The sequence below is a fragment of the Barbus barbus genome (assembly GCF_936440315.1).
Source record: "Barbus barbus genome assembly, chromosome: 16".
NCBI lineage: Eukaryota > Metazoa > Chordata > Actinopteri > Cypriniformes > Cyprinidae > Barbus > Barbus barbus.
The window spans coordinates 10,561,528-10,849,322 of NC_136744.1; the positions used below are offsets into that span (position 1 = coordinate 10,561,528).

A 287,795-nucleotide genomic window follows, 5' to 3' on the forward strand; every position below is an offset into this window, starting at 1 on the left:
CACTGCTAATTAATCACAGCTGTGTGATTCAATAAACAGTTCAATAAAGAAGATGTTAATATTGAGTAACTTACATTTTAGACAAAATACTGCCAGTTACTTGTGTGTTTTGGTCTTCCAATGAAATTACAAACAAAGTCACAGTATACTGACATGAGTCTCATTTGACTACACAGAGTTTCTGCATGAATCAGCATTTTGAATGAATTGGTTACTTAAATGATTCAGTGACTCATTAGTAAAGTCCCTTGTTTTGTTCCTGAATGAATTGGTGCTTCTGAAGAAATCAGATGAGTGAGTGATTGCATTGCTGCACCTTTCACCTACTTATATGCCCTTAAAAGAATGTACAGAAACACATATGTTTGAGCATGTAGCAGAGGAGCAGTCAAGATTTTGGACATGCTACCATACCATGTCATAAATTTGCACAGTTAACGTGTAACCTGTCACCATAAACCAAACTTTCAATCAGCCTGTCACAGTTAAAATCCTCATATAATCAGACTTCACATTTTCTTTATTTAAATTGACATTAACATTTTTTTTCTACCAGATTGGAGAGAAAATAAGTAGCACATTGATCTGCCAGTCATGGGTCTTTCAAGTGGAAAACAATATGTACTGTATCTCTGGTAACTTTATTTTAGGGTCTCTTAACTAGTTTCTTATTAGCATGCATATCACTGGAATATTAGCCATTTATTAGTAAAAATAAAACACATATTAATGCCTTATTCTACATAACCTTAATCTACATCCCTAATCCCAAACTCAACAACTACCTTACTAACTATTAATAAGCAGCAAATTAGGAATTTATTGAGGGAAAATTTGTAGTTAATAGTGAATAAGTGTTCCTTATTCTAAAGTGTTACCATATCTCGTTTTCTATTGTGATGTTCGTAGATATTGATTATTAATAACCCCTCTTGGGGCGTCTCTCTTCAACCATCAATCTCACGAACACCTGTCATGTTCGTAATTCTAATTATTTGTGTTTGTAGTTCTGAACCGAAATCTCCACCAAAACACAACGAACAGTTGGTAATATCATCTGTTAGTCTGTGCATGGATACTATACTTCAAAAATCTACCAAAATAGTATCCAGAGATTTTTGGCATATTTTTTTCAAAATAACATGCTTTGGGACACATTTATTTTAATCTCATGAATCAGCATTTTTTATCAAATTGGTTGAATAAATGATTCAGTGACTTATTTGCAAAGTTCCTTGTATTTTGTTCCTTAATGATTCAGTATTTTTGAATGAATCGTTTAAATGAATGATGCAGTGATTCACGCATAAAGTCACTAGTTTTGTTCCTGAATGAATCAGTGCTTTTGAACAAATCAGTTGAGTAAATAATTGCATGATTCACAATGACATTCGTTTCTGAATGAATGTATTTTTTAATAAATTGTTGTGTCATAGTTCCATTAAAAATATGTATTCAGATTAGTGTTAACATGGAAGATTCTACTTTATAATGTATAACAGAATCCATATAATGCTACGACTGGCAAAGATGCACTGTTCTCTCAAGAGCAGGAACAGTGAATGTTTTAAAGTACATTAATATAGAAGACAAGGGTGAGGCTGAGGGTAAAGGGTAAAAAAAAGAAGCTATTTAAGGATGCTAGGAAGACTCAAGGGAGGCTGTCATTCATTCAAGGATATAAGCTCAAATCTCAGCACTACTGGTCCTAGGTGGGCTGTTACTAGAAACCCATCTGAGAGCAGGCAGATGAGGGTGCAGTGCTGGAGTAAGTGCACTGATCCTTCAATGCACTGATGAGAGGAGACGGGTTAGAGGCATGGGAGCATCTGTTTTTAGTGTTTCCTCCCTCTGTTTCACCTTCATGTCCCTCCGCTTTACTACTCAAACCAGTGAAGGCCCATCTAAGCTGTCTCGCACACTTTTAAGTTTGTAAGTTTGCTTCAGGACAAACAGTAACAACAACAGCAGGAGTTCTGTATTTTGTAGTGTAGTAAAATAATACTGGGCTGTAAAGTACTTTGTGTACTTCATTACTACTTAAATGTTTTTTGGGTAACATTTTAGTACAAGGACCAATAGTACAAGGACCAGTTCTCGCTATTAACTAGTTGTTAATTAGCAGCATGCCTACATATTGGCTGTTTATTAGTACTTATAAAGCACATATTCTGCATAACCATAATCTACATCCCTAATCCTACCTAATATCTAAATTTAACTACTACCTTACTGACTATTAATAAGCAGAAAATTAGGAGTTGTAGTTAATGGTTTGTTAATAGTGAGAATTGGACCTTAAAATGCTGTGTGACCGTTTTGTGTGTTTTGAGTTCTGTAAAACAGAATATTTAGAGAATATGTTTACTTACATTTCCAAAAAACAACAACAACAAGCATTTAGATATTTAATGTAAAAGCACAAAAAATATATATTTTTTGTTAATCTTACTAAGTTGACAGGTCAATTTAATGTTATTTATTTCACATATGTAAAATGTAATTTGTTATGATCACCCATCCCTATGAAGAGACACCTCATCAGTCACCATAGCACAATCTTAGAGCTAAAGCAAAACATATTAATTACAAGATATAACCACCACTGACTAAATATGAACACAGTTAACGATTAGATTATAAACAACTCTGATAGATTATTAAATAACAAATGAAAAACAATCATAACATCTTCTGGACTTTTGGTGTGTCCTACAGTTGAATTATATCTTCTAATTCAAATCATTTTCAAGTTACTTACTAGTCAATGATAAATTCTGTCTCTTGATTTCATCAGGCTGTTATCAAGTTCATTTTTTATTCTTAAATAAGTATGATTAAAAGTGCAAAGTTTGACTTGTATTACATTTTTAGATACTGGCTATTAGTCATATATAAAAGAGGTGTTAACACTTCACATTACAATGTCTATGTTCCTTGAATTATACATGAAAATTAATTATTACAGTATATAATTGTTGCACAAAGACTGTTTCCACAAACAAACTGTATACAAACAAACTGCATATTAACTGCATGTATGTTAAATGTACAGTACTAAATAAACACTACTTCATATACTTATGTTACAATACTATAACATGGACAGTAGAATAAATATTTCAGATGAACAATTTAGAAGCATCATATGTGTAGCGTAATTGGGTAAAGGTCACAATATTGCTAAAATTTGCCTTTACAGAAAATAATAGAAAGAATTCTTCTGTAATTAGTGTAGGCCTGTATATGAATGAATAAAGCATTAGCCTTGACTTCTTAAGTTTGCAGAATGACAAATGATCAAAAGACAGGAATAGAAGTGAAGGGTGTGGGGAGAGCTGCTCTTAATGTGGAACGGCTGAAACTCCCATGGAGGACATCCACGTGTGCTATATCCATAAACAGAGAACGCAGACTATTTTAGGCAATATGCATTTAAAGAAACATTGCCTAACTGTAAATCTACACACATACAAAAATAGTACAACATCAAACATACTAATCTGTTGTTTGCAAGCTATTATAATTATCAATTAATCTAAGATTCTGTGTTTTTCAGTTAGCGCACTCAACTTATTTATAAGTATATTACTTAATTATAAGACGTGATTAAGTACTGTATAGCAGAATTACAGAGAGTAACACTCTGTGTGATGAAAGAATGGAAATTATGGAGAACACTTCCATCTAAATGTACTGTACAATACTGTGTCCAGCCACATTAGCACAGCAGACTCATATTTTCAAATTGAGCATAGGACATTGTACAGAATTAATTCAGCATGAAAGTTAATAATGATGAAAATGGACAGAATTGGTGTAAATGGAGAATGGTTCAAGACTGAAACTAATTCCCCGGCTCACTGACCCATCATTGAGCATTGCCTTGTGAAAAAAAAAAAAAGAATAAATGTCTTGAGAAAATGACAGGATGTATGAACATTCATTTAGAAAGTGCAATAAATGAAAAGGTTAAGAAAGGTAAAGAGAAAGTTAAATAGAAGACAAAATTAAATAATTTACAATAACCATTTGTTAACATTAGTAAAAATGCATTAGTAAACACAAATTAACAAAGAAAGATACTTCTAAAGCATTAATTTAATGGTGATTTCAACATTTACTAATACATGTTTAAAACCAAAAATAGCATCTGTTAATATTATACAATAAACAGTTGTATTTTCATTAAATATGTTAACAAAGGTGACAATGTATTGCATTAACAAATGTTATCTAATGTTGTAAAGTGTTCTATATTATATTATCATTCTAATAATATAATGTAATAATAAAAAAATATATAACTATATATTACATTTTTTATAGTTATATATTTTTTTATTTATAAAAAATTACCCTAAGCAACCCAAATCTCATATGAACACAACTCGCATTCATTTTCAGTGAGTTTTATCTCACTAGATTCTTATGTAATCACCAGTAGGGGATCTATAAAGGAAAACGCATAAATGTTTTTGCGCTCCCGATTTAGGTCCTATCTCAGTGGAATGGTCTGCAACGGATTTAGGTCCGGCTGCATTTGTTTCCTGTCTGTAGCTGTGAATGTGGGGAGGTGAATGTGCTGTGAACCCAAAACACAACTGGAGCATATGTGTTAACATACAGTTATTTGTGTGTTTATGAGTTTACATATGCGTGACTCTGCTCACATTCATTTACTGTCTGCAGGGATGGGAACTGAGGTTAACTCCTCAACAGCTGTGTGTTTGTCATCCCTGGCATTTGTACATCCACATGGGAAGAAAACTCCAAGAACTCTTCGGCACATTCAGCTGTTCACTTCTTTTTCTTCATACTATCCACCCCTTCATCTCACTCCAGTGGGCTTTCATCAGGAAGAAAAACAAACCCTCGCCATCTCAATCACCCACTTAAAAGCTTTTATTTGCAACACTGAAGGAGTACGGGTGATACGAGACATGTGGAAATACTGAGATATAAACAGCTGCAGGCTGGAACTTAACTGCTGCATTAAAAACCCATCATGGCACTTTGCTGTATTCACTTTCAGCTACTTTTCCATAAGAATTAAAATCACAAAGTTGATCAGTTTAATATATCAGTTGTTTCTACTAGACAGCAATGAGATCAAATGCAGACTTTTGACGAGGCTCCTGCTTCTTAGAGTTTTCTCAGAAGATCTCAGTGTTTCGTCAGTGACTCTCAACCACAGAGCCTCAGCAAACTTTTAAGGGGGCCGCAGGATGACTTAAAATCATTTAAATCAATAGATTATTATTAATATGTTAAAATACTCTACATTAACTGAGCAAACACAAAGCATGCATTTTACTTAGTCTTCACAACCGTTCCCACAATGCCTCAGTCTGTCTCCTGCGCCTCCAGCAGATGTGGGGTTCAGATTCCTCATTGTGTCATTAGTGAGGCCCTGCTTCAGTTCAGAATGACACATGAAGAAAAGAAAACCTCTGTGTCGGAGACAGAGATTGTTGTCTCAGATCATAATACAAGAGTCATGCTCAAATTTCTTAAGCATATATGAACAGATCAGAAATTTACATTAAAGGTGCCATAGAATGCATTGATACAGTATTTTTAAATTGTTCTCTGATATCTACACAGAAGGTATGTGGCTTAGGTAAGGGCAAAAAATCTCCAGAAACGATTTTACATGTCCATTTACAACCCTAGGATTTCTCCCTAGAATGAAACGGTCTGTTATTGGCTTATTTGGCAGGGTCATGAATAATAATGAGCTCTGCTCTGATTGGCTGTTTCACAGTACGGCTCATCAGCAAGAAGGAAGCACAGGGAGGAAAATATATATTTAAATACTTTCTCTCGCAGTTATATCGTCGGGTAATTATACTGTATTATAAAACGCGGGCATCAGGGAGCCGTTATTAATATGCGAGGCATTGAAACGATGCTTTTGAACGATCCATCGATCGCGTTATAGTTTCACTTTCAAGAGACGCGATCACACAAACTATGTTTACATTATGGAGCAACAGTACTTACCACACATGTCACAAGATCAGATGCTTGTCAGTGGTGCTCAGGATCTGTAAGTCATTCGCCATCATCCTCATCTCTCCTTACTGAGAGTGAAATCTTATGTACTGTAACAGGCTACCGCTAGCAAGGAGCTAACCATGTCCCTTTAGTGGCTCGCGTTATTTGCTTTCTGTGCCTTTCTGAATACAGACACCAACCCATCCCTGCACTTCACACCCCCTGCACGGCCTGGAACATAACATTTATTGTGTTATTTTCGCTGTTGTCCGCGCTTGTTTATTTACAATACCTGCAGAGCTTCTGATGGTTCGGCCGGCTTAGAACAAGGGCGGGTTTATGCAAATGTTGGGGGCGTAGTGATCCCGACTGTTGCGTCACAGTCGGTGTTATGTTCTGATTCGCCTGTTTTTCAGTGGTCTTTTTTAATCACGAGATTTACATATGAAGGAGGAAACTATGGTGTTTGAGGCTCACTGTATGTCATTTCCATGTACAGAACTGTTATTATTTAAATATGCCAGGGTAAAGACAGTTTTTCATTCTATGGCACCTTTAAGATAAAGCATTCAGAGAGTCAGTATGTCTTTAGCATTGTACAAGGGTCAGAGCTGCTATATCTTATAATTTCACCTTTTAATTTGTATGTTCAGAGCACCGTTACTCTGTTTACTGAAAACTGCTGATGTTTCAGATACTGAATAAACTGCAAAACAACGGTCACTAGTTTATCTGATTTGGATCTGAAGCACAGCAAAACATGTAACCAAGTATACAGAACTATTTAGCTGTGTACATGTTTATCTAAAGATAGATCTGTATTTTCTCTAAGCTTTTTTCAAAGTAAATGTATATATACAGTGGTGGTCAAAATTATTAGAACACTAGTATTTTCAGCAGCTAAAAATTGGTCGGTTTTTGCTGTAGTGTGTCAGTAGGAAATATCAGTTTACATTTCCAAACTTTCATTTCGCCATTAATTGTAATAATCCAGGGAGATTTTTGTTTGCACAAGGAGTCTGACAACATCCAGTGCTCCACACAGAGATCTGATCTGATCATCACCCAGTCTGAGACCTCCCGACAAATCTACCTGAAAAACAATGTGCAAGTGCACCTAGGGCAAAAAAAGCTTTAAAATTCAAAGGATGGTCACACCAAATCTTGATTTAATTTAGTTAATAGAAGAAAATCTATTTATGACATTATTTTTGACAGCATCCTCATTTTACAGCATTTTACACAAGTGCCTAACAGTACTGTAGCTTTACAGGGAGGTCTCTTAAAGCATCTTGGAGACGTTGCCACAGTTCTTCTGGATTGAGTCTGTCTCGGTTTGTTCTGTTTCTTCATGTCAAGTCAAGTCAAGTCAAAGTTTATTTCTATAGCACGTTTAAAAGCAACAGAGTTGCACCAAAGTGCTGTACAACAAATACAAATACAATACAGCAAAAAAAAAAGAAAAACAGAGCCTTAAGCAGGCATTATTCAAAAGCCAGGGAGAACAAATAAGATTTAAGAGCAGACTTAAAACTAGCTATAGTGAAGGAGCGAGTCTCACATTTACATTCTGACAGACAGACTGGATGATGATCAAATCAGATCTCTTAATGGCGAAATTAATGTTTGGAAATGTAAACTGATATTTCCTACTGACACACTATACAGCAAAAGATAGAAATAACCGACTTAAACCCATTTTTTTATCTGGTGAAAATACTAGTGTTCTAATCATTTTGGCCACCACCGTATATATTAAAAATTTAAAAGGATAATAAAGGTTTTCTTAATACAGGAATTATATATTGTAATGCTCATAATGCATTACATTAAATTAAGCACAGTTGTAATACATTATAATAGCCTCATTTATTTTTACACTAAGTATAATGCATTAAAACACATGAATGACCAATGTGCAACAAGGAATCTGCAAATATCAAAATGCATTTTAACTTTGTTTCTTATAATTATTTTTTATTAAAAATATACATTGTATTTAAAATGCATTATGCCCACTAGGCTGCATTTATTTGAAGGAAAAATACAGTAAAGAAATATTACGATTGTAATGAGTGTTTTCTATTGTAATATATTTTAAAAATGTAATTTATTCCTGTGATGCAAAGCTGAATTTTCAGCATCATTACTAGTTTTCAGTGTCACATGATCCTTCAGAAATCATCCTAACATGCTGATTTGCTGCTCAAGAAACATTACTTATTGTATCAATGTTGAAAACAACTGAAATAGAAATCTTTTGTAACCTTAAATGTCTTTACTGTCACTTTTGATTAAATGAATGCATCCTAGCTGAAGAAAATTATTTGAACTGAAATCATTTGACTGAAGAAAAAAAAACCTGATATGAACGACTTACGAACGAGACTGTGTTATACAGTTTTTATAAGTATAATAGTCAAGCCACTGACAACAGGCACAACCCAGCCAGCAAGTGTCAGTGTATTTTACTCCGGGCTGGTCTCTAGTAATCCTGTGTGAACTTTACTTGAGGACAGCACTGTTGATACAGGTCTGTACAGTTGAGTTTGCGACATACTGCCATCTGCTTCCACTGGCACACTGAGTGTGCCTGTATTGTTAACTGGGTTAATTCCCTCTGGAGCATCCTCTGAGAAATAAATGTCCAGTGAGATAATCTCTAATCCAGGATTTTTTTGCAGCAGGATCATCATCTAACTCAATACCATCTAAGTCAATTACAGTTTACTCCTTTTGCGGTCAGAACTCAAAGAGTAAGCTTGAGTCTGAGCGCTGCTGTGTCTGATCTCTCTGGAGACAGGCAGTAGATCACGGGGATGGAATGGGAGGGAAGTGTTGCAGCTGTTTTCACATATATTCAATAAATTACATACTGGAAAAAAATTATAAGGCTAAACTGAGATTTGAGTGTTTACCTTACAGACAGAATACAGTCTGAGCACAGTGTTTAGAAAAAAGAATCTTCTTTCTCTTTTGTTTTTGATGCTTGATTGAATTCATGCAGAAAGTTAGTCAGAAGACAAAAAGTAGCCTACCTCACTTTGTCAAGAAAACTGTACTGCTGTCCAGGCAAGAATTCAGACTCAGTGTATTGAGTCACAGACTCACAGGTCACAAAAAAAGGATGTAACTTTTTCACAGCACCAGCCCTGGGGAGCTGAATCATCTGATTTTGAGACAAATCACTCACAACAAAACAGTTTTGTTGTTCATCAGAACTTTCATCAGAATAGCATTCCATTTTAATGCTGAATTAATCTAGAAATCTAATTTAACTTTTCTAGAATTCCTAATTTCACAATTAGGATTGATTTTAAAGAACTTTTACAAGTTTATAAATCACTCAATGGCCTAGGACCTAAATACATTGCAGATATGCTCACTGAATATAAACCTAACAGACCACTCAGATCATTAGGATCGAGTCGGTTAGAAATACCAAGGGTTCACACAAAACAAGGGCAGTCCGCTTTTAGCTATTATACCACCCGCAGTTGGAACCAGCTTCTAGAAGAGATCAGATGTACTAAAACATTAGCCACGTTTAAATCCTCATCTATTTAGCTGTGCATTTGTTGAATGAGCACTGTGCTACGTCCGAACTGACTGCACTGTATTTTTTGTATAATCGTTTTCTATTCTTAACTGTTTTATTCATTTTAAATAAATTTTTTATTTTAAGTTTAAACAAAAGGCTAAAGTAAGTGTTGTGATGTAAAGAGAATGTGGGCAAAGAAAGACAAGTGTGTTGGTCAATCAGTTAAAAGTAGGACCTCTGAGTTCTATTTGTTTGGTTTCTGGTTAGGGGCTGTCTGTAAGCAGAGGGAGTGCAGGAGGGGGAGAGCAGACAGGGGCACGCCCCGAGTTTTAGCGAATAGGTCAGCTGTGATGATCAAAGTAAGTAGGGGGTGAAGTAGTGGAATAGTAAGGTGTTTTGGAAGGTTTTTTTCACTTAGTGCGGAAGAGTTTGAACAAAGCTTGAGAATATTTGTTTTTATTATTATTATTATTATTTTAATCCCTTATTTTTATTGTTATGATTATTATTTTTAATGACTATTTTACATCCTTTTATGTAAAGCACTTTGAATTACCACCGTGTATGAGATGTGCTATATAAATAAACTTGCCTTGCCTTGCCTGCTATAGACTTCATCAAGATTACATTCAGCATTTTTACAGAAAAAAAATATTGTTCTTGGCACAAAACACAAGAATTCTGACTGTAAATAATTTACTGTGGTATAATGATATTTGCAAGCTAAGGCACCAGTTATTTTTGTACAAACCTTCAACCAGTATTTTGAATGCAACAGAACTGGCCGCAAACTAGTTTTAAAAGAAAAATGTATTGGTTATTAATATTTTTCAATTATAATATAATTTATTATAGTGCAAACTGATTTATATCAACAGAGTTAATATAAAGTTGGAATGATTCAGCACTTTAAGGTTCAAGTTTTTCTTTTTTTTCTTTAGGGTTCAAGTTGATAGCAGCACTTACGTCATGCTTACAAATGGCAATGATTACTTAAAATGATCCAGTGACAATATTCATTCAATAAAGCATTCCTTACCAACAATGACAGATGTTCTTCCAACTTCCAAGTATAACGGTTATGATATAATCTATTCGTTGTTATAAGTAAAATCAAATAGACCTGCCAGCACGGTTAAGAATCATATACATCCATTACCAACTATCCAAAATGATGCTCATGCAGTGCTTGTATCTTACATGATTGATCACTAGATGGCGCAATACTTTCATCAAAAAGATCAGAGTGCGATTAGTGACTTTAGCAGAAAGACTCTCCTGGAATTTAATTGTAGCGCTATTGTATTACCAAATATCCGTGAGAGATCTGATGCTTTCTGAGGCACCTTTCTGAAAACATCTCCTCATACTTCCCTTTTATAGCTGCTATAATAAGGCATCAACCTTAAGGCAATTGTAATAGGACCCTATCATCTTCAGAGGAGTAACAGATTCTTATCAAGAACCATGCAGTGTCAAAACTAAATCTGGTGATGAACAGCCTGTTCCTCTGGTTCAGGGTGTTGCCTGCAAAACAAACAACGCATTTGAGACAAACAGACAGAGTGAAAAGAGAAAGCAAAACGTGGTAAAGGTCAATACATTATAATCTGTTGTTGCCACGTATTAACAAAAGGAATACCTTTACAGACCAACTATGTCAAGATATGAACTGGTGAGTTAAATATTATAGGAAACCTTATTGAATAGACAGTTACTCCTGCCCCATCACCACAGAGTGTATAAAAGTCTTCGGCAATTCACCTCAGCTCAGCACCTGGACATATAAATATAAAAGCAATGTTTTTGTTGCTTGGTAACCCGTATGTTGCACAGTAGGGTTCCCTTCAGACTCTGTTTTGCTGCAGGGTCACGGAGAGGTTACCTGGAAATGTGCTGCACAGCACCAAGCAGCAAATGAGTCCATGAGACCAGTGAAAGTGTAATTGCAGTGTTGCCAAGTCCATGGTTTACCCGCGGAATTGGGATACTTTAACACTGTTGCCGTGGGTTGAAGCGACCCCAACATGATATTTAGCCCTTAAATTGGGGAACCCCGCCAAAAAACATGTATTTTACCCCCCGGAATTTTGTAATGGAGACCCGGTAACCTCCAAATTACAGTAATTCTAGCGCTTCCACAGGTGCGGTGACGGGCTGATCGAATAAAGTTCAACTAGAGCAGTGGTCTCAAACTTGATTCCTGGAGGGCCACAGCTCTGCAGAGTTTAGCTTCAACCAGCCCCCAATCACACCTGATTGGAAGTTTCTAGTAGCCTAATCCTGAAGACCTTGAATCAGGTGTGTTTGATTAGGGTTGGAGCTAAACTGTGCAGAGCTGTTGCCCTCCAGGAATTTAGTTTGAGACCATTGAACTAGAGCAGGGATCCTCAAATCTGGACCATTCCTACAGAGTTTAGCTCTAACCCTAATCAAACAAACCTGAGCATGCTAATCGGAGTCTTCAAGATCATTAGAAAATCACTGAATATAAACTCCAACCCTGATCAGACTCATCAAGGGTCAAGAGCCCAACTAAAGTAAACGCTGACCACTATAATGGTGACACAGAAATTGTGATTTTCGTCTTTGGTGATTCTGCTCCTTAACATCAGGTGTCTTCAAGAATGGTCAATCACCACTCAATGAATCTCTTAATTACCTCATTAACTTTCACTCTGCTTCAGTGTTAATTTAACACTCTTATTTCACACTCTTGAGTGTGGTCTCACTTGTACTCCCAGGCGAGTTAATTTCACTCTGGATTTTTTGCTGTATAGCAATTTCACACAAGCTGAAGTACTTCACATTTTCAGTCTTTTTTTTATAGTGTAACAGTATTGTTATACAATATTAGCCTATATATAATATATTATACTGCTTTATAATAATAATTGTGTATAACATAGACATATCCACTGATTTGCATTGATTTTGCCTTTGTAATAATAGTCCTGCACGAAATGAGGAAATTCTGCGATGTGTGATAACAGTGGAGGTTTTTTTGCAATGATGATTACTTGTGATAAATTAATAATTAACTGTGCATATTAGGGCTAACGAAAAAGTTTTTTTATTTTTTTAACAGCGGTGAGCGTTACAACATACCATTGATTCCATTGAGTTTATTAATGCAATGGCCAATCAAAGGCGTTCAGATGAGTCAAGGCTAGAAGGGATACGTTTGGCGCTACTGGGCATGCGCACATAAATACAGCGTAATTTTTGTCACACTATACAACAATAATTATTATTTCATTATTGTAAAGAGTAAGTTTAGGGCTGGGGTAGGTGTAGGCGTTAATAAAACACAATCTAACAGATAGAAAATTAAATTAGAAACCGCAAGTGCACCGTGGGTCATGTGACAAGAACAGCCAATCAGCTTCATCCTTTCCCGTAACAAAATTGAAAGCTAAGCCAAGATGGAGAGACAGCTGATCATAGCTGTACAAAGATAGCCATTTTTTAAATAAATTTAGTTGCAGAGCTACAGCAAGGGATTTTTAGTGCTGGAAATCCACTTATCCTTTGCTGAAACCGCCGCGTCTTCATGGTTGCTTAGCAACAGCAGACGCCACAGGAGCGCGAGCATAGAGCGCAGCTACAAAGTGCTTTGGAAAGAAGGGGAAAGCCGCGCGCATAGCTTTTTCCACGCGTTTTTAGGCGCGACATGCGAATGTGGTTTTGTTTTGAAGGATAAAAAAAGCATAATGCTGGACTCGGTCGAGACCAACGAGAACATTTGGCGAGTCCAATAACCAAGTCCGAGTGCAAACACCAACGAGTCCGAGACCATAGAAAAATGTCTCGAGACCGGACTCGAGTACTACAGCCCCACGGATCACTGCACTGTAACCTTTAACACATGCACATGATGTTTACTAAGCCTTACTCAACAATGACACGAATATGCACAGCTCGAGATCACTACAGTGAGTCATAAACTAGGAGGTGACATAACAGATAAGCTATAAAAAATAATAAAGCAAATAAGTGCAAAAGGGCACGAGAGACATGGTTTCGACTTCTTTTGCGTCATAGTTCAGTACGGTGTGACGAAGCACAAATGCAGGAAGGCTCTCTAGTGTTTTGACCAGATCTTTATCAGAGTGAATCACGTTTGTCAGAGATTAATCTAACAGAAACTAATGTTTTTATATAGCCTATTTATTAAATATATAATTATCTAGTTTAATGGTATTCTTGTATTTACTATGTTTTGTCAGTGTTAGGGATGAAATGATTACCGGTTTGACATAAATCATGATCAAATTCCCCACGGTTAGTATTGCTATACTATTTAATATTTTAATCATCATTGAAATATATATATTATTTTTTTTTTTTTTGCACAATTTCATGTACAGTATATATGTAAAGTTCTTGTACAGTCTCAGTTTGTGTATGTCTAGGCAACTAGGTATAGTATTTATAGTATATATAGTCAGAAGGTCTATTTTTGTCTATAGTCAGATGCTCTATTGTTTTTTGTTTGTTTTTCTTATACTTGCATTGTTGTATGTTTATCTTATGTTTAACTAGTATGTAGCATCCTGGTCCTGCGAGACACGATATTTCGTTCCACTATATGTCCACACAAGTAGCAGAATAAACAAATAATGTCCAAGTACTTAAGTAACAGTCTGACCTGCGCACAGCGCGTAGAGTAGCTAGTTTCGTTGTGTGTGAAAACATATGGAGGAAAGCTGGAGGTTTTAAAAGAGTGCTAAGGGAATTATACAAATAAATATATGAATGAATTAATTATATGGATGTACCTCTGAAGGTTCTGACTGTCTTCAGAAAAGATTCAATGGCATTTTGTTTTCATCTATGTAATACATAAAGTAGTGCTCTTAATCGCAATGCTAACTCTGCTGTTCCATAATCGCCACCTAGTGTCAGAGATTTACAGAGAGTAGCATTTACATTCAGCCTGTGTGCAGTTTTGTCTGGCCAAAAAACAGACCGAATTTGCATTCCCTAAGGTATTTAAAATTATTTATGGAGCAGATAAAATACATATAATCATTTATTAATCAGTTATCATTTTGACTTAACCCTTTATTTAAAGGCTGAATTGTGAGATTAACCACTTTATAAAACCTTTTCAAAGTTTTATTTGAATATTTTGTACGTGTTATTAGATAAAATGTTGTCAGTCATGTTGTCATTTAAAATCTGCATATCACTGGTAACGTTAGGTAGTGTTTATGCAAAGAAAAAAAACTTGGTGAAACGATTTATGTGTACTTTTTGAACATTTCCAGCACATTTGAACAATACCGTATTAAATAGCCTACTGATAACTGTGATCATTTTGGTCACTTTAATCGTGATACCAATACGTCTCTAGTTAGTTTGTTGTCTGACTGCGATAAAGGCTAAACCGCCGCTATAAATTAAAAACAAAACAAGAAAGAAAGAATAGGGGCCATTTCCGTTTGCGAACATATTTACCACTTTATGAGAGCCCTGACAAAATGCGCGCTCACATTTACTGTCATTTAGCTTTATAGGAAAGATGCATATTCTGCAACGGGTTCAGGATGGTCACCCGACAAAATTGCTGTCACATCTGTTGTTGTTTGGCAAATTTTCACAGGGAATTTTCACAGTGCGAGTTGTGCTTCATATATATAGACCTTTGTCAGGGTAGCACTATTTAGCCTAATTTTTGACAGGAATGAAAACGTTGATGAATCCTTTCTGAAAAAAATCATTTTCGTTGACAAATTCTCCAAAAGTTGTGAAAATTACACAATCTAAGACCCTTATATAGTGCGTGCCATTGTAAAGACTGCAAGTCTATCCCTCATAGCCTCACATGTATCGCCATATTTAATTGTTGACAGGAATTGTGAGGGTGCGTTCAATGGATTGTACTGTTAACAACATACCAGTTGTTACAAAATACTTATAATAAAATCCCCATAAAACAGTTTTAATAGTTGTGAGTTTACGTTATCTTGGACCTTTATACAGTGTGTGCCATTGTAAAGACTATAAGTCTAACCTTCGTCTAACCTTTCATCTGTGTTAAATTCAATATGGTGTCTAACCTATTAAGATCTATAGAAGTCCACACCTTAACTTTTGAGGTTATTGAAACGTTTGGAAGCCCAGCTAAAACAGGTAGTTATATGTAACACATAGGCTACTTTTAAGACACCCCAACCTTGTCTCGATTCCTTTTTGAGATGATTTAAATCTTAATTCACCCCATAATTCAAACCATGGATGTCCCTAGAGTGTAATGCTTTCATTGGGACCTTTTTGTAGAGTACAGAACAGAATAATGCAGTCTTAATGAGTCACTTTCTATAGAGACTCCAGCAACACAAAACCACACTCCTCCTCACGTACAAACACTGCTTATCTCCCGCTCTCTTATCCTGTATCATTCCAGGCCATAACGAACATAATGGCCAGAATAACCCTGCACCTTCTGTTGTCATGTGACGTAATGGTTTACTATGATGCCATAAATGTTTGAATCTCCCTAGAGATTTGCAACTCTCCTTGGCTCTGGTTCCAAGACTAACCTACTGACTTCATGTGATTGTGAAAGATTCATGCATATTTATGCAGGATGGGTATTGTTAGACCAAATTAGCTTTTAGCACATTACTCATTGTTAATAAAACAATAAATAGCCTACTCCTTTTTAAAAGATCAACTGGTGATTTGTGACTACCTTCATGAATGAAACACCTCACACACCCTCTCGGTTTCAATTCATTCTCTGCAGCAGATTTGAAGTCAAAAAGAAAGAGAAAAGATTCTGTCAGTTGGTGAATTCCGGTTGACCACAGAACAGTCTGTTCCAGCTGTATCAAGTGCTAATAACCTGTTTTGTTGTAGCACCTACATGTCAACACAGGCGAGGTATGCTAACCTCATTTTGAATATTATGCTTGACTCGTGCATTTTATTTCATGTAATACCAAAAAGCAAAGAGACACTAACAGAAGCATCAATACTGTTTATTAAAAGAATTTACTAGATAAAATGTAAACAGACTTACAAGTTTCTGATGTTGAACATAATGAATTCACACTTCTCAGCCTCCTCCCCTGCTAGTAATGTCCCTGTAGTATTACTGTGTTAATTAAACACAAAGCATAACACTTTACCCCTGGACAAAAGAAAAGACATTAAATGTATACCTTGGGCTATGACTGTTTGAACACACACAGAGCAAGATAGTCGAGAATGTTTCTTGCATGGTGAGAGCGGTAGAGAATTAAACATGAAGTGAATTGATAATAATTCTATGGTATTTTTCACCATGGTGACAGGCACAGGTCTAACCAGCTTCATTAAATGCAGTTCCAGAGGCAGCCCACACAATCCTACCCACGACTGAAGAGGCATACAACTGTGCACTGAAGTGACTCTGAGACATGGTAGGCTCTGCAGGAGGTTTAACAATATGTTCTGAACACAAAATGAGAAATAGGAAGCATACCATCTTAGTTGGAATGTGGTGTAATATTTTAGCACATATACAACTGGAAACTATTTTTACAATTTTGGAAAATAATGTAATAATGGAAGTGGAATTAACACATGCTTTATTAGAGTTATTTGGGTTTAATTTCATTTCTATTATTATTATCAGCATCACATTTCTATAATATATTTTTAAAAATTGTAAATAATGTTGTCAAAAAAGCATATCCATGCACCATTAACCAACCAAAATTGAGAAAATCCCAGTTTGAAACATTGCGAAAATAAATATACACAAAACTGTACAAAGTTATAAAATAAATATTTCCACTGACATATTTTTCAGTTATATTGTATACTGATTAAATTCAACTAATTCAATTCAATATATGTCTCTTCTGGTCATCTATACAGGGCATAAACCTCTTTAATTTTTCATTAAGTATAAAGTTCATATTGAAAATGGTGAATGGCTTAATAGTACAACAACAAAACAATGTAACACACACAAATCAATAACAATTCTCCCATAGACCTCAAAGACGACTCCATTATGCTTTATGGATGGCCGCAAAGAGATATTGTTTTGTAAGGACTGAAATGTCTGAATGTCATATTTTCTTGTTCAATATTTCATTTTTTGGGACTGTGCTCTCTGTCAAAAAAATAAACCCAAAATGTTTGAGCCTAAAGGTTCTGTTAATGGGAATTCTTTCATTATTCGCTCTCCCTCATGTCATTCCAAACCTATAAGCTGCAATTATTTGCTAAAACTGAAATCATTATGTAGCTCTTGCCATTACACAACATTAAAAAATATCATAAAAGTGGTCGATATGACACTTTATGTGGTACATTAAGTCTTCTGAAGCCAGGCAATATGCGAAAAACAGTCCAAAAGTAGCGCATCGTGTTAAGTTACTACACCCAGGAGAACCAATGGCATTTTAGCAACATTAACATGCCATTTTTGAATCTGGAATCAGATACGGCGCTGCTGAGGGCTCTGTGTAGTTGCTCTAAATGAGACTAAAAGGCTTAATGACCGTTTCCCAATCTATTTCAATGCATTCTCCAGACTCTCTTTTGATCTTTCTCTATCAATCTCGTTCTCTCTAGTGCACTTTAAATTCACTTTGAATGCGGGCAGCAGACGAGATATTTCTCATCCACAAGCCTGTCCTGGCATGTTAGAAGAATCCGCAGGAGCGCCTCTCTCATAGGGATATTAGACTCAAGGGATGTAAACACTGCAGGAACAGACCATATGAGCTGCATGAGGACAAGCATCTAATCACAGATTGTGACCCTCTGGCAGAATGGAGGTCAGATGTGTATGCAGATCTGTTCTGCTCTCATTAGACACTATGATGGAGGTGTATGCATGGACATGAAAGCTATTTGTCAAACGGAAATAAAAAAAGGTGGTGCTGGGGTATTCAGAGAGATGATGGAGAAAGAAAACAATCTGTCAAGTTCAAAAAATGACAAAGCACTATAAAGGTACAATAAAATTTGTCCATATGACTTGTGTGCTATATTCATCATAAAAGGTTTGCTCACACAATGTTGTTTTTGCGTCAAAGGCAATGCATTTTGAATCTGGCTACAAAATATTTGGAATATGAGTTGTATGTCTACACAACAAAATTTATTTTCTTAGTATTTTCATCTTGTTTTCCAGTAGAAATATCAGAACATTATTAAATCAAAATACATTTACTTGAGAAGCAAAACAACACACACACACACGTGAGAATATATACACACACGTGTGTGTGTGTGTGTGTATATATATATATATACATATATATTTAGAAAACGAGACATCTTAATGAAATCCTATGCTTGAAACAAGAAAAAATTCAAATGGAAAACAAGTTTATTTTTCTTGTTTTAAGAATAAATTCATTAATAATGTTTAGATGTTTCAACTGGAAAACAAGACAAATATTCTGAGGAAGAAAATCTTTTTTTTATTGTACGTTTATTTATATCCTTTTTGGTCACAAAAAAGTTACAAAGTTTCATTGTATAGAAAGAGCCACGGAAAGATACTTTCAAAATGTCTTTTGTGTAAAAATAACAAGATACAGGTTTGTAATGACACGAGGATTAATTTAAATAATGACATTAATTTAATACTAAACAAGACAAAAACAATACGTCTGAACACAAAGCATAAGGGAGAGAGGGAACTGCATTATCAGCAGTGCTCATCTTAGCTCTGTTCTGAACATGTGGCCTTAATGTTCTTCACTCGGCTCCATTGCAATCTGCATATTCTGATCTAAACAGACAGAACCAGGTGCTTCGTTCCCCTTAAGTAGTGGGAGATATGCCAAAATGCTCTTGCACGCAAGCGTGGCTAGTCGGAGCAGCTGGAGCAGTTCCAGGACGAACATTTACACAGCAGTTTAATGGACTTACTGGAAGTGTAGGGGATAATTAAACCCCCCAATATCACCATGTTACAATACTCATTGTTAATCATGTCCCGACTAGTATTGAATTTAGTTTATTTACTGGCAGCAGAAGCCTAATTTCACGACGTCGCGCTAATTCGCTAATCCCGGGTAAGACTGCGAGACCTGACTCTAAGAGGTGCTGTAATAATTGGTCATGTCAAAAGGATAATCTAAGAAGGTCAGCATCAGCTTTACCTCTTCTCTGTGGTTGCCATGGAGACCTAGCAGCCAATGACTCCGGAATTCCGATAAAGGATTCAGACAAGGAATCATACTACAAGAGACATACAGATCTGAGACCTAACAGATCTTAAGTCACGAGTAACGAATCCAGACATATTTACGGATCCATTGCTCAGGGTTAAACAGATACTGTGCACATAGTCTTCCCTCTTGAATTCAGAGTCAATTGTCACTTTCACATCTTTTGCAACGGTCCTGTCCTTGTAATCCATTCCGTCTTCTCCAGATCTGTCACAATAAGCAGCACCTCATGGAAAACAAATGCTACCGGTCCATAAAGTGCATCTCAGTGGTTAATACTGTCATCTTCCTAGGTTCCCACCCCTGTGAAACTATCAATAAATGCAATATTTACACTATTAGTACCATCTAGTGCATTTCTAATTGTTTTAAAGTCTGTTATCCCTGCTCTTATTAATTATGCTTATTAACAAGCTGTTACTGAAAAGGTCAGTTTTGGCATAAATTAGAACATATTAAAATAAAGGACATATCCAAGACATTCAGTGCTCAACAGCACTAGAGTTTTGCACGATTTGCTCCATCCTGGTGGCAATACCTCCATTTGAGTTCATCTTGTTGCTTTTTTACAATGCTGCCTTGTAAATGTTTCTTCCAACTAGTTTGTAACTGAATCATTTACTTGATTCCCCCATATGGGCTCTTTTGCTTTGAAGGTTCGCTTGATGTGTGTCCCCAGCTATACATACCCAACTCCAACTCGAATTTAACGCAAGCATGCTGAAATAAGCCAAAAACTGTGCGATACAATTTGCTGAGGTAGAATTTCCATTGTAAGTGTCCATTCTGTGCTATTTGTGACCAGTGGGCTTTCCTCAGTCTGTTGAAAGTCACAAGCTCTACATTTGAAATGCAAACGGAGAAGGAGTTTGTTCCCTTTAGAGGAATACCAATGCTTTGTTTATCTTCCAATAAAAGCAGCTACTCATTAGCATCCTGTTAAAGTTAGTCTGGGTGAAGAAGGAGTATTAGACAACGACACTGCCCTAGAACACTTGAGCAGTTCAAACGTATCTTGATTTCACACCGAGCTCTCATCAGGTTTACTACACAGCTGCGTGTGCTTCCTCTTCTCCAGGATCCTGTTGAGCTCCTCTGTGAAGGAGTAATAAAGCGGAGATGTGGTGTCTCCATCTGTCTGTCTCAGCAACACATAGCTGTTGCCATTCATCTTGCGTAAGACGCTGGGTAAAGTGGCAGAGAGTCCATTGACGTATTCTGATTCTGGAGGCGGTGGGAGAGGTGGAGCAGGAGGAAGCTCTTTGTTGGGTGATGTTGTTGCTTCTCCGGGAACGATCTGCAGCAGACCGTCGTCGTGAGCATCCGGTTTCCCATTGCAGTGGCTGGAGATGGTCTTCAGCTCCATGTGGGCACCTCGCTTTCTTTCGGTGCGAGCTGCGGCCCGTAAAGAGTATTTACCCCTCCGTCCTTGCAAACAGAATCCCACGTAAAGCAGGATGACTGTTAGAACAAAGCACAGGCCTCCTAGGATAGTGATTAGGGATAGGTACATAGCCTCCATGTTCCTCACGGACAGGAACTCAAAGCGAGGAGACATTGGGGTCGAATGAAAGTCCTGCAGGGAGTTACTTGGAGAAGTTTGAATGGTCCCGTAAATCGCTGTGGTCAAGCGTGGCCGCATTGGCTCCACGGGAGGAGGTGCAGGAAGCTCCTGGCGAACTGTCAAGTTGTAGATTACCACAGGAACACGGACACCATTCTCCATGGCAGAGCAGCAGTAGTTGCCGCTCTGGTAAGGCCGTGCCTCGATGACCAGGAGGCCGTCAGTGCCGACGCGGTAACCAGAATCCAGTCCGTAACCTTGCAGAGGTTTCTTTTCATTCAGCTTCCATTCAGGGGTTGCCAGATTGGAGCTGAGCTCACACTGAAGCAGCACGTCATCACCCGCCATCACAGAGCGAGAGCGGTGTAAGACTTGTTCTATGACAGAGCGATGACACGCACACATCAGTTATAATGACACTGGAATAATTTATGGTTAATTAGCTAGATCATATTACCGCAGTAACGGTGATTCATTGGACACTCTGAAAACTGGAGTGTCCCACAAACTTAGATATTGGCTCATATTTACTTCGTCAGACTTAAACCATTTTCTATGACTCATCGAAGACACACTGACTACACCAATTTTAAACACATTCATCACAGTGTTTTAAACACATCTTCACACTGTTGTTGTTTACTGAAATTATGTCTATTAAGAATCATTTTTGTAAAAGGAAACAAAGCTGAAATAAACTGAAAAAGTCTTGAAAAACCTAAAATTACTAAAACACTTGGCAACTTGGCAATTAACTGAAATAAAAAGTTGAAATTGAAGTGCTAAAATGATTCATATGTAAATAAAACTAAATTAAAGCTAAATAGAAATATAAAAAATTACAAAATCATATAACAAAATTATTAAAACCTACCCTAAAATTATAATGAAAATCGAAAATATAAAAATAAAAGCTAATTCAAAATATAAATAAACACTATAAAATAATATAAATAACACTGAATCATCACCTCAGCACTGACTATTACAAGAATTATTTTTCATACCATGTGCTGTGGATTCATTACAGCCCTGGTTTCCATTCAGAATGTCCTGTGTCAGATTGGCTCTGTAGACATAAGTTATTATTAGTTATTATCATGCACCAATATTACAATATTACAACTAATAAATGACCGATTGTCTAAATCAAAAATAAAACATTAAAAACTAAAAACATATTTTACCAGTGAATTTAGGCATCACAACATTATAATGTATGGTATGAAAATGTAAAATATTACAATTATAAAAAATTGCAGGCAAATGAAAAAAAAATGTTTTGACAACTAAAATGATACCAATATATCAGAGTTCACCAGCTCTGAGCTAGACACTTATCCAAGATGCACTAGAGTGGGTGGTTCCATGACATACATAAACAAAATCATGCTATGAGCTCTATTAACCGAGAACCTACACTGTGATATGTGTCAGTCACCATGGCTCTCAATCAATTAATTAAAAAGTTAAGAATGGACAGCTGAAGTATTCATGACCATGCACTCATACCTTCTGTTCAGTGATGTAATCTCCACGCACTCCAGTCCATCCCAGGCACAGAAGGGATCACGCGCCAACACACAGTCAAAGCACGAGGAGTATCTGCTGCATGTGGACAAGGGCAACTGCACCACAGAGGTGGGCGAACCCACATACACACTCATCTGAAAGGTTCAAGTGGGTAGTAAGATTCACATTGTGGGCTGTGCATAAAATCAAGTCATACTCACATCAATTCAAATAGAATGTAATGGATTTGGAGACTTGAAAATGAGAACAACCTGTTGTAATGATGGATTTAGAGACATTTTTATTTAACTCAGCTTCCAGGATGTGCACAGGTTCATTTCTCACCTGTTTCTCAGAGATGACTATACTTTCCACTGGCTGGGGTTCCTCAAACAGCTGAAGCTCCTCAATGATGTGCAGCTGACCATTAACCTTCACAGCCCTTTGCAGCCAACCTTCATCTGGAACATCAAAACAACTCAGAACTCAGCTGCACTCAATAAAGCTTGATTGACAAGAGCTAAAGAAAGGTCACTGTAACATATATTACCTGTCCCAACGAAGAGTACGTGGTATATCTGATCATCTAGACCAGTCACTCTGTGTACAGCAATTTTGGTGTAGTCCACATTCCTCCTAAACAGCAGGGGGCGCTGTTCTTGAGGAAGGATCTGCCTGTACATGAGCGGATGGCGACGGACAAAGTGAAGTACATCATCTGGCAGGCTGGTGGATGAGTTGATGCCTCTTGCTCTAAGTGGATCTGTGATGCACTGAAGAGAAAGAACGGTAACGTTACTTTCTGACAGTAGCTACATATACATCCTGCCATATTTTCACATCATTGAAAGGATAGCAGACACAAACAATACAGGATCTGAAATTCTCTCTTCTTCTGGCACAGTGGGATTGCACTCTAATTTCCTAGAACCTGTTGAGAATGTAGGACACTGAGCTTTTCTCGGCCTCTTGACTGAAAATTGACATAATTGATCTGTCATTTCAATTATCCGACAGACACTGTTCAAGTGTTTGAGAAGAAAAGCTTTCAGGAAATGCTTTATTTTCCAAAACTCAAAATAGGCCAGGAAATCCAAAATCATTTACATTTCTGAAAACTTCCGAACAGCAATTAAAGCTGCTCTCTCGCACACAGACTCGCTCATTAGCAATATCACAGATTCAAAATTCACAATGCAGCCAATCAGCAAAGATTTTCTGCCTGCTACTAATCTCCATGGCAAAACGCTTTGATGAAATAAGCCCATTTTCTCCATGTGCACTCTATAAAATTGCTCATCAGCGTCTGATTTCTGGATGAAACCAGATCGCCGCTCTACCTGTCCCTCATTGTGCTCTCTGAAGCAGAGACTTGTGCGTAAAGCACACAGTGATTAGAGAACTTTAGTAGCTCAGCCTATGAAGTGCTGACTTGTGCTTTCCCGTCAGAGTCAGCAAGAAGGCAGTGTTTCAGAAATGAGGATAATCGGGCCAGTGTAAGATGAAACAGGGGATCAGTATCACTGTAATCCTGTATAGCTACTGTTGGCCGTACCGAGCCGGGTCGCGGTTCTGGCACCTTCCCTGTGTACTGGGTCCATTTGGAGTTGGAGTCCTCTTTGCTCTCCATATAAGGCCCCTCAAAGGCCCACTGGATATCCGAAATGGAGTACTGGCAGATAGCAGATGCCTTTACGTTTTTCCTGAAAAAGAAGCACTGGTTAGGACTCTTTCAAAGCAGTACAATGGAGAGAAATCCAACACTACATGATGTCAGGTAAAACCCTGAGCCAATGCTGGGACGATGAACACCCACACTCAGCCATTTCTTCAGGATATATTTCAAGGGAGCACAAAGAAAATTTGTGAATAGAAGGTGCATTCATGAAAGTGGTGAATCAGCCTAGGTGTGAGTGCTTTGTGGTCGATCCAGTTTCCAGTTTGTACGCTTGGGTTTATTATCCGAAGAGCCTCTCAGCCTGTGCTGCGCTCATTGTTTCTCAAGGTCTTGGCATGCCGGCTTAAAACCCTCATAAGCCCACTGCGTAACCATGGAAACACGAAAAATAGATTACAAATTTATCAAAAAGTGTGTGAGAGAGGTGAGGGATGACAGCGAGTGGGTGAAGGGGGCGAGACAGGAACATAGACAAAGCTCCTCAAGTGATGAGTACAACCTAGTGAAAAAACAGGAAGTGACTATAGGGAAAAAACAACAATGAAGGGAAAGAGTACTTCCAGTAGTAGTTTAATGGAATATTTCAACTAGAAATTACAATTCTGTCACTATATACACATACAGTGTCATTTGAAACTTATGATTATTCTTTTTTTCCATTGAACCCAAAAAGAGAAATTTTGAAGAATTTCCAAGCTGCTCTTTTCCATACATTGACAGTAGACGGTAACAGAAAATGTCAAAAATGACCCCCCAAAAAAGTATTGTCAGTAAAATTTACATTTCAGCCTTTGGGCTCAACAATATGTTTAAATGGTATCTGAGTGTTGGGCCGCTAAGCCATCTTTTCACTAATTTGAGCTGTGCAGGTAAACCTCACTGCCCTGATCTCAAGAGGCACACTAGTAACTGACACTAGAGGCTGCAGTCTTTGTGATTAGTGAGCCAGCCTAATTATTTTATAATTATTACATAAATATTTGCATTGCTTAGCCATAGAAAATCTACACTGTTTTTCTTTCAAATGTATTGCCGGTCATTTGTTTTGTCTAGCTATATTCATACATTCATTATTCATTCATTTTACTATTGCAAATAACCTGAGGGTAACAGTTGCTTTACAACCAATTTGAAAGATTTGCACGACTGCAACTAGGGGTCGGAATGCAACAATTTTACACGAATGTCGGAGATAGTGGAAAAGCAGCTTTAAGCAGATTTGTCCACATCTCCTTTCCAATATGTCTTAACACCAGGCTCCTGCGTCAGCAGCACCACACGCATGCGTCATGGTACTCTCCTGAAAGCGTGTCGAAGACTGACACGGAAGACAAGAAATTGTTAAATAAAGTTGTTCTTTTTGTTTTCTTTGTGCACAACAAGTATTCTCGATGCTTCATAACAGTACGGTTGAACCACTGTTTTCACATGGACTATTATACCATGTCCTTACTACCTTTTTGGACCTTGAACATGTCAGCTGCATTGCTGTCTATGCAGGGTCAGAGAGCTCTCGGATTTCATCAAAAATATCTTAATTTGTGTTCAGAAGATGAACGAAGGTCTCACGTGTTTGGAAAGACATGAAGGTGAGTAATTAAAGACAGAATTGACATTTTTCGTCTCTTTAAGCTTTGCAAAATTAAAAAAGTTCAGTGTATTGTTAAATAGTTGTTTTTAGCTAAATTAATGATAAAAATTTGATTACCGCGATTTGAACAACTCACGATAAATAAATACTGTCCAGCATAAAGCACAGTTTTAGGTAACAGTCTCACAAGTTGTCATTTAAAATCCGAACATTAATGTTATTGTTTTAGTGATTATGCAAAGAAAAAGTCATTTTATTTGTTGTTTGTCGATTTTTAAATATAAAAACTTGGTGAGGTGATTTGTGTGTCGTTACTTTTTGAACATCTCCAGCACATTTTAACAATACCGTGATAATACTGATAACCATAATAATTTTGGTCACTATAATCGACTCAGCCGGGCAGGGACAAAGGCAAGGGATATAAGTATAACTTTTTATTTCTCCTCTGTCCTACTACTTGTTTCACTTCTGTTTCAGTTTTTCTAACCATTTCTTACTATGTGTAAGTAAGTTGTTGTTTTTCAGCATGTGTGTTTGGCAGTGTTATTTTTTAGGATTACTGATAAACTACTGTCCTTTGATTTGTATTTGTTATCTATTTTAATTTGAGTTAAATTATGTCTGAATTTATTATGTCTGTATAGGTCTTTTATTAAGTTTTAGTTTTATTTAATTTGAGTTATTTTAATACTTCAACAAACTAAATGCAAGTGAAATAATATGTATATTGAATTTATAGATGTGTATGTATATATATGTATGTGTGTGTGGTTGTACATACACATATGTTGTTGTTTTTTTGGTGTTTGGCTTGTAGTTAGTTTGGCTGCTAAATTACTAAATATAAATATATATAATATATAATCGTGATAAGAAATTTTCATACCGTTACATCCCTAGTTAGAATATTACAATCCCATACATTATATTGACATATATTAATTATATACTGACAACATATATTGTATAAATAATATATCATATACTTTAAATGTAAAACAAAATAATAATAATTGTTTATAATACACAAAAAATCTTCATGGAGCCTCACAGCCTCAGGTGCTGTTCACTTTTTATGTAAAAGAGCAGCTTTAACATTCTGTTAAAAGGGTCATGAACTGAGAAATAAAAATTCCCTTGATCTTTGGACATACAAGAGGTCATTATAGTATAAAAACATCCTGTAAGTTTCACAACTCAAAACTTTCTTGTTAGTCTATCAAAGCTTATATTGAAGCCAGTCTGCCAAAACAACAGGTTGTGGAAATCTACAACTCTATGATGTAATAGTGTGGCTTCCACAGAAGAAGAGCAACACCTGCTTCTACATAACTGCCTGTTTAACTCCACCAGCCGATTCGTGCACAGTGTAAATAACGAGACAGGCAAACACAGATCTAGGCAGAAACATAACGATAAAGATGCTCCGAAGACAACAGGATGCTGTGCAGTGTCAAGTTGTGGAAAAGCAGTCTTTGCATTGCCTTCCTTCTGATGAACTTTATTTGTAATGAAGTTCCAGACCGCATCAGTAAGAGCTCACTCCTTTGTTCACTTCATTTTACTGCAGATTAGTTTACAAACAAGACACGATTCGATGTGGGATTTTTTTTAAATATTTAAACTGACAGACGATGCTGTGCCAACTATATTGGATCCGAATGTAATGTCGCAACACACAAGTGTGAGTAACTGTTTTGTTTTTATGTGGTCACTATTGTTTTGTCTGTGATTACAGATCGTTTGATATGTACTGAGTATTTATGAGTTTTCAACCTAAATCACAGCAGCGTCCATCTGGGAAAGATGTAGGCTGTCAAACATACACAACTAATAGCCAATCACAGCAGTGGGCGTTTACTTCAGAGTCTACAATCTGCCACATCTATACAAACAGAGCGTTCTGATGAGGGGGGTTAAAAACAGGACAGAAAACAGCCTTTTACTTATAAATTATGATGTTTGTTGATGTAAACATCTTGATAACATTATAAGGGTAACAAAATAATAACAAGACAGTTCATGACCCCTTTAAATAATTCATTTTACTGTTTCACAAAAACAACAACAAGAGTAGATAATATATGATACAAATTTGAATTTTGTGAGAACACTTCCTTTAAGAGAAAAAAGGTCTTTTATTGGAGATTCCATGTCTGAATCAGAATTGCCTAATACTCAGGAAAACAAGCACCCACGTCAAAGTAAACTTTACACCCAAACTGATGACATGGTGACACCACAGTCATTCAACCTTGCCCTGCTAGAGGTCAGTGTGATCAGGTCATTACAGCTCAGCTGACGCACTCGTTCTCATTTCATTTGTCTCTCCTTGTCTCGCTCTCTCTCTCCTTCTACCTCTTAATTATTTTCTACCGTAGCAGACATTATAGTCCTGCCTGTCCTGTCATTCATCACTGTTACTCATATGTTTGCGGTTTGCACCTCAGGCAGCCGCAGCCCACAGATTGATTGCCTGGCAGCTCATCAGAACCGCCCCTCTGGTTTCAGCAGGGCGTCAAGACTGTCATGTGAGTCAAAGCGGCAGACGTTAAGCGTGTGTGACCAATGTGTTATAATCAGTTTAGCTCTGAAGAAATGTGTGAAAGCAAACAATTGAATAAAAAGAAACTGATTGACTGTCTTGCTGACAAAAACAGAAATGTGGCCCTCAAGCTTCAAAGTACAACATCGTACAGTTTTACAATGACTAGTCAAAGCTTGGCTCACGGGCCTCTTTATAACGTGTCCAGAACAAATTCTCTGATCTCAAGAGAGAACGTGACCTGCTTATGAATAAAACATGCTCTGTGCTTCTGGCAGCAAGAGGACTTGTCAGCGATTTTCATTCTGATGATCCTGGTGGACTGTAGATGCTGTCGCCTCATTTAATGTAAATGGTCAGAGCGAGCCAGGCTTGACAGATGAACATACTAATAGATCAAATCCATTTCAACAAACCCGCCAGTCACAGCAAAATGACGGGACACTCCCTGGCAGAATCCTTTAATCACTATCGACTGAGGCGTCATTTGCATGCCACCCTGAATGCACAGCAGCACAACACTTTAACCTTCCACAAACAACTGCCAGGATCATTTAAGAAAGATGCTCTCCGTCTGAGAAGGAGAACCAGAAGAAGTGACTTTCATCTTGACAGCTAACTAATGTAATTGACACCCACAATTAAATCGAAACACTATTGCAAATAGATAAATTGGCAATTATGCAAAAAGGATAGTACAAAAGACATCTTACCATTCCAGACCAAATATGCCATAGAATACAGAGTCCTGAGGGCCGGAGCCCTCCAGAAAAAACACACTCCGCAGCACGTTGAAGTGAAACTCATAGTCAGGTAAAGAGCACACCAGACGGGCCTTCATAAAGGAGGTCCATTTCTTCTGTAGCGTGAGGAGACCTCCTCTGTCTCCCTACAAGATGAAACAACAGAGAACAGCAGAAAGAAAATCATAAGATGCAACAGGAGATCTCTGAAAGGTCTGCTAACATGTATACTGTTCAAAAGTTTGGTGTCAGTAAGATTTCTTTTTTAAAAGAAATCATTATTTTTATTCAGCAAGGATACATACAATTGATCAAAGTGACAGTAAAGACACTTATAATCTTACAAAAGATTTCTATTTCAAATGCTGTTTTTTAAACTTTCCATTCATCATTGAATCCTAAAGGAAACCATATGGGTTACTCCACCCCAAAATTTATATTTTATATTTTAAAATTCAGCTTTGCAGTTACAGGGATAAACTACACTGTCAAGTTCTCAAGGTTTCTGTGCCTCAATGTCTGCCCAAACTTGAAAAGGCTTCAATCAACTTTAAGAGGAGGGTGCATGGAATAACTCAAAGCATTGAATTCTTCTTCATCGAATCAATTTATTGAAAATCTTTCAACAATGACTTGATCTTCTTGTTTCAATGAATATTTCAGATGCTTAGCTTAATAACCTATATAGAAAAACATATATAAATATATGAGTCACTACACACAGTATAAATAAATGTACATTCAGAGATATTAAAAGTACAAACAATATTGTTAAACTATTTGCGGTTTATATAGCAGCTTGTAAACAGCAACAACAATGTAAAATCAAATACACCTAGTGCACAGGTCCAGTTAACATGCTAGATGCTAAAATGGTAGCATCAAACAACTTTCAAACACAATGAATATTTGTCCTACCAGTAGCACTCCAAGTTGATGAACACATTTTGGCTTTTCCCAGCAGTCTTTGAACAAACTCAATTGACTCGATGCTGATTACCAATCTTTCTCATTTGGTTGTATAATCTCCAAAATCCACCAGTTTAGGAAGGAGAAGCACATCCACTGCTCAAAGATCTCAGCATGCTCACAATCACACACACCTGGTCCTTTGTGCCATGTGGAGTTTCAATGGCCAATCAGCTTCCCTGGTTGTTCCAGCAGCACTGTGCTCACAACCAATAGGCTGCACCCATTTTGATCTCAAATCTTTTAATTAAACAATGATGAATATATATTTCTCCCTCTTTCCTTCAATTTCAGATTTAACTTAACATACACTTTAAGATATATTACAATAGAAAACAGTTATTTTAAATTGTAATAATATTTCACAGTATTACTGTTTTACTGCATTTGTGGTAAAAAAAATGCAGTCTTGGTCCACATAAGAGACTTTTTTTCAAAAACATTTTATTGTCCCCAGATTTTGAATACAGTATTGCTTTATCATGTAAAGCCACTTACAAATGGAAGTAAACAGTTCAAGTAAACATAAAAAACTATTCAAATATTTATCATTAGGTGATACATATGTATATGACATATGTTCATCACTATTAGAAATACTCAAGAGTTTTACCAAAAAGTAGTAGAAGAAAGTTTATAATTTGTTTTAACATGGATCACTGGCTCTTGACTGTGGGAAAGGGAAATGCACTGAATTGGATGGGTTTTTCTGTATGTAACGGAATCCCCCATCATGTCAGGGAGATCAAGTAAATTTTCCATGCTGCCTCCCAAGAGGAGAATAAATCTTCATGGAGGAATAACTTTGACGGGACCCCATAGCATCTTGCAACAATTCTTGGTTTCCCTGCTTAGTTTCCGGTAATAACACTGACACTATAATGTAATGGCCTTTAATTTCCACTGTGGAAAAGGGAAACTGGCTTTTGAATGTTGATTTGTGATGGTGATATTCAGAAGCAGATGTATGGTGATATGAAACCAGAGTTTAATGCATTGGCACTGATATGATAATCCATCTCAATCCATCTTTTTGGATTTTTAAAAACTGCAAAAGATTTCTAGCCTATACCAGTATGAAGAAACAGAAGGCTTTTATTAAGTCTTTATACAGGCTGTTACTGACAACAGCTGAGTTACTGTGCTTAATTATGGCTTTCCCTCTGCTCAATGTCAGCTAGTGTGCATTAACAAAATTCAATCCTCTAGCATGTGGATAATGAACAATAATCTACTCATTAAGGTGATCCTGCTGTGTGAACTGCCACAGAGAAGCTGCTTTTACCCTCAGTCCAAACAGCCTGCTTCACACACTTTACCAGCCCCAGCTTATAATGCAATTCAGTCTATGTTATCTAACCCACTACTGTGTACACTATCATTCAAAAGCTTGGGGTCAAAATTGATTTACCTTTATTCAGCAAGGACGCATTCAGTTGGTCAAAACTGACAGTAAATGCATTTATAATATTACAAACATTTTCTATTTCAAATAAATACTGCTCTTCTGATCTTTCTATTCATCAAACATCCCACAAAAAATATCAAGCAGAACAACTGTTTCCAACCTTGATAATTATACTGCAATTATATTTCACAAAATTACTGTTTTTGGATCAAATAAATGCAGCCTTGAAGACCATAAGACTTCTTTCAAAAAAAGTATCAAAATATACAGGCAGACTCTTCTCCCATGCTGATATATTTAGTGTATATAATATATAGTGTATATAATATAATAGTACTAGTCTATAATTTAGTAGACGGATTAAAGAAAAGATTAATTCACATACATACACAAATACACTCACAATTTGCATCTCGTATGCTAGCAGCTAGTGTAATATTAGGCACATGCTTTGAAAACAATTGTACTATTAATCCCAACTACTAAGCCAGTTATCAACAACAAAATGTCCATTGCAGTAAACATCCAACATGCTGACCTTTAAGACCATAAAGATTACTATTAACTTATATGCACTGATCACTGAGCAGCACACTGATTGTGCACAAAAACATGAGATGGTAAATAAACACTGTAGAGTAGCAGTCTAGAAAAGATGTGAAATTGCAGACATTTTCAGTTGCCACTTTGATCTGAGTGTGTTGAGCTAGACTGATGGGTTGAGAAGCGAGACAGAGAGGCGAGTCTCGTGGGAAGGGAGCCGTTAGAGAGTGAGATGCCTGGCAACAACGTTGTTGTAAAACCCTATTAGGAAACCTGTAGAAAACCACACTTCAAATAAAGGAGCATTTTGAGGGCAGAGCACTTACAATGCTGAGAATGGTACAGTTTAGAGCCTAAAAACGCATTGTGCGGAATTTTTAGTATGTGTGCAATTTTCCAGGGCAGGGCAATGGATGTCTCTGAACAACTCAAATGTGAGGACGATGTCTTGCCATCTCCCTATTTTTGTGTTTCATTATATTGTGGAGAGAATCAAGCATTTTTTTTCTTTCATCGAAGAGATTAAATTCTTAACCATTTTGTCCCACTTAACTATGCAAAGCATGTTTACCACAGTCTGGATTTCTACCCCTTAATTTTAACTTTTCAATTAAACCGCTTTAAGATGCAGATGAGAAAGAACAGGTACAGTGACGTGAGGAGTGAATACATTTTCTGTAGCCTCATACCTTACACACACGGGCAACCCGTGCCACCCTGCTGTGACTGAAGTACGGGCTAACCTCTTGACTCTTCTCAGTGAAGAAGTAGTAAATCTTATCGTCATCTCCCACTGAGCTACTCACACTCTCCCTCACCAGCGCTGAGCCCACAAAATCAGCCTCTGTACGGGACAAGACAGAAGACTGCTGTTAGTACATCACAGCAAGTGGAATTTCAAAATATAATTCAATACTGCACACTAAAATGATTATTAAATAAATACATATCTCTTTTATTATAGTAAATGACACTACACCTGTGGAATGGTAAGATTTTAAAATGTTTCTAAAATAAGTCTCTTATGCTCAACAAAAATGCACTTATTTGATCAAAAATACAGTAAAAAAATAATAATATTGTGAAATATTATTTCTATTTAAAATAAAAATAAAAATTTAAATTAAAAAAAGTAACTTATCCCCAAATTTTTAAAAGGTAGTGTGCATAATATATGATTATATTTACATTTAAAATAAAAAAAAATATTTGTAAAGATGGTGAATGAATGAATGAATGAATGAATGAATGAATGAATGAATGATGCATTTATATAGCGCTTTATTGTGTATTGCTGTACACCCAAAGCGCTTTACAATCATGTGGGGGGGTCTCTCCTCAACCACCACCAGTGTGCAGCATCCACTTGGTGGAGAACCATTTGCTTACATTTGATTTGCAGTGTGGGGAAAGTTACTTTTAAAAGTAATGCATAACAATATTGTGTTACTCCATAAAAATGTAACTAATTGTGTTACTTAATTACTTTTTATGGAAAGTAATGCATTACGTTACTTCTGCATTTTTGTCACCTGAGCTGGGCTTGCTTATTTATTTTAATAACAAAAAATCCAAAAGTTCTATTTTTGGCAACTGTTAAAGGCCCTTTCACATCAAAAGTGAAATTATTCATCCTCAGGCTGAAGGAAGTGCTTCTGCATCTGCACTTATTGCCGATTTCTCTCAACATGGCGACAGGAGAGCTGTCAGTGAATAATAATGTAACATGCGTTACTTATTTGAAGAAGTATCTCAGATATTTTGTGGTGAATTAAAAAGTATGTGTTACTTTACTAGTTACTTGAAAAATAATCTGATCACATAACTCACGTTACTTGTAATGCATTACCCCCAACACTGTTGATTAGTGACCAAAAATAATTCAGAATTTGTTTTAAATATTTCAATCCAACAACTTGTGGATGCCACTGTAGTGTTAAATGGCTGAAGATTATTAACCTAGTATGACTTGAGAGATCCAAACATAAGGTAATGTAGATGGTGTGGGATGAAATATTTTACTAATAAAGTGTGCTGAAGCAGACCAACCCTGTAACCATGGAGTTGGAGCCTCTTCTGTTCTCAATGTGGGAATCGGAGAGTTGCGTCGGATGTCAGGAAAGCTCCGGAACTCATACTGAGATGCTGTGTACATTTGCTGATCTAAGGGAAACAGAGGATATGACTGTTAGTATCAAATGATTGTTTGTAATAAAACAAACTAAGGGCGAAATGTATATTGCTAATTGATTTATTGATGCCATACCAATCAACAAGCCAGTGTAGCCTTTGGTGGGGTCATATGGACATTTCTCTCGACCCTCCTCGAAGGCTGACGAGATCTTAAAATTCCTCCCATCCTGGAAAACACAACAAAATTATTTAGACAGTCCTATATGTGAAGGTTCTCATCCTAAAGTAAGATCCCTCGCCATCCCAGTTACTTACAATGTATGCACACAGAGGGCTGAAAGCGTGTGTGCCACAAGTGTACAAGTGTGTGCTGTTGAACCTCTGCAGGAATCGTATGTGGTTGTAGCACTCTGTCTGTAAGGGGGAAGACGTCTACGTCAGTATGCGAACTAGAGATGATAACACAATAGATGGAGATCGTGACTAACCTTGTTATCTTTCCCTTTGTTCAAGCATTGTTGCTTCTGATCATCCGATGCCTCCCAGTCAATCTGTCCAAGTACAAGATTAACAAGAATTCTTGAACTGTCAAGACTCGTAAAAATGCTTTCCTGGCACAGCAACTTCCTGCTCCAGTTTGCAGTGCCAAATTGTACCAACTGGTGTTTGTAAACAACTCTCACATTAACTTACTATGCACACTAGTTGAAACAATATAGTGACTTCTGAATTCTCAGGAGGAAAGAAACTACATATTATAAAAAAGTATCTTTAGTGATGTTTAAAAAGAAACAATTGGTAAAACTAAATGCACTATATTTGGATTTGTCCAAAAAGAAGTTTTAAGCTTAAATTTTATGATACTGCAAACACATAATTTGACTTTTTCTCTCATTTACAGTGTTAAAGCACCGGTATATATTAGAAAAAAAGAAGAAGAAAAATTAGCAATTGGTATGCAAATAAAAAAAGCCAAATACCAAAATAACTACTAATATAAATGATAAATAATTAAACAATTTAATAATCACATTATTTAAACAAATTTTTCAAAATCACAATTCAGGATTCTTAGACGAATACAAAGTTCAAAAGAACAGCATTTATTTGAAATAGAAATATTTTGAAACATTATAAATATCTTTACTATCACTTTTAATCAAAAGTATCTTTAACAAAATGTACTTAAAATACTGTTTTATTCCATTTCCTGTGTGAATGGCCTCTCAATTTGAACGTCACAGATATTTTCAAATTCCTGCATTTTTCAAAAAGTATGAAGTCAAAAATAGATGACACCTAACAGTGAAATTATTCACATAACATTTGAACGGAGTCTGCATCTTAAGTGTTTTTTTGCTGAAATATTTGCAGAAAATTGTGGAGCGGAAGAAGAAGAAAAATAGGATATATGAAGAATATCAATATAGTTCTGCCTGGCAAGCTCTGTAATTAAGTGCTGATGTGTTTTGTCAGTACGTACAGTCTGCAGTGAGCTGCTGGAGATGTCACTAGCCTGCAGAGCATATAAAGCCCCTCTCGCTCCCACGTACAGCAGGCCTGCCTCCTCCTCCAGCAGCAATAAACTGTAGTTCAGTGTCGAGCCTCTGAAGCGCCTGAGGCCCAACAGCCCTGAAACACACAGGACAGACCAGTTAAAGAAATATTTTATCCATAAAAGGATCCGTAAACACTTCACTAAGGTCTCTGGGTGCTTGGTGTTGTGAAGATGTGCCGTTTCCTGTGTCAGTGAGTCCATGTTTAATTTATTGACATTCAGCTTACCTTTTCCAAATCTTGAGAAGTGGATGCTGTGAATTAAACTATGCATCTCCATCATTCAAAAATTAACATGTAGACTGTAACATCATTAAGAAACCTACAGTAAATTTGCTCCAAGGTAAGTTAATGTTTTAAAGTTGTATTCAAAAATGAGGCTTTAGTCTTTTTCAATGACTACATTAATAGCAAATTCCTTGATTCTTATGTACTTTTTAGCATGTTTTATGTTTCAGTAGCCTTCCTTTTATTTAATTATTACTAGAAATAAAGGCATGCTTTATCCAGATGTTATTGATTAATTCTTGAGGTAACTGGCTTCATCGCTCTTCATGTTTGACAGCAGCAGAACTAGTGGGGAAGCTTGTCAGGCCTAGCAACAGTACGCAAGGAAACGTGGCTTATTAAAGGGTCAATCTGCCTGTTGTTTTTACGTTTCCAGGTCTGCATCTAAGGTGCCCTGCAGAGGAGGCAAGACAACACACCTCATGCTGACATCACGCCCTGCATGACCTTAATGAATCATGTGTGATCTCTTTTATGTACAATTTTAGAACAGACCTTTTCACTTCTAGAGTAACAAAGGAGCATTACATTAAATTGTATCAGTTTCCCAACAAAATGTAATCAGCATAACTGCTTTCAACATTTGTAATAAAATTCAGCTTTTCCACAGGAATAAGTTACATTTAAAAACATATTAAAATCAAATTATAAAAAAAATATTTGTAAAAATCTTACCGTCCCCAAACTTTAAAACGCTAGTGATTCTGAGTTTGACATAGGTTGTCTGCTTGCAAACAGAAACTAAAGTAAAATATATTATAAAACAAATATAGAAGTACTGAACTACTGAACTATGTATGTACATCTAATTACTTTAAGTAGTAGAAGACCGTCATCACTCATTCCATAATGAGAGTAGGAGGTAGAAGGGCCTTTTAACACAAAGGTGAGCAGACACAAACAGACATTCCTGGTTTCTTGTTTGCACAATAGTGTGATGATTTGCTCACGTCACGTGTTGTACGGTATGCGTACTGCAAAAATAACACCACATGCTGACAAACATCAACACAGGCAGCCCACAGGCCACACGTCTCCACTCGTGTAGGCAGCAGTGTGTGGCAGCACTGCATGCAGGGACAGGACAGGTTATGCAGCGCAGCCAGATTTGGCTGAAATAGATTTATGATATATTTATTATGAACAGATTATTTATTATATTATACTCCAGCATAATTTATTGCTATCAGATTTTTTTTCCCTGATTTGCTTTGAAATTTAATTTCACAAACAATAGATTTCTGGCTTTACCCATTCAAGATATGATCTGCACTTTGATGGCTGGAAATAGCATTATTAATATGTCCACCAATCAAACTGACTTGACAATGTTAAGAAGCCAATATTTGACCCCTTGGGGTGAATGTAATACAGTAATAATAATCCTTTCAATGTCAATAGTGCATATTATTTCATTTATCAAACCAATTTCATGAACCTTAAGAAAAGCCATGAGTCTAATCTGTTCTCTCAAAGTTAAATAGCAGAATGAGCCACTCCGTTCTCGTTTCCAATTGCTGTCATCCTTCCTCTTAATGTCTTCAGACTCACATCCCCAGAACAGAGCCTACAATTTTAACAGAACTGATTGATCCATTCAGACATACACTATCAGATCACAAAGTGTTTCCCACAGTCCTCCAGAAATTATTCAGTCATCACTTTTCAGTGGGTCAGAAGCACGGGGTCAATCGCAAACCCAACAGCCGAACAGGGCCGAGACTTGCACACATTATTAGTCTGGCCACACCAGAATAAACAGTACATATACAGAGTCACAAATGCATTCCCGTGCACATATCATTCACACTGTCATACTGACACATTACGTTGTACTTTTCCACTAGGCACCAGATTCATCACGAACAGCAGTTCAAACTGGTAAACGAATTACAAGACAAGGTTATTCAAACAGAACAAAGGTTTACAAGCACATAGCACAGAGACCTCCATGATATCCCTAAGTTGGGGTGAGCAGAGCAGCTTTGAACTTCAAACAAATGTCAAGAGATGTGTTAAAATGGCACCGGCCCAGCATGAAGCGCCCGTCACAACCAGACCAGCAACCTGACTGATAGCACTCTCCAGGCCTGCTATTACACAGACACAAACCACATGACCTATGCGTGCTTGTCATTCTCAGGCACATGGCAGTGCAGCAGAGACAAGCTATCATTTCCTCAAACCAGAATTACTCGTTTTCCTGATTGCTCAAATAGAGCTCCTCAGGATTTAAAGCTGCACAATTGGTTGTCTGTTCAAGATGGTCATGGGATCTTACAAGGAACGGATGGAGGTCAGTAAAACACTGGCAAAGCTGGGTGGGAATGAGTTTTGGCTTCAACCTCCACAACATTGGGATTTTCTATGCAGCTCTACTTACAAAAAAAGTTTTTTTTTAACCAGGTTTTACTTTTGGATATAATACCATACTAATACTATGGTTTTGTATACAAGTACCATGGCAGTATTCTGTGATTCAAACTTTAAATATCCCATATTCTTCTATAACTCTACAAATCTACAATTTATTCTATGATACATGTAAATAAATGGCAAGTACAAAGAGTGCTGTTGTTTTTCCTCATTAATACTAATATAAAATGCCAGATGTTTATATACATTGTAGATTCATTTACTGTGGCAATCAAATGTAATTGTCATGTAATTCCCCATACAACTACAGGAAATGTAAATCAATTTAAAATAAAAAGACCAAATGCATAAAACACAAGCTAACAACTTAACATCGCAGAGCCTGTTTGAAGTGGTTGAACTGAAGGCATTACAATTCACTGCTTTACAAATATTGTAATCATTCACTATCGTGGTATAACTCTCTGACATCACTGTACAATGCAACCTCCATAGTGTTTGTTTTTCTAAGAAAGTATAAGAATATAATTATTCTGGGAATAAAAAAATGGTGTAAATGTCTTCATAAAAAAGGATTTAAGTTGTTATTCTAACATTCAGCATAGTGATTAAATCTCTAGCCCTAAAAATATCTCAGAACAAAGACAGCTGATACACTCTCCAGCTTCTTTTATCACAGAGTCCTGTATTTCAGTCTGGTATAAGGTCCATTGTGGAGTAACAATGAAGCAACAGAGAACAATACCAGCATTTCCTGTTCTCTGGATAAAGTATAATCCAACCATTGAGACAGGTAAGGTGAGGCAGCAGCCCACTAAAATGACTCAGCACTCCTGGTAAAGACAACTGACTGTAGCAGATTGCATTCGTCATTCACAACATACACCACTGTTCAAAAGTTTTTTCTTTCATACGAATACTTATTTTAAGAAATTAATCATTTAGCAAAGATGCATCAAATTGATCAAAAGTGACTAAGGGCTTTTACTTTGTTTCTACTATCTCAAATCAATTATGTTCTGTTGAACTTCCTATTCAATAAAGAATCTTGAAATAATGGATCACAGTTTCCAAATTGTTAATCTGCACAACTATTTTCAACATTGATAATAATCATACATTTTTCTTGAGCAGCAAATCAGCATATTGGAATGATTTCTGAAGGATCATGTGACTAACGACTGGAGTAATGATCCTGAAAATTCAGCTTTGAATTTATTGGGATAAATCACATTTTACAATACAGAATATTAAAATAGAAAACAGTTATTTTATATTGTAGCAATTTTTCATAACTTTTACTGTATTTTTTTTATTTATAAAAATGCAGTCCTGGTGACTATAAGAGAGAGAAAAAAAACATTTATTTATTTTTTATTATTATATTATTTTTACTGACCCCAATCTGGTTCAGATATGTATTATGCAATTATACTATATGGTCAAAAGTATGTGGACGCTCAAATAACACAGCTATATGTGATTGTTAAGCATTTAATTTCAAAACCATTAGTATTAATAGGGAGTTAAACAGCATCACTCTTTTTTGTTTGCAATAGATGTTGTAACATGGATGAAGAGATTAGATCCCATTCAAACTGAAACAAGTCCATGAAGATGGAAGCATAAAATTCTCTAGAATGTAACATTAACATATGTCTGCACTGGGGCCTGGAATTGAGGGCCTAGCCCAACCTGTCAATTAGAAGGGGATGTCAGCATACTGTTAGCCGTGTAGTGAATATGCAATTGAGCACTGAGAGCAGAATGACTACCATTAGACCTTTACTTTACAACTGACATTACAGTAGCTCAAGACACTCCTGTCCAGTCTGCGTGCGCACACACACACACACACACCCTCTGTCTGCTCAACTGCACTGCTAATTAACTAATCAATATGACATTCACAACATGATTTGGATTGTCACCCCAGAGGCCTTGTCCGTGTGTGTGTGTGTGTGTGAGAGAGAGAGAGAGAGAGAGAGAGAGAGAGAGAGGGAGAGGGAGAGGGAGAGAGAGAGAGAGAGAGAGAGAGAGAGAGAGAGAGAGAGAGAGACTGTGTATTTGCTAAATAAACAAGTGAAGGTCTCCCGAGAACCAGCGAGGAACTCTGTGTTCACAGTCATGTTTAAACCAGCCGCTTCACAGTTTCACAGCAGTGTGAGTTTTGATATTTGACAGAAGCATAATGAGTGTGCTTAGGGTGTACAACACATACAATGCAAATATAATTTACACTGTCCTCCCTCAGGTAGTCTGTCACTATCTCGACTCTGTCTCATGTCTCTGAGGGTTACTAGGGTATAAAGTACAGCACTCTCTGAACTCATTAATGATTAAGCAGCCACAGAAAGAGGTGATTAGGTTTTTTTTTTTTAGGATACTGACTCTGTAGTTAAAGCTTTGGGGTTCTTGAGATATACAGTCCACATTAAATGGGTTCACACAGGTGACTATGCACAAGACAATGATTTCACAGCAAGATTCTTGAAAACCTTAATAATAACTTAATTATTAACAAGCGCAAATAACGATCTTGTATCACCCTAAAGTGTTTATTTTGCATGGTTTTATTTAGCTGTACATAGTGCTTACAAATAAATAAATATATTGGTATGAAATATTAATGCATTTAGAATATTCCGTAGCTGTAGACTATCAATGCATTTAAATTATTTATTATGTAAAATAGTAATTTAATGTAATATTGCATCAAAGGCTATATTCACGGCAAACTCATAAGTAATAAATAACATAATAATAATGCTTCAATGATTTATAAAAATATTCAATTTGATATATTTTTCTGAATAAAAACGTTAAATGATTTAGAAAAACAGCTAATTATACACTTTCTATTGGACTGAGAATATCTGGACTATGTTAATATTTTATGCACTATATTTCACATATGTAAGAGAGTTCAAACTTACATAAGGAACCACTAAGTGGGTAACCCTACAAAGCATTATCCAAAAAACATACACAAAGGGTGTCTTTTTTTTTCTTTTTTTTAATAAGTTATTTTTTCGGGCTTTTATGCCTTTAATGGACAGGACAGTCGAGGGATGACAGGAAAGCATTTGGAAGAGAGAGGGGAATGGGATCAGCAAAGAACTCGAGACGGGAATCGAACTCATGCCGCTGTGAGCACAACAGCGCTATATATGTCAGTGGCTCGGCGCACTAACTACGAGGCTAACGGCGCCAACAAAGGGCAAAACATAGTCAGATTTGAGTAATCAAGTAATCGATACATTTTCAAGAAAACAAATATTATTATTGATATAAAACATAAAAAAATAATAGGAAATAAATACAGGCCATTTTGAGCTCCTTTATGTGGTCTTGGGGTATAGTGATACAAAATATAATTTCTTACCATTCTATGACCAATAAATAGGATATCAATGTGGATCAGAGACAAGTTTTTTTTTAAAGGGAAAATCAAATAATGTTTTTATTGATTAAAAAAAAAGTCCTGCTTAATGCATTCTAGGATTAAAAAGTGTTTTCCCCCTTCAGTCATGTCTTATCTCATTTAGGGCACCAAGTATGCCAAAAACTAATGTATTCCTTTTTACACTCTCTCATCTCTTGCCTGTTGCTGAGCAAGGGTTTGATATTAACTCAGAAGTAATTGACATCTCATTTTCCGCTCACAGTGCTAATCTGAGCTCATGCCTGCACAGGGATGCTAAATGAAATGATGAGAGGAGATGAGATGAGCTCATTGGTTTTTGTAAGTGCAGCAGAAGCTGCTAAGTAGCTTGATGAAAAGATCTGTCAGACTTATGTATGCAGGGATGGATTATGGTCCAGTGAGGCCCCCGAGCTCCAGCCACTTGGCTTTTTCTGAGCAGCTCTGTGCGCTACACTTCACTTTCTACACAAGTAATGGGTCAGATGTTTATACAATAAAAATACATTTCAACAAATGTATAATAAATTATAATAATAAAAATTTGTACATAGTAAAGTTGAATATACTGTATGATACAACACAGCTGCCACTAATCAAAACATCTTTGCATTTGTGTGTCTATATATATATATATATATATATATATATATATATATATATATCCTCCAAAAATAATAAACATGACAAAAACATACAAACTACTAAAACTTTACCTAAAATTAAAATGAAAATAGAGAATCTAAAAATAAAAATCTCAATGATGCCAAAATAACACTGTTTAGCATGACTGACCAACTTATTATGAACAAAGTGAATAAGTAATGTGGTACGTTTTTGTTAGCAATAAACTAGTTCACGACAAATAACTCAACTTTGAATACAAAAAAATCCAGCACAGCATTAATGTACTGGCAAAGAGTATCATCTTAATATCAAGATCTATCGAACAAATCCTAAATAATATGCATCTTTCCACATATTTAGTTATTTAATGCAAATATCTGAAATGTTATTTTTTAAATTACATCCTCTGAAACAGTTTGGAGCGTCTTCTGCATTGAAAATCTGCTGCGGCGCTTCTTCTCAGGTCATTGACCTGGCAGGGAAAGGTAGGACGAGACTTTGAGAATGAACCTGCTGCACTCTCAGTGTTTTTAAACTCAACACAGGCCTCAGGTCTCTCAGCCCTCTGACCTCTCTGCAGTTGTGTAACTAGCACTAGAGATAAAGGCAACCTTGGGTTGGCTAATTGTGCCTTCTCTCCTGCATTTCTGCTTGACAGATGTGAGAAAAAGGCGTTTTATTGTTCAAGAGATATACAAAATTCAAGCTGGCAAGCAGCGAATCATCTAAACGAGTGTGATAGAGCCCTGCGTACATCTGAATGATTAAGTACAGAGTCATCAACAGTCCATGAACCCACTCCCCCTCACGTAACCACACAGCAGCTTCTCTGCATCTGCCTGAGCAGCCCTTTTTATTTACTTCAAAATTAACCCTTGAGATGCTTACAGAAATGTACTGTGCTAGTACCATGTTACTGTAATGCTAAAGGAAAAATAAACTTAAATACTTTGATATACCTTGGCACTGAAAGATTATCATATTTACGTTCCATCATATAGAGTGCAACAGTCACTGGCCACTTTTACAGCGGTCTTGGTTCGGGAAGCATTTTTCCCAATGATTTGCTCTATTTATAACAAAAATGTACGAGAATCTAGATTTTAAAAAAATACATAATCGAAAAATGACAGTACATAGATATCATATTCTGTGCAAAAGTTTGGTAAGATTTTGCTCACCAAGGCTGGATTTATTTGATCAGAAATACAGTAAAAACAGCAATATTATGAAATATTATTACAATTTAAAGTGCCCCTATTATGAGTAATGAAAGGTTCATATTTGGGTTTTGGGAGTCCCCAACAACAGGTTGACATGCATGCAAGGTCAAAAAACACTTTCATTGTCTTATAATATGCATTTATTTTTACCTTATGCAACGACTCCCAAAAGATTCGCTCAACGATTCATTTTTCCCAACCCTCCTTTGAGTGACACTGATTGGTCTCATTTTCATCATGCCTGTAATGGCTGATAAAGCAGTGTTTGTAAGCACAGTGCTGCTTTATGTACAGCATTACCGAGGAAACCGCTATCTTACCGCTCCAAAAGCAGCCCCTAGTGGCAAAGAATGAATTTGCCTTTTCATTCAGACCAACCAAAAAGACCAAAAATGTGGGCGGGCAATATGCTAATTTGGGATTCGTTTTAAAAACGACTCCTTTCAGTAATTCAGAGTCGACTCTTTCTTTTGAGAAACAATAACTTTATACACGGCGCACTTTCAGATTTAAAACTTTGCAGGATGTTTTCATTCACTTCAGGAAATTTTCAAAAATCCATAATAGGGGCATTTTAAAAGAACTGCTTTCTATTTTAATATGCTATAAAATAAGTTATTTCTGTGAAGCAAAACGGAATTTTCAGCATCATTACGTCTTCGGTGTCACATGATCTTTCAGAAATCATTATAATATGTAGATTTGCTGTTCAAGAAACATTTATTTATTATTATTATTATTTAAAACAATTGTGCTGCTTCATATATTTTTATATATATTTTTTGTGATACATTTTTTCCAGGCTTCTTTGACAAACAGAAAGTTAAAAAGAACAGCATTTTTTGTAAACAGAAATCTTTTGCAACTACCACTTTTGATCAACTTTAAGCATCCTTGCTGAAAAATATGAATATCTTTTAAAAAATCATACTGATACTATATATATATATATATATATATATATATATATATATATATATATATATATATATATATTAGTGGTGGCACGGTACACAGATGTTATGGTTCGGTACGTGTCACGGTTCGATATGATTTCGGTACAACAGGGAATTTTTTTTTAAAAACAACTATGCTCGGTTTCTTTTCATTTATTTTGAACAGACAGTAGTACAAATTACTATTTTTTCCACCTAGATGTGAAAATACTAAATAGTATTACATGTTATATATATAAAATCTGCAGTACAGAGCATTGAAGATGGGTCGTGGCTGGGTCTTCCAGCATGACAATGACCCCAAACACACAGCAAGGGCAACTAAGGAGTGGCTCCGTAAGAAGCATTTCAAGGTCCTGGAGTGGCCTAGCCAGTCTCCAGACCTGAACCCAATAGAAAATCTATGGAGGGAGCTGAGACTCCGTGTTGCCCAGCGACAGCCCCAAAACCTGAAAGCTCTGGAGAAGACCTGCATGGAGGAGTGGGCCAAAATCCCTGCTGCAGTGTGTGCAAACCTGGTCAAGAACTACAGGAAATGTCTGACCTCTGTAATTGTAAACAAAGGTTTCTGTACCAAATCAAATACTATTGTATCAAATACTTATTTCATGCAATAAAATGGAAATTATTAAAAAAAATCATACAATGTGATTTTCTGTCTCTCACAGTTGAGTTTGAAAATTACAGATCTCTCCATTCTTTGTAAGTGAGAAAACTTGAAAAATCGGCAGTGTAACAAATACTTATTTGAAAATTAATCTGCATTGTTAATCCTTTTGATCTTTTTTTTTTTTTTTTTTTTAATGACAAAAATCTAACCTTTCATTGGATGATAAAAATTTAAAATGGGGGAAATAATTATGAAATAAATGTTTTTGTCTAATACACATTGGCCACAATTAACGGCACCCTTTTATTCAAATAGTTTTTGAAACCTCCATTTGCCAGTTTAACAGCTCTAAATGTTCTCCTATAATGCCTGATGAGGTTAGAGAACACCTGACAAGAGATCAGAGACCATTCCTTCATCCAGAATCACTCCAGACCCTTTAGATTCACAGCTCCATGACGGTGCTTCTTCTCTTCAGTTCACCTCACTCATTTTCTACAGGGTTCAGGTCAGAGGACTGGAATGGCCAGCAGAAGCTTGATTTTGTGCTCAGAGACCCATTTTTGTGTTGTTTTTGAGGTTTGTGTTTGGATTATTGTACAGTTGGAAGATCCAAACATGGCCCATTATAAGATTTCTAACAGAGTCAGTCACTTATTGATTTTTTTATCTGTTGATATTTGATAGAATCCATGATGCCATGTGTCTAAACAAGATGTCCAGGACCTCCAGCAGAAATATAGGCCCACAACATCAAAAATACAGCAGTATATTTCATTGTACACATGGGATACTTTTTATCCCTGTGTTCACCAAACCCATCTTGGGGGTTTGCTGCTAAAATGCTCATTTTTTTTTGTTTCATCTGACCATAGAAGCCAGTCCCATTTGAAGTTCCAGTCGTGTCTGACAACTGAATATGCTAGAGATTGTTTTTGGATGAGCTAGGAGAATTTTTCTTGAAACCCTCCTAAACAACATGTGATGTAGGTGCTGTTTGACAATTTTTTTTTAAAGGTTTTCTGACCCCGAGACTCAACTATGTTTCTACAATTCTCCAGCTGTGGTCCTTGAAGAGCCTTTGGCCACTCAAACTCTCATCCTCACCGTGCATTAGGACGATATAGACACACGTCCTCTTCCAGGCAGTTTCGTAACATTTTATGTTGATTGGAAATTCTTAATTATTGCCCTGATGGTGGAAATGGGAATTTTCACTGCTCTAGCTCTTTTCTTAAAGCCACTTCACTAATTTGTGAAGCTCAATTATCTTTTGCTGTACATCAGAAATATATTATTTGGTTTTTCCCATTGTGATGGATGATTAAGGGAATTTGGGCTTTGTTTTCCCTCCTATTTATATTTCTGTGAAACAGGAAGCCATGGCTGGATAATTTCTTGTTCATAATCACCCTGGAGTGCTCAAAATTGTGAATATGAATGGGAATATACTTCAGAGATATTTTACTCATAAGAATTTCTAGGGGTGCCAATAATTGTGTCCAACGTGTATTTGAGAAAAACATTTATTTCATAATGATATTTCCCCCCATTTTAAATTCTTATTATCCAATGAAAGGTTAGATTTTTGTGAATTTTTAAAATAAAAGATCAAAAGGATTAACAATGCAGATTCATTTTCACAGCCTTCTTTAATCATATTTACCAAGGGTGCCAATATTTTTGGCCATGACTGTATGTATGTATATATATATATATATATATATATATATATATATATATATATGCATATGTATAAGTAGTTTGAGAGGATAGAGAGACTCGATTGAGATATTAGCAATGCTTTGTGGGTGTGGATGATCACAGAGCTCTTTTTGCCATAATTTGTTTCCATAGTAACAGTGACTTGTCTGATTGGTGGATCTCTCTCTTCAGTATTATATGCATGAATGAATGAAAAACAAAACGTGTATCATACCGTTGGAGAGGACCGTAGTTCTGGGGGTCACATCCAGGTCTAGCGGGGGTCTGAAGGGGTAACCCCACAGAGTGGACACAACACACAGCAACAGCAGGAACAGCAGCCATGCACTATGGGTCAACATCTTCAGCATCAGCAATCTGACCAGGAGGGGTGAGTACCACGAGACAGCCGCTCACCCCTCCTCTCAAGGGAGCAGGAAGTCAATAATGCCGTCTCTTAAGACCGTTTCCTCTGGTATGCACAAATGCTGCTGTTTTACTCTTCTTCACCAAAAAATAAAACAGCTCTCTTTCCTTCAAGCGCTTCACTCTGCAAAACAAGAAAAAACAAGACGGTTAGGACCGGTACAGAAATGACTAGTCAGTGCTGATGTCATAGTTAAGCTGACATGTGATCAGGTGAAGCATGTGTTCTGACGCATAATCAGATTTCTCAAATAACACAGTTTAACTGTGGTTCTCTGTCCAGATCGCCCAAGGACAACCAACTATCAAGATTCTCATGTTTGCATGGAACAAAGGAACGTGGGCATGTTAAAAGGAAACCAGTGTGCCCTGTGGCACTAAAAGGTTACTCTAATAGAAATGAAGTCTTCTATTCACATCTAAAAAAGACTGAGTGACACATGCACAAAGCACATGGCCACTCAGTGGTACGTCAAAGTGAAGATCAAAGGATGCAACTGCGCATCCAGTGACACCGACCTTTCAGGCCTTTAATCCTGAGCTGTGTCTGAGGTGACTGCGTTGAATAATAAGCTGGTGATTAATGTATGACAACTGAATAGTGTGAGTCCTAATCCAAAAGAGCCAGGACTACCACAAACTCAGCCAGAGCTCATCTCTGACTTCTCTTCTCTTGCATAAAAAGCAGGTTGGATTAGTCTGGAAATGCTCTGGAGTTTTTTATGTTTGGAAATCATGAGAATACTGCTCTGGAGAAACTGGGAGCATACATAAGGATATGTGCCAGTCAGTGGAAATTAATTTAGTTCCATTTCAAAGTTTTTTTTTTTGAAGAAATAATACTTTTGTTCAGCAAGGATGCATTGATCAAAATTGACAGTAAAGACATTTACAATGTTCCAAAAGATTTACATTTTAAATAAGTACTATTCTTTAGGACTTTTTATTCATCAAATAATACTTAAAAAAAAATGTATCATCGTTTCAAAAAAAAAAAAAAAAAAAAAAAAAAGAGAGAGAGAGACTTGAAATATTTCTGACCCCAAGCATTTGAATGGTAATGTATAAACAATTGGTGATGGACAAAAAAATAAAATAAATAATTAAATAAAATGAGAAAAGTCTACAGATTTCATCTGGGCCTGCTTATAAGCAGGTGTATCTGTCACCCATGATTCATTTATGCCATTAAAACCCAGTAATAGGGGTTATTGAGATTAAGTGTTATTAGAGAAGTGAAGTATTATTAAACATGACAGCCACTATGAAAGGGTGAACCACCTTACGCAGAATAAAACCGCTTTTTGAAGGCCACTGATATCTAATATGAGCATACATGATTTCAAAACTACATAGTTCAGGTATGAAACTAACTAATTGCTAATTGGTTCGTTCAATGCCACAGCACCAGCCAATCAGGATCGGCACTTTGAACAATTATGAAAGTTTATGATACCCTATCCCATCCTCCTCCCCAGCACCACCTGTAGAGATCTGCTAAGGGGTTCAACATTCTTGCAGCAGCAATCCTTCATTATTTTTGACTAAGCTGAACTAATTATTGCATTTGTTCAGGAGCAGCATAGCAGATCCGGTCCGCTAAAATCAAGGTTATGTATATTTCATGGCCATGCCAATAAATGCCGGTTGAATTTATCACTTCAAGAGCTGTCATGACTGAATTCACTTCTTTCGATCTAAAACCTTTTTAATGGAAAGTTATTTAGTACATCATTTAGATCGAATTTGTCTCCATATTGACACTATCCTTACTATTGTAGTGTTATGGTCACGACTGACCTGTACGAGAATGGTTGTTACTTAAAAAGGAAGAGTCATTGTGCTTGTGTGTGAGTCTGATGTGATTTAGGAGGACAGTGGCCTGAGCATCTAACTGTTCGCCTCCCTCTGCCCGTTACTCTAACACACTCAGCCCCTCTCTCTGTAAACACTCCAGACTTCTCCCCCTCTCTCAGATAAACACACTCTCTCTCCCTCATTCCATTAAACAAGCTTACGCACCAGATGAGCACTGTTTTCTTTTGCCCTCTATCTCCTCTTTGGAGAGCACATTCCCGGTGGCTTTCTAGGCCACTGTATTCTTGTTCATTCAAAACTTTTTCACTCCTTCTCTCTCTGTATAAAGAAACTCTCTCAAACATAAACGCACAGATGTGCTTGAATTCACACCTGCTGTAGTGCAGGAATCAGCAGTACTGCGCCAGAGAGCTTTATCGGATCAGCATCCCTCGTACTGCTCTGTCCAACAACAGAAACAACGTCAAAGAGCAGAGCTGAAACGAATGAAATGTAAAATATGCTTTGATATTATTATTTTGGCTTATTTTTGAAAGTACTTATGCTTGCCAAAGCTGCATTTATTTGATCAAAAATACAGTAAATACTGTGAAATATTACAATTTAAGATTACGGTCTACTATGTGAATACATTTTAAAATGTAATTTATTCCTTTGATGCATTTTCAGCATAATTACTCCAATCTTCAGTGTCACAAGATCCTTCAGAAATCATTCTAATATGCTGATTTGCAGCTCGAGAAACATTTCTTATTACTACCAATATTGAAAATGATCGATTTTAGCATTCTTTGATGAATAGAAAGTTCAAAAGAACTTTTGTAACTATATCTTTACTGCCACGTTTGATCTTAAAACATAAAAGTATTAATTTTGAATTGTCAGTCAAGAGCTCAAGTTGTAGCCAATGTGCTTGTCTCTTCAGTTGTTTTAGTGTTTTTGTTAGTTTTTCAAACACGATCAGTTTCACCAGGGAAGAACTGCTGAACATTCGGCAGAACACACCACAAAATGACTGCTGAGCGAATCATTTGTACAACCCTCTCCAGTCTCCAAGAACTGTACTCATCCAGAGTGAGCAAAAGGGCTGGTAAAATCACTCTGGACCCCTCACATCCAGCACAATCCCTCTTTGAACTGTTGCCGTCTGGATGACGCTACAGAGCTCTGTGCAACAGAACGACCAGGCACAGGAACAGTTTCTTCCCTCAGGCAATCCATCTCATGAACATTTGAACTCTTAACAATAAACATGAAACACACAACCAAAAAAATTGTGTAAATCTGACATATTTCTTAATTTTACATAATAAAATTCTGTTTTAAATATTCAAAATCCTAAAACATTGTTTTATTTTCAAGTTTGATTCAGCAATTTCAGCTTTCCGACCTTACTATATATAAATAATTATTTATTTTGCACTTACCATGTTGCTCAAATCATTTTGACAAATTTAATCAGACAAAAAGGCCTCATGGGTTTTAATAAGAGAGTGATATCTCATCACTAAAATAATATGCTTTGAAAGGTCTGTGCAGCCACTGAAGAAATTTTATGTCAACAAAGCATTAGCAGATATGACAGTATATGGTATTAAATATCACTGAAAGTTTCAGGAATCAAATAACTTTTCTGCTGAACCGCTCAGAGAACAACGCGGATTGAGTAATAGTTTGGTGCAAAACTAGAATCCAGTTTAAGTGTAAGAGGTTTATGAAAGAAATCCATTTATAGGATTATAACTACACAACCATCAGCGGTATTATTATTCAGCCAATTCAGATGTCCTAGAGAGAATGAGAGCTATAAAGAAAGAATAGGTGAGACACATGAGAGGCCAAATCTTCCCAGTGGAAAATCTCTTAGCACGAACACCATAAGAAAGCAAATGAAAGCATATCAATTGGCGGCCACTGTAGCCTACAGCGACAGCTCCAGATCAGCACAGTGGTCTTATGCTGCATGGTCACATCAGAGATCACTCAAACACACACTGCTATTTCTTATTCTGCTTTCAGAGCCGTAGAGATGGGCTAAAGCCAGTTCCATACAATGGAAGATCAGCTGCAAGTTGATTTAAAAATAAAGTGTTGAGCTGTACAACAGGATTAATGGTATCAGGCTGTAGGATGAACTGAATCAAGTGACAAGAATTGAGCAGCTGCAAAGAAAAACGATAGCTCTGTTTCGGCAAGCAGCTCAGCTGAACAGTGACTGCATGAGACCCTTCATGCATCTTTAACCAGCTGTCAGTCACTTTGAGCACATTTACATGTGAGTTTAAGGGTCAGTCGCCTCAAAAGAGAGAAAGCGGCACCAACAAGCACACTAACTTTATATCATGATTTCATGGATGTAATTGAATGACAGTGATATGCCATATTCCATGCATTAAGGACCTGCAGAGTTTGTGAATGAAGGAGGACCACAAGCAAAATTTTGACATTTAAACATTTACAAAACAGCATTCAAGAACAGAGTATCAGTTCAAGGCTTTTTGAGCGTCTAGACAAATCAATCTTCCACAGAAATTCAACAGCACATCCGCCATCTAGTTCATCATCAATGAAACCGGATCCATCAATATTCCACCACAAGGCAATGAACAAAGAAAGTAAATAACTACATTTTCATAGAGACCATGGTTAGTTTAAGATATCAGTGTAACAGTTAAATCAGTGTTTGGCTTATAAATGAGAACTGCTTAAATATGAAAGCTGTCTTTCACAAAAATGTCATTCTTGCACACATAGGACCTTGAGGATAAGCAATGATAGTAGCCGATTGTACACAGAGTCATTGACCGGATGCTAAATCACATGAGGGACTGTCTTTTTTCAGTTGAGAATAAAAATGAGATTCTATAAAAGCAAGCCATAGATAGAGCAGAAAAATCATATGGCAGGATGCAACAAAAGAATCTTTACACAGCTGAGCATCTCAGCTCCAAATTCTGTTAAAAGACACAATATCATATAAATGTCTTAGTAGAAAATGCCTTAGTAGAATATGTAGTATCAAATGTAGCTCTGATGAAGCATAAGAGCAGAATTAAACTTTGTTGAGGCCAGTACAATATATCTTGTAATTTATAGTTTTAATATTTGTATAAGATAGCATAACAGAATCAATTCAGAAAAGCTAAATAAGACTTTCACAATTATGCATCAGTAAGGTATTCACATATTTATGAAACAATAGACATTTCAGTTTGTGTTAGATTACTACTGGGCACATTCTGTTACTGGTGTCACTCAGTCTTTCTTCTCCCAGATGTCATCTTACTTGGACAGTTAAATGTGTTTGTGCCAGGAAAAACTGCCCTGGGAATCCTCACTGTCAGGTGACTAATACTCTATGCATTAATTAGATTAAACGCGGACGTGTCCACAGTCTTTCTGACACTCTTCCACATCACTTATCAATAGCCTAAAATATCTATCAGTCATGGCCTTTCACACAGTTTAATGGTTAACTTCCAATGAACTGCTCTTTGATAGAAACAAGAAAGATTATATTTTGTATGGCAAGCCATTCTAAAATGTATTTCCTTAAAATGAACTTGCACCTACTTTTATGTTACTAATGCAACGTTTCACTTCCTTGTTTTGCAAGTTTTGCTGGTGCCTACTATAGTTTCACTTGTAGTATGTATTCTTTAGTTACAACTATTTGCTAAAACTTAAAATACTAAATAGCCACTAGTTACTATCCTAATAATGACAAATTGCTATTCTATTTTTACTGGTAACAAATTGCAAATTTGTGGTTCAGATGTTGACTATTCTAGTCGTGGCACTTATTTTGGTCTTACTGGTAGTAACTATTTATTATTTAACATTACATATTTCTTACTCCAATCTCTCCCAAAAGTTACTCTAATCCAGGGGTCTCCAACCTTTTTTACACCACGGACTGGTTACGTTTGGAAAATATTCTCGCGGGGGTCTGGACGGGGGTATGGGGCTGGGGTTTGAGAGATAGCCAAATATATATATATATATATAATTTTTTTGGATAAGTAAGAAAAGAAATATTTAAAGCACAAAGAATGACAATGTCGTGAAGGGTTTTTATCAAATGTATAGGCAACTCCGTGTTGTCTGAAACACGTCTCTTTTGCTTGCGCGCGCTTTGATTGTGTGCGAGAACAGCGCATGAGTAACGAATTGAGCTCTCTTTCATTTCTACTTTTTGTGGTTTAAAATTGCTTGAACATGTAAATTGACAAATTAATCTGCAAAGCACGTGCGTGCCGAACAGTGGAGTCTTGTCCGTACGTATCACAGATAAACTGCAATCCATTTAACTCCTAATATGTGACACATCAGAGCAATCTTTCGCACACAACAAAAATACAGAAAAATCATTAACACGCAATAAATAACAGTGTCATATCTATACACATTTTTCCCAGAACGTTCTTGCGACCCGGTAGCAACTCTTCCACGGCCCGGTAGTGGGTCGCGACCAGGTGGTTGGGGACCTCTGCTCTAATCTATCCCAAAAGTAACAACTGGAATACACAAAAGTGTCTAACATATAGTTATTTTCCAATTAGTACTAAGAATACTAGAACAGATATAATTAGCAAAAATAATAATAAAAATAGTAACTTGTATTAGTTACTAATTAATATACATGATTGAAATTTAAATGATAGGCTACTAGTAAAACACAAAATAATTCTAGGTGTTTACTTTGCAATAATTCAAAAGTACTAGTAACAAAAACAGTTATTTTTAAGGAATAAATGTTAAAACGGCTTGCCATATACATTAAGATTTCTTCTATGCAAAATTATATTTCACTTTATTATATATATATATATATATATATATATATATATATATATATATATAAGCATTTCTTGTCGTCTAAAGGATGTTGTCTTCACTCAACAGTATGCAAGAGACTCGTCAGAGAGAACTTCATCTTTAGTGCGATGCTCACTATTAAGATACAGACAATAAATATCACAAAAAGAATAAGAAAACGTGTACAGTATCAAAGTGGTCTACTTACTGAAAAGCCTTTCGTCACAAATCGCCTAAAACGCAGAAAAGTCGTCCAGTAGTTAGTGTAAAGCCAAGTAACGTGAGGCAGAGCGGAAACGCGGAATGAACTCAGCTGTGCTGCGCGCGAGCCTCGACACAGGTACTGTACGCCCTCCTGCGCCACTTCTCCATCTCAAACACACCGCTGACGGAAAACATCCGAGCTCCTGGGAAATATTTGGGCTACCACATTCCTTCGCTATCTATTGGAAACAAGCACACTTACACAATTATGATTATAAACGAAGAGCACTGTTAAAACATGCAATCTGTTCATTGTTAAATATGCTGATTGCAGAATGGGAACAGACTAATGCTCCATACGAAATACGCATTTGTGAATATGCATGTAAAAGGCGTTCTTTTTTTTAAATCGTACATATTGCTCCATTACCACCACCATTTGGAAGTGAAGAACAGTGCAAGACTATGATGTAAACACTTGTAAGACCAGGCTAGTCTGGAGTGTGAGTGAAAACACACAGATCTTTTTATTAGAACAAGCATTTATTTTCATAAAAATAATCAAAGGATTTTATCTCCCTTTTTTTTTTTAAAGAAATACAGAAATCAGTTTTTAAATAATCCTTATGACAAACATCACTCTAAATTTTGTCTTTTTTTGAGGAAGACTGGATTGCTAACAACAAAATAATAAAAATACACTATATTCACTCTGTACTCAAACCTACTGAGATGCTTAAACATCCTTGGAACCCACATACAAAGTTGACTATTATTTAAGCCCTTGCTTTTGCTGTTATAGTAATATTTCTGGATAAAGATGCCCCAGATTTTCGGCAAAGTAAAAAAATATATAAAATTAGAATAGATTAGACAGCAGCATAAAGAGTAGATCCTGAAAACTATCAGTGTGCACATTAACCATATAGATAATACAAGTAATAACTAATGATGTATGGACATAAAAATATATTCTCATGGTCTCATTTTCAGAGAAACGGAGGCCAAACATTCAATAAGACATCCTATACCTTAAAAAAAAGAATCTTGTAAAAACAAATTAAGGACAACTGGTAAATGCTAAACACATACACAATATATATTATAAACAAGATGTAAACAACTACATGCATGACGTGTTACTGAAAGATCCTACAACAATTAATAAATGCACAAAACCCGACAGTGTTTATGCATGAATGGAAACAAAGGTGCGGTGTAAAATTCTCTCAAAATGACCTGAGAATATTTCTGTTCTTTCTCAGACTCCTCCAAACCCATCCCTCTCAAATCCCTTCCTTCATTTTCTCTTTCATCTCTAATAGCTCTTTATTTTTCTCTAACAAGTCCTCAAGCTTCTCTAATGCCTCAGTGATTTCTTCTACAGGTATGTACTTTCTCTTTTATTAATGAGGCTCTTCGTCTTTTAGAAGCTCCTCCTCTCTGTTCATGAGATCATCATCGTCCTCGTACTCCAAGTCTTCATGAGTTTCTGAGAGCTCTTCATCAGATATTGGTTCAAACTTTCTATCGACCTCTAGTTCCATCATCTGCTGCTTTGGCTCATCCTTTTCCTCCTCTACATCACTGATGTCCTCCATACAATCTTCATCATCTCGTCTGATCTTCTCCTTACTCTCCGGAGGCTGAGGTTCCTCACACTCTGAGTCTTCATGAGTTTCTGAGAGCTTTTCATCAGATATTGGTTCAAACCTTCTATCATCCTCTAGTTCCATCATCTGCTGCTTTGGCTCATCCTTTTCATCCTCTACATCACTGATGTCTTCCACAAAATCTTCATCATCCTGTTCGGTCTTCACCTCACTCTCCAGAGGCTGAGGTTCCTCACACTCTTCCTCTTTGCTCTGAGCATCTTCATCTGACTCTGCACCGCTCCACTCTGCGGTCAGAGTTTCTTCTGCACTCTCTGAATTGTCTTGTGATTTGATGCACAACTTGCCTCGAGGACAGCTGGACACCTCATCCTCTGGTGGGGGCTTCCAGTAATCATACAGCTTTCCCTGTGAATTACACAAGAGGCCAACTGAAGCAGAGTCCACCCAATAATGAAAATTTTGTCATCACTTACCCTCATGTTTCAAACCCGTATCATTGACTGTGGATCACACTTTAGTTTGGGGACCAATTCTTACTATTAACTACAACTTTTGACTCAAACTCCTACTTTGCTGCTTATTAATAGTTAGTAAGGTAGTTTTAAAGTTTAGATATGGGGTGGGATTAAGGGATCCAAAATATGGTCATGCAGAATAAGCATTAATATGTGCTTTTATAAGTACTAATAAACAGTCAATATGCTAGTAATATGCATGCTAATAAGAAACTAGTTAATATTGTGAACTGGTCCACTAAACTAAAGTATTATCCTTTAATGAAACACAAAAGGAGAAATTTGGTAGAATGACATTTGGCTGCTTTTCCATGCTGTTTACAGTATGATAAAAGTAGTACATAAGAAAACTACAGGTCCTTCTCAAAAAATTAGCATATTGTGATAAAGTTAATTATTTTCTGTAATGTACTGATAAACATTAGACTTTCATATATTTTAGATTCATTACAACACAACTGAAGTAGTTCAAGCCATTTATTGTTTTAATATTGATAATTTTGGCATACAGCTCATGAAAACCCAAAAAATCTAAAAAAATTAGCATATTTCATCCGACCAATAAAAGAAAAGTGTTTTTAATACAAAAAAAGTCAACCTTCAAATAATTATGTTCAATTATGCACTCAATACTTGGTCAGGAATCCTTTTGCAGAAATGACTGCTTCAATGCGGCGTGGCATGGAGGCAATCAGCCTGTGGCACTGCTGAGGTGTTATGGAGGCCCAGGATGCTTCGATAGCGGCCTTAAGCTCATCCAGAGTGTTGGGTCTTGCGTCTCTCAACTTTCTCTTCACAATATCCCACAGATTCTCTATGCGGTTCAGGTCAGGAGAGTTGGCAGGCCAATTGAGCACAGTAATACCATGGTCAGTAAACCATTTACCAGTGGTTTTGGCACTGTGAGCAGGTGCCAGGTCGTGCTGAAAAATGAAATCTTCATCTCCATAAAGCTTTTCAGCAGATGGAAGCATGAAGTGCTCCAAAATCTCCTGATAGCTAGCTGCATTGACCCTGCCCTTGATAAAACACAGTGGACCAACACCAGCAGCTGACATGGCACCCCAGACCATCACTGACTGTGGGTACTTGACACTGGACTTCAGGCATTTTGGCATTTCCCTCTCCCCAGTCTTCCTCCAGACTCTGGCACCTTGATTTCCGAATGACATGCAAAATTTGCTTTCATCCGAAAAAAGTACTTTGGACCACTGAGCAACAGTCCAGTGCTGCTTCTCTGTAGCCCAGGTCAGGCGCTTCTGCCGCTGTTTCTGGTTCAAAAGTGGCTTGACCTGGGGAATGCGGCACCTGTAGCCCATTTCCTGCACACGCCTGTACACGGTGGCTCTGGATGTTTCTACTCCAGACTCAGTCCACTGCTTCCGCAGGTCCCCCAAGGTCTGGAATCGGTCCTTCTCCACAATCTTCCTCAGGGTCCGGTCACCTCTTCTCGTTGTGCTGCGTTTTCTGCCACACTTTTTCCTTCCCACAGACTTCCCACTGAGGTGCCTTGATACAGCACTCTGGGAACAGCCTATTCGTTCAGAAATTTCTTTCTGTGTCTTACCCTCTTGCTTGAGGGTGTCAATGATAGCCTTCTGGACAGCAGTCAGGTTGGCAGTCTTACCCATGATTGCGGTTTTGAGTAATGAACCAGGCTGGGAGTTTTTAAAAGCCTCAGGAATCTTTTGCAGGTGTTTAGAGTTAATTAGTTGATTCAGATGATTAGGTTAATAGCTCGTTTAGAGAACCTTTTCATGATATGCTAATTTTTTGAGATAGGAATTTTGGGTTTTCATGAGCTGTATGCCAAAATCATCAATATTAAAACAATAAAAGGCTTGAACTACTTCAGTTGTGTTGTAATGAATCTAAAATATATGAAAGTCTAATGTTTATCAGTACATTACAGAAAATAATGAACTTTATCACAATATGCTAATTTTTTGAGAAGGACCTGTATATTCCAAGGAGAATAGAGTTTAAATTTTAACTTTTTTAAAAGCACTGCGGTTTGCACCAAACACTTCACCGTTACATCTGCATCTTTTGCAACATGTCTTTTCACTGAATATCTTGACATTAGCTCCAGCTTATGGCCATGAGAGATATACCAAAACATCAACAATATGCAATGAACAAACAGAACAATGTTTGATCAGCTGATTCATTAAACACATCAAGATTTTCAGTAAACAACAAGAAAAAGAAGCGATCATAAGACTCAGAAAAAAAAAAGTAAAAAAAGTAAAGTCGTGACGTATTGTCAAGTATGGTGACCCAGTGAAATAGTGCAGAAGTCATATCACTACCACTTTTATGATACATTTATGGTGCTTTTGAAAACTTTTTTTAAGCTAAAAGAGTGATCAGGAAATTCTTCATAAAATTCCTTTTGTGTTTCATAAAAATATACTCATCAGGTTTGGGAAAACCAATAGGTCCTACTTTTTTAGCAATGCATGACTGTTATAAAAAGACATCAAATATAATCAAAAAATACCACTAATTCTTCATGTTAACTCTACCTGTGAACTTTCAATGTCTTCAGTGATTGGCTATGTCATGGACTCATGCTGCTTAAATTCTGAAAACACTTGTAAACAATATGAGGCCTTCATAGCCAGTCAAAAGTGATGCTTTTATCAGCATCAGTTAACATAACTCTTGTATTCTTCAGTTGACTGTATTTTTTCACATTACCTCCTGAGGCCTCGTTCGTGTTAGAAGCACCTGCCACCTGGTGTATATCCTTGCCACAAAGTCTTTCACCTACAGAAGAAAAGCCAATCACTCTATCAATAAAAATCTGGATCTCTTTTGATATAAACAGAATGAGCTGCTCTTCACCTTGCTCCTATACAGCATTTTCTCACTCTCCCTTATGTCACACTTAACGTGCTTCTCCAGCTGAGAAGAAAGACTCTGCAGATCATCCTGGCAGTGAAAGAGGGCTCAAGTTAGACTAATTATGTAATACAATTGTGATATTAAACAATACTGACAAGACAAAGACTAAGGCACAGTCAGATGTGCCTTACTTTATTCATACAATATTGAGGAAATAAATTAAACCTGTCGCACTAAGCTTTTGTTGTGTACTTGGGATTTAAAGCAGCAAAAACAACATTAGAAATTTGTAAGTTTGATTCAAAAATCAATTCAAAGATTTGTTCATTATATATTATTTATTTGGCCCGCCAGTCAGAATAAGCCCTTTTGGGATGATACAGGACCTGACAAGTATTCTTGGGTTTATTTTGCCATAATGACCATAACTTATTCAATAATATTAGTGCATTTATAAACCAAAATTATTACATATCAATATTCCTTGTGTTCATGTAGTGAACCTTGATATTACTTTATTTCTTAAACATTTTAAACCCAATTAGTAACAGTGACCGTTTTGTTAAAATTATCTATATCGATTGCCATTCCAGAGAACATACACAAACATTGACATATACAGTTTTGAATTTTATAAGAAATCTGAGAATGACGCTGATTTTAAGATTTAATAAACAATGCTAAAAAAGATGCATATCGACCAACACCCCTCCCCCCACCAAACATCACGCTTCTAGTCAGTAAAGTCCCTCAATTAAATTCACACAAGTACTGCTTTCTCTTGGGAGAGTAAAATTAGTTATGCTCATAATTGGTCCCTGAGGGTGAGCGTGGTACCAGAAGACAGAGTGGGGCTGTGTCCACTGACAGGGTCTTTCTGTGACTGATTCATTAACACTGCTCCTTTATATCTACACTGTAAAATCTATTCACAGAGCATCTCGATTCTTCTGGATCGATCCACAAAAATCTCATTTCTAAGTCCATCATCAATAATTCTACTGGATGAAAAAGCATACGTCTGACCAAACATAAAAACGGCATAACAATGACAATTAAGATACATCGAGAACGGTATTGGAATTGGATTGTAACTCCCTGAAATGTAATCAAATTGTAAAGATTTCCTCCCTTACTATACAATAATATAAAAACAGAAATTGGACACTTACTCTCTCAGCTGAGGGTAAAAACTCAAAATTGGAGGCTTCATTTGTCAAAGTCAAAAGGCTGTAGCAGAGGTAATATGCCTGTATGAAAGAAGATCATTTATCAGCTTATTAAACTCTAAGTGGTTTTACTGTATCACTCTTGGATATTAAAAAAGTAATGATCCAATAGCTCTCAGCCTTCAGACGACTTTTTGCTTACTTGTTGGTCTAGATTGGCATCACAATCTTCTGCTCTCCTTGCAGACCTGAGGCCTTTCAGTAGGGACGAGGGACGCATTTGAGGTAGGAAAGGTTTTAGCTCAGAAAGCTGGAAAAATAGTGATAGAAACAAAGATGTATTTTTATCTTCATACAGTGCAAATCTTCAAAAATGAAAGTAGTTTGACAAAAGCTTGGCCAGCCAAGTGTAGTCAGTGGATGAAACACAGTGCAAAGTCAGTGTAATTGCACTCATCATAAACCATAAAGCACCTATAGTGCTAAACTGTCTGAACATTGAAAAGCCGCTAATATTCTATAGATTATTCTCACCTTAAACTCTGTCCCTGAGGGTTTGTAAGTGCAGGCGTGATTCAAAAGCTTTGAGATGATAGACACACTCAGATGTCGTTTTAATTGCCTGTTAAAGAAATAAAAGATTAAAAATTGCAGAAAGCACTTAAAAACAAAAATAAAATGTAGTAGAACAAATATTTATATTGCATTACAGGGTTTCACTTACTTTCCACGACTACTATCTGGAAGAAGATAAACGAGTCTCCTGAGGTTGTGATGATCTTCTGACAAATCAGTCAGGGTCTGACAAGCTTTAGATATCTACTCAGAAAAAAAGGGAAATCTGTGTTAAATGTGAGAAGATGATAAACTAATACTTAATAGGTAATTAAGTAGTTAGTTTTCTCTTTTAACTGTGGAGCACAAAAGAAGAATGCACTCACTTTTTCATTATATAAAAACACTGAATTTTTGGCTCCAAAATGATAATTGTGTGGAATGTCATGAGGCCAAGTAAATGATGACAGAATGTTAATTTTTGGCCAACTTGAATATTAAACACACTCTTTCTGACCTGTACATCCCAGTGTGCGATATTTTTAAGCAGATTCTGGAGCAGGATGCTTAACTGTCCAGTTGGCAGCAGCTGAAAATGAGCCTCCAGTCCAATTCTACAAACCACCGCCAGAAGCAACAGCAGCTCCTCATCAGTGTATGCTCTCGGACACAATGCAGTACACAGGGAGAGGTACTGAACACATGAAGAAAAAAAACACAGGCGCAAATTAAATTGACACTTTTTATTGCATTTAAAGCTAAATTATTGGTAAACAAATGAAAAATCCCCTACTACTCAATACACGACAAACGCATTCTTAAAATACTCAGCTTACGTTGAGAACACTCTCCAAATTATGTATTAGTAAAGTGCCATTGTCTTTCATGTTAGATATCACTCGGTCTTGGCTGGTTTCTTCCGGCTGAAAGCTGTCTCTGCCAACATATACATATGCATTAAAATACCAATTTAGCATTTTTATGAAACTGTTGGTATAATCACGACTTATGTCAAATATGCTAAATGACAAAAACTACTAAAAAGTATAATGCTGCTGAGACTGAGAGGTGAAAAACTCACAAAAGGTCTCCCTCAGTAAAATGGGGTTGCAGAGCCTCCAGAGGGAACAGACTGATGAAAGATGCCCCCATGTTCAGGAAAACCAGGGTGATGTCCCGTACAGAGGGTACCCACACTTTAAAACTTTGGCTCTGGTGTTCAACTATAACAAAACAGTCAATTTTAATGCTTTATCAGTTGTACAGGAACAGCATATTTGGCCATTATAAAGGTCTTTCAAGCATACCTATGTGTTGAGCAGCAGACAGAGCAATGGTTTGCAAGGACTGCATGATGTGTGAGGAAATAATAGGGTTTGGGTAAACTGACATCATCTGAAAAAGCATTATAGTTATTAGCTGTACATACATTTTGGCTATTGGACCATATGAGTTGAGTCTGCTAAGTTGTATGCATGTTGGGGTACTAAAAGCATAAGCTCTCATGAAGTTAATCCAACTGTAGTGTATAAGTTTTGACAGGTTTAAACGTAAATGTCCCAAGGGTATACAGGTTTCCCATGAGAGAATATAAAATGGTGTGAACAAAATGCAATGAGTCAAATAATTATTATAGTATCAGCGAACCTAAAACTTCAAAACAACTGTATAACAATACAAAAAAATACATATATTACCTAATACAACTCATAAAAACTGATCAACAGATGAGATCAACATGAGACTACACATACAGTGGCCCCAAAAAGATCAAAATATCAAACCATGTAGCATTCATATATTTTTAAATGTAGATTAATTGTCCATATTTTTTGGCCCACTGTAAAATATATCCATGCGTTACTGACTAAGCACACAGTGTTTTGCAGGACAGAAAATATGAGGAAAGAGGGTGGTTTTACCTGGAAAAGCCAACGTGTAACCTCAGGCTGACAAGGGAAAGAAAAGTAGGCTTTCCTCAACAAGCCAGCACTGATCAGAGACAGCACATGCTCACTACGGGCCCTATAGAGGACGAAAACAAAACATTCATATTCCAAAGCGTAATAAAGACAAGTAAACTAATAAAAAACACCAAGCCCAATGGCAAATGAACATAACAGAATCTCCTAATTTACTCATTCTTTAAGAAGTGAACTCGCTGCGATACTACATTTGATATTGGGTTCAAGGTGTCATCAGACAGGCATCATCTACTACTAAAATGGAAGGATTAAATCCATTTGTTTATTTCCGACTTTTAAAAAATTAGCATATTTTGACAACATAATATTTAAACACCTTTTATCATAAGCAAAAGCTGAAGTTTAGAGAAAACTAAAAATGTTATGTTGAATGTTATAAAAAACTTATGTTGGCAGTCTTACTGAAAGAGGATTTGTTGTGATTTGTTATGCGGAGTCACAGTAATCTTCCTCAGGTCCAGCGTCTGGTGGTTGAAGAGTCGACCAAACCTAGCAGGCAGGAATACTTCCTCTCCTGGGTGGATGTCCCTGATGGCACATGAGGCGACAGAGAACCTTTGCAAAAATTCCCTGAAAAAAAAAAGAGTAAACAACATTTTTTTCAGAGGCTGTCAAAACTCTACACAAGACGAAGTAGCATATATATTCTAAATATATTTATGCATATACATTCAAACTATTTTATTTAAATTGACAACCATAATCTACTATAAAAGACCAAAAGGCTTCAATATAGTTTGAAAGACTGGATTTAAAAAAACAAATGATAAGAATGAAGCCAGCTATTAAGCCAGTATGGACAAAATACCTTTGCTCAAGTGAGATGTCTTCCTCTTTACTTTCACTGTTCTCATTCTCATCTAGATTCAGCAGATCCTCTTCACATGACTCAAGTAACTGTCTCTCCAACTCTTTTGACCTGTGTAGTCAAATGAAAAACAAAGTGTGTCAAGTAATTACTAAACATTTATCAAGGTAAGACTAAATGCAGCATGATCTGTCTCAACAAATCATGCCATGGCATAATCACAGGTCTGTGAAACTGACAGTCGGAATAAACAACAATCTGTCAATTTTACACACCCAAAGAGTTACTGTCAGCCAGATTTCCTGGCATTAATACACCAAGGGTGAATTAGGACTATAATTTAACTTTTTCTGAAGTAAACAAGTATTGCAGCTGATGGTTTTCAGCACATTACTATTGGTTCTAGGTCAGCAATTCTCAACCAGAGCTCCGAATATTGGCCTTCAAATATTGTCACAGACACAGGAGGGCCTTGAGAAGCACTGTTCTAGTGTTTCAGGCAAGTTGCTTACTGTTTGAAGTCAAAGAGTCCACCTTATGTATGACCTAATTACTGAGATTTTATCATCTGTCAGGCAAAAATTATTAATTTGATATCTAGAAAAGTATCAGCAGACCTCTCCTCAACAAGTCACATTTTCAGTTCTCAGTGTGTAGTCTATACAGGTAATACTTACAAAAAGTCAGTAATCCTAAATGTAAGCAATACAAATTAGGTTTTCAGACCAACCTCTGATATTGTTCCTTCTCTTGCAGCATCTGCTCCAGTGTATTTCTATAACTAACAGCTTTGGTTTTCACTGCCTCGGGCTAATACAGATGAAAAAAATATAAAAAGAAACATAAGAGTTTGTCAAAAAGTGATTAATGACACACGAGGTCATGACATGTTTTCTGGACATCCTTAAACTTACTGCTGATTTTGAGACAGGTGTGTTGGGCTCTGAAAAAGCATCTTTTTCGGGAGTAACAGGCACATGGTCTCTCCGACTCATCAGCATTTCCAGAGATGGCAGCGGCTCATCTTCATGACCACTGCTGCTGCTGCTCAGACTGATATTGCAGTGCTCTCTCAGCTCATCGTCGGAGTCATCTCCCAACTCAATATCTAAGGTATCTTTCCACTGTGGGCAGCACTTCTGTTTTCTTGATCCTTCTACTTTCACCGAAACAGCTGGGGCAGGCATGATAGCCTTGGGGCTGCGTGACTGCTCCACTTTCAACTGCGTTCTTTCATCAGTTTCCATCTTACATGAACCGGCTTGTTGTGCAAAGCTGGGTGATCTTAGATCGGGATGATGGGGGGACAAGACAATTTTACCATTCTCCTTATGGTTGGAAGAGGGGCTTGTTTGTGAGCAAGTTTCTCTCTCAGCATTTGTTTTTTTATTATGAATTTTAGGTGATGGTAAGCAATAGTCTGGTGTAAAGAGTGGTGTCTCGATGCTGTCGAACGTTGTGCTCGACTTTGGAGAGACTTTGTGCAAATGCGGTTGGCTGGGTGGAGCTTTGGGATTTTTGTTGGCATGTGCCACCATAGCCTCTTTTGGCTCCTCATTCGTGGGTGATTTACGGAGTTGAAATGAGTTAGGTTTGTCGCTCGCCGTGTTTGAGTCCTTACATGGTTTAAACAGCTGCCTGGGGAGGGAAGGTGGAAGTCTCGGTTTGTTGTTGCTGTTTGGTGTGGCAGGAAGAGTTTTATGGGACTGTTTTTCTTTTATAGTTATCACAGACTCATTGCAGGACACGAAAGCACGTTTGACGAACTTTAAAGGCGAGTTTATAATGGAGGAGCTGGAGGTGGGTTGGAAATCAACACATAGGCGTTTCATTTCCTTCTCACTGTCTGTACTACTCTCCCTTTTTCTCTTTGCAGATAGGGACATCCTGCCCTCTGTTGGCAAGAAGTTGTATTTGATATAGAAAGAGAAACAGCTTAGTTTCAAAAGTTACAAAATAAAAAGCTGGGCAAGATCAGTAGTACAACACAGGGTAATAATTCTTACCTGGACTAGTCTTGTGGTGAGGGGTGCTTAATTCCTGTAACACAATCAATGAAAATAGATGAAAACATGTTTGACATCCATAGTCACTGGAAAAAAGGTGGCACATCAAACATAAAATTATTCAACAAAAATATAGAGCTTGACCTGTACCTTCTGTACGGACATGTCGCTACAGTGGGAGGTTTTGTGGTCTCTATTCTCCAGTCTATCTTTTTGCTGATCAGGATGGTGGATGATCCGCTCCCCTGTGTTAACTGATGCTTTGGGCCTCTGCTGGAATAAGCAGGAACTACTGCTCTCAGAGTTACGCCTGGAGTGAGTATAAGGAAGAGAATGTCTCTGGACCTTCACAGCATCTGATTGAAACAAACCTCCTCCAAGCTGAACACAGAACATCAGAGGATTGTGAAGTTAGAATACAATATTCAAACACCAAACACAAGTTATAACAATTATGTAACAAACTCTAAATGGCAGTGTACCCACATTTTTGGAGTAATTAAATTCCAGTACTTTGGGGCCTTTCCAGTCATTTAAAAAAAAATCATCTTTGATTATGTTGCATTAATGAATAATTCAGATTTATCTGAGAACCCATTTGATTGATTCACAGAAAAGAACAATCTTGAAAGCTCACAATTTGGACATTACAATGAAAAGATTTATTATACACAATAGCAAGATATAACTGATAAAACATTTAGATCTTAGCATGAATAGGGAAAAAATTCAATTTAATGCAAAAAAATATTTCAAGATTTTAAAGGTTTTATTAATTTCACTGACTTTACTTCCTGGAAAACCCCATTTTTATAATTCCATAATATTTTTCATGACCGCCAAAGCCCTAAAGTTAATCACTATATCAATATTAATTTAAATCTCAGGAGGTACAGCAATTATTTATTCAGTCAAGGAAAGTCATGGAAATTAATGAAATATTAAAAGTTATGGCAATTTTTGCATTCAATTATTTTCTATTTATGCTCAGCTTTAAAGTATTTCAACTGTTATATCTTGCTATTGCACAAATTAAAACATACAATTTGTCAAAGGATCTAATTCAATTTGGCTGAAAAAAAGTTGGGGAATCCCTGCATTACAATACTCTTAGAAATGTGGATAATAACAAGAAAGAATTAATAGTTGCATTTACCCTCAAGTTTTCATTCAGCTCCTTACTGAGAGCGTAAGAAATTTCTTTGTCTCTGTTGTAAGAACTGGTCCTCTGCAGTATAACCGTGGGATTGAGAGAACCATTCTTTCTGCAGTTAATGTTGCCATTATTCGGTTGTAGTTTTGTCACATTAACTTTGTAATTGACAATACTGTCCTGTTCTGGTCTCTTGTTGGAGGCTTTGAGTGCAGCTGAAGTGGACTTGTGCTCCAGCTCAGGGTTTTTGGTGGGCAGGATGCATTTAGGCAGTGAGTTCAAGAGTTTTGGAGTCTTCTCAGAAAGTTCAATACGTGGACTACCTGACACAGGATGTGGTGTGGCAGCTACACTGTCACGTCGCGGAGCCCCAAGCGTAATGAATTCTTGCACTTAAAATAAAGCAAACACATTGTCAGACATTCAGACAAGAAGTGCAAAAGCAACTTCATCATCATTATATCATCATGGCAGCTGAATCACCTCGCAAACCTGTATTAAATGTTAGTGCATGCTTATTACAGGGTTCCCACACCTTGGTGAACTTCAAATTCAAGGACTTTCCAGGTCCAATACTCTCAAATTCAAGGACTTAACGTGGAGGCCACACTTCAAGTGAGAGCAAGGTTATATCGTGTTACCTTGTAAGATACATTGTTATAGTTTTCATGTGTCAAACACAACTATGCAAAAAAGCATTGTTTTTTTTGGCCTTATAACAGAGATCTGATATTCTATTTGTCGAATTTCTGTTTTGCATAAAACTGAATATTCGGTACATACTATACTGTATTCTCAAATGATCTGATATTAACTTTTGCATGGATTTTATTGAAAAGCGCTTAGGCTCATGTAGCCATAAGTTTTAAGATATATGAATATGCTTTTAAGTTTTTCTTGCCTCATGGGTTTACATTATCTTAACAAGCAAAGCAATTCAACATTACATTAAATCAAATATTTGGGCAACAGAAAATTAAATATTTTTTATGTTTATTGAATGCTGTGTGTCTTGTAAAACTTTGAGGTACCATTGTAGTAGTTTTGTACACGTGTGAACATCATGCAACGTACAACACAAAGTACCTCACGCGGGAAACACTTAATGTATGCATAGGCCACAAAGTGCTGGCAAAATAACACATTAACAGTCCGGAGGGAATAATATGGAATTTTTTCCAGAAAACTTCTTGCACAAAATAAATTCAAGCACTTTCAAGGACCTGTATCCATGTATGTTTGTTTTCAAAAACTTTTTTTTTTCAGATTTACAAACTTTCAAGGACCCGTGGGAACCCTGTTATTAAGATTGTTAGCTGGCACAAATCAGACTGACACGCCAATATGAAAGCGCATTGACATCAGTTGGCTGGAATATACTAGGCGACTTATGCACAGATTTTTGTCCCAATTTGCAGTCTGGTGGAGTCGTGGTTAGTTGCCAAAAGTCAGAGCCAGTCTGCAGATTTTGAGCAGTTGGAGTTGACTGATTTGCAGAAAATCACAGTGTATAAGGGGCACAGAATCCAATTTGTAGCTTCAGACTATGATTCGATCCAGTCCGAGGATCAAGCATGTTTGTTATTTTGATCTGAACACATATGTTTTCATCTGTCAGTCATTTATTGTATGATGGCTAGTTTATTGTCATTTTCGTTCAGTCGTCATGCAATGCATTCCAGCCTTGAGTCTAGAAAACAGGAGGAAAAATCCGCAAGCCAATGTATTACCATTGTGCCATACCGCAGTAAGCCCACAAGCAGATCAACAGCGGCCCAACACACCAAGCATCCCTGTACAGTATATACCACATATAATCTCACCCATAGAGGTGAAGTGCTGCTTGAGAAAACTTGACATTTTATACTGAAGAAACACAGATTGGTGTCTTTAAAAAGTCTTCTGAGTGATCTGTACAAAGTGAGACGCATGTGTGAAGTGTTAAAACAAATGAACTTACATGTGCGCATTTGTTTACATAACCAAATCCTGTTTTGAGAAATCTGTGCCATTACAAGACACACCACATGTTACAGTATTGTTATAGAAATAAATGACAGTAACAGATGACATTCAACAGACCTGTGCTACATGCTTCCAGTTTCCTATCAGGTGGGAGTGTGTCTGTAAAAAGAAAAACAATGGAGGAAACTTTAGCCGTTGGTCTTGGAAAGGATGGAGAAAAGGGAATACCTATTTTCAGCGCATCCCTCTCATTTGTATTGACTTTTGGCTTTCACTATATGGGCGGGAACAGAAGCTAACGTTAGTATGCTAGTCTTGAAAAACGAAACTATTAGCAAGTTAGCAACAGTTCAAGTCATCGAAATAGGCTGTTTTAGCCAAAGTGCTTGATGTTTTATGACAAAACCTTCCGTAAAGAATAAATTACACAGAAAGGCGACCGTCTATCGGAAGATGCTGCCAGTCATGAGATGCTCTTAAAGCTTTACCGACGAAAACAAGCGCTCCCATGAAACTCTAACTTTACAAAACTTGATCAATTCTGACTAAATGTTATGTAACGTTATAACTTACATAGTGCATTTTGCAAGTAACGTTACACTAGTAACGTTAAATCAAAATTGACTAAGTTAGCTGTCAAACCGCGCGAGTGGCGGCGACTTTACCATACGAGTCCGTTTAGTTCTGAAAAGAGTCAAATGTGTATATAAACATTGTAATAAAATGATATGCGATGCGTACCAGCCATTGTAGAAATTTATTGGATACAGTCCATGATGAAAGCGCTGTTGTGTTTGTGGGGAGCCGCCATCTGTGGGAAGGAGGAGCGAGAGGGTTGTAGTTCACGGAAACGGCCGCTAGAGGCGCCGGACACACAGTGAACAGAAAACACAACAACATACGAGTAAAGACTGATTACAGTTACTATATCCCCAAAAATACCATTTGTTTGTTTGTTTTAGCAAATTTGCTGTTTTACATAAAAATAGTTTCAGGATATCACTGACTGGATGGATTAGCTTAGAGAAAGTGTTCATTTTAATGTTTTAACATGCCTACACGAGATTTATTTTATTTATTTATTTAATGGAGTAGTTTTATTTTTTGTCGAATATTATATTATGACCCATATATAGTATGATATAGTGGGAAGAAGAATAAATCTGTTTTATTAAGAGGCTCAAAGTGCAATAAATATGCAATTTAGTGCAGACGCTGTTGTTAACACTTATATGACAAAATAGTATAAGACGAATGGGACTTTTATAAGAGGATCAGACTTATCCATATATAATAATCAGCTATATCCCAAAAATCATAACAACATAATGATATTTAAAAAGTTTTATAATCAAAGCTCTTTAGTTTTTGGGGGTCAAAATATATAATGCAATGCAATATGATAACTGAATTTCTTTTCTTTTTTTGTTATTTTGCATGTTTTAAATTGTAACGTGATCAAATAAATTAATTAATTAATTAATTAATAGAGTTATTGCTACTTACCAAAAAAGCATGAACTGTCAATCAGAGGGCAGGCGGCGAGTAGAAAATTGTGTACAACGGTGTTTGATCGTGTTAATAATTTAGTGGCTAGTATGCGATGCGTAAATGTGACTCAGCAGGCTCTATAGGGTTAATACTTATCCCAGTCTGCACAGTGTCTATTCTGCACTATACGGTAGTGGCAGCGGTCTGGTTTTATGTTACGGGGCGTTCTTCCAATATCTGACTTTTAAATTCTGCTGGAGCCTTGGACACGAATATAGGTTATTGGAGAAGGAAAATGCTTATGCAAAGAGTACACGTTTGTGCTGCAATAATACTTTGCATTGCACATGCCTGTCTTTCATCTGAAAATCAGAATAATGTTACCAAATCTGAATCTAATGATTTAAAGTCAAAATTATATCTGGCTGGGAATGTTACTGAAAGTTTGGACGCAGCAAAACCCGATGAAGACCACACTCAGGCGCAGAAGAATACCAGTGAAGATGTGGAAGAGATGAACAAAGAGACCAATGGAGCAAAACCAGGCGAGTTCATGGTCTTGAGAGTTGAGGGAAGAAAATTCAGAACAATTTTCTTTAAATGTCCTGTATGGCACACCGTTATACCATGCTTTAAAGAGTATGTCTATGACCTTCTTCTCAGATCGTTGAAATGTTTGTATAAGTGATAGTTCAGTGAATTTGATTTCTTCTGTGGAACATAAAGGAAGATATTTAGAGAAATGTATTTTTTTGTTGTTGTACAAAACAGTTTGGTTACCAGTATTCTTCAAAACATCTTATTTTGTGTTCCTCAGAAGAAAGAAAGTCACCCATTTTGGGTAAACTGAAGTTAAGTTATTCATTATACTATTTATTCCAATAGTCACTGGTGTCTACATTAGTATTATCTGTTCAGCACATACTTATTCACTAGTCATTATGTATAATGCATAACTTTTTACTTTTTGTGTTGCAAAAGTTTTTTTTTTCTGATCACATTTGTTTAATATCAGGCTGTATACTTAAGGGAAAATTAGGTCAAGAATTTGCGGGAATACAGGAATGCTTAAATGCTGATTCACCAGCCTTTGTTTTAAGCAATAACTGTGACATTTGCTAGCTCAGCATTCCTGCTTTCTCACCAGAAGAAGTTTACTTCTTGAAGTATTTTCAAAAGAGAACTATATGAAGCTCTTTGGAGAGAGAGAAAATAGTTCCCTAAACTTAAAAAAAAAAAAAAGCTTCTAAACACTGCCAGGCTCCTCTCTAGCTTAATAAGTAACTCTTGATCAGTGTTAAATTTGTTTGTCTCAATCTCAATCGATCAGATTGTCCACCGCTGGGTTTGGAGTCTCTGAAAGTCTCTGATGATCAGTTGGAGTCATCCTCGTATTTGAGCGTTGGGCTTGGTCCTCACAGAGGACGCCTTAACATACAGGTCAGCCCGTTGTGTGTTTAAGAAGATTTTGAAGGTATATTTTGATGTGGCATGTTGTGAATTTACATACGTGTGTTGTATGTAGTCTGGTCTGGAGGATGATGATGAGTATGACGGAGCGTGGTGTGCTGGGGTGGAGGATCAGGAACAGTGGTTGCAGCTGAATGCTCTCAGACCAACACTCTTTACTGGCGTCATCCTCCAGGGCAGAAACTCTATCTGGAGGTCAGTGTGTGACTTTGATCTTCATCATCATCACTGTCATTATTCATACACACATACTTTTATTAGATTTCTTGCAAGGCAGTGGTACTCTGTTGAAATTTCTCTTGTTATTCTTTTTCTACAACTAATCAGCTCCAACCATTTAACACTCAAACTTCAAGGAATCAAAACACGAGAAAGCTAGCAAGGAAAGACTAATAACTGAGTGGGCTCCGTAGAGTAGCTATCGCTAAGATATACGCTAAACAATACTTGGCAGAGAGGAAGAGGAAGGCCATGGTTTATGTAGGGTGTGTGATCAGTGCAGTCAGCTGTGTGTGTCCTCAGTGCAATGGATGATGGGAATTGTAGTCTGAGGTGGCGTGCAACAGTTAGTGTAGTGCAAGAGTCCCTGTGGTGAGTGAGTGACCTCTGGTGGTGAGCAAATGGAAGTTCATGGCCAGGATTCGTGACAATGTAACTTTCACAGTTCTCTTTTAAAATAGATAGTTTGGTTTTAGCAACCTATCGTGAAAAACAATTGTGCACTTAATTGTATTGATTGTTCACTTTTAGTGTACTTCAAAACTTAAAAGTATATTCTTTTAAAAACTGTACTTGCATATAATGTGATATTAATTAAATAAAAGGCCACTTATATTTACTTGACGTTTCTTAACAAACTTAAGTACCCTTTTAAAAAGTGCACTTTGTAATAATGTCAAATTAAATGTTTTACTTTAAAGTACATTATAAATCACTGTATCAGTAATCTTTTGTCGTGTTTTAAGGAAATAAAGCACATGGAAAGTACTTGATTATAATTTTTAGCTCTAAAAATTATATGTTACATGTTATTTTGATAATGCAGTTAACTTGATCATATAAATGTGTAATTACAAAGTTTCAGTAGAAATAACATTCAGGTAAAATCAAAGTCAATGTTAGTTTACTTAAGTGATTCAAAAAGCACTGAAATTCAGCTAATTTCATTAAAAATGTATGTTACGTTTAACAATAATAATAAATAATAATAACACGTTTTCATTTAAATGTAAAATACATAAGTGTCCGAAAACATTACATTCAGTTTGCACTTAAGTATATTCTTTTAAAGTATATTATTTCTGTAATAAGTACTCTACTAATAAGTGCGTCTGTACAAAGTATGCTAAAGTGTACTTTTTATTTTCACAAGGGTCAGCTTTTATAGAATGTATGCATTTTCATTATATTCGTCTTGCCAAAAATTGTGTTTGTCTTTATTTGTGTGTGTAGCTTGAACTGGGTCCGCACATATAAAGTGCAGTTCAGTAATGACTCGTCAGTCTGGCAGCCCTGCATGAATGGATCAGAGGAGGCCGTAAGTTTATGTTTTATAAGTAATGGTAACCTACTTTTGTCAGCTCTGCACCACAGAGTTTTCCTTTCAGAGTTTATAAAAGTAGAGGAGCATATAAATCTTTAAAGCCTATCTTTGTAAAGTAATGTTTTCCTACATGTGTCTTACAGTTGTTTTTTTTGTTCTAGTTGTGTACTATATTGTCTCTCCTGATCTGAGAATCGCTATGCAGGTTTTTGTCGGAAATGAAGATTTGGAGACGCCGGTTCTGGCTCTGTTTCCCCAGTCCTCAGTGGCACAATACATTCGCATCAACCCTCAGACCTGGTTTAGCAATGGCACCATTTGCCTCCGCGCTGAAGTGCTGGGCTGCCCAGTGCCAGGTTCAACATTACACTACTGTACTTTGAAATATTTGGGTCAAGACCATGGCATATGGAAACTTTTTTGGGGCTTTTTTATTTATTTATTTTTTAAACAGCATTCGGCTATTTTCTAGCGTACACTACCATTCATAGGTTTTGGGTCAATAAGATTTTTTCATGTTTTGAAAGAAGTTGCTTATGCTCACCATAATTTAAGGCTGTATTTATGTGATTGAAAAAGTGAAAAAAACTACTTTTTTGATGTATTTCAAAAAGTAATTTTTTTCCTGTGATGCAAGGCTGAATTTTCAGCATCATTACTCCAGTCTTCAGTGTCACATGATCCTTCACAAATCATTCTAATATGCTGATTTGCTGCTCAAGACAAATTTATTATTATTAGCAATGTTAAAAACAGCATTTATTTGAAATAGAAATCTTTTGAGACATTATAATTTAATGCATTCTTTCCAAATACAAGCATGAATTTATAAAAAAAAAACAAAAAAAACGTATTTACCCAAAACTTTTTAACGGCAGTGTACTTGGCCAAAAACCCAACAAGTCTCCACTGTGGATCTTACAACACAGAGACAGAGTTATATTGTCAGTTTTCATGTTGTAGCTTTAAATTATTTACTAGTCAATCCATTAAAAGTGCAGTTTTTCAAAACTTGTCTATATGTGTAGATCCTGACAGCCCACATTTGTCCGAGACTGAGAGCAGAACTTCAGATGACCTTGACTTCAGACACCATAATTACAATGAGATGAGGAAGGTTGGAGTGATTTTAGACCTTCATATTCATCCTGTTTATCAATGTTAGTGATCTGACACACGTCATTCTCCCTCTAGTTAATGAAGTCTGTGAATGACGAGTGTCCAAATATCACACGGATCTACACTATTGGGAGGAGTTACACTGGACTGAAGCTTTATGTTATGGAAATATCTGATAACCCTGGAAAACATGAGCTTGGTAAGTGTTCACTTTAAGACCCTGGTGCTTAGCAGTTATTCAGGTCCCTTAATCTAATAGACCACACACATAATCTGCTGTTCCCGTAATGGTTTTCCAGAAAATTCATTTTTCGTGTCCTATTTTTCCTTTAACACAGATAGTAGAAGTTATTTTCTTTGCTTTTAGGCTCATTTTTGCTTATTCATCATACCTTTATGTAACATGTTGTTGTCACACATCTGCTTCTCATCACTGATTTGGCCAGAATAAACATTGCATCATTGATCAGATTTAGTTGGGGACTCACCAAAAGCATATTGTAGCAATTTGACTGCTTCAATCTCTCTGAGGGTAGAAAACGTTCCAATCAAAATTTCTCTTGATACTATCAATAAACATTCTAGTCCAACCTGATTTTTTTTCTGGCTGCTGTTTAACTCAGAAATACATCACATACTCAAAACAATATTTAGCCCTCAATTTAAGTTTTATGTATTTAAATTACACAGATTTAACATACACAAACTAAAAAAGGTAATGTGATGCATATTTCTTGTTTATACATAAATTAAACCGGTAAAATCACTGCACTTAAAAGATCATGGGATACTTTAGTATTAACTATTAACATCTTTTTAACTTCTAAATATTTATTTGAGTGCATAATGAAAGTAAAATGGTTGTGAATGCATGATTTTAAATGAATTCCTCTTCCAAATGATACATATGTTACTGTTTATAATAACACTGTTTGCATATAGGTGAGCCGGAGTTTCGTTATGTTGCCGGGATGCATGGGAACGAAGTTTTAGGTCGGGAGCTTCTGCTAAATCTTATGCAGTACATCTGTCGTGAATATAACCGAGGCAATCAGCGTGTCATACAGCTGGTGAAGGACACACGCATCCACCTGTTGCCATCTATGAACCCAGACGGATATGAAGCAGCCTATGAGAAGGTAAGCTAAGACGAAACACTGGTGTAACAAAAGCATTGAAGTGATTTTATTATTATTACAGATAATTAAGATTATACATTCTATTTACAATTTCACAGAACTAACTATAGTGTGATCACCGTCTTCTACTCTAGTATTTACATTTGTGCATCTGTTGGTTTCCACAGGGTTCAGAACTGTCAGGCTGGGCTCTTGGACGCTACAGTTTTGAAGGCATTGACATGAACCATAACTTCCCTGACCTCAACAACATCATGTGGGATGCTCAGGAGTTGGCCATGGGCAAGAGGAGAGTGAGCAACCATTACATTCCCATGCCAGAGTACTACACCTCGACCGAAGCATTAGTACGTAAGAATTGTCATCCATGTTTTGCTATGGAAGCCCGTTTCTGCCATGGAATAAAAAAAAGAATCTGAAAAAAGTCCAAATTGCAAGATATAAAGAGAAAAAAAAGACAGAATTGTGAGATAAAAAGTTGCAGTGACCTTTTTTTTTTTTAAATTCAAGCTTGCATACTTGGCACTTCCTTATAAACAGTATGTGTACTGATAAAACACTTCGGGTACAATGAATCCTTCTTGTTTGACTAAGAAAATAGCAGAGCTTTGAGCTCTTTCAGAGGTTTCTATGTACCCTCATACTGTTTGCTTTATTTGGACACTGAGTGAAAGTGAGATTTAAGGGTCGCATTAATTCAACTTTTCAATAGTCTCTTAGTCTTTGCTGTACAGATGAGGATACATTGTGCACAGGGGAATCAGGGTCAAGTAGATCTGAAGAATGTGAGCACTTCCTGTCAGCTGAAGCTCCCTGTGCCGGGGCCCCAGATAGAAAAACACAGCAGTGAAAGAGCAGAAAACAGATTAGAAATGAAATTCACACTTCATCCAGAAAGATGATAGATGCAAACTCAAATATGAAGAAATGTAATAAAAGAACACAAAAGTAGAATTCCTTTCTGTGGATTATGAGGTTATCATAGGCAACATTTCACCTTTGTGCTTGGGGGAGGGGTTATAGGGGCAAGACTCACATTGAAACGAGACCCAGATTAAGATCCTAGACTAGACCAGACCCTAAACCAAATCCTGAGATAGATGTTTTTTATAATATAGATAGTTGTTTTTGTATACAGAGTTGTTTTGTAGTTTTCTAAAAATATTTCTATATAGTTTTTTTACTTTACTTTACTTTTTCTCACAATTCTGACTTTTTTTCCAGCAATTCTGAGCGAAAAGCTGAATTGCAAGATATAAACTATACAAAAACTGTCCAATTATGGTCCCTTGAAAGGGGTGGGGGGGTGGGGGGGTACATATTAAAGAGCTGTAATTCAGCTCAGAGTGTGCACTTTAAGTCCATATTCATTATATAACTGTAACTTGAATATATTTTGGTCAACAGCTAAAATAATAAAAAATTGTGCCTGTGTCCAAATATATATGTATAATTTTTTGGGGCAACTAGCTTTTGTAAAATACAGTTTAAAATATTTTACTTCAGTTCAACTTTATTTCAAGTTTTCAAGTAACTAAATGTTTTTTTGAATGTTTATTATTTTAGTTTTAGTTAATTATAATAACCCTGGTCTATATTATATATATTTTTGCGCATGTTGATTTTTAAGGTTGCCCCAGAGACACGTGCTGTAATCAGCTGGATGCAGGACATCCCGTTTGTATTAAGTGCTAATCTGCACGGGGGAGAACTGGTGGTCACTTACCCTTTCGACTGCACACGTGATTGGATCCCTCGCCAGGACACGCCCACCGCAGACAATGATTTCTTCCGTTGGCTGGCCACCGTCTATGCGTCCACCAATCTGGTGATGGCAAACCCAGAGCGGAGGATCTGTCACTCTGAAGACTTCCAGCAGCACAACAACATTATCAATGGAGCGGACTGGCACACTGTACCAGGGAGTGAGTAAACATCCAACACACATGCACAAAATGTGTAACTTCAGTTTATACAACTTTATTAAATTCCAAAGGGTACCTTCTAAAAAGAAATGTTAGAAGATAGCCTACATTTTATTTTTGTATGAATACACTTATAAATCCTTCATTTTATTTTTGAATGGCAATCCTAGTTAAACGATTCTTATATAAAAGGTTTCAATAATGATGAGTCTTATATTCTGGTTCTTATTTTTGCTTTATAGGTATGAATGACTTCAGTTATCTTCACACAAATTGTTTCGAAATAACTATAGAACTGTCCTGTGATAAGTTCCCACATGCCAGTGAGCTTCCTATCGAGTGGGAGAACAACAAAGAGTCTCTCCTGCTGTACATGGAGCAGGTCAGTTGACTTTCCCTTTGCCCTGCACAGAATGTGATCCTGCTGGAACCAGTTTCCATTTTCATCTGCTCTCTCTGGCTTCTGCAGGTGCACAGAGGCATAAAGGGCGCCATCAGGGACAAGGACACTAGAGCTGGTATTGCAAATGCTGTCATTAAGGTGGACGGCTTGGACCATGACATAAGATCTGGTATACGTTATTTTAGTATACCATTGATATATTATAGTTTTTGTTTATATTTTGAATTAGACAAAATTTAAAGTTTTTTAAATTTCAGTTTGTTTTAGTTTATATCTGACTTTTATTCCTGTAATTCTGAGAGAAAAGTTGAATTACAAAAGATAAACGCAGAACTCGCAATTCTGTCTGAATTGTGAAATAAAAAGTCACTTTTAACAAACATTTGTTATTTTTTAATCTGAATAAACTTAGAATTGCAAGATGTGAACTCGGAATTGTGAGAAAAAAAGTCAGAATTCCGAGTTTATATCTCATTTTATTTATTTTTTTATTCTGTGGTGAAAAAAAGTTTAAGTTTTCTTGTGTTTGCATTGTATTTATTTAACTTAATATGTATTTTATTTCAGGTACTGAAAATGTTTTTCTTGTTTTAGTTCATTATAATAACCCTGTTATGCCTCTAGAAATCACTATGCCAAATAAACTACATTACAGCAATTAAATTATGTTGTTACTATTGAAAATAATAATGTTTTCCTTTCTTTCACATGCTCTCAGCTGTAGATGGTGATTACTGGCGTTTGTTGAATCCAGGTGAGTACAAGATAATGGTGTGGGCAGAAGGTTATTTCCCGCGAATCCGCCACTGCTCTGTAGGGTCAGAGCCCCACGCGACCATCTGTGACTTCGCCCTCACCAAGACCTCGCAGGATCGTCTTAAACAGATTCTGGCCACTGGTGGGAAAATTCCCCGGGACAATCAGGTACGGATCCGAGCCATGCGAATGCGCAAACTGCGCGCCAGCACCAAGATTCTCAACCGCCGCCGAGAACAACAGCAGCGTCTCAACAAAGTTAAACGGAAGTGAGCAGCTCATGTACAGTAAAATAATGAACCGGTCTGCCGCAGGCTGAGAGACTTCTGGACTGTAAACTGGCAGAAGAGCTTCCTCTACACTCCTAAAAGCTCAATTTCTTTGAAAATGAGATGAGAGACAACAGTTCCCCAAAGCCAGTCGAGTCTTATAAATGATTTAAAGCGACATGTTTTCACTTTTTCCTCAGTCTGAGTACACAGTGTCCCTAGGTCGGATGTTCAACATTTGAATGTTTTTTGTTTTGTTTTTTTAACCGCTAAGAGATTTCTAAGGATGGCGAGACTCTGAGATTGTAGCTGGATTCTACACTCAGAATGTAATGATATTATAATAAAGCTAATAAAAGATTTTACAGAAAGCACCTCTCAGTTTCCTCAGCTGTCTTAATTTATTGGCATCAGCACTGCATGATTATTTTAGGAGAAGAAAATGCTAAAATACATTCATATTCATCATGTTATGCCTGGGAGCCAGCTATGTACCAGTATTAGGACATTTCTTGCAATCACACATGGAAATTTGACAGTTCATTAAGAAGAAAGGGAAAACACGAGTTTGATATCTGGATTCAAAATGTAGCATTTATCTATTTTCATTAGGATTTGGAAACCAATGAGACGGTTCCTACAGTCGTCTGAATATATTGGTTCACATCTCCTTTACACAAACTGTCTGATTATATTATATTAAGAAAATTAAAAAATGTAGCATTTATGTTTAAAAAAAAATTGTACATGCAACAGTAGATCTGTGGGTTTCACACTTCCTGAGCAACCCAGTTCATTTTCCACACCTCTGCTTTCAAACTATTATATACACTTCCTTTCAAAAGTTTGGAGTGTTTTTTTTTTTTCTTTGAAGGAAATTAATACTTTCATACAGCAAGGATGCAATTAATTGATCATAAATGACAGTAAAGACAATGTTACAAAGTTTTCTATTTCCAATAGAAATCATGTGACACTGAAGACTGGAGTAGTGACTGCTGAAACACCAAATGAACTTTGACATTGCATAAATGACATTTTAAAATATATCAAATGATCAAACATCAAGTCACTTTAAATTGTAATATTTCACAATATTGCTGTTTTTACTGTATTACTGATCAAATAATTGCAGCCTTGTGAGCATAAGAGACTTCTTTCAAAGCCATTTTAAAACATCCTAATGACTCCAAACCTATGAATGGTATTGTATATATGATCTAAAACACTCTGCTATAAGCCCCCAAAAGCCGTGGTTTACAGTGAATTTTTTAACAGCTAAGGGGTGTTGTTAGGCATGACGCGGAGTGCCTAAAACCCGTTAGCTGTTATAAATCACTGTAAACCACCACTTTTTATTCCATTTAACTTTTATAAAAGGGTCATTCCATATACGTAGCAAGGTTTCACAAAATAAAACCAAGCTAATAAAATGCAATGACATTAAAACATTATTCTTCCGCCAAACAATGTAGTTCCTCAGAAACAGATGAGGTTGCAACAAAGTGGTTGCCGAACAACACAGAAGCAGAAAAAAAAAAAAGTGTGTTTGTAGACTAATTTACAACTGCTTCGAACGCGACTCAACTATCCGTTTTATAATAATAAATTCTAAGTTTTCTATTTCATATGAATGATGAACACCAGTTTTACAAAAATGACATTTTCCCCTATCCAGCACTTGACCTGAAGCGTCATGCCTGTCCTAAACGATCTGTTAAATGGAGCCAGATGCCAGTGCATATTCAGTGCAATCCATCAGTCTAAACTAATACAAGTCTCATTTTTGCTTAAAAACAGCTATTTTTTTACAGCATTTTTCTTTCTCATCGCAAACAAAAGATATGAAAAAGTTTCTTTATTTAATACATCTGTACCACTGCATCCTTAGCATTGTTAACATGAATAAAGTTAATCAAATGAGAATCGTGGATGAATAAAGGTATCTTTCACTGTTACTTTGCTTTTAAATTTCCATGTTCAAGAGTGGTCAGTTTTTGAATAACTGAGGAGGATGACTAATTGATACTAGTCCCAGAAAAGCTTAACATTCAGATTTTGTCCTCTTTTTTTCATTTTAAGAACGCTAAACTCATCCGTATAAAAAAACTCATCCAACAGTTAAACCTGCCTTCTGCCAATGTCCTCATGTCTAGAGTTCAAAGCTCCCACCGATGTGAGCATCTAAACATTTCATAACTGCTGATTGTCCACGTAGAGGCCAGAAAGCATATGGAAAACAGAACATTACAAAATTCCCAGTCCATTCAGTCAACTATCACCAAAAGTCGTATTCATCCCAATACTCACACGTACATGGTACATACTGCATTGACCATCTATAAATCAGACCTCAGTTAGTGTTGTTACAGACAAGCAGTCCAAAAATAAAACAAACAATTAGTAAAAGTGACGTACTTCCAAAAAAAAGTTTTTTTCTGAAAACGAATATGACTGCAAAGTCTAAAATGTTTGGCAAACTGCAAAAATTGCCATTGGCTTGAACTACTTACAGTTGCATGAAAATGACTGGCTTAAGAGGTTACTGCAGTGCTGCATGGATGAGCAACCAAAAGATAATTCTCCCATAATTCTCTAATTCACTCATTCAACCTCTATCGTGGAGAAAAATGAATGCTGTTTGCTTTCCTTCTCGCATGGACTGCTAAGTTTACACAACGTAAAGAACAATTACATCTAAAAATGACAAACATGTAGAAGGTCATTCACATGCAGTGTGACCTTGCACACACACACACCAAAAAAAAAAAATACCACACACTCTGTTTCAGGTAGTTTCGTTCTTCCATTATCCGCCTGACCAATCAGAAGCTTCTTCCAAATAGTCCAGCAATCAGTGTAAATTATAATGCATCTGTATGTGTTAAAAGTGTGGTTGATACAGAGCTACACGTCCGCTAAGGCAGCCCGATGCGAACTGACAGTGAGTGGGTGAGAACTTGGAGGTGAGCACCACGTCGCTGTGAGAGTAGATGGAGCGAATCTCCCGCAGTAGAGCTGTCTGCACAGGCATGCAGTCTGACAGCTCGGCACAGTGCTCATCGAACGCCAGCAAGCGCACACCGTAACCGTACGGCGAGCAGATGAGCCGGCCGTCAGGACTGAAGCACAGCTCTTTAATGTAGCCTCGGCCGACGTTAGCCTCCTCGATGTAGTGTGTGAGACGCAGAGAGCAGCGAGGAGACACCGGAGGTCGAGGCGGAGCTCCCTCTTGAAACTCGTACACACACGTCCACTGAGAAAGACAGAAACGAGACTGTTGATTCATTTTGCACATTCCACACTTTTTAGGTTTAGGCTACACCACTGACCTCCTGGTCGTCCATGTTGCTGGAGCAGCGTAACAACGTGGCCCAGCCTTTGGGATGCAGTTGCAAGGAGGTGATGCAGTTCCCACGGTCCCTCTCGCCCGGTATCTCCGGGGTTAAAACCTCAAGACTGTTTCTGGGGGACAGACCTGGATAAAGACAAAAGGTGAACACTGGAGTGAAAACTCTGTAGTAAAAGCAGTATTTGGTTCAAAATGTGTACAATCAATCAAAAAACTAAACTTCTAAACAATCAATGTTCACAAGAAAAAGACTAAATTACTAAATTTATCTAATTCAGTCTTACCCTCTCTGTGTGGATGGGTTTTGCTGTCAATGGTGCGACGGGTACCTCCTGACCTGGAACCTGCTGATGAACCTTCTGAAAGATAAGAGACTTGATCTTAAAAATGAATCACAACACAATTAACCAGTAGTTCACGGTTTCATAGGGTGTTCGATTGGGTTGTGCAGCATTCAAAAGTGAATTAAGATTTCCAGTGATATTACAGTTCCCGAGGTAGCAAACAGAATTGTAATTCAAATTTACATTTAAGGAAGTAGAATTACAGTTAAATAAATTGAAAAGTAATTAAATTAATTTATATAAATGTATGTAACTGCAGTTTTCAATAGCACTTTTTTTTTAAATTGACATTACTTAATATTTTATGAATTACCCATAAACAAGTCATCCACACAACATGAAGTGCTGTTCAAAAATTAAAGAAATTAATCATTTTATTGAATAGTTGCATTGAATTGATAAAAAATTACAGTAAAGTGGCAAGCACAATGTTGTAGATCTATTTCAAAGAAATGCTGTTCTTTAGAATTTTATTCATCAAAAAACCCTGGAAAAAAAACGTATCACTGCTTCCACAAAGATATTAAGCAGCACAGATGTTTATAGCATTGACAATAAATGTTTGAGGAGCCAATCAGCGTATTAGAATGATTTCTGAAGGATCATGTGACACTGAAGACTGGAGTAATGATGCTGAAAATTCAGCTTTGCACCACAGCTTTTTTATTACTACATTTTTTGATCAAATACATGCTGCCTTGGTGAGCATATGAGGCTTTCCAAAACATTTTAAAAAAATGCATCAACCCCAAACTTGAGTGTATGCTATGTTGGGAAAATATTTAATTACCCAGAATGATTCAACATTCTTTGAACAACATGAAAAAGGCTACAACATGGAAATCTTTAAACAGCCAAGACAAATAGTGTTAGATTAATTAAATAACCCCTTGTTTATGTGAGTTTGTGTTGAATTTCTCTGAATTGCAGTACAGTAAATAGCAATTAAAATCCAGTTCAAATTCCAACTCATGAACTGAAAGAAACATTTTTAATTTTTGAATGTTGCCCTAATCCCACCTATAACAAATTTCACCCTTTGAATGTTAATCAATTGCCATGATTTCAAAACTTAGTATTCATCATTTCAGATTCACCCAGGGCTCCAAACAATAAAATCAATTAAGGAGCCATTGGCTCCTATAGGGGGAAAAAAACAGGCGCCAAATAATTTTTTTAAGAGCCACACAATGCACTTACTTTTAGTCACCCTGTTGTGTGCATGTTTCTCCTCTTCTTACAGTTTCAGCATTTTCATCTTGTGAATGTTCTGGGAACTGAAGCTTATTTGGGAACTGAATGTCACTCCCAACTTATGAACTATATACAATCAAATAATTTATTTTTACGCAGAATCTGAGCCAGTGTCACTGCCACTGACCATGATTATGTCCATATCACTTGGTCACAGAGTGTAGTTTGGCCGTCTCCTCTTATTTTTTGCAGAAAGCCAGCGTTTGACACATGGTTCAGGATCAAACTGTTCAAGTGATGGGCCTTCAGTGCTGATCCTGATCAAATCTTCCAAGGTTGACACATGGAGTGAATTGCGTACTTTAGATTTTATCTTGTTTTGAGCTGAAAAGCCACGTTCACACCGAGCAGCCGAAATTGGTAGGACAAGCATCATCTCAACTAGATGCAAAACATTCTGGAAATCTGTGCAGTAGGGCTCTTTTGTTAGTAGGACTTCCCACAAGCTGCAATAGAATTTCTGAAAACTGTCCTTTTACAAGGGTTTTCAGCAATCTCCATTCTGCCTGTACAGCACTGATGTCACATCCATTTTTCAGCAACATGTCTTGATACCATTTCAGCAGTGTGTCAATTTCATTTACCCCAAAAGTGTAGATGTCGTCTGGCCAAGAATCATGACAAAAGATTGAGAAGCATTGAATGATCTCTGTCCTTTGTGTGTTTTTGGGCTGTGTGTTGTCTCTCATTATTTCAAACCTCCTTTCAAGCTCAGTTTCAGTTTCATCAATGAGGTGGTTTAGTTCTTCACTGAAACCCTGGAGATCACAGCCTTTCAGCTGTGTTTTGAAAGGAAATGCCCACGTAGTCAGATGAGGCCTTCTGGTGTTTTTCTCTTTGGACTTTGTCCTGCTGCACCACATGTTCATGCTGAGAAACTGAATTTAAGTTTGTGTGACTGAGAAATTCCTCCAACTTCCCATTTCTCACTGGTTTGTCCTTCATTCCCTTGAATGTACAAACACAGGAATCAATAGCTGCTTTAGCCCGAGGTAGAATTATGTGATCACGTGCATTTTTATGCTTGTGACTGTCCACGTGTTTTCTCACAGTCTCTTTTTTTAAATGGTTAGTTCCTGTAATGAACTCCTTTTTCCCCGCTATTTCTTTGCCCGCTCTTGAACAAAAGTCACAAAACATTTTTTGTGTCTCGTGATCATACCTCAGCCAAGAAAACTCCTGAATCCAGGACGTTTTGAAATGTCTTTCGGCACAGTGTTCATTGACTGATGCGGAAAGATGAATCTCTGTGTCTCTGGCGTTCTCTAGCGCGCTCGTGCTGGCACAGCTGCTGGAGCCTGCTTTTTTGTTAGCAGGTGTGTCATCCGTGCTGGTGCTTGACAGAGATGAGGATTGCTTTTAGTAGTCAGATGTGTTTCACTTTGACATTTTTTTCTGGCGCGGAAAGGTGACATTCGCTTTACCCGTTCATATTTTGGCGCTTTCACTCAGTGAAACTTTCACACAAAGCATCTCATTTCATGACGTTAACAAAACAAATGAAGCGACAGGCTACTGGTTATAAAATATGCACGTAGGATGCAAATTTTACAATCAAAGGGAGTACATTTGTATTGTCGCCAATGGTGACCTTGGCAGAAATTTCACTCACAAATAAATATATTTGGTCGCAAATGTGACCATATTAGTCGCAGTTTGGAGCCCTGGATTCACCTGTATCTTTGTTTATGCTTTATATAACTACCTGTGCTGAGTGGAGCTCTGCGGGCCCGTAGGGTTCGGTAGCTGCCGACTTCAAGGCTCTGGGTGAGATCAAGGTCATGTAAGATGAGCAGGTAACCAGAGGAGGTGGAGATTAACATTTTACTGCAGTCTGGAGTCAGACGCATCCGCATAAGATAGCGTGTGTGGAAAAACTTCTTGTGTGGACAGCCATCCTCTGTGAACCTAAACAAACAGCAAGTGCAATGACACACAATTGCACAACCACTTATATATGCAAACTTAAAAGAGTAGTTCACAGAAAAAAAATACTGAAAACGTACTTACCCTCAGATCATTCAAGATGTAGACTAGTTTGTTTCTTAATCAGGACAGATTTGGAAAAATGTTGAATTTGCTCACTTGCATATCATTGGATCCTCTGCAGTGAATGGGTGCCGTCAGAATGAGAGTCCAAACAGCTGATAAAAACATTAGAATAATCCACATGACTCTAGTCCATCAACTAACATTTAGTGAAGTGAAAAGCTACATGTTTGTAAAAACAAATCCATCATTAAGATGCTTTTAACTGTTGCTTCTGGCTATAATACGAGTATTCCATCCACTATATTGCTTTCTCCAGTGAATAAAAAGGTCTCGTCTGAATCAGGAGAGAAATATACACAGATCAAACAAAGTGAAAACTCAACAATACAGTTCTAAACAAATATGTCTGTGGATTCTGATGTGAGAGAACAACAGGGGATGGATTTACTGGAGGAAGCATTATTATGAATTATGGACTTACTTTTTGGTCAGAATTGACTGTTTACAGTTACAACGCCTAAATGACAGATGGATACATTTGTTACAAGCAACCGTTTACTTCACAAGATTTTAATTGATGCACTGGAGTCATGTGGATTACTTGTGGATTATCGTGATGTTTTTAGTTTGGACTTTCATTCTGAAGGCACCCATTCACTGCATAGCATCCATTGGTGACCAAATGATGTGGTGCTAAATTTCTCAAAATCTGTTCTGATTAAGAAACTAACTCAGCTACATTATGGATTGGCCTGAGGGTAAGAACATTTTCATAAAATTTTCTTTTTTTGTGAACTTTTCCTTTAAGACAGCTAGGAAATGCACACCTCCAAACCACAAAACCTACCTGTTGGTATCCCATGTGATGACATTTCCATCAAATCCTGACGTCACCAGCAGGCGAGTGTGTGTATCATACTCTATGTTCTTGACCCAGCTGGCGTGGCCATGCAATGTGCACACCTTCGAGTTGAGTTTACGCAAATCCCATAATGCAATGGTGGTGTCATCAGAGCAGGTCGCAAACAGCCGGTTGTCAAGAAACCTGAAACGTACACAGCCAAACAAACTTATACTTAGACAACACAGTCTAATCACTGTGATCGATTATATATTGTGTGTACATGTACCTTATGTTGTTTACACAGTCCTCATGAGCCTCCACCAGTGTTTTGATATGTCTGGAAGAAACGGGGTCAAACAAAAGCACTTCTGTCTGCTCACAAGCAACCGTCAAAACTGACCTAGAAAAAACATTATACAGGTGTTTGTCATTTAGGACAGAACTTCCCTACGGTAGACGTATCCCATTGTTAGAAAAAAAGAAAAGAATAAAATATTTAATTACATTTCTTGACTTAATACTGTAACTGTTGTGCTGGCAGAGATGTACTCCCCAGTTTGAAGATCAGAAATGTCATTCATTTGTGTGTGTGTTTACCCAATGACTTTAGAGTAGTTGTCTTTTCCAAATCAAACAGTATTTTTTTTAAACGAACTGATTTCTTTCTTGATTTTTATGCATTTAAAACTACTTGACTGCACGATAATTTACGGTATCAGCAAGTTAATATAAAGTAAAGTGTTCCATTGAAAGTCTGCATTTGTTCCAGCACATATGATTACATAGGAATGTTTTAACAAAGAATACATTTGGAAATAATCGTAATCTTATTTGTTTTAAAGCGAAGTAGTCATATGTGCACACATCTGATTCTGAAGAGACACTCAAACACGGACTGAGCTGCGGGACAACACTTACCCGTCTGGCGAGTACTCCAAGTTGAAGACAGCTCCGTGGGTTTGTGTACCGAGGTTCACCGAATCCGTAGCCGGGCTCATGGACGAATAAAGCCGTGTCATGGTACGGAAATGATCCCGCGCGGGGTCGACAAACGGCCCCCTGCGGATTGTCCTCCTGCAAATCCAGGCGAACAGAGAGTCGCAGGCGCTCGAGCCCCTGCCCCCCGAGCCTGCCCCGCCGTCCGCCTCGAGCTTCCAGCTGCCCTGCGTCCCGGTGCCCTGCGTCTCCGCCTGCGGAGAGGATGGTCTGCTGGAGCACCTGTCTTCATCACTCTCCTCCTCCTCCTCCTCGCGCAGCGGATCGTCGCTCGGCTGTCCCGAGCTCATTGTTGCACGAATGTTGCTGGCGGCTCCGTTTTGAGGCTCACCCAAACTCACCCTCCTGCCGTTTGCGGACAGGCACTGGACCTGCGAGCCAGGCCGTCTTGCAATATGTGCAGAAACCGCTTAAACAGCCATTAATACAAACCCAAGAGTGCTGCGGATGTGTGCGGTTACAACAGACTACGTATTTCCGGTTCCTTCTCTGCATAACTTAAAAGCGAACTGAGACAGCTGTGATTGGTTTCTTTGTTTGTTTTAAGACTTTTTAGACTATATTAAAAATAAAGTCTTTCTAACTTAAAAATATATTTATTGGGCAATGTATTAACTTTAAATATGTACCATAAATACGCCAATATGTGCCAAGCCAGATTAAAATACAGGCTTCCTGTCAGAAGTGCTTGTGACTATCAGTTTTCTGTATTCACGGACTGAAAATGCATACATGGTGGATTCACGCAAAGTCCTTCACATTACAGGCAACTAGTGATGGGAGAAACGAAGCTTTTCGAAATCGAATCCGAATCAACTATAATATGATTCACTGATTCGAACTAAGCGCTCAAAGCACAGGCTGGAGGCATCTACTGGTCAGAGCGGCTAATGTAACAAAACTCAGTCCAGACGAGAGCAAATGTTTAACCTCGACTGTAAATGCAATCTTAGTCGCAAAATGTAAGCGATATCATACTATACCGACAACACAATCACGGTGTTCTTGAGAAAATGATTTATTAAAGGCTTCCAAATACTGAAAGAGAACAAAAATAAAGATCCACACTTACTCCACATATTCAATCACTGCATCAGTAAGGTAAGTTCTATTCACGTAGATGAAAACAACTTTTATGAGGTATAGTTATGCAAAATGTTTTAGTCAGCATAAGTAAGAATTTGAAGCTGGATTCAGATCTGATGATCTCATCCTCTGCTGGATGTTGCTGTCATACATTTGCTGCATATTCTTCAATGTAGTTTGACGAAACCCATTGCACTGCAATGCTATCTTTTAAACTTAAAGGGTTAGTTAACCTGAAAATCCTCATGTCGTTCCAAACCGTAAGACCTTCGTTCATCTTCAGAAAACACATTTTAAGATATTTTTGATGAAATCCAAACTGACCCTTCATAGACAGCAACACAACTACCACATTCAAGGCCAAGAAAGGTAGTAAGGACATCATTAAAATAGTCCATGTGACACATCAGTGGTTCAACCTTAATTTAATGAAGCTACGAGAATACTTTTTGTGGTACTCTCATTGAACTTAATTTGTGTTCCGAAGATGAATGAAGGTCTTGTAGGTTTGGAAAGACATGAGGTTGAGTAATTAATGACAGAATTTTCATTTTTGGGTGAACTATCCCTTTAAAGGTAAAGTCAAACTAAAAATGAAAATTCTGTCATTTACTCCAAACCTGTATGACTGACTTTCTGCTGTGGACCACAAAAAAAAGATAATTAGAAGAATGTTTGTGATCAGACAGTTTTGGTGACCACTGACTTCCATTATAAGGAACATTTCTCAAAATATACTTTTTTATGTTCCACAGAAGAAAGTAAGTCATACAGGTTTGGAGTAAATGACAACAGAATTTTCGTTTTTGGTTGAACTACCCCTTTAATGACCATGATGCTCTACAACATATCTCTAACTCTCTGTGATTGACTCTCTATCATGCTGTCGTAGACAGAGCGATACACACTGAGGACCTCAAGCGCCGTCGGCCGCATGTGAGGCTCCTTCCTCTTGCACTCAGTGTAGATCTGAAACAAGTGAAAATGGATGACATCACTTCCCAGGACATTCCCCAATAGGAAACGTGTCACATCTGGAATCTTCCAGATGTCCGTCTTTTCATCGTAACCAGGCATGGCTTCATCTGAGAACTGCACATCCTCGCCGTAAGGCCACAACTGCTCAGGAGCAACAAAGTCCCCGGTGAGCTCATGGTGACCGCACTTCACCCCTCGACGTCCCCTCTTCACCTCAGGCAGCGCATCCAGGTCATTGGCCAACAGACGCATGTCGGATGCGAGCAGAAACTGGCTGAGAGTTTTGTGCAGGTCATTGGAGTCACACATGACTCGGATGCCCACCGGACTGCTGTGCAGGTACGCCAGGAAGGCGACGTAGTCTATGGCCAGCTGTAGTCGAGTATGCCAGGAATTTCGCCAGCGATATCGGTCTTGAGCAAGGGTGGCATCGAGCGTCAGTGCTGATCCCAGAGGGTGATACTCTGTAACAAACATGCCATCCTCTTCACACGCCCCTATAAGCGTCACGACGTGGGCGCTCTGCAAGGCACGTAGCATTGACAGTCCATGGAGGAAATCATCTGTATAATGCTCCGATGACAAGACGGAGAGCACCACCTTCTGCCCTCGCCACTCGGACAGATAAACCTAGAAAACACAATCATACATCAGTATAAGTCTCGATTACAAGTAATAATGTTCTAAATAATGTTGATTTTCTTGAACAGGCAAATAATTTAGCTTCAGAAGACCTCGATTAATCATCAGGAGCTGCAGGTATTAGTTTTGTGTTTCTTGGCTTGCTTTTTTTCTCAAAGTGACAGCACTTCATAAAGGAATCATAAAGGACCATGGGTTAACCTAAAAATCATCTTTAGGGATCTACTGAAAAAAAAGTCACCTACAGTGGTGACCAAATTATTAAAACACTAGTATTTTCAGCAGCTAAAAAATAGTTTTAAGTCAGTTATTTCTATCTTTTGCTGTAGTGAGCCAGTAAGAAATATCAGTTTACATTTCCAAACATTTATTTTGGCATTAATTGTAATAATCCAGTGACATATTTGTTTACACAAGGAGTCTGACAACAGCCAGAGATCTGATCTGATCATCATCCAGTCTGTCTGGAATGACATGAAGAAACAGAACAAACTGAGACAGAATAAATCCAGAAGAACTGTGGCAACGTCTCCAAAATGCTTCAAGAGACCTACCTGCAAATCTACCTGAAAAACTACGCACAAGTACACATAGGGCAAAAGCTGCTTGAAACGCAAAAAATGGTCACACTAAATGTTGATTTAATTTAGTTAATAGAAGTTAATTGATAAAGAAAATCTGTTTTACACATTATTTTTGACAGCATCTTCATTTTACAGCATTTTTACACAAGTGCCTAAAACTTTTAACAGTACTATAGATTTGCAGGTAGGTCTCTTGAAGCATCTTGGAGGCATTGCCACAGTTCTTCAGGATTTAGTCTGTCTCAGTTTGTTCTGTTTCTTCATGTCATTCCAGACAGACTGGATGATGATCAAATCAGATCTCTGGCTGTTGTCAGACTCCTTGTGCAAACAAATATCTCACTGGATTATTACAATTAATGCCAAAATAAATGTTTGGAAATGTAAACTATTTCTTACTGACACACTACAGCAAAAGATAGAAAAAAACTGACTTAAAACCATGTTTAACTGGTCAAAATACTAGTGTTTTAATAATTTAGGACACCACTGAACATCTTGGATGATACTGTTTTCCATTTGTTTAAATGATTAATAGAAAATTAATGGACAGATTAACTGTTTATCAAAATAATCATTAGTTGCAGCCAAACTCACTTTCTTCACAGCCCCTTGTCCAATGAGCTTCACACGACGGACCTCAGCACGAATTTGGGGGCACTGAAGCCAAGGGGTACAGGTGGTCATGGTGCCCACTTTAAAGTGGTGAAGCGGGCACTGTGTGTGTGCTGAGAGAGGGTTAGTGTCCTGATACAGGGCATCTAGGTAGAAATACAGCAACAGATTGGCGCAGAGGAGAGCTGCCAGACAAAGCAAGACTGCAGGCAGCCCACATCTCATCCCAAAGGTGCCACCCATAATGACATCTTAACCTGTTGATCAAAACACAAAGAGATTTCAGACAAATACCACGTGCAGTCAGATTATCAGATATAAAAGGTTTGAGGGTAGCATATCACTAACAACAACAGATGACTTTTAAAAAGCTATCTATTTGAGAAATGTCGGATTTGGGAAGTATTTAAATGCATTATTCGTGTGTCAGCTGTTAATTAGTTCTAAAAACAGAATGATAATACAAAAGAGTGTTATTTTTGCCCAGAGGTTGTGTCTAATATGATTTTATGAATTTATGCCTTGAACACACCAGCTTGCATTAGTATGAGTATACTAGTTCATAAGACGTCAAAACAGTTCATTTCAGTTGTGCAAGCATTGAATAATCTGTTGGTTCATATCCCACGCCGTCAGATTCCTCAATGTTGTTGTTCCGGATTGTCTTGCTCTATGAGGTTATTAAGAGCAACAGTGCGTCCCCCGAAAACACATCGCCATCTAGCGCCACCACTGACTTTAAAAGTTGACCTTAACACATTCGGTTACACCAAAACAAAAAGTGGCTAAGAAAGTTAATTCTGAAGAAAAAAAATAAAAAATTCAGATGCTAACTTACTTGGTTTAATATTTTGTATCTATTCCGATATTTTTATGTGGGACATTTTCAATTGCCCGTACTTTTTGTGTCGGTTATATACAATATATATATATATATATATACAGGGGCGTGTCTAGACCATTTTAAATGGGGGGAGGGGGGGGGGGCAGTCTTGGGCACTGCCTTAAAAGAGGGTGGCCGGGGGGAGGGGTTGGATACACGATATAGGCTATTAATTGCACAGTGTGAGATTCATTGGTCCTCACAGAACTTTGTGAGATCGCGATGAACAAAGAGTGACAGCTTTATTGGTTATGAGCGCTCTTTGCGAGCTTTCTAAGCAATCCATTTAAAATGTAGAACTTTGTTTTTTGCCCACACACACGTTGCAAAGTTTTGGGAATGACATCTGCATATTTATGCGGGATTCGCTCTCGAAGTAGCAGCATATTGATAGCAATAGAAGGGACAAAATATGGGAAAATATGCATTAAGAGAGCACCCCCACTTATTTCAGAAGCAGCCTTTGTGATTATTTCTGGAACCTGGTTGATGTGCTTCTATAACATACAAAAACAACAAAATACAAATGTACGACATAAAATAATTTAATAAATGCATATTTACAATTTAAGCACTTAACTAAAATAAGTATTAATAAAATACTAGAGAAGGCTAACTATATTCAGCTTGCTTCCATTTAGTGAGAAAAGCCTCTTCACTTGAATTAGAAAAAAAAGCTTTTCTGGTCTTCAGTGATGCGAGGATAACGTTTGAGCATACACACAATATCTAAGTGAGACCCGAGCCAATTCATAAAAGAACAATGTAGATTTAAAAGCACACGTCCAGTTTTGTGCGAGTGAAGGAAATCCGCTTGCGAGTGGAGAGATTCGTGCACGCGCATTACATGATCGCGTAACATTATGCGCTCTCGACATTTGTCATTTAGATCACGCTAAAATGCCTAAAATTAATAAAGAAGAGAAGAAAGCGGCCCTAGACAGCTGCCTACACATGCCAAGATACGCCAGATGTAGTTAGAAACTAAAAACAAGCCTATCGCAAGACATCTGGTGGGGGGGGGGGGGGGGGGGGGGGGGTGCACCTGGGGTGGCCAGCCAAATTTCAGGGGGGGCCGGTGCCACCCCTGGCCACCACGTAGACACGCCCCTGTGTATATATATATACGGTACCATACCCCTAGCACTGGTAGTGCAAATTAATAGTCTATTAAAAAAGCAGGATATTTATATTTTCATATCAGTATCAAACTAATATTTCAAGATAACTAGCATATGTCTATTACTAACAGATGACCTTGAACAGGCCTCTGCAGTCAAGGTTTCAAAGCATCGTCAAAATGAGGAAAAAAAACATTTCACACTTTAGGTGCTTTTGTTATTAGTTTACACACACAATATGTTCTTCAAGCCACACGTGAGTTATGTTTTATTCATAAGAGAACACAAGTTGGTCACCACGGTTTCCATGGATAGCGTTTATTAAATATTAAAGCATGTGGTGTCGAATTGACACCGTCGTGCCACAAGTCCTTTATCTGAAGACCAGGTAAGACCTTTAATGTCAGGGCATGCACTTTACCCGGGGCACACTCTAATTTCCGGCAACCAAAATTTGTATAATGTAGGTTTTTGCTGACAGAATGGAGCGACGCACATCCCGCGCTGAGGAGGAGCGAGCGGAGAAGAGAGTGCGGTTCCGCGTGGCGTCAGCGCACAGCGGCCGCGTCCTGAAGGAGGTGTTCAGAGACGCGCTGGAAGACTCCGCGGACACCGACACCACTGCGAGCTCAGAGCCGGAGCGAGCTAACTCGCCCGTTATCACGGAGGCCAACAGCCACCTGAGCGGCCTGCTGCTGGGGCCAGAACCGGACGACAGCGGCAGCGAACCGGACGAGCTGCTCATGTACGCTAGTGCAACCAAGGAGAAGCTCTTCACCGGGAAACGCGTGAACATCTATAGTAAGAACGGAACGATTCGGGGCGTGAGGGATAAAGTGAGCGCGGGACAGGTGCTGTTTAACAACTTGTCCAAAATGTATGGGGTAAGTTTTATTGGGAGAAATATAATTACTTAATGATTTGTTGATATTTAATACAGCTGTGAAGATTTTTCTGTAGGCCTATGCCTGAAAGAAGAAAAGGAGAATGGATGGGTGAGTTTTTAATAGCTGGGAAAAGGAACTCATTCTGGATTAATGACCGACTAATTGCTGTTAGAAAGAGGCTATGTTTACAGAATAATTATATTTCACCTAAAAATTACAAGAAATAAGAAACATTAACATCCTTAGAAAAATAAAGACTATCTTTGTGCATTGTTGCTAAGACAGTTAAGCACGACAATATAGGCATTTTATACAGAGTATCATTTATTTTTCCTTTTGATTTCCGGGTGTTTTCATGAGATGCACCCAACATACCTGTACCAAATTGTCTATTTTGTATATTGTGTTTGTGCTATTTGGCACATTGTCCATTTTTGTATATTTGTACATTATTTATTTTATTTTTATTTTTATTTATCTGTGTCCTGTCCTGTCCTTGTCATTCTGTCGCACTGTGGAGCTACTGTCACTAAAACAAATTCCTCTATGTGCAAACATACCTGGCAATAAAGCTGATTCTGATTCTGACAAAGTCTCATAATTCAGAGGAAAATTATTACTCCACTTCATATATACAGTATCACGCATTATCAGATATATGAATTATTACATTACCATGCAAAAGTGTGACCAAGTGTTACAACCAGTAAAAAGTTTGGACACACCTACTCATTCTTTATTATTACTTTAAAAAAAAACAAACAAGTAAACTAAATTAAGACTTGCGTGGCGTAATTTATATTTGTGTAGGAACTTCTAGATCAAAGAGTTTTACATAAATTTGCTTATAAATTCAGTTATATGTTCAAACTTCACTGCTAGAATATGTATTTCTTTGTATAAAAATAGTGTTTCCAGTGTAAAGTTACTGTAGTTAACCTATTACTTGCTCTTGAAGAAATCGCAAAAGTATTTATCTTGCTAATTGCTTAGAAGTTAATTTCAGTTTTGTTCATATATGACTCTAAAGGTATTGCCAGTTGTTACTTGTTAATATTATTGAGGTTGTTTCATGCTATTTCACCATTAATTTATAATGTGTCTTTCAAAGGATTCGCTTATCATGAACCGGCCTAAAAGACCATGAGATTTTGTCTGAAAACAGCCCTGGATGTCCTGCAGCAGAGGATGCTGGGTCACAAATTAGGATGTCACCCTGGGTGGATGTGCAACAGGCTTGAGCGTGTGAAAGTGATGAACAGCGGCCAATGTTTTTTTTTAAAGTGCTTTTCAATATTTGTGTACATTGTAGTTCTGTAAATATATTTTATATTCACTTTTTGCAAAAGCTTTTTTTTTTTAAAAGGAACTGAAGGGATCTGTAAAGTCAACTGGCGGCTTAGAACGTTCTCTTTGCCTGTTTGAGGTGCCTTTTCTTTTTTCTTGGACCTTTCATTGTTTGATGAAATTGTGATTTTTTTTAATTGATTTTTTTTTTAGAAAATATGTTGTAATCACGTTTTATACATATCTCTTAAGGTTTAATGCAATAAAATAATAAAAAGTCACACCAACCTTTTTATTTTTGTAATCCTTTTTGTAATATTAATTTGTGATTCATCCACTATTAGATTATGCATGCATTCCGATATCAAAAATGATTTTGCTAACCCAGCTCAAGTTTTTTCAGCATTTTGTTTTTTATTCATCTGATAAAAATGTACAGTAACTTTGATTTGCTGCAACTTTGAAAAGCAATGTGAATTATGTGCAAACTGAATTTTCATCTGATCTTAGAGTGATAGTAGTTGAGAATAGTTTTCAGAAGACAGTTAGGAGAGCGAAGACCCCGTACAGAAGAGCGCAGGGATAGGCCACCAGCAGCTGCTGCCCACTCATGTCAAGAGTGGAACTGAAGATCTTAGAAGCTGATAGACTGCACCAGCTAATCACCAACAAGGCCAACAGTGTTCCCAAGAGCCCCCTGCATTAAAATAAAAGCCACTTGTTATGCAACATACCTGAAATTATACACTCTTAAAAATAAGGTTCCAAAAAAGGGTTTTTTAAAGTTTTGGCTCCCCAAAGAAGTTTTCAACAGTTCTTTAAACAACCATGTTTTTATAAGTGTGAAGAACATTTGAATAATTTAAAGAACCATTTTCTACTGTCCGTTCACACCAAGCACGATAATTTATAACAATAACAATAAATACATAGTTTTAAAAACTGTTCTAAAGTTAAAAGAATAGCAGAGTCCACACCACAACTATAATGATAATAATGACACAGAAGAACAATTTGGTTACAATCACTTTCAGAACACTGACAAACAATAATATAAATAGCCAATCAGAATCCATCCTGCATCAAAGAACTTGAGCATTTAAAGGAATAGTTCATCCAAAAATTAATATTTGGGGTTGGGGTTAAAATTTACACACACTCAGGCCATTCAAGATCCTCTGCAGTGAATGGGTGCAAACAGTCCAAACAGCTGATAAAAGCATCACAATAATCCAAAAGTCGTTATTACGGATTATGAACTCGTATTTTGGCTAGAAGTGAAGGTTTACGGAAGGTTTAAGTTAAAACGGATTTGTTTTTCGTATAAAATGCACAGTTTTTTGGTTCACAAGATGTTGATTGATGAACTGGAGTCATATGGATTACTTGTAAATTATTGTGATGCTTTTATCAGCTTTGTGAGCTCTCATTCTGATGGTACCACGATGCGTTTGTGTAGATGCTAATATATTGATGGTTATAGTTATCGTTCTTGATGTGAATGGGCCTGAATGGGTGACAGATGCCAATATATAACCTTTATTTTTAAGAATGTATGGACATATGTTGTGGTCTAAAACTGTTTTTTATTTGTTGTGGCTGTAAAACACTCAAAGAAATGGTAAATGTTTCTATAAAGTTATGGATACTCACTGAAGGGAATAAAGAACAGCAAAGGAAGAGAGTCCCACCATTGGCAGGAGACAGTATCCCAGCACACTCGCCACACATCCACAGGATAAGCTGTAACTGCTCATCAGGTTCAACAGCATGTGCATCCCCACACATCCCAGAGCACTGATGCCATACACATATCCAAAGTGTGCTTTCCCTGCCTGCCAAGAGAACACACACACAAATCCACAGGTACATGCTCTGGACCTTACAGATGCTTTCACTTCCTCTGTGCAATACAAATCATTGTGTACCTCTAGTTAATGGTTTCACAAAGGTTCAGGATGTAGTTTGTACCATCAATAGTGTGGCTCCCAGAGCAATGCAGAAGAGAACAGGCCCAGTGAGGTCTGTCTCATTCATTATACTGCCATCAGCGGGCTTCAGTGGATTTAACACAGTCAGAGTCTTCTGCCAGATATGGTCAAAATTAATGCCCAACTCTGAGAATAAATACATACATGTTTCATTCAACATACATTTTCTGTTAAGTTTGATTAATGCATACAATATACAATTTTTAAAGCTAAAGTATGCAAGTTTCCAGTGTTAAAGAGTTCACCCAAAAATGAAAATTTTGTCAGCATTCACTGATCATCATGTTGTTCCAAACTTGTATGAATAGCTTTCTTCTGTTGAATATAAAAAAGGATATTTGGAGAATGTTGATAACACACTTGCAAGTTGTCATCGGCATCCGTAGTATTTTTTCCATAGTATGGAAATGAATGGCTACCGGCAACTGCTTGGTTACCAAAATTCTTGAGGGCGAGTAAATGATGCAAGAATGTTCATTTTTGGGGAACTATCCCTTTAAGATGCAATCACATTACAGAAATATCTGCAAAATTTTGCTGCAATTTTTCTATTATCATTAGTGCAGTGATGAATGAAGCAGAGCTCACACAGAAATCACTTTCTAACCAAGCTGCTTTCTGCTGGTCAAATAAATAGTGTTTATTACCTTCTAAGAGCGGTGGTTCTTCCTCATACGAGTCTATAAATTCTGTTTGCTCCGGTGGCGCTACAGGCTGATACACCTGTCCAGTATAAGATGCTGTAGTGGTATATTCATCTGCTAAATGTGCGGAATTATCACTGATGATCAGAGAGTAAATGATGAATTAACAATTAAATTGCACACAGAAACACATTAGCTGATATACATTAATAAATTAAATATTAAAGCAACAATACACTCACACTTCATGATAGTCTGGATCGACATAGGCTGGATCACAGCCATATGCATCCTCCTGCTGACCATCCATATAATATCCAGACTGATAGAAGTCTTGTTCAAAGTTTTGAAAGTCTCCCATTCTACTTAAAATAATGAGGAACGTCTACACAAGTTCATTTGTAGTATGAACCAGTTCTAAACTTACATTCTTACCTTTACGTGTCCTTCAAAGTCAGGGTTTGATTTGAAGATCTTGGTTTGTTAGTACTGAGTATTTGCTTGGTCGCTGAGCAGCTGTTTTGCTGTATGTGAAGCTATAAATAGTCTTCTATATTTACTTGTGAGACATGAGCAGCACTATCAGTGTGCTGGGAGGTCATGTTGAAAAGCCATCCTGATGATCTCTAGAGCTACTGACTGATGAAATGCTCATCACTCAATGTTCAGTACAACTGCTGTACAATTAAATGATATATTCTGTATCTGACAATGAAAATGATTTTTGGTTACAGAAGTATAGGTACAGAAGTATGGGTTGGACAAAAAATTTCATTCTTCTCATTTGAAGATATAAGCCTTATAATAAAGACACAAACATCAGTAAAGATTATGTCTAATGCTTTATAACGGCAAAAATGGAGCATCATTACAGTATAGGCTAAATGTTTGCAAATACAACATATAACATGTCTAAAAACAACATTGACTTTCACATTTGTTTTGTAGGCAAACGAACTAATACAGTGCATTTTCATTCGCTTAATTAAATAGTATAGTATTTCTTAGATTTTCAAAAACACAATTTCTTAAGAAAATTACCTTACGTGATAATTTTTCCATCAGTTCCCTGTTTCGTACACTCAGGAGCTTCTGCAGTTTGTCCAACTCTACACCACTGGCCTGAGACCTGACCACAGCACGCTGCTTGATATCAGCCTTCTCCAACGCAAACTCAGCCACCATGCTGGCCAGGGCCTGCTCCAGTGTGAACACCTTTGCCCTCAGCTCAGAACCAGTGGTCCGCTGGGCTGCAAGCTTAGATATGGTATCAATTGAGGTGTCCTGACTCCTCTCCTGCGGGGTGAATGAAATTGTGAGTTCCAATGCAAGTGTTTATTAGGCAAGCTTTACAGTAGACAAGGGACTAATTTAGCTAATTTTAAACTTCACTTTATTTGTGCATGTGTATATGTATGTTTGTGTGGGCGCACAAGAAAGTTGATGTAATTATAATTTTGAATGAGTAATTGATATAGTATACATACTTTACAATTAATACAATGTAATGATTTAAAATAAGTGTAATAATGTAAAAGTCTTGACTGAATTTTATGCATCCTTGCTAAATAAAAGTAAAAAACTGAGAAAATAACCTATGGTATGTGTCACCTTATGCAAACTAAGGATGTTGTTCTCTTCTGCCAGCGCTACATTTCTGTTCCGCAGATCCTCCAACTCTTTGATGTGGTAACCCAATGCCTTATTTAGACGCACATTCTCCTTGAACATTGAGCGAGATGCGTCATCCAGCTGTCTGATAGGGCCAAGATGGAGGATGTCATCTCATTTAACTCATGCAAAATGTATCTCACAAACAGTACTGAGAGAGATGGAGAAGATACTTACATGATGGCTTCATTGTGAGATCTTTTGCTCCGCTTCCTTCTCTAGATGAACCTAATGAATGTAGAATGAGAGAGAATGAGGAAGATTTTGTTGAAATGTTGTTTGTATATGTACCTTATTATTGAAGAACCTTTGCTCCATTCTTGCAAGTGTTTTCTTGTGTTCTAGATCTGCATTGTCCATAGTTTCTTTCATCTGTATAAAACAATGGTGATGTTATAACAGACATAGCACTTTATACTAGTACTTCTGCATCGGTGTACATGAAATAAATAGGATGAATTATAAATTTTTGAGTTCTTGCTCCATTTGAGGCTTTTTCTTAAGGAAGTCATTGATGATCTTAAGCTCTTCTTGAATCATGTCGAACTCACTAGATCTCTTCTTAAACTTCTCCTCCAGCTCATTGATCATTAGCGTGTACCGAGCGACCTGTGAAGACAATCAGTGAGAAATGCTGAGCAGTCAGCAACGAGGCAGCGAGTACAAGAGTGACCTGCTCAGTTCCTTTATAAAAATAACAGAAACTGTATTTATTATAAAAATTAATCTTTTGAGTATTCGCTATTATATATTGTCCTTTATTAATTAAATAAATGCCATTGTTCAAATTAATGTTCACAGAGAGGAAGCTTTTAGTTATACAAAAATGGCATTATCATTATCTTGCATAGTTGCTGTATAGATGGAATGAAGTGTTTATAAAAAATGAATGACTATTTATCTATTTAAATGGATGACTTTTATTTCTATATGATTTCAAACATTGTATTTTCAGGATTTTCTGAATTTTTTATTGATGTATTTTCTGTCATCTTTGTTTTATCAAATTAAACCTGAAATCACAATGATGAGAACAAAGAATGGATTTATCCCAGTTTTCCCAACTGAGGAAAGGCATTTCTTACCAAATTCTCCTTTTCCTGAGAAGCCATTGTTTTCTCAAGATGTATTTGTTGTTCCAGCGCCATTATCTGAGAAAACAACATTTTATAGAGTGACTTTACCCCTAAAAATGAAAATTGTCATCATGAACCAACTTTCATGTTGTTCCAAAACCCATAAGACTTTTGTACGTCATCTTCAAAACACAAATGACGTTTTATTCAGTCCCTCTACAAGTCTATGTTGACGCATCCAAAAATGTATCAAGAGATCATAAATGAATCCATATGAATCAAGCGGATTAATCCAAGTCTTCTAAAGAGACAATCACTTTATATGATGATGAATAGTTTTAATTCACATATAAACATTGATCAATGCACATACATAGGGCAGTATGGTAAATGGAGGCTCAACTGTATTTGTGCAAGAACAAACCTCATTGGTTCTTGAGGAGTTTCATTTTATCTTATGTGCCATATACAGTATATGTTAGTTGATCAATGTTTATATATAATTAAACCTATTTTATAAAGCATTGCCTCCTCAGATTTGTATTAAACTGCTTGATTCATATGGATTACTTTTATGATCTCTTTATAAACTTTTTAGAAGCATCAAAATTTTGGTGCAATGGACCTTCAGTGGTTTGTAACAATGAGGGTCAGTAGATGATAACAGTTTCCAATGTTGGATAAATTAACCCTTTAACAATATGAAAGACAATATAAAAACAAACCATTTTTGTTGTTAATCAGCATCCACCTACTTGCGCTTTAAAACAAAAAGCAGACAAACACAAGAGCTCTTACAAATCGCTGCTTATTTATTTGCCTCATAAAAATATTGCTAAAATTTAGCAAAGACAGACAATAAAAATGTATTTTGTGACTATAATAGTCATAGTGAAACAATCCAACACTGCAACTCCATAAATAATACACAATCACAATTATATAAAATCTCACATCTAAAATCCGAACACACACATATATCTAACAACACTTCCAAAAGACACAACCATTATAAAATATCACCCCATATAAAACACCCACAGGACCGGTCACATTCAAAGAACAGTAAGGCTTTTGGAAATGTTGAGTCGATTCTGGATCACTGCCAGGGGGCTCTCCTTCCCAACGCACGATTAGTGACTTTCTGCAGAAGAAAGAAGACATGCTTTAGAAAGGCTAATCAAACTCATCACTTGTATACCTGAAATACTACTGATTTACAAACTGGCAGTATTACTGTATCTGGGCTATTGTGTGCAACTCCTACTCCAGAACCTTTTAACAATACCTTGTTAAAGAGTTGAGCGTTTAGGCGGTAGGAGCGGTACTCTGCCTGTCTCCTTTCCTCTTCCCTTCTCCTCTGGACCTCAGGAAGTTGAGCATATTTCCTGAGGGAATACACAATTATTTGGCAATTAAAGTGCAAAATTATCGGAATCAATAATATCCAAATAAAATATTAACATACTGCAGTTTAGGTTGTTATGCATCTGGCCTATTTTGAATCACAGATATAACACATAAAAATAGAAACTGAGATCTGTATTATTTTAGTAGCACTGACTATTACATTTGTACTGTTTACTATTTATTTATTTTTGCATTTACTATTATCATTTTTATTAATACTTTGTGCTTTCATTTTCATTTTAAAGTGTTAGTAATTCTGTGTTTTTGTCATTTCTAGTTTTTTTTAATAGGTCTATATAGTTTTAAGTTTTAGTTACTTTAACACTTCTTAAATACATCTTATACTGACTTTAAATGAAAATGAGAAACGTTGCCTTAGAATCTTGCTGGAAGATTTTTATGAAGTAATGAAAATGGTTGTCTTTTTAATGTTAATAAACCTGATAGAGAGTAGGGCTGCATGATATTGGAAAAAACTCACATTGCGATATTTTGTATTTCTGCGATATATATTGCTATATGAAAAAACCCACACCAGATGACTTGAAAAGCTCTATTTGGAAAAAAAATGATCAATGATTGGGGTGATTTTGAAGGTGAGTAAATCAGCATAGAAAAATAAACAAATCACAAACATAGATATAATAGAACAAAGATATAAATTAAATAAACAGTCCTTTATATTTTTCCGGTGAGTCTAACAGTATTTATTCAGGTATACTAGTTGAATAGTCAAATGTAAAATAACACTGCATAGTCTTCTTCACTGTAGAAATTAAATCTAATAAATCTGTGTTAAAGCTACAAAAGTGATTTTTCTCTGTGTTTTGTTGTTTGATTAACATTCATGACACAGAAAGTCTAAGGAACATTAAACTGCTGTGAATATACTATCAATATACTATCCATTTTCTTTATGAATTGTTTACCTTCACCTAAGCCATAAGCAACTGTGTTTACAAGGATACATGCGTTTTGACAGTTTCGCGCTTATGTGTCATTTCAGGCACAAATAGTGAACGGAATTCAGTGTTCACGTGCATCTGGGTGGCTCTCACCATGTAGACATCACCGGATGCGAGTGGTGCGGCATAACAAAATACAATAGAAGCCATTATAATCAGTGATGCTGGATGCGGCACGACAGCAAATCCCCGAGAGTAAATCCCTCGTTTTCTTTATGACGTTCTGATACAAAGTTCAAAGAATTTGCAACGGTCGCTTTGTCACATCCAGTGTAGACAGCATGGGGCGGCACTACACAACGTAACAGCTGTCACAAAAACGATCAGTAGGCTATAAATATCATGATCAGTATACTAAAAATCGCACATCCTGCGTTTTGACTATCGCGGATGTGCACATCGCGATATCAATGCTGAAACGATAGAGACACTCAAACAAAACCACGCACACACACACACAAAACACACACACTATTACCTCCTGAGTCTGTCTGTCCTGTCTATTCTCTGACTGTGTGATTTCCTCCCTACCCAACTGAAAGCATGTAGAAGGCACAAAACAACTTGCAAATAAAGCATCAAAAGTCATGGAATGCTTTTTAAATCTGTTAAGTGACCTATATATGTACAATTTGGTAATATGTGCATTTTTTTCAAACAATCTTGATGGTTAATGACAGAGACAGAGACAATGGATACTTACTCTTTGGATCTTTGAACCATCTCTCTTCTTGGAACGACTCGTTTACGGGGTACTGGAGCTGCTAACGGGGTCATGTTTTAGTTTTCATCTTAATGCAAGCTGTACCAAGCTTGTAAAATATATAATGAACTTACTCACACTACTAACAACACACTAGTAATCTTATGCTATAAGGTCACCTGGTCTGTATGAACGTGATGGTGCGGGGCAGTTGAAGAGCTCTTCTCTCTCTCTGTTGAAGACTGCCTGTAACCTCCTCTCCTCAACCAGCAACCCCAGACGCTTCATCCGCTCCCGTGAACGAGATACAAACTCTGGCCGATGGAGCTCCAGAGCTTCCTATAGAAAAAACATCAATGCAAATGCTCAATGTTAGACTAAAGGTCTTTGCACACTGAGTCCGAAATTCTCACATGTTAAAGGGTTACTCCACCCCAAAATGAAAATTTTGTCATTAATCATTTGCCCCCATGTCGTTCCAAACCCATAAAAGCTTTGTTCGTCTTCGGAACACAAATTAAAGGGGTCATATGATGCTATTTTAAAGATCATTATTTTGTGTATTTGGTCTAACAGAATGTTGACATGCTTTAATGTTCAAAAAACACATTATTTTTCAAATACTGTACATTATTGTAGTTCCTCTATGCCCCGCCTCTCTCAAAAGCGCCAATTTCTACAAAGCCCCTCCTTCCGACAAGTGCAGACCTTTGTGCATAGCCAGCCTTGTACTCTACTAGGTTCACGAAACGGTCGTCCATAAAATGCGTTGCGCAAATTTGAACATTTGGGTTGTGCTGTTGTAAACAAATCTTAACCAATGATTTCTAATTGCATCTACTTTCGGAAGGCCAAATAAAGTACTTTTGCTTTCGCATAGAAACGCACAGCATCTCCCCGACATGGCTGCATCAACACTACTCTGGTTACTGAAACCACGTCTTTTCTTTGCGTGAACATACTCTCCAAACTCTCCTGATACTCTCCAAAATGGTGCTAGGGTTATGCGGAGGAGACAAATTGTTGAATAAAGTTATTTTAGTTTTCTTTGCGTACAAAAAGTATTCTTGTAACTTCTTAAAATTACGGTTGAACCCCTGATGTCACATGGATTATTTTACCGATCTCCTTACTACGTTCTGGACGTTGATCGTGTTAATCACATTGCTGTCTATGGGAGGGTCAGAGAGCTGTCAGAATGCAACAAAAATATCTTAATTTGTGTTCCGAAGACGAACAAAGCTTTTATGGGGTTTGGAACGACATGGGGGTAAGTGATTAATGACAAAATTTTCATTTTGGTGTGGAGTAACCCTTTAAAAAATAAATACGACCTCACGTTGTAAACGCTGTCACGAGTGGCAATCACGTTTACACACTGCCTCTGAAACGTTCGTCCATCATAAAACAAATTCGGGCCAGGTTCGATTTTCTGCGTTTTCACATCCGTAGCAAGCATTTTGATTGGAAAGGATGACGAATACGAAAAAATAAAAACTAAAAAAACGCATATGAAAATTTCAGACTCAGTGTGCAAGGACCTTAAAATCAACAATCAACTTCCATGTACTCGCTAAAACCACACAGCAGGATCCAAAATGAACATTCAAAATCTGGTCCAAACTTCAATGATACTGTTCTACTGTTCTTCATTCTTGGTTATCATTATAATTATCATCCTTGGTGTGAACAAGCTTTAAAATGGATAAATAAAACAGTTGTTCGTCACACCTGTAGTGAAAGTCGAACAAGAGCCGAGGGTTTGTCACTGATATCAGTCTCTGTTGCTTTTATGGACTCTGTTGGCCTCTCTTGTTGGTTCTGTCTCTCTCTTAGTGGTTCTCTGGTCGTTTCTCTCCATGGTCTGGTTCTAGTGTAAGGCTCAAACCAGACTTGGCTTGGGCAAGGGGCTGATTCGGTCTGTGGCTGGTTTTCCTTGCGACCATCACACTTAAGCTCATCAGCTGCGACGAACCATGACACACCTTAAAGAGAACATGATATATAAAACAGTAAAAGAAAGAGAAAAAGATGCTGTCTGTGAAAAAGAGTTACAGAAAAATGCTGTCTGTGAGAATGTAATATGCACCGTTTGGGTAGCGTGTCCGGATGCTCTTGTTGCTGGGGTCTTTCTTCAGAGCAGTCAGGGTTTGGGTGGGTTTAGATGTGGAAGCAGTGGGGATGGGAAAGCCACTCTGAATGCTTCTGCCAAATGTGTTTGATGAACGGACATTTTTGAAAGCACCTGGTGAGGGAAAGATGGTGCCCACGTCCCGAGTGTGTCTGCGGGTTCCATTTATAACAATTTCCAAATCACCTGCAAAAACAATACAAAATCCCACGACATATTTTGTTGCAGTTACTCTGTCTAATTCACACGTCGCTTAGTTTAAAAAGTGGACCATTCTTGTGTTACTGACCTGCCTGCACACCTTTGCTGACCAGTTTGACCTTTGACCTTTTGGAATTTAGGTTTTGGGAAACACCTCTTTGAGAATGATGGGATAAAGTGCTTGAAGATGATAAAGAATCAGCAGAGACCTGGACCAATAACAGAAGATTAGACAGTTAGATAAGGAAACCTTTTAAGTGTTTGGTGTCGGTAAGATTATTTGTTTTACAGACCATTTTATTCAGCAGGAACTTATTAAATTGATCAAAAGGGACAATAAAGACATAATGATGATAAAATATTTTTTATGTCAGATAATGTTGTACATAAACTTTCTATTCATCAAAAATTCCTGAAGAAAAAAATTGACAAAAATATTAAACGTTTTCAACATTGATAAGAAATTCTTGTGACACTGAAGACTGGAGTAATGATGCTGAAAATTCAGCTTTAACATCACAGGAATAAATTAGATTTTAAGATTAAAACAGAAAATAGATATTTTAAATTGTAACAATATTTTACAATTAGTTTTTTTAATAATTTTTTAAAAGCAAAGAGCCAATAGAAAAACATTAATGTATATTTAAAATGGTCAAACGGCTCAAATATAAAGAGACGTGTAAAAATATAACATCTTTCTTTTTAATTTGTTGATTCTCTTTCAAAACTAAGAAGCTGAACAGTCTGTATTAAAGAACTCAATCAAGCAAAGACTTACTTTGGAGTCATCAGTGCTCACATCATCGGTAGCAACAGAGACGGCAACATGTTTAGTACGGGGTTTCCTTCTTCCACTTTTCTGCATATTGATGGTGTTGTAAAGTCTGAGCAAGCTGTCACTGCTTTTCAGTCCCTTACTGGTGACCCGGTGAGGTCCAAAAGCTTGCAGCAGCCGCTCTGTGTCAATGGTGGACAGGCTACTGCTCGTCTCCACACTCGCAGACTCATCTCTCTCAGCAGGACAGCGATGCACTCTGTCCTGACTCTCCTCATGCTCAGGCCAAGCTTGTTGTGGACCCACGTCAAACTGAACTCTTTGCTCTTCTCCCTCTGTGGTCCCATCCTCTCGATCACTCCTCCTGTAATACTCTCCTTTCCTGCTGTGTGACTGTTGTATAGTTAAGTCTGTTGGAGTGGTATTGTGAATGAGACGAGACAGGCGCTCCAGTCTATCAAGCAGAGACGTTTCTCCCTCAGTAGCTGGTCTTGTCTCCTCCATGCTCCATTTTTCACTGAAGCGACGCCACAGCTGGTCCAGAGAACTGCTAATCTCTATGCTGACATCATGAGGTGTTCTGTCCTGCTTTTTCTTGCCCCCCCTGTAGGACCTACTGATTGGCTGAGAAGGTAAATGGTGTGGTTCTAGTGGATATTTGGGCTCCTGAATAGTGCTAGTGTGAAGATGCACATCATCTGTACTGTAGTCTGCCTCCATGTGTAAGGGGACAAAATATTCTTCCTCATATCTATACTCCTCTTCTATGCCAACAGTGTCCATGCTCTTGTCATTTTGGTCAGCAAAAGTGGCTACTGATTCTGGAAGACCATTTCCAGACACACTGGAAACTGACAGTGGGAGAGACAAAGAAGATTATATGCTGATGTTTTTATGTAACAGCAACAGTCCACAGCAAAGTTTATATTACTAAAATGTAATATACATCTGGATGGGTAAATTTTGACCATTTAATTTTTGAACTATTCTTTAAATTCAGCAAATTTTGTACTAATACTAATAGAAACACTAATGTTCATCTTACCTCTCTTCATATTAGCCCTCTTACTGTAGATGCCTTCCTTGTGTTTTGTTGTAATTATGTTGTCTTCTAGCTCTCTACAGCCTAAAATGTCTGTATTAAAGTGTGGCGGGACAGCATCATCAGAACCTGCAGAGGGAGGGAAAAAGAACAGGAGAGAGCATGAGAGAGCTGGATCAAACAGAGCAAACAGCACTGAAGCAGAGGGGCCCAGAAGGGTTTGGCATGTGGATCAGATGAGGCTTGTGTTGCTGGATTGGCTTTCTCATGAACAAAGACCATGAATAATGCAGGACTGGGTGAGAGCGTGAAGCACCTGCAAGACTCAGGGGGGAGGGGCCAGTAGAGAAGCAAGTAAAAACCCATTTATGCTCAATCACTGATTATGTATGGGAAATTTGACCTTTTTTATATCAGAGCTCTGTGATACAAAACAGGTGCACATGAATTAAAGGATTGTCCAGCAATGATGTGTCCTCTAATAATCTATATAGTGTATCTGTATTATCCTCTGTACATCTGTATCTGCATTATCTGCACAAATAATGTTGTGAAAAAATATGTAGGGCAGGAACTAAGTTCGATCCATTTGCTGATACTTGGATGGAGGCAGATCTGAATATAAACTTGCAGTCAACTATAAGAAAGGGGCAGGATTTAGGCAGACTAAATGACTGGAGAAGTCTGGCGGACTTTGCAAATAAACTCAAATTAGGTGAAGTACTAAAATTACTAAACTAGAAAAGAAAGAAAAGAAAGAAAAGAAAGCTAAACAAAACGGTGTAAAAAAAATTGTTCACTATAAGATCAATAGCATGCATTTAGAAAATAAAAAGGATGAATTTTTATTTCATGACGACTTTAAATAGCCTTATTATACAGCTCCCAGGAGGACTTTTATTTCATTAAGTGGGGCATTTTGTGGTCAAATATTCGTTTGCAGACAATCACTATGCAAAAGCTGTGCATTCTCATGACTTTTTAGCTCTGCCCCACGGCACGCCTCCAGGAGCTCGACTGTTTCTGGAGAGAAGTGGTACAGCTGCTTCTTTCTTTTATAAATCTGATAAAACTAAAGACTCTTTGGAGATATGAAGGATTCAATACTACTCTATGCACTCAAGATTAACATGAGATTGGCAGAAACTATGCATGTTATGACCTCTTTAATGAAAACTAAACACTGCTGGCAATTAGCCCGACCAAACAACTTCCTTAGAGCTACTGCTTCTTCTTCTGGTGTTTTATGGCGGTTTGGCAAGCCAGCGAAAAAAAGGTGCATTACGGCCACGTACTGATCTGGAGTGCGCATAGATTTGGAAGGAAAAAATAAAAAAAAAGACTAGATTCTATCTATTGTTCCTGTGTTTTTCAGGTATTTAAATAATATGTTATGCACTCTTGATTGTCTTGACCCATTTCCTAACAATAATTTTAAAGAAATATCAACTCCCAGCCATCCTAATTCTTGAATTAATTGAAATCTCACCCTTTCACATGCAGAACACTCAAAAAAGAATATGCTTCACTGTTTCTGATTCTCCACATTTGTCACACTTTCCCGATTCATGCTTCCCTATTTTATGAAGACTACAGTTTAATGTTGTATGTCCAATTCTTAATCTCGAAACGATGACATCTTTCTTCCTATTTCCATATCTTTTCCTCTCATTTCCAACACACTCCTGAATCTGGAAAAGATGACTATTCCATAACTTTTGCCATTTCTTACTTACTTCACTTCCTTAGAGCTGTGCTAATTTCATGCCTTTAAATTTTTGACTCAAATATCCAATAATGTCCATTTAGGTATTCGTTTAGCAAGTAGCTGTAGAGCCAAAACAAGAACTTTGGTCACATTCCATATAAACTGGTAATGTTATGTAGGATGCTATACTGTAATAACTGAGTAAGGTTCTCTGTGACATACCTGGGTGAGAGCTTTCTACAGTTGTGTCAGAGCGACCAGCAGAAAGCTCTGGATCAGCCTGCGGGATGTAGAACAGCTCGGAGCTTCCATGAGGTTTGTATGGCAATAGGGCAGGGACAGCTACAGAAAGGGTACATAAAGAAATATAAATCAACTGATTAATTTACCAACATCAAATGCCACTGAAAAGCATATAAAATGTACATCAAATACCTGCTTGAACAGAGAGAGTTCTGGATGTCCCAGCCAGCAGCTGACAGGGAGCATATGTTTGTGGGTATCTGGCCTGTAAGTGTGCACTGAGGCTTCCTGCATTCTGGCCTTGAACTGGCTCTCTGTGTTCATATGATCTGGCATGATTTGATTTTAAGATTCGGTGTATGGACTGCAGATGTTCACCAGTCATGCCTGACACCATTGGAGGTGGGACATCTTTACTGGTGTTTTGACTGGATAGTCTGCTTAAGTAGTTTGGATTGGACTGGTGTTTGGGTGATAAGGTGACGTGTATGTGAGAGAGATGGGACGTCTTGCCAAAGGTTGAATCCGACGCAGCACTGGATAATATCTGGTTACTGCTAGTGACATTATTGTCCATGTGAGGTATTCTTTGGATACTCTTGGGATTGTTTGTAACAATGTTCTCTTTGTTGTCATCAGTCATTTCTTCTCCTTTCTTCTCTTCTCTATGTTGTTCTTCTCTCGCCGTCACTTTTTCTCTGCCAGATACATTAGATTTAACAGCTGGCTGAAGTCTCATTTGGCTCGTGCTCTCTAAAGTCTCATGGTCAGGACCAACACTGTCCAATTCCTCAGTAGCATTGATATGACATAATGATGGTGACTGTGGAGACGGAGTGCGGCGAGTGGTTGATATAGTAATAGAAGTAAAAGGCTGGGAACTGAGCCCCTCTCTAAGGGCAATCTGACGAACTTTGGCCTCTAGATCCTGTTGGATAGGAGTATAAAATGGAACTGTGTGCAAAGGTTTTGGATCAATTTTCTGCAGCTGATCTGAGGTATGATTCTCCATGTTACGCAGTCCAACAAAGCCCTTCGTCGGCTGAGATTCAGGACCAACACTCGACTGAGCACTGCCCTCAGAATCTGAGCTCCACTGAGAAACAAAGCATGAGAAAGAGAACAAGATGTGTTATTATTACTGATAAGAGCTAGGATTGGGGAGGACTGTGGGAAGTAGATAAATGAGAGATTCAGTAGAAACACTGCAAGTATGAGAGCACAGAATAAATCACGCAAATGTAAACAGCAGCTTTACCTTGAACACTCTCTATCAGGACTTTCCATAATGCAGTCTGCCGCACCAGAAACAAAACTCATATTATTTCAGACTCACCACTGAGTGTGATATTTAGGATATTAAAATTCTTCCTTAGTAATAGTTTTATTTTATGGCCAATTACCAATAAGTGGCCCATATTAAAAATCTTACTTTGTCTAAATTCATTAAAAAACTGCAATAGTTTTAAATGCTACAAGTGAATTTAGGCATCACAACATTATGATGTCCAGTATAAAAAAAAAAATTATATTTTGAGATTTGCTAAAGACAATATTGAAGAGTGTTATGAACCCTATAAAGCCTACCATATCATATTTAGCCTTCAAAATTAACAACATGATCAAAGCTTTGCTAAGAACCTGCTGCATCTATAAACCTGCTGCCTCTATAGTTATTCTTGATTCTTATAATGTAAACTTAAGAATAACTTTTATATTGTTAGTAATAATTTAAGATGAACACTTAATGGACTGAAGCAACTTTTTTGACTTTAACTTCAACTTTAGTTTATTTTATTCATATCCATCTTTTTTTAACAAATCATGTTAGTGTGAGTAAAATGTGAGTATCAAATATGACATCAGGCTTTTTCAGTGATTGACTAAAATTTTAAACTACTGAGCTTTGATAATAAAACGATTTATATATCATAAAACGCATTTAAATATAATCTAAGATATATCATGGAAGATATAGCATGACAACTAAAATGTAAATGCATTTTATGTAAGTGTCAGTCCTTGTCTTGTGTTTCCCCTCCTCCCGTGCCCATATTCGGCCTTCCTGTTCCTGTCCTCGTTTGTCTTCATTAGTTTAATTAGTCCCTAGCCCTGTGTTTTGATTAGTCCACACCTGTTCCGTATTTCCCTGTGTTTACAAGCCCTGTGTTTCCTAGCCCCTGTGTCCGGTCTTATCGTCAGAAACGTCATTGATGTTCGTCTCTCCCCAAGCTCCTCGTCTCATTGTGTGTGTCTCTCCAATAAAGGTGCTTATTGGAACTCCTACGTCTCCTCGCTCCTTGTATCCCGAGAGGGAACGTGACAGAAGACCGGACCTACAACAACACTATGGCTGAAGACAGGCTTTGGTGTCTGCGGCAGGATGGTCGGGAGTTGGTAGAGTATGTAGAGGAGTTTCTTGAGGTTTCCAACGAGGTGAGCTGGATTGACGCCTCGCTCGGTGTGTGTTTTCGGTTTGGGTTGGACAAAGATGTCATCAGCTGCGATATCCCCACGTCCAGTTTTTCCCTTATCGGGCTGATAAATTATGTCCTCAATGTACATGGCATTGATTTCGAAGTCGAAGAATGTCAAACCGATCTTCGTCCAACCCAACCCGAGAACAACCCGGCCTCACCAGCTCACCGCTCGCCAGGACCCTCCACATACCCTGCCAAATGTTCCGGCCACCCAACTCTTCCCAGCACTGCTGCTGTCCTCAGCCCAGAGCACCCCCGCAACCCCGCGCTTCAAGAGCGCCCTCCTGAGTTCCCGCTGGTTCCGTCCAGCCCTCCTGAGTTCCCGCTGGTTCCGTCCGGCTCTCCTTCGTCTCCGCTGGTTCCATCCTCCCGAGCGCCCCCAAGTGTCCGCGCCTCCCGAGCGCCCCCAAGTGTCCGCGCCTCCCGAGCGCCCCCAAGTGTCCGCGCCTCCCGAGCGCCCCCAAGTGTCCGCGCTTCCCGAGCGCCCCCAAGTGTCCGCGCTTCCCGAGCGCCCCCCAGCGCCGGCTCCACGCACGTGCCCTCCAGCGCCGGCTCCACGCCCGTGCCCTCCTGAGTTCCCGCTGGTTCCGTCCAGCCCAGCTCGTCAAGAGCGTCCCCAAGTGGCTGTGCTTCAAGAGCGTCCCCAAGTTTCCGCGCTGCAAGAGCGCCCCCAGGTGTCCGCGCTTCCCGAGCGCCCTCCCGTGCCGGCTCCTCGCACGTGCCCTCCCGTGCCGGCTCCTCGCACGTGCCCTCCCGTGCCGGCTCCACGCACGTTCCCGCTGGTTCTGTCCAGCCTCGCGCTGCAAGAGCGCCCGACAGAGTCCGCGCTGCAAGAGCGCCCGACAGAGTCCGCGCTGCAAGAGCGCCCGACAGAGTCCGCGCTGCAAGAGCGCCCGACAGAGTCCGCGCTGCAAGAGCGCCCGACAGAGTCCGCGCTGCAAGAGCGCCCGACAGAGTCCGCGCTGCAAGAGCGCCCGACAGAGTCCGCGCTGCAAGAGCGCCCGACAGAGTCCGCGCTGCAAGAGCGCCCGACAGAGTCCGCGCTGCAAGAGCGCCCGACAGAGTCCGCGCTGCAAGAGCGCCCGACAGAGTCCGCTCCTCTGTGGCTCCCAGGGGGGAGCTTCCCCAAGAAAATTTTGGGGGGGGTAAGAGGGTCACAGCCTGTGTGGCCGGGCCAAGGGCCAAGGCCACACGACCCGAAAAAAATAGGCCGTGGCTTCCCGAGTCCCCTGACCCGCCCTGGCCTCCCGAGTCCCCTGACCCGCCCTGGCCTCCCGAGTCCCCTGACCCGCCCTGGCCTCCCGAGTCTCCAGATCCGCCATGGCCTCCCGAGTCTCCTGACCCGCCATGGCCTCCCGAGTCCCCTGACCCGCCATGGCCCCTGGAACGGGCACCGCCCTGGAGGCCTCCAGAGCGCCCACCCCCCCTCCCCATTGGATGGTGTTAGGCGTGAGGACACGCCTTCCGGAGGGGGGCGTAATGTCAGTCCTTGTCTTGTGTTTCCCCTCCTCCCGTGCCCATATTCGGCCTTCCTGTTCCTGTCCTCGTTTGTCTTCATTAGTTTAATTAGTCCCTAGCCCTGTGTTTTGATTAGTCCACACCTGTTCCGTATTTCCCTGTGTTTACAAGCCCTGTGTTTCCTAGCCCCTGTGTCCGGTCTTATCGTCAGAAACGTCATTGATGTTCGTCTCTCCCCAAGCTCCTCGTCTCATTGTGTGTGTCTCTCCAATAAAGGTGCTTATTGGAACTCCTACGTCTCCTCGCTCATTGTGTCCCGAGAGGGAACGTGACAGTAAGGATTCTGCTATATTGTTTTAAAGATCTCACAGATTTACAAGCTATCAGATTTTCATCTTACTTTTTGGCCATATAAATATCAGCAACTGCACCAAATTGTATATTTTTGCTTAGTTTGAGCCTCCGAATAAAATTGAGGTGTTCATTTCCTACTTGTATGAGCTCCATAAACTCCTATACCATACTATATAAGACATAAAAGCCTCGTGTTTTTGTTTATTTTGTCTAAACTATTATTTCATGTTAGCCTTCACAGGGTTAAATTATAAGTCTTATTATAAATTAACTAAACTGAGCTTGCACAATTAAATATCTAATATCGACCAACACCAAATAAAATTTTAAAACCAATACAGTGCCAGTTTATTGCACATTCCCTGTGATATTTATTTGAGAAGTTTGGCAGACAGATCGACCTACATCAGCAAGTCAGTAAAAATGCTGACATTCACCCAAATGAAATTGGCAGACCTTTCTGTGCTGGCGTATGTATGTTACCTTGGTGTATTTGGTGTTCAGTAGAAGCTCTCTTTTGATGTCTTCAATTCTCTCTCTGTCCTCAGCGTTTAGTTCTAAGCTTTCACACCGGCGGCCAGAAACCTTCATCAGGATCCATTCTAAAGAGAGACAGAATCCAGTCATCCACAAAGTAAAAACCACTGACAACTTAAAAGCACCACTGGTACTGATAAAACCTATAGATGACTATACGTCCTTTTAGACAAATCACTGTGTTTACCTCGAGCACGGCTATCTTCTGGATCACTGGTGCTTGGCCGGCTTGTAACCATTGAAACGGGTGACTCACTCTGCAGGAGCTTGGCAACTCTGGCAGCCAATGAACTCTCACTGCTACTGTCACTCATACTTTCAACCTCAGCTGAGACATGAGACGAATTATTCTCAGAAGAGCCTTCAACCTCAGCTGAGACATGAGACGAATTATTCTCAGAAGAGCCTTCAAACTCAGCTGAGACATGAGACGAATTATTCTCAGAAGAGCCTTCAAACTCAGCTGAGACATGAGACGAATTATTCTCAGAAGAGCCAATCGCAGCATCCTCAGTCTGGTCCTGGTTCCCTGCTATCAAAGGAACATTTATCTGCATGACAGATGTGACTGTAGGTGGCTTTGCTTTATCTGGGTCTGCAGCACAGCAGCCTTCAGGTTCAGCCCGCCTTGGGGTCACACAGAGGTCACGTGACTTCAAACTTTCCTCTCTGCTTAAAGAGAGAGCGGTGGGCTCTATAGTTGTGTGGTCAATCTGTTGAGGGCTTTCGAAGGATGACAAGCTTCCTTTCAAAGCCGAATCTGATGAAGACCGAGTCAGCAGCAAAGAAAGATTCCCACCAGCTAACAGAGATGTGTCATCACGATAACCTTGAATGTTTCGTCCTAGTGAAACAAGGGATGTGTGACTCTCTGAGAGGTGGTGTGAGCCGGGAGAGGAAGTCAGAGAGGATCGACCAGAAACCAGGCTTTCTGCCCGGCCCAGCAGACGTCTGATTTCATGCAGTGTTCCAGAGCCTACGAAAGAGTCATCATCCTCCTTTACCACTTCTCTGGGACCTGGAGGAGGCATGGATTCTGGGCTTGGAAGGCCAAAGCTTCCTTCACTTTGTGGAACATCAGACTGTTGTAGGCTTGATGAAGGATGTAAAGTTGAACGAAGTCTTGGTTGAGTATCCGCCTGGCTGAACATCTTCACAGTTCTGTCACTGGCCGGTTGGCCTTGCTCATGCACTGACAATCGGTGTGTGACAGAAGCACTGGAGTCAGCTGAGAGCTGACTAGAACTGGAGAATGTCTCCTTCTGAAGACTGTCAACTATATACACAGAAAACAAAACACATCATTAATATATGACCACATACACACTACACAAGGGGTAGGCAACGTCGGTCCTAGAGTGCCGCTGTCCTGAAGAGTTTAGCTCCAACCCTAATCAAACACACCTGAACAAGCTAATCAAGGCCTTCAGGATTACTAGGGCTACAGGCAGGTGAGGTTTTTTTCAGGGTTGGAGCTAAACTCTGCAGGACATCGGCACTCCAGGACCGACATTGCCTACCACTGCACTATACAAATAAAGCCGACTATCTTAACTATCATAACTTTAACAGTGCACAAACATGTCAGATGTCTTTAGCTCACCTTCAGATGGCTGTGTGCTTTTAGTTGATGTTCCTATGGAGCCTTTGATGGTGCATAAGTCAGTAGGAGAGAATTCAGGCTCTCTGATTGGTCCTCGGCGAGTAAATGGATTTAAGATTGTTGAAGGTGACTGGTCGATACCCAAATTTAAGAGATACAACTATAAAACAGAACAATAAAATATCTATCAGGGTAGATAAACAAATGACAAAAATAACCCTGAATCAGTGGCTTTCAAATAGGAAGTAATGTAAATTTTATAATGAATTTAATTTTCTAGTTATGCTGATCTCAAAAATATTTTATTGGGTAGAAATTGCTATTTGTGAGCATCATTTCAAATGTTAATTTATTCAGTTACCTTGGACTTCTGGAATCATCTATAATTATTTTAATGCATTTTATTTAATATAATTATTTTAAATATAGTTTTTTTGTATGTATGCATTGACACTCCAAATTTCTGAAAAAGACAGTTTGAAAACGAGCAGCTTTGTCATTACAGCAGAAGTATCAGAAATATCTGAGGGGCTGTTGAATATTCTCTTTGACAGTGGGGGCCTTGGAGTCAAAAAAGTTGACAACTGCTGCCTTAAAGGATACTTTTGGCTTGACCATAATTGAACACTAAATGCCATATTTCCTACATATATTACTTTCATAATGTAATGTGAAACAGGATATTCCGTTAAAATGATGTATGGTGGAATTTGATTTTATCCATCCAACATTCCGTGATTTAATACCAGATTAGAGACCTTAATGTGAGTTTGAGTATTTTGAATTCATGTTGATTTTAAAGTCACAATGTAAATGAAGAAGCAACAGATCTTTTTTCCATAGTGTGATGTAAATCCGTGTGAAACAGATTATCAAAAAAGGGAAACTATTTTATCCAGCAGTTGCTGATTGTATGTTGATTGTGTCATTTTCACCGGAAGATAGAAATTGTGACATTTTGATTAAAAATTAATTACTTATTAATTATAAATAGAAAGGGAATTTAATTTCATGCCAAATTTAAGTGCATTCTCCAAGTTCTTCTACAGACAGCACTGGGAACTTACAGGGATCCTGTCTTCAATGTTGAGTTCCCTAGTGTGAGGAGGGGGCGCAGGTCTGGAGGTCCAGTAGGGTGCATAATTATCTACTTCAAGACTCACTACTGAAGAGGCGGCTCCCACTGATGCCCGCATCGTCTGCTCACCATGGCAGCTGCCTTGAGAACTAGTGAGAGTGCTGCTCATGTTGAGGCTTGATGACACGTCACTGAAGCGCCCCAGACTGAGGAGAGGAGACATCTTCACTGAGCTTTTATCCATGTGAGGAGCTGAGCTATTCTTTCCTTCACCCCTTCCACCTGAAACGAAGGATGACTGATAGTCCAATGATCTGGTAGCTGTAATGATGTTATAAGATTGTGCCACTGGAACTTGCTGATTGTGTCTCTGAACAGAGGTCACCACAGAGCTCAGGGAGGAGTGAGAGTGTGAGCGATTGACAGGGGACTCAGATGCTTGTCCTCTGCACGCACCCGTCCCAACTACATCCACCCGACAGGGTGAGCCGCTTGCAGAATGAGAAGAGGAAACTGGCTGAGTCATCTGGGAGCTGGGATTTGCACCAAATGTCAGACGCGTGTCTCGAGAAAGCATGTGGTTAAGTGCTTCAGAAACAACATCCTGTGCTTTTTTCTTGGGTGACACACCATCAAACCCGTGTAGTGCCAAATCATCATAAAACGACCTGCTAGAACTCTGATTGGCTTTCCAGGCATCTACTTTTTGTAAGTAGCTCAGACTGGGAAGAGAATGTACTCTCCCAAGTGCCAAACGAGGAACTTGATCTTTCATCTCTGCACCAGCGTAAAAGTGCTGAGTGTCGGAGTGAGGTGTATCAGAGGCCGGTGGATTGAATACAGGAGGAGGAACTTGTTCATTTGAAATGGGATGGGCATGTGACATTGTTTGCGCAGTCTCTGAAGATCCACAAGGAACTGTGGCTGTTGTTTGGATGGGAGAGGAATGTTGATCGCTTAGGTCCAATGATGGAATTAAGCCAGTTTTGGAGTGATTGTTTTGGGAGGATGTAGCTGCAGAAGCAACAGCCTCTTGTTTGGAGTGTATGAGTGAGAGCTTGTTCAATGCTGGTGGGGGTCTCATGAGAGATAGTGCTGGTGTGGACTGAGACACAGGCTGAGATCTCAAGAATGAACCATCTGCTGCTGTTAGATGACCGGAGCTCCAGAGCACTCTATGCAGATCTGGTACATGCATCACACCTTCACCAGCTGGTGTGACACATAGTCCACTATGGGAGCTTTTGCTCCCACTATGGTGCCTACTTGCTGGTGCAGAGATGGAGCCTTTCTGTCCTGTAGACAGAAGCTGATCATGGAGATGATCAGTTGTTTGGTGTGAAAGCATCCGTGAATCACGAAAAGTTATATTTGAAACATCTGCAGCCTTCTGAAATGAAGATGATAATGACAATGAAACACCTTGGGGCTGCTCTCTGCTTTTTTGAAGATTCATGGAAGGATCTAACTGGCTTTTGTCTGTGTTTTGGTGAAGTGTGGTAGGTTCAGAGGTGGAGGAAATGCCACTGCTGCCACTTACAGCCACAATAACATCCTCTTCCCTGGACTCTAACAAGAGCCGAGCAGACATTCCCTCACTAAGCTGCTGAGCAGTGGTCTGCTCCTCTCCTTCCATATGTCTGATGATTTTGTCCTCAGCACCATATGAAACGCTCCCATGATCCTCAAGCCCTTTGCAATGGTCTCCAGGTGACAGGCTGTGCTGGGAGAGTGAACAGCAGCTTTTTTCACCTGACAGGGCTGTTGGTACCTCCAACGGATGCTGGGAAAGTGCAGTCTGGTCAAGAATTGTATTTTGGAGGTTGGAATGATCAGTTACAGCTACATTTGAAGTCCTGGGGCACCTCTCAGTCATAACTGAGAAGTCAGGAAATCCCCTGTGTGCACAAAAACAGAATATATTATATAAAAACACAAAAAGGTGAAGACAAATTTGAACATGACTAAACAAACAGTACCGAAGAGGGACAAATTCTGCATCTGTATGCTGAAATATAGTGGAGTCAGAAAGAAGGTGAGATTTGTCCAGGCAGAGATGCAGGGTAAGTGCAGGTGACAACTGGCTATCCTGAAACTCTGAAAAAGAAAATCAATTAAATAATTATAAATCATATATAATAAATGTCATAATGGAAAAATAATAATAATAAAAAATACATATTAGGAGCTAAAATGCTTTTTGGCATGAAGTAATGTACAGTGGATTTCAAACATCTGAGAATTTTATTATAGTGTTTATTTACAGTTTTAAATAAATTGGAATCCCAGATTTTCAATGTGACCTTAGATCTTTGAAGCCCACTGTATAAAAACAGCTGCTCTCTGTACCCAGTTGTAAAGTCTCGGATCTGTCTATGAGTGGCTGCACGCTTGAATCCTGAGTGTTACTGAATGGTCTTTCATCATTGTCAGGATCTGTGTATGGTCCGCTAGCCTCTGAATCATGCATATTTTGTCCATGCTGCTGGCAGGGAATCTCTGCAGGGGGCTAGAAAGGTAAAAAGAGGAAAGGTAAACTTGAGTGTCTGCAAGAATGCTCCAATTTTTAATGGTTGCAAGAGAAGTTTAAAATAGTTCAAAGAAGTACTTTCATGGTCCTCCATATAGGCACAGCCTAAATAACAAAAATGTTTACTTAAATGTTTTCTTGGATGGCCTGAGAGTAAACTTTCATTTTGGGTGAACTATTCCTTTCAACTGTATATTTATCTGAATTTAAGTTAGTCAAATATATTTTTTCATGCTTTCATTTTATTTCTATATTTTCAGACTTATAACCACTGTACTCGAATTTCATCTTCGTTATACAATTTGATTTCTCATTCTCTCATCTACCTGAATCACACTGAATCATTAGGAATACATGTAACTTACGACACATGTATCTAAACATCATGTAAGCAAGTGTCTGTACGTGTAATTCTGCAATCAATTACACGTGACCAAAAAAATATATATAATTCCTGCAGTGAAGACTGCTAATTTAACTTTACCCGCTAATCAGCCTGACCAGCTAGCAATTGATTAGCCGATGAATACAAAGCTGTTTTTTTTAAGTTCATACAAGTATGCTCTCGTGCCTTCGGTTCTATGTTGACTATATAAAATAATAATCATATATTCACTGCCATCAAGTCATTGCACAGCCATTAGCGCTAACTTTGAGCACTGCTCACTTGTTGCCATGCAGTAATGGTAGCTAAGTTACAATGTTATCCCGCTTAGCTAGTCATGTAGGAATTATATCGAAGGCTCGCACATTCCAGAATCAAAAACACGCAATTAAGCCATATTTCTACTTTTATTACGAGACCGCAACTTCCATCTACTTACATTGTTTACATCTGCTGCACATCCCTCTGAATCCATGTCGTTCCTGACGCAGACGTTAACGCGCATGCGCACTTGTTTGAACTAACCGGAGTTTGAATTTACAGTTAGAGTAAAGAAATACAAACACTTTAGAATGTGTAACTGGTATGTAAAACAGTACCAATAACAAAATGTATTAAGTTATCTTAAGCTAACGGAACTTTCTCAAAGTTAACGGTTTAACCGACAACATTAAGAGTCAGTGGCGCTTTGCTTTCAGAACGAAAATGACGCTGTTGCTATGGTAACAAGAAAAGCCCGCAGCGTCGCGCGGGATTAGAGAGTATGGAAAGTACTCAATTTATATATATATTGCCGCAGAATATTATTTTCCCACTTTTTTTTTTGACGTAACCAGGATCTAAAGTAATCTAATGGTTCAAGCTGCACTGGAGTTATGTGGGAAACTCATTTTATGTTTGAAACAAACATTATGAACGAGTGCTTTAAAGCTAAAAGTCCCAAATTACCCTCTTAAAACTCTAAGAGTTTAAACTCTTTACCAATATTATTCCAGTGTTTACATTTTCTTAAGGCTTACATACATTATCTGAAAAACTATACCTATCTTGCCTATTCTTTTTGAATTTTAATCATTTCCATCAATTGTTTATACGCCATTTAATTAAGAAAAATAAACACAGGACGGGGAAAAGCGTTTACATTAAAGAATATAGCCTGTGTTAAATTTGACAGACAAACGAATATGATATAAACGCACTCGTCTTTTTTTATTTCAATGTAAAGCTATTTCTCTCGCACCACGTGGTGCGCTATGAGATTTATGCGCATGCGTGTGAGCGCGCGCACTGTGTGCCAAGGTGGAGGCGAGTCTCCAGAAAACACTACGTTTGGAAGGAATGTTAAACCATTTGGAAGTTACTTAAGTATTTTATTATTTAGATTACTTAGTTTCATATGTATATATAAATATATTCGCTAAAATGTCAAGAAAGAACACCATAGGACCAGGTAAGATATTGATATTTTTAATACTTCGCCTGCTCGCCAAACACATGCAGCTCTAATAACAATAGCGAAGACGTGCTTGAAAAGTTGTGAAAGAATTAGCCATTTCTCCTTATTTTCATGTTGTCTTGTGAATCTAGCATATTTAATATTTTTAAATACAAATTAACTTTAGTAGTATACGAAAGATGAGTCATGCTTTGATGACATATGCTGGATTATACCACACAATTCACTATTTGTGTGGTATAGACGTGTTTAAACTTTAAAATATGTTTTTCTAATGACTCTTTTAGAGCACTTCCGGCTGCGTGAAAATGAGCGCCTCATGCGGACTCAAGTAAGTTAAGTCATTAGTTTCTGTAAATTCATTTATATGATATGAATCAGCATTATTTTTGTTAATCTGGTGTGTGTAGGTTTTAGTATGTAACTATTTTCTGTGCTGTTTTTTTTAGAATGCAATGGTCGATTTTATAAATGAAAGACCTGCACACCACGGCTTCTTAGATGCCTTAAGTTTTGGTTATGGGTTTGGTAAGATATGTTTTATCTCCCTGGCACAAGCCGCAGTAGTCATCCATGGTCACTTAAATAAAACCTGTCCTGAAACCTGAAGGTTTGGAATAATTTAAATTTACTGCTAATATTGTGCTTGTTCTAGTGCTCTCAAATTTTTTGAACCCAGTTTGATTCAGCAACACAGACTGAAATACTCAACTTATTTTCTTGTTATTAATAAAGTTCTTATAATTCTTAATTTTAAAGGAATAGCTCACTCAAAACTGAAAGTGTTTCTTCAGAACCGATTTAGTTAATGCTTGCTCACAATTGGATTCTCTGCAGTCAATGGGTGCCATCAGAATGTGAAGTTGTTATCAGCTGTTTGAATTCTCAAGTAATGCGCACGACTTTAGTCCATCAGTTAATGTCTCGTGAAGTGAAAAGTTGTTTGTTTGTGAAACTAATCCATCAAGACATTTTTAACTTCAAACCGTTGCTTCCGGCTGAAAAAGAGTCATCTTCCCAAAGTATTGCTTTCTCCAATGAAAACGTCATCTCTTCAGAGTTCGGAGAGAAATATGCACCGATCAAGCACCGTTTACAAGCAGTTCTAGACAAATATGTTGCTGGATTTTGATGTGAGCATATATATATTTAAAATTATTTTTGCATTTTCTGTTAAGGAACCTTGAAGTATATAATATATATATATTAAAGATGTGCACTACCATTAAAAAGAAATCAACAGGATGGGGAAATACTTGTGGTGAGAGATTGGGGATGATCCAAAAAAAGAAAAGTAGAAGAACACTTGCAAATGAGGTCATTGGTTATGAACCGTATAAGAGAGGAGTTGCGTTTGAGATTGTTAGAGGTTCTGCAGTCATCTCAGCTTTGTCGTCTTGACCAGTGAAGTCTGATTTTTGGCATATGGCAACTCCTTGACTTGAGATTTTTGAAAGAAAGAAGAGATTCTACAACAAGAGGACAAAAGGGGGATGGATTTATTCACTGGAGGAAGCCTTATGGATTATAGACTCTATTGATTGGTTTCTTTCAAACATGCAGCTTTCGTGTTCACAAGATATTAACGGATGGACTGGATTGTGGATTACCGTGATCAGCGGTTTAGACTCTCATTCTGACGGCACCCATTCACTGCAGAGCAACCATTGCTGAGCAAGTGATGTAATGCTAAATTTCTCCGAATCTGTTATGAGGATGCGAACTCATCTACGTCTTGGTTGGACTGAGGGTGAGTAAATTATCAGCAAATTTTCATTTTTGGGTGAACTACTCCTTCAAGGTAAAAGATAATAACTGAATCACAATATAATATTTACTGTTAAGTTTTTGTGATATTTAAGCAAATTGTTTTGTATTAACGTTCCAGAATTGGACCGGTTTGCAGCTCAGTTTACAGGGTATGAAGGTTCATCTGATGAGGATTATTATTATGATGATGATGATGATGATGATAGGTATGCCATCCGTACAAACAACAGATACTGTGGCTTTCCTCGCAACTTCTTTGAAAGAGGTCTGCCAAAACCATCAAGACACATAACAGCTGAGGTTTGTGTCAAACACCTGTTATTCAATCATTTTGTTTTATAAGATAAAAAAAAAAAAGTTTAACTTTTTTTCTATTTTAGGAAGCAGAAAGAAATGCAAAAGAGTTAGTAGATGAAGAAGAAAAGCTTAAGAAAAAGGCAGAGAAGAAAAAACAGAAAAAGATGGTGAGGGCATAGCTGGAAAAAAGTCTGTGTGAATCATAAGTGTGTCAAAAAAAGCATAAGTGAATATTTTAAGTTGTATTTTTCTGAACTACAATAGAGACAGAAGGAGAGACGTCGTTTGGAAAAATTAGAAAAGGAGAATGCAGATAAAGAAAAAAATAAACCGGTGAGAAGAAAGTTCTTGTTTGTAAAATGATGTAGTTTGACGCATCAAACCTCCATCGTTTTGCGCTTGTCTCTCTGAAATTGCAGACTTTATTTGATCTTGGTGGAGTCAGGTGAATTTTGTTTCTTTCTTTGGTTTAAGGTTCAAGTTGACCCTGGACCAGAAAAGACTAAACATGCTTATGAAAATAAAATTAAAAACAAAAATTGTTCACCTGTGCCTCCTGGTCCTCAATGCGCCTCAGCACCTATGCAGAGCAGTGATAGCAGTAGTGAAGACGAGGGAGACGATAGTGAGGAAGACTCAACTATGGAACCAGAGGTGAGCTGTTTTGTAGATAAAGAGCTGTTCATTGAGAAGATACTGATTTTCATGGCAGTGCTTTATTCTGGGTGTCTTAGGAGCTTGACATGAATAGCTGCTTTGTGTCAAACGCAGCCGCTATCGCCAAACGCAAACTGGAACAAAAACTCAAACCTGACAAGAAACATGCTCAAGCAAACTCAAGAAAACAGTGTGGTTCGGAGCAGAAAGACACCAATCCGCCACAAAAACAGGTTGGTATAGAGACTCAATACTTTCCTCATATGAGACACTGGGTGTCCAGAAATCCGGTGTTACAATTTAATAGCAATGATTATCAGTCTGTCTAATTGCATGTTGCTGAAAGCATGATTATTTTGAGTGCCACCAGTAGATACAAGTTAGGAGATTAATAAAATAACCATTTCAGGAGTGCTGGGAAAATTCCAAAAAGGAAGAGGAGGAAAACACCCACAATAAGATCATTGTTTAAAACTGTATAAAAGTGAGATGGTCAAATGTTCTGCAGGCGGCTCAGCTTTGTTGTAGACAGTCTTCTCTCTTTTTCAAACAAATCAGGGAGTCAGGAAGTTGCAGATGCCAAAATCAGAATTTATTGGTCAAGTCAACAAAGTATGCCACAGTTAAAAACAGGCCAGAAGATTAATGAAATAGTTGGAGTATTGAAGAGACTCCAAAAAGTAAAAGGAGGAAAGCACCTGTAATGAGATCATTGCTTGAGAACTGTACAAAAGTGAGATTGTAGGATATTCTGCAGGCATCTTGTGTTTATCTGGATCAAGAAAAAAATTTGGCACCAACTTCTTGCCTTGAGAGGTGTTTTGGAAAATAGTGAAGAATTTCTACACCCCCTCTTTCTTTCTTTTCAAAGTTATTGTGTGCACAGCAAGCAGACAGGTTGCAATAGTACAGATTTTCACAAGCTGATTATGAAATTGTTGTTTTCTAAATAATTTACAACTTCTGACCTATGTGTTAAAAGGGTTGTCAACAATGCAGACAATTCCCAAAAACATGGAACTTTGATTTGTTGTGGGTTTGCCTGTTTATTGACGTCATATCAGCATATACAGGTCCTTTTCAAAGAATTAGCATATTGTGATAAAGTTCATTATTTTCTGTAATGTACTGATAAACATTAGACTTTCATATATTTTAGATTCATTACAACACAACTGAAGTAGTTCAAGCCTTTTATTGTTTTAATATTGATGATTTTGGCATACAGCTCATGAAAACCCAAAATTCCTATCTCAAAAAATTAGCATATCATGAAAAGGTTCTCTAAACGAGCTATTAACCTAATCATCTGAATCAACTAATTAACTCTAAACACCTGCAAAAGATTCCTGAGGCTTTTAAAAACTCCCAGCCTGGTTCATTACTCAAAACCGCAATCATGGGTAAGAAATTTCTGAACGAATAGGCTGTTCCCAGAGTGCTGTATCAAGGCACCTCAGTGGGAAGTCTGTGGGAAGGAAAAAGTGTGGCAGAAAACGCAGCACAACGAGAAGAGGTGACCGGACCCTGAGGAAGATTGTGGAGAAGGACCGATTCCAGACCTTGGGGGACCTGCGGAAGCAGTGGACTGAGTCTGGAGTAGAAACATCCAGAGCCACCGTGTACAGGCGTGTGCAGGAAATGGGCTACAGGTGCCGCATTCCCCAGGTCAAGCCACTTTTGAACCAGAAACAGCGGCAGAAGCGCCTGACCTGGGCTACAGAGAAGCAGCACTGGACTGTTGCTCAGTGGTCCAAAGTACTTTTTTCGGATGAAAGCAAATTTTGCATGTCATTCGGAAATCAAGGTGCCAGAGTCTGGAGGAAGACTGGGGAGAGGGAAATGCCAAAATGCCTGAAGTCCAGTGTCAAGTACCCACAGTCAGTGATGCTGGTGTTGGTCCACTGTGTTTTATCAAGGGCAGGGTCAATGCAGCTAGCTATCAGGAGATTTTGGAGCACTTCATGCTTCCATCTGCTGAAAAGCTTTATGGAGATGAAGATTTCATTTTTCAGCACGACCTGGCACCTGCTCACAGTGCCAAAACCACTGGTAAATGGTTTACTGACCATGGTATTACTGTGCTCAATTGGCCTGCCAACTCTCCTGACCTGAACCCCATAGAGAATCTGTGGGATATTGTGAAGAGAAAGTTGAGAGACGCAAGACCCAACACTCTGGATGAGCTTAAGGCCGCTATCGAAGCATCCTGGGCCTCCATAACACCTCAGCAGTGCCACAGGCTGATTGCCTCCATGCCACGCCGCATTGAAGCAGTCATTTCTGCAAAAGGATTCCCGACCAAGTATTGAGTGCATAACTGAACATAATTATTTGAAGGTTGACTTTTTTTGTATTAAAAACACTTTTCTTTTATTGGTCGGATGAAATATGCTAATGTTTTGAGATAGGAATTTTGGGTTTTCATGAGCTGTATGCCAAAATCATCAATATTTAAACAATAAAAGGCTTGAACTACTTCAGTTGTGTTGTAATGAATCTAAAATATATGAAAGTCTAATGTTTATCAGTACATTACAGAAAATAATGAACTTTATCACAATATGCTAATTTTTTGAGAAGGACCTGTACATCATATCTTGTGCTGGGCGGCCAAATAAAGGCATGACCATAACCAGGACATTCACACATTAAATTTGGTTTGAAAAATCGAACAATGAGTGAACAGTTGTTAAATAAGAAGTGCATTTTTTCCCCCCACATTGATATATGAAATGTTTCTTTGGAAATTAGCATTTATTTCTGAGTGATCATGTGACACTGAAGGAGTAATGATGCTGGAAACTCTGCTTTGCCATCACAGGTATAAATGCCATTTTAAAATAATCAAAGAGAAAGCAGTTTATTTTAAGCTGTATTAATATTTCACAAAATTATTGTTTTTCAGTGGTTTTGATTAAATAAATGTAGCCTTGTTGAGCATAAGATATACGTTTTAAATCCTTTAAACAGCAGTATACAATCTTGCAGAAGTGTCTTTTATATAACCATAATCCTCTTGAACCATTTTTGGAAGCAACCAGTTCTTGATGTATTCTGTATTTCCATAATATTTAAATTGTCATTCCTGTAGATTGATATCAAGGAGGAGGAGTCAGAGGAGACTGTCAATGCAAATGACTTGATTACAAGAAGCATGGAGTTGGCAGGTACTGGAGTTTTTCTCTAAAAATGGCTTAGTCATGAAACGTCTTGGTAATTCCATCTTTTCTTCTATAGTTATAGGTAACCAGTATGCCGCCTCAGGAAACCTGGAAATGGGCGTGAAATATTTTACAGATGCTATAAAACACAATCCTAAAGAGTATAAGTAGGTGTTGACTGTTTTAATTACAACATAACTTCTTGTTAGATCAAAAGTTGTACATTAATGTGTTTTTGTTTGTGTCTGTGGTGCAGGTTATTTGGAAATCGTTCTTACTGCTATGAAAAGATGCTGCAGTATGAGAAGGCTTTAAATGATGCTGATATTGCTCTTTCTATGAACCCCAAATGGATTAAAGGTCTTTACAGAAAAGGCAAAGCGCTTGTTGGACTGAAGGTATTACTATAGTGTTTTGCCAGTGTCATCCATCATTTAGAGTACAGGCTCATCCACAAATGCCCCTCTGCTATTTTATTTTCACACAATCTTGTTGTTTACCCTTCTATCAGAGATACTATGACGCCAGACTTACATATAATGAAGTGTTAAAACTGGACAGCACATGTAAGGATGCAGCTGAGGAGATGATGAGGGTGCAGCTCATGCAGCTAATGGTGAGTGGTGAGCATAGCTAATGGATCACACTTTGTTTTAGTGCTTATACTGCTTGAATATTGTCAGCAGCTGCATATTGGTTTTATGTTGTCCATTTGATATAAATAAACAAAACAGAATGGTAATGTCAAGAGATGCTTGTTTCATCAACAGGAAATGGGATTCACTAAAGAGCAGAGTTCAAACGCCCTTATTCTTCATGGAACTGTAGAAAAAGCCTTAGAAAGTCTCTCTGGGCTTCCAGGTATGATAATACTTGATGATAAAACATGGATATGTCAGGGACAGAAATTTACTTTGCCCTTAAGGGGCAGTATTTGCCCCCCTGTGAGTGAGTTCTTGGGGTATTTTTAGCTTTGTAAGGCAATTATAGAAATTGCCCTCTTTAAATGTTTTTTATTTCATGTTTTATCAATTTATGTATTTTAAAAGGCTAGTTCACCAAAAAATTAATTAATGTCATTCCAAACCGGTAAGACCTTTGTTCATCTTCATAGCACAATAATAAGATATTTTTTATTAAATCTGAGAGCTTTCTGATCCTACATAAACAGCAATAGAACTTGAAGTCGTTATTTTTGTTTTTGCGCACAAAAATGATTGTCATAGCTTCATAAAATTACATTGAATGTGGTAGTTGCATTTCTGTCTATGCAGGGTCAGAAAGCTCTCGGATTTCATCAAAGGTGAATGAACGCCTTATGGGTTTCATTCAACAGATGTGTATGTGATTGGTTATGATGCTCAACATTGCAAAAAACAATGTGTACAAAAATCTTTGATGCAGCGTGAATGTGCAGGGGCATGTTTTGTCCACGTATCTTGTTCACTCCTTCCTAGTCTTTTTTTTTTTTTTTGGAAAGATGCTGATTTCCATAAATATGAATATGCATGCGTATATAAATGGTGAGGGGGACAAATACAAGTAATACATGTGAGATTGCATTTAACTAACTCTTATTCTGTGCAGGTTTAAGCCCTGTCCTAGTGCCCGGAGAACGCGAGTTTATGTCTGTAAAGCAAAACCCACAACCTCCAGCTAAATTCCCTTTCAGACCTCTTCTTCAGAATCAGCCTCGTTTCAGTATGCCAACCTCTTCTCCAGTTCGTCATCATCCTCCGTAAGACACACAGGCATTGTGTGCACATACAAAATACAGGCATTTGTGCTACAACCTTTCAGCTCAAAATCGTCTGAATCTGGCTGTCTTTCATCCCTAAACAGAGAGCTATTCCCCATCTGGGTCGGAGATCTGGTGCCTTCTATAACAGAGCCAAAGCTTTATGACTTATTCAGATCGTAAGTGACATTATTTGTTTTGCAAACATCTTTTAACTAGTAAAATGCTTTATTCAGCATTGATGTGATGGAGCACATTTTAAGTTGTATAAATGTATCTTTATGAAACAGTGCTGGGCATGTCCATAGTGTAAGAGTGTTACAGATGAGACACTGTGCATTTGTTAACTACACCAAGAAGGAGGACTGTGAGAAAGCCATAGACTGTTTCCATGTGAGTATGTTTGTTCAGTTTTGTTCAGTGGAATGTAAGATATGCAGATGGCCATAGAGCTGCTTATAATATGTCTAACTCTTCTCAGCTGATATCAGTGGTCGGGGTTTGTCCCTTGTTTCCACTGAAATGAAGATCTTTCATAATTTTTGTCGTTTCAGTAAGGGGAAAAATAAGTCTGTTTGTTTTTGTTATTTGCAGGGTTATGCCATTGATGGGACAACTCTTGTGGTGCGTTATCCAGATAGGATTCACACACGTCTTGGAGTGTCCAGAGATGCATCTACAGAGTCCTCGGGAAGGAATGGGTGAGTGAACATGTTGTTTCTGAATGTGTTTTTTTTTTTTTTTTGGTTGCACATGAGTGATATCACTGTTTAGGTTTTTGATTCAAGCTGTATGATCAGAATGAATAACTTTAAAGGAATAGTTCGCCCCAAAATGGAAATTTGCTGAAAATTTACTTATCCTCAGACCATTCAAGATGTAGATGTTGGTTTCTTTATTGGAGCAGATTTTTACTGGGTTTTTTGTACTTATACGGTTACATTTCACTCAGTACAAATCAGTAATCACTTGCTCACCTCTGCAGTGAATGGGTGCCGTCAGAATGAGAGTCCAAATAGGTGAATAAAAACATTACAATAATCCCCAAGTAATCCACACGAGTCCAGTGGAACAGGAAATGCTATATATACTGCTCATGTACTCATTCACATAAAACAGATAGTTACTTTACAATTACTTAAATACTTTAAACCACTGTGGATTACTATGATGTTTTTCAGCTGTGTGGACTCTCATTCTGACGGCACCCATTCACTCCATTTGTGAGCAATGTTCTATTGGTGGTGATAATGCGAAATTTCTTTAAATCTGTAAAAAAAAAATCTGTTTTGTCTCTTTTTTTTTTTTTTTACCCTCAGCAAACAGCCTGATGAATGTTATTTTTGGAGGACACATGGCTGCATTAAGAATGGCTGCACTTACAAGCATATACCAGAAAACAAAGGCATTGACCGAAATAAAGCCAAATCACAGCCCTGATTCCCAGCACACAGACAGGGATTTAACCATCTTAATCCCTGTAATTAGTTGGATACAGTAAAAATTCACGTGCATAAAAGTCAGCGTGGGGCTTTGGTGTTTGTTTGGTCATTCTTCTGAATATTTTATAATTTCTGTTTAAAAAATAGTCTTAATATCTGTCTGTACACAGTTGAAACGTTTTAATTTGACAATGATGGCTGCGTTTTTCAATTTATTTTTTTATTTTTTGTCCCACAGAATACATTCCTTCTTACCAAGTCGGTTATTGGTTTTAATGTTTTTTTTTTGTTTGTTTTTTTTAAGACAGTGATGTGAAATTTTATATTAAGGCTGTCAAAAGTTTAATGAATGGTCACTGCAGTTTTTTTTTTTCCAGTTATTGGGAAAAATATTTGCCGCCTTTGCCTAAACCATAAGTATTGTTGCATTGAAAGGTTTTATTTGGACGCCTCATCTGCAGGTTTTAACCTGCTTCTGTAAAAGCTTAAATGTTACAAGTTAAAATAATTAAATTTGTCAATACTCCTGATGTTCTGTGCCACTTCTGCTGTAGAGATGATCTGCAGTAGATAAGGAAAAAAGTCCATGTACTTGTAATTGATATATCTGTAAAGCAATGCAAAATGACTCTCTAATACAATAAAAGGTGCCCTAAAAAAAGAGGAAAATTTCGAAATGTTTTTATTTATATTTTCATTTATAATATGTAGTTTTTTATATAGCACATAAAACAGCCACACGGCTGACCAAAGTGCTGCACAGAGATTCAAAAACTAAATAACTAATTAAAAAAACAGCACAACTAAACAATTTAAACAGGGTCTCAACCTATACAATGAGTAAATATTGAAACACAAGAGACGAGAAATATGAATCCATAAAACTTAGCAAAAAAGACAAAAATAAAGATAAAATATAATAAAGTTATGTATAAGCCAGAGAAAATAGATATGTTTTTAGAAGAGATTTAAAAATGGGAGCAAGTCTGATCTCAAGGGGGAGGCTATTACACAACCACGGCCCGACCACTGAGAAAGCTTGATCCCCTCTACATTTAAGTCTGGATAGTGGGACTAGAAGAAGGGTCTGATCACTTGATCCTAAACATCCGGAGGGAGTATATGGGTGCAGCAATTCAGATAAATACATAGGAGCTAGATCGTGTAAAGATTTGTATACGAATAAAAGGATTTTAAAGTCAGTTCTAAATTTAATAGGCAGCCAGTGAAGGGTCCGCAGAATAGGAGTAATATGAGCGCTTTTACGGCTATTATGAAGGAATCTAGCAGCAGCATTTTGAACTAGTTGAAGACGATTAATTAGTGAATTCAAACTACCACAGTAAAGTGAATTGCAGTAGTCGAAGCGTGAGGTGAAGAAGGCATGAACAGCCATCTCTAAAGTTTTATGATTTAGGAAAGGTTTAATTTTTGATGGCAGACGAAGTTGATAGAAACTAGAACCTACTACGGAAGAGATATGTTTGTCAAAGTGTAAGGACTCCTCTAACAAAACGCCAAGGTTCTGTTCACGTGGAGAACTCAACACTGATAAACTACCAAGATCTAGGTTGTCTGAGAATTGTCAGAGGGCCCAAAAACTATCACCCCAGTCTTATTTTCATTTAATGACGAAAAAATGTTGGGCAAGCCATAGTTTAACTTCCTCTAAGCATTTTAATAAAGAAGTAAAAGCTGAGGGATCTTTTCTCTTGATAGGATGATAAATTTGGGTATCATTTGCATAGAAATGAAAAGACACCCCATGACTTCTTAGAATGGATCCCAGAGGTAACATGTACAGAGAAAAGAGGGAGGGTGCCAAGATGGAGCCTTGAGGAAGACCACAGGTTAGATTAGCAACAGAAGAAGAAAAGTTAACTAACTTGACCAAGAATTTTCTGTCAGTGAGGTATGACAAAAACCACTTAAGAACAGTTCCTTTTATCCCCACATAAGACTAATCTAGATATCAGAGTGGTGTGGTAAACCGTGTCAAAAGCAGCTGACAAATCTAAAAGCACAAGGACCACAGAGTCACCAGAGTCCGTAGATACAAAAATATAATTTAGCACTCTCAAGAGGGCAGTTTCTGTGCTATGTACAGATTTAAAGCCAGATTGAAATATTTCAGAAATCCCATTACAACTGCGAAAAGATTAGAGCTGATCAAACACTATTTTTTCCAATACCTTTGAGATCAATGGTAATACAGAGATAGGACAAAATTATACAGAACAGATGGGTCCAGTGAAGGCTTCTTGAGTATAGGAGTGACTGCCACTTTAAAGTCAGCAGGGACAGAGCCAGTACAGAGACACTTATTAAAAAGAGACACCAATCCTGGCCCAACAGCATCAACGATTAATTAAAAAAATTTGGGGTGTATGGTATCAAAAGAGCAAAAAGATGATTTAGTATTAACAATAGTATCCTTAAGTAGATGTAGAGAAATGGGTTCAAAAGTATCCCAAGAAGCATAATGCAACAACGGGATAGAGGGTTCTGTGCGAGAGGGGCTTATGGTGGATCTCAAATTAGAGATTTTATCAATAAAAAATCTCGAAGCGTTCATATAGAGCCTCGGAAGCAATACACACAGTATAAACCGTGGGATTCACAACAGAATTAGTAACTGAAAATAAAACCTTAGGTCTAGAGTGATTTTTCCTTGATTATATTAGAAAAGTATATAGCTTTAGCAGACTTTACAGCACTCTGATAAACCAATAAACTTTCTTTAAACCATTGAAATGAAATATGCAAATGGTCTTTTTTCCATTTACGCTCGGCCTTTCTACAGGCTTGTCTTAAAAGTCGAGTCTCAGAATTTAGCCACGGTTCCGATTTAGATTTAGGCTTATAAGGCTTGAGCGGAGCGGTGACATTGAGAGAATCCAGCCAGACAGAGTTTAACAGACGTAGATGTTGTATATGAGAGAGTACTAGGTCCAATGTATGTCCCTGGATGTCCACTGGACCAGGCCAAAAGACTCAATGAGGCTAAGGAATTCCTTGGATAGAGGGTCAGACTGACAACAAACATGGATGTTAAAATCGCTCACCAATAAAAAACGGTCATAGTTTGTGGCGATATTATCAATAAATTCAGTAAGTTGTTGTATGACGTCCTTAATAGAGTGAGGAGGACGATAAATCACCCCTAATAAAACAGGGCCATTCCAGTCCAGATGTAAAAGCTGAGCTTCAAAGCTAGTACATGGGCTTACAGGAACTGACCGGAATGAGGTTTTTAAAATAGTCACTAATCCTCCCCCTTGTCTGTTTGGACGGGGAGAATTAAAAAATGTACAGTCAGATGGAACTAATTCAGAGAAAGGGGTTAGATCACCAACCTTTGTCCATGATTCGGTGATGAACATCAAATACAGACTGTGTGAGGAGATAAAGTCATTTAACAAGAAGGTCTTGTTCACCAAAGATCGAGCATTGATCAAAGCCATTTTGGGTGGAGGGATAACGACCGGAGAGAACGAAGCTCTTCTCAGTGAGCACAGGTTTCCAGGAGATGCGCCAATCCGTGGGAAGCCATCCCGGGAGACAGGAGACGGGTACAGGGGAAGAACAGGTCGAAGCCACCGAAAAGCCAAGTCGCGTGTTCTCCAGACAACAGAGCCGCCATTAAACGACACAGGGGAAGGGTTCAGCAAGAAGCCAGCCTGAAGATGTGCTTTCAGTTTAACAATACATCTGCCCTGGCTCCCGTGTTTCCTCCTGCGTTTCCTCCGTGTTAAATTAAGAGGCCAACGGCGGATACACACCGGGATATCCGTCCGACTGCCGGTCGTAAACCAGCAGTGTGCAGCAATTAGGAAGCCAGGCAAACATCCATACAAACAAACAAGAGAGCAGCAGACCTAATATGTAACCTAATATTCTGGCATGTTTTCACACACACACAAAAAGTTCTCATTACTTAAACACAGTTGCAGAGTTAAATTTTAAGTTTATAAAAACAAAAATTTATCAGGGTGAATCAGACCCCCGAAACCCTTGTAATTAAGAGGAAATATTACCAATGATATTTAGCTCTCATCTGTGAAGGATTGCTCCTCCTCAAATAACGAGAAGTCCAACATCAAAACAGTAAAAGATGTAAAATATTGGTGCACAACTAATTGGTATTAAGAAGTCAGCCAATCTGAGGATACTGGCTGTGCTATAAATGGATATTGATGCACATAATTTCTGTTCATGGGTCTCCCACTGAGCTCATTATGACTAAGATAAAACTAAAGTTATATATAAAAAAGCCATTCACATTGTTAAACACAGATTAATAGTATTTTACAATTAGATGCAACTTTTATGTTTTGCACAGCCTCATGTAATTTGCTATTAAAAATGGAGGAATTTATTAAGAATTTGCTATTCATAATTATGAAGTTTACAAAACTGTCAGTGGTTTTAGTCTACATGCTTGTAAATTTTTTGCAACAAAAAAGGTATTTTTCTAAAGAAAAAAGCCGCATGCTTTTCCCATTTCAAAAACTTAAGTAAAATATTGTATTTGAACAAATTGAACAAATCTAATCCACATCATCTGAAAGTAGGAAAGGCCGTGCCAGCTTCACTAGAAGGTGCTTGAGTTCACTTCTCCGTTTTATACTCCGCGAGGGGCAAATGTCGCTCACACATTTTGAATTGCTTCATGTGATCCTGTCTTCTGGTTAATCAATAAATGCAATTTACTTTATGGCATTTGTCCTTTTGACATTATATTGAAAAGAGTAAACATCTTAATGTTTAGTGAGGAAAAAATGATAAAATGTGGTATTGCTGACATAGGACCTAAATAGAGCATCCCAGCTGTATATTACTTTCTTTCTTCAGATGAACACCAACAAAGATTATTAGAAAAGGAATCCATCTCTGAGTCCATATAATGCAAGTGTTTTCAAAAACCCACAAAGCAATCACAACTGTAATCCATACAACCCCAGAGGGTGGATCAATGTCATCTGAAGTGAAACATTATGCGTGTGTGTGTGTGTGTTAAAATCTCAAATACTGAGATTTTAAACTACAAACCATCGCCTTTGGCCAACTGTCAAACATGGCTTCACGAGTTTATGCTGGATGTAAATGAACACCCAGAAGTTATTAGACATGGATACCATTAGCTGACAGGGAAAATAGGTAATCCATCCAAGCCTTGCAGTGGATTCCCGTGGCTGAGACAAAGCAACCGAGATTAAAAAGCAGCTTCTGAGTAATAGCTGTATAAGGTCAATAAATGCATCCTCGGTCAAAGGCCATGTTGCATAACTACACTTGAATAAAATGAAAGTAGGAAGAACTTGCATTCACACCCAGCTGTTCTTTGTATAGTGTAGTCAATTTATACAAGAGCTGTGTTTATTTTTATCTATTAAATTCAGAAATGTTCATAGCTCTGTAGATATGTGCACCTGGAACATAAGCATGTTTAGCATCTTGATATCTGCAGCAGCTCTTCTTACATCTGAAGGTGAGGATCACATGCTTTGTTTCATACTTGTTTACATTGTGTTTTTGACTTGCATACATGCTTTAACAATCCCATCTGAATCGCTGAATCTTTTTAAGGGCTCTTGGTTCAAGGACCTGCTCAGCCTCTGGTGGCACAGCTGGGGGGTTCCATCACCCTGCCCTGCTCTGTGGAAACACCATTACCTGTGGAGGAGCTGGAAGTCGAATGGACGAGGACAGATGAAGAGGCATTAGTGCACTTGTTTCAGAATGGACAGGACAGACCTGAGGCTCAGTATCAGTCTTACAGGGATAGAGCACATTTTTTTTCTGAGCAGATCTTTAAAGGAAACTTCTCAATCCTGTTAGAAAATATAACAGTTGCAGACACTGGTATCTACAGATGTGTAGTTTACTCTTACAAGGATGTTGGAGAGATCTCTGTTACAATTCAACATGTGGGTAAGTGTTTATCTCATTACAAATAATCTTTAAACACTTTTTTACTTTACTTTTTTCCCCCACTTGATTATTTATTTTTGGTTTGTAACAGAGCGTGTAGTTGTGACAGGAGGAGATCAAATTGTATTTGCACATGTTGGTGAGGATGTTGTTCTAAACTGTATGGTGGACTCACATATCCCTCCTCAACGCTTTGACGAGGTGTCATGGAAGAAGGTGGACAAAAGTCCAGACATCATCCCTGTGTTGCTTTTCCAAAATGGGACGATGTTTACAGGATCGTCTCACACGCGTTACAGAGACAGAGCAGAGTTCTTCAGAGAAGAAATTCCCAAAGGCAACTTCTCAGTAAGACTAAAAAATGTCCAGACTGCCGACAAGGGAGAATACATGTGTGAGGTCCACACAGAGAAATCGGTAACCTCTGCAACTGTGGAAATTGGGCGGTTGGGTAAGTCCTCTGAAGCAGACACTATACTGTCACTATACTAAGCTTTGGTCAGTAAAATGTTGTTTTTAAAGAGTCAAATTGAATGCATTGTTTAAAAATGACAGTAAATACATTTAAATGATTTCTATTACAAATAATTGTGTTTCCACACAATTTTAAGCATAACAGTGTTGTTTTTGGTAATTGAAATACAGATTAAAAATTGACTGAAATAAGCACAGCTGACTGAAATAAGTCAAATAAATAAATACAAATAAAAAATGACTAAAACTGAATTAAAAATCTATATAGAAACACTAAAATAGAAAAACTCTTAGAAATTACAAAAGCACAACAAAATTACTAAAATCTAAAAATTAAAGTTATTTCAAAATATTAATATATACTATAATAGTATATAAACAATGCTAAAATAACATTGGATCCACTGATCTATAATAGAGAGCATTATATAGATCAGTGACTGCAACACAACTGTTTTCAACACTGATAATAATAAGAGCACAAATTTTGAAGGATCATGTGATACTGAAGATTGTAATAATGGCTGCTGATAATTCAGCTTTGCCAACCAGAATAAATTACTCTTTAAAATATAATAAAATAGAAAACAGTTATTTGAAATTGTAGTAATATTTCACAAAATTACTGTTTTACTGTATTTTTGATCAAATAAATGCAGCCTTGATGAGCAGACGAAGAAAATTTAAAAAACATCTTAGGACCCCAAACATTTGAATGGCAGTGTATATATGTATTTAATTTATAAATCATTTTATGTATTTACTTTGAGAATTTGAGAACATGGATTAACTTAATCTAATGTCAGTCTAATCATTCTGTGTCTCTCATGTAGGGATGTCTGCTCTGCACATTACTACACTGATACTTTGCTTTATTTCCCTCTTGTTGACTTTTGTATTAAGTATTCCAGTCACAATCTATATAAGCAAACAAGGTAAGCCAAGAATTAAGTATGCTTTTAATATTTTTTATAACAATTGTAAATTAATAAGATGTTAAAAAGTTTTGTTATTTTTTCACTGAATCAGGGTTGATGTGATATCTATTTGCTGAATAACTAGCTATAAATTATTGTTCATGGTGTTTGTTCTTCTGCAGATATTGGAACAAAACCCATGTACGCAAATTATTTACAGGTTGTCTGTCCCAATATCTGTTTATCGATTGCATTTGTTCTGTGGGGAGTTATTGAAGGTAAGTATCCTGAACTTCTCTAAGTCTCCATGAATTGTATACAAAGGTTATATATACTTTAGGTATATACTTATCTTTTCTCTCTGTTAATGACTTTGGTGTTTTTTTACTGCTTTGTTCAGGGTCTGTAGTTGAGGTAACGATGTGTGCAACAATTAATCTGACGAGGATCATTTTGTTATTTCTTATGGCCCCATATTTTAATTGGGATTCTACTGTTTCTGGTATGTGTATCTCAATGAAAGACATTGTACTTTGTATTGCATATTCCACAATACATTTCATATATCATTGTACTATAATTTTATATTATCAAAAATTGTGCTAGACCCATAAATATAGCATCTTTGCTTGTAACTTGAATATTGTTTTCATTTTTAGGAAATAAACATTTACAATTCATGCTAGAAAAGTTTTACCATTTATGATTATGATGGACTTTGATTTATTGAAAAACCAGGGCACCCCCCGGCCCCCCCTCAACTCTTGTTCCTTTTTTATTTCAGTTAATTTTCCAGGTTTCATCCACAGAATAATTGAGTTTGTAGCGATTCCCATTGCATATCTTCTGATTTCCACAGCATTTTGCTCCGGTAAGGAAACTTGGTCTCTTATAGAGTATTAACTTACAGTAGAGTTTGAGCTATTAACATATGCACTTATAACTGAATAACTGTTGTGTTTTGTAGCTGTTCTTCATGATCTCTGGAATACATCTCAGTGGACTCAAGTGGTTCTTGTCAGTGTTGGGATTATTCTGCTGTCATCCATGCCTGCAATTTTTCGAGCCTTAAACAACGTTTGCTTCACACAATTTTTTGATATACATTTGTCAGTGCGATTTATTTTAGGTATATAACTTTCAGATCTTTATCCACTAGGCTGCATGTTCTGATGTGTAATGGTCATATGTGTTTACATCAGCATTGCTCTGTGATTGCTGTCATGCAGAGTCGTTAGGACACGTTTTCATGCAGTCAAGCAACTTTCTTCAAATGCGTCTTCTCTTCTTTACATCATCAAGTGTTGATAAATGTAAGTAGGAACCTGTATTTACTGATATCCACGATCTGTCAATTGTGACATACTTATTTACTCATACTCATAGACATTAAAATGTGCCTGTTTAATTTTTCAGCCATGATTATAATGACATATGCCTTTGGGGGAATTTCTGCTGCTATATCATTAATTGTTCTTCCAATACCAGCAATTTGCCAGTACTGTTGTTCAAGACTTGGCAAATATCAACTTTTTGCACTTATATGGAGATGTTGTAAGTATAATGAGTTTGATTGTACATTGGAAAACATTGTTACATGCTGGTGAGGACATTTCAATTAAATTAAACATTTTCTTATTAAATCAGAAACGTTAGGAAAAATGCTCTTAGGGCAAAAAGAGAAGTAGCTTATAGACCAGTTCACAAATACTCCAAACGTAAAGTTGATTGGGAAACTTTGAAGTGAAACTTTATAGTGATCCCCCCCCCCCATTCTGTGTGTTGATGATCTGTCTTTCTCTCTTTGTCCCAGATTTAGTTTGGGTAAATGTTATGGTTTTTACACTCATCGGGCATAGTGCATTTATTTTATTTTACCTCAACAAGATTCTGGAGCATACAAACGGTAAGCTGGTTTCGAATGTCAGCAAAACTACCTTAGTGTTTTTTTTTTGTTTGTTTGTTTTCTTGTTTGATTTCTTGGGGGTGATTTGTATGTTTTAAGATATAGGTCATTAGTTCTGTTAGTTTTTTTGGTATAGCGTAGGTTTCCAGCAATTGTAGCCTGACTATAATAATGTGTCATTCATCACAGAGCGGTTTGGATGGATCTTTGTCACAGTTCTGCTCCATGTCTTGACTGCAATTTCACCCACACGATTCCCCAGAAAAGTTCCTGGTAACAAAATACACTGAAAGTCAGAAAATAAGGGAAAAAAGTCAAGGAAATATTCCGATTTTTTTTATTTACTTTGTGGAAACAAAATTATTATAATTATTATTATAGTATTTATAATAATTTTAATTTAAGTAGTGTAGTGTTTAAATGTGTTTCTTTTTGCTGCGGTTCATCTGTAATCCTACCATAATAATGATTCATTCTCTTTTGCAGATGTAATTTACACTACTTTGTACATGTATGGGGTGGCAGGTCTACCAGTAATCAATTCTGTTTCTCTTGCCACAGAATTAATATTGCAAGTGTGTAAGTGTCAACAATATTTATATTTCTACAATGTGTTTCAGAATGTGTTCCTACAATAGATTCCGTTGGAGAAGTCACTAAGTTCTTCTCTTCAATCTTCTGTTTGCAAGACAAGGGGGAGAGAACAGTGGCTGATCTGCGTGTAATAGTGCTGGCGTTTGAAAGCATTATGTCTGGTGTGTGGCTGGTTTTACAGATCCATGCATACTGTGAGTTTCATTGGTACTTTTTGACACATGTAGGTAACAAGAGCTCATGTATTGATATCAATGTAGCTAACTGTCATTGTCTTTACTGATGCATTACAGGGGCAGTTGCTGGGAGAGAGTAAGTTTACTTTTTTGGTAAAACATATTTTTTGAATTTTAACTTAAAGGATTAGAAGTTAGCAGTATAATGACCCACTAATGTAAATTTACATTTACAGTTGAGGTTTAGTATTTTTTTGCATTGCTTAATTGCTTCACTAAGTGTTAATTGATTGTCTTTCAGTGTACAGAAGGAGCTGTATGCGCTGAGGGACTTCACAACACAGTGCACACCACAGGTAACTGTTGGCTGAATATTTGATGGTAAAAAGTAGTCACAAGTTTTTGTTGTTAGGTTTACAACTAATGGTTGTTCAAAAAAAAATGAAAGAAAGAAAGAAAATTTAACATGTTTTAAAATGCATTTCTGTAATATGATTTACCCTCATTCATTTTGGATCTAATGCCATAATGTAATTAAAGACTCCTTAGTGGGGAACTAATCGTATATTGCTCTCAACCTTTATTCTATAAATCCTGAAATAAGAGTGTGTTTTTAATAACATTACAGCAAGGAGACATTGATGAATCAGATTTTTTAGAGAATCACCTCCCTGAGATCCAAAGATGTCAGCCAGAGGCAGCACCATTCCTGGAAGAGCAAGATCAAGAGGTTTAGATCATTTGAAGAATAACTTAATACCATCTATGATGAGCTAATGTTACCCTACCCATGTTAACTGTATTTAATTCAATTGATTTAAATTGAAAAATTACGCATTATTGTACAATTTGTTGTTTCGATGATTTTCATACTTTGGCTAATGCATTGTATGTAGTAAACACTGCTTAATCTTGTTTTCTCTGTTTCCACCTTTGAATTGTTATCTTTATTGTTATTGTTTATTTCCATAGTAGTAATCTGACCGCATGGATTTCTTTAAAATATGTTTCACACACAGATTCACATTTGAATTACATTTAAAACATGTGTCTGGAAACATGAAAAGTGTCCCTATAATAAAGATGTATCAATCTGCCCTACCTTCTGATAATGCTACTCCAGCTAAAAAAAAAAACACACAAAACCAATCGGCAGCATCATGACACTGCTGAGCTGTTGATTGGCTGAGGATCTGTGTGTGTGTGGAGAGAGAGTATGTGTGTCCTGTATAAAGCACACTGCTCTGCAGCATTTCTGAACTGGTGCAGTGCCGGTTCATCTCCACTAATGGTGTGCAGAACAAGGGGGACTTAAAGAGAAAAACTTCTCCAATCAACAAAACATCAACATCATTTGAAAACCAAACAAAAAGCAACAACAACAACAAAAAAATCCAGCATCATGAGCTTTGACCCTTTCATCTCCTCCTCCCTCTCCCGGCGATGGGAAGATTCCCCCTCCAGCAGAACCACCTACCGGCTCTCCCGGGGGCCCCTGTCATCCTCCAGGTGGCCGACGCGTTTGAAGCCGCTGCAGCGCTGGGAGCAGAGCGACCTGAGTCAGGCGAGCATAGTGAACGCAGAGCTGCTGGAGCTGCGGACCCAAGAGCGAGAGCAGCTGGTGGGTCTGAACAACCGCTTCGCATCCTACGTCGAGAAGGTGCGACACCTTGAGCAACAAAACCGGGTGCTGCTCCTACAGCTGGAGGGCTTGCGGCGCAGGGAGAGTAAGCCGTCCCGTGTGCAGCAGCTCTACCTACAGGAGGTACGGGGCCTCAGGGAGCAGCTCCACCAAGAGGCCCAGAATAAAGCACGCATGGAGGCGCAGAGGGAGAAATTGCGGGAGACGCATGCACAGCTGCACGAGCGATGGGAGGAAGAGGCGCGGCGGCGTAGCCGGGCAGAGGTCGAGGTGGACAGGTTGCGGGAGGAGGCGGGTCAGGTCACTCTGTGCAGCTGTGATGCCGAGGCCAGCGTGGTTTCCCTGGCGCAGGAGTTGGCCTTCCTGAAGAAAGTGTTTGCGGAGGAGCAGGAGGGGTTGAGGGTCCAGCTACAGGTTGCCAGCCTCAGCGTGGAGCTGGACACAAGTAGACCGGACCTGTCGGCCGCTCTGAGAGAGATCCGAGCGCAGTATGAGAGCCTGGCTGGACGCAACATGCAGACTGCCGAAGCCTGGTTCCAGGGGAAGGTGGCGAGCGTAGTGGAGCTGACCGATAAGCAGGAGGAGGCTGTGCGCTTGGTGCGCGAGGAGACCGCTGAGTATCGATGGCTGCTGCAGTCCCGTTCGGCTGAGGTCGAGGCACTGAGGAATGTCATCGATTCTCTGAATGCACAACTAGGGGAGCTAGAGGAGACGCAGAACACTGAGGTCACCAATTACCAGGTATAAATCACCAGCAGCAATCAATCCAAGTATAATTGCACCATGTGCGCAGTACAACCACACACGCGTCTCTGTGGAGACACTCTTAGAAGTGAGGTCATTATGCAAATGACTGCAGAAACATTCTGTATAAAAGAGAAGATTAATGAAATGGAAAATAACCGGAAAAATCTTTATGGGTACAATAGCTTGTCACTGGGGCAGTAGTCTTAAACAAAGAACTCTGTACCTTATCTACACCTAAACTGTGCATAATTGTACCTAAGAGTAGTAATATATAAAGTACAACTGTCAACCTTTTAGGGGTAGATGAGGTACAAAAATGGGAACTGCCACAGTGACAAGCTGGTGTGTGTGTGCACGTTGGATGGGTTAAATGCAGAGCACGAATTCCGAGTATGGGTCACCATACTTGGCTGAATGTCACCTCACTTCACTTCACTTCACTTCACACAAAGCCTTGACACAAAGACTGTAAATTTGCTTTTACCATGACAAGTCCGTTTGCTGACCTTTACTGTTACTCATGAGTCTCAGCACTGATTGAAAACTATTTCTGCTGTGCTTTTGGCACAGCTCCAAGTGATACCAAAGTTGCAGAAATGTTACTGATGCTGACTCATTCCATCAGTGCTGAGTCATGACTGACAAACTGAGTAGGACAGATGAGACTGACTCTAGAGGGAACGGTAGTGCAGACTAAAATCTTTAAGATCTATGACGTTCTGCTCTACTACTCTGTATCTCTGGCACAGAAACAGTCTGTAGGAACGTTAAAGCATATAAGCATTAATTTATGCTTTGAAATTTTCTTTGAACAACTTCTAGGAGAGGATAAGTGACCTAGAGAGGGACATAGCGGATGCGAAAGAGGAAATGTCACGCTATTTGCGGGAGTATCAAGATCTGCTTAACGTGAAGATGGCTTTGGATGTTGAGATTGCAGCTTACAGGTAATATACGTGACAGTATGACACTTGCAGTTTCTTTAATCAGTTAAACTTAAAACAATTCTTGTGCATTCAAAAAGAATCGAGAGTAACAATGATGTTAGATCAAAAATGAGTATTAATATGATGCGGTTTGTTTTGCACTTAACTTTTATTTTTGTCTTTACAGGAAACTCCTGGAGGGAGAAGAAATTCGATTTACGTATTCCACCCTACCAGCCCTAGCCTAAACCCCTAAAACACAAAACCCTAGTAACTTACATTCATCATATTCATATTTTGAATACTGTTGATTCAGACCCTCATTAACATACTAACAAATACCTTCCCAAACACTGAGATGCACATAAATCAACTTTTTCCTCCAAAAAACCCTACTAACCATTTAAGACCCTTGTTGCCAAATCCATATCCATAACCTTTACATTTACTTCCGATCTTAGTTCTTTAGTTAATTACACCCAAATTCCACCATCTAACCATGAAACTAAACCGCAGCATATCTTCGCTTTAAAGTCAAACGAGCCCTTGTATCACACAAGAGGTACACATAATGAGGTCCCCCTTCTTCTTTACACTTGAAAATGGACAAATGACCACCTTGGAGACATTGCTAAGGGTAGCACTCACTCAGCCAGAGCTCAGTGTCATGTTGGCAGATTCTCATGGAGGACCTTAGATGGTTTAACTTAAAGAATACTATATTGTTCTGCAAATAATAGTTTTCACTAAATTGTCATTTTTTTTATGTTTCATTCCCAGCACCCATTGAAAATCAGATTAGGCAATAATCCCCTATATGCAAACTTTTAACCAATTGTTTGTTGAGGTGAATCGTTGTTCAGTCTCAGCTCACTTTGGGTGCTAGAAATGGACTAAAGCCAATTTGTTAATTCGACATTAACCAAGAAATTAAGAATCAGTCAACAGGACACTGTCCACCATCCCTGGCTCTTTAGATTACATGTAGTTAGTGCATCAGTTAAGTTTTAGCTATGTTAGTTAAATTAGAATGTGTTCATTTTAGTAAATGTTGTAGTAATATTAAATTTGCTATATGTCTGTGTTCCGCTTCTCATATGTTTGTTTGGTTGAGAATACTTTATTCTTTTGCTTTAGCATTTACAATGTTTGACTTGATAAAAGCATGACTGAAAATCAAGAGTTTTTAGACTCATGGTTAAAATAGAATTATCATGCTTTCATCTGCTTTTGTTGTGTCATCTAAGTTACAATATATGTCAATTATCAGTAATTTGGAAATTATCAAGAAACCGAGTCTGTTTATCATGACAGTCTCTGAACTGAATGGTGCTGTATGTTTGCACCTAAAATACATGCTGAATAAAGCAACAGCACCTCTTCTGGAGCACGTCTCTGGTGTGTGTTTCTGTGCAAGATATGCAGTGAGGTCCAGATATCCAAAACATGCCCATTAAAACCTCTTTGGAACATTTTCACATTAAGCTGGAAAAAATGGATAAGCAGGTTTATGATGAATGACTCAAACTTGATTTCCTGAACAATTGACTCTGAGTTGGTTCAGTGAACAAAACCCTCATGAATCAGTCAGACACATTAATGATTCAGTCTGAGTTACTTATTGAACTTACGTTTTGTCAAGTCCAATTCAGAAAAAAATTAAATAAGCGAATCAATCAATAAAAATAATATAACTAGGCTATAAATTGCTGCATGACATGAAGCCCATTTCAGCCATATGTTAAATTTTTTATTTTTTTGCTAACTCTTAAAAAAAAAAAAAAAAGTGTAAATTGTGATATAAAAGTCATAATTATGACGGTGTTTTTATTTATTTATTAACATGTCTTGATTGTCAGTTTGTTGTAATTTTGACTGTCATAATTAGCTATGTTTTATGATGTAACCAAAGTGGTTGACTTTTAATGTCATAGTTTTTGCTTTTTATGTCATAATAATGCGCACCCCTTTGACTTTTTATACCATAAATATGACTTATGTCATAATTATATATTTTTTCTTATGTGGCAGATGGGCTTCCACAGAGACAACAATATACCGGCTGTTCATATGACTGGCTTTTTATGTAAATATTATGTTCAATATTTTTTCCAAATATTTCTTCCGACGCAGGCTAGAACGGTTAATGCAACAGTCAAGGAGCCGAAATCGTAAAAATAAATCATAATCATAACTGAATGGTCAAGTTAAGCCCTATTCGTACGGGATTAGTATTATCTGGTGACCTCCAGTCATTTGTAATAATTGCAGAGGTTGTCTGTGATTTTAATCCCGTGCGAATCGGCCATGTCTGTCATTTGTAAAGTAAACATTCCCCCGCAAATGACCATATTTCGCTGAACACCGATCCTGTGATAATATTAGTCCCGTGCGAATCGACATCTCTGTGATTTGGCCAGCATTTGACGGGTCGTATATCATTTTTCAAGGTTTTTGTTTCCTGTGCGCCTTTTTATCAATTTTTCGCAAAGAATGGAGCTGCAATGGAGTGTTTTTGATGATATTTTGGGTGCTGTCATATCGCTACACCATACAATTTTCAGAAAGAGAAAGCTGAAAAGGTTTAATGCGTTACAAATAAATCAAGCATAAAGCTTGAGATATTATTTTAACCTGGTGAAATGTAAATGACACGGGGCACAAAACTATATTAGTTTCTTTCTTTTTTTTTATCCATCTGGACCATAGAACAGGACTCTCAAAGGCTTGACATCCGGGTATCCGGAGATAAATCAGTAATTTCGAGTAAAATCACAGGCTTCGCTTATCCCGTGCGAATGCACCACACGAAATTCAGACGTGGTGGGGTGATTTCAAAATCACACATGGTCCCCAGATAATACTAATCCCGGTTTTAGTTTAGTTAAATCCCATCCCTTGTTCGCAGTTCTACTTTCTTCCAGCGCGCGGCAGCAGAGAGCGCTATGCGTTCATCTCAGTCTTGACTGAGGAGCGAGTAAAAGAAACATCTTCCGTGGTTAAAGTTCAAGAGCATGGCAGCCTAGGAGAGGATGCTCAATGTTATTTAGCCATGCTGGAATCTGTCACTATATAATACTATACTCCTTAATTCCTTTAGGGTTTGACTGTATGTTCTGCATAGACGCTCAACGTTAATCATAATTAGCTTTAATCTTCAACATGCTGCGGGCTTTATCGAGGTGTCATGCTCCTGCAGTCTGTCTTCTCTCTCCTCGCACTGCTGTTTTGGTCGAAACTGTCAGGGGAAGAAAGTCTCGCACAGACCCCAAAGCGAAGTCAAAATTGGGACGGATCAAGACTCCCCCTCCCGTGGATCCAGTAGAAATGGTTGTACTAAAGGAGCGATACACTGAATACAATCTGATCTTAAGAGCCCTGCGGTAAGACTGCATGACATTAAACCATTTCCTGACTATGATGTCCAGTCACCAGTGAATAAATCGGTTTTTCTGATTACCAAGCTCACATTTTTTATTATTTATCACAGTTGATGCTTCAGCCATTTGAGACTGATAATCTCAACTGATCATTTTATGCATGCAGACTTGAGTTCAAGGAGCAGATGTTGAGGAGGAAATATGATGAGGAGGTTGGTTCTGTGGCAGAGGAAAGAACTAAAAGGGAGGAAGAAGAGCATCGGTCACTGATGGCCTTGAATGATGCTGAAAACCTCAGAATGCTTAAAATAAGGCGAGTCATTTTTAGTTATTCACTGGCTGCGTCCAAAATAGTGTGCTGAAAACAGTATGACTGAATTTACAGTAGACAAAAAGTCCTTGGATGACCTACATATCTGGTGAGAATGGGCACTTGACTATCCCTGCACAAGATTTGTGCATGGCAGTTAAAGAGAGTACATTTTCAGTTAATTTACTCCCCCTTTAGGGGCTCTGATGACATTCCCTAATTGGCTGTTTTGTTTTAGGGGGTGTAACTTGTAGTGATGTGATTTATGGTGGTGAGGGATGCAGTCAGATATACTTGCATCTTGTTGCTGTTTGAAATGAATGTGTATCATCTGGTCTTCAAGAGAGCAACGCATGCAGAAGGAGGCTGAGGCCGCTGAGCTGAAGAAGAGAGAAGAAGCCATCTTACGCCAGCAAGAGCTGGAAAACTACATTAAAGAGAAGGAAAGACAAATTCTTCTACTACAGGTGAGTGATTTTACAGACATTTTGTTCAGATTTAAACTATGCACGAGTAGTGCTGTCGTGTATTTTTATTTGATTGATTTACAGACTGAAGATATTTTATGCATTTCTTGAAAAGGATGACATGCTTTATTCATGTTCTTATATTTGATCAGATAGGGTTTTTTGGGTTTTATGATTTAACCCCTCTCTCACCCTGCATTCATCTGTATTTCAGGAAGAGGCAAAGGACTTCATCACACTGGACAATCTAGATCAGCGGATTGAAGAGGCTCTTGACAACCCGAAAAGCTACAACTTTGCCATTGATAAAGAAGGACGTGTTGTCAAACGGACTGCATTTCAGCGATAAGGATTTCAAAAAACAAAATACCTACAATGTACATAAAATATATTCTGTCAGTGTCATCGTTTAAACTGTATGAACAAAAAAAAAAAAGTTCTCAAAACTGATCCATATGAGTGCTTTCTGACCCTCTGCAAGTATTATATGAGACAGTCATTGGAAGGTGTGTGTGTGTGTGTGTACTATGTGAGGAACTCAAAATGTCTCAAATACACTAAAGTCTCTTAGAACTGTCTTTTTAAGATGGTCTTCACCAGTCAAAATGGTTCATACACTAAATATGCCACCTAATGTTTTGACATCAACAAATGTCCTGTAAGTATGTGCTGAATTAATTCTAATTACCTTAAATGTAGAACAATGGAAATGCCAAAGAAATGTAGCCATAACACTTATACACGTCAGCAAGAGAGTGTTTTTAGTTTGTCCATGAGGTTAAATATTCACAATCCTTATGATTATTTTCTTTTTTTTAATTGAAGGCATGTCACAATAGCAACAGTTGCTATACATTCATATTGAATAATGCACACAGTTATAGGTTATTAATATAAATACTGATTTTTTTATATCCAAAAAATGATTGAATAATAGATCCATGAATAGTATTTTAACTTTTACATTCTTGCCTCCAACTGGGCAACTGTTAACTCTTAACATTAACTGGGAAATAGATGCTCAATTCAGATCTGCAAATCATACTACTTCTAAGGTTTCACAGACAGGGCTTAGACTAAAACAAGATTAGGCCATAGTTCAATTAGGACTTTTAAGTGCTTAGAAAAAAAACATTACTGGTGTGTATCTTGAGACAAAACAAAGGCACTGATATATTTTAAGATCAGTCAGCGCAAGTGTATTTCAGTTAAAACAGCTCAGACTTACATTTTAGTCTAGGACTAGGCTTAACCCTTGTCTGTGAACAGGGTTAGGAGTCTCCCACAGGGTTGCCAGGTGTGTTTAATAAAACCAACAAACCTAATGACCTTATCGCAGGGATCCTCAAATCTGGCTCTAACCCTAATCAAACACACCTGAGCTGCTAATCAGAGTCTTCAAGATCATTAGAAAATCACAGGTAGGTGAGTTTGATCAGGGCTGGACTAAACTCTGCAGCAGACTGGCCCTCCAGTGAAAGATTTGAGGAACCCTGCTTCCAAATATCAAAACTCAGCATATGTCACTCTCACACCTAAAATACGTATTTTACAGTCACTATTATGTGTAGTAAACATTTTCAACTTTACAAGCACTAGTAGTAATCATATGTTTTCATATAGGAGGTCAAAGGCCCCTTCATCACAAAACTCTATCAGTTTTGTTATTTGGTAGAATGTAAAATATTTCAAAACTCTTATTTCAGTCGATTACAATCTATGCAATGTGTAAACCGCGGGAAAAATCAACCTCTTAGTAACTCAATGGACGGGATAACTGCGAACTTGGCAACCCTGAACTCAGACATGTCCACGCATGCGCAGACGCGTTGGCCAGCTACTACTTCCGGTACAGTCATCGACAAGACAGACAGACGAGGCTCGACGAGCATATGTGAAGAACATTTTAACCACATATTCATATTTAAAGTAGATTTTATATACATTTTCACAGAAACTTTTGCTAATATATAATGTGTCTGACACAGTGATGTCCTGCTTCCATCGGGATTGAGTGTTTTCTACGATACATCTGAGCTGATGCAACATGGCAGCATCACATGTTAATAGATGTCTCTTAAGGACAATCACGAGATGTCTCCGGGACAGTGGTCGGCAGCCAGATGTGATGACAGTAAGGCCTTTAGGACACTTGTCTACCTCGTCTTCAGGTAAAGAGGCACATGAAGCGGTAGTTTCAGGCCGGGGTTCAGGAGGCGGTCGCAGCTCTCGTCTGGCCGCAGCAGCAGCGTTAGGACTGGGACTCGGAGGAGCAGCACTGTATTCATTAAGAGACGAGGACAATAAAGATGCCCTACAGAGGACAGTCGCGGTCAGGAATTTGCTAATTGACAGCTTACTCCCGACGGTCCAATGTGCCTCTCCGTTTAAACCTGACAGTCCGCGGTACAAGTATAATTTCATCGCGGATGTGGTTGAGACGTCCACACCTGCTGTAGTCTACATCGAGATCATTGGGCGGTGAGTCTGTCATAAATCCAAAGAAACTGTTCTAGTCCTGCTGAAAACATCTTAAACTAGTCGCTGAGCTGGTTTAAATGAGTCTCACATTCTGGTCAAGCTGCTGACAAACCCTTATAAACTAGCCACCCTGACTAGTCTTGGAGGCCAGCAAACCAGTTTATGCCTGTTTAAGTTGTTTTTCTCAACAGGGGCTTTTTCAATCTTTGTGAACTGGTTGTATCTGACATAAAGGTATTTAGTTTCAGTTCTGTTGGCTATTGTGACGCATACTATATGCTGTTTTTTTTTCTCCCCCAGACACCCCTTTTCTGGCCGTGAGGTGCCCATCTCGAATGGCTCTGGCTTCATTATAAATAGTGATGGCTTGATAGTGACCAATGCCCATGTGGTCGCCAACAAGCGTGGTGTCCGTGTTAAACTGACCAATGGCGAGACGTACAATGCCACAGTCCAGGATGTCGACCAGGCTGCAGACATCGCCACCATCAAAATCAGTGCTAAGGTACCAGTGGTGCTTTAATGTGATACTGTGGAGAAGTTTGAGGTGATGTATTTAGAATTTGAAAGACATAAATATTCAGCAAGGATGCATTAAATTGATCACAAGTGGCAGTAAAGACACTTAGAATGTAACACGAAATTTCTGTCTCAAATAAATGTTGTTCTTTTGAACTTTCTATTCATCAAATAATCCTGTAAAAAAGTGTGTCATGGCTTACACAAAAATTCTAAGCAGCTAAAACTGTTTCCAGCATGGATAATATAAAGAAATGTTTCTTGAGCACCAAATCAAGATATTAAATTATTTTTGAAGGATTATGTGACACTGAAGACTGGAGTAGACCGGAATAAATAGCATTGTAACATTTATTAAAATAGAAAACAATTATTTTAAATTCTATATTTCATAATATTAAGATTTTTACTGTACTGTGCACATAAGAGGCCCCAGTTAACCTAACTTTTAAAAACGCATGTCTTCCATCTTTATTTGACCCTCTAACTCTAGCACTCTCTATTCTAATTCTATTTTTTTTTTTTTTAAACGTACCCCTTTTAGACTTGAACTATATTCATTTAATAACTGCTTTTTGTCTTAAAAAAAAAACTAACCCTAGCTTCTCTATTATTTTTGTATATCTTTTTATTTATTATACAATTAACAAAAAGCCCAAAAAAGGCCTCTAACACTAGCTTGCTCTATTGTTTTTCTATTCTATCTGTTTTCTTTTTATGTAATTAAAAAACACCTGGCTACATGTACTACTTGCATATCATTGCTCTTTTGTTGATTTTGATTGCTTCCATTGTCCTCATTTGTAAGTCACTTTGGCTAAAAGCATCAGCTAAATGTTAATTTATATGGTAATGTGTGAGTACATATAATATGTACTCATACTAATGTCTCATTCTGTTCTCTTCCCCCTTCGTCTCATCCCAGCATCCCCTCCCAACGCTGCGTCTCGGCCAGTCATCTGATGTACGTCAGGGTGAGTTTGTGGTTGCCATGGGGAGCCCTTTCTCTCTTAAAAACACAATCACATCTGGGATCGTCAGTTCTGCCCAGAGAGGAAGTAGAGAACTGGGCCTGTCCAACTCCAACATTGACTACATCCAGACTGATGCTACCATAGATGTAAGAGCACAGGAAACGACATTAGAGAATTTGGGTGTAATTGCATGTTCATTTCATTTATCAAATAATTCATATCTTTTCTATTTTACAGTTTGGAAATTCAGGAGGTCCCCTTATAAACCTGGTGAGTCACTGACTGACATTTACACAACATACCGCTAGTACAATTTGGTTTTAGAAAGAAGGAAGTTGAGGTGTTTAATTTTGCAGGTCAGATTTCATTTATAGGACATTTGACTAATAACAGAAGAACATATTTGTCTACCTGATCGATCTATCTGAGAACCTACTAACTGGTCATGTGATGCAATGCATGTGTTATGAACTAACATGTGATGTTCGTAACTTTCAGGATGGTGAGGTCATCGGCATTAATACCATGAAAGTGACTGCAGGGATTTCCTTCGCCATTCCCTCAGACAGAGTCCGCATCTTCCTTGAGCGTGCGGCAGACAAACAGAGTAAGAATGACCCTTGACCTTCTCATTCTTGTTAGCAAGATAATTTGTATTGAGGTCGCTGATTAATGTGTATCGGCTGTTTTCAGAGTCTTGGTTTGGAGATTCAGGATCAAAGCAGCGTTACATTGGAGTGATGATGCTGACTTTGACCCCCAGGTGCCTATCTGTGTTTTGATAACCGACTCTAAATGTGTGTGAGATGGTCACTGTGTATTTTTTTTAAACTTTAAATGGTGTTTTCGCCCTCTCAGTATAATCGAAGAGCTGAAGATGCGTGACGTGTCCTTCCCTGATGTTTCTCATGGAGTTCTGATCCACCGTGTTATTATAGGATCTCCAGCCAATAGGTAAACAGCACTGCTCTCACCCCACACTGCTGTGGTCTGTGGATAGAGGCCTCCTATTGTTGATGTCATTTCCTGTTTTCTGTTTCACAGAGCCGGAGTGAAACCAGGGGATGTTATTGTTGAGATAAACGGGTCAAAGGTGAACTCGTCAGAGGAGATCTATAATGCTGTGAGAACAAGCAACAGCTTAAACGTGGTGGTCCAGCGGGGGGCCGACCTCCTAATGCTGCACATGACCCCTGAACACACGGAGTGATGTCACGTGAAGCTTAGGCATCTAAATTAAGAGTAATAAATGGTTCGGCTGAGAGAGAAATGAGAAGCGAAAGATGATTTGAATGATTATAGTTGAAGATGTTTTAAGGTAATAATGTATAGGGCTGAACAGTATAGTTGCAAAGCTGGATGCTTGTGTAGTCAGAATGTTATAATTGTGCTGTTTGTTCACTTTTTTTTGGAAGTGTATGAATTAGTGTGGATTATTCTGAGCATTACACTGGATAAATATCAGTGTGTCCTCTCAAACTACACTGTATCAGTATTGTTTTTGAAGGAATACTTCTAAATATTTGTGTGAAACACGGCACATCATGAGACGAATGAGCATTTGGCTGCCATAATAAAAGTGGGTTACATTATTCCAATATTGCAAGTTTTTTGTATTCAATGTATTTTAATACACTTTTACAAACCACTGTGACTTCACAATAAAGCATTGGAATATCAACGTTTTTTGGATTTTATATTCACAGTGCTTTCAGAAAATGTGACCAAGTACACGTTCATCTTAAAAATTAGTGTCATTGTGTTAAGTCTTCCACAAACTATCCTTTGGCATCCATTGTATTGTTTTTCATACTATGGAAGTCAATGGCTTCCAGCAACAACCACATTTTACTCATTTAGCCCTGATTTTTCAACTCAACAGTTGAAGATCACAGATAAAAGCCCAAAATTGAAGGCACATCTGTACTTGTGAGTGATGAATGCTGTTTTGATTTTCAAATAATTCAGATTGCAATGCAGTTGCTAGGGTTTTTAGGGTGGTTGCTATGCATTACTCAAATAAAATTGAGACATTTAAAAAATATAAAAGGCGCTGTGTAGCTTTTTTGGCTCTTCCAGATTTTGATCTTTATGAGTGTTAAGCAGAGGCCTTTGTAAAGTAAGGAGTCATGACTGATCATTTAATTATTACCATTTATTTGTTTAGTGGCACTTGAAATACTTGAAATTATTTGAATTACAACTTTAAATAACACTTTATTTTGCATCTTTAACAGAGTTGCATGTGACATGAAATATTTTACTGTAGCTGAACACATGAATGCATAACCAGTTCAGTAAAAAGACAAATCTAGGACAGCGTGTAAAAAAACGTCACTGAAGATTGAACAAGTCATACATGAAAGAGCATATGAAAGTAAGATAGGAGTTGAGTCAGAGCTTTGAAGCATAACATACATTCACACTTTGCAACAGCTTTTAAACACGAATGCTCATCTGGAGTACAAAACATTCAAGTATTTTTAACTCACAGAGACAGCAGCACACAGGCTGCGTGATGCATCGACAAGGCTTTTTAAACCTTTAAGAAAATAAGCACCTGATTGCACTGTAAACATACGGCAGGCTGTACCACTGCACAGCCTGGGCAGATGTTCATTTACATCTAATCTTCACACTACTCAAGCCAGACTCAGTAGCCCAGAGTGTTTTTTGGAGTTCTGTTTTCATAAAAAATTATAGGTAATGTCAATACAGTTATACTCTTAGCGTAAAAACTTTGGATACTGTAGCTTTTAGGATTTCTGTAATTGCAATGTGAGAAGTTAATTAGTTTATGGCTGGTTTGAATGAATAAATATTTTACTCTGGATTAACCTACATATTAGATTGTCTCAATATGCTAATTAGATCAATCGGATTAATCAATTATGAGATCTGGTTGTTAAGTTGTCCAGGGTATTTTTCAAACTTCTTCTCAGCCTCCTCACTGAAAGCATCACCTGAAATAAAGACAAGGGAAAATAAATCTTTTAGTATTTGTCACAGAATGGAAGCACTAGCCTAATGTACTCCTACTATATATATATATATTATTGTGATGTTTTATCAGCAGTTTGGACTCTCATTCTGACGCCACCCATTCACTACAGGGGATCCATTGGTGAGCAATTGATGTAATGTTGAATTTATTCAACTTGGATGGCCTGAGGGTGAGTAAATTTTCATTTTTGGGTAAACTATTTCTTTAAGGCTTTGTATTCGTGTCTCACCAATATGGCAGTTATGGACCCAGATCCTGTGCCCATCATATTTGCAGTTACATTTCATGGCATTGTTTGTGAAGTCACTCTCTGCAACCTCATAGTTAGGATTTATCACAACCTGGAAAGAAGCGAAAACAAGTCTGAATACTATATTAAATCAACAGAATACATGTTTTTGGTGACTGGGGACAATGATCTGCACCCATTGTCTGACCTGAAGGATATAATTTCCTGGTTTGACATCAGTAATATCGATCCACTGGCAATCAATGTCATGGCGATACAAATCCCAGCATCCCACTGTGATGCCCTGCTCACCAAAGTTAGCACACTCATATCTCTTGGAAACACCTAGCATAAACAAAGATATTTACACAAGTAAAAATGTGTCTAACTAAACAGAGCTGACTGTAAATGTGTATTTGGATGAGTGTGATTTACCCTCGTCACAATCTGTGTCCTCCAGGCAGAAGCTGGCTTTGTGTCCTTCTGCCACTTTAGTGCCATTGACAGACATCAGGTCATAGTGTGTGAAGATGTCCATACTATGATAATGCCTGTGGAGGCACACACACATAACAAATCCCATCAAAACTGAGAGAAAAGCAGTACAGACTAAAGGTTATTGCACACTGAGTCCGAAATTTTCGCATGCGTTTTTCCATTTTTTCGCATTCCCCATCCTTTCCTATCAAAATGCATGCTACGGATGCGAAAACGCAGAAAATCGAACCTGATCCGAATTTTTTTTTGACGGACGAAAGTTTCGGACTCAGTGTGCAGTGACCTTAAAGGTCTTCAAAGTGTGGACAATAGATCGCAGAATGCCACAAAACATTAGAGAGAAAAACAGATCATCTGCTTGTCTAAAGACTAGTCAGAAATCATACCTTGAAAGTACAAAATCTTCTTGAAATTTATGTTTTTTTTCTCATTTAAGCTCATGAATGTGCATGAAAATGATCAACACGTGTTTTGGAAAGACTAATTTACATTGGATACCTTGATTGTGTTGAGGTAAAATGGAGTCTCCGTTGGTTTCCATACAATTCACCAAAACACTTTGAAAAAGAGTAGTCAGGCAAAACAACAGGTCAACAACTAAAATATGAAATTCATGACAACTTATGAACTTTAAGACTTGAAGTTTACTCAAATCACTGTTTCTTCATGTATTTGAGTTTCACAGTCAACAAGTCTATGAAATTATGAATTACTATTGTCTGTTGTAGCACTGAAAATAAATGTGAGAAACCCATTTTACCCTCACAAAAGTTTGAGAACTCAACATAAAACGGCAGAGGATATTTACAAATATCCATAAATACTATTTACATTTTTAGTCTCTGACAAGCTACAATATAGGTTTTCTGTTTTTATATGAGTCTTTAGTTTTTGGTTTTCCTTTTTTTTTTCTTAGTTTTGCATGAAAACCAGTGGGAGTCCATTTGACCAGCAACAAAAAGTGAAAAAAATTATATAAATTCTTTTTAACAGTATGGTTACCCGTGACATGCGTGCCAAACCCATGAGTGACGGCCTGCTTTGGGCCTGAAGTCAGCCCGTCCGATGTTGTGTATCTGTGAGGAGAAGCGCAGCAGGCGGCGGTGACCGTAAGGCCAGTTAGCTTTTGCGGCGCTCTTGGACAGACAGTCCTCCTCTGCTGCACAGTACAGCATGTGTAACGGCCGGTCCTCTATATACGTCGTCTGCTGCACTAGCGGTGCGTTCAGCACTAGATCAGATGCAGCTGGGGAAATAAAATTGCACTTTATTTAAGTATTTTTTTTATTGTATTTCTTTATTTATTGTATTTTAAGATCAAGCTAAAATATGCAAAAACCTTCAAACCGCATGCTGGAAACATAAAATGAATGTTCAAAGAAAAATATAGATTTTTGTTTCTATTTTGACATTGCATGTTGGTCACTGAACTGGATGTCTGAGGTTTTAATGTCTGAACAAACAGTTTTGCTCCACGCACAACAGTTGAGAAAATTATATGTTATCTCATTTGTATACATAATCCAGACAGGTGTAAGTCATTTGACGTCAAACCTTTGCCATGTGAGGTTCACTAATTACAGACCAGTGCTCAGAGAAAGATAAACAGCAGACTGACCACAGCTCTAGATCTACCATCAGCAGAAGATTGACCGTCTGAGAGGTGAGAATTCCAGCCATCTATAAAAATATTATGAATAACTCTTGCAAAACAGTCAGTTTTGACTCTTATACTGTTTGACTGAACTAGATTCTGAGTATGATATTGCTTTTATACAGCAGTTCTATAAACGGCTTAATACTGAGTGATCTACATTTTAAACACTATATTGCCATTTAGCAGCGTCCCAGTTCACAAACTTATGCACTATTATATGCCATTTTAGTATAAATAGCGTGAGTGGTATGTTCACACTTAAAATTCCAAAAAGGAAAAAGTGCAAATGCTTGGATGACACACTTGATTAACCGAAAAAATAAATTAAGTGTGGAAGTGTTGTACAATAGAGGGTAGAGTATATTGTATAGTATAAGTGCATATTTTTAGGGCATCATTTGGGATACAACTTTTGACTATTTTTTTCCCCCAGAGCTAACAAAAATAGTTCCAAACAAAGCCAAAGCAAAATTAATGTGCATTTCTGAGCAAAACACAGTGAATGAGAGTTTTCTTAAAAATCAGTTAAGTGAATGTTTCAGTGACTCACTTATAAAGACAGTCACTTGTGTAAACGTATCTGGCAAAAGTCTCAGTGAAAAATCCTCATCATTAATACAAAGACTGACAGTCTATCTGAAAAGCACAAACACTGGTAAAGCGCTACAATCAGTAAAAAGTTCTAGTGCTGTTGGACTAAATACCAGTAATACTAATAATCAAATTTGAGGTATTCTTTGTATATCTGTGTGGGTTAGGGTTACTTACTTTCTGAGCAGATAACTCCTGCTGAGAACCGTGCGGCTGCTTTCTGGCAGTTGACCGTTCTGTGGTGTTGGCACTGGCTGAGAGACATCTCCTCTCCTGTACATTTCACTCCACTCATAACCATCTCTGTCACATTACTGCCGTCCCAATACCATGTTTCCTTAGCAAACACGCAACACAAACAAACAGACAGATGGTGATTTACAGTTTACTATGAAGAGATTGTCAGTCATAAATTCATTGGACTTATACCAACAGACCTACATGGTAAACATGCCATTTTATGCTATTTTCATAACTACTTAAAGATTGTAAAGCATTAAGCATTTAACACTCGAAGAGCAGGTCATTCGGTCAAAGTAGAAGAGCAGGTACCCCCCCCCCCCACCTCCAAAAAAAAAAAACAGTAAAAGAAAGAAAAAGAAAAATGATTTCCAAAAGATTGATTTTTTTTCTTCATTTATTTATTTTTGCATTACGGTAATGAGAAGGTGGGGAGAAACATAACCTTAATGTTAAACCTTAACTGTCATGAGCACAATGCCACAACAATTCTAAATATAATATCTATAATTAATTTCTTCTGGTGTAACATTACCAGGTCACACTTACAAAAAAATAAAGATATTTTAGAAATAAAGATTTCTATTTAGACTTATATTCCTGAGAAAAAGTAATTTACAAACATTCGTGTTGGCTAAAAACAGCATTCCTGATAAAAGAATAGATCTGCGTCTGCGAGCATTGTGTGTATGTCATGTACTCACTGTAATCGCATGCATGCTGAACCCCAGCCCTAGCTGCCTGCATGCCACCATGGCCTCTTTGGTGGTCCAGCCCTCACTGCATACACTGCCCCACCGCTGCCCCACCCGCACCTCCACTCGCCCTTCATACTGCGAGCGCCCACCTGACAGACGCACCTGCAATCACAACCTACGCCACGTCAACCACACTCACATCTTACCCCGCTCACCCAGCTGTCTCCTGCCATCCGCTGCTTACCCACATACACAGACAGACGACCCTGCTGAAAAGACCCGGGGGCCTCATTTATAAAACACACACACACAGGATCAGATTTGAGCCGAAATTCCATGGATTTCATTCTACAGGATTTATAAAAGTGGTTTGAAAATGTTCTTATGCACACCAACAGAAGAGCATGCATATAAACTTATATACCAGAAAATTAAAAAACATTTTAGCATTGTTTAATAAAATATAAAGATAAAAACGCACAGTATGCATTAATATTACATAGCACTAATATATATATATATTTTTTATAATTACATCATTAAAATCAATTGCTTCTCATATATATATATATTAGGGCCGGGACTTTAACGCGTTAATTTAGATTAATTAATTACACAAAAATAACGCGTTAAATTTTTTTAACGCATTTTAATCGCACTTATTTTTGCACCGCAGAACGTTTCTCACTGGATGCGTTTCGGCGGACCGATTATACTGGAGCACCTACTAGCGTTCAGAACGGACTTGCGTTCTCGTGGAGACCGGTCTTGCCAGGCTTCCTTGGAAGAACGAACTCGGAAGGACGCGAGAACACAGAACGCACACTTATGAGAATTGAGATGTACTGCATTCCTGCTTAACTGACCGCAAAGTGACGGGAGTCTGGCGATCAGTGCGCTGGATCTGATGCTAGCCGACAGCTCGCCGCTCCCGTGTGTTGTGACAGCTGTCACCAAAGAGGTTCACCAACAGACTCATGCTTAGACAGGAAGATGTTGAGGATGTCCATCATCTTTATTTAATCTGTTCTTCTATTTAAATCAGCGGTTAACTCATAGTGGGTACATTGACTATTATGCTTCTCAGCATAAGAAACGGCCAATGAACAATAAATATTACAAAATGTCATAACTTATTAAAACATTTCATACTATTATAGATATTACTTTCATATAATTGTATTGTTTTATTTTACAGCGTTATATGTTTTACTGTTAAGATTCATTTTAATATGCCAATAAAAATGCAGACTTTCTCCGGGTCTTATAACTTTATTAAAATTAACCAAAACAAAACGATAAATGTTTACTTTCAACTTGAAGAGCCGTTAAGTATTTGTGAGAGCGACTTTAAAGCTTACAGGCTTCCGTACACCGGCCGCCCACAGCGTTTTCTGGGATTTCTAACGGCTCGATTCTCTCAAGTCTGCACTCGATGCATCCTCAGTTTCAAGAACATATCCGGGCACTTTCATGCATCCTCTATACTTGCGTTCTTGAGAATTGGAACTGAACTTCGACGGTTAATGATGACGTAGAACGAGAACACAAGGACGCAAGATCGCTGAAGAACGCATATTGAGAAACAGCCAAAAACAAACCACAGTGAACATGGACAAAGAAGCTGATGAGACCGCTTTGGTTGGCCCTGTGGATGGGAAATTTAAAAATCCATATAAAAAAAACTTACTTCTCACTGTTCTCAGGTCAAATATTTATATGCGATTAAAATGCGATTAATTTCGATTAATTAATTACAAAGCCTCTAATTAATTAGATTAATTTTTTTAATCGAGTCCCGGCCCTAATATATATATATATATATAAAATTATAATATTATTATATTATATTCATTATAATATATATATTCGTCATCATTGCCCAAGAAAAAAAAAGTTGATCTTTTGTGAAAATATACACATTTTAATGCGTAAATTTAATCAGTAAAGTGATTGTAATTAAACTTGCAACATTTAAAACTACCCTACCATTGTTGTGGGCAACAAATATGGTAATTAATATGTATAAAACTATAAAATAGTAGGTATATATGTTCACATGAATAACTTGTCATATATTGTACGTTCACATTTAGGATCATAAAAAGCACGTCTTTATAAATGAGGCCCTAGTATCGAACAGCATGGTTGGTTAGTCCTAGCTTTATGCTGGTCTAGCTACTGTAGTTTAACCAAGCTGTTCAGTAGCCAAACTTGAGCAGACTGATCTTTTCAGCAGGTTTATTTCTGTCGTCCCTGTACTACACGCACTGACTCATGTGGTGCGTTTTCAAAGTCCAAGACTTTGAATATGTATGTGGGAGTGTGAAAGCCAGCACCATCTGATTTTTTCGATGGTAGCAAGTTCAAGGCATTGTTAGCATGCAAGTGTGTGTTGCCGTTACTGTTAGCATCCTACTTGTAGGCCATGGTTGGCGTACCCGAGGCCCAGCTGCCTGCACACAACCATGGCCTCCTCAGTTCCCCAGCCTTCTCCACAGATCAGGCCCCAGCGCAGTGTCCCGTTAGTCTCAGTATGTAACACCTCCACACGGCCCTCGTAGCGAGATCGGCCCCCTAAGATGCGCACCTGAGCAGGGCACAACCAGGAACGAGGGGTAAGAGGTAGTTCAACTAGAAATATACATGAGATCGGGCTAATTGTCACACTTCTTACTCTAAAGAGGTGTTTTTTTGTTAGTTTATTTCAAAAGTCAGGTTATTCTATTTCAAAAAAAATTCTACAATTTCATTGCCGAAGAAATGTTTGAACGTACCGTTCAAAAATTTGGGGTCTGAAGGATTTTTAAATATTTTTGAAAGAAATTCTCTTATGCTCACCCAGGCTGTATTTATTTGATGAAAAATGCAGTAAAAACTGCAATATTGCAATTTTAAATAACTGTTTTCTATTTATATAGATATTAAAATGTAATTATTCCTGTAATGGCAAAGATTAATTAAATCAGCAGCCATTACCCCAGTTTGCAGTGTCATGTAATCTTGCAGAAATAATTTAATATGCTGATTCGGTGCTCAAGAAACATTTATTAATGTTGAAAACAGTTGTGATGCTTCATATTTTTGTGGAGATAATAATATTTTTTTTCAGGATTCTTTCATAAGAGTATGTGACAACTAGCCCTGGTGTCTTCTACATGCATATAAGAGGTTTCAAGCAGTAGGTGCATGAAGGTACGTGGTGGTTAAGGTACATTGCATCTGTTGAGAATCAATCATAATAAATCACAACAGATGATTAATTAATTCCAGTAATTGTCTCTTAATACAGACAATGATACCCATTATTTCCAGTCATCTATTTTAAGCCAAGATGAATACTGAGCACAACATCAGGAATAAATCGAATTCATTTGATCATTGCTATGTTCTTCTTGAATTGAGAAACAAGCAATAGATGTAAATGAATGTAATATAGAGTCACTGGAAACACTGAATGACATGCAACCTGTGTTAAATAACAAAATCAACACATAAGAAGAAATGTTATGAGTGTGAGTATGTGTGTGTTGCTCTGACCGTTTTCTCATAGCCCATATATGGAACATTACAGCGGAGTGAAGCGTCTTCAGTGTGTTTGCAGTCCTCAGCTGTGATGTTTTTATAGCGGCAGTTCCACAGAGAGCGCTCATGACCTGTGCACTGCACCTCATTCATATAGATAGGCCCCAACCCTGAGACAAAACACAAAGCAAAATTCATACTGGCAAAAATACAGAAAATAAACATAAAATTGTGTAACTAACAAGTTTTATTTATGCGAAGACATTGGCCCTAAAAAAGTAACACACAGTTTCAGCTCCCATTCACTTTCATTGTTTGGACAGAAAATACAATGGAAGTCGCTGTGGAGAAAAACTTATAAGTATTGCAAAAATATTCAGATTCAGAGTTTCAGAAGTCTGAATCTTTCTCTGTTCAGACAACCATCTTTGTACAATTTCATTATCAGTCACTGTCCACTGAGCGTACAGTCCATTCTTTAATACGTCATTCCCAGTACTTTCCACAATCATTAATTATCTTTCATAACACCTGCTTTCATTGTAGAAAACTCCCTGCTAGTCTGTTTTTCAAAAAGATAACTTCTCTTATCTACCATTGTTCGGGTGCCCAAGGTTGCAAAGGCATGTACATTTTAGTACATGATTTTAATAAGCTGTCAGGATTTTAATGAGTTGTACACATTATCTACTTCCGCATCTCATCCTGTAGCATCTCCCATCTCTGGTCCTTCTTTCTGTATTCTCTATTCATAAGCCAAAAATCAAAAGTCAAACCAAAAATTATTCAGACACCAGATATAATTTTTTATATTTTTTTTACTAGTGGGTGCAGGACACTATAGTTCATTTATGTAAGTGAGGATAGCAAAATAAATGTAAACTGTGTAATATTATACCCCAAAATTCTTCATAAAGTGGACTACCAGTAAAATTGATAACAATTTGCTACCAAAAATTATTCAGACACTTTTACCTGACCATTTTTTGCTTAAGTGTTTTTCTTTAATTGCTAATGCGACCTTTTTACACCACAGACTGAACAAAATTAAGCATTGCTTGGTAATTGGTTGACCTAAATTGGTAATATTAAATTGTGTACTTAAATGTAACAGATGACATCTATTCAACCGAATTCTTTACATACTTTTCTATCAAAGTTATATTACATTATCAAGATGAATTTGTTCTGACACAGTTTAACTCCAAGTTCTTGTCATATTTTATTAACATTTTCTAAACTATAGCGAATAAACTGTAATAATGTGAGAAACGCAGAAGGTCTCTGAATTAATTTTGGTTTGACTGTTGGCCATAAGGCCTACACAGTCAGTCAGTTTCGCCTTGAGGCCTCCAAAATGCACATGGCTCTCATACAAAGCAGAATAGCTTACACAAACATACAAAGTAACCTCTTCAAATGTTTTATTTTGGATAAATTAAATATTTCATCAAAGCCAGTGGGAACCCAAACTGATTGGTTACCATCATTCTTCAAAATATTTGCTTTTCCTCTGACTGCATATCCTCCTTTTTTTAAACTGTGCATTTTAACAGAATTTTTCTTTTTTTTTCTCATGATGTTGTATGTCTGATGTGTTTTTTCTGTGCCAGCTGTGTGCCCAAGTCCAAGACAAATTTCCCTAACAGGGATAATAAAAAGTATATACAGTCCAATCCAAAGAATCTTAGTCTGAAGCTAAAAAATCTGTGCCCATCATACTGAATGCGATTTTTTTTGTGAAATGTGTCAACTCTTGACTTTCTAAAATCTGCAGACTGGTTATAACTTTCAGCAACTAGCATTGACTCCAAACTGCAAATTGGGAGCATCAATCTGGGCAATAACGGAGGTAATAAATGAGGGCAGTTATATTATCTCTGAAAACCTCAAGGTCACTGGTCAGGTAATAAAAGCATTCCATGCATTCCTTCACTGGAGGAAAAACAGTGTCTGTATTTGTTCCATTATATCCGTCCACCCCCTAATTTGTTTTTGTCTCTCTTTTGCAATCTCACCTTGTCCCATGCGGGCACCTGTGAGGGCTTCTTTGGCAGAGCCGAAGCCCAGTTCTCTGCATACGACGCTGGCAGAGAGCAGGTTCCAACGATCATCACAAATCGTCCCCCATTCACTGCCCTTCAACACCTCCACACGGCCCTCACCATATTTCGCTCCACCCTTCAGCCGTATAGTAGACTGATGAGAAACAAACAGAGAAACAAACCGTTAATAGAAGTATATAAACTTATACATAAACTAATCTAAACTTATGTAGCAATAATGAAATACACAGTTTACCGGCATCTTGAGTTTCTTCCTCATGGCAGCGCTCTGTGCGTACAGTGGACCGGGCACACAGCTGACCACAGCAGGCATTCCTCCAGGACACGACTCTGTGGCATTGTCATAGTTAAACTCCAGAGGACATGCGGCCAAGTGCACTTCTGTGCCTAAGCATGCCACTGAATGAACCAGGAAGTGATTCTTCTGCCTTTCAGCATACAGCCTGAGAGAGGAGAAGTGAAAGAGCATGACCATGTTTATATGCACGTTATTTTTAGATTAGGGTCCATACTTACGTTAAGCCTTTATTCAGAGAAAGATGTTTAAATGCTCAACAGCTATTGCAATATTCTTGTATACACATACGGTCATGGCCAAAAATATCGGCACCCTTGGTAAATATGATCAAAGAAGGCTGTGAAAATTAATCTGCATTGTTAATCCTTTTGATATTTTATTTAAAAAATTCACACAAATCTAACCTTTCATTGGATAATAAGAATTTAAAATGGGGGGAAATATCATTATGAAATAAAAAAAAATTCTCTAATACACATTGGCCACAATTAACGGCACCCTTTTATTCAATACTTTTTGAAACCAACATTTGCCAGTTTAACAGCTCTAAATTTTCTCCTATAATACCTGATGAGGTCAGAGAACACCTGACAAGAGATCAGAGACCATTCCTTCATCCAGAATCACCAGTGTTGGGGAAGCTACTCTGAAACTGTAGTTTGACAAGCTACAAGCTACTCGTAAGTTAAAGTAGTTAAACTACAGTCAAGCTACCCTTTTGGAAAAGTAGTTAGCTACACTACAAGTTACTATCAAAAAGTAGCTAGCTACATTGAAACTACTTTTGATTTTTTTGAACAACGTATATTATAAATAACTGAATAAGTGTCTGAGGAATGTTTTAAGTAAAATATTTAGTGTTTAAAACAATGCAATACAATTATGATTTCAAAGAGTATTGTTTTATTACACACAACACTCAAATATCTCAGACTGTTACAAAAAGTGTAACCTTTACTTGTCGTTTCTTTGAGAGACATGAACTTGGACAAATAAGGCCATGGGTAATTAACGTTAGTTGTTTCTCCATCCTCCAAATCTGCCGCCAGGTCTTGCTCCATCATGGATAATATGGGTGTGTCAACCCACTTCTGTACGTCAGTGAACTGTTAGCCGCAAGATGCGTGATTAAACAACAGGTGGCAGTAATGGCAAAAAATGAGTTTGTAATCAAACAAGAAGCATCTTGCATCGCGCTGATTCGCGCAGGCTCGACAAAACGCAATGTAGCTTTTGCTCGCGCTACACCGCTACTTGCTGCAAAAAGTAGTTAGCTACTGGAAAAGCTACACTGTTTAAAAAGCAACTGAGCTACTGCCAAGCTACTGAAAAATGTAGTTAAGTTAGTAGCGTCGCTACTTGTAGTTAACTACTCCCCAACACTGAGAATCACTCCAGACCCTTCAGATTCCCAGCTCCATGTCGGTGCTTCTTCAGTTCACCTCACTCATTTTCTACAGGGTTCAGGTCAGAGGACTGGAATGGCCATAGCAGAAGCTTGATTTTGTGCCCAGTGACCCATTTTTGTGTTGTTTTTGAGGTTTGTGTTTGGATTATTGTACGGTTGGAAGATTTCCAATTATAAGATTTCTAACAGAGTCAGTCACTTGCTGATTTTTTATCTGTTGATATTTGATAGAATGCATGGTGCCATGTGTCTAAACAAGATGCCCAGGACCTCCAGCAGAAATATAGGCCCACAACATCAAAAATACAGCAGTATATTTCATTGTACACATGGGGTACTTTTTATCCGTGTTCACCAAACCCATCTTGAGTGTTTGCTGCTAAAAAGCAAATTTTTGAGTTTCATCTGACCATAGAAGCCAGTCCCATTTGAAGTTCCAGTCGTGTCTGACAACTGAATATGCTGGAGATTGTTTTTGGATGAGCTAGGAGAATTTTTCTTGAAACCCTCCTAAACAACATGTGGTGATGTAGGTGCAGTTTGACAATATTTTTTGTTGTTACAATTTTTTTTCTAAGGTTTTCTGACCCCAAGACTCAAATATTTTCTGCAATTCTCCAGCTGTGATCCTTGGAGAGTCTTTAGCCACTGAAACTCTCCTTCTCACCTTGCATTTGGACGATATAGACACACGTCCTCTTCCAGGCAGTTTCGTAACATTTTATGTTGATTGGAAATTCTTAATTATTGCCCTGATGGTGGAAATGGGAATTTTCACTGCTCTAGCTCTTTTCTTAAAGCCACTTCACTTATTTGTGAAGCTCAATTATCTTTTGCTGCACATCAGAAATATATTCTTTGGTTTTTCTCATTGTGATGGGTGAATAAGGGAATTTGGGCCTTGTTTTCCCTCCTATTTATATTTCTGTGAAACAGGAAGCCATGGCTGGATAATTTCTTGTTCATAATCTCCCTGGAGTGCTCAAAATTGTGAATATGAATGGGAATATATTTTATATACTTAAATACATTTTACTCATAAGAATTTCTAAGGGTGCCAATAATTGTGTCCAACGTGTATTTGAGAAAAACATTTATTTCATAATGATATTTCCCCCATTTTAAATTCTTATTATCCAATGAAAGGTTAGATTTTTGTGAATTAAAAAGAAAAAAAACCGGATTAACAATGCAGATTCATTTTCACAGCCGCCTTTGATCATATTTACCAAGTGTGCCGATATTTTTGGCCATGACTGTATGTAATCAGCATAATTTCTATAATGCACAGATTATGGACAAATATTGGAGATGGCAGCAGAACTGTGTGTTAATTGTGTAATTTAACAAAACTCATTCATTTTCATTGATGTAGACACACACCAGGACAGCAAAATTGCATGATGTACACTACTGTTCAAAAGTATGGTCGGTACAATTTTTTGAAAGTCTTATTACAATTTAAAATGTTATATATATATATATATATATATATATATATATATATATATATATATATATATATATATTTATTTTTACGTAATTTATTCCTTTGGAGTATTGATGCTGAAAATTCAGCTTTGCCATCAGTCTTCAGTGTCAAATGATCCTTCTGAAATCATTTTAATATGCTGATTTGCTGCTCAAGAAATGATGAAAACAGCTGTACTGCTTAATATTTGTGTGTACACATTTTTCGGATTCTTTGATGAATAGCAAGTTCAAAAGAACAGACTGATATGTTCTCAGAATTGCGAGTTTATATCTCAGAATTATGACTTTTTAACTCGCAAGTGCAAGTTTATATCATGCAATTCTGAGAAAAAAAAGTCAGCTGTCAGCTGAAAATATTCAGAAGGAACAAATAAATTCCTTGAGAACTATAACTTCCCGCTCAGGTCCACTGCAGTCATCATAGTCTTCACATTCTTTCTGATTTGAGTGATCCTTTTCTATCTAGCTAGCTAAATATGTTTAACATGTGAATTCTTGCTAAATATGCAGTTATATTACGGGTCGTTGGCGTGAATTGTTCTCGTGATGGAGTGGTGATGGAGCGCTGTTGGAGCGAGTGAAAACCACGACACTCCGACTTTTAAAAAAATCCGCTCCTCGCTCCATTCAAAATCACACCGCTCCACTCGCATTCCGCTCATATACTCTGATTGTGAGTAACTGTTGCTGTCATGACAGATCTATTTCAGAACCAGCTGCTATCAAAATAATCTGGCTACGGGCGCGGGACAGATATTATTGCTTGCGGGCCAGTTTTGGTCGCCTGTTGCCGACCACTGATCTATAGGTTTTGTCTAGGCCCCAGAATCACCTGTAATGCAGCATTTCTGACTGACAACATTTAGATTTAGAGAACAAAAGAGAAGGTTGGAAAGTTCTGAGCCAAAAAGGTAATGTATGTTTCCCCTTTTTTTTGTTCCCCAAGGTTACCTTTTAGCTGCAGCTGATTTGCCCGGTTTAGGCTTAGTGCTAGTTTTAGTGATAACTTTGGGCTCCTGCCTGTAATGCAAACATCCATTAAGCATTCAGAAACACTCAAATGTGAACTGCAACACCCAACATGCACATGCACACATATACATACCAGCTGCATGGGAAAGAGGACAATAAGATCCAAGTCTTTTTCGAAATAATTAAGACATAACACTGACAAGATGCTGTGAGGCACAAGCTAACAAAATGAATAATTATTTTAAATATAGGTAATAATAATTACCAAAAGTGTCAGTAACAGAAACTTTGGGATGAGAACTACAAAATACCACATCAATTAAAAAGGAAAAATGTTAATGGTGATTTCACTTTCCCATGCCTGTTATATCCATTGAAACTAGCACATTAGAAGCACACATATCTGAGGTAAACATGCAGTAAGCACAAGGAGGGATTTGTGTTAGTATGAGGGTATCTGTTTCAAGATATCGCCCTCAGAAAGCTTCTACTCTTGCACAAGCACAGCCTCATCTCAAAACTATGTGAGTAAAACTAACAGATGGTAATAAGTTCTTCATGGGGAAATGTTTCGTCCACTTTTCGTCTTTCAGACAGACACACTCACATATCGCTGAGAGAGCATATCAACACAACCTCATCACAAAAAAGGATAACTGACTAAAGCTTGGAAACTGCAGTTAGTTGACTAACACTAATAGTGTTGTGTACTAAAAGCCACACTATGTGCTTGAGTCCTCTAGGGAAAGAACACTACTGGTTTCTTTCCCTCAGATAGTACCTGGCCGCTGTTACTTTAACTTTAGATTTTGGCTCAGCAGATCTCTTTCTGAGAAGCCTGTTGAAAACAGGGAAATGGGGTCAAGCACACATACACACATGTACACTGTTTACTGTATCTCTCTTATTTCTCTCTGTCCACTTCAGGACAGTTTACTTAGACTGTTTGAGATGGGAAAGGTTGCGTGGCATCACCATATTCCCTTAAAGGGATAGTTCACCCAAAAATGAAAATTCTGTCATTAATTACTCATATCGTTCCAAATACATAAGACCTTCGTTCATCTTCAGAAAACAAATTAAGATCATTTTGATGAAATCCGAGAGCTCTCTGACCCTGCAGAGACAGAAAGGGTACTACCACAAGCCACGGAAACGTAGCAAGGACATCATTAAAACAGTCCATGTGATATCAGTGGTTCAACTGCAATTTTATGAAGCTATAAGTACCACGACAAATGCGTGTTCTACGTCAGCAGAACCAAACGCACATGTCGTGGTAAACTCGATAATGGTGGTGCACTGTCCTGGGAGAGACGAAATCAATGAATAAAGTCATTATTTTAGTTTTCTTTGTGCGCAAAAAGTATTCCCGTAGCTTCATAAAATTTACGGTTGAACCACTGATGTCACATGGACTATTTTAACAATGTCCTTACTATGTTTCTGGACCTTGAACGTGGTCATTGCTTTGCTGTCTGTGCAGGTTAAGAAAGCTCTCGGATTTCGAAGATGAACGAAGGTCTTGCAGGTTTGGAACGACATGAAGGTGAATAATTAATGACAGAATTTTAATTTTGGGGTGAACTAACCTTTTAACCCTTTCTAAATTGAAAAATAGTGTGCTTAATTTTATTGAATGTGCCCTTGTAGTATACTTCACAGCATACATTTATAAAAAACTGCAGATAACATTAATGAAATATAAAAGGCATCTTAAGTGTACTTAAAGAGACTACACTTTCATTACTGTTTCTTAAAACACTTAAAAAGTGCACTTGTGGAAATGTTTGAATTTTACATTTTAAATCAATATGTTTTAATAACCTTTAGTGATGCTTCAAAATAGTACAAATATTTTGATGTACTGAATAACATACTAAAGTACATGTAAAGTACTCCATTACAATTTTAAATGTAGAATGTTATTTAATATTACATTAAAGTTGAAGAAAGTTTAAATATTATTTACAGTTATAGCTGATATCATTATATTATATAAGTTAAAAAGCCATCATATTTGGCCATATTTACACTAACATTTTGTTATTTGATTTTGATTGTATTTTGTGGGATATTTTGACCTAAACTATGATAAAGTCGAAGCTTTCCAGAAATAAACCTTTTGGTCAATAATAAAACAGGCTTCTTTTACTATGCTGGAATCCTAAGTTCCATTAAAATATCCCAAAAACTATAAAAACAACTGAAGTTATGGAAACATCATCAGTCACAGTGCGCCACTGTTTCGAGAATGTGGGGTAGGTAATGGTGCGTACGTGCCTTATTAGGGAGACAGGCTGAGAAATGGAACCTTTAAAACCACACATGGGAAATAAATGCAGACAGACGTTGAGAAAAGACTTCCTCTCAGCTTTTTCTTATTGTCACTGGTTGGTTTGTCTAAGTGTATGTGTGTAAAGCCATTTGTATTATGCATAGGGCTTATTCATGTAAGTGGAACATTCTTGTAACATTCCATTGGATTTTGGGATGAGACCCCTACAGTGTACATTCTACCAGTTTCCTACGTCTATGCAATAGTTTCCTTGTCCAGATGTTTGTCTGTGGTTTAAACTGTATGTTGCTGCATTTCACAGATGACTGAGAAAGTAAACATAATTTCCTCACACATTGGCTAAACTGCCACAGTAAAGTGAGATGCCACACACAAAGTCTAAATAGAGTACTATTAAAATGTGTAAAAGTGGCCAAGTTTCAATGGCCAACCACAATCCAATCAAATCCTGATGGATCAAATCGATTCCTTCTCTACATCCAGGCCTCAACATGTCATGAACACTCACTTGTAGAAGTTCTTGTTGACCTTCTTCTCGTGGGGGAATCCCATCATGCCACAAACAACATGTGAATTTTTTGGTGTCCAGCCATTATCACAGATCTGAGCCCATCCGTCCTTATTCTTGACTTCCACTACCCCCTCAGTGACCGGCATCCGCTTAGTGGCTATGGTGAACACAGGACGCAAACGTACCTCCTCCACTTTATTCTCATCTACCTGCACCTGAGAGACACATGATGCAAAAAATAAAAACCATAGTGACAACCAAACATGAACAGAGAGTGAACAAGCTTGTGAGATGGAAGTGTATTTAACCCCTTTAGACAGTGCAGGACAAAAACAAAAAAGAAGATGCAGAACTCAGTCATCGAGTGTTTCCTGCATGTTAGATCAGAGTCGTTATTGTTAACTAAAATTATTAAAACATGTTGGTAATTTAAAAGTAAGCTGAAATAAAACATACAAATACAAAATTAGATAAAAACTTTAATCTAAACTAAAAAATTAGTAATGTTGCCTTGTCAAACTAACTTAGTTTAAGTTGAAGCACTAAAATTACTGGAAAACTAGATATAAATTAAAATAAACTGGACTAAAACTAAATTACACTTAAAAGTTATATTTAAAAAAAAGATAATAAAATAACAAATAATAAAATTTCTAAAAAAATTAACAAATGAAAACTGAAAAAAAAAAATTATATAATTAAAAATATAAATAAAAAAACTACAATAATATTAAAATTATGCTAAAATAACACTGTAGAAGTTATTGTACTTAACTCAATTTCCCACACTCACAAATGCTAAAAGCAAGTATTCTTTTATAAAGACAACATGTTGTTTTTAAATTATTAATAGGTGTTAAATTAGCAACATTCCTTTTATGTACTATCCGAGTTGGGGCCATGAATTGATTAACAATGTTAGGTACATAGGTTTCTGTGATTAATCCTATTTGCACTAAACAATACTCACTGTACAATATAAGAGAAATTTATTTTAAATTAAACTGAAATATATTTGTATAACACTTATTAATATTATTGTTACAAAGTGGTACAGTAGTAGTAAAGGTAAACTAGCAAAGAAACTAGACAACACTGGCCAAATAAAAGAAAAAATTTAGAAATACTAAATAAAATATATGGTTTAAGTACAGTTAAAATACATTTTGTAAAATATTTTCTCTCATATTTTCTGTCGACAGCAGTTAAGATTTAAAAAAAAAAATTCTTAATTGTTTCTGTGTAGGGTCCTTTACCTCTATAACATTGGAGTCCATGTATCCCGGCAGTCTCTCATCTTTACAGATCACTCCAGCGTCCTCATCATGAGTGCAGTCACTGTTACCCCAGCCACGAGATTTACACACTGACACGCTCCTCTCACTGCCACTGCACTGCACATTGTCAAGCCAAATCTTACCTGGAACAAACAAAACCTCTCTGAACACATACAGAAACTGCTTTATATCCGCTCTGATTGAGTGTGCGAATGTGTGCAGGAACGTTACCTGTGCCCTTGCCATACTTGGCGCTGTGAGTCCAGCCCGTGGCAGACACGAAGCCCAGCTGGCGACAGAGGACATGGGCATTGGCCAGTGAGAAGTCATCATCACAGATGGTTCCCCACTCGCCTTTATAAAACACTTCAATTCGGCCCTCATTGTGTTTCCTGGGGAAGCCAGACAGACGGAACTTCAGAGTCTCTGGGCCTTCTGCTGTCTGAGGGGTCGGTGTGGGGCTCGAGCGCACTGGCGGTGTGGTTTGGGCAAAGCATGATGGAATCCAAGCATGAATTAGGAAGACAACAATGTGTCGCCACCACTGACACAGCTCCATGTGCGGCTCTGTGACAGAGAACAGAAACAAAGAGGGGAAGGTTTGAAAAATACTGAAATACATGTGGTTACTGTTGTGTGAATGCCAGTATGTTTTGATTTGAGCACTATCATGTGTTCACATAGAACATGTTAAGCACACTCCCTGTAAAAAAATGACTGTACACTAAAAAAAATTGTGTAGGACTTATTTTTTACTAGTAAATGTCACAAATAATTACAAAGTAATGCACATCGCATTAAATTTGAAATTTTGAAGTAAAAAGACTGAAGTAATAATACACTGCAATAATCTTTTTTTTTTTTTGCAGTTTACAGTAAATAATTATTCTCCAAAAAACCCCTCTAAAAAGTTCAGAAGAATTATGGTAATTATAATGCCGCAAAATGTGTTTTTCTCGAGATTTACCCACAGATCTGTGCGTGTATCCTGAATTTCCAACAATTGACAGATTGATTGGAAACGACATACAACTAAAACTATTCTGTTCACAAGAGACATTTAACGTCATTTTATTATGGGTCACATTTAACCCCAAAAATACTGTTTAAGGACAATTAAGCCTATTTTTAGGGCCATGAAGATTTTCTGCCATGTGACAATTTTTAAGTGACTAACCCCCATCACCACTTCTCATTACTGTAATGCAAAAAATAACTTTTTACTGTAATGTAAAAAAAATACTGCACTAAATGTACTTCTTTGTAATTCAATTTCATAAATAATGAAGTAAAAAAGTATTTTCTTGTAAAATGTACTCCAGTAAAATTGAACAGCTTTGAAAAAAGCATGTTTTAAAGTGTACAGCAATAAGAAATTAGAATCACCATCATTAATAATGCTTATTACAACAACAAAAAAGCATTACAGTAATAATGATCATGTCATCAAAATAATCCAAAGCATCTGAATGGTCCTAAAAATAAGATTTATTAGTTTTCTTTATAAAAAAATATGTACCTTTTCTTTTGATTTTGGAGAAAAATGTGCCTTGGGTATGTTTTCTTGAGATTCACCCACAGATCAAATGTCTGTGCATGTATCCAACACACCCTGGGGCACCCACTGTTACAGAAAAACTAACAATAACTGTATTTGACACAGACATTTCATTCATCACATAATCTAAACTCAATACTTTCATGTTCATGCACCTATTTTGATCAGCATGAGCTGTAGCCATCCTGCAATAGCACCAGCTGGCATACTGATTTTAGAGGAAGCAGTAAAACATTTTACTGAACCTCAACCACCCACTGGGTTTAAGTATTTAAACCCTTTGTATATAGTATGACCTTGCACAGATAATTGTGTTGATGATATAACAGCCCCTCACTGGGATTTCACTAATGTAACAACAGCTTAACAGACAAGTCACTCTGGTGCCTGTGGGTCACAGAGGAATGTAACTCATGAGCGCCCTCGCCACTGGCTATGAGCGAGTACAGACCCGTTACCCAAACACATGGCCTTCTATTGTCAGTTTGTGGACTGGACTGGATCGTTGAATTGCCTTCATTTGAATATCAGGTCATAATACAATTTTATAAATCCATGTAAAAATGTCAGCAACCATAAAAGCCACTTAAACTCTTTGGGAACACAGTTTTCTTGGTAATTAATTTACTTAATTTTTAACAATGTCCCACACTGGGAATACATCCCAGAAGAATTCTTTCATTTCTGTCATTAACATTTACACCACATCTTTAATCATGTATTAAATCATGTATTATATTGTGGAAAGGAGGTGATGGAATTTTAATTTTGGGATAAAATGGCTCCTTTGTCATCCTATGAATTCATAGCTAGAATTTTAAGAATTTTGTAGAATCTCAAAAACGCATAATTTGACAAAACAACAGCTTGATTGGAAATGACAAATATATATTTACCTTCATTTGACTTTCTTCATGACCAATATTTCCTGTCTCCTTTCTAATAAAGAACACTAACTAATATTAGGTTACTAAATGCATATTAAATCTGCATAATTGTATAAGACAAGTATTTTAAGTAATTTCAATAATGTTACATGTGTAAAACAATATCAAATCAGTAACTTTTCTTGGATGGATCCAATTATACAAGGTGAAAACAGATCTCCAGTAGCATATGATTCACCAGCACACGGTATGATCAAATCTTTAAATCACTTCATCTGTAAACTATATCATAATTTGAAATGCCTATATAAACAGGCAAAAGAAATGCTGAGGTAAAGGCGAGACGCAGCCTGGTCTGGACCCCACAAGGTATGTGAGATTATAGACAAATTCGGGTTAATAAACATGAGGGCAAAATGCAAACAGATGTTTATTATGTTTATGTAAATGTTATCAGTTTTCTTTAAAACATAAAACTGTTGCAAACGCGTTGATATCATTTTTAAGCTTCACTGCAAAAGAGGAAGTGCAGGCTACTTGGCGTCCAGCTGCTTTATCTCAGATCATATCGGTGCAAGTTAAATACTCTATTCAAAAATATTTATTACACTTTTGCGTAAAAGATAAAACTATTCAACAATATACTCATAAAAAGCATATTTACCTATATATATATATATATATATATATATAAAAAAAAAAAAAAAAACTTACCTCAAGTTAAGCGGTCTCTTCACAGTCTTGGCACACAGTTTATGCACAGAACCTGAGAAGCATCCAGAAAAGACTTGAGTATCCTCTGCAGAACCCAGACCTTGTGCGTCTTGAGCGGAGATAACGGGCTGTAATGGCAGTGAATTGCCAGCTGGACAGTCGTGCGGGTGGGAGAGAGAGCGATGGGAAAGACGGGGCACAGGGGGAGAGGTGGAGCTGACTCGTGGACGACTTCACACGAATCAAAAGGGGCAGGATTTATTTGAGGAAAAACACACAGCCCTTTCACAGTTCAGGAAAAGATTTTCCTACTTGCATAACGCTCAGGCACGGTCTACGTTTGTAAAACTACATCCTGGAATATTTAAATGAAAAAAATAATAACGTGCTACTGTTAAAATATCCGATTTTAATAAATCAAGTCATTGTTTCTGCATGTCAAAAGCATGAAGAAGCCTTTTTATATTGTGATTTATATCTTTTATTACAAAAAATTACATATTTTTTTTACAAAGGCGTTTTTGTTGAAGAACAATACTTGTTTTCCATGTTTTAAACACAAAACGCAAGGCACTTCTTATTTGCTGGTGTAGGAACAAACTGTCTATTATTTATACAGATTTGAGCAATAAGCAAGTAACATACACCGACTATAAAGAGAAGGCAACAGAACACATGTTGGTTTATGCAACAGGGACACCAATGTTATTCCAAAGAAGAAGAAAAAACAGTTCTCATGTTTGAAGAGGAGATTTATCCATAGTGTAAAAGTTTTTGTTCCCCTCCCTGAAAATAAGGTCAAAGTTTTGCCTGGTCCATTTCTCTCTCAGTTATGCAAAAATTGTCAAAACAACACTGTTTCTCTACAAACATAATATGAGCTACATAACATTCATGAACTTCTGATTCTGAACTCATTGTGACATCTACAACAAAAAATATATTTAGTAAGTTTGCATTTATGTTGCATCAGTTACATATACAAGAGCAAAATGAGCAAAGTGCTTGACTTATCAGCTTGCTTTTGAGTAAATTATGACTGTGCCCCAAAAATAGTGCAATGTACCACAATGATTACTGTCACTAGCAACCATAAACAATTTTCAGTCACTGTTCTGTTTGATGCAATATCAGTTCATAACCAGTAATGGTTCAAACCAGTATTATAGACGTGGTTAATTCTGATTGTTTAACCTGACTGTATAGCATATTATTATGAGATGTTATTATAGTAATAGTTTTGATATTAATAAGATGTCAGAGCTTGGTCTGCATAGTTGAGGGCATGGGCTGATATTTGAAGGCAATTTTGGTCTGTTTGCATAAATATGTCTGTCTTTTGGTAAAAGCTGTGAACTACGATTGAGTAGCAGATCAGGATGGGTTTGGCAACTCCAAAAGTGCACCAACTGCCCCAAAATAACCCTGAAAAACACAAAATGACTTTTGAGTGATTTGTTTAGATATTATTTAGTTTTGGAGGAATTACAAAGACTCACACACACCTCATGTCGCAGGAACAGTGCTTTGAGTTGTCCTTTGCTCCAGGAGTCCAAAGCATAAGCGAGCAGCTTCATGGATAATGTGTTCACTTGCAGAAAGTTCCCAACAAATACCACTCTTTCAATGTTCTAAATGGAAGAAACTCATAATGAGCATTGATTCTGAAAATGTCATTCTTTTAAGAGGAGTTTCCAAGGAGCTGATTGGCGCCTGGTCTCTCATAGCCCTGTACAATGCTGCTTGATCCAGATTCCACAAGGCAGCACCGTAAAGAGGCTGACAGACAAGGGCAAGGACAACATACTGGTGATTTATAGTGTGGATGTGCACGCGTACCTCATTGAGTGCACACATGCGTGTGATTGAACCAATGTTGTTGGTGATGGTGACAAGTGTTGCTCTAGCCAGATCCTCCTTGGAGACGGAGTCTCTCTTCTACTTGCATATCATGTTGCCAAAGCTACAAAAAATACGCACACATTATATTGATTAAATTGATTCATGTCTATAATCAGTGTCATAACAGAATAGCATTGTCATTTAAGGAATAGCATTTGGGATAAAAAAACAAAAAAAAACACCTTTATTCATCAAGGATGCATTAAATTAATCAAAAGTGTCCAAAAAACACATTCATGTTGATACAAAAGTTCTCTATTCTATTCATCAAAGAATCCTGAATTCATTTGGATTGATTTAAGAACATTGAAAACATTAAAAAGACCCCAAACTTTCAAACATTAATGTATATGCTTGTACCTGGAGGCAACAGCCCATCCTGGCAAGCCAAATCGTTCATAGTCGCCACCATAGATGTCCCTGACTAGTTTATCTACACATGTACTCTCCCCTTCTGTGGCCATTGCCAATGCCTCCTCAAAGGTAGAACATCCAGTCAACAGACAACACAGTCCAAGGAATGTACCACCACCAAGACTAAAGGGGAGACAGAATATATAACTATAGCTTTACAGTAAAATGCCCATTTATTTTGTTAAACTGTTGCAATATTATTAAGTCATGACCAACCTGGTTCCAGTAACACGTTTGTAGTCGACACCAGAGCCAATGTTGACAAGCAGCAGAGGATAGGGGTTCTCCAGGTTGTATGCCTTCTGCTCGCAGCGCTCAGGGTCTGTTGGATGCTCAAAATAGTAACATTCAGGTGGACCACTTGAGACCACTGCACTGAGTCAATGTACAGAACCCCCTTTATCAGGCAGTCAAGCTCATCCAGCTTCAACAGCTGCAGATTGGCCATCTAAGAGAGGAAAGACAGCAAAGAGAACCAATTAAAGGAATAGTTCAACAAAAATCACCTTCAGACCATTCAAGATGTAGATGAGTTTCTTAACTAGGTACAGATGTGGAGAAATGTACCATTACATCACTTGCTCACCATTGGATCCTGGGTGCCGTAAGAATAAGAGTCCAAGCAGCTGATAAAAACATCACAATTCTGGGTTATGGAATCATATTTTATTTTGGTTAGAAGTGTTATAAAGTTAAAACATCTTAATAAAGGATTTTTTTCTTAAAAACATGCTATTCACTTCACAGGATGTTAATCGATGGGCTAAAATTGTGTGGATTACTTGTGGAGGTTTTTATCAGCTGTTTGGACTCTCATTCTCATGGCACCCATTCACTGTAGAGGATCCATTGGTGAGCAAGTGATGTAATGCCAAATTTCTGTCAGGAACACTATTGTCAAAATGATTGACATACAGTTTGGTTTGACAGTATGGTTCTGTTCTGGGCAAAAACTCCCTGCCCATCCACGCAGCCTGTCATGAATGAGCAGGGAGAGCAGCAATAATAACCCCCAAAGGTAAACAGAACAGAACAAAGCAGATATCATTAATGTACTTAATGATTTTTAAGTGTAACACATTATTCAAGATAAAAGGAGTCTGATCTGATTCAATGAGGAATATCAGAAAGCCAAGTCCTGACTGTGGCGAAAGGAGGAGTTGGGGATGGAGGAGGGTAATAATAAGCAGAATAATATGGAATAGAGCTTATATAGGAATGCCGTGATAGGTGTCGTATTCCTATAGGTAGATGTGATCAGCTGAGAGTCAGCTGATGCAAGCTTGACGCACGTGACCAGCCAGAACTAAAGCTATACGCTTCATTTCTACAAATATGTTCAGATGAAGAAAGAAACTCATCTACATCTTGATCAGCCTGAGGCCATCATTTCATTTTTGGTCTATTTATTCCTTTAAACAGATCACATAAAATAATATATATAATTGCAGTAATGTGAGCTTGGACACACCGTACGGAAGTCATCTTCATATTTAAATGCACCACCTCCAGTGGCACAGAGGGTGGTGTGCAGACTGGAGAAATGCTCGTCTCGGCCCATCTGCAGGAAGGCAGGCAGCTTATGCGTGGGAAAGTGGATGAAGTGCAGGTTGCCCTTGCAGCCCCAAAGGGTGAGGTCAGAGAGCTCCAGGTGAACATCTCGTATACCTGTTTTGCCATAGGCGGTGTGTGAGTTGAGGTAGTGGCGGATGCTTTTCAGATTCTCCACCTCCTCCTGTTCCTCTTCTGCTGTAATGTCTTTGGGCTCAAAGTAGACCAGCTTCACCAATGTGCCACCAATGTCCATGCCAAACCACGGGAAAGCTGGGGACCAATAATAGTGAAGTGACTTCAATACCTTGTGCATTTTCTAAACATTTTTTGTGAGTAAATATTAAGCTCATTTCACTTTTTTAGGGAAAAGTTCACTGTTAACAACATATGAGCCGTTTTATTTTCTGTAATTTTCATTGAGGTTGGCACATTTTCAGCCTTTTAAGTAAAATCTGGGACATTTCTGACTTTGCAATCTTCTAACAATAAACATCAAACATTAACTAAACAAAATGTAAGAATAAAAGGTAAGAAATCAAAATACACAATAGTTTTAACTAGTTTCGAAAAAAAACATCTCAATCAAAAAGAAATATTTGTTCCTCGCACAATAACTTCAGTAGCATGATTGAATGGTTGCGCTTGACGAATAAGTCAACACGACAAAATTGAGAAAAAACGTGTTACACACCTAAATATTACATTTTTTGTTATTAAATGTTATTACTCTCTACCATTGTACTTGGGTCGCCTTTTGATATTTAAGATTCCTGAAGACTATAGTATTAATGCTATACCATATGTAAATATATGAAATGTACATTTATGTTATCTATCGTCTAAACATTTTAAGTGTCTTATTCAGTAATATGATGCCAACCGCGAGCGCAAAAAAAACAACAACTGTCAAACATGGCTATAAAACGTATGACTATTGGTTTAATTTATTTATATATATCTGAGATTTCACTGTGGCATCAGCTCCGTTAACCGTGTTTTCTAGCGCATAACAAGATGGTTTACCTACGCGGCCTGCTCTTTTTCAGCGAATCGAGCCTCGGCATCGCCGGCGTCGATTTTGACATCCGCTGCTCTCGGAGTGCACTGCCGCCGGCCTCTGCTCTGTCTGCACCCGGTGTAGCAACTATGCTACAGGACGTTTCCGTCTTTGATCGAGGCAGTACGAGCGCTGTCGGTTCTTCCCTCGCCGTCACAGTGGAAGCCGTTCAGCTCCATTAAGTCTTTTTCCAAAACATTCTGCGTCGATTGTTAAGGAATCACAGTTAACATATATAAATGCATTGTCTGTGTTTCATATTGTCATTCACATCTCCATAGAAAATGTTCACGTCGCTGTGTTTACAACACAAGCACAGTTACTCGAATTACCAATGAATGCTCTTCTCCTATCAACTGAAGTCGCAACGAGCCAATCATGTTCTCAGTTCGGTTCATACTTTCCCTTATTGGCGATAACTTTGACTTCTTCAACAGTAGACGGCGCGCTTCACATAACAGCACTGTCTACATCCAAGCATCATTTGTTCACAATCTTTACCGCCTTTTATGCTCAGACTGACCAGAAAGACACAAGGTAGGACATTTTATTTCAGAAACATTTCTGGAAATCATTACTGACTGTTAATGATCAAGATTGAGCAGTACACAAAATCAAAACAGTTTAGCACAAGTATAAATATTCCCCTGAAATACAGTAACTTATCTAGGAAGCATACAGGCCCAGATAAAGTACTTAAAAGATCAGGAGTAACAATTAAAATCAGGTTCAATCGTTTCACATGAGAAAGTGTGGATAAAGTGCAGTTGCCGATTAAAAAAAGACACATGAATTACATTTAAAGTGTACACGTAATTCATTCTGTCATTTACAGTGTAAGTAGTTTACCCTTACACAGACAACTTGATGCTAATAGCATGAATCTTATGTTGTTTCTGCAGCTCAAACGATAGAGCAATGGCGCTAGCACCCCAAAGAACATGAGTTTGAATCTCAGAGAATGCTTGAACTTAAAAATATTCCTTGAATACAGTGTACAATCTTTTTCAACTACATATCATTGTATAACTGTTGTGCGCTGGACTTGGAGACTTCTGCAGATACAAGACTTATAAACAATATAATCTTGGGGCATGGGGCACTTGGTTATGTTTGCATTTAGTTACTCCACTATAGGTACCTCTTACGGCTGACATTAGAACACATTTGATTTTTGTCAAAAGTGGGCAGTATTCTGTGTGTGCGCACACTTTGAAACTCTTATAGGGGTCCAACTGCCCAGAAAATATGGGACAGTGATGGAGAAATAGTTCCTTAAGGAGAGGGTTGGAGCAATTGTCCAGTCCATGTATTATGTTCCAAATAAGTTGTTCATAAATGTCCAATAGGTTATGCAACAGCTCCTTATATTCATGGTCTGTAACACACAGGATGTATTCTTGTAACCTTATCACAATTCACAATACATCAAATTGTTGTACAATGCAATGCCAGTCAAACTAGGTTCTCCAAATTACTTATTAGCTCCATGACAATCCATTTATTAGTGAAACTGATTTCACAGATGCAACGGCAGTCAAATTCATTATTGGCTCTGGCATACAAGGCATATCTATGTAAGGCACATGGCAAGCCATGATTACATATAGGCATGTACACGCATAAAATAATACATGAGGATAAAACCACTGAGCGTTTGGGCGAAAGAGATCATGTTGGACAACTAAAATCTCAGTCTGTTTCTCATAGCAAGCTATCGAATGGTTCTAGAAGACTTGGTATATACTGTACCACAAACCTCACAGGGACGTTTTGTCCTTTTCTTCAGCACCAGTTACTATCCACTGTTATTTATGGAAAAGTTTAATTGAAAAAGAAAAATCATAGGGGTTTCGTGCAACACAAGAGTGAGTACATGATGAAACTTTTCATTTGTGGGTGAACTTCCAGGCCAAGAATGCAGCAGAAAGACCAACCCCTGCAGCAGTAAAAAGGTGTAACTTGTTTATCCTGAATAACTCAGGGTGCCCCTCTCCTCTCTGCTCTGGCCTAGCAGCAATGGATTCTTCCTCTCGAACGTTGATGGTGGTTGACTTCTTACTGTCATACCCAGATGGCTCTGAAAGATGAACTGCACTTTCTGTGCCAACATAGTTCGGAGTATGCTGGTCCTCAGAGATGACTCCTCTATATTGAAGGATGCTTGGTGGCTGACCATTCATATTTTCAGCAGATGGCTCTTCATCAAACCGGATTACATTTACCCGTGTAGGACTCTCGTAGAGAGATTCATAGTGGTCCTCCTCAGGCTGGTTAAGGGTCAAGGGAGCAGCAGTGTATGGAGGGTCTTGAAAGGACTGCGTAGCAGAATCAAGGGAAGCAAAGGGAACAGAGTTCTGGTCTGCAAGACTAGTAGACTCTCCAAGTTCTGTGGAAGAGTCTGCGTCGCTGATCTCCAAATCTTCTGAAACCACTGAGCAAGGCTCCTCTTGAAAGACAGGAAGAATCTCTGATCTGTTCTGCTGGGCTTCTGGAAGCTGAAGGACACCAGGCTTGCTGAAATATTCCTGGTTGACAGATGAGGGAGAGTGCATAACCACCTCAGCAGGTGCAGATGATGTCGCTTGAGCTGTTCTGGTAAAATTTGTTGGAGCATTATTAAAAACTGGCAACCCAACAGTGTTGTTCCGCTGAACCACCTGCAGAGAAAACGGAAGATTAAGCCACAGAAAACAACATATTAACCATTGGAAAAACTTGAAATAGAATTGACCAGAACCTTTGAATAACTAACTTGCTATAATCACAGTTTTGCTTAAGAACAACAGTAAAGTGCTTTGGGTTGAGCATTACCTCATTTGCAGTTGGGTCAGAGATCTCTTCCGGCTCCTGAAACGTCCTTTGCATTCTCAATGGGGGATTAGAGTCTTGGACAGGGATTCTCTCAGAAGTGTCAAAGTCTTTGTCTGCTATTGGCACCTGGGTCTTCTTTGACTTCGGAGAAGTCTGGGAGGTGGTGTTAGGCTTTGTTATTTGGCTTTGAGAAGTGGAAGTGTCTGAGGAGGATGCTTGAGCACTTGAGGTGGAGAGGAGAGCTTCACGAGTTGATGAGGAGGAGGAGGTGGTTTGGTCGGTTAAAGCCAAGTCATCTGAATTATCTAAAGAAGGTGTTTTGTTCTCAGCTGCCCCAGTGAGGGTTGGAACAGGTAAAGACACTTTAGAAACTGAGACTTCAGGAGGGGGAGGTGATTGGGAAGGAGCTACAAAAGGAGGTGCTATGTCAGCTTGGGAAACTGGTTCAGGAGAGGGTGCTGGAACTGGAGTAGGAGGTTTAACAGAAACAGGAGATGGTTTTGGGTCTGCAGTGTTGGAAGGGGCTGTTGAACTTTCTGGGGCTCCCCCTGAGGGTGGACTCAGCAGAGGAGGAGTGGTCTCTTGGACTGCATGAACTGTCACTGTGGTTGTTGTAGAACCAGATGAAGTATAAGAAGCAGCTGGAGCAGGTGCTGGTCTGGGTGTAGGAGCAGCATTATCTGTAGATATAGAAAAAAAACATTAATAAAATAACATCCCTCCTTTTCATAATTTGTTTTGAACACAAGCAAGAAAGCTCTTACTTGTGATGCCCCTGATCCTGTCATAAATAGCGCTCATCTCATTAGCCAGTTCCCCATGTTCACAGTTCCGGAGTGCAGTGATGAACTCATCAGGCCATTTCTCACGTCTGCGTAGATTGTCCAGAAGTGTCTGCATAGCAGTGAAGTTTCCGGAGGTTTCTCTCTTGGCTTCGACCTCTTCCTGCAAAAACACAAATTGAATTAGTAAACAAAAAATAATTTAAGCCTTTTACTTTTGCATATCTAGATATAATTGTGATGTTATTTGTAGTTAAATGTAGTACTGCTTACCCTATCAGTGAGTGTGAGGCATGGCAGGTGAGGTAAGATATCTCTCACTTTGACCGTTGACGAAAAATGAGCCAAATTCGGCCTTATTGCCTCGTTATAAAATTTATCACGTGTAAATGACATTTTTGCACTTATAAAGAAAGAATGACAGAAAAACAGTGTTATTTAGTGGTTTATAGTTATTAATCACACTAAATCAGGGGTGTCCAAACTTGGTCCTGGAGGGCCACAGACTGTCCTGCAAAGTTTAGCTCCAACTTGCCTGAACACACCTGCCTGATAATTTCTAGTATGCCTAGTAAGTGATTAGCCTGTGTTAGGTGTTTAATTGGGGTTGGAGCTAAACTCTGCAGGACAGTCTGTGGCCCTCCAGGAGCAGGATTGGTCACCCCTGCACTACATAAAAACACATACTTGAAAATGTATACCTGCTTTAAATAGTAAAATTCAACAGCGTTTTCTTTGTTTCCCTGAATCTGGACTCCAAATCAGATCTGGGAAAAGAATTAGAGAAAATTATTACAAATGTAATTTTCAAAGTTTGAGAGGGTTATCATTAAAACTGAATTAGAGTGTTAGATAATCAGCTAGGCAGAGTGCAGTCTACTGACAATGCTAGAAATATGATTGCATCAATCCATCCTGCTTCAGCACTTCTGGATGTGGGAAGCCTTGAAAGTGAAAGTGAAAACTGGTGTATGCATGAGAATTTTGGGGAAATCCTTAAGTTTTAATTTGGCCTTCATTAGAAAACACTTTCAAACAACAGATGAAACAGAAATGCATTTGATATAACTGGTGTGACAGATGTTTGTAAAATGTAGATCGGATATGAGGAACGCAAAGCAGATTTTGCAACATTGACATCAATGCATGGTGATATCCCTGAATGGGCATTCCTCATGTCCGCCCTAAATTTTAAATACATTTGTCCCACCAGTTACATCTAATGCATTTCTGTTTCTTCTAATGATTCACATTCTTTCCCAAACTCACAGGAATACTACATTGACATCAGAGACTGTTTTTAGTCTGAATCTTAGTCTGTTTTAATTTAAACAGCTCAGAAATTATAATCTGTTGTCAGATTCAATGACAGTACTGTTCTTCTAAACTAAGGCACTGCAGGTTAATCCATAGTTCACGTCCCTTAAAGGTCAAACATGAAATAGTTGAACTGGAGCAGAGTTATTATCTGTCATCTTGAATGATAACAGACATTAACTGTCCTAAGCCACACTAAACTAGACAGGTAGGCAGGTGCTATCCTTCCTCAGAGCTAATGTCCAGCCAACCAAGTCCAGGACTATTCACAGTTTCTAATAAATTATTATAGGATTTAAAGCACGAGGTAGTTAATTGGCTTATGTTCAAGGAAACGGGCAAACCTGCTCTCATGTGGATTGTCCTCTAAACGACCGCCCCATTTCCCTGTAAAATCTCGAGGAAACATTGTCAAGTGTTACCTGCCTGTCTTGATATCCAGCATATACTTTAAAGTATGCAATGCATTGTGCCTGGCGTAAATTATGAAGAATAACGACGAAGAGCAGCCTTTAAAATCACATGCAAAAGTGATTACGAAGAGTTTGTCAATATTTGAGCATGCTTTTTCAAGTCGATTTACCAGGAAAATTAAGTCGCGGGAATCAGAAACATACAAAACGCGCATTTAAACATCTAAAATCATTCAAATGGGAGTTTATGTAATACGTATTTTCAAGAGACAGTCCGCCTGTTTGTATGTGAACTCGTCACCTAACTTTACTGGTGCACGAGCTTTATGCAAGACAGACATTAGCACACGAAACGCAAGTACAGTATCATTTACGCACAAAACAACTAACCATATGAAATATGAAGTGTATTTGAACTTACCCTTTAGAGGAAGGTCAGTCTGTAAGGTCCTTCGCAGATTGAAGCACTAAGTTTCGATTTGCACGTCTTCCGTTCAGCGTTTAAAGCACAACCCTCCCGTCATCACACGCTGTTTGTCTTTTCATTGGATCTCGGATCTGTGTATCAACTTGTTACAATATTACGCCACTGAATTCTTATATTTCTGTGTTGCAAAAATGATTCTGAAATCGTATCGTCTTGCAGTAGGACACGTTTAAAAACCATAATCATTATTATTTGTTTCATTTTGTTGGCATGTGCTGCGGGCGTAGGGGACAAACGATGTCGAAAATAAACTAAAATTATCCTAGGTCAGGTATACTTTGAAATGCATGGTTACCTATTTTATTATACAGCTGTTAAAGGTATTGCAGTTGTACAAACAGATAAAGACGCCACTGAAAGCTGATAAACTCTGAGGGAGGGATATGCTGTATGCTGTATGCTGTAAGGGTGCCATAGGCTAAGTCCATGGGTCTAAGTTTTTGTGGCCCGATGATATTGCCACCATAAAAATATAAATATTAAATGTGTACAAATCTTGTGTCCAATTTGAATAGTAATTATGGAATTAATTTTCTGTAAAGTTAGAGTTGCATGTAGCATGCATGAGTGCGAGTTGAACGGTGGGCACACTGCGCAGGCGCGCGTTCTCAGACATGCGCATTATATACTTGCACATCTGCAGTAATGACGAAGAAGTGATGTCTACTCCCCAAAATAAATTATTTAGTGATTTTAAGTTACTAACCTAAACAAAACCCTAAAGAGAGTGATCATCTGGGAAAGTAAAGGCTTTGAACAGTTTATATACTGGAAATATTCCCAGGAAATGTTTCGTTTTATTCTTGTTTTACTAAGATGTCCTTGTATTAAGTTAACATCATGTTTTGCAAACACATATTAGCCTTATTAACATAAAACAGCCTAACTACTATAAAATTTACTGTGTGCAGCCCCGATGCTACAGAGGGATCCTATTTTGTGCCTCTAAGCTTTCTAAAATTGAATATCCCTGGTATGAGATATTTTGACGTCATCTAAAGCAAAAAAGAGAAAGAGGGTGCAGCAGAATAATAACAGAGTAATAATAATGCATTTGATTATTTATGTTGAAGAAACTGTTTGTCCCTCATGTATGTATCAATGGCCAATTCATCGATTCACCAAGTCAAGTGTATATTTCTCCAAATGGCCAGTAGATGGCCCTGTACGTACAGAGTGAAGCTGTATCTTTCGCTCTCTTCACGGGTAATGGCTATTATACTATAGAAATCACATAATATGAGCATATCTCCTTAGGCTACAGCCAGTCTCTTGTGTTTGTGAGTATATGGGCCACTGGAAGCAGAATACTGTGCATGATAAATCATTGGTCTTATGTTTAGCTCAAACATAGTAAATACAATACTGTACTTTTTAATCCATTCTTTTTCATACTCTCGGAGTCTAAAGTAAATATATAATATTGAGATGTACATTTTATAGTTGTAAATACTTTTGGCAAAGACATTGTGAATGTATTAGATTAGTGACATCATGTGCTTATGTCATAGAGATTTGCTATGCAAATAAAAAAAAAATCTGCCAAGTAGTGCTGTCAAACGATTAATAAAAGTTTGTTTACATAATGTGTGTGTTCTGTGCATATTGATTATGCATATATAAACACACACAGTATATATATATTTTGAAAATATTTACATGTTTATATTTATAGAATTTATATTACCTAGAACACTTTATGTAAACAAAAACTTTTATTTTGGATGCGATTAATCACGATTAATTGTTTGACAGCACTACTGCCAAGCTGTTATAAATAATAGATAGCTGTACAAAGTACAGTGGGGCAAATAAGTATTTGATACACTGCTGATTTTTCAAGTTTTCCCACTTACAAAGAATGGAGAGATCTGTCATTTTCATAGGTATACCTCAACTGTGAGAGAAAATAAAAAAAATAAATTCCAGAAAAATCACATTGTATGACCCATCTTCAATGCTCTTACTGAGGGAAGGAGGTTGAGTTAATCTCACGATACATGGCCCCATCCATCCATCCATCCTCCTCTCAAGTAGTGCTGTCCCCTTTGCAGAAAAGCACCCCCAAAGCGTGATGTTTCCACCCCCATGCTTCACGGTTGGGATAGTGTTCTTGGGATTGTACTCATCCTTCTTCCTCCAAACATGGCAAGTGGAGTTTATACCAAAAAGTTCTATTTTGGTCTCATCTGACCACATGACCTTCTCCCATGCCTCCTCTGGATCATCCAGATGGTCTTTGGCAAACTTCAGACGGGCCTGGACATGTGCTGGCTTGAGCAGGGGACCTTGTGCGTGCTGCAGGATTTTAATCCATGACGGTGTAGTGTGTTACTAATGGTAACGGTTGAGACTGTGGTCCCATCTCTCTTCAGGTCATTGACCAGGTCCTCCCGTGTAGTTCTAGGCTGATCCCTCACCTTTCTCAGGATCATTGATACTCCACGAGGCGAGATCTTGCATGGAGCCCCAGTCCGAGGGAGATTGACAGTCATCTTGAATTTCTTTCATTTTGTAATAATTGCGCCAACAGTTGTTGTCTTCTCACCGAGCTGTTTGCCTATTGTCCTGTAATCCATCCCAGCCTTGTGCAGGTCTACAATTTTGTCCCTAGTGTCCTCAGACAGCTCTTTGGTCTTGCCCACAGTGGAGAGCTTGGAGTCTGATTGATTGAGTGTGTGAACAGGTGTCTTTTATACAGGTAACGAGTTCAAACAGGTGCAATTAATACAGGTAATGAGTGGAGGATAGGAGGGCTTCTTAAAGACAAACTAACAGGTCTGTGAGAGCCAGAATTCTTGCTGGTTGGTAGGTGATCAAATACTTATTTCATGCAATAAAATGGAAATTCATTATTTAAAAATCATACAGTGTGATTTTCTGGATTTTTTTTATTTTTATATTCTGTCTCTCACAGTTGAGGTGTACCTACAATGAAAATTACAGATCTCTCCATTCTTCGTAAGTGGGAAAACTTGAAAAATCGGCAGTGTATCAAGTACTTATTTGTCCCACTGTATGTTTAGCTTAGTTAATCAACTCTAAATAATGAGCTCCTAAATGTACATATGCATTTACTTGTGTATTCCAATCTCAATTATGGATATTATTCATTGATGGCCTATATATTGGATGCATGTCACAGTATGTTCACCCAATAATGTTAAATGTTAGAGGGTATTTTGTAGTAACCAAGGAGGCTTTAAGTTGAAAGAACAGTGATCTTTTAAAAGCACCTCTTGCAAAAAGCACCTAAAGCTAATCATTCATTTGGCACTAATAGAGCCTACACTAAAATAGCATCACTGTGAGCTCTTGACTGACGATATATCATGCTCACATGGTTTTTATGGGCCATGGTTCTTCTTTCAATCTCTAATCTTTTGACACCACATACAAATAAAAACATTAAATATATAGTATTATAGTTTATATATAGTAAAAAAAAAAGCAAAGCATACGAGCATATTTCTATGAAACATTTTTCAACAAATCACATTCAAAATGTTTTGAAATATTAGCACCTACATTCTAGGTTGCATTTGAAATCAAATCAATCAAAAAGGGACTAAACGATACACCTTTTTATAGCATATCTTTATTGTTTACATATACTTAAAACATTTCTTAGTGAAACAGATTTTGAGTCAGAACATACATTAAATATACAACAGACAAAACAGAAGCAGACTTCTGAAAATAAGATTATTTACTTCATAAAAAAGAAAGTTAACCTTTTTGGTCTTGTGCAACTACGCAGGGCAATCAGAAAAGGTTTTCATATTCAATACATACATTTAGTCAATACATGACTGCACAGTTTATTAAGCTTGGACCAGCTTAGATTAATCTATCATTCTCCAAAACACAGCTATCATCTTAAACTGGGGTTTCCTGCACAGATATAACAGAGGTCAAAGGTTAGAGTTCAACGTTGCTTTGATTCAGTCGTTCCCATGGTAACGGGTCAGTATCCTCTGTGACTGTAGTGTTTCGCCGTTCGCTCCAAAAGTGCTCGAGATCCGGGAGAGTTTGACAGGATTCATCTGAATGCCTCTCTATTATGGTCACACATCCTCGCTCATCCAACACCCTCATAACCACTGTGCGCATCTCATCTCCATTCCCCTCAAGTTTTAGTCTGTGCTTATCACGTCGACAAGCCAACAGTGAACACAGATTGCTAAGACCTTCTCTGAGGGGCACGTGCATGGTCAGAAGAATGGCGGGAAAGAACGCGCTGCTCAAGTTAACACACACCTGAGCGAAAATCAGCAAACTGACTGAGGGTTTGCAGCTTTCGCCGAATCTATGGCGCATCCACACCCAAGAAACCCACTCAGGAAGCATCATGAGCGTGTTCAGGGCGATGACGCATAAATACATCAAAGAATTCGCATATTGACGTGCAAGAAAAGACTCCTCATTGGAACTCGGTTTGACGAGGAAGATGGTCCTGATGTGGCACACGGCAGAGAGGATGATGGGAAGAACGTAGATGCCCAATGGTAGCATCTTACTGAAAACTCGCATTGCATCTTGGGAGTGAAAAGTTAATTCGGATACACACAGACTGATATTTCCCTCATCTTTTAACCTGGAAAAAACAATATCAGGAACTGGAAACACGAGCGCAACCGTCCATATGACCATCAAGGTGATCACAACGTTCTTTTGACAAAAATTCAACTGCTCCTCGGGATGACTGGAAAAGTTATGACGCGCTTGACTCGTAGCTAACAGTGTAAATGTTTTTACTGCCAGACAGCTGTGCTGAATCCACTCTGTAGTTCTGCAAGCTAGTAGTCCGAGTGTCCAAGTGCGCTTGTAGTATGTGACCGCACGCGCCGGAGCGCACACAGAGAGTATCATCAAGTCAGTTGCGCTCAAGTTAGCGAGCATCACATTTGCTTCGGATGCGCTCTGGTTGGCGAAAACGTAGATAAGTACCACAAGCACCAAAACATTCCCACCGATCCCAAGCCCACTGATTGTGCTGAGAATAGCTGGTACGATTATTTTAGTATCTTCTCCTTCTAACTGTTGAATGCCACCATCAAAACTCACAAATGTGCTGTTCAATGCCATGTCAAACTCCTTGAGATGCAGTCCAGTGGGAACTATTCCGATGTGGATGCACTTTGCTGTGCTGAATTCCCTTAGTTGCGCACGCTTGATTGCAGATATTTTAAGAGATGCCATTCAGTGTCGTCAAGCATCAACGTCATCATAGCTGAAGGGAAACACAAACCCAGATTAGTCTGTTGTGCATTTGAAGCATGGCGTTTCCCCTTTTCGCCACAGCACCGCTTGAATGAAGTAAACAATCAACAACTACAGTTGGAAAAAGCTTCCTCTCATACTGCTATAGTGCAAATGGTGACATTAAATTTACTCATCCTCAGGCCATCCAAGATGTAGATGAGTTTGTTTCTTCATAGGAAATAATTTAGTGAAATTTAGCATTACATCAGGTTCCTCCTGCAGTGAATGGGTGCCGTCAGAATGAAAGACCAAACGGCTGATAAGAACATCACAATAATCCACAAATCCTACATCAGATACTGTCTTGTAAAGTGAAAAGCTGTGTGTTTCTAAGAAACAAATCCATTATTAAGGCATTTTAACTTTAAACTGTCACTTCTGGCCAAAATATGTGTCCATAATCCATGCTTCTTCCAGTGAAAAAGTCCATCCCCTGTTGTCCTCAAAATTAACTGACATGTTTGTTTAGAAGAGTTTTGGACTGTTTTTCACTTGTAAATGATGCGTGGTATGTGCATATTTCTCTCCAGATTCAAATGAGATTACTTTTTCTCAGGAGCAATATTATGGAAGTCTCTTATTTTAGCCAGAAGCAACAGTGTTAAAAACGTCTTGATGATATTTCTTACATGCAGCTTGTTGCTTCACAAGACACTAAACGATAGAGTTGTGTGGATTACTTGTGGATTATTGTGATGTTTTCCTGAGCTGTTTGGACTCTCATTCTAACGGCACCCATTCACTGCAGAGGATCCACTGGTGAGCAACTGATGTAATGCTAAATTTCTGACGAAGAAACAAACTCTAAATCTTGGAGGATGAGTAAATGTTAAAAGATAAATAAATTGATTAATTATTAAGAATTATTAATACAGTTAAGTTTGGGGAAACTTAAAACTGTATTTAATTCAAAGATACATTTAAAAAGTGCCTTGTTAATACACCTATATGTTTATTTTATTAGTACATTAATATGTGTATTCTGTCTGTATTCTCGTGGCTCAGAGACCCTGTAGTCACTCTCTCAGAGGTGCTTTTGCATTTCTGGGCCAGTGTGTATATGTGCTTTCTTCTTGTGACATAGTGCCCTTGGCTTGGCTCTTGCAATTTCTAACAACAAAGAAAGAGCAAAAAAAAAATATGCTTAATGTGCGCAGGTCAGCCGAAGCGGTTATTTCTCTTGGAGAATTTCCCGGATCGTGAAAGTAATGTTTTTACTTGAGGGATCAACTTTATAGAAGATGTGGCATTCACACACACAATCTTGTTTTCTCTCTCTGCTGTCAGCCAGTGCTTTTAGACGCATGTATTGCATGCCCCTGGGTCATTAGAAATCTCTTAATAACACTCTTTGACATAATGTGAAAAATCAGGGCAGCATATTCGATGGAGTGAAATCTCAGCAGGATATCAGTGATAATTTTCTTATTCATTCGGAAAACGTCAAAATATTATCTCTGACTGAGACAAACATACAGATAAACAAACCTTCCATCTCATTCTACAAACTGCTATGCAGGGTCACAGGGATGTTGGAATCATGGAGCATGCGTGGAGCATTGTATTAACTCATTTTAATGGAACTTTTCTCAATTGTCTTCCGTTTAAGGTGATCTATAACCAGGGACTGAACCTCCAGAACCTCCTTCTGCAACAGAATGCTACCATCCCAAAAACTGAATTAGTAATGTTTACAATAACTCAAATGGTTCAGGGTTTGAATAAAATAAATCTGGAGTGTCATGTAAACTTACTTGAAAACTGTGAATGACCCTGGCTTTTAGCTTTAGAATATAGTATTATCATTGTATTTGTTATTTGTATTGGCAAATATAATCAGATTTCATATAGCTAAACAATAATTCAGACTGTGAAGTATTGTTGTTATTATTAGCATTATTATTTTGTGCTTCTGTAATGTATAATATTTTATAATGTGTTGGGGGTATTTTTAAATGTCTATATGTTTCATTTTCTCTGAATAATTAACAAACAATTAAGTAATATTTGTTTTTAGATAATGATGTGAATAAACAGTTCTTATGCAATTTGAAAATTGTTCAATGTAATTGCGTAACACTTTGCAACAGTTCAATAAATATCAAATTACACAACTAAATACCAATACATCAGTAACAAGTTAGACGACACAAAAATAGTCATTCATTTGTGAATGTATAGAATCTCAGTTTTCTATGCTATGAAGGAAAAAAAGTTGCCTAATACATGTTTATCCGAAAGAGGGCAGCAAAGTCCATAAATCTAAATACCATAACCCAAAGAAAATAATTATTACTATAAAATCAACGTAATTATAAAACACAATATACACCTAGATATTTTAATGATGCTTGTTGTTAAAATATTTGGAAGAGTTAAATGAAGGGGTCATCTTCTTCTGACAGAGATCCCCAGCTTTTAATGTTAATATGATGGCTCTGAATAAAGTTGTTTCACACATGAGTGAATTTGTTCTTGGAAACTATAATATTCAGTCCAAAAGTAGCAATAAGCTCACGGCGTTTTCCCCATCCTAGCCACATTCTCAAGCAAAAAAACACTTAAAGTTACTTAAAAGACAATTTATATATATATATATATATATATATATATATATATATATATGGTGTCAAACTCAGTTCCAAAGCAAATTTTGTTCCAAGCCTGGTCCAGTAGCCTACACCTGCCATATATTCTGCAAGCACTTCTGGAAGGCTCTCGACTGGATCAGGTATGTTTAATTAGAGTTGAAGCCAAATTCTGGAGGACGTTGGTCATGCAGAAGCTGAGTTTAACATCCCCGCTTTAAAAACTTCACATTCGCGCAGAGTAAGTGGGACACTGCAGAAGGTGGGACGCCATACGCGCGGAAATAGCATCATTTGTTTTTATCTTGATTCACGCGCTTATGCTTTTATGCATAGCATTCGCGCGCTAGTCTCCTTTGGTTATCTGTGTGGTGTATAATAAAAAGCGCTTATCCCGCGCGCTGGCCGCAGGGCGTGATTTCTCCCACAAATAACCCGGACGTTAGGTTGAAAAAAACAGAAATTGACTGAAATTAAAAATAGAAAAGTTAAATGAAACGAAGAGTTCAATTGGGAAGCGATGAAGAATAAACAGAAGTCATTGTAGATAACGCATACACTATTTGCTCATCTATTTAACATTCATTGAATTGAATAATCCGACTTTATTATCGTAAATAGCCTGCATATTTACTATGAATATGCTAATGCGTGTTTGCTGCAAGCAGTCTATGACGAAATATTTTTTTTTCATCAATGCATATAGATTCACAACATCGGCTGCAGCTATATAGAGAGAAACTGATTTGTAAGGAGCGGAGTATCCTTTGTCTTCAACCATCTTCTGATTGCCTCTGTTCTAGTCATTTCTAGCCGCTCGCCCGAGGCCAGGCAAGTTACATTTCAATCAGTGGATTCATTGGGAAGTCATTATTACCCCAAACTAGACGCTGAAAGGCATGACGTCTTTAGCCCAACTCAGCGCTCATTAATTGGCTGTCACTTTGCATACGCACTGCGCTCGAGCCCTCGGCCAAACACCCGTGTTATCTGTCTCTTTTAAGGAAAAATAATTGACAATTTATCAGTAATCTAAAGCTAGAAATATTAACAAGTTAAATGTCATTTCCTGCGCTCCGTTGTGTTAATCCTCTCCTGTTGCTTTCTGCCCTTAAGCGCTCTGCAAGCGTTTCCTGCAACTCTTTCAATGTTCTCTGATTGTTACTTCACACGTCCCCTATATAAAAACCGAGGATTTCTGTGACATTCATATTTTTCCCTTCCATATTAGCCTACTATAATAGCACCCTCACACTGGACGTTGAGAAATATACTAGTAAACGTTAGCTTGTTTATTTACGCATAGCCTAATGGAAAGAAAATGAACAGGGTGGAACCTAAAAGGCTAGAAATGGATCTTAAGTTTGCCATCATGATTGTCAGGTATTTTATGTGTTTACAGGATGTCAATTTCAAATTCTTATGTAAAGGAATGTTTTGGAATGAGGCAAACCAACTTCACAAGCACAAAACATCACATTGCTAATACTTGATGGTGTTGGTCCTGTAGATTTCCTAACAAACATGTCACTTCCTGGAAGATGGTGAGGCCTGGACAAATTCCAGATGGTGTTTGGAATTTAGGAAGAGGACGCCATGAGAAGGGTCGTTCCAGAACGGCATTGTTTGTCATTATTCCTTTCGCCAAGTGTGTTCCAAACATCTACATTACGAGACACAATTACCCTGTTCTCTTTAGTTCCCACTTCAATGATTCAGGCCTTCAGAGTGAGTAGGATATGCGGTGCTCACTTCTGAAAGGAATTGCTGCAGGAAGTAACTTTTGTTTATTAAAATGACGGAAGGTAAATTGAGCACACAGGAAATACCTATAAAAGAATTACTAATTAAAACAAAATTTCCAAGAAAATACTTCCTTCGCATAAAATTTCTTAAATTGTCAGTTTTTCATGCTGCAAATTACATCCCATGCAACATATCAAAATCCATTCACTTAAACCGAAGTAGTGAAACAATTCAGAATTTACCTCCATGGTCACTTCATTGTGCTAAAATCAAACTAACTAATATGATCTTAATAACTGTGAGATATTTTATCAAATAGATTGTCCACAATATATATGGTACTACTACATAACAGCCCATTTTTGTTTAATGAATGTTAATTTTTGATTATTTTTTGATAATTTTTATTTTACTAACAGTAACATTTTCTCTGTGGTCATCAGATTATGCTCAGTTAAAATCGAAGGCTGTGGGTTGATAGGTTAATGACGTTTAGCTTTCATACCGCTAGCAGATGCATCACTACCGACCTGTTTGAGCACAAATCAATCAGCAGTCAAGGGCAAAGACCAAAACAACGGCAGACACACAATTCACTCAGATTAAGAAAGCAGAATTTAAAACAGTGATGCCAGACGAGCATGTTCATAAATGAACTAAAATCCTTTTGATTAATGCACAGAGATATTCGCCTTTAGCTTTGACACTGTGTGGGGGCTCGCGGAGATGATGGCCTCCCACTAAACAAATAAACAAATGACACACCTAAACCTGCAGACGCTCTTCGATTAGTTCCCGAGTTTAATCCAGGGTCACACAGAATTGAAGCATGTCTGTGGATCGATATGATCATGGGAAGAATACTTCTGATGAAAAGTAAAAGCTAGGAAATGTGAATTTATGTATGTATATATAGGTTACTCAAAGAAAGTTTTGCTGGATTGCTGATTATATATCTTTATTTATCAGTTAACCAAATATTTTTCCTTGGCTCAAGGGCAAAGAATCTTTAACAGTTTCATAATCAATATTTTTTGCTGATGTTCATCTCCCTTGACCTTGCAGTGACCACGACAATAGACCTTGAAACAGAGGCGAGGAGGAAGGTTGGTGTGTGCTTTGTGTTTCCAATTATCTCCTGTTATACTCAGTCATCTTACACATAAATGCACACAGATGGCCTGGAGGATCACAATTTATGATGTTTGTGGGGATATGCCACCCATGATCATGACCACAGACCCGGCGACCTTTGACCTGTCACCTCTAACCTGCTCAAATGTGTCTGCTCATTGTGGTGTCCAATCACAACAGACCTCAAGATCAAACCCAAGTGTCTATTTGCCTTGTCTAAGCTGTTAGATAAACACTGAAGATCACTGACAGATTGGACCATTATGATTCAAACTCCACAGCACAGTTAGCTCAAAAACCCAAAGCAAATTCAGTCTCTAATCTTTCTTTCTGTTTTTCAAAAGATCATTCGTGATTGAAATTAAGTGAGCTATTCTAAAGAGACATCTGTTAGAGAATGATACAGAGATACTTGGAAAAGTGTGCATAAATATGCCTCAGGCCATTATTTGCATTAAATCAGATTTCTTTCTTTGGTGTGTACAATCTGCTATTGTTTTTAAATTTGAATGTGCATGGTTTTGAGACTTTGAACACTGTAGTGGGTCACAGGTGGTTTAACTTTATAAATGTAACTTGTAACTATATACGTATGTAACATTTTAGTTTAAATCTCAGATTAAAACATCTGTTCAAATGATCTAGTTTTATAGAATTGATAAACATGTTTTAGGTTACTCTTGTATTTTAATTTTATTTTCATAAATTAAATGTGTAATTGTTGTTTTTATACTGTAAAGTGTCCTTGAGTGTTGATAAAATATATTATTATTCATTTACAGTTATTGTGTGTTATGTATTATACTTTTCACATATTCAAAAATGTACTTTTTCAGTGCTGAACCAGATCTGGAGTCTACACATTTTTGATTTGAAAACCTAGCAGTGGAGGGCAATGTGACTGAATAACATGTTTTAACATTCATAGAAGAAGCACTCTGACAAACCGATTGTGGAAAGACATATTTATGAGGGTCTGACTGACCAGATAATGTGATTTAAAGTAGTTTAAACGGTGCAAACAAAAACATGACAAAATTACCATGTAAACTCAATTTAAAGCCTTGTTTAGCATAAACCAAACTGAGTAAACTGTAATAAATTTAAATGTCAAAACTGTTTTTCAAAATTCATCTCTTTCAGTTAGGCTAGTAGCTAGTAACTGTGCATATTAGAATGTAGGCCTATTGTAAATCTTCCTATAGGCCTATGTATGATGTTGAAAACTCTTTTAAATCGCAAAAGATCATGAAACTCTTAACAAGTCTCCCTCTTTTCTAATCTCATCTCCAAAACGCAAAATGACACCTTCAACATTTACTCTTCCCATCCAGTCCCATGCAAAGCAGGCTGGGAACTAAAAATCCCCTGCCAAAACACAGTTAATGCCAACAAAATCTAGTCCAACACACATGCATTTAACTTCTATTTCGAAGTGGATTGCATGCAATAAAATTAAGCTGTGACTACATTTATTGAATTGTGCTGCTAAACTAAATTATTTAAGAGGCCGTATGTGAGTGACAAGGAAAAGCTGCTGAAAATTCTTTTAGTTATTATAGAAAATTCTAGTTTCAAAAGACAGTTTTGTTGAGTAGCATAGTTTGTGGGTCCAGTCGCTACTCTAAAGCATACAAACAGGCTAGTTTTACTTAATTCCACCATCTTAAACATACATCTTAAACATTTTTTAATAGTAGATATATTTTTAAGTTTAAGATCTGGGTAACGTGATCGCTTGCCCTGAGATGATTTGTGTTCCCTCTTTATCGGATGATTGACATGAGAGGTTGTGAAGTGCCGCACGCAGTTTAGCGGATAATTAAATTCTAAATCTAGTTAAACCGCTCAAAGAAAATCTTGATGCCTCCAGTTTGTAAGTCGACACTTCGGGTAAAGCCCTAGAACACAGAAAAGTGCAGGGTGCGGCCAGCTGCGTCAAACAAGTGTGCGCTTATTGAGCACCGAGCACGACGCCAGTCTGGAGCAGGACAAGGCCGCGAGACGCGTCTACAGTCTCAAGAACTATTTTGACAGGGTAAGATTCGTCTGACCGAGCGGAAACTCTGCATATTATCAGTCCACTTGCTTGGGGATATCAAAATTCGGTTTGTTCCCATGAGACCACCAGTCCATACATAAATAGCAGTCAGCAAGACAATGGGACACATAGCTTACCGTTCCTTCAACTAGGTTCTTGCAGGCCACTTCTGAGGCTTCATTGTCTTATAAATCAGGTTTCCACAAAATATTAAGCAGCACAATGGTTTTCAACAATGATAATAAGAAACAGCAATAAACTAGAATGATTTCTGAAGGATCACGTGACACTGAAAACTGGAGTAATGATGCTGAAAATTTGTTTGTGCCAAACTATATTAAACTTTGCTGTATAACTTGAAATGCTCAGATCATGGAAAATAATCTGTGTGTGCATGCAAGTTTATCTGATTGAGTGACAGGAAGTGTGTTAGGCACAGCTGTTCAAGGCAGCGTGCTTAAAAGTAGATTGGGTCAGGTTGTGTATGAGTTCAGATGAATGAGGAATTTCATTACGTAGAAGCCTCTCTGTGGTTCTGATCCCTGATTAAGGATCTAATTACCCAGTTTAGACTGTAAGTGGTCTATTTGCACTTTGGTGCTGGAATTGAACCCTTTCCAGATTAGTTTGTGTGAGTGTCCATTGTGTAAGTGTGTGTGTGGTGTGTTTCTCTTGGCCCAGATAGTGCGCTTATGAATGTCAGCTGCACCTCTGTGTCTCCACTGTCATTTAGCAAGCGCGCACAAGTGTTTAGCGAGTGTGTTTGATCAAACTGAGGACAATACGTGTGAGGGATTCTTGTGGACAGAGAATTGGCTCCAGAAGCTCATAAGATGTGATTGACATCTTACCTCTAAGAATTGCACAGTTAGAAGTTAATTAGGTCTAAAGTAAGACATAGTCATTAGGGAAGCAGCTTATTCTCTTTTTTAATTGTCATTAATGTGAAGAAAAGCAGAGATCGTGAGATTACTGTGAAACTGGTAATGTAACATTGGTGTTATCAATTGTTATCTTATTGACTTTTTTGTCATTTATATTGTCTTGAAGCATTTACATCGACATCTAGGGGTCAAAGACCCATAGCACTAAAGCATAAAAAAATGAAAGTTTTAAAGTTAGTTTTCCCCCATAAATTTGATGTGTACTGTTTAAAATTTTTGTTTTTCTGAGCAAAAAATAATGACTGTCATATATTTTCTCTATGATTTACTGAAGACTAAAATGCCATTCAGTGTAACAATAGATTAAAGGGATAGTTCACCCAAGAATGAAAATTCTGTCATTAATTACCGTCATGTCATTCCAAACTCGAGAGATCTTCATTCATCTTCGGAACACAAATGAAGATATTTTTGATGAAATCGGAGAGCTCTCTTACCCTGCATAGAGAGCAACAACGCAAACAAAATGTTCCCAGGCCCAGAAACGTAGTAAGAACATCAATAAAATAGTCCATGTGACATCAAGGACTCAACTTCAAATTTGCGAAGCTGCAAGAATACTTGATTACGTTGATTATGTTCAAGGGACAGCGCACATGCGTCGTAGTACTTTCCAAAATGACAACTTGTGAGAAGAATTGTTGAATAAATTGTTATTTTTGTTTTCTTTCTGCACAAAAAGTATTCTCGTAGCTTCACAAAATTGAAGTTGAGCCACTGATGTCACATGGACTGTTTTAACGATGTCTTTACTACGTTTCTGGGTGTGGGAACATTACAGTTGCATTACTGTGTATGCAGGGTCCGAGACCTCTCTGATTTCATCAAAAACATCTTAATTTGTGTTACGAAGATGAATGGAGGTCTTACAGGTTTGGAATGACATGAGGTGAGAAATTAATGACAGAATTTTCATTCTGGGGTAAAATATCCCTTTAAAGTATGTTGTTTAATCTTTACATAAATATATCTGTTACCTTGAATGATGATGGAAAATTATTTCACCCATACGTTGACATTTTCACAAAAGTTATTTCAAACATTAAAGTAGACACTTTACTTCCATTTCTGTAAAATAAATTCTGTAAGTTTAATTTGATGTAAGACACCAAAATGGGACGTCTTTTTTTTACCCTAATGCATTTGGCAACTTTTAATCCAAAGCGACTTTCCATTCTTTGTACACATTTTTACAATTTAACAGTTCTTGCTTTTGGGAACCAAACCCATGACCTTGGAATTGCTAGTGTAATTGCTAGTGTAATGCTCTACTCTTTGAGCTACAGAAAATAAGACATGAGATAGAGTTGTCAAAGCTGTGGTTATGGCAGACCTCTCTCCATCAGAGGCAGGTGCTATTTTAGTGCATTGCTTCAAACTCTTTACTCATTGTGTTAGAGGCCCTGACTACTTCAGGTTTTCAGTTCATGACTGGCCATTGAATAACTCTATAAAACCTTTTGCTTTATAATGTCCATTAAGTGCACATAGAGCTTACTGGCAAAGGATATTTTCACAAACTCCGCCTACTAGTGCTCAGACAATGTAACCTTAGTACAAATAGCATGTTACTTCTGTTTCCACTTCATGTGAATATCATCTATCACTGTACTTACTGTAAACATGATTCTGTTTGGTGCTTTTTAGTGCAAACAGGACCTACCACTATTTACACTGTAAATAGCATCTACTTTTTTATACTTAGTGTAAACAGATGCTTTTTTTAAATTTTATTCTTTATTAATTTCAAGTAAAATGTGGAAATTGTCTTGCACTTACAAGAAAATTCTGTAAAAATAGGGCCCAGTGTGTTGATATGAAGGAATTTACATTGCATTGCATCATGTTGTTTCAGGGTTAAGAAATGGCTGGTCATAAATGTACATTTCACCATTATATCTCATAATACGCATTAAATGTAAATGTAAAAAAGTTGTCAGAAATTGAGTCTTGTCAAAAGCCTCACAAAATACATTTTTAAATGGGCAATCTCCTGGGTGTCCTTGATTCTGCTAATCAGGACCCCAACAGGAAGTAAGACATTTTCAAGCTTGTAAGCTAGGATGAAAGAGAGTAGTGTTATGTGGAATGCTTAGTGTTAGAAACAATATTTCAAAACTGCTGAATGACTGTCCTGCAGTCAGAGTGACCGTCTGTGGTATGATACACTACACTCCATCTAAAACTACCTTAAAGTTTTTCAGTCTGAATTGATCAAATGAAACATCTAAAAAAAAGTATTGCCCTTATCAATTTTCACCTATATATAAAGTTTAACCTAAAATCTCAGTTGTGCCAAACCTATAAAAAAAAAGAGAAAAGTTTCCAAGTGTCAAGCATTAATGCTTGCAATTTGGCTTACGCAGCTTCCTATTTACCATGCCATGGGTAGTGGATTATTTTCCATCTTTTCAGCTAGATATATCTGAGGGATAGAAAAAAGTATGAAATTTGACAAGATGAGAAGGAAAGTAAATACGATTGGACATTCTGATGACTGGGTACATGATGGGCTAAAAGGGCCTGCAGGTAAAAAAGCCCTTGGATTTGTCGTGAGAAATGTGCAAAGTAGATTTATATTACAAATGTATTTATAAATTATGCACACCATTCATGAATTTAAAGCTAAATAATACATGCATTGGGATTAAATGCATATAATGAATTGACTGATATTAACCAGGAAGAGACAAAGTTGAGCCTTTAACATTTCTTTCCATTAACATTCAATGCTTTATATTCTTAACATAATTTAACATCAAATATAACAGTTTTCAACATGACAAACACTTTTTCCTTATAGATGGGTAAAGGCTTTTGACCAATTTGCACCCTAATGCACCTCGTTCATGAATTTTGGCCCACATTGAAAACTATTAAAAATTCATGAATTTTTAATGGTTTTCAATGTGGGCCAAAACTGATAAGTTTGTGAAGTTTCTGAGGACAACACGAGGGTTAAACCCTGCCCTGTACCCGCAGCTTCCCCGTTTAAAGTCCGCGCATCACGGTATCTGCAATATTATGTCATCGTAAGGCAGTATCCGGATTCTCACGCGGGGTAGCTCGACTACGGTGCAAGTTTAGCATTTATCATAAGCGGTCCGACAACGACTGTTTATTTTATCGGAGGCTGCCTGAAGCTGTTTTTCTTAAATGCACACGGAAGAGCGTGTATTTTAGAGCAGCACGAATGCAGTATGCTGTAGTCTGGGTACCGCTAACAGTCACTTCCTTGTCCTGCGGAGAGGAGAAAGCAGTGACGTCGGTGGACCGGTCTGCAAGGCGGCTGTACCGCCGCAGAGTCAAACGACCCACGCCGGCGCGCGAACACAGACGTCTCGCGCGTGCCGAAATGTTTTGCCGTGGACCACGACGATAGGCTGGCGGTTACCCAGCGACGCTCGACCGGGAGAACAGCTATTACCAGCTGCCCCACTGTCGGTGCACCGGTGACCATGTCCTTGGTGAAGAGTGACAAGGAGAAGCGATGGGTGCCGACGCACGTGCAGGTAACTGTGCTACGGGCCCGAGGGCTGCGCGCGAAGGGTAAACACGGCACCAGCGACGTTTACACCATCATCCAGCTGGGCAAAGAGAAATACTCCACCTGCGTGATGGAGAAGACCACGGACCCGGAATGGGGCGAGGAGTGCTCTTTCGAGCTGCAGCCGGGGGTCCTGGAGGAGGGAGGGCGAGACGCGTACTCACCCGGTGCCGGCGACCTGACCCTCACCGTGATGCACCGAGCTCTCATAGGACTGGATGTGTTTCTGGGCCAGGCTGTTCTACCTCTGGATGAAGCATTTCAGGAAAGGAAATACATGAAAAATGAGTAAGTTTGTGTTTGCTGTTTTGTATTGTTGTTGTTATTCGTGTCAGTCTGAAGAAGCAGTTGTGCTGCTTTTACTCTGGATACAGAAATGAGAAGTAACATTGTGTCATTAGCCCAGTCGGATATGTCTTACTCAGTGCTGCAATCTGTTCCTCTGCAGTCACACCCTCTTGGATGTTGACAGAGGAAAGTAGGGGAATTTTTCTTTAGTGGTTCCCATTTTTGCTTCTTAGGCCTCTCCATACACATTTTTCTCAACAAATACTCCTGAGCTCATTAGTAGAGGCTTCAAGACCTGAAATGGGTGTGTCCCATCTGGGAGACATCCAAAATGTGTAATGCTGGGGGGCCTCCAGTATCTGTAATGATGGTCTGCATTTTTCACATCTGTCTGATTTAGGGAAGTGGAAGTTGCAGACAAAGTGTGGAATGTGTCATTGTTTATGCATATGAGCAGTTTAGCTTTGCTCTGTCACCTTTATGATTATGTAAGACTCAGGCACTAGCAGGAAAAAGTAGGGCTTGGATCATGTGCTTTCTCTTTAAATGTAATATTCTTTGTGCTTCACCAACAGACTCTCTTAGCAGTTCACAGCTCTTTTACATTAACATTTTGGCTAATTTGTATGAATTCATCTCATTCATATGTTTTTTGTACAGTCTGCCACAGGGACTTCATGCTAACTTTTTTCCTAAATATTACATGTTTTCGCATACAAAATCGCGATGTTGTATAGCTATGTTTTCTAGGTCCACCAAATAAGGTCCGTTACAAAATAAAGCATATACAAATAGGGAGTTCAAAGAACCTCTTCTTTAGGTTATACTAGTATCTTAGTAAATCAAAGATGGTTAAGATAGAAGTTTAATAATAAAATAAAAGCACCGCACTGTTTAATTGCGTTACCACTCCACAAACAATAGTTGTGCAGTTGGCATGATTTGACAGCAGTGTCCTCTATTGTGATGTGCAACTCTATGTAGCATCACAATCCATTTGAAAAAGCATTTTTATACCTAAAAAAAAAGTAGTTTCTTAAATTGCAGCCCCATTTAAATAAATTATTAAAGGAAAAAATGTGCTTTAAAATTGCCTAAATAAATGGTGACCAGCGAACCTATAGACATATACAAAATTTTGGTTTTGAATAAAAATTAATGTCCATGTTATTTGTCATCTACCCATCTACAAGCTCTGCTGTTATATCTGTTGGCCGTTCATATAAAGATATTGTTCTCCAGAAGTAGCCAATAGTTTTTGAGTGACACCAGAAGCAGCTGTGGTGCTAGATAACTGATATCAGAAACTCAGAATAGCTCAAGATGGGCGTTTGATCAGACCAGTGGAGCACGACGACTTCATTTCTCGTTCATCCTGAGGCAAAAGAAAACATTTTTATCAGTTTCAGTGTAGTATGCAAAGGAAAGTGTTTCAATATGTATTTTAGTTGAGTGTTTGTGCATATATTTATGTGCCTGATTCTGAGGAAATACATTTTCTTGAGTAGTTGTGGGTGTGAGAGGTTCTATATCTAGACTCTAACACTACAGCTGTGAGAGGTTTATTCTCTATACGCCCCACTTCCGGTGACAGGCAAGCAAATAAGAAATCATTTATTTGTGTTATATAGAGGCTCTTCAGTGCTGCTCTCTAGCTCACCTCTGTAGAGATGGAACCGGAATTAATGTGTTTAACTTATCTGAAGAAGTTCCTTTTTTATGAGACGAGTGAGACTGACAGGGTCAAGAGTAGGTACTGTGACACAATTACAATTATTTTGCAATCGTACACTGCCGTGAAAGGCCTACACAATCCACCCAATTAGAGGCCAATATGCACAACTCTGTAACTCAGCTCAACTGGTACTATTAATATAAATCGCTATATTAAATATATTAAACCGCTCCTTTTATATTTCCTCTTTGAGTACACCAGTAATCCATTGCACCATTTGTTCTTAAAGGAATAGTTCACACAAAAATACAAATGTGATAAGAATTTTGAAGAAATAATTAATTTGTTTCATCGTCGGAATTATATTAGTTATTCTTAACTAATGGTAAAAATATGTTTCTGTTAAAATACGATACTACATAATCATGAATAACATATGCAATTTTTATATGAAAATAACAGTAACTTGAAATGAATAAGGATAAATAAGTAAATACTGACAAACACACGCACATGCAAAAAAACTAAATTGCATTTATTTATTATGACTGATTTTATTGACATGCACACAGAGGTGAGTTGTGTAGGTTGGGCTCATGTTGAATTACTGCTAACACATAATACATTATCATATATGTCTAAAGACTGAAGTCAGGTAAATGAGCTGATTGATGCAGCTGTTTTATTCCAACCATTACTCCTGGTTGGAGATTTCTGTAAATATTAATTATTTTTGTAGAGCTATGTTTCAACTAAGTTTAACACAGCACAAAAATATTTAGTAGCATGTAAGTTGTAACCTTGTAAGTTGCCCCTTTATATCAAAATTATAGGCTGAGATGTAACTTGTAAAGCTGGTCCCTGATGCACATTTTGAAGTTTGTGTATAAATAAATATAAGATAAACACAAAATAAAGATTTAAAGATTATTTCATTCTTTATATTAATTACAATCCCCATTTAACACAAACCCAAAGTTATACATGGAAAAGCACTTTGGCCTGGCCCAAAACTATAGTTTCTCTGTGTCCCATCAGTCTCAGGTAGTCCCTCATATACTAAGTGCACTGAAGATTGACTCTGAGGGTTTGATATTTGCTGAATGTGTTGCTCACTTCTTGGCACCTGGTGATTTCCAGATTGTGTGTTGGTATATCCCCTTGCTTGTGTAGGTGGGGTGAATCGGGTACAGATGAATCATGTAGTTAGTGTGTGGGTTGGCAAATTACCATTGTAAGACATTACGATTAGATCACTCTTGACTCTGCACTTCATGATTATAGCATTTAGTCAGATGGGAAACTGTCAGATATTTTTTACCTGGCACGAAATGTGGGTTTCCATCTATTTACAGCATTTTTTGAAAGGACCACACTGAAAGTGCCCGTTCTGCTGGATGCTGAGCAATACAGCCCACATCTAACCACACAGGGCAGGAGTCTGCTGCTCACCTCACATATAGGTGAAATGATTGTAGTGCTGAATCTAGGTTATTTAGATTGATACTGGAACAAGTGGGTGTTTTGGGCTAATTGGTTTGGTCTGATGATGATAAAAGATGCTACAAAGAAAACAAACAGTGACAGTGAAAATGAATCATTTGACTTGCTGACTAATGGCTTTTGAATCTTAAGCTCTTCAAAGACACAGAAAGTCGCATTTTGCACATTACATTTTTCACCTACACACAAATACAATATTAGTGGACTAGGCATTGTTTGAGCACACCATTGTACATAATACATACTGCTACAATACATGTGATTACCTCTTGTAACTCAGCATTTTCAGAGAAGGCATTTTGCCTCAAAGATGGAAGGTGCTACTTAAGTTATTTAAAGAGATAAGAGGTTTTATTCAGTTCTTTAGGAACATCATGTAGCATTAATCTAAGACACTTAACCCTGTAAAGTCTTATAAAATAACAGCCATAAAACTAGTTATTTGAAATGTCAGTTTATTGAACATTTAAACAATTGTTTTAAGATTATAATTTTTTTTTTAGTATCGTATTTGATACATCAGACTTTCATCAGACTATATATATGATTTAATGAGAATATGGGGCTTGAGGAAAAAAACGCCTCGGTTTTATTTAGCAGCTGAAACTGCGCAAAAATAAGCAATGTTGTGCAGTTGCTGATATTTACATACGAAAAGTAAGATGAACTTCTGCTAAATTTAATGTAACTCATGGAGGTCTTTAACAACATAACAGACTACTTACATATGCATAAAAAATATTATTTGTCACTGTGTCTCCCAAATGTATTTCTTAATACAATATTTAAATGCTTATTTCTATCACGTTTTACTGTGGGAGACAAAACATAATGCAAAATTTGATACATTTTAACATGATTAAAAAATATATATATGAAAATGGAAAATCAAATTGCTTCAGTCCAGTAAGCGCTTATATTGAAATATAAAAGACAAATAAAAACAATTAAAGATTTAATAGCGAAAAGACATGTGTACCACAATCTGAAGGTGAACGTTTGCAAAATTACGTTAAGCCTTTTACATGCTATAAAGTATAGACTATTAGATGATAGAAGGCATGTAGTAAATTGTCTACAACAGTTTGTTCATCAACGTTTTGATCATGTTGATCATTTAGAGGCCTTCTTGCACCTTGAGACTGTCCTGTTGGCATATTTTTTTGAGTGTGGGCATAATAGTATTCATCACTTGCGAATAAATTGGTCAATGGAACTATGCATGAATTTCTGAAAATTAGAGAAATATATGACTTTTAAAGACCGTAAAGTGAAATGATATCAACAGTGATTAGACTTTCAAAAGATGAGAAGTGAAGGTACTTAATTATGCTTGCACATCTATATGTGTTCATTTCTGGATGAAGTGACTTTGCGCTGTGTTTATGGCTGTAGATGTACAACCTGGAAGGAGAATGTTTGATTTCCTGTGAGAGATTGTGATGACGCTGGTGATTTTTGATACTTTGCCATGAAGATCACAAGGCTGATATATTTTTCTGTTTGTGTATGTGTGTTTCCCAGATGCACTGATTGCTTTTTAATCTGATTTGGAACATAAACTACCCCCATTTCAACCCATAGTACAAGTACTGAAGTAATACCTGTTCACCAAACCTATAGTTTTGTCTGCATATTAAACTTGAACAGGAAGAACTATTTTAATGTTAAAAATTCATGCATCACCTTTACTAATTGCAATATGAAACAACATATTCCAGTGTCACATCAATGTGATGCTACCATAGCAACGAAACAGTGCACTGGAATAATGCCAAATGTGTTTATTAGTAAATGTGAATAATTAATAGACATTCCTGTGTGGGTGGATCTGCCTATCTGTTCATCTGTTAATTGGTTAATTGTTTTCTTTTAATGTGTTGTCAAAGGGCTCTTTAAACAGCCAAGTTTCTAACGATAAGAAAATTGCATTATTAGTGTGTGTGTGCCGTGCTGTCGTATGAAGTGTCTAGAAAAGCAATAATGCTGATGGAAGAAAGCTGACCTTCTTGTCCCAGCTCTGCCTTTGTCAGCATGTGTGAGTTTGTGTGTGTAGCTATTTGAGAGTGTTTACATGAAGAAAAAAAATGGAGTATCAGGAAATCCTCCATTTAATTTAGCAGGAAGCCTATTTGGATTGTGATCCAAGTTCAAACATAAAGTTTGTGTATTTGAGTTTGAAAATGAGAACTGTATGTGTAAATGTGAATGTAGAGGAGAGGGCACTTGGCAAACCCAACAGCGTCAGATCAGTAAATCTATCCTCCAGCCTTCCCTGACTGCTATGAAGGTTCACTCACAATTCCACAAATCCAAAGGACAGAGACATTTTTGGTGTAATATATATAAAAAAAATTTTTTGTCTAAAATAAAACACTTTAAGAAATCTAAATCATTAATTTTAAATAGATAATTTTCCCTTGTTTCAAACATGAATATATATTTTGAAGATATTTATATATATTTTGAGTATGTTATTTTTTGTTTCTTAGGTTTGAGCATTTTGAGATGTTGAAGATTTGATTTTATATAGAGATTAGATTAGATTATGTGTTTTAAAAGATTAATTTTGTGACCATTAGATGATGGCAAAGGTAATTTAATTGTTAAAAATCAAGGAAATAAGCATTCAAAATTAAATATCCAATATCATAAATAATAATATCTGTATTTCTTGTGCATTTCTAAAAAATGAATCATAAAATAGAGGCAATGTTAATATAATTTTGGTGTAGATACCCTGAGGCTCTCCTTTGAACCAAATCTCTTGATGTTTTTTTGAGGGTTCTTTCCAGGATTTGTACTTTAATCTAGATATGTGTCTTCCTAAATTTAGCTTTGGTTTCGAGTGGAACTATATTTAAAAACATTAACATTATTGAATAAAGAATTTCTAATTTCTGAATATAGAAAACAGTAAAGGTTTTACCATGTACAAATTAAATAAAAATGCAGCAAAAAAGAAATGCAAGGTCAGCATTCATAGATGAAATGATACTTTGATGAATTGTGCTGATCCCCTTTATTGTATTTGTCTTGTATAAAATACTGTTTACTATAAAGCAGGGGTCACCACACTCGGTCCTGGAGGGCCTGTGTCTTGCCGAGTTTAGCTCCAACTTGCCAACTTTAGCTCAGGTTTGTTTGATTAGGGTTGGAACTAAACAGGACAGCGGCACTCAAGGACCAAGTTTGGTGACCCCTGCTATAAGGACTTAGAAGATGTAGTTCCACTTACTTTCATTTGTGCATCCCTTTAACAGTTTTCTTAACTCATTATTGTTCATAGGTGGTACCAGCTGCATTCAAAAACTGGCAAAAAGGAGAAAGAACGAGGGGAGCTTCAGTTGACCGTTCAGTTCACTCGGCACAACCTGACGGCTAGCATGTACGACCTTTCCATGAAAGACAAACCTCGTTCTGCTTTCGATAAGCTCAGAGAACGCATGAGAGTTAAGAAGCGGTCTAACGAAGAAGATTCCTCTTCCGACATCGTCCCTGGTGGATACGGAGCACTGGCAAACAAGCGGGGGCGGCTGCCGAGTGATGGGGGCGGCGAGGAAGACTACGAGGATGATGAAGGTGGGGAGGCCCGCAGGAGTAAGATGAGAAATTTTTTCCTGCGTGGGAGGTTGAGGAAGTCTTCAGACACGCGTTCAAGCACGTCACTGGGCTCTGAGAGCAGCGAGTCTTCATCACGGGGTGGCAGCCTCAGCCCGACGGCAGGTATCAGCGTGGTGGTCTCAGATCTGTCCAACTCTCCGAGTAACAGCAGCAACCTGACTGCAGACAGCAGTCCAGGTATGCACAGCAAAATCCGGGTGTTTTTCTTTTTAAATGATATATAATTTTTTTAAAATATATTTTTTTTATAATATATATTCTGGGTTTAGTACAAGTTAAACTCAACTGATATGAAAATGAATTTCCACTGCTTTTCTTTTAAAACAATCAATTAATAAATAATAATAAAAAAGCTAAAATCTGGGTTATAGTGAGGTTTTTGCAATGGAAATGAATGGAGTAAATCTATAAACATTGGAATACTTTGTTTCAGTAGTTGAGGAACAAAACAAAACTTATGTTAACATGATTTTAGAATGGAAATTTTTTTGCTGTCATGACAATGTAATGTTGTGAATCCTAAAACACTAAAATGACTGTAAAAATGTTGATGTAAACAGTTTTACAGCTCAAAGAATACACATATGAAAGTGCCCATAATATGCTTATTCAAATTGATAATTTTATTTTTGTCTGCTTGAACATATTTACATGATTTAAAGTTCAAGAAACAGATTAAAAACAAATTTAGACTGATACCTAATTTTCTTAAAAACAAACAAATAAAAATAATAATAAATAAATAATCGAGGTTACAGTGGATTCAATATTATGTCTCAAGTGCCACTGACTGAGCTTAAATTGTATTGAACCTAGAAAATTCCTTAAGTCAGCATGAAAGGGAGATTCAACCCTTTTGTTTGTTTTTTTTTACGTCATAATTTTTAATCAAAATGTTATAAGTCGACCTTTCAGTGAAACTACATACCTCTCTCTGGTGACATATACTGGACTCTCCAGTCATTTAGTCTACTTAAACCCCACCCCTTTCCTACAAGTTTGAATTCAGATCTGCCTCCATCCAATCAACAACTGATGCAGAGAAACAAGTCCCCAATAGGGCTGTCGCAATTTGTCGATTTTAGTCGACTATTCGATTTTTAAAAATCATCGACTTAATTTTGCTAGCATCGACTAACCGGCAAAATACCGGAAGTGGCGCATTTCACGGACGAGAATCCGTAAAACACATTATTAGACTACTTTCCAAGGCTGCATGATATATTAAACCCATTTAAAAATCATTATTAAGCATAATTGTGAATTCACAAACACAAACGCCATGATTTAATTAAATAATTATATGCAGTTCTAACCCAGTATATACGCTTTAATTATTTACATGTGTGTAGGTTAAGCACGTGCGTCTCACAGCGGCTCCGTTCACAGTAGCTCCAAAGAAACTGTTATCATTTACATGTGTGGAGCGTCTCAAACTCCATCTCTGCATGTTGGTGTGAGTTTGGGTTTATTATAACCTTAATCTGGGAACACAACGTGTGCCATTTCATCAGATTTGTAAGGTAAATCATTTATAAATCCACACAAACAGGATAATCGCGATTACAAAATAAAAGCTTAAATCCTTACTCTGAGTACACGTTTTGATGTCCACATATTCATTTAATCACAGTGGCTATAGCATTTCTGTCCTAAGGAAATGGCCAAATATGAAAGATTAAGTGGACATTTGAGTTAAATGGTGCTTGGTCAATATTAAACAAGGATTAGATCGCGCAGTAATGCGTAAAAACAATCCTTTGTTGTAATGCGTCATGTACATTAGCTCTATTGTTATTATGTATTTTAACAGTTTTTTTTCAATAAAACATATGATTTCTTGCTTTTGATACTTTATTTGAACTAATTATTATTGCATCATTGCTATTATATATGTATTTTAAGTCATTTTAAACACTATTGTTCACTTAGATCTATTTTTATTACCACAAAAAAAAAAAAAAAAAAAAAAAATATATATATATATATATATATATATATATATATATAAATAAATAAAATAATTACAGGGCCCTATGAAATCTGTTTTATTTGCAAATTCATTTTTTCCATTTTCATTTTTCTAGCCTCTGTTTTAATGGTAAAATTCAATTTTATTAATCAAAAAGCCTATCTAATTAATTGAGTTTCACAGTTTTATCTGTACCAAATTCAGTTTTCCATTATTTTCTGGATTCCATTGTAATGGTTCCATTTACATTTTAATAATCAAGAGTATCTCCAGCTAATTGATTTTATAGTTTTTTTTTAATTGCACATTTAAATTGTTCACCTAAATAAATTCTGGTAAATAATATTTCTGGTAAATACTCCTTTAAAACGTGTTTTTTGATTATAATTTTACTAAAACATATGGATATGTTGTCATTCTTACACTATAATACTGAACTTTGATTTCAGTGATTTGGACTATGAGATGGACACTTTACTTTTGCTTTAAAAAAAGATTTAATAGAAATTTGGCTTTCATTTGGTTGAATAAAATATTCTTAAGTAAAATTGTTGTTGTTGTTGTTTTTTTTTTTTTTTGCGGGAAATTAATCGGTTAGATTAATCGATTAATCATCAAATTAGTCGATAGATTAATCGAAATAAAAATAGTCGTTAGTGGAAGCCCTAGTCCTCACACTACATTTTATCTTATATAATAGTTTCTTTCACTCAGCTATACGTCAAAATATGGAACAAAAAATGTAGGTCTAACTTTATATTAGGTGGCCTTAACTATGTATTTTTTAAATTAATAATTTGATACAATGCACTTATTGTGTACATATAGGTTTTTACATTGTACTCACAAAATACCTGCATGTAATTACTTTCTGTAATTACATTTATAATTACACTGCTGACCCATCCCTTACACCTTAATCCACCCTTAAACCTGCCCATACCTCCAAACCTGTCCCTAACCTTACCTGTATCTCACCTCAATAGCAGCAAAAGTGTTTTGCAATACAATATGAACACAATAAATAGATTGTACTTATTTTTTGATGTAAGTACATTGTAGTTAAGGGCACCTAATATAAAGTGGGACCAACATCTGTTGTTTCTTTTATTACATTTCTTCTTACATCACAAATGTAAGAAGAAAACAATGCTCTTTCTCTTTCAGAACACACAGTGGCTCCCTCACCACAGGTGTCTCCTGTCAGAAATGCGATGTACGACATCAGCTTACCAGTGCCTCATTCTGTGACGTCAGAGAACGACACCCCTATTCTGCTTCCTTCGGTGTGGGTGAACGGGAATCCGGTGGAAACGTCTCCTCTTACTCACCACCCACCGTCACTCGTACTACAGCAACCTCAACCAGAGTCAACCAAACCAGTAACTCAGTCAGGTCAACCACAGGCAACCACGCTGCCAGCCAAGCTCCAGAAAACCCAGTCAACTCAGCCAAAATCCCAAGAGACACAGCTACCCAAGTCCCAGTCAAAGCCAAGGCCCGAGCCCCTGCTCCCAGCCCTCGGGGTGCTTCAGAAGGGCTCTCTCTCCCTCTCCCTGCAGAACCTCTCTCGCCGTGGGGAAGACAAGCAGAGCGGTGGCCCTGTGGATGGCCGTCGCTGGTCCTTCGATAAACCCGGAGAGGAAGAAAAAGCCGCCATCGTAGCAGCATTAGAGCAAGCTGGAAGAGTTACAGATGAGGTGGAGATGGAAACAGTGATACCTGCTGGAGAGACAGAGACTCAGAGCAAGAAAAGGAAGGGCCTGTTCTCACATGGGAAAGGTGATTCGGCTGGGAAAGGACCAATCGCGAGCAAAGAGGAAGCAGAACGTGCTCTAACACTTGTAGAAGTCAAACATAAAGGATGGTTCAGCTCCAAGGACTCACACAGTAAACCCAGGTAAATTTATCTTTGCCGATTTTATGATAGAAATGCTAAATAGAAGCGTGTGTGTGTGTGTGTGTGTGTGTTTGGTTCAGTGAGAGTGAACATCGTGACATGCAGCTATAGATTTGGTTTCAGCATCTGCATTGCAGAGGGAGGTGTTGCCTGGAAACCTGAACTCTTGAGTTATTTCCTTTTAACTTTCTCTTTCTTTCTCTCGCTCTCCCTCTCTTTCACACTTGTTCTCCTTCAATACCAAGATTTGATTTCTCCATTTTAATCGGCAAGTTCTATTTTTGCATTGAAGACAGATGGATCTGAATGTGTGTGGGAGTGTTTGTGTTCGCTATGAATGGGAGGAGTCACTCAGTTTAAATCTGTCACTGACCTAAACCAGTATAACTGCATTCTTGTTTCTGTTGTAGGTGTGTATGCTGTCCATTGTTTGGTAAATATTTTCTTTTTTCATGGGTGACGGTAGATCACACTCGATTTTTTTCAGAGCTTTGGTTTGGGTTTTTGTAAAGCAGGGAAACACATCTTCATGCTGCGTCAACTGATACGTACACACACATGGTCATAAACAGATACATGAACCTCTAGGATTTTGCAAATTCATCAAATGCATGTGTTAATTAGGAGGGCTTTCAATTAAGTCACATCTTCAATTCATCATCAAAAACGTAAACGTGAAGGCGAGAAAGAAAGCGATCTTGGCTAATTAATATATGTGAATTCCAGGCTTATCGAATTAACCTCATGTTGAAGTTTCCTGCTGATGTCTTTGAGCACAGTGAGCATCATTATGTTGTACTCACTCTAGGGCACTTGAAGTGAGATTACTCAGAAGGGAGCAGCATTACAGCTCATATCTGCACATTTGGTACATGTGTGAAGATGTCACTGACACTTTATTTTAGATCCTATTAAAACAGGCGAATACAACTTTTCCTTTCAGTATTGCCCTTTTGTCTCTTGGGGTTTGAAATTAGTAAAACCTCAGACTTTAAAATTATCTTTCTAAGACCGTGTTATCCTAAACTGCAAAGTTCTTCATCGGAATGACCATCTTCTGTATATTTCGCTAATGGCCTTCAGAAAGGGCTCTTTTTGGCAGTATTTAGTTGCTTACATTTGTTTGTAATGACACTACACAATGCACAATATTTGCATCTGTCAAAGATGCAAAAATATCTTTTGGAATTTACTTCTTGATAACTTTAAGATTAAAATTAAATGCTAAAACCATGATTTATGCTAGGATTACACAGCAAAACACAAAAATTCTGGAAATAGCAGGACTATTCAATCATTTGTGTCCCTCGAAATCCTGATGGAAGTGAGATAAATGTGTTTAGACAAATAGACGAAAGAGAATATAATCTATTCTGATCGAGTTATTATTCACCCGTGAAATGTCCCATAACAGGCTAAATCTTTGACTAATGACCTATTAAATGGCTACAGATTAAGCCTTGCCCTAACATAAAAACAGTTTTATTTTGACAATCACCATTTACAATGCCGTTTAGCTCACAACTATTGTTAATCTTTTCCCAAGCAACTGGCTTCTAGCATGTTTTTATTATCTCTGCGACATCCAGTTCAAATGAATTCATAGAAATGTCATTGAAGTTCAGCTACTGGAACATGTCAAATACCCCAACCAATCACATGTTCTTATGTTTACTTGCTTGAAGCAAAAAGTGATTTTGTTTGTGAACTTAACTATATGGGCATGTCACTTTTTTCTGCCTCTCACCTTTTCCTCTGATATAGTTGGGTGATTGTTATGGCCTTTCAAACTCAGCGTTTCTACATAGAGCAGGTCTAGCCAGACACTATGTTCGAAATATTATCTTACATCATACTGCCTGCCACATGACAAGCACTACTGCAGTGGTATTTCTTTGAACAGCAAAAGATACAGTACACAAAATGTATTAAACCGTAGTAGTATATTGAGGAGTTATCATATGACCTATGTTTGCCATTGAACTCTGGGGAATCTACCTGACCCTAGTGTGCTCTGATTTTATACTGCATATTTCACCGTAAATGTCATCAATATATCACATTTAAAAAAGCATATTATCCAGAGTATGTACGCTGCTAAATATGATAGTATAGTATTTCGACCACAACATGGCCTCTGTTTAGATGTTCTATTTTTTATTTTTTATTGTCTTTTTTCTCATTTAGGTTGTTTTGGGGTTATATTATTTTATTTTATTATAATTTGTATTATTATTATTTTTGTTTAAAATAGCATTGTGCACAATTAGTACTGTGGGACAATAATCACTCTTGTCTGAAAGATTTCACATTTGGGACGGTGAAGGTCACTGGTCATTGCTTGGCCATCAGTGTTTCTCGCCGTTATTATGGGTTTAATGGAGGCCACGGTCACTAATGGTGTGTACTTTATATACCTTCCTTTCACAGCCTGCTGGTGTCTCCTCAGTCAGACCCAAGTGCCAGTACAATCTGCCCCATTATACCCTTGACCTTTAATGACCCTTCACAGAGTATGGCTGACAAAAACTCTAATCCCTTCACTTCTTCTCCACCCCTTTTTGACGCCAATCCGTTCCTCCCACACACACAGCAGAATCCATTCATTCATGAGCTTCATTCTGCTGCTCCTTTAACTCCTGATGTGCCTTCTCTCTTTAGCTCAACCCACTCGCAGTCTGATGGTAATGCCACTCCAGATTTGCTAAGGACTGGAAACCAAAAAGGACCTTCCCAAATGGATATCTCATTTGATCCTTTAATTTCTCACTTCGAGGGGCCGACAAAAAAGGATGACTTTGAACATTTTGCTAAGGACAGATTGAAGTCAGAGGAGGTGAATGAAACAACGAATTTGGTTACACCCCCTTCTCTCCTCATGAAAACAAATAATCAAGAGCCCTCAGGTGCATTTGTTGGTTTAATGGTGTCGGATACAAATTACCCAACTGATTTAGGGCGAACTGCTTCAGCAAGTACTGTAGAGACATCTAAGGAAACTGCTGCTGACACACCTCAAGTTTCAGGAAGTGATGTTAATTATATTTTCTCTAGTTCTAAAAAGCCAGACCTCACTGCTCATGGGGCGCATGTCTTCCCAGAATTTTATCTCAATTCATCTGAAATCTCCTTGCCCGAAAATTCCAGTTTAGAGTTTTCTGAACTGAATACACTTGCATGCCCTTTTCCTGCACTGCCACCTCACTCCAAGAATGAAGACAGTGCTGATGAAACAACTCTTGAAGACCACCCAAAGACCAAACAAAATGTCACACAGCCATCAGTATCAAAAGCAGAGAGTGTTGAACTTCCTCCTAGTATCTCCTTTGAGTTCTCAGAGCCTGAAACATCACAGAGGCCTGAAATGCTAGAGTTTGCTAAAGATATTAAGTCTGTGACAATCCATGAAGATCCTATGCCATTCTGTGGAGACAACAGCTCAAGTGACACCCTGGAACAGTCAACAGTGATATCTGATTCCTTAGGTGGAGACCTAGACCACCAGTCTATTGAGCACAGTCTTTCTCCACAGTCTGACATCATTCAAAGTAATATAATACAATCCGATGAAGAATTTTGGGGATCAAATGCCTCACTCATTCAAAATGTGGCTGTAAGTGGAAAGTCCCCAGTTGAAGCCACTGAGCCTTTAGTGTTCAATGTTCAATCAGGACAGAGTTCCCCATCAACTGCTCTGCCAGTGAAGAATGAAAAGAAAACGGATGCAGTTATGGACACCATGCTACAGAATGAATCAGGAAATGGAATCTTGGAGGGTGTCAGTAGTAAAGATATCTGTTCTGAAATTGAAGACTTTGTTCCTGAGAACCTTATTGATGGCCCTTCCTTTCCAGTACTCTCAAAATCCATAGCTAATGACATGCAGGAGGACAAACAAGAGAAAGTCAGTGAATTGCCAACTAGTCCATTTAAGAAAGATAACCTGGTAAGTCAACTCAGCACCATCAGTGAAGAGGAAGAAATAATGCCTTCTAATGGACCGACACTTCCTGTAGGACATCTCCATTCCACCACTGGAACTAGAACAGGGACAGAGGAGGATGCATCAGTTGTAAACTCAGTGCTCTCACCTGGTAGTGTGCTTCTCCACAGCATGTACAAGAGTGCAGATTCAGACCATTATCTTACTTGTGTATCTCAACAGGATTTCCCAGTTTCTCCTAGCTTAGAGCTCATGCAAGAAGTGAAAACAAGACATGATCTTTCTGAGGAAGACGCTTCAAAATTTGAATCCTTGCCAAACCATATCCCTAATGTTGTGCAACAAGATGACATATCTGCAAAAGGCATATCAGAAATGGGTTGTAAGCAAGATGAGGTCATAGCAGAAAACATTAATCCTTCTCCAGAAGACTTAACAAAACAAGAATCTCCTCTGGATGTTCTACCAAATAATTCCTTATTGGACCTCCTGCCAGAAACGCATTCCTTTCCCCCCAAATCAGCCCCCTCACTCAATACTTCATCTGAGAACATGATAAAGTCAGATTTTGATGAACCAGTGCTACAGTGCAACCCTTCAAGGGACATTGTTGAGAAATCCAACTTTCCCAAAGATATGTCGCCAATTGTTGTTACCTCAGAAATTATTGCACAACTTGAGGCTCAGCTTGCACCATTAGATACTGACACTTGTCTGGTAGATGAGAGTAAACCCTGCCCAAAAGATGGATCCTTTTATATAGAAACCTTTGGGATTGTATCAGAGGACAACTTGCATTTAGTCCAGTTGACTGATTCTAATGCGTTTGTATCCGATTGTTCATCAGAACAAACCTCCAGTATCACTCAGGACCTTGTCATAACTGATTCTGACCTGAAAAACATATTTGTACCCCAGCCAACTGAAATGCACCTTCTTAGTACTAGCAAACGTCCTGTTGCAAACCCTGAATCTGCTGAAACTCACAATGATCCGGAACCAGATCCTAAACAAACAGAGAGTCTAGATGTAAATACAGATTTTTGGACAACTCCAGCTGTTCAACATTCTGTGACACCTGCTTTATTTCCAGAGAACTGGCCCACTTTACCCCAGCCTTCACCCTTCGACCAGCCAATGCTGACTTCGAGGCATGATCGTAGCCTTAACTTTACATCATCTTTGTTCGACCTTTCACCTGTAGCTTCCTCAACACCACATGTAGCAGTAGACACTAATGCGCTGCCCCAGCCATTCCCCTTCCCCACAGTTCCCCGTACCTCAGAGGTGCCACGTCCAAAACCTGCTGCTCCTCTTCCTGCTATGCAGGCTGTGAATTCTACAGCGTACAATCCTTTTCTCCAGGATAAAATACAGACATCTGATCATCAGCGCAGGTGAGGTCTCCAGCTTTGTTGTAGTTGTCAAGGGAGACCGAGGTTGATTCCTCAAGGTCTTGATCTTGCACTGGTTTTTTTTTTCAATTCCTTGGGCTCACTGGTCACTTTCATTCTGCTTTGCAATTGTCTTCAGTGATGTTTAAAGTTGAAATCTGCAATTATTGAAACAAAAAATGTCTACTCCTAGAAATTAGTGCTGAACCAACATGGAAATTTTGGCCAATGCTAATAACTGATTATTTATATTTAGCTTAAATATATTGCATCGATACCATTTAAAAAGTACAATTTATTGGCTGATACACATAAGACCACCAATATATGGTACATCCATGAGAGAAATTATTTTGGTGTTGGACTACATAAGGGCTACAGCATCTCAAACTGAGGTTCTGCATGCATCTACCATTGATATCTTGCCAGTATCAATAGGCCTTTATCACAGCTTATGCAGCTTACTGCAAGAGGAATACTCGGACTGATTTTATTTTTAATATTATTTTGTTTATTTTTGAATTATATTTATTGTGATTAACCTCCCGCTCTTGTTCACAGTATAATGATATTCAATCGTTGCATGCAATCACGGAGAATAACTCCATTATCAAACTTATTTTTAATTATCGTGTATGGGCTGGAACTATTTCTTTATTTGAACAACTTCAATTTGATGCAATCATAGAGGACTGCATCATGAAGTCAGCGCGTAAAAAAATTTGAACATTGTTTAATACAACAAGTTTGCCCCAAACCTTTAATTTAATCCTTCTATACAGCCTTTAGTCATAACTAATGTTTTAAGCTTTGGCTAATTCTAATGCTTATTAATGTGATATGTTATTTGTATAGTTTTCTCGCTGTTCTGTGATGAAATAAGGTGATCAGACAGTGAAGAATTGCCTATACACATACAGTATGGTTCGCGCGCTCCTGTTTAAGTCACGAAATACACATCGGGATATCGTGACAACATATTCCTTCGCTTCATAGTGCTCAATTAATTGTTGTAAACTAAGATTGATGTCTTTAAAAGACGTATATGTGCTGAATTCTACTTAAATAATCCACAACAAGGCCGTGCTATGGGCACAGCCATTGATAGAGGCTACTATTTGAATCTTCCGCTTTTTGAAAGAGGAAGTGTGATAAAGGCCTATAACTACAGATTTCCTGTTTTTGCAAATATGTAGTGCGAGGCATGTTTCTTGTGAAAATGGTGTTATGGGGTTGAGCAAGGTGTCTTTTGGGATGTCTTATTATATGGGTAGTTGACAAATAAAAATTTGACTGTGTCCTATGGAAAAAAAAACCTTACAAATAGCATGAGAGAGGTTTATCTTCAGTGTTAGAGGTTATATATATATATATATATATATATATATATATATATATATATATATATATATATATATATATATATATATATATATATATATATATATATATATATATATATATATATATATATATATATATATATATATATTTTACATTTTTCCGTCACACCATAGGACACATTGATATGTCAACTACCCATATGCAGCCATCAATGCGCTTCACTTTCTCGGGTTACAGGGTGACTCTTCCCCTTCATCCACATCTTCTCTCTTGTGTTAATTTGTTTGTGGTAGCAGCACGTCTCCTGATTTCTCCATGGACAGTCACACATAGGCTCACACTCTCTTGTGGATCCTACAGTAGAGATGGGGGAGCCTCACTTCAATTAGCAGGTGTTAACCTAGTCAGCTGTGAGTGTGTGTTGTTGAGTCCACGGGAAGTTTGCCTAAGTAAATTTTAGTTTCTATGATTTCGGGGACATAATGATGTCTTGGTTTGTTGCATATTTTTTTGACTCTATTACTCTTAATGCATCTGGTCTAAGTGGTTGTAGGATGGTGACCAGAGGTAGCATGTATTACGTTCTTGAGATCTCCTTTCTCTCAAAACTTAGGACTTTTCATGAAAACGTCTTAATTGGTGTGCTGCTGTGCATAAATTCATTGAGTCATTATATGAAGCTGTCACCGTTGTTTATAGCACTCTTCCCATCTAATCTTGCTGTGTCATTATGTCTTTTAGTCCACACCCAGTGAAGCCATTAACACCTCCTGATGAGAAAAGGTCAGAGGGTCGCTCAGTACTAGAGAAGCTTAAATCCACCATCCACTCAGGACGAACAAGCCAGGATGCTGACAAGAAGGTACTGCATGAGTATAAAGCAGAGTACTTTGTAGATAATGAATTTGCTTTTGGATTAAACAGATTGCATTTATTTTATTGACACTGATGAACCTAAAAACATTTGTCAGCTTTCACTTCATACGATTTCATTCAAGTCAGCTTTCAAGTGTTATACACTTGATCTCCTTATTGGCTTCTAAATACAGTACAATGACTTTTTTTTCCTACTCTGATCATTATTTGCGTAAAAGCAATATTATTGCACTGTTTATCTTAAAAGTATTAAATATAATTTCCTCACATTTACACCACAGTTCAAAAGTTTGGGGCTGGCTTTTTAAAATATATATGTATTTGAAAGAAGTCTCTTATGCTCGCCAAAGCCACATTTGTTTAAAAAAAAAAAAAAGCAAAACGAGTAATAATGTGAAATATTATTACAATTTAAATAACTTTTCTATTTTATTACATTTTTAAATGTAATTTATTACTGCGATGCAAAGCTGAATTTTCAGCATCATTATTCCAGTCTTCAGTATCACATGATCCTTCAGAAGTCATTCTAATATGCTGATTTGGTGCATTTCTTATTACTGTTGAAAACTTTTGTGCTGATTATTATATTTGTAGAAACCTTATTATGTGTATTATGCACAGACATGATATTTTAACATTTTTTTTTTAACATTTAGATGAATTTGTTTTAGTAAATTAATTTACTAAAATTAACGTTTAAATGCAAATCAGATTAAACCAGCATCTACTGATTCAGTTTCTACTAGCACTACTTATAAATAATTCTTTCATTAACATGATCACAAATCAAACATAATCCAGAAGTGGTTTTTGTTGTTGTTGTTTTTATCAACTCCTCATTTTAGCTGCTAGTGGAGGGAGGAGGCATGTACTATCACCTGAACCACAGCGAGCTGGTGAATTTGCTGATCCAGCGGGATACTGAGCTCAGGCAGGAGCAGGAGGAGTACGAGAGGCGAGGGGCGCTGCTGGAGAAGCGCGAGACGGAGCTAAAGAAGATGAAGGTTGTGATCAGAGATCTAGAGGATTATATCGACACGCTTCTTGTACGCATCATGGAGCAGACCCCCACGCTGCTGCAGGTCCGCTCCAAGATGAAATGATACAACAAACGCCTCCACTATCCCTCCACGAATCCTGGGCGGACGTCACAACCCTGCACTGCTACAGCAACCATATAAATGTAGAGAGCTATCTGGCGCTAGGTGATGGGCATGGAGGAGAGGGTGTAGATTAGGTGTTCTTAACTGTGTCCAAAAGTACCTGGACCTCTACTGGGGTCCGTATGCACTGCAGGTTTGCATTTGATGGTTAAAGGTTGGCACTCTGCTGCTAAACATCAAAGCTGGTAGGATCCATTTTGATATGTGTCAGCTGATATTCACTCACTAGACATGCCATTAAGACACATGCCAGTCCAGCTATGTACCAAAACCACCTGTCAATCGAAAGGAAGGCATGACATGCCAGTCTTCTAGTGCTAGTGTGAATGGTTTTAATGCACGAAGAAAAACATTGATTTATATTTAGTTTCTTCTATCATGTTTTTCTGACATGTAAAACTCAGCTGCTTGAACCGAAAACAAGAGTGAGTTTGAGATCACTTGAAAGTGTGCGAGAGGGAGCGTGAGACGTAGAAAGCAGGAAAGAGAGCAGAATCAGCCAGTTTCGAATCTGCTTGTGCCTCCCTACATGTCTTCCGCACTTTACTTAAGAGCTTTAGGGTAGAGGCTCACACCAACTGACCTTCTCGCTTCGGTTTGTAGGTCAGTGTCCTTCCTCTCCCTTCCTTTGCTTGAGCCAATGCACGTACATCGCTGCCAGTGCTTTCAGGTGTAATGACTGGGATATATACTGTATTCATTGCATATATGCCACTCTGAAAAAATGCCAAATGCTGCCTTATCATACAGTATTTTCTCCATTCTGTTCTCGCTGAACTCATCACTTTTAATTGGATTGCACATTATATTACAAAACTAATGGCGGAGGAGTGTTTGAAGTTAAATAGTTGAAGTATTTCCCAAGACTGTTAGGTATTGAGATTAACAAATGGATCTGAAGAGAGAACGAAAGCCATGAAAACAGCATAATGATTTGCTATAAATTAACGTTACAGTATTCTCAATACCGCAACGGCTCTGTTTATGTTACTGTAATGTAATTCTGGTGTTTCTATGATGTCGCCACTATCAGTGTTGCCACTGTCTGTGTACAATGTAGCACTATATGTAGATGCGTGATAGAGGCGTAGGCCGCAGCACTTTTAAACCTCACAACTGAGGCATTTACAACCGTTCTTTCTCAACAGCTTAGGAAGTGCACGTAGTCAAACACACACGTTCATTGCACAAACTAATCATCCTCTAAACACAGGATATTCATGGTGTTTCAGTGCTAGTCCCTACTAGAAAGCTCAAGATCTATCAATAACATATTTCTGAGTAGAAGCACTTAAGGACTGTTGAAGGTGGATTAATGAATGTTCATTTATTAAGGCTTAATGTAAATGTTTACAATTTTTCAAAAAATGTATTACATTTTAATCATGCGAATATCTATTTATGATTTTTTTGCTTTGTGGCCAGGTCTTCTGTCACCTTTTCTTTTGGGTGGTCTGAAGGTCTGTATAATCCGTTCATTTATATTCTCATTTCCTTTAAATGCTGTTTGTGTACATTGTGATTATTAAGGTCAGTAGTAACAGAAAGCAACAGATGTGAAGGCCAGGATTTAGCAGAAATTAAGAGATTCATACTTTTTTAGGTCTAAACAGATGGAATGTAATATGAAATATATACTTAGGTTGCCACTGTGTTGAACTGCAGTTTATATAAATATTCACCAACACACACACACACACACACACACACACACAGCCTGCAGCCTAGTAAGATGGTGTGTTCAAGTGCCCTTGGCTGAATGTTATAATGAGATGTCATGAGATGTGTGTGTAAAAGAAGATTTGTATGCTTTTAATGGTGAAGATGATAATCAAAGCTACATTTTATGTAGTACAAACTCTGGAACTTGCAAATAAAAACTTGTTTACTATACTACATTTCATTTTCTTTTTTAGAAGTTTGGAATGTCTTTTTTTTTCTTTTAAGGTAATTTAAAACTTGGTATTTTTTTAAAGAATTGTAAAGGGTTTATTTTAAAGTTGTAGGAATGCATCGGTGAGCGGCTTGATGCCTGAATCCTCATTCTTAAGACTATAGGCTCAACTCTTCCTCCTTCAGTGTAAATTTCAGTGGATTCCTGTCACAATCAAAATAAGAATGGCTTAAATTAACCTCACATATCAAGTAGCATTTAAGCACCGAAAGTGATGGGTGTGTGCAGTGAAACCGATTGTTTTAGGTGCAAAATATTTGAAAGTGCTTCTCTGAGGTGCAGTTTGATTGGATGTGCAGGGTGTAGTAACATGAGTGTCCACTGGAGGTTGTGATGTATTCTTTTTATCAAATGCATCATCTGAGAGATGTCCAATTGACTTTTGGTGTGCTCCTAAGCGTCTCTGCTAAAGAAAAGGTCTCTGTCGATGAAATAAACTTTTCACTTTGGGATGCATCTCTGACTGTCCTTATTTGATGTGAAGACAAAGCTCTAACCCACTATTTCAACACTAGTATATTGAGCATTAAATGTAGTTGTTTTAGTTCTATTTTTTTTTTTTTTTGCTTAATTTGCCTCATTAATAATTAGATGACATATTTAGCTTTCAGTCACACTATTAGTCAAACAAATGTGCTAAAAAGGTTTAGATTTGCTCACACTGAATTGGGTCCTTCTGATATTTTTAGAGCATATAATAGGAGAGCATAATTTACAACAGAATTAATATTGCACAGCTATTTGAGGAATGACTATCGTGGGTAAATACATCATAGGGTATGAATTAAATCACACCCTGTACAGTAAGGTCATAATAATGAGTAAACAAACACATGAGGCAGCTAAGGCGTTCATGGCAAATTTTTAAGCTACTCTTTAAAGTTAATTAATCACACATATCCCTTGACCTGTTAGAAAACGACATTACCCAAAATGCATCGATACGGATGACTGGACCACTCTGAGGGAACTCTGCGTAACTAACCTTGTTAGACTGCACTGTGCATCTGAGAACACCTGCCATGCCTGCATCGACTGAGTGCCCTCTGTTTAGACTCGGCGAGTCTCGGTTTGATCAGGTAAACAACAGCCGGACCCAGTGCATACAAATGTGAAACTTGTGCTTTTGCATCTGGTTGATTTCTCTAGGCTTACTGCAGACGGGTTTGGAGACTGAATATTTATTTTGCTGCTCAAAAGGGATCCAGTTTACTTTTCTCTCTAAACCCAAACTGTTGACTGCAGTGTTTGCTTCTTCCGCCCTCACTCACTCCTCGTTTAAGTCGCATTAACAGTGACCTCTGTTGGTGACATAAATGCTTTGCAAAATGTGATAAAATATCTATTTTGTGCCAAAGCTAGTTCATGAACAACACTGCTCTCTATTAAAACATGTGGAAACTGGAACATTCACTGCGACAAAAAAAAAAAACAATTTAAACCATTTTGTATGCATTAGTAACTCAATAACCTCAAAGGAAGAGGCATTTTATTTATTCATTAATTTATTTATTTAATACAGATGATTCACATCTGTTGTTATTGCTCCAGCAGTACTGTCCTTCATACGTGTAAAGGACCGTCTGTTAGACGTGATAAACAGAATATGTTGCTTGGTGCTTTATAATCTTGCATTCCTCTTTGCACACACACATTTGAACATTTTAATTGCGTTGGAAGAACTTTTTAGGTCTACAGATCATCCAGCAGACAGTTGGTGCGTGTATAATGAGGCGAAAACAACTGGTTTGGCCCTGGTGTCAGAGTCTGCATCAGCAGCTGACTCCCACATCTGGAGAAAGTTTCTGGGACCTCAGAAATCATTTGGAAATTGAGGACATGATTAATAATCATGATTATTAATCACGGAACTGAACTGTTCTTGTTCCACACAGACCTGACCTTCAAGACAAGAAGTAACTTAGTATTTTTGGAATTGATTGGATACTGTAGGTGGAAATCATCATTTGCACAGACACAAATAAATTCATAAAGCAACAAGTATATCATTAAGCAACAAATAGTATAAGTGAAGTTAATTTAATTTTTGAATTTTTGTCATTGTCGTTTTAAAATATGATGCCAAACCACACTATGCCATTTTAAACCTGTTAAAGATCTCTCCTACACTATATAGAGTAAAAAAGAAGACATTTATATACAAAATTAAATGTCGCACTTCACCTTTTGTCCCACTTAATCTGGATTTACTTCTATTGCATTTTTAAACTAAAACAATGAACCTTCCCAACAAACCAGTGTATACACTAGACTAGATGTTTAACGTATAAAATTATAAACTTATTTTACTTATATTATCTATAGAATTAAGGTGGAATTAATATCCTCCAGGCAAGTACCCCTTCTGGTGATCTCACTTCCTTTGCTGCTTTCTCTCAATTTGCTACACCTTTAGTGTTAGAAAACTATAAACAATCTTCAAGCATTTAATTGAGATGCATTCAAATTAGCCACAAATTTGCCAAACTGTACAATATTATGAATTGCTGTGAGAGTGTTGTTTAATTCCCTACAATGATAATGGAGTGCATTTTGTTGTTCTGTTTCTTAAAGTTTTGCTGTTACTTTCAGGGTTCTTTTTTTACGGCAGACTAAGACACTTCCTGGATGTGATCGACCCTCGCACACTCTTTGTATCAGAGGTAAGCGAAAGTCTTCTGAATTGTAAACCTAAAATAATTTGATCATTTGTATGTGAATGCTGTTTTCACTTATTATTATTTTTTTAGAAACGTTTAAATGAGTGTATGAAACTCTTGGATCAGTTCAAAAATGGAACACTGCCTCCAGATGTGACTAATGTGCAGGTAGGTTTGGGGCCCATTAAAAGGTCATTTGGAAACCCCCATTGTGTCATGTTTGCTACACATTTATGCCATATAGGGGAACCATTTTTTGGTTCACCGAAGCACCTTTCAGTGAACAGTTTTTAAAACAACAATTCTTTTCACTATAAAGAACCTGTTGTGGAATGGAAAGATTCCATTGATGTTATAGGTTCTCTATGGAACCACAGATGTCAATAAAGAGCCTTTTTAAAGAGTGTATTAAAGGTAATGTGAGCAGAGGAACAAACATCAGCCAATCAAATTTCAAATTCACATGTGTTGTGTAAAGAATGTGTTGTTCAGTTACACAACAAAATCAAAGTGAGGATGTAATACTTCTAAACATTTTACATGTTTCTCTGTTTTTTGCAATAGTTTTGGGAGGCATAGAAGATTAAGCAGGTGAGTGTGAACAGTGCTGAAAGTCTCTTACAGGTTGCTTTGATGAACGAACCTGCTCAAATCACTCAACATCTTCATGCGCAGTGTGACATGCACTCACAAGCTGTAGTTTTGTGTAGTGGTGTAATGAGAGGAGAATTACGTCTAACCTCAGCTTGGTAATTCTCCCATCAGCTCGCTCTCACCTCTTCTTCTCTCTCGTTTCATCCTCTTCATCCTGTCTGCTGTCTGTGTATTCATTATGTCCTCAGGCCATCATCCATCCAGACACAGGAGAGAAGATCCCCATGCCCTTTCGTATATGTCAGGTAAGGGTGTGAGTGTGTTTTTGGTGTGTGTGTCTGTGTCATAGGTAGCAGGAAGTTTTCTGCTTGTTACCAGCTCTGGAGATTGGAGTTAGGTGGTAGGGGGTCTCTCTGGACCGATCTGTTGGCAAAGGTCACACTCAGCTGGGCTCTGATTAAACCCTCTCCCTCCTGCTGTCTGGAAGTGTTGTTGGGCCACTCAGAAATAGGAGTATTTTAGTCTTCTGTTAACACCACTATTTAAAGAGAGAACAGATAGAGAGAGACCTGCCTGACAATTATGATGGCTGCCTCTGAACCATGCTATCTTTTATGAGTAATGAGGATTTTATTAATGTATTAAAGGTCAGTAATAAAGTCATAATGTCATATGAGAGTCTATAATCCTGATCATTAAACCAAACATGACATGAAATGTACTTCTGTGGCCTGATCCTGCCTATTCGAATGTCAAAATTACAGTCTTAGTGGGATTTCATTATTGGATCAAGGGTTCATTTTCCCCTGAAATCATCTCCTTTTCCTTTCAGGTTTTGTGCCCTTTGGTACTCCAGTGGTAGGTCATTGTGAAAAGATATTCAACTTTTCCTTCTTGTCTGGGTCATCAGATGTAAACGTAAATCACTTCTTATGCCTATATTTATAGGTTGTAGGCCTCCTTTTACCCAATCAGACATTTGCTTCCACCATCTTCTGGTAGGTTATGTGTCTTTCTGGTCTTTCCAGATGAAAAGTCAATCTAAGCTCAGTTTACTATGAACTCACTGTCTCACTGTCTTTCTCACAGTGGCTGAACCAGAGCCACAATGCCTGTGTCAACTACTGCAACCGTAATGCATCTAAGGTGCGATATATAAGTAATATAATTTTGACCAGTACATAATGCATGGCATATTTTATGTTCACATATATTCTAAAATTATCATTAAAAAGTAATGAAAAAGTGCTGCAGTGATGTATTTCCAAAAACCCAATAGGCTTTTGGATTATTGCAGAAAATAAGCTCTGTGAACAACAAAAAAAACTTGTGATTTTTACACATTTTGTTTATCATGATAATCTTTACAGATGAACTATTTTATGAATACAATCATCAGAATTAAAAAGTGAAACATAGGCTATAAATGAACTACTCCAGGGTCATATGATTTCAGCATCGCCATCATCATTATAATGCATGCATAATGCCATATATATAAAGTTTGTATAATATGTTGTATCATCTCATGAATAATCATTACAACAGTTGTAATGCATTATAATTAGTGCTGTCAAACGTGATTAAATTAATTGAATTAATTGAAATTAATCGTGATTAATCACATTCAAAATAAAAGTTTTTGTTTACATTATGTATGTGTGCTGTGTATATTTATTATGGATATATACATACACATGCATGTATAAATTTCAGAAAAATATGTTATGTATTAAATATATGTTATGTATTAAATATATTTATTTCTAATATAAATTAAATGAATATAAATATACATGTAAATATTTTCAAAATATATACTGTGTGTGTGTGTTGTTATATATACATAATAAATATACACAGAACGCACACATATATTATGCAAACAAAAACTTTTATTTTGGATTCAATTAATCACGATTAATCATTTGACAGCACTAATATATACATGTAAATATTTTCGAAATATATACTGTATGTTTGTGTATTTGTTACGGAGCCGGCGAGACGTATGGATCCATGTGCAAAGCTTTATTAAGAGATGTGATCATGAAACAGGCATGGATTCATTAATGACAAACAGGTACAACACAGGCAAGACAAAGAGTAATCCTAGGACAAGTGTGGGTCTTCGATCAGCGAACAATATCCAACAGGGCAAGGCAACAAGTTAATCCAGGTACACGAGCAACAGTCCAAGCGAGGTGCAAACAGAGTCCAAAACAGCAGGCAAAGAGTTAATCCAAGACACAGGCAGGAGATCAGGAAACAGGAAACAACAAGGCGACACGAAATGACTAGGCTTAGACTAGAACTAGAAACTAGAACTGGAAACATGAAATGGCTCCGTAGTGTAGCTATCGCTAGAAGAGTGATATACGCTAGACAATACTCGGCGATCTGAAAGAGGAAGTCCAAGGCTTATAAAGCGGGTCTGAATGGATTCAACTGTGTATTTGTAATCAGTGCATTCAGTTGTGTGTGTAATCAGTGCAATGGATCATGGGAACTGTAGTCTGGAGTGACATGTAAAAGTCTGTGTGGTGTGAGAGGCAATGTACAGAGAAGACCACATATGGTGGTGAGCAAACGGAAGTGCATAGACAAGATTCGTGACATAGCCCCCCCCCCCCCCCAATCCAGGAGGGCGGTGGAGTGGAGCAGGGGGAGGGACGGAGGGCCAGGTCTACGTGGAAGTGGAGTGGCCGGGGACCAAGGTAGAGCCGGTAGAGCAGGGCACCAAGGCTGAGCAGGGAACCAGGGCACAACCAGCAGAGCAGGAAGCCAGGGCGGAGCAGACGGGACTGGAGCCCACCAGGGCAGAGCATAAGACCACCAGGCCGGGGCAGACGAAGCAGAAGACCACCAGGCCGGAGTGGACAAAGCAGAAGACCACCAGACCAAGCAGAAGACCACCAGAGTGGAGCAGACGGAGCGGAAGACCAACACGGGGAAGCAGACTGATCAGGAAACCATGGCAGAGACCGAGATCTAGGGAGAGCAGAGACAGACAACACAGGCAGTGCATTCATGGTCTCAGGGACCGTGGCAGGGAACAGAAAAAAATCATTAATAGGCTCGCTGACTGAAACTGGACAGAATGACAGTTCATAGACAGGGTTACTGACTGAAACTGGACAGGCTGACAGTTCAAACTCAGGTTCATTGACTGAAACTGGACCAACAGACAATTCAAAATCAGGCTCTTTGGTCGAAACAGGACAGACATATGATTGACTTCTTGACAGACAGGATAGGTAGATAGTTCATTAATGGTCTCTTTGGCAATGACAGGGGTAACGGGACAGACATAGAGTGCATTTATAGTTTCTGAGTTCATGACAGGCAGGGTTAAGGGTTTTTGGGCTGTGACAAGGGTACTAGAGCCTACAGGGAGCTCGGAAAATGTTTCTGGGGTCGTGACTGGGCTAGTAGGGAAAAAACAGATTCATAGATTGAAATTGGACAAACATATGATTCGACATCAGACACAATGATTAAATCAGGACCGACAAATAATTCAAATTTAGATTCCTTGACCGAAACAGGCAGGGCAGACAGTTCAAAACCAGACACCATGGCTGGTTCAGCACAGGACGAGAGTTCAGAGATGGGCTCCTTGGCCGGTTCAGAACAGGACAAAAGTTCATAAGCGGCCTCTGTAGCCGTGACAGGACAGGACGAGAGTTCAGGGACAGCCCTTCTGGCTGTGACAGGACAGGCAGAGACTTCACAGATGGCCTCTATAGCCATAACGGGACAGGACAAGAGTTCTGGGACAGCCCTTCTGGCTGCGACAGGACAGGCAGAAAGTTCACAGACTGCCTCCATAGCTGTGACAGGACAGGACGAGGATTCGCAGACAGCCTCCATAGCTGTGACAGGACAGGATGAGAGTTCATAATTGAGTACCACTGACACCTCTGGAGGTTCTTCAGCAGATGCCACCACCTCTGGAGGTTCTACAGTAGTCTCATTAGAATACAGGGAGAGTTCAGTGACGGTCTCTACAACCGCGACATGACAGGCTCTGAGTACATTGCTGGATGCCACCACCATACAAGGAGCTGAAGCAAGCTTCGGAAGGTTCTGCAGCATGTGCTGCCACCTTTGGAGGAGCTGCAGCGGGTGCCATCGCCTCAGGGAACACAGCAGCAAACGCCACTACCCCAGGAGGTTCTTCAGCGACAGCCGCCACCTCTGGAGACATCAAAGTGGACGCCACCACCTCGAGCAGTTCTGTGGTGGTGTACACAGCCCAAACGCAACATAAAGCGATCCCCATCATGGGAAGCGCTGCAGACAGGGGAATTAGTGCAGGGACAGAAGGGTTAGAGTGAGCTGGTTTGGGGATACCAGCATTGCGTGCTGACTCCAGCGGTGGATCCTCCACACTGGATGCCAACCTCTGACGCGTGATGACAGTTTCCCTTGTTAGGACAGTGGAGGGTTGCAGTACAACAACCGCAAAAAGACGTGGCTCTGGGGTGGTAGACATGACGTGAAGCGGTTCTGGAAGGTCAGACGAGACATGGAGAGGCTCTGGCAGATCGGACGAGACATGGAGTGGTTCTGGCAGATCAGCTGACACGTGACAAGACTCTAGGAGATCAGCTGAGACATGACAATACTCTGGCAGATCAGCTGAGACGGGACGAGACTCTGGCAGATCAGCTGAGACGGGACGTGACTCTGGCAGATCAGCCGTGATGTGACGTGACTCTGGGTGTTCAGCTGTGATGTGGCTTGACTCATGACAGTCAACGGTGACTTGACTGGACTTGTGAAGGTCAACTGTGACTTGACTAGACTCGTGAAGATCAACGGTGACTTGACTGGACTCATGAAGATCAACTGTGACTTAACTTAGCTCGTGAAGATCAACCATGCAAACAGAATCCGAAACAGCAGGCAAAGGGTTAATCCAAGATACACAGGCAGGAGATCAGGAAACAGGAAACAACAAGGCAACACGAAATGACTAGACTTAGACTAGAACTAGAAACTAGGACGGGAAACGTGAAATGGCTCCATAGTGTAGCTATCCCTAGAAGAGTGATATATGCTAGACCAGGGTTCCTCAAACCTTACCCTACCTGTGATTTTCTAATGATCTTGAAGACTCTGATTAACATGCTCAGGTGTGTTTGATTAGGGTTAGAGCTAAACTCTGCAGGAATGGTCCAGATTTGAGGATCTCTGTGCTAGACAATACTCGGCGATCTGAAAGAAGAAGTCCAAGGCTTATAAAGCTTGTCTGAATGGATTTAGCTGTGTATGTGTAATCAGTGCATTCAGCTGTGTGTGCGTGGAATCAGTGCAATGGATCATGGGAACTGTAGTCTGGAGTGACATGTAAAAGTCTGTGTGGTGTGAGAGGCAATGTAAAGAGAAGACGACATCTGGTGGTGAGCAAACAGAAGTGCATGGACACGATTAGTGACAGTATTTATATATGCATAATAAATGTACACAGTTTTATTTTGGATTCAATTAATCGTCATTAATCGTTTGACAGCACTAATCATAATACTTACCTATTTATGGTTATAACTTTTAAGAGTATGATTATGTATAACATGCAATGAACACCATGTTTTATCCCCTTAAATTATAATAGATTATAATTCTCGCAGTTTTAAGTCTTGCATCTTGACATTGCTTCTTTAACATCTTGCTACATCTCATGAGGATTGTTTGTTCATATTGGAGTGTTTTCCTGTGAGGTAATATTCATTTCAGTGTGAGCTAGTTTACACTCATTGGCAAACCATTTTACTTTGCAATATGGTTTTCTTGAGATTACAATACAAATGTTCAAAGCAGATGTATCATATAACCCCTTCATGATATCTTATATCTTAAGCAGACAGTGACCATTTATAAATATTATGAGCATATTGTACAGCATTTTGGATATTTACAAGAAGACTTATTTGTCTTTGTATAATAAAAGGCCACTTATAAGATACAGTAAGATACTGTGCAGATCTTAAACAATGTCAAGATGTTAGACATATAATACATTATAACTATGGGAAATATCATCTATTGTAACTTTAGAGGATATAATGTGTTATAATAAATAATAATATTCAAAAAAGTTAAAACTAAAATATTATACGTTATATATAAATGTTGCGATTCATGATACATGTTGTTTTTGTAACACTGTACAATAAGGTTTCATTTAAATGTAAAGTAAACATTAGTAAACTTTAAATAACAATGAACAATACTTGTTCCAAATAAGTGTTGCCCTTCTTATATAAGATACTATTCATGCATTATAATGAGTAAGAATGTGCTTAGAAAGCATCATATATACAAGCTCCATAGCAAGAGTTACCAAAAATGCCATATTCATTAATTTTATTCGATTCATTTATGGTTTTTTATGTTTTCAGCCCACGCCAGTGTCAAAGTTTTTCCAGGGTTACCTCGGTGCAGTCAGCAGTGCAGTTACTATTGCAGTGAGTTCATATGCATGCACATAACTGTATTATGTAATTTGATGTGTAGAAAGAATTATCTTTTTCTCCTCAAATTTTGAATTGCCATTTCACGCTAACAGAGAAAAATATTATTCATGACTTTTCTAGTATTACGTGACTTAAAATTTAATAAGCAAACTGATCGAGGCTGATAGGATCACATAGGCACACAGAGCCCTTTGCAGTATTTCACATTGCTGAATTGCATATCCTTCTTGTCACGCCCCCTGTGTCCTCCAGAGCCAATTAGCTGCCCTGCTGGGCGGCAGTTTGATGCCCAGGGGCATGACAAGCAGAACCATGGTGACGACAACTACAAATGGCCCCATGCCTGTGAGAAATATGGGAGGGGGGCACTAATTAAAACTACAATCCCTCTGAAGACCCCTGCTGGGAAGGGAAGGGATGTGAATGGGTTTGATTCTCAGATGTTTGTTAGACGAGCCTTTAACTGGAGCTCATAGAGATGACGACTCACAAAGCAAGATGAGAAACAACTTAGCATAGCCTGTCATGACCTGTCACGAATCCCACTGGGAGTTACGTGCTTTTAAGGTCACTATGAAAACATGTGTATTGTCTCCATAATATTTTTGACTTCATGGGTTATAGTTATTATATTAGATCAATTAAAAATTTCATTGTTTCACTAGGTTAGCAACCGGTTCTCATTTGAGGTGAATTTAAAGACAGATCTCATAAACATGGAACTGTCATGCTCTATGATTATATGAGAGGTCACTCTCTAAATAAAGGACAGATTGGTGTAATATAAAGTCAGAGCTGTGGCACAGCAGGTAATGTGAGTGCTCTACACGTGTAAATCTGCTGCGCTCATGGGCACAGAGTTCAAACTTCCTCCCTCTTTTCATCTATTTTCTGGTCTACATTGTCTTATAAATTAAAGAAAAAAAATCTAAAAAATAAATTAAAAACATTTAGTATTATAATAAAACATATACACACACTACTGTTCAAAAGTTTGAAGTCAGTAAAAAGTTTCTTATGCTCACTAATGCTGCATTTATTTGATGAAAAATGCAGTAAAACAGTAATAGTGTGACGGTGCGTGCACACACACAGACGAGGATATAACTTCAAATAATAGTCTTTACTGATGACATCAAGGCAGGGCAAGACACAGACAGGAACACCGGGGAGTAACGAGTAGACCAGACGAAATCAAACTCAACAGACAGGACTATAAATACACAGGTTAATCATAGATAACGAGACGAACATGGCTGGGCAAGAATTAACTAATGATTACATTTAACAAGGACAGGAAACAAGCCAAATATGGACACAAGAGGCAGGAACACATGACACACACGACAGAGGACTGACAAATAGCGTGAAATATTACAATTTAAAATAACTGATTTGTATTTTAATATATTTAAAATGTTATATGGCTGAATTTCCAGTAGCCATTACTCCAGTCTTTATTATGAATTATGTGACAATGAAACAATGAAGCTGTGTGTGTGTGTGTGCGCGCGCTTATGTGTGGCTTTAATCTGTCTTTCAGAAATTATTCTAATATGCAGATTTTCTGTTCAAGAAACATTTTTGTTATCAATGTTGAAAACAGTTGTGCTGCTTAATATTTGTGTGGAAACAGTGACACTTTTTCTGGATATTTAATAGAAAGTTTGAAAGAACAACATTTATTTGAAATATAAAAATTTTGTAAAATTACAATGTCTTTGAAAGAAATAAATATTATTGACAACAAACTTTTGAACTGTGTGTATATATATATATATATATATATATACACACACACACACACACACGTATAATTGTTTATTTTTAAAATATTTATTTTAATTTTATTTTAAATAAATTAAATATAATTGACTGTGTGCACACGTGGGGCTGAATCTTCTTATTAAAAGAGCTGAGCATTTCAGTCCAGCTACAAGAATCCTGGTCCAGAGGTTCATCCCGTTCCCTGCTGTTGGTATGTGCATGAGTGTGTGAGAGCATGTTTATGTATGTGTAGATTTTCTGGTATGCACCGCTTAATCCACCCTGTTGTGTTTATGACAGAAATCAAGCATCCCATTATGCAGTCTTGCTAAATTGCTGATTATTAAAGCATAAAACGATTGAGTAATGCACGATATTAATTAATGCCTACAGTTTTCAATCAGCTCTTTGGCTGTCTGAAAGCTCACGTCTTTGCATTTGTAATGACACTCAATTTCTAAATGAGCATTTGTTCAGACTTTCATTAAACCGCAAGCTTTTATTTATTGTTGTGTATTAGCGCGTTGTGTTTTGACTGATCCTGTTGTCAGAGGGGGCTGCTGCTGAAATGTTATCTCAGTGTTCCATTAGCGTTCTGAGGCTCAAACAGGTCTAGAGGGGCTGAGGGAGACTGTCCCACAATGCCTTGGGGATGCTTGGCTGTAATTAAATTGTTTTCGTCCCCCACCCCACCCCTTTAATTAAATCAGCAGGTTCCCCCTCACCTCTCTGGGCAGGGGTAACGGGACCTTGTTAGCTCTCGGCTGCCGCTCTCTAATTGGTTAATTAGGCCTAAAGTGCTCTCTGTGTTAGCACTGACTTCCCTGTCTCCAGGCCGCCATGTTGTTGTTGTTTATTAGTGTTTAGTTATAAAAGGCAATTAAATGTAACTAATGGAACGCAGTGGAGACAAAGTGTTTGAAATTTGCCTTTGATTTAATTTTGCATTATTACCATTTATATACATTTTTAGTCAAATGCAATTTATTTATTTTTGTTAACCTCAAAACGACATCTTGAATTTAATACCTTTATAAAGGTATTTTCATAATAGTTTTTGCCTCTATGGGTGACCTAAAGCAGGACCTCCTTCATATAAAATTTATTATGCGTTTGTTTTTGTTTCTTTGTTCTCCATTTTTGATTCTGTGTGTGTGTGTGTGTGTGTGTGTGTGTGTGTTAATTGGCCTGGGTCTGAACCCCTCAGAGGTGAATAGCTATTTACTCAGCCAATTAACTCAGCCCCACAACACTGCAGCACTGAACACTGATAACTCACAACACAAGGCCTGTAAATTAAAAATGCTTCAGGCTCTCTTTATTTCTCTGTTTCTCTCTCTCATACACACCCACACCAATCTCACCACATGCCACAGATGATAATGCCAGGAAGTAAATCATTATTCTAATCATTTTTCCGCTTGTAATTCACGTGTGCACTTTGACATGACCATATGAAACTATTTGTTTTATATCCAGTTAACCCCTCTTAGCGCCGACATTACAGATCAAGAATGTTTTCCAGTTTTGATTGCTTTTATTTTAATATCCACAGACGGGGACTCTCTGACAGGTTATTACTATTGTGTTCTGTTCATTCTGTAGTATTTTTAATGGGAGAATATATGGGAGATTGCAGTAAGATGTGTTTTGTAATTACTATAACAAGTACATAGAATGTATATGTATATGTATATGGAACAGGACTGTAAAATAAAGTGCTACTGATAATCATACATTCTGTATATTACATATTTCTGGTCTGTTTAGATATAAAATAGCACTGCTCATACCCCATTATTCTCCCCTACTTTTTTACGTTAAAATGCATTGAGCACATTGACTGCTTCTTACATTTCTTGTGTTTTCTTGTGTGAAAGCATGTCAGAAATAGTGACAACAGTCCAAACCGAGTCTAATTCACATGATCCTCTCTCATTGGATCCAAATAGTTACACATCAGATGGAATTGTGTTTGTGATCAAGTCCTGTTTTCTAACTGCAGCTCTCCCTTCCTTTAGCAAGTGCCAATGTGTGTAATGTTTTGCTGATGCGCCACACTGAGCTGTCAGAGGGCATCAGCGTACTGGATGACAAAGGCAATGTGGTGGGCACCTCAAAGCTGGCTGCCAGGCATGTGAGTATGGATCCTTTTGCACATGTGAGGTGAAAGGTTACAGCTTCTGTGCAGTCCTATTATGAGTTCTGGTCTGATAAATGTCTTTTTGTTCAGGCTCTGATGGAGACATCCCTGAGTCGTGTCGTGCTACCCATGCCTGTTCTCCTGCTGCCGCCTTTAATAATGGCCATGCTGGAGAGGTCAGAGGAGTTCTTGTGAATTTGACATTTCAGACTTGAGTTATTTTTACAGCACCATCACGCAGTTTACCTCAGAAATCACACACCAATGTGCACCTGGTATATTTGTATTTCAGTTTGATGTGATCACAACTTTTTATGTTTCATTCGTATAACCTTAAAATGTACCAAATTCTCACAATTTTTCATTCCTACATAGACGAGGAGATATTTGGCTGTCAGGTTCAAAATATGACGGTGGAAAATTTAAAGGGGCCAATAAGATTTTGTTTTTACTTTTATTCAGCAAGGAAGCATTAAATTGATCAAAAGTGACAGTAAAGACATTTGACATTTCTGAATGACATTTGACATTTGACACTGAGTAATGGCTGCTGAAAATTCAGCTATACAATCACAGGAATAAATGTAATTTTAAAATATAAAAAACAGTTATTTTAAATTTCATAGTATTTAACAACATTACTGTTTTACTTTATCAAATAAATGCAGCCTTGGTGAGAGACTTCTTTCAAAAACATTAACTAATCTTACCGATCCTAAAATGTTTAAACGGTCTCCTTTTGTGGTTTACTGAGGAAAAGAAATTATACAAATTTAATATGACGACAAAATTTAGGTTTTTGAACTATAATGTCTGTCTAGCCAGACAGGAGATGTCTACAGTATATGTGGCATTGGAGACCAAAAGTCCACCTTCAAAATCTGATTTTCTAGCATTTAAACTTTAGTTTAGATTTAATAACATTTCACTCTTTTCACTCTTTTATATCAAATTCTAAAATGAAAAATGCGCATTTCTGTTGAAGAGTGGGATCGACTCTTCACCAGAATTCGATGATTGCTAGTCTATGTCGCAATCTCCTCAAATTCTTCCTGCTTTTGATTTGCAGGTGTGTGCGGCTATGTGTGTGTGTGTGTCTGTGTGTGAGCGGCAGTAAATGGTGAGTTGTCCTCTGCTATGCTGCCTGTCAGCTCACCCTCATTCGCTCTCAATGGAGCAAGAGCAGGGCTGCAGGAGGGTCACTGCTTTGAGTGTGGGGTTGAGGGCCAGGGCTATCCTTGATTAATTAGAGCGCTGAGAGGAGTCTGTGTGATATATGTGTGGTGCTTAAACCTTTCACCTGTTTCTCTAGCTGTGTCCGAAAATGACACAAATGACACAAAACTGTTGCTAAACAGTTATACTTTGCATTAAAGTATGAAAATGGTTTCAGACTGTCTTGCAAGACCGAGCAATGTCACATGAAATGATCTAGAGGAAATTTAAATGAGCTTTAGACATAACTAAGCAAATATAACTATGATGCCTATTAGCTGATTGAAATTTTACAAAATTTAAAAAAATTATGAATTTAATTACTTCTGATGTTATTGTGATAGGAACTGATAATATGCTATGTTGTGATCTGTACTGTCAAGATTTTTTTAAATGTATTTATTTTTGTACACTGAAAAAAAATGATTAATTGAATTTACTAAATTTTTTAAGGTAAGTGGTTGCATTCAATGTATTTTAGCTACATTTCAATAAACAAATTTAGTTGACTAACTTAAAAAAATATATATATTTAAATGTAGCTAAAATAAATAGTTTGCAACCACTTACGTTAAAAAAAATGTTGTATCTTTTTTTCAGTGTAATATAAAAAATTGTAGCACTTTACTTGAAACATTTATATATAGTGTATTATAAAAGTATTTTTAATGCAATTAAATATACCTTATAATTCATTGTTCTCATGAATAATTTTAAATATAATATACGTTATAATACTTATCTATTCATTGTTGCATCTTTAAAGCATGACAAACAACAAATTTCAGATGCAACAAGCAATCTGCAAATATTTGACGTATTTTAACTTTGATTACAATTATTTATGAAAATACATAATGCATTACATTATGAATACCTTTATTAAAACATTACACATAAAGGCTTCAAGTAACGTGTTACCAAAAAATTATTTGATTACATTTTAAATGCCTTTTACCCGCATTTTTACATTTAGATATTTAATTTAATAACACTTTTATATGTAATCTTTAGCAAACTAAATGTAAATGGATTTTAGTAATTCTTTATTTTTTTATCTGCTTTTTAAATGGCCATTGGTTATAGCATGAAAATAAATATTGTGTATCTGTAATATCGTTTAGTTTAAAGGCAGCAACTGTTGTTTACTACATGTCACTTCAATTCAGCTTTGACCTCTTCACAGGAGAGTGACGGATGAGTGTGTTGATTTATTTAGAGCAGTTGACGGACATGATAAGAGGTCTTTAACATACTTTGATCCCTCCCCTGTTCCGTTTCTCTCCCAAACATACACATATACACAGAGAGAGAGAGTTTCTGGTGGCCAATTAAAGCTCATCATGCGTATGTGTTGATGAAGTCATCATTAGGCAGCCGCTGCCTTCATTAAAGCAGGACTACTCTGGAGGACTCCTGCAGAGCACGCTATCCCACAACCCCCCACACGCACTGCGGCCAGGGAGGGAGGGGGAGGTGTCAGGGAGCAATCACGCACAGCAGTTCAAAAGAGTCAGCGAGCGCCTTTAATAACAAAAATGCTCACGGTCTTGCCAATAACGTATGCATTTTTGTGGGTGTTTTTACGTTAGGCTCCCTCTGCTGCAGAAGCGCCCTCGTCTCAGGCTGCCTGTTCACAGCATGGTGTGTCTGTGCGCATTCGGCCTAGCGCTGCCTGTTGCCATCAGCCTGTTCCCCCAAAACAGTCAGGTGAGCACTCGCACACACCTCCCTCCATCCGCTCGCACTTTCTCTCCGTCCCCTTCTCTTTGTCTGCCGCAAAGACGGTTATGATTTAAAATGGTGTTTATTAAGCTGTTCATCCATATGGTTACTGAACTGCAGACATATGTGCTGCCAACTACTTCTATTCCTCTCCCACCCCTCCCCTCCTCCTCTCCTCTCACTCTCTCGCTCCCTCTTTACACTTTTCCGAGGGTTCCAGACGAACGCTCCCAAAAAACTCCACTCCTGTCCCCCCCCACCTTTTCACACCCCACAGGATGTCTGTTTCAGATTCTGCCTCACACACTCACACACTCATCGCCATCTGTTTCTGAGCAAAATATTGCAAGTTTTGGCCCTGGTTTGGATATTTACCAGTGCTCGCTGCTTCATTTTAGCTTTTTATGACGGCTGAAGTGTCAGTTTTGACTGTGAAAAATGCTCGAGGCTGGAAAGACACGGCACACTTTTAATTCTCATTTGATAAAACATTTTAAACATCTTAATGACTTAATGATTGCTGTGAATGGTTATCTCGCTGTAGCCAAAAGATCTGAATCTTAATGTCAGTATAAAAATAAAAACACTCCGTAATCAAAACAGAGGAATCATATACGAAGAAATTTTGTTACACTCTTTTCTTGGCACTTCTGTTATCACTAAAGCTAAATTAAATGAACCTCATAGTTAGAGGTTAATGAAGCTATAAATGCTGTCCACGTATATGGTTATTTGTGTGTATTTTTCATATTTTGACCGCACCTGTTTCCTGTCTCTCAGATGCACGTGTCAGAGCTCGAGCCAGAGATTGCTGCTGCAACAGAGTGCAAGATCTTGACTTACAACAAGGGTCTTTAACCAATCAGAATGCTTGACACCCAGCAACTAATGCCGCTGTCCCTTACAGAAAAATGCAAAGCTTCATTACAAATTTTGATGGCATCTCACTGGATTGCTCCTGCTGTGTGTGAATGTGAATCCTCTCTCAGCCACACACAGAGACAGACTCACACCATGCAGCGAGTAATCATCCTCTTTCCATGCACTTGAACGTGGAAGTTGCAAATAGAGGATTTCAGGATATTTATAGCAGTGAAAACAAGTACTCTTTTGAATTTCCCTGTGATGTACTTTAAATTTACATAATTACAGTTCCGTATTATCTGACTACAAAAGACTGAAAAATAAATTTTTACAAAGCATTGCTTTAAAACAATAAATAAACAATCATGATATTTTAAACAATTGTATTTCATTTTTTTTTTACACATAATTAAATTGCCTTTGTGTCATTTTTTTTTAAATGCCCTTACAAACCCCAAATCATGCTCAAATTAAATTGTCATTTAAAAAAATAATAATGAATTACCAGTAATTCCATGTGGAAAAGATGTATAACTTATATATTCTATAAGTTATGATCTATATTACTTAATACATCTTATTTGTTACATCTCTGTAGAACTGTCATTATCATTATACATATTTTATATCATTATACAAATGTATATATTTTTTTTTATGTACCCCCCCCGTTTTTTAACATTGGTTTTCTTTTTTATTTGCACACTGCAGAAAACGTATACTCAAATATTGCTTTGTTCAAGAAAATACATAGAAATCCCTTAATACATTATTATCATGGTTAATGAACAGAAACAATGTACACATTTGTGCAATTTCTGCTTTCTTCTTTTTCCATCCATTTGTTCTATTGTTTATAGATGATTGTATCTCTGCTTTTTATTTGGATGTGTTTGAGTTCCTTTGGCAGGACTGTAAAATGATTCCTGTAAACTTCTATTTTATCGTTAGATCCATCGCTAGAATGAGGGAGTGGACCTGTGTGTTTTTCTACCTGGTTGTCACGGGAACAGATCACAGTGGGCAGTAGTGAGGAGAGACATGACATGAAGCCGCATGTAGAATCATTAACCGTGCAGGACTGCCATACACAGTTGCACAACTTCCACATGGCCGCATTAATGAGGGTAACATTAATGCTTATACCTTCCTTTTTGTCAGCTTTTGCTTTAATTTTGAAATCAAGAGGAGAATAGTTAAATCTTTAATTTAAATGAAATTTAGAACTGAACTAAAACTGTCCTATAAAGGAAAAACAATTGGTCAGTATGGAATAAAACACTGCACTGCTCACTGTAATACACTTGTAATGACAGTCATATATTCAGTTATTTGTTATAAGATAAATGTTTCCACTGCAACCGATTCAGTTTGCAACAAAAAATGACTGATGACTTAATATAATAGTTCTTTAACCCAGAAGTCATTGAGGTTCCTTTCAAAGCAAGCAGCCAAGGATGTTCCACTAGAGCGCCACTCTACATCAACACGCTTCTGTTTACCATAGGTTCTCCATTACACCATTACATGCTTAAAGCAGTCCAAACGGCAAAATAAATGGCTGTAAGATGTAGTTGTTTATCATAAAAAAATCGGTAGCAGCAGGTTTTATTGATTGAACTTAAATCTACAGTAAAAATGCATGTTTATTTCACTGAAATAATGTTAATGTGCCAAAATGACTCAAATCTGTTTACAATAAACTGACAAACATATTAAAAAGAGGCTATTTTTTTAGCCACATGTCAAAGTTCATCACAAGTAGCTTTTCCATAAGCTGAGGTAAAATCTAATATATAGAAAGATGCACACTATAATGGTAACCCATGCACAACACTAAAACAATATTAATTTAACTGCATAAGATGTCAAATAAAACCCTAATGTACATAAGAAAACACTCATGAACGGTTCATTGTTCAACAAACATTTCATTTCAATGAAAACCCTTCAGATGTAAACCGAGAATTCTGGGAATGCAATTTATGTTTGTTTTTTTTCACTGTAAATTATAAGATGACTTGTTCTTTTTTACTTTTGTTAGCAAAGTTATAGTAAAGTTACTTACCATTAACCATTTAACAGGTTTTTATTGTTGCATTTTTAGTTGTTTTACTGTTAAAATTGCAATCATTTTCGCCAAGACTGTGCAGCTACAGTTTAAACAGTCTTACAAAATGAAATGTGCATTCTCACATTTACTCTTTCATGTGCGTTAACAAATACCCATCTATTTCTCAATCTCTTTCCTTTCTCAAATGGGAAAGAGTGCTTTTAGGGAATGCATGGAATGTGTGATGTAAAGCTGCAGAGGATGTGATGTGTGCACCTGCACACAGGATTGGATATCTGATGGCCTCAAAACAAACTCACCAAAACAATCTTGTTCCCCCTCTGTCTCAATACACTCTTGTCGTACTTGACAGTGATACTCAGGTGTCATCAGTCTGTGCGTGTCACTCTCACAACCCTTGCTCACGCTGCAGGCTCAGGGTCAGATGTTGAGGTGAAAGGTCACCTGCGGGTTCGTTTAACACAATCTTCCTCGGTTTCTTTTGACAGGAAGTTAGCATGGTGAGATGAGAGGAAAATTGCCGACAGGCGTTATCCCTTTGTCTGAGTGTGTGTGTGTGTGTGTGTGAAAACATTTTAAAAGGGTAAACTGTTTTTCATAGGTTAAAAAAAACCCAATTTACATTCAGTTTTGTGATATCTTTCTTGGGGGACAATAAGGTGTGAGCTGCTAATAAGGTTTGTCTCTGAAACATCTTTATTATGGATTTTTTTTATCATGATTTGCTTGAAAATTAGATGAATGAACACTATAAAGAAGCTAATGTGTAAATTGGCAAACATTCGCTTTAGTTTATGAGTGTTACAGAGAAACCTGCATACATCAGCCTGTATTTACCAGTAGGCCTACTGAATGACATCACGCAAATCACATACACACACACACTCATCCCGTTACACTCGAACACTCTTAACACCAATTCCTACACTCCTTTAGATACAGAGTCCATTATTTACACAGACACATACACCCTTGCCTCTATGCTGTGGGTACAGGATGGCTCATGTTAAAACTGGCTGGTAAACTGATTCCTCACATCACTTAACTTATTTCAATCTAGTTGTTATAATTACCAAAAGCTGCCACCAGTTTCATCAGCATGTCTTAAAGCATTTGCAACTTAATTTTCTTTTGATAAATGAAGGCAACATCATGTTGAAATGAATAAAAATGTCAATTTTAGTAGCCGACTATACAAAGAAACAAAATAATCAGAATAAAAAATATTGACTTGTGAAAATGAACTTCATTGTTAGTTATAAATACAATTTCTTCCAAAAAAAAAAAAAATAACAAGACAAAAACATAGTCATATATAATATTATTCTTACAGGTGATGCATGTCTGAAACATTGGATAATTCCAGCAGAGGTATGTTCAACGACTATAGTGCTCAGTCCTGGGTGTAGACCTGTGCTCAGGTTCTCTGCAGGTTTAGAATCTGAGATATCATGACCAATAACATTAAATAAATAGTGATTTTCTTGGTCTTGTCTGTTCATTTGGGCAGTGTTTAGGTTGGTCTTAGGCGTCAGCCATGACATCTATGTCCTCAGATTCGGTCTGTTTGGTGGCAATCCTCCAGCGGTTAATGTGGTGGTTTCCCTTCTTCTTCTGTGTGCACTCTGGACCCTCTTCTTCCAGCTTCTGCCGCTTATACTTGGTCCTGCGGTTCTGGAACCACACTTTCACCTGAGGGGAGCAGAAGACCAGGACATCAGTGCCATAAAGCCTGTCACTACTAGAGATAAACCGAGACAGATCGTGATTGATGCCTAGCAACAGTTCAAACGCATTTGTGTTCTAATCGAATCGTTTTAACGCCACAGATGACATACAAGACGTTCGATTGATTCTGTTGCTTTTTTTTGTTGATTTTTAGAACTTTTTTTTTTTTACTTTTTGTTGATTTGTTTTATAACTTTGCTGTGTATGAAATAAAAAAAAATAAAAAAACTAATAAGTTATACATTTGAAATTAATTTAAAGCTACTAAGGCCTACTAAAAGATCTTGCAAAGATAAAGTAGCCATTTAATGTAATTAAAAGTAGGCCTATTTTCTTTTCAACAGCCTAACTGTACATTTCACACATTTCAGGAAAGCAATATATGCTTACCACCATAAATAGTCGCATTCAAGGAAACATACGGATAGCCATCAACCCCGCAGAAGGTGAAGAAGAAAAAACGACGATTTAGCTACGTTTATTTTTTATTGTATTTAACCTATTTCTGAAGCGGTCTCCTGCGCGCTACGCTGAACAAATTCACGAGATCGGGAATCAATTCCATAAAACATAGGCCTACGCTTAGAAATCCAAATAAATAAATCACATATGGCTATATGTTTTAGCCATATTTCACCAAATAGTTGGTATATAAAGCGATGTTAATAATCAAATTATTAGGCTATTTTACATTAGTTTTTTGCTATAGCTTATAAGATTTTGTAAAATTTGATTAATTATTATGTTGCGACATCAAATAGGCTACTGTTAGTTTACACTTATGGCATAATTTGGAGGAACACTGATTGAAACTCTCTTTGGGTTTGAATGAAATGTAGGCTTAAACACAAATGAGATGTATTCTCTTTTATATGACAATTAATAAAACGTTTTCAAACTAAGCTTTGCATCATTTGATCGGGGTGAATGGGGTTATTCTTACTTATCTGAGCAAAGCGAGTAGGCTAGATCTCATTCTTGGCCTAAGATAAAATAATATCACAGAGAGCAGCTAACAAGCGTCCTTTCAGACTCGGATTTATTCTGCTATTGGCCCGTTTCTGGATTTAGCAAGCAGCCCAAGTGTTGTTTACATTATGATGTAGGCCAACAGCAACAGCTTGTCAGTACAACATTAATCATTCAAAATAAAGCAATGTCTCATTATTATAGTCGTCAGTTTCCACTCATTGCACAATTTCATCTCAAACACTTATTTTTCATCTCATTATTAGGCTATTATTATCTAGGCTTATTTACTTATTTAATTCAACCATCGTTCCCTGGTTCCACAGGAATTCTTTTAAAGCCTGTTTTGTCTGTTGTATTTGTGAAACTCATTGCAAACGAAACAGTCAGCTAAAGACCATTTTACTTTTGTGCCTTTAAATAGTTTTTCGATGTGCATGAGAACAACAGAATTTGAGTTGTGTTATAGCACTAGTTTACTCATGTTTACCTGAGTCTCAGACAGACTGAGGCTGTTAGCGAGCTGTTTCCGTTCGGCTCCGACTACATAATGGTTCTTCTCGAAGGCTCGCTCCAGGCGCAGCAGCTGAGAGGGAGAGAACGCGGTGCGGATCCGCTTGGGCTTCCTCGCGAAAGGTCCGTGTAATAACAGCGTGTCCTGCGAGACGTCGCTCCCTGAAATAATAATAATAATAATGACAATAGGCAGTTTAAATTGCATATAGACGACACGGAACAGCTTCATTAAACCTACGAATTAAACTGTAGCCCATAGGGATCATTTGAAAGCTCTCCTCGTGTACCCTGCTTTTATGACTATTTTAATTTATATATCTGTTTGGAATAGTATAAGCTATTTTATGCTTTATAATTGTAGAATATTTTAGAATAAACTATAGCTATTAACGCACTTCAGCTTGTTTTGGGCGCTTTTTGAGTTAGGCTATACTACCTCTTCAAACGTTGGAACTTCTTAATTCTGTAAGAAATGTCTGAATGATTGACTTTATGACTGAATAATATTTTAGGGATGTATTTATAAATCACTGAGAAATTATGAACACAATCACAATATTTCTACATGACCCTTCATAGATTTTTTTCTATATATGAATAGAAAATTCATAGCCTATATAGAAAATATTTTTTTTTCCTATTTGAATGTAGGCTATATATCTATAAAATATAGGCTATAGTCCAAATAATAAGAATTAATAAAAATCAATAGCCATGCCACATATTTGCATCTCTTTTTTACTTTTTATCATTAATGGACATGTAATTTGCCTTTAACACTCATTACGCACAAGTAGCGACGCATTGTAGCCTAACCTTTAACCTGATGATTGACTAGGCTATAAAACAAAAAAACAAAAAATAGGGTCAGTCGATTTTAAATGTTCTTCATTAAAAGGGTTGCAGCAAACAAAATCCGGCATTAATTATTAAGAATGGCTTAGGCTGTACTTTTAATTATTAAGAATGGCCTATAACCTATACCCTCATAAAATTAGACTCTTCTTTAAAGGTCATTATCACTGTTAGCTAATTTATTAGCACTTTTAGCTAATTAATAATATTTGACCTTTATATTAACATTTTTCAATTAATAGGTTTGTTTAATTTAGAAAACAGCTTCTACACCAAGAGCTATGAAAATAAAATTTTGATAATGTCGAGTTGTAACGAGTTCATCAGAGTAGATTCGTCATCATTAGCTCGACAGTGATTGGTGTGCAATAATATATTAGTAATAACAGAGTAATTAATTAAGTAGTAACTAGCCTAATAAAATATTAAACAATTAAACTCGGAAAAAAGAGATATAGGTTAATCTTACGTTAGGCTACTTAGGCTACCATATGAAAATAACTCACAAACGACACTGAGACTGAATAAATTTAAACTGCATTTTGCCGAAGGCTACATGAAACTGGTGGAAATTCTGAATTCAAGATCAACCAATTACTGTTATCAGAACTGTTCTCCAATCCTGCTATTATAAGCTTACAAACATAATGCATTCATTTTGGGAGGCATGACATTGTGCTTTTGTGCGTGGACAGCCTGTTCTAAATCTGCGTGTCCCGCTTTAAGTATCGCCTCAGGGCACGGCCAAAGCTGTAAGAATATCATTTGTGATTTTCATTTGCAGCTTATCCGGCGTTTCTTTCCAAAACAAGCTCCAACAGTAGTAGGTAACCTAGCCGCAAGCGTGCATTTATAACTATATGTCAGATAAGTTCAGAGAAACACGCCATGCCTTTTAATGCACAGCACGCGCGGGATACTTTTATTGAACTCTTGGAAAAGTAGAATTGGCTGCATATGCATATGTTATTTTATTATTTTTAATAATTTTTTTAAGTTGTTTAATGCGCGGTGGATGCAAATATCGTGTTAGATGCTTACCTTGAAACCGATGGCCAAAAAACCTGTTCCTTAAGACCCACGGATAGAAATTCAGTGGTTCACGGTGTTGCGTGCCAAAGAAGTGCGGGTGCTGGAGGTGTGTGCTGCCGAGCTGGTGTGGGTGCATGCTGAGAGGTGCATGGTTCACAGTCTCGGAAAACAACAGCTCTGGGTTTGGATAGAGCGCGCGGCCTGCGGGGCTTTGATACCCGTTAAGAAAACTGTCAGCAGGCGCCGTGTAGCTTAGGGCGCAAGGACGAACAGGGTCTTCTGGTGTTAAGGGGCTTTCCTTCGCCACCAAAGACTCAATGGTAAAACAACGCTTTCCCGTTGCCGAGAACATTGTCTGTGACGGTAGCGGTACAGTCCAGCAGATGATGTTCACCTTCACGTCCTTTCACAACTCCTGTTAGTGACCTCTGTCAGCAGCACTGTTTTAGAAAGACATTGTAGAGAAGTCAGATAGAAACTAAATACGAAACACCTATTCCCTACTTTGGCCAGTTGCTCTGTAATCCATCGATCCACGAGCGTCCATAAATCATGAAAGGAAAAGTGAGAATATAAACTCGAGACCGATGGAGTTGGATTAGAGGGACGCCACACAGTGTCGTCTGAGACTTGCACTCATTGGATGAGAGCCCTTGGCGCATAGAGCTCCGGCGGTGGGCGGGTCCTTCGTTCATTTGGGTCAGATAATGAACTCTATTAGTTTGATCATTCACTTCAATGGGGCTGCCTCCAACAGGTCAGTTCCTACGCTGTAGATAGGCTAATCAAAAACTATTTTCCTTGTCACACGTCCAACAGTACGCAAGCCTTCAGGGTGTAGGCTACTACAATCTGCGGTCTATTCCAGCCTAAAGAAAGAGGGTTTGCTTTTGAACTTTTCTGCATTGAACTTTTCATTCAAATACCTCGTTTCTTCAGCCATATTTATAAATCGTGAGCCCTTCTAACCTAAAATAGTAGAATATTAGTAAAACGATGATTTCTTGAGTAACACAAACCCACATCCGTTCTGTATTCAATTTGAAATTTGGAACATTTTAGCCTCTAGAGTTAAGTACACTGTTAAAAATAAAGGTTCCAAAAGGGGGTTTTCACAGCGATGCCTATAAGAACAAAGAACATTTGAATAATCTAAAGAACCCTTTTCCATAAAATAACCTTTTGTGGAATGAAAAGGTACCATGGATGGTACATGTTCTTTGTGGAACTATTGATGCCAATAAAGAACTTTTATTTTTAAGAGTGTATAGTAGAGTAAGCATTTGGTTCTCTGACAATTATGCCTATGAGTTCTAGTAGGCTATTTATTTTCATTTTACCCACGATAATAGGCTACATAATATTCTAGATAAACATTTAAGTATAGGCCTATACCCTAGTTTTAGATAATTATTATTATTATTATTTTTACTGGTCTAATACAACAACAACAACAATAATAATAATAGCCTAATAACAATAATAATAATCTGCCAAACCGCATGGGTGCCTATATTTATTGTTGTCATTTTTACTTATATTAAAACTATAGAGTTTTACCATTCACTTCATTTTGAAGGGGAAAAAAAATCTATAAAAAACAGCAGAACACTGACTACAACTAAATTCGTCAAAATGAAGACTTTTTTGTCTATCCAACCCGTATGCTACTATACAGTCATCTTTTAGTCTTTAACCAGTGCCTGTGGATTATAACGAGGAGTCGCTGACCCGTTTACGCAGTAATGTATTAACTTGTTTCACTGCGTGATTTCCAGAACTGCGCCTCGATAGCATCTCGTGTTTCCGATCACTCAGCCGGTCAGCGGACTGGCCAGCAAGAAGGCATTATGAGGTCTAGCCTACACGACTGAGCGGGTAAATTATTGAAAATATTCCGTCTCAGTGTTTGATAAGAGTTTATGTGTAGGCATTGCGAAGAAGGCTTCAAGCTACAAAGCTCAAGAACTCCTGTCTCGCTATTAATTTACAGACCGATGTATATTTATCTTGAGGGGCTGTTCAGCAGCCGTTTCATGTTGTGTTTTAAAGCTAATGATTAGGCTAAATGTTTGACAGGCTCGTTAACTCCAGTGCGCATTAGAAAATCATTACAGTTGGCAGAACAACATGTTGAGCGCCTATTTAAAAAGCAAAAACCCGTCGATGCGCACAGTCATGCTTTAATTTAAGACGGACCTCTACACACTGGCAGAGGATTAAAATTGTTTATTATTATTCAAACCTTTGTTGTTGCGTCAAGATTGAAGGTTGTGCTTTTTTTTTGTTTTCGTTTATGTTGCCCAAAATCGTGTTTACCATTATTATGCGCTTCATATTTAAATCATAGCATTTTTATATCAGTAAGCTTTCAAACTGTTCTTCTAATGTTGTGTGTGCGCGCGCTATTGCAGTCTTCATCGTTGTATTGGCTAACTGCCTAAATATTAGCAAATTATTACTAATAATTATCTAGTATTATCAAATGTAGCCTACTATTTTTGTTTTCAAGGCAGACATAGCCTACCATTTGTTTATTTTAATCTTAATTAAGAGTCAATTATACTTTCATCGTTCTTGGCATTTAGTATCTTGATTGGACAAGTGACAATGGATCTCTGCTGCAGCAGTTGTAAACTTTTTTTTTTTTTTTTGGTCAGTTGTATCCTGTAGCTAGACATAAAACAGTGAACAATATTAGTGTAATGACTTAAAGATATACTCAGCATCTGAAATTAAGGTGGTAGCATTCGTATCCACATTTATAGCAATTACTAAAGTGTTAGTTATTATTATTATACTTGAGTCGGTCAATACCTGCTGAGTTTTTACTGTACCTGAAACCTTATCAGCCTTTCTGACCGAGCTATGTTCATGGCATTGCATAAAATGAGCAGCAAGTCATAATTTGCACTGTCACACAAATTACATTTTTATATTTCATGTATATATATATATGGTACATATTCGATCATATGGACATTCGGAAAAATGTTCATGGATCATATCTGTGCCATACATGGACCTAAAGGTGCAATGAAGTGACAGGGAAAGAGAGCGAGAGAGAGACTCCTCAACGTTTCCGTCTGCCACTCCTCTCTCTTGTTCCATAATTAAGTGCTCAAGGAATCTGTAATGAATGCTAATGGGGCAACCAGCCATCTGCACAAACACAGAATTAAAAACTACCATGCTGAGAGAGAGAGAGAGATGGGAGGACGGGAGACAGATTTAAACCTTTCACCAAAAGGAATCGTTTTAAAGGAGGCAAACACTATCTCACTTTCTCTCTCCCATTCCCTGTGAAGCAACACACTGTCATAGATTCAAAGAGCACATCCAAAAACCAAGAGAACTTAACCACTATGACACGCAAATATTGAACCCTTATGTAAGTGAGCTGTATTTGCAAAGATTTTGGACAACGTGTTGAAGAGCTTGTTTATCATCCAAAACTACATTCATAGGTTGACTAAACTTAAAATATGTATTATATATATATACTATTTAATACAATATATGGTTTCAATAATATAATATGGCTTACAATCTCCATTTCAGGTCATCCCAAAGGTGTTTGATGGGTTTGAGCTCAGGGCTCTGTGTGGGTCTGTCACGTTCTTCCACACCAAATTCATCCAACCATGTCTTTATAAACCTTGCTTTTTTGCACTGGGGCACAGTCATGCTGGAAAAATGAAAAAGTGCCTTCCCCAAACACCTTCACATGAAGTTGGAAGCACTAAGATTTCCCTTCACTTGAAGTAATGGGCCCAAACCCTGAAAAGTAACCCCATACCGTTATTCCTCCTCTATCACACTTTACAGTTGGCACAGTGCAGTCAGGCAGGTAATGTTGGCATCTGCCAAACCCAGACTGACAAACAGAGAAGTGTAACACCACAGAACAGGTTTCTACTGCTCCAGAATCCAGTGGTTGCATGCTTTACACCACTCCATCTGATGCTAGGCATTGTACATGGTGATGTGAAGCTTGCATGCTCAGCCATGGAAACCCATTCCATGAAGCTCCTGTTGCACAGTTTTTGTGCTGATATTAATGCCAGTGGAAGTGGAGAGCACTTCAGTTATGGAATCAGAAAAAGCATTGGCATCTTTTACACACCAGCAGCCTCAGCGCTCTTTGACCCCACTCTGTGACTTTGTGATCTTGGAGTTGCTGCTGTTTTTAGACGCTTCCATTTTCCAACTATACAGTAGATCATTGAAGGGATTCAATTTCATTAACTGACTATAGTTGAGTTCACTGAGTTCTTTAGAAAGATGCATTTTTCACAAATGTTTGTAAACACAGACTGCAGGTGCTTGATTTTATACACCTGCAATGCATTTATTTAAATACAAATAACTGAACCACAAATATTTATTTATTTGAATATATATTTTATTTAAATGTAAATATATATAATTTAATTTATATGTATATTTATTATATTAATATATACTTTTTATATTTTAAATATATATAAAATATAAAAATGAAATCTATACATTTACATTTAAATATTATATTTATTATTTATATTTCAATGTAAATGTATGTTTTATATTTGTATTTATATCAAAATGTTTATATTTAAAAATATATATAAATATATTTTTTTATTAAATTTAAGTATATAATTTAAAGCAATATACTATTAAAATATGTAGCTATGTTCTGTTAAAATTTCCAAACAGATTCATTGTGAGTTGTCCCCAATATTTGTATAGCATGGGACCCTGTTTAGAATATAGTTTTGACAGGCCCAAAATAATTGTACTGTAATTTGTTTTACAAATTTAACTAAATGAGCTTATCTAATTCATACTTTTTTTTATTTTATTTTTTATTTTTGAACAGACAGTACAAGAACATAGCCAAGGGATCACATACTAAACCATAAAAACTGTCCAATAGTTATAAATTAAACATAAATGACAAACATAAACGCATACAAATTAATAATAAAATACAAATTGTTACAAGAAAATAACATAAAAAATATCGGATGTGAATGACCATACAATGACATTACAAAGATATATTTAAAAACTCATCTGCTCCATCTTTACTTGACCCTCTAACTCTAGCACTCTCTATTAATTTGATCTATATGTCTTTTTATAAAAAAATAATAATAATAATCTGTACTGCGTTAGGCTAACTATTGTTGCTTTTTTGTTGGTTTTGATTGCTTCTTATGTCCTCATTTTAAGTCGCTTTGGATAAAAGCGTCTGCTAAATGACTAAATAAATAAATACATGGATTTTCTTTAAATACATAATTCATTAAAAAATAAGCACGGTTGGAGTTTCTGTTTCATGTCTGTCCTACTGTCCGCTGCTGCCCTCTAGTGCTAAATAACCTGTATTTGCATTAAACCGTTTTGTAGACCTCGTTTTGAATTAGTGCATTAAGACAAAATCGTTTGTCTTTTGCTGTTACATTCAGAAGAGCAAACATTGTATGGAAATATTATAGCCTAATAATATATTAGCCTATATCAGTGGTCTCAAACTACTGGAGGGCCACAGCTCTGCAGAGTTTAGCTCCAACCAGCTCCAGATCACACCTGCTTGGAAGTTTCTAGTAATCCTGAAGAGCTTGATTACCTGGATCAGGTGTGTTTGAAGTGAGCTTTTGGTACCTTTGGCAGTGTGGGCAGGTGTCAAGTCCTGCTGGAAAATGAAATTTTATCTCCATAAAGCTTGTCAGCAGAAGGAAGCATGAAGTGCTCTAAAAGTTCCTGGTAGATGGCTGCGTTGACTGTGGACTTCAGAAAACACAGTGGACCAACACCAGCAGATGACATGGCAGCCCAAATCATCACTGACTGTGGAAACTTCACACTGGACTTCAAGCAACATGGATTCTGTGCCTCTCCATGTAAATGATTACTAATTTTTTTGATGTTTATAAGGTTTGTACCGATTTATGTGTATAGTTATTTTGAAGGACTTTTATTATGATACTGCCTTAACGAGCACCAACATGTGTATAAAGCGCGTTCTGTTTCCGCTATGTGTATGTGCGCACACTTTCTTGAAAGACGCAGCTTAATGTATGACGGTTTTCTTCCCTCCATGAAGTGTTGTGCATCCCATTTGAGGGTTATAAGGTAAACTAAGTTTGATTATCTTTTTTTTGTAATTGTATCGTTTTATTGTGATGTTGGTTAATGTGTTGGAGTGACAGTGTTTGTTTGTTTTTATTGTTTGTTTTTGCTGTAGCTCTTACGGTGTCTACATGAGTGTCACGAATAAAACGCTAATGGAAACATCAGTTTAAGGAGTAATTTGACCATCATTCAAGTGGGGTAGCTACAGTAAGAGCTTGGCCATTCGTCGTTTGACTCTGCTGCGTTAATGATTGGTGTCCATGCTGACGGGTCTTTAAGAAGTGGATATTCACGGGCGGCAGGTCAATTTCCGATGGTCAAATGTGGTTCGTTTACGGATAACTACGGCTGAAATCAAGGATTAAACGATACACTACGGATTGCGAAAGACTGTGTTCTTCTTCAGGTGACATTTATCCCTCTACGCACTTCTACAGCAGTAAAAGGATCTTAAGGTGAAACATTTAACCAACGATAGACATTTTCTTCAAGTTTAATACAAGGGTTGAAATGTTTAAAGTATTTTGAAAGACCAAATCCTTTGTGTTTGAAGAAGGGATATTTATACGAGTTTTAAAGGAAATATTTGTCTTTAAAAAGGGTTATTTAAAATACTTGATATTAATGTTTGAGGCTACATGATTACTGTTTTGTAATTTAAATGACTTTTTAACTGCGCTGGACATCTTATATTATTGTGTGTTAATTTGGTAATTTTAAAATGATTGAGTCAAATAATTGTGTTGATATTGTTGAATGTGAAGGGCTGATTAATAGTCTCCAACATGATATTGAAACCCTTAATCATGAATATCAAACATCAACAGAGAGTTTAAAGAGACAACAGATAATAGAGACAATTGAGACTAAAGAACAAACTTTGAGTGAACTTAAAAGTAAACTTCAACAAGATTTAGCAGATCCTCAAGGTCCTCGACGTTCTGTTCGTCCACGAAATCCTACAGAAAAAATGCTTGCATTTCAAAAGGATGAAATTCAGAAGAGAGAAAAAAAGCTTATTTCCATGTACGAACAATGGAAAATGTCTGCACGTGAGGCTAGAAATCAACTCAAGTCTGATATTACTGAGAGCCAGCTAGCAACTCTAATTGACACTCTGGAAGAGGAAAGGGAGAAAGTTATGCGTATCTATGTTGAAGTTAGAAATTATGTCACACCATCTACTGAACTGAGACGTCGTATTGATGCTTGTGAGGCCGTGACAACAGAAATAATAAAAGTTGCTTATGAAAGAATATCAGGCATTGATGAATTTGATGAAGAACAAGTAAAACATCGCTTGAAGGATTTGCTTAAATCTAGCCACGCTCGTTCTATCTATGGCTCTATTGTTTCTCAAATTAGCCATAAGTCTAGTGCCCGATCAAGTCATCGTTCTGCATCGTCATGTGTAGCATCAAAACATGCTGAAGCAGCTGCAGAATTGGCGGCAAAGGAAGTGGAGTACAAAATGCTAATGGAGGAAAATAAACGGAAGGAGAAAATTCACGAGTTGCAAGAAAAACAAGAAAGAGACCTTGATGCTCAGAAACGTGAATTAGAGCAGTTACAGGCGGAAAAGGATTTAAAAGTAGCACAGGCAAGGTTCGAGGCCTACAATCGGATAGCAGCACAGGAAGTTGATGATCCTTCAACAAACCGGGTTATCAGAGAACAACATTGCCTGCCTCCAAGCCTTTCTAGCCAACCTGTTAATGATATATCACCATCTCAAAATGAACTGCCTTTTCTTGTTCAAGCCCTACAAGACAGCATAAATTTGAACAGATTGCCAGCTCCAGAGCCCTTTGTGTTTAATGGTGATCCCATTCAGTATGTTGAGTGGAAGGCTTCCTTCATGTCATTGATTGATCGAAAGAGTATATCTGCTGCTGACAAACTTTATTATCTAAAAAGGTATGTGGGTGGATCGGCACGCAAAACCTTGGATGGTACCTTCTACAGGAGTGATGACAAAGCTTATAAGGATGCCTGGAGTAAATTAGATCAAAGGTATGGTCAATCATTTGTGATTCAACGTGCCTTTCGCCAGAAACTTGCAAATTGGCCGAAAATTCAATCAAAGGATGCTATTGGACTTAGAGAATTTTCGGATTTTCTTAACGCCTGTCAAGACGCCATACCTCATGTTGCAGGTTTACAAATCTTAAATGATTGTGACGAAAATCAAAAGTTAGTTCAAAAACTACCTGAATGGGCTGCTTCACGTTGGAATCGACAAGTTACACAAACCTTGAGAGATAATAAAGATTTTCCTGACTTTAAGACCTTTGCAGCATTTGTTTCGTTAGAAGCAGAGATTGGTTGTAATCCAGTCACGTCATCTTACGCTCTCAGTTTAACATCTGTTAATAAACAAACTTTCAGAGAGTCCAAAGGAAATAAGGTTAATGTCCTTAATACTCAGACTGACTTGGGATTTAACAGACCAAAGATCATCAAGAAAAATGTCAAACCTCCCTGTGTGTTTTGTCAAGATCCTAACCATCAGCTCTATGATTGTTCCAAACTAATGACCAAGACACTAGTAGAACGACGGGCATATGTAAAGGAAAATAATCTTTGTTATGGATGTTTGAAAACTGGCCATAGTGTAAGAGATTGTCGTTATCGTCATTCCTGTAACTCGTGTAAAGGGAAACATCCCACTTGCCTTCACGACGATAACTTCACCAAAAGAGAAAGGCTAGTTCCATTAACGGCATCTGCTTCAAGGTTAGAAGATGAGTCAACAGCCGTTCTGTCTCTGAGTGTGGCCGGAAAGGGATCATCTTATACATCGATGGTTGTGCCAGTATGGTTATCATCAAGTAACAATACGAGTATGGAAAAACTTGTTTATGCCTTGCTCGATTCACAGAGTGATACAACCTTTATTGACCAAGAAGTGAGCAATGTCTTGCAGGCAGATAAATTTCCTGTCAAGTTAAAACTGACCACTATGACTGGAAAGGATACCATAGTGAAGAGTGAAAGGATTTCAGGACTTCGTGTAAGGGGTTATAGTTCTGCCACTTATATTGAACTCCCCCCTGTTTATACTAAAGATTGTATTCCAGTCAACCTTGCACATATACCTACGTGTGAAACAGCCAAGCTTTGGAATCATCTTTCTGCAATTGCAGAGGAGATGCCCTCTTTGAAGGACTGTGAAGCTGGTCTTTTGATTGGCTATAATTGTGCTAGAGCGCTGGCACCAAGACAAACGATTTTAGGAGAGAATGATGAACCTTATGCTGTCAAAACTGATTTGGGTTGGAGCATTGTTGGACCTTCATTACCCAGGCTTGACTCTTCAGGTATCACTAGTCTCTGTCATAGACTTTCTGTTAAAGAAATTCCTTCATTGACTCCAGCAGATGCCATACGCATTTTAGAATCTGATTTTAAAGATGCTAATGATGAGGACAAAGTTCTTTCTCAAGATGACATTGCCTTTTTGAACAAATTAAGTGGTGGTATAAAGAGAAATAGCTCTGGACACTATGAAATGCCTCTACCCTTTAAAGAGAGACCTAATTTGCCAGATAACAGACAACTTGCTCTTGTGAGACTTAACCATCTAAAGAGAAAATTGTTAAAGGACCAAAGGTACAAAGAGCATTATATGAAATTTATGGAGGAGGTCATTGACAGAGGAGAGGCAGAGGAAGTTAAAGATGGAGGGAGTCAAGGTGAAAAATGGTATGTTCCTCATCACGGTGTTTATCACCCGAAGAAACCGGACAAGCTGAGAGTTGTTTTTGATTGTTCTGCGAGGTATGGTGGAATAAGTTTAAATGACCATCTTCTACAAGGACCTGACTTGATGAACAATTTGACCGGTGTTCTTCTCAGATTTCGCCAACACCCTGTTGCTTTAATATGTGATATTGAGAAAATGTTTCATCAGTTCCATGTGCCTGAAGCAGACAGAGACTTTCTGCGTTTCTTGTGGTGGAGAAATGGAGACTTAAAAGAACAACCTCAAGAGTACAGAATGACAGTTCATCTCTTTGGAGCGTCCTCATCTCCAGGATGTGTGAACTATGGATTAAAACACTTGGCTGAAGGTAACAAGGATCAGTACCCTTTGGGATTTCAGTTTATATTGAATGATTTCTATGTAGATGATGGTGTTACAAGTGTACAAACAATAGAGGATGCAATTCAACTTGCTCAAGAAGCTCGAGACCTTTGTGCCATTGGTGGCCTTAGACTTCACAAATTTGTGTCCAACTATAATGCTGTGCTGGAAAGTATTCCTCCCTCAGAACGAGCAATCAATGTAAAGGAACCTGATTTCTCATTTGATTCCTTGACAGAGCGAACATTGGGGATTCAGTGGAACATGGAACGTGATTGTTTCAAGTTTGATATTTCTCTCAAGGAACAGCCAGCAACTCGACGTGGAATCTTATCTACGATTGCATCATTGTATGACCCATTAGGGTTCTTAGCTCCATTCATTCTTCATGGAAAGAAAATACTTCAGGAAGTCTGCAGACATGGTACAGGTTGGGATGACACACTGAGAAATGAGTTGCAGCCAAGTTGGGAGTGCTGGAGAAGAGACTTGGGCAACTTGAAGAAGGTGAATATTCCCCGCACATATGCTCCTTCTGGGTTTGGAAAGGTAACAGAAGTAGAGCTGCATCATTTTTCAGATGCTAGTACTAGTGGCTATGGACAGTGCTCATATCTGAGATTGAAGAATGAAAGTAAAGATGTCCATGTTGTTCTTGTTATGGGGAAGTCTCGTGTATCTCCTTTAAAGATTACAACTATTCCAAGGTTGGAGTTGACTGCTGCAGTCGTTTCAGTGAATGTCAGTAAAATCCTTAAGCAAGAACTTCGGTATACTGACATCACAGAGTTTTTCTGGACTGACTCCAAGGTTGTTCTGGGATATATCAATAATGAGGCCAGACGATTTCATACGTTTGTCGCTAACAGAGTACAAAGGATTCATTTAAGTACAGTTCCGCAGCAATGGCGGTATGTTCCAACAAGGGACAATCCTGCAGATTATGTCTCAAGAGGTCTCACTGTTGATGAAATGATTTCATCTGACTGGTTCACAGGGCCGAGGTTCTTATGGAGTAAGGAGATGGTTCTTCCTGCCAACGAGATTACAGAATTACAATTAGGTGATTCCGAAGTCAGATGTTCTCAAACGCTTAACACAAAGGCAGTGAAACAGGAAACTATTGTAAATCGCCTGTCAAAGTTCTCGTCTTGGTCTCGGGTAATAGGAGCAATTGCACGTATTCAACGACGGATTCGCAAGGATAAGTCAAACAGACTTTCTACAGTTGAGGAAAGAGAAAAGGCTGAGTTCCACATAATCAAACTTCTGCAAAGACATGTGTTTGAAACTGACTTGAAAGCAGTAAGTAAAGGTATCCAATTGTCATCTCACAATGAATTGTACAATCTTGATCCATTTCTCGATAGTGATGGTGTGCTTAAGGTGGGAGGAAGACTTCGTAATTCTTCTATTTGTAGTCTACTCATAGGGGACCTAGTGATTGTCAAGGACAATGATCTACCTAGACACAAATGGTTGTTAGGTAGGATTGTAGAAACGACCATAGATTCGGATGGACTTGTGAGGAGAGTTAGGGTTCATCTTGGTGACAAAAATCTTGGAAAGAAGGGAGAACGTTTAGGGAAGCTTTCTGTAATTGAACGACCTGTCCAAAAATTGGTTTTATTGTTGGAGACTTGTTAAAGTTTTTTTTTTTTTTTTTTTTTTTGGAAGTGTCATTGTAATTTTGAAATCATTTGTTTATTATAACTCATGATTTGGTGGGAGTGTAAATGATTACTAATTTTTTTGATGTTTATAAGGTTTGTACCGATTTATGTGTATAGTTATTTTGAAGGACTTTTATTATGATACTGCCTTAACGAGCACCAACATGTGTATAAAGCGCGTTCTGTTTCCGCTATGTGTATGTGCGCACACTTTCTTGAAAGACGCAGCTTAATGTATGACGGTTTTCTTCCCTCCATGAAGTGTTGTGCATCCCATTTGAGGGTTATAAGGTAAACTAAGTTTGATTATCTTTTTTTTGTAATTGTATCGTTTTATTGTGATGTTGGTTAATGTGTTGGAGTGACAGTGTTTGTTTGTTTTTATTGTTTGTTTTTGCTGTAGCTCTTACGGTGTCTACATGAGTGTCACGAATAAAACGCTAATGGAAACATCAGTTTAAGGAGTAATTTGACCATCATTCAAGTGGGGTAGCTACACTCCACTCTTCCTCTAGACTCTGGGACCTTGATTTCCAAATGAAATGCAAAATTTACTTTCATCTGAAAAGAGGACTTTGGACCACTGAGCAACAGTCCAGTTCTTTTTCTCCACAGCCCAGGTAAGACGCTTCTGATGTTGTCTCTGGTTCAGAAGTGGCTTGGTAGCCCTTTTCCTGAAGATGTCTGAGCGTGGTGACTCGTGATGCACTGACTCCAGCTTCAGTCCACTCCTTGTGAAGCTCTCCCAAGTGTTTGAATCGGCTTTGCTTGACAGTATTCTCAAGCTTGCGGTCATCCCTGTTGCTTGTGCACCTTTTCCTACCCAAATTCTTCCTTCCAGTCAACTTTGCATTTAATATGCTTTGATACAGCACTCTGTAAACAGCCACACCTTTCAGTAATGACCCTCTGTGACTTACCCTCTTTGAGGAGGGTGTCAATGTTCATCTTCTGGATCATTGCCAAGTCAGCAGCATTCCCCATTATTGTGGTTTCAAAGAATAAGAGATACCCAGAATTTATACTGTAGATGGTGATTAATTGAAGCTCAAATGTAAATATTCTAATATTTTGAGATACTGATTTTTCATGAGCTGTAAGCTCTAATCATCAAAATTAAACCAAAAAAACTTTTGAAATGTTTTACTTTACATGTAATGAATCTAAAATATATGAAAGTTTCACTTTTTGAAATAAGTTAAAAGAAAAATAAACTTTTTCATGATATTCTATTTTTTTTAGATGTACCTGTATACACTTGGCAAAACTGCTACATATCAAATTGATACTATCAGTAGTTTTCATTCTGCATGGTGAAGTATGCTATTTAATATGTAAGTATAAGTATATAGCATATTTACATTTGTATCTTTGCCTTTAACTGGTGCAGTTAAATATAGAAAGAAGATGCTAAGAAGAAGAATAAGAACAAGAACTGGATAGAATTGAGAAAGTCCACATTGAAAATTGACCAGATAAGAGAATTAACTAACTCTGATCTAACATGAATTCACTTATAACATTTGACAATTAGAAACATTCATACCAACAAGAATAAATTAATAAATATGTAAATATGTTATAAATTAAACTTATAAATGTAAATATCAACCAGAATTTTGTGCATTTGCTTTTTGATAGAGCTCCAGAATGTGGTCGAGGAAGATTTTAGGAGATATTTTGCATCTGAGCTTTTGGTTCATCAATATTCTTTTGTATTCAGACGTTATATTCAGCTTCTGTTGTGGGAAAAAAGGAAATTGATAAGATACAACTGATGCTATCAAGTGAGTGAAGCACTAAACTCTGTTGATGTTACAGTCCTTCTAACATGCCTCAACTTAAGAATGATTCATTTTAGTTACATGTGACTATAATGCTGTGAACTGATGTAATTCATAAGTGACTTTTCCTCTATAAAAATGACTTCCTCTAAGGTGAACATACCGTCAGTCGCAAAATGATGTTTCCAGTTTGGGTTAAATTGAGATTGCCAAGGCCATTTTCAATGCACTTGATAAAAGGGGTTCCCACCTAAACAGAATGAGACAATACTGTGGATTTAGCACTCATTAAGGTGTCTTTACACAGCTGAGTTAAGGCTGCTGTATGCCTGCACAAAATTCAGTGTAAAGGTACAATTCTGCTAAGACCCACCTCAGTCCCTAGTTTCAATTGTAATTGCTGTGTAAATGCATTTATGCCACCTCTAAAAATAATTGAAAACATGCTGTGCAAATTTTGCATTTGCAATTAGGTAAGCAAAACAAAGCAAGAAAACTAATAATTAAAAACTGACACACTTCTACTAACTGACAGAGTACTGTAAAATAAAATAAAAAATAAAACAAACATGTCTTACCGAACAAGTGAAGTTGCGACATTTGCATGCTGCTTCCTGGACGATAAAAAGAGTCCATTGTTATTGCTTTATATTAAAGCAGACTTGTTTGTAAAGTATTATCTGCCAATGGCAAAACCAATTTAAGTCTACAGTCTCAGAAAAAAAGACAAAACTATCACTAGTAGCCTTTCAAAGGGTACTAATATATACAATGTATGTACTATAATATGTACTTTTAAAGTACTAAAATGTAAAATTTTAAGTTAAATAAGGTACAAAGACGTACCCTTTAGCTTTTGTACACTAGAGTACTGCTGCAGTGACAGTTTTTAACTTTTTCATGAGAGTGTAGAAATTGAAACTGCAAAAGGATTTGAGCTTATACAGATGGAACAATCATGCAAATGGAAAGGAAGTCAGAGCAATGCACAAATATGATACTATCTCATGTTATTCTGATAAGCATTAGGCTGTGGTTCAACAGCATGTATGAGAGCCAGTGTATTAACGGTATCTACATTCAAATGCACATTCTGGAGCCCAGCACTCACTCCAAGAGCTCTGAAACAAGTACAAAGTCAAAAACAGTTTGTGAGTACTTACCTTTATCTCTTCGCATTTTTCTGTGCAATTCTGTAAATGAAAGAAACAATGTTAGATACCTGAACGTTTAGAAATGTGTACTTTTTAAACATTCTCAAAAGAGCATGAATTGTAGTACTTACCAAAAGTGTCCTAGTGTTCTTCAGTCTTACAGTATTCACCATATTTTCGAAGTCTATCTCGAACTCTGACTTCTGAGCAGAAAGACCAATGGCCAGCAGAAATATGAAGCATGCATAGGTATTCATTGCTCTGTTTTTTAATTTGTCGTGAAGTTGTAAAGTTGTCACGTTGTAAATTGATCTGATTGATGAGTTTTCAGGGCTTCAGCTTTTAAACTCCTGAATTCAAAAATTCCATAGAAGAGGGAAATCCCTGTCATGCTTGTCATATGCTCACAAACGCAGTTTTATCCATGGGCAAGAGCCACAGTTACCGTACACCTGCCATTCATTTACATTTTATCTCCTGAATCTCTCATTTTCAGGTGGAAAATTTGGCAGCATCATTATGAGAATGTCCTCACAAATCTGTTTGGACACTAAAATATGACAATGCTAGGTAAAAGATTATCTCTCAAAAGGGACTTTTGAACTAATTTTTGTTTCGACTACTCATCAGTTTTCGTCTTTCCTCTGTGTTTACTACAAGATGATTCTGACATAACTAAAAATAACTACAAAATCTTGTGCAAAGGTGAAATAATAATTATACATTTTTTAAAAATGACTAAACTGATCATTGTTAGAAATAACAAACAGGTTTTTTCTCCCATCTGCCATTGGTTGAACAGAAAGTGTTGCCCTAAACTCACACCATTGGTTGGGCCAATGCAGTTTTGGAGGTCCAATGCATAATTAACCTATAAATAAAAACTAAATCCAGATTATTAAAAGACTATATTTAATTTGGCAATACAAAAGCTTTTGACGTGGATTAATGAGCAAATGAATCACTTTAAAGACCAGGAAAAGATAACCCAAATTTTGGGATTAGCATGTCCTGAAAAAATTAAATAAAAATGTTGTTGGATTTAATTTGTTATTATCTGAGGTTACTTCAGCCAGTGTTTAAATTAATGTCACTGAATATTACCACTCTCACAAAAGGTACTCTGAGCTCATGAATCTGCATCTTAACTATTTAAACATTAAACATCAAATACATTCACATATTAAAAATGTCAAAAACACCATCAAATGTAAGGAATGGGGAGGTTACTTCACCCAGTGTTCAGAGTAATTCCACATGAACTATACCATTCTCACAAGAGGTTCTCTTACACTTCAAATGTTTGCCAACAAAAAATACAACTTTGAGGTTAAAATTCTGTCATTACCCTCATGTCGTTCCACATCAATAAGACCGTTATTTCATCAAAAATTTCATTATTGGATTTCATCAAAAATATCTTAATTTGTCTTCTGAAGATGAACAAAGGTCTTCCGGATTTGGAACGACATGAGGGTAAGTAATTAATGACAGAATTTTCATTTTTGGGTAAACTATCCCTTTAAGTCTTTGTTGTACTCCAGGGGTGCGTTTCCCAAAAGCAATTATGGTCGCAAGTTCCGTCGTTACCGATAGAGTTCAATGGGACTTACCCAGTGTTGGGCTAGTTACTCAAAGAATGTAATATTTTACTCTTTACTAGTTACTCAAAAGTAATATTGTTACTTTACTTATTACTTTCTGCCAACAGTAATTAGTTACACTACTAGTTACATTACTTTTTCTTCATGCCCCACAGAAGTTGTAACTGTATATCTTCCACATAAAATTCTTCTAGAATGTTATTAACGACATATTTCTGCCTCATCATTTGACCAAAATCCGCAGTCAGAAGTTATTACAAACACTCAATAGTGATTGATAGTGACATTCAAGAAGTGTTGTATTAATCTCATTAATTGTCATGTCTAGCTTGAAGCTATTTGTAATTTCTCCTTTACCCATATACGATTATATTTCATTATGTATTTTATCAAATCACATAAGTTTTGTAAGAAACTGTTTAATTTTCCAAAAAGATTATAGTAATTATAGTAATATAATGTACCACATGCTGATCAGAGGGATGGAAGTGAAAAATACTAAAATAGATTCCCAACAGCCTTTTTTCTGGATTACTTTGAGAAGTGAGTGCAATATTAGCTGCATTCATGTCCAAAGAGAAGTCTTAATGCGGAAGGAGATTGTATATTTGGAGCTCTCCTCATACAGAAAGCGACACAGAAGGAGGACACATGGGGCTATGCTCCAGTAAGTCTACAGTTGCAGTGGCTCCCTATGCTGGGGTTCAACACAGTGAATCAGGAGACCAAGCTAACAGCACCATGAAAACCTCAATTTGGGATGATTGAACCTCTGCGGCACAGCCTGCCAAGAATAGGACTGACCCTGGGGTGTGGAGCAGGGGCGCCAACCTGTCCTCCAAAGGCTACCTGGAGCTAGGAGGGAAGAGTGAAGGGGAGATGCAGACGTCCAGGGAGGCTGAGGAAGAGGAGGACACTGACGGAGATGAAGTGGTGGAGCTGCTGAATGTCTCTGACAGTGAAGGAAGCCTGAGGAGTCAGTATTTGGACTGAGTATTGTTAATATGCACTATTATAAGACCAAAACAATGCAGCCGTATATTCTGTGTGGTTTGAAAAGGAAAATTAAGAGAAAAAGTAGAGAGAAGATAAATTTATGGACTCTGATTCATCATAATTTTCACGGTCAATTTGTGGATCCACAAGATGTCAGATGTGGTTTGAAATATATTTCTGACAATATCTTAAAAATAAAAGTATTGTTTATATTTACAGTATGTTTCTTGTACAAAACTTTTGTTTCTGTCAAGCCTTCCTTGTTAATATAATTAAGATAATTAATAGTATATGAAGTTGAATCATTTGTGGTGATCTTTTGTTTGTTTAAATAACCAGAATGAATTTCTCCTAAATCTTATATAAGAGCTATTTCCTAGATTTGTGTAAAGCAGGTTTAGTGGCAGATAATAATGATGGGAAAAGAAAAGATTTTGTCACAAAATGGGTTTTCTTGGGCTACCCATAATTATTCAAGGGCTTGCGGGAGATACGGCCAGGTTATAATTACTCATACGAGGTTTGTTTAGATGCTTCAACTAGATTACTTCTGGAAATAAAAAAACATTTTGTTTGAATAGTGACAGAACGCATGAATCACAATCTGTTGGTTACGGATAACAGGGTTTCCTTTTCTCCGACAGGAGAACATGATTAGAATTTTTTTCTTTGAAGTAGGGGAAACCCACTGATTCATTTATGAACCTTAACCTGCAATTTCTCTTTGGGATTTCTGTCTTTGAGACACAGGGATGCCCTTTACCATGACATTTCCATGCAGTGGGGCAAACTAAAGAAAATAAATATGTTAAAGGTGCATTTGTCTAGAGTTTAGAAGTTACCTTTTAATAAAGACAAAAATGGAATGAAACATGGTGACATATACATGTATTTAGCTGTTTGTGATTCTTATAACTATGAATGAACTTGATACTGCTGTATTTATTTAAAAGTAACTTAAAATGCAGAAAAAAAAGGTTTGGAATCTTAAAAAAAAAAAAAAATTGTGAAGGAGGATTTCAACAGAATGGAAGTAAAGATATTTTTGTCTTTATTATTCAATGAGGATTTGCTGCTGTATGGGGCCCTCAAGTGGTTGAAGGCCTCCAGGCCTTTTGGTGGCACAAGAAGTGAGTGAGACATTGTATAATTTGTTCTTGATCATAGAGAAGAATGGGGCTAGTTGTCACACTATATCTCAGTAACTTTAATGTTTTAAATCAAAAGTCCAATTTCACAAATTAGAATAATTACAAAAGTAGAATGGTTGAAATTACAATATCATATTTTGGTATTTAGGGAAACGTGAACCAAAATCACACTTTGAACTGAAAGGTAGAATTATGATGTCTGAACAAGTAAATCTATCTATCTATCTATCTATCTATCTATCTATCTATCTATCTATCTATCTATCTATCTATCTATCTATCTATCTATCTATCTATCTATCTATCTATCTATCACTGGCTGGCATAAAGTTGGCTTGAAGTTGGACTTCGATATTCGCATATTTAGGGACCGTCTCTAAAGTTATATGCGATATTGGTAACACTTTTCTAACTTCAATAGCATATGAGCAGAATGACTTACAGTCATAACACAAACTGTAAACTGTTCATCTACGTGGTCAACTATAATGCGCACCTTTTACATTTTTGATGTTTATTATAATAAACTGTAAATCTTTGTTAAAAATTCTATTTTTTTTTCAGTACCGAAAGGGCTCAAACGCAAATTTAAAGCCCATTCGGTAATGAAAAATAGTAAAAGCTTTTAAAGCTCAATAGCATTTGAGCAGAATGCCTTACAGTCATAACACAAACTGTAATCTGTTCATCTAGGTGTCAACTATAATGCACACCTTTTACAATTTTGATATTTATTAAAATAAACTCTAAATAAAATGTAAAAATAGCTATTTTTCACTACCAAATGGGCTCAAATGCAAAATATGCCATAATTTATGCCATGTTTTTGCATTATCATGGGTCATGTTTTGTCCTAAATAAAATTAACCATGGTGTTAGGCCTATAGTAAAAGCATAGTAACCATGTTTTTTTGGCGGATTGATTACCTTTTGTATAAAATGTCTATCTATCTATCTATACAATTTCTTGGTTAAAATTGACTGTTGACTATTTAATAATTGAATAATTATTACTGTGTGTACCAGGGGCAGACTGGGACAAAATTTCAGGCCGGGAAATCTCACATTCATCCAGGCCATCTCATACATCTTGTACCTGTCACTTTTTCATAAACACATCTCCACCTTGTTGCAAAACAACCACCTCATTTTAATTTGTTTGCCCATAGTATACATAGTATTGTTTTATCTTGCCTAAATGTCAAAATTAGTACATTAATAGCTACATCTTGAATATATCTTTACAGAAAAATCTTAACACTGAACATGTTTTTGCATTATCATGTTTTGTCCTAAGTAAAACTAACCATGGTGTTATTAGGCCTATGGTAAAAGTATAGTAATGTTTTTTTGGCGTACTGATTACCATTTGTATAACCAAACTTTTACTACAGATACCTTGTTGAAACATAGCGTAGCAAACCCATTGTTAATTTGTGGTTACATTCTTAAAAATAAAGGTGCTTAAAATGTTCTTCATAGTGATGTCATAGAAGAACCATTTTTGGTTCCACAAAGAAGCATTCAGTCAAAGGTTCTTTAAAGAACAATCTTTTTCTTACATTTTTATAATCTGAAGAACAAAGAACCTTTTGAGAAACAGAAAGGTTCTTCAGATGTTAAAGGTTCTTTATGGAAGCATGCAGACATCGTGAATGAAGCATCTTTATTTTTAAGAGTGTAATTTAACTTAGCAACCAATGTTTTGGTTTTATTTTTTAGTAAAACCACGTTAATTTTCGTAAGGTGTGTGTTGTTGTCTGCCTTAGCTCTCTCTAAACATGTTATAAAACGATGTTAATATTTGTCTGCTATACTGTTTACTATAGTAATTACATCATTTTGGTAATTTTTCAGTAATTGACTGCTACTGATAACATTTGCTAGAAGTTTAATGGTTAACTAAGTAAGCAAAAACAAAACTACAATAGTCTGCTTACAGATGTAACTGACCTGAACTTGAAGTCCTGAACAGGACCGTTTAGCCTCTCTGCTCCACCTGGGCACTTCCACTCCATTCTCGAGTCTCGCGTCCTTTTGGCGGAGGAGCCTGCGCGAGGCGAATTGCGTTGCCAGTCAAAACTAACCGACTCATGATTTATTAGAGTTTTATTATTGAATGGCGAATTCGGAAATAATCACTTTAGTACATTCGGCAGGCAACAAAAACAATATATATAAAATTAAATAAATAAATGTAGGGCAGAGGGCCAAACTGGCTGCCAGGCCACCGGGAATTCTCCCTATGCACTGTGTACCCATATAGCCTAGGCAATTGTGACAATATGCCCCCAAAGTAGACAAGTAGATAGCTACAGCAAGCATGCTAGATTTTAAACGCTGATGTTAAACTCCAACAACACTCAAGAGTTAAGTTCGAGAAGAAAAAAGTTAATGAAAATTACGGGATTGATGCATTTTAACAAAGAACAGAAACGCTGATCTGTTTTGTAAGACTGTCTTCGGTCGGGACTCACACTTCCTCCAGTTAAAAAAAAAACGAATCGCCCACTTTGTCTACCATGACCTTTGCGTGTTTAGCTAATCTGTTCTCATTAAAGAAACTGCAGATTTTCACTCGAACTGAACGAGCTGGGAAAATTCACAAACATATGCGCTACTGCCACCTGCGTGACAAGTCAAGTCAAGCAGTTACTCCTATCTTTGACTATTCCTCTTACTTTAAGTACCGATATAAACGGTTCAGTTAAATTTATTTAAATGTAACTCTTTTCTCAGTGTTTACTCTGGGAATCTCCTGCTGCGCACATTCTGCCCTTGGGTCGGTCTTAATGGTCGAAAGCTTGGGAAAACAGGAACGGCTCAATTTCCTGAGTAAAAAGCCTCATTGAAATGTTGCACTGGGCGTCGCATTAGTATAAAGTGCTCGTTTTAAGTAAAGCCTCGCCTTGTGCTCCTTTCAGTCCATCTTTCAGTCAAGGCGTTAGAAGTCATTGTGCTCACATAGGCTACTAAACCTTTCACAAAGACACAATAGCCTGCGTGCACTTCAAACGCTGCTGATTAATGTTAATGACCATTAGATGGAGTGGACGCACATTTCGCTGCAAATAAAATGCTAAATTGAATGTTTTTACGTTTGCACGCTAAATTACGCAAATCTTATGCTACTTAGCTAGCTGTGTAGTGGCAAAAGAATGTGTTTTCTCTACATGGAAGGTGAGAATCGCATCATTAGCCTAGCTATCCACGGTTTCTCATATTTGAAACAAATTACACTAAAACAGCAAATATTAGGCTAACTAAATTAGGTATTTCTACCTGATCTAACCTTTAAAGTTAGCTTTTTGTGTAATCTAGGTATTTATTTTGTATCAGTCAATGTAGATGCTAAAGCACAATCTAAATTGGTATTCAGTATAAAATGACCAACTTACACATAGACACATGGTTATTGTCTGCATTATGGATTTCACCTGTTTATTTGTGCTTATTAACCGATTTCATTCCTTGATCCGAGGGTTTAAATGTGGTCTAAGGATGAAGGGAGCTGCTGTAAACTAAGGGGTGTTAGATAAGAGGATGATGCATCCCTGAATCAGCGAGACACTGTGCTAATACTAGCAGTGGGTGGGTGGGGGGGGGGCACATGTAGGCCCTGAAGGTGGCTTGTGGGGGTGAGAGATGACTAATTGGAACAGTGAGCTCTCCTCCCCTTTTCCTGCTGCTTCTGTCCTGTGGCTTTTCCCAGGGTCCCCCTCCCTGTTGGACATCTTGGCCTACTGCGAGATTACACCAGATCACATCACAAAAAGTCTGTCTGTACATAAACAAACACGCATAAATTCACACATGCCTGGAATTCAGTCTGATAAAAAAAGATGGGACGGCATCAGAGGATTGATGCATGTCCCATTTCTCATGCTCTGTCAGTCTCTTTCTCTCTTTATTTTTCTTTATCTATGTAATGCATGTCATAGAGAGCTTCCAGAAGTAGCTTTAGGATTAAGGAAGAGAGGTTTCCATGACAGTGCTCTCATAATAGGCTTTATTCTTCTTTAAAGCCAGTAATCATGTGAAATGGAACCCATGGGACAATAATGAGAGTTGCAGCACTTCCTGTATACTCTCACAAATAAACACATTTTAATAATGTTTTTTCTTTACTGTATGGCAAAAATTGTTTTTTATTATTCAAATGTATGCATTATTTAATTTTGTTTAATAATAATAATTATATAGGCATTTTGTTCATGCAGCATAAAGATAAAATGCACAGCACTCTTCCTATTTCAGACTGAATTTCTATTCACCTGGTGAAACAGTCTGAAAGGTCATATTATGTAAGTTTTAATCATTTGACTTCTCATGATTATTTAATTCTGTGTTATTTTAGAGATGAAACATTATTAATTGAACAGATTTGTTTGGCCTTTCTGTATTCTTACCTTTATAGGGCTTAACTGGATTAAGAGAGTGGAACAGAAACATTGTGACGAGTTTGTTAACTAGTAATCAGTGTGTTCTTAGAGCAGGATTACTAATCCATTTTTATCAAGACTATTAGGCCAGCCACTGCACAAAGCCGCCATGCTAACGGGCTTTCGCATGTCTTAGTCTGCTGTGGAGCAGAGACAACAAGAAGACACAACCATGTCTAAAAGGCTCTGTCTGCAATGGAGAGACACACTACCTGGCTCCAACAGCCTTGGAACAGATAAGCTCTTTTTTTGTCTTCTTATCTAACTTTGTCGCATCAGCCATATTGACAATTCCAAATGAGTCTCATTGTGTTCATCATTTGACCCTTGGAGTTCTCATTATAGTATAGATTTTTTTTTTTTCTTTTGTAGAGATCATTTTATTAATGCTCATTTCCTCTGATATTATTGCAATTATGATTGTTAAGGTCATTGTCTTATGAATTAAGTAGTATAATTTTCATTAGAGATAATTTGTTGTAAAATCAACATTATTTTGCATTTGAAAGAGTGGCAAAATGCCTGAAATTGTATTTAAATAAGTCAACTTCAAATTAAGTAATTATAGTTTTATTTAGGCTACTCCTGGTATAATGATATGACTTCAATATAGCGACTACATGAATTTGGATATTATATTTATATTTGCTATAATGTTGTCATTTATTTTATCAATAATATATTGGATTATTACTGCTGAGTGAGGTATTTTGTATGCTTTGGTATGCAAGTATGCCAACATAAATTCTTAGTACATGTGAAATAATCCACTCAATTTACCTAAATTTAATTGAAACTGAATAGATTATAGATTATGCATGTAGCCTTCTATAATTAGTTACTCTGTTTGATTACTAGATTGCAATTTGTCACAATATACTTGATATTAGATTATACATGCATAGTATATTTTAATGTAACCAATTATTTTTAGCAAATGTATTTAAATAGGTTTCAGATCTGAGATAAAATTGTGTTTTTTTCTTTTCTTTTTGTTTGACACCCTAAATGTTTACCTTTCAATTTCAGAGACAAAATTGCAATTTCAGAGACACAACAAAGAACATGACTTTTAAAATATATATTTACTTTATTTCATCCATATACAAACGTTTTAACGAAAACAAAGATACCCTTATAAGAGCAATGATGTGTAAGAGAAACACCTTAAATATAAATCTATTAATTAAATATTTGTACAAATAGAGAAGACTGTGTCATCCAGAGAAAATCAAAAACACACTGTATAAAAGTAACAGCGAGTGTGATTTTTTTTCAGTCTTGAAGTGAATCGTCGATGTCAATGTCTACATCAGATTCTTCTGTGAAATCTCTCTCCTCGTCCTCTCTGCCCTGGGATCCGGGGCTTTTTGGTGGCACAGCGAGTCCCAGTTTGGCGAGTTTGGCTTGTTGTTGCTCAAGACTCTGTTTTCTCCATTTGATGCGTCTGTTCTGGAACCAAACTTTAACCTGGAGTTACAAGAAAAAAAAGTTTAGCGTCTGATCTGTGGGAACTAAATGTTTGGGTTACATTTTTAAAATAAAGTTATTCATAATTGTATTTCATAATTAACCTGTGCTTCTGTGAGTTGGAGAGCAGATGCTAGGAGGAAACGCTCTGATCCCACCATATACTGCTGCCGTGCGAACTCCTTCTCCAGTCTGGACAGCTGCTCGTTGGTAAAACTTGTGCGCATTCGCTTTGATTTTCCAGCTTTGTGTTTATAGTGAGAGTGGACTGCTGCTTTGGCCAGTGCAGCACCTGTGCGTGAGAAAAGTTGCATTGGTAAGGTTAGCCTATTATAACATCGTTCCTTTATCTCAGTAAATATCTTTAAAAACGGATTCCTTAGGCTACATTTGTCAAACATACATACCTTGTGCGTACATAGCTCCACGACATGTTGTCTGGTAGTTGTAAGGCGGATAGCAGAAGACGGGATACCCAGTCTGCGTATGCACGATACTCTGGTTGTATGCACAGTGTGGCATTTGCGAATACACTTGTGCCGCAAATGGGACAGCGGAGCTCGAGACTGGCGCTTGATTGGATATGTTCCGATACAGACTTGTCCTGTCTCTCTCCGTATGGTCAGGCCTCGCAAGCAGAGCGTCGATTGTGAAGGATTTCCCTGTGCTCGGTTTTGATGAAATGGCATAGTCCGGATGGAAAGGACGCACTGAGTGTCCATAGGTTTCATAAGCTCTTCCAGGCATCTGCATGGCTTCTGTTTGGGTGGGTAAAAAGTCCAAAAAGCTGCCTAAAAGTTATCCGCAGTAGAGCTGTTCTCGACCTTGTGAAGAGTGGAGTGGAATGAAGCTTGGAGAGCCAGCGGCTCTTTTATACCTGCTCAGGGGGGCGCGAGGTGTGAACGACCCCCAGCGCGCCTTTGTCTTTTTAAGTGGCAGATGAGTCAAACGAGCGGCTCTACAAGGGATCCAATTAACTGATGGAGTTGTAACAAGCTGAGACTGTCAAATATCCTAATGGCCCTCTGCACTACATGCCCCCGGAGGTAGTCCAGAAACACAGAGAGGGGGTCAAGAGCCGAGAGCCAGGAGGTCCAGATTTACTACAAATTCCTGTATGGCTGTGCGCCACAGAAACGTCCCGTGAGAATGCATTGATGTTACCCAAATCATCTTATTTGTCCTTTGAGAGTGCATTGATGTTACCCAAATCATCTTATTTCATGTATTCAAAGGGTACCGCCGAATGCGACACACAGCGGAACAAATACCCTCACATTCAGAGGTCAAAGAAAAGAGGACAAAAACTACTAATCACATTACGACTCGGCTCGTACATCTCTATGAAAGCCTGTTGCCAGTCTTTAAGACTCCAGATTGTCATCTAAATCTTTGAATCGTGGTTAGTGAACTAATTCATAATTTAGGCCACTATCAAATTTCAAAACTTGTGGTGCCAACCTGCAGTCCTGATGAGTGCACTTTTCAACCACTTTGAAGGTGCTTAATGATTAAGAAAACGAGACGAGTTGAAACTCATTAAATCGGGCAGAAATGATTGTGATAAGTTAATTAGATTGAAACTAAGATGTTGTTATGGCATAATGATGAAAAGATGTTTTACTGCGCAGACAACGGTAGCCTCACACCTATGTGTTGCGGATAATGTCAGAATTCACTTCCAGTTTCAGTCTCGAGGTGTCAAATGAAAGTAGGTATAATAGTGAGATCTCTTCTACTGTGGTTCATGTAAACACATTGATCAGTTCTCCTCCCTCAATCAGGCGCTGGCGTGTATTGCACATTGTGCCTATTGTGTTTTTGTCAGTTTTGGCGTTGCCCGAAAATTGGAGAGGAGATTTGCCGCACCTGGGCTTCAGTTTTCGCACTCTGAGTGCGAAGCCCGCTGATTTTACTTCGTGTCGGGATAGTAACTCAGATGAGCAGCTAATCTATTGTAAATGTCCGCTGCAGAAGTCCACTTAATAAGATACGTGACCTCTAAGCTTCTCTTAATTTCTTAACTCCTTCAGCCCCTTTCTCTTTTTGATATCGGTTAAATATTGATAAGGACGGAGCTGCACACACTGTTGTCTATCTATCTATCTATCTATCTATCTATCTATCTATCTATCTATCTATCTATCTATCTATCTATCTATCTATCTATCTATCTATCTATCTATCTATCTATCTATCTATCTATCTATCTATCTATCTATCTATCTATCTATCTATCTATCTATCGTTAGATTTTTATATATAACTATCTATTTAGGCTAATAATTGTTTATAGCCTGTGAAATCAGTTGACTTTGCATTAACTTAAAATGTATTAAAGTTCTTCTAACTTGTGACAAATCCATTTATAATTATCTGATTATTATCTGCGGCTTTTCAGAATTACATAAATAACATAAAATAACCTTGTCAGTTAACATTTTTGAACTCATTATCGCTTGTGTTGGCATTTACAGTGAAAATAAAGCGATATTTTTGTGTGGCTGAAGTATAATTCATGTCTGAACAAAGCCTCATGTTGAGGACCAGTGATGGGAGGAAATCACGGTAACACTTTATTTTAAGGTGTCCATAATATAGAGTAATTACCTAGTTAAGTACTTAGTAGCCGTTATGAAACAAAATGTACTTACCATGTAACTAAGTTATAGAACAGTCTGTACTTACAGTTTGTAATTATGTAGATAATAGACAGCTACTGTTACACAGACCGAGTCTGTTACACAGCTACTTATGTAACCAAAAGATTGTTACATATGTGTTACAGACTTTATACAACTCAATTACAAATGCAAGTACACAGACATAGGCCACTTAAAATAAAGTGTATCAATATTGTACTTAAGTGTACTTCATGTGTATCTATATTGTATCCAGCTGCACCTTAGTTTGATTTAACCCACCAGTACACAGCTAAAATACATGTAAGACATTTCTAATTAAATTACAATTACACAATATTACGCAGGCATAAGCTATTAAAAATAAAGTGTATTAATATTGTACTTAAGTGTACTTCATGTGTATCTTTACTGTACACCCTATCCAGCTGCACCTTAGTATTATTTAACCCATGCACCAGTACACAGCTAAATGTAATACATTTCTAATTACATTACAATTAGATAATATTACACAGGCATAAGCTACTTAAAATAAAGTGTATCAACATTGTTCTTAAGTGTACCAGTAGCTGTGTAACAGACTCGGTTTGTTACATATGTGTAACAGTAGCTGCCTATTACATCTACATAATTATAAACTGTAATTACAGGCTGTTCCATAACTTAGTTACATGGTAAGTACTTTTTTCATGAAAGTTCAACGGCTACTACTAAGTACTTAATTCGGTATTATGACACCTTAAAATAAAGTGTTACCGATATGACTTATGTAAAGAGGGAGTCCCCATTACTAGCTCTCAATTAGGACATGAAACGCCACAGATGAAAAGCAGCGGCTTCACTAAAGGAAGTGATTTGCTTTCTAACACTGCTTTAGAACAAAGACGCGCTCTTTCAAGTGAGGATTATAGTCAGCTCTGCAAACTCTACGCGCTCATTGCTAAAAGACAAGTCTAGTGCAGAGGACTTGCTAAAGCACAGTTAAACAGTTCTTCCTTTGACCGGCGCGTTTTCTAATTACAGCAGCGCACCTGACACCAACGCGTCTAATGAACAGCGCAAACAGCGCGCTTCTGCGCCCTGAGCAAGCTCCGCGTCTGACCACCTAGACCAGGTTTTCCTTGTTTGTTAACATGTTTCTCTGAACGGGCTTGAAAGAAAGGAATCACGCCGCGCGAGGCGGTGTTTACATATTACCATTTAGTCCTTACATCTGAATCCTCAGCAAGCACATCTGGACAGCAGTGTTTGCACGCTTGCCCATTATGTGCAATTTTACGGGGTTTAATTTTTATCATCAAAAGAAAAAAATGGAGATACCTTTTCGGGCCTCTATTTATTTCTTTAACAGAAGCCTTGTCTGTGAACTTTAATTAAAAAAGTGAGATCTGGCCTCTGGCCAGGCAAAAACATGAACCTGGGGGATTTGTTCTCAACCCATTTCGTTGTCTTTGCCACGTAGACAGGAGCGTTTTCTTGTGGGGAAAAAAAGAAACTAATCGTTTCTCTTATAACAACTTTTCAATTGTGGGAAGCCATTCTGCAATATTCTCTTGTACTCCAAAGCATAATTGACTTTTCACAGTGAAGCGGCTCACCAACAGCCGCTGAAAATGCTCCCCACATCATGACACATCTTCCTCCATGCTTCTCTGTGGTAGAGAGGCAATCATTATTGTATTTCTCATCAGATCCTTGTGTTATATTGTGATTCATCCATATACAACTCTGCTGAACCACTCATCATCATACTTCCCAACACAATCTAATAGGTTTTGGCTAATTCACATGAATCACATTCATACATTTCCTTATGATCTGCTTGTTCCTCCGTTCATTGTGAGGAACATGATTTTATAGTATATCATTTATGATATCTTTATGATTTCATGGACAGAATGTGTTACAAGGCTCAGACATCAACCAAAATTAAGGATGAGTGCTGGTTTGTGTATTGGAGCCAGACAGAGAATACACTGTTGGGCTTTTTTGTGTTGGGCCTTTTCATAGTCATAGTGAAGAACAGGCTGCCCCTCCTTCAACAACATCCCTTTTCTGTAAAACTGAAACTCAACACGCCACCCAAAGCTGTCACATCAAACCTTCAATTAAAAGGATTTTCAGACATAAAAACCACAGATGTGCAGAATAAGAAAACTGTCTTTGAATCTTACTTTAGTCTGTTTTAGTATTTTGATTGATCTTAAATGTGGCTGATTCTGGCTAAGATTATTTTGAATACATTTAGGTTAAAGTGAAAAATCTTAGATTTGAGAAATATTACACTTTTAGTTTGTCACTTTTCTTTGCATTATGAGTTCAGCATGTTACAATTTCAGTTTACTGTTAAAGACGTTTCTGTTTTACTAAAATGTGCTATTGGTTTTATTGTTGGGATATAATGCTTAGTGTTTTATTTAGCAAGTGACATTAGGATTATTACCTCAGAGGTGAAAACCGACCAATTATCTCCCCTGATTATCTCACCTCAGTCAATAGGCATCAAGATAACTTCTGTACACATGCAGGAGTCGCATAATACTGCAGAATGGACCATCCCGTTTCTATTCACTCCAGTACGACCATCAGGGTCATCAAGGAGAAACAAGGCAAATTGGTCTATCTATCTCACCTTTACTGTTTCGAGCAGTTTAACTGGACGACCAGGTATAACCTACGTCTAGCTTCAATACACATTTCAGCCGGGTCATGATGTACACTGAAATAAAAGTTAAAACATGCTTCATCCAAAATTGAGTCATTTTTTCAATCACATGATTTCAGAAATATGATTTATCTCTGAATCAACCAAATATATTAGGTTACACCAGCAAACGGTCATAACTCGACTGCAGGTTGTCACTTTTGTCTATATTAACTGTGATGAATTTGTGTTTGCCCAAATACATGGAAAGTGGAACTATACCTACTTTTTTGATGCTGTAATTTTAAATTTTGCGCCACCTTTCTTCATTTATTAGATACTTTTCAAGAGATTTACAAAACTGGGGACAACATGTCTTATTTTGCTTTAACCAAGCACCAAATTCATAATGGTTGGGAGTCACACCACAGTCATGGTGGTTTATTGTTATTTGTCTACAACATCCTGTAGATAATATAATGTTAACAAGATGTAGTAAGAGTGAGACGTGAGATCTGAGATAAAGCAGATTTTATATATCTCATATCATATTTGTAGTGTAAAAATAGCAGAAAGGTTAGTATGACAGGGCAGTGAATAAAGGTCTCGTCCCTGGAGAGAGGGATATTTTGCGTGTGTATTCTGACTGTCTGACACCGTTTGACCCCACCTTGACTTGATGGTCCAGCATTTTCAACAGGACCAATTGCCATTTCAGATGCTTGATTTCTCTCTGTAGGGTTGCAGGGTTTAAAAAGATCATTCAGGCCATGCAACTAATGTCCCATTATCCTTCCAACTCTTTGTCTCATTCTCGTCTGCTCATCAGGAGCGACGATAACATGGATGCAACTGAAGACTAATGAAGTGACTTAACTGCTTTTTTGGAAAAGTGATGGCTTAGAAACTAAAATCATCAGATCCTTGGGTCAAACACTTGAATCATTTTGCCCAGAAAAATTCAATCATGTGAAGAAAATATAAATTCTCCTTATTTCTCAACTTTTTTACACTTGTGCATCTTTATAATTATTAATTGGTCTGAGAAATATTTATATTGGATATTAAATATGTCAGTGGAGCGGGATTTATTTGTGCATCTTTACCTAACTTGAATAAACATTAAATATTACATTTAGCAGACCATTTATATTTCAGTTTATATTAATTATAACAGATTTATTACAGTAATATGAAAACATTACAGTGATTATTTCATGCAAAGCTGTATTTTCTGCATCATCAATTCAGTCTTCAGTGTCGCATGATCTTTCAGAAATCATTTTAATATAATGATTTACAGCTCAATAAACATTTCTTGCTGCTTAATATTTTTGTCAGAACTGAAACTGATCATTTTCAGGATTCTTAGATGAAATGAAAGTTTATAAGAAAAACATTTATTTGAAATAGAAATCTGTAACATTATAAAGCCCTTGCTGCCAATTTATTGGCATTGAAATGGCATTGCAAATTGTTTTATTACAAATCCAGTGATCTGTTAAATTCATTTTGTATGTACAGAGAAACATTCTCATCATCTATTCACAATTAACCACAAAAAATTAATTACGCTTTAACATCATATAATCAATATAAATATTTCATGTTTTATTACCAAAACAAAGTAAAGTAAAGTAAAAGTAAAGTCGTGACGTATTGTCAAGTATGGTGACCCATACTCGAAATTGGTGCTCTGCGTTTAACCCATCCAAGTGCACACACACAGCAGTGAGTAGTGAACAAATGCATGCACACACACACACACACACACACACCGTGAACACACACCCGGAGCAGTGGGCAGCCATGCTGCAGCGCCCGGGGAGCAGTTGGGGGTTCGGTGCCTTGCTCAAGGGCACCTCAGTCGTGGTATTGAGGGTGGAGAGAGCGCTGTACATTCACTCCCCCCACCTACAATCCCTGCCGGCCGGGGACTCGAACCCGCAACCTTTCGATTACGAGTCCGACTCTCTAACCATTAGGCCACGACTTCTAGTGTACTCTAGATAAAGACATAAACCCTTCATACTAAATGTGAAAAATATTGTGTTATTTTATTTCTATATATTTTTGAATACAGATCTGTTATTTCCTTCATTCTGATCTAATATTTTTCTCCTGAAATAATTTCTTGTTGTGATAGTCTGATCTGGTAATGTCTGTTGGTTTATGGCCATTACAGCCTTCAATACAAGAGTTAATGCTGTCATATGTCACAGCCTCTGTCACACTCGGCTACATGCCTTTTTACACAGTGGTGTAAGACGGTGTGAAATTTTCACTGGAGGTGAACATTGTGGCGACAGAATGCGATGTTTGGTGTAATCTCAATAAATCAATAATGGAATGTGTGATCTATCGATAGCCTGTTTCCAAAAGCCACGCAGGTGGTCCTGAGGAGCAGGGGAGAGTTTACGGTGGTATTTTAGAGGGGGTAGTGGAATTATATGGGGCATTTTAGGGGGGTATTTGGGAAAGTTATGCAAGGTGACACTCTTTAATGGAGGTGAGAATTGGTGGGTTGGACTTTGACACTTGATCAGTGTTTACACTTCCTGTCGCAGAGAGTGAGAGGGAGACAGAGAAAGGAGAGTAAACAGTGTCAGAATACATGACTACTGTGATCAGCCCTGGACTAAGAAAAGTCATGGATGTACTTTGTAAACAACCTGCTATAGAGATTCAGACAACCCTACTTTAAAGAGACAGACTGGGCTCTTATTGCACACAATACAATCTAGAGCAAAGCTACAAGTCTCAACCTCATGCCGTAATAACAACGGACAGTTTTGGGGCAGTTTATTGCCCTATTTTATAAAGCACAACAAATTATTTAGTTCATAGGGAGTTAAGTATGGTATCCTAGATAAGTATGGTTTCACATTTCAACTTCATTTGACTATTGACTTAAATAAAACTCAGTTAATTATATGAAGCATATGAAGTGGTTAGGTTACCAAAAAGACAAAAAAAGAACAAAAAGAACGAAAGAAAACCATTTTACAGTACATGTTTATTATGTACACCACTGTTCAAAAGTTTTTAAGTCTTATCCTCACCAAGGCTGCATATATTTGTACAAACTCATCAATATTGTGGAATGTTATTACAATTGAAAATAATTTAATGTTTTCTATCTTAATATATTTCAAAATGTAATTTATCGCTGTGATGTCAATACTCTGGTCTTCAGTGTCACAAGATCCTTCAGAAATCATTAGTATGATGATTTGCTGCTCAAGAAACATTTCTTCCTATTCAAATTAGTGTTGAAAATAGTTTTTTTTTTGTGGAAACATTTTATTTAACGAATAGAAAGTTAGCATTTATTTGAAAAAAATCTTAGCATTTTAAAAGTCAAAAGCAGCACTTTTGAATTATTTAATGTCTCCTTGCTGAATAAAATAATTAATTTCTTAAAAATAATAATTTTACCTCATTTTGAGTAGTAAGCTAATGATTCAATTTTGGCATGAATTGTTTAATAATTTAATGCATTTTTCTTGTTTATTTAATCTTTGAAAAGAGAACTTTTTAAAAAGAATTAACTGTCATAACATGTCCTTTATTTAACTTTATTTAACCTATAAACTTAATAGATACAAATATTAGAGCTCAGTTTCTCCTGCCTGTACTTGCAGCCAACCTGTACTTGATGCAATGGAACCTTGTATAGAGAACAAAGCCACTATGTGAATGCTGTTTTTCACTAGTGTCCCTCATAAGAGGACGAGATCAAAGGCCTGTAACCATGGAGATCACCCACACAATGATACACATGTGGTCTGGGGAAGGTGGAGAAGATTTATGTGTTACAGCTTATCGTATAATGAATGTGTTCCTCAGTGCTCATTGTGGTGGTCTTCACACAGACTTTTTACTGCCCTCTAGTTGCAGCGAAGAGTGGCCTAACGCATTTGCAGTGTGTTTCTTTATTTGTTTGTGTTGTGAGCATTTGCAAGATCTGCTGTCAAATTGATGAAGATGTTTTCTTGATTTGCTGGTGCTTTTTCTATTTGCATGTGTTTTCTGAAGTTGCAGCACGTTGAGCTCTCTCGGCCACCGTACATATGCCATTTTCTACTGAAGTAGTCCTAGGAAATATATGGTTGTGGTAAAACAAACATGTACAATTATATTAGAAAATATTTCAAAATATATCACATTATCAACATGCAACATGAAAAATGTTGCACAAATTGCATCATGTATGAAGAGGGGGCACATTTTAATCTGTATGATCATTCAAATAAGTCAAATAAATCTAATTCAAATCTTTACTGTCATTTTTGCTGTTTAAAAAAATTCATACCGGCCCCAAACAATTGAAAATATGGTAAAATATTGCATAATGGGAAGTGGACATTGCAACAAATCAATCTTTCAACAAAAAAGTTAACACATGAATATGAATAACAAATCATTTGTGTAAATGATATAATGACTTACTCATTAAAACAGTCACTTCTTGCATTCCTGAACAAATGAGTGTTTTTGAATAAATATGTTGAATGAAGGATTCAAAGAATAATCCATAAAGACAGTCACTTGTCACCTACTGGCATAATGATGTAACCTCTAGAAAGAGTCACTGAAAAATCTCCACCACTAATATAAAGACTGACAGTCAAATTCATGAACTGGAGCAACTTGTTTTATAGTATATATATATATATATATATATATATATGCTTGTGATGCATAAATCCTGACACAAACCTCATTTGAATGAGTGAATGAATGAATGAATACTTATTTTGGTTAAAATTCATGATAATTTATATTCCACAATGAAAACCCTGTAATCTCCAGATGCTGCTAGATTTGTAACTTGAATGTGTGTGGCTTCTGGTGTCATTAACTTTAGTCAGTTATTTTAGCTGTATTTACTGTAAGCTGTTATGCGGCTTGATATTGTAAACTGGTATTTCTTGAAGAATTTTCAAGTATCGTAATCCTAAACACTGGTTTGTAGCACAAATTATTGTGACTATTTACCACACTTTGTTTTTCTTCAAGTTGATAAAACATTTCCTTACAACTAATCTATTTTAGGTCAGAAAATATTTAAAGAGCGTTTTGGATCCACCAGTGCAGACATGGGAAAAGATTAATACCACTGTCACTCTACCCATAAGAATGCTCAAGATAACATCTAATGACTACAGGTCTCTCTTGCTGTGCTTAGGTTGGTCATAGTCAGTCATCAGGCAAACACTGAAGAATAATGATGTGCATGGAAGAAAAGTAAACACCCCCCCCCCCCCCCCCCCCCCCACACACACACATAATTTTTAAAATTAAATTTTAAAAACAGAACTGTTCTTCCAGGGAAACAACAAACAAACAAACAAACAAACAAACAAACAAAAACATTTTTCATTAGATTAGGCACAGATGACTTTATTAGTGAAGTTAAACTTATAACTTAAGGACCATAAACTCATAAGTCAGCAATAATAATATTATTTATAAATGATGTTGAAATCAATTGAATACTTGTGTCTTCTGTTAAACTAAAATGTTGTTTTTGAACGAAGTATAATAGAGAGATTGTATATATATAACGAAGCTAGATTATGTTTAATACCCCACATAAAAAATAATGCTGTGTGGCAGCATGATACTGTAATTGATGTAGCCTATCATAATATTTATATTGTACCCTGGTATCCCCAGGGCACTTGGTTATATGTGACATGAATAATGTTATTATTATTACTGTCAGAAAGCCCTATAGATGGCAGCATCAGCAATGTTGTCTATTGCTGCAATATATTTTTCAAACACCAGGTGTCATTATGGTTCACTGTAATTTTGCCAACACTGATGTCAGTGCTTGCATATTTACTGCTGGGTAATACACATGTGAACATTTATTTACTTGTGATTTTGTGAAAACCTTTCAGAGTTTTGGGTATTTTAAAAATAAAAACAGAGGCTCTAAATCTTCAAAATATTTTAAGATTTAAATTTATATTCAAATATATTAGACTGTAATTGTTTAATATCGTCCTACAGTTTTTAAATCACTTTCAGGGTTTATCATGGTGGCCAAGTAGTTGTAAAACGGCAATAAATCATTATATAAAAAGCAGCATTAGGTCTACATTTATGGTTATATCAACTTACAACCGGTAGATGACGCTGTTCCCTCATTATTATCACTGGCTGGTTCGTTATCCCATAAAAACATCCTGACCAACATAGATCACTGGATCTTGAGACATGGGAGAGATTGAAACATGACACACAACTGGTAGCCCACCTGTTGTTTATATATATATATATATATATAATATAAATTAATCAGAGATCACTAGAAAATTCACATGTATCGTTTGTCTTTATTTGATCAATATGAGGACAGTCATTAATGTTTAAGCACCAAAGGCTCATATGGACTATTAGGTGACACAGTTTCCATGCATATTTCAAAATATTACAGCAATAATATGGTTTATTATTAAAGTTAATACGTTTGGTGAAACAGCTAACAAAAAATACACAATAGTTGCAAAAGAGACAGCCATTAAAAAGAGGAGCGTCTCGCTGCAGGACACAAGATCCAGGGGGCGTGGTTAGATCCAGATCCAACTCCTCCCACCTTTCATTTACCTGAACCTACCTGTCTCCACCCCCTGATCCCTAAACCCACCCATCTCCACCCCTAAACCTACCAATTTACACCCCCTAGATGTGGATCCAACCACGCCCCCTGGATCTTGTTAATTTGGCATAGGTTTATGTTTTAATGTGTGTACACATTTCTCTCTTTCAGCTATTAAAAACAAAAACAACTCTCGGGAGATC

The 287,795-nt window shown here is 37.5% G+C and overlaps 19 protein-coding genes and 2 pseudogenes across 42 annotated transcripts; 9 read left to right on the forward strand and 12 right to left on the reverse strand.

Moving 5' to 3' along the window:
* Window positions 1-18,960: 18,960 nt before the first annotated feature.
* On the reverse strand, window positions 18,961-54,580 carry LOC306882605 (semaphorin-4G-like). Its single transcript, XM_079437332.1, has 15 exons — window positions 54,456-54,580; window positions 47,421-47,735; window positions 35,904-36,052; window positions 34,909-34,971; window positions 34,736-34,834; window positions 34,554-34,647; window positions 34,337-34,450; window positions 32,977-33,131; window positions 29,338-29,513; window positions 24,363-24,510; window positions 23,358-23,580; window positions 23,153-23,268; window positions 22,808-22,962; window positions 22,303-22,364; window positions 18,961-21,672 (listed from the first exon to the last, which is right to left on the reverse strand). Exons 2-15 carry the CDS (start codon window positions 47,554-47,556, stop codon window positions 20,753-20,755), a joined length of 2,610 nt encoding a protein of 869 aa, XP_079293458.1. The 5' UTR covers window positions 47,557-47,735; window positions 54,456-54,580; the 3' UTR covers window positions 18,961-20,752.
* Window positions 54,581-54,954: 374 nt separating this feature from the next.
* slf2 (SMC5-SMC6 complex localization factor 2) lies at window positions 54,955-69,904 on the reverse strand. 4 transcript variants are annotated; one of them, XM_079437079.1, is made up of 22 exons: window positions 69,815-69,904; window positions 69,191-69,232; window positions 68,932-69,019; window positions 67,112-67,500; window positions 66,106-66,336; window positions 65,956-65,989; window positions 64,864-65,843; window positions 64,680-64,759; window positions 63,950-64,060; window positions 63,544-63,711; window positions 63,079-63,181; window positions 62,464-62,551; window positions 62,238-62,379; window positions 61,993-62,092; window positions 61,674-61,850; window positions 61,326-61,420; window positions 61,136-61,223; window positions 60,804-60,911; window positions 60,605-60,682; window positions 59,433-59,519; window positions 59,286-59,354; window positions 54,955-56,472 (listed from the first exon to the last, which is right to left on the reverse strand). In XM_079437079.1, the coding sequence occupies exons 3-22, from the start codon at window positions 68,966-68,968 to the stop codon at window positions 55,858-55,860; spliced, it is 3,780 nt and encodes a 1,259-aa protein (XP_079293205.1). In that variant the 5' UTR covers window positions 68,969-69,019; window positions 69,191-69,232; window positions 69,815-69,904; the 3' UTR covers window positions 54,955-55,857. The 4 variants fall into 4 exon arrangements, with proteins under 4 accessions (XP_079293205.1, XP_079293206.1, XP_079293204.1 ...); XM_079437080.1 differs by having other exon boundaries at window positions 66,106-66,265; window positions 69,815-69,889; XM_079437078.1 differs by lacking the exon at window positions 68,932-69,019 and having other exon boundaries at window positions 69,815-69,896.
* Window positions 69,905-70,607: 703 nt separating this feature from the next.
* Window positions 70,608-79,564, forward strand: cpxm1a (carboxypeptidase X (M14 family), member 1a). Its single transcript, XM_079436802.1, has 13 exons — window positions 70,608-71,109; window positions 71,895-72,004; window positions 72,090-72,229; window positions 73,487-73,571; window positions 73,783-73,933; window positions 74,606-74,694; window positions 74,772-74,895; window positions 75,639-75,835; window positions 76,003-76,182; window positions 77,466-77,760; window positions 78,003-78,142; window positions 78,230-78,332; window positions 78,882-79,564. Exons 1-13 carry the CDS (start codon window positions 70,860-70,862, stop codon window positions 79,190-79,192), a joined length of 2,175 nt encoding a protein of 724 aa, XP_079292928.1. The 5' UTR covers window positions 70,608-70,859; the 3' UTR covers window positions 79,193-79,564.
* Window positions 79,565-79,569: 5 nt separating this feature from the next.
* Window positions 79,570-88,458, reverse strand: LOC306882280 (DDB1- and CUL4-associated factor 10). 2 transcript variants are annotated; one of them, XM_079436803.1, is made up of 7 exons: window positions 87,893-88,458; window positions 87,261-87,374; window positions 86,978-87,175; window positions 85,844-86,046; window positions 82,825-82,899; window positions 82,521-82,666; window positions 79,570-82,444 (listed from the first exon to the last, which is right to left on the reverse strand). In XM_079436803.1, the coding sequence occupies exons 1-7, from the start codon at window positions 88,258-88,260 to the stop codon at window positions 82,073-82,075; spliced, it is 1,476 nt and encodes a 491-aa protein (XP_079292929.1). In that variant the 5' UTR covers window positions 88,261-88,458; the 3' UTR covers window positions 79,570-82,072. The 2 variants fall into 2 exon arrangements, with proteins under 2 accessions (XP_079292929.1, XP_079292930.1); XM_079436804.1 differs by having other exon boundaries at window positions 79,770-82,444; window positions 82,825-82,896; window positions 87,893-88,439.
* Window positions 88,459-89,543: 1,085 nt separating this feature from the next.
* LOC306882762 (protein O-mannose kinase) lies at window positions 89,544-92,528 on the reverse strand. 2 transcript variants are annotated; one of them, XM_079437632.1, is made up of 3 exons: window positions 92,408-92,528; window positions 91,858-92,132; window positions 89,544-90,664 (listed from the first exon to the last, which is right to left on the reverse strand). In XM_079437632.1, the coding sequence occupies exons 2-3, from the start codon at window positions 92,116-92,118 to the stop codon at window positions 89,897-89,899; spliced, it is 1,029 nt and encodes a 342-aa protein (XP_079293758.1). In that variant the 5' UTR covers window positions 92,119-92,132; window positions 92,408-92,528; the 3' UTR covers window positions 89,544-89,896. The 2 variants fall into 2 exon arrangements, with proteins under 2 accessions (XP_079293758.1, XP_079293757.1); XM_079437631.1 differs by having other exon boundaries at window positions 91,858-92,522.
* Window positions 92,529-94,243: 1,715 nt separating this feature from the next.
* On the forward strand, window positions 94,244-96,338 carry LOC306882140 (glutaredoxin domain-containing cysteine-rich protein 1-like). Its single transcript, XM_079436625.1, has 2 exons — window positions 94,244-94,763; window positions 95,878-96,338. Exons 1-2 carry the CDS (start codon window positions 94,362-94,364, stop codon window positions 95,911-95,913), a joined length of 438 nt encoding a protein of 145 aa, XP_079292751.1. The 5' UTR covers window positions 94,244-94,361; the 3' UTR covers window positions 95,914-96,338.
* A 105-nt stretch (window positions 96,339-96,443) lies between these two features.
* On the reverse strand, window positions 96,444-99,246 carry LOC306882343 (protein YIPF7-like). Its single transcript, XM_079436897.1, has 6 exons — window positions 99,124-99,246; window positions 98,931-99,050; window positions 98,692-98,825; window positions 98,025-98,170; window positions 97,707-97,888; window positions 96,444-96,750 (listed from the first exon to the last, which is right to left on the reverse strand). Exons 2-6 carry the CDS (start codon window positions 99,047-99,049, stop codon window positions 96,588-96,590), a joined length of 744 nt encoding a protein of 247 aa, XP_079293023.1. The 5' UTR covers window position 99,050; window positions 99,124-99,246; the 3' UTR covers window positions 96,444-96,587.
* Window positions 99,247-99,468: 222 nt separating this feature from the next.
* Window positions 99,469-100,663, reverse strand: LOC306882165 (basal body-orientation factor 1-like; the record flags this gene model as incomplete). The annotated part of the gene is made up of 4 exons (XM_079436643.1): window positions 100,537-100,663; window positions 100,300-100,444; window positions 99,730-99,984; window positions 99,469-99,486 (listed from the first exon to the last, which is right to left on the reverse strand). The coding sequence occupies exons 2-4, from the start codon at window positions 100,417-100,419 to the stop codon at window positions 99,469-99,471; spliced, it is 393 nt and encodes a 130-aa protein (XP_079292769.1). The 5' UTR covers window positions 100,420-100,444; window positions 100,537-100,663.
* On the reverse strand, window positions 100,634-121,779 carry LOC306882548 (uncharacterized protein). 12 transcript variants are annotated; one of them, XR_013785265.1, is made up of 23 exons: window positions 121,481-121,762; window positions 120,476-120,635; window positions 120,106-120,223; window positions 118,116-120,024; window positions 117,049-117,208; window positions 115,633-116,721; window positions 115,392-115,510; window positions 110,809-111,712; window positions 110,596-110,715; window positions 108,669-108,794; window positions 107,627-108,474; window positions 106,934-107,054; window positions 106,603-106,830; window positions 106,245-106,498; window positions 104,693-104,852; window positions 104,514-104,574; window positions 104,289-104,345; window positions 102,724-102,823; window positions 102,459-102,579; window positions 102,161-102,195; window positions 101,445-101,510; window positions 100,911-100,968; window positions 100,634-100,731 (listed from the first exon to the last, which is right to left on the reverse strand). XR_013785265.1 is itself a non-coding variant. In XM_079437263.1 (20 exons), the coding sequence occupies exons 1-20, from the start codon at window positions 121,544-121,546 to the stop codon at window positions 102,535-102,537; spliced, it is 6,597 nt and encodes a 2,198-aa protein (XP_079293389.1). In that variant the 5' UTR covers window positions 121,547-121,779; the 3' UTR covers window positions 102,229-102,534. The 12 variants fall into 12 exon arrangements, 9 of the variants coding, with proteins under 9 accessions (XP_079293384.1, XP_079293390.1, XP_079293389.1 ...); XR_013785267.1 differs by lacking the exon at window positions 100,634-100,731 and having other exon boundaries at window positions 100,903-100,968; XR_013785266.1 differs by lacking the exons at window positions 100,634-100,731; window positions 104,289-104,345 and having other exon boundaries at window positions 100,903-100,968.
* A 501-nt stretch (window positions 121,780-122,280) lies between these two features.
* LOC306882680 (uncharacterized protein) lies at window positions 122,281-132,455 on the forward strand. Its single transcript, XM_079437500.1, has 18 exons — window positions 122,281-122,491; window positions 122,785-122,828; window positions 122,947-123,025; window positions 124,386-124,567; window positions 124,648-124,731; window positions 124,829-124,897; window positions 125,039-125,218; window positions 125,299-125,454; window positions 128,316-128,391; window positions 128,462-128,552; window positions 128,642-128,783; window positions 128,897-129,001; window positions 129,156-129,246; window positions 129,973-130,123; window positions 130,228-130,302; window positions 130,414-130,516; window positions 130,718-130,824; window positions 131,443-132,455. The coding sequence occupies exons 1-18, from the start codon at window positions 122,464-122,466 to the stop codon at window positions 131,561-131,563; spliced, it is 1,884 nt and encodes a 627-aa protein (XP_079293626.1). The 5' UTR covers window positions 122,281-122,463; the 3' UTR covers window positions 131,564-132,455.
* A 4,422-nt stretch (window positions 132,456-136,877) lies between these two features.
* LOC306882315 (uncharacterized protein) lies at window positions 136,878-142,480 on the forward strand. Its single transcript, XM_079436856.1, has 14 exons — window positions 136,878-137,056; window positions 137,155-137,499; window positions 137,591-137,950; window positions 138,807-138,908; window positions 139,073-139,168; window positions 139,291-139,392; window positions 139,675-139,761; window positions 139,858-140,019; window positions 140,120-140,796; window positions 140,986-141,069; window positions 141,283-141,375; window positions 141,486-141,597; window positions 141,868-141,922; window positions 142,195-142,480. Exons 1-9 carry the CDS (start codon window positions 136,990-136,992, stop codon window positions 140,209-140,211), a joined length of 1,413 nt encoding a protein of 470 aa, XP_079292982.1. The 5' UTR covers window positions 136,878-136,989; the 3' UTR covers window positions 140,212-140,796; window positions 140,986-141,069; window positions 141,283-141,375; window positions 141,486-141,597; window positions 141,868-141,922; window positions 142,195-142,480.
* A 345-nt stretch (window positions 142,481-142,825) lies between these two features.
* Window positions 142,826-146,267, forward strand: LOC306882134 (neurofilament light polypeptide-like). The gene is made up of 3 exons (XM_079436617.1): window positions 142,826-143,949; window positions 144,778-144,902; window positions 145,069-146,267. The coding sequence occupies exons 1-3, from the start codon at window positions 142,969-142,971 to the stop codon at window positions 145,127-145,129; spliced, it is 1,167 nt and encodes a 388-aa protein (XP_079292743.1). The 5' UTR covers window positions 142,826-142,968; the 3' UTR covers window positions 145,130-146,267.
* Window positions 146,268-147,240: 973 nt separating this feature from the next.
* On the forward strand, window positions 147,241-149,607 carry LOC306882596 (small ribosomal subunit protein mS26-like). Its single transcript, XM_079437316.1, has 4 exons — window positions 147,241-148,264; window positions 148,428-148,574; window positions 148,915-149,038; window positions 149,253-149,607. Exons 1-4 carry the CDS (start codon window positions 148,044-148,046, stop codon window positions 149,385-149,387), a joined length of 627 nt encoding a protein of 208 aa, XP_079293442.1. The 5' UTR covers window positions 147,241-148,043; the 3' UTR covers window positions 149,388-149,607.
* A 1,270-nt stretch (window positions 149,608-150,877) lies between these two features.
* On the forward strand, window positions 150,878-155,048 carry LOC306882213 (serine protease HTRA2, mitochondrial-like). Its single transcript, XM_079436698.1, has 8 exons — window positions 150,878-151,519; window positions 151,820-152,024; window positions 152,964-153,158; window positions 153,250-153,282; window positions 153,511-153,619; window positions 153,706-153,775; window positions 153,871-153,966; window positions 154,057-155,048. The coding sequence occupies exons 1-8, from the start codon at window positions 151,086-151,088 to the stop codon at window positions 154,220-154,222; spliced, it is 1,308 nt and encodes a 435-aa protein (XP_079292824.1). The 5' UTR covers window positions 150,878-151,085; the 3' UTR covers window positions 154,223-155,048.
* A 99-nt stretch (window positions 155,049-155,147) lies between these two features.
* Window positions 155,148-177,101, reverse strand: LOC306882380 (lysyl oxidase homolog 3B-like). 3 transcript variants are annotated; one of them, XM_079436967.1, is made up of 17 exons: window positions 176,939-177,080; window positions 174,011-174,346; window positions 173,759-173,922; window positions 172,500-172,717; window positions 170,474-170,530; window positions 169,672-169,740; window positions 165,756-165,963; window positions 165,473-165,653; window positions 163,470-163,624; window positions 162,349-162,519; window positions 159,936-160,091; window positions 159,169-159,328; window positions 157,746-157,989; window positions 156,681-156,796; window positions 156,454-156,590; window positions 156,246-156,357; window positions 155,148-155,975 (listed from the first exon to the last, which is right to left on the reverse strand). In XM_079436967.1, exons 2-17 carry the CDS (start codon window positions 174,336-174,338, stop codon window positions 155,902-155,904), a joined length of 2,550 nt encoding a protein of 849 aa, XP_079293093.1. In that variant the 5' UTR covers window positions 174,339-174,346; window positions 176,939-177,080; the 3' UTR covers window positions 155,148-155,901. The 3 variants fall into 3 exon arrangements, with proteins under 3 accessions (XP_079293093.1, XP_079293091.1, XP_079293092.1); XM_079436965.1 differs by lacking the exon at window positions 162,349-162,519 and having other exon boundaries at window positions 176,939-177,101; XM_079436966.1 differs by lacking the exons at window positions 159,936-160,091; window positions 169,672-169,740; window positions 170,474-170,530 and having other exon boundaries at window positions 176,939-177,101.
* Window positions 177,102-177,406: 305 nt separating this feature from the next.
* LOC306882606 (pantothenate kinase 3-like) lies at window positions 177,407-182,044 on the reverse strand (annotated as a pseudogene). The gene is made up of 7 exons (XR_013785904.1): window positions 181,836-182,044; window positions 180,726-181,078; window positions 179,471-179,702; window positions 179,201-179,377; window positions 178,778-178,901; window positions 178,444-178,569; window positions 177,407-178,363 (listed from the first exon to the last, which is right to left on the reverse strand). The product of XR_013785904.1 is annotated as a pantothenate kinase 3-like (transcript).
* A 350-nt stretch (window positions 182,045-182,394) lies between these two features.
* LOC306882607 (uncharacterized protein) lies at window positions 182,395-187,708 on the reverse strand. Of its 3 annotated transcripts, none has more exons than XM_079437333.1 (6): window positions 187,613-187,708; window positions 186,163-186,228; window positions 185,735-185,864; window positions 185,444-185,624; window positions 184,680-185,359; window positions 182,395-184,525 (listed from the first exon to the last, which is right to left on the reverse strand). In XM_079437333.1, the coding sequence occupies exons 3-6, from the start codon at window positions 185,855-185,857 to the stop codon at window positions 183,755-183,757; spliced, it is 1,755 nt and encodes a 584-aa protein (XP_079293459.1). In that variant the 5' UTR covers window positions 185,858-185,864; window positions 186,163-186,228; window positions 187,613-187,708; the 3' UTR covers window positions 182,395-183,754. The 3 variants fall into 3 exon arrangements, with proteins under 3 accessions (XP_079293459.1, XP_079293460.1, XP_079293461.1); XM_079437334.1 differs by having other exon boundaries at window positions 186,149-186,228; window positions 187,613-187,687; XM_079437335.1 differs by lacking the exon at window positions 185,735-185,864.
* A 16,735-nt stretch (window positions 187,709-204,443) lies between these two features.
* LOC306882609 (rab11 family-interacting protein 5-like) lies at window positions 204,444-227,032 on the forward strand. 2 transcript variants are annotated; one of them, XM_079437339.1, is made up of 5 exons: window positions 204,444-205,231; window positions 211,699-212,135; window positions 215,173-215,905; window positions 223,328-223,448; window positions 224,311-227,032. In XM_079437339.1, the coding sequence occupies exons 1-5, from the start codon at window positions 204,855-204,857 to the stop codon at window positions 224,566-224,568; spliced, it is 1,926 nt and encodes a 641-aa protein (XP_079293465.1). In that variant the 5' UTR covers window positions 204,444-204,854; the 3' UTR covers window positions 224,569-227,032. The 2 variants fall into 2 exon arrangements, with proteins under 2 accessions (XP_079293465.1, XP_079293464.1); XM_079437338.1 differs by having other exon boundaries at window positions 204,452-205,231; window positions 211,699-212,210.
* Window positions 227,033-227,604: 572 nt separating this feature from the next.
* On the forward strand, window positions 227,605-244,026 carry LOC306882610 (sideroflexin-5-like; annotated as a pseudogene). The gene is made up of 14 exons: window positions 227,605-227,661; window positions 229,175-229,245; window positions 229,333-229,410; window positions 229,807-229,833; window positions 230,085-230,141; window positions 230,669-230,694; window positions 230,785-230,838; window positions 230,926-230,982; window positions 236,244-236,309; window positions 238,206-238,296; window positions 240,107-240,222; window positions 240,319-240,404; window positions 243,036-243,153; window positions 243,949-244,026. The product of its transcript is annotated as a sideroflexin-5-like (transcript).
* A 3,604-nt stretch (window positions 244,027-247,630) lies between these two features.
* Window positions 247,631-251,558, reverse strand: LOC306882050 (homeobox protein EMX1; the record flags this gene model as incomplete). Its single annotated transcript, XM_079436483.1, has 3 exons — window positions 247,631-247,798; window positions 249,294-249,478; window positions 251,216-251,558. The coding sequence occupies 3 exons, from the start codon at window positions 251,556-251,558 to the stop codon at window positions 247,631-247,633; spliced, it is 696 nt and encodes a 231-aa protein (XP_079292609.1).
* A 23,937-nt stretch (window positions 251,559-275,495) lies between these two features.
* Window positions 275,496-276,443, reverse strand: LOC306882341 (homeobox protein notochord-like; the record flags this gene model as incomplete). Its single annotated transcript, XM_079436895.1, has 3 exons — window positions 275,496-275,690; window positions 275,795-275,982; window positions 276,098-276,443. 3 exons carry the CDS (start codon window positions 276,441-276,443, stop codon window positions 275,496-275,498), a joined length of 729 nt encoding a protein of 242 aa, XP_079293021.1.
* Between the last annotated feature and the right edge of the window lie 11,352 nt (window positions 276,444-287,795).

Bases quoted from the DNA above. Each gene is read 5' to 3' on its own strand.
- LOC306882605 (XM_079437332.1), bottom strand. From the start codon at position 47,556: ATGCTGAAGATGTTGACCCATAGTGCATGGCTGCTGTTCCTGCTGTTG. The intron at 34,648-34,735 runs GTAAGTAACTGG...TGTGTTTTCCAG, and splicing joins GCCCTCTGTGTGCATACATT to GATGGGAGGAATTTTAAGAT. The intron at 22,365-22,807 runs GTATGAGTGCAT...TTATGTCTACAG, and splicing joins ATTACATCACTGAACAGAAG to AGCCAATCTGACACAGGACA.
- slf2 (XM_079437078.1), bottom strand. The intron at 65,844-65,955 runs GTAAGAATTATT...TCTTGCCAACAG, and splicing joins TCACCACAAGACTAGTCCAG to AGGGCAGGATGTCCCTATCT. The intron at 61,851-61,992 runs GTAAGCTGAGTA...TCATGTGTTCAG, and splicing joins ATTTGGAGAGTGTTCTCAAC to TACCTCTCCCTGTGTACTGC.
- cpxm1a (XM_079436802.1), top strand. From the start codon at position 70,860: ATGCTTATGCAAAGAGTACACGTTTGTGCTGCAATAATACTTTGCATT. The intron at 73,572-73,782 runs GTAAGTTTATGT...ATCGCTATGCAG, and splicing joins TGAATGGATCAGAGGAGGCC to GTTTTTGTCGGAAATGAAGA. The intron at 73,934-74,605 runs GTTCAACATTAC...CTATATGTGTAG, and splicing joins GCTGGGCTGCCCAGTGCCAG to ATCCTGACAGCCCACATTTG.
- LOC306882280 (XM_079436803.1), bottom strand. From the start codon at position 88,260: ATGAGCTCGGGACAGCCGAGCGACGATCCGCTGCGCGAGGAGGAGGAG. The intron at 87,375-87,892 runs GTAAGTGTTGTC...TGTTTTTTCTAG, and splicing joins TTGGAGTACTCGCCAGACGG to GTCAGTTTTGACGGTTGCTT. The intron at 82,445-82,520 runs GTCAGTGGTGTA...TGTCTTTCTCAG, and splicing joins GCAACATGGACGACCAGGAG to TGGACGTGTGTGTACGAGTT.
- LOC306882762 (XM_079437632.1), bottom strand. From the start codon at position 92,118: ATGGGTGGCACCTTTGGGATGAGATGTGGGCTGCCTGCAGTCTTGCTT. The intron at 90,665-91,857 runs GTGAGTTTGGCT...TGTGTTTTCTAG, and splicing joins GACAAGGGGCTGTGAAGAAA to GTTTATCTGTCCGAGTGGCG.
- LOC306882140 (XM_079436625.1), top strand. From the start codon at position 94,362: ATGGAGCGACGCACATCCCGCGCTGAGGAGGAGCGAGCGGAGAAGAGA. The intron at 94,764-95,877 runs GTAAGTTTTATT...TGTCTTTCAAAG, and splicing joins ACTTGTCCAAAATGTATGGG to GATTCGCTTATCATGAACCG.
- LOC306882343 (XM_079436897.1), bottom strand. From the start codon at position 99,049: ATGGGAGACTTTCAAAACTTTGAACAAGACTTCTATCAGTCTGGATAT. The intron at 98,826-98,930 runs GTGAGTGTATTG...TCTGATCATCAG, and splicing joins GATCCAGACTATCATGAAGT to TGATAATTCCGCACATTTAG. The intron at 96,751-97,706 runs GTGAGTATCCAT...ATTTTAATGCAG, and splicing joins GCTGTTCTTTATTCCCTTCA to GGGGCTCTTGGGAACACTGT.
- LOC306882548 (XM_079437257.1), bottom strand. From the start codon at position 121,546: ATGCGCGTTAACGTCTGCGTCAGGAACGACATGGATTCAGAGGGATGT. The intron at 120,025-120,105 runs GTACTGTTTGTT...TTGTGCACACAG, and splicing joins GCAGAATTTGTCCCTCTTCG to GGGATTTCCTGACTTCTCAG. The intron at 102,580-102,723 runs GTATTGTTAAAA...TTTCTTCTGCAG, and splicing joins ACGCTCAACTCTTTAACAAG to AAAGTCACTAATCGTGCGTT.
- LOC306882680 (XM_079437500.1), top strand. From the start codon at position 122,464: ATGTCAAGAAAGAACACCATAGGACCAG. The intron at 122,492-122,784 runs GTAAGATATTGA...TGACTCTTTTAG, and splicing joins AAAGAACACCATAGGACCAG to AGCACTTCCGGCTGCGTGAA. The intron at 129,247-129,972 runs GTATGATAATAC...TATTCTGTGCAG, and splicing joins AAGTCTCTCTGGGCTTCCAG to GTTTAAGCCCTGTCCTAGTG.
- LOC306882315 (XM_079436856.1), top strand. From the start codon at position 136,990: ATGTGCACCTGGAACATAAGCATGTTTAGCATCTTGATATCTGCAGCA. The intron at 137,951-138,806 runs GTAAGTCCTCTG...TCTCTCATGTAG, and splicing joins TGTGGAAATTGGGCGGTTGG to GGATGTCTGCTCTGCACATT. The intron at 138,909-139,072 runs GTAAGCCAAGAA...GTTCTTCTGCAG, and splicing joins AATCTATATAAGCAAACAAG to ATATTGGAACAAAACCCATG.
- LOC306882134 (XM_079436617.1), top strand. From the start codon at position 142,969: ATGAGCTTTGACCCTTTCATCTCCTCCTCCCTCTCCCGGCGATGGGAA. The intron at 143,950-144,777 runs GTATAAATCACC...AACAACTTCTAG, and splicing joins CTGAGGTCACCAATTACCAG to GAGAGGATAAGTGACCTAGA. The intron at 144,903-145,068 runs GTAATATACGTG...TTGTCTTTACAG, and splicing joins GTTGAGATTGCAGCTTACAG to GAAACTCCTGGAGGGAGAAG.
- LOC306882596 (XM_079437316.1), top strand. From the start codon at position 148,044: ATGCTGCGGGCTTTATCGAGGTGTCATGCTCCTGCAGTCTGTCTTCTC. The intron at 148,265-148,427 runs GTAAGACTGCAT...TTATGCATGCAG, and splicing joins CTGATCTTAAGAGCCCTGCG to ACTTGAGTTCAAGGAGCAGA. The intron at 148,575-148,914 runs GCGAGTCATTTT...CTGGTCTTCAAG, and splicing joins CTCAGAATGCTTAAAATAAG to AGAGCAACGCATGCAGAAGG.
- LOC306882213 (XM_079436698.1), top strand. From the start codon at position 151,086: ATGGCAGCATCACATGTTAATAGATGTCTCTTAAGGACAATCACGAGA. The intron at 152,025-152,963 runs GTACCAGTGGTG...GTCTCATCCCAG, and splicing joins CCATCAAAATCAGTGCTAAG to CATCCCCTCCCAACGCTGCG. The intron at 153,283-153,510 runs GTGAGTCACTGA...CGTAACTTTCAG, and splicing joins GAGGTCCCCTTATAAACCTG to GATGGTGAGGTCATCGGCAT.
- LOC306882380 (XM_079436967.1), bottom strand. From the start codon at position 174,338: ATGGAGCTGTGTCAGTGGTGGCGACACATTGTTGTCTTCCTAATTCAT. The intron at 170,531-172,499 runs GTGAGTGTTCAT...TGTTTTCAACAG, and splicing joins GTCAACAAGAACTTCTACAA to GCTTCTCAGAAAGAGATCTG. The intron at 156,591-156,680 runs GTAAATCACACT...TGTTTATGCTAG, and splicing joins GGACACAGATTGTGACGAGG to GTGTTTCCAAGAGATATGAG.
- LOC306882607 (XM_079437333.1), bottom strand. From the start codon at position 185,857: ATGTCATTTACACGTGATAAATTTTATAACGAGGCAATAAGGCCGAAT. The intron at 185,625-185,734 runs GTAAGCAGTACT...GTGTTTTTGCAG, and splicing joins GCCTCACACTCACTGATAGG to GAAGAGGTCGAAGCCAAGAG. The intron at 185,360-185,443 runs GTAAGAGCTTTC...CTATATCTACAG, and splicing joins CAGGATCAGGGGCATCACAA to ATAATGCTGCTCCTACACCC.
- LOC306882609 (XM_079437338.1), top strand. From the start codon at position 204,855: ATGTCCTTGGTGAAGAGTGACAAGGAGAAGCGATGGGTGCCGACGCAC. The intron at 215,906-223,327 runs GTAAATTTATCT...TATGTCTTTTAG, and splicing joins GACTCACACAGTAAACCCAG to TCCACACCCAGTGAAGCCAT. The intron at 223,449-224,310 runs GTACTGCATGAG...TCCTCATTTTAG, and splicing joins GCCAGGATGCTGACAAGAAG to CTGCTAGTGGAGGGAGGAGG.